The sequence below is a fragment of the Lynx canadensis genome, chromosome B2 (assembly GCF_007474595.2).
Source record: "Lynx canadensis isolate LIC74 chromosome B2, mLynCan4.pri.v2, whole genome shotgun sequence".
NCBI lineage: Eukaryota > Metazoa > Chordata > Mammalia > Carnivora > Felidae > Lynx > Lynx canadensis.
This window is the reverse complement of record NC_044307.1, coordinates 132,870,101-133,158,458: the sequence shown is the minus strand read 5'-3', so window position 1 is coordinate 133,158,458 and position 288,358 is coordinate 132,870,101. Positions and strand designations below refer to the sequence as shown.

The 288,358-nt window shown below is 38.7% G+C and overlaps 1 protein-coding gene, 1 long non-coding RNA gene, 1 other non-coding gene and 1 pseudogene across 5 annotated transcripts; 1 reads left to right on the top strand and 3 right to left on the bottom strand.

Annotated features, from left to right (window-relative positions):
* The first annotated feature begins 68,781 nt into the window (after positions 1–68,781).
* Positions 68,782–76,742, top strand: LOC115513447. The gene is made up of 3 exons (XR_003968694.1): positions 68,782–69,004; positions 72,289–72,358; positions 76,133–76,742. It is a non-coding gene; the product is annotated as an uncharacterized LOC115513447 (long non-coding RNA).
* Positions 76,743–104,649: 27,907 nt separating this feature from the next.
* Positions 104,650–269,142, bottom strand: ADGB (androglobin). Of its 3 annotated transcripts, XM_030316536.1 has the most exons (36): positions 269,014–269,142; positions 238,591–238,753; positions 233,721–233,813; positions 229,877–229,948; positions 227,787–227,996; positions 215,938–216,077; positions 213,306–213,392; positions 205,815–206,044; positions 203,951–204,091; positions 202,209–202,303; positions 193,475–193,649; positions 189,407–189,497; positions 184,508–184,637; positions 177,491–177,524; positions 176,398–176,581; positions 175,387–175,450; positions 171,878–171,980; positions 168,908–169,049; positions 167,447–167,561; positions 164,732–164,899; positions 159,756–159,891; positions 159,116–159,253; positions 157,046–157,139; positions 151,784–151,918; positions 151,116–151,269; positions 147,553–147,740; positions 144,388–144,572; positions 141,249–141,448; positions 138,286–138,397; positions 129,169–129,338; positions 122,436–122,612; positions 121,599–121,701; positions 118,613–118,822; positions 112,263–112,353; positions 111,329–111,515; positions 104,650–105,299 (listed from the first exon to the last, which is right to left on the bottom strand). In XM_030316536.1, the coding sequence occupies exons 1-36, from the start codon at positions 269,085–269,087 to the stop codon at positions 105,114–105,116; spliced, it is 4,977 nt and encodes a 1,658-aa protein (XP_030172396.1). In that variant the 5' UTR covers positions 269,088–269,142; the 3' UTR covers positions 104,650–105,113. The 3 variants fall into 3 exon arrangements, with proteins under 3 accessions (XP_030172396.1, XP_032449153.1, XP_032449152.1); XM_032593262.1 differs by lacking the exon at positions 118,613–118,822; XM_032593261.1 differs by lacking the exon at positions 159,116–159,253.
* On the bottom strand, positions 125,105–127,608 carry LOC115514653 (annotated as a pseudogene).
* TRNAP-UGG lies at positions 266,051–266,135 on the bottom strand. The gene has a single exon. It is a non-coding gene; the product is annotated as a tRNA-Pro (tRNA).
* Positions 269,143–288,358: the final 19,216 nt, after the last annotated feature.

Below are 288,358 nucleotides of genomic sequence, written 5' to 3'. Positions count from 1 at the left end.
GGTGATGGGTCACTGCACATCTGCTATTAGATCACATACAGGCAGTAAAGCGTGTAGTGGTGTTGCTTCCTTGTCTCCGGTGACCGACCTATGTGACATTTTACAATATAGCTAATCAACTAACAGAGTGAACTGGCCAACAGAGATGAGAGTGCAGTGAAGAGATAAGTGACAGCAAGTTGAATGAACATAAATGCAGCTGTAGAAACAATGGCCAACTGTGGGAATGTTGGCATTGGCCCATTTGACAGCCCGTAGATACGTAGCCAGAGAGACTTACTCAAGGTGAACTTCGTGAAGGTGAACTTATCAACACAAACAAGGAAAGTGATTTGACAAAAAGGTGAAGCTGTCCTAGAGAAAGTACCTTCTTCACATTGAAAGAGCTCTCAGAGTTGTTTCACAACATTGACAGCATGAAGGCTAAAATGTTTTGAAGATGATCAAAATGTAGAAAGCACTATGACAGTTCCCCAAAGCAGGAAAGATGCTCCTTTCGTAGCTTAAGTTATGCAATGACAACGAGAAGCCAGGCACCATTCAGACTGCTCTTGATGAATGTACAGATAAATAATTTTAATTCTCAATGTTTGTAATATTTTAAATTAAAATGCACTAAGTAAATATTATTTTTACTCTTTTTTTTTTTACCTTTTCCTATACATTTGTAAACTATGATAAGGGAGGTTTTAAAGTTTTGACAAACATTTTAAAGGTCACAGAATAATTGTAATTTTTCCCATCAGTTATTAAGATTACTCTGTAGGGTATCATCTTACATGGTCATTTCTATGGTCTTGCACTACGGTGCAAAATGAGGACTACGTGTACTATTTTGGTTGCAGTCATAATCTAATAAAAGGGGTAGGAAAGATCATCTGAGAAAAATTATTATGCTGTTTGGGCTTCAGCCTTGAAAACAAACAAAAATTTTATTCAAACATGGTAAATTATTCTGTCCTTGGGACATTTTTTGGCCCAACTTTAATCACCATTAAATAGTGTCACAAAACTTCATTTATTTGGATTATCAGAATCGAGGATTCTCTAAATAGATCAAGATACCTGACATCTGAATTCTCATTTCCTGGCCCTATATTTTCCACAGGGAAGGAGCCTTTTTCCTTCAGCAGTTCAAGAGAGCGTGTCATTGGACATAAATTATATGCTCAATATAGAACTTGAATTGTGAAAGATCCCACACTAAAGGGCACTGAATGTCAATGTTCATCTGAAATAACACATAAAACATTATAGTCATTCTATCCAACTTAAGAAAGAACACAAAATTTAAGGTTTTGTAAGTAGGCATCAATATTATTTGGATACTTATAGATTCCTAATGTTTTTTCATTGAAAATAGGCCTAAGTAGTTTGGCCATCTGTTTCCTATCCATTTGAATATAATAAATTGGAGTTAGGAATTTCTGCACATTTTAAGGATTGTTTATATGCCAGTGTTCTTAAGAATATTCCTTCCTGGGGCCCCTGGGTGGCTCAGTCGGTTGAGCATCCGACTTTGGCTCAGGTCATGATCTCGCGGTCTGTGAGTTCCAGTCCCGCGTCGGGCTCTGTGCTGACAGCTCAGAGCCTGGAGCCTGCTTGGGATTCTGTGTCTCCCTCTCTCCCTGCCCCTCCCCCCGCTCATGCTCTGTCTCTCTCTCTCTGTCAAAAATAAATAAAATATTTAAAAAATTTTTAAAAAAGAATATTCCTTCTTAATTCAGGATCTTGTAATATTAACCCTGCCCTTATCCATCTGAGCCCCAATCAAAGAGAAACTTCCTCCACATTCTTTGCAATGGAACCTCCACTTCTGTATCCTCCACTGAGAGAAAGAGATAATCCTAGAGTCATAAGAAAATCTTCATGATTATTACTTTCAAGCTGGAAGTGGTCAAAGTAAGATTCAGAGAGATCAGAGGATTCCAAGAGTCTGGGACTCTGGTTATTGACACTTGTTGCCTCACATTCTTTTTTCCTGATTCTTTCCCTTGGGGAGATTCTCAAGATTAATTCCAACCACACTTAGGCTTCAGGCTACTTAAATTCTCAAAAGTCAGTTAAAAATTACCAGAATATTCTACATTCTAAAACATAAAAAAAAAGAAAAACATAGGAAACACCTATAATTGCAAATAGTTCTTGATCATAGCATGCCCATTTCTAATCACGAAGGGAAATGCAATAAAATATGTTTTAGCATCACCAAGTAGACATTATGTCTTGTTAGTAGTAGTGTGGAAAAACAGTCTCCCTCAGTTATTTGCTTCTGGGGGTGTAAATTAGTGCATATCTGTACGCAGGAGTATAAACATCAATTTAGCAATATCCATCAGAAGTCAAAATGGGGACCTTTGGTCATTGGCTTCACTTCTTGGACTTATCTAACATCTTGAACATCTATGAAATGATGCGTGTTTAAGAACATTCACCTGCAGAATCATTTATAATAGCAAACAATTGAATGTACCATGTAACAAGATGTTAAAAATTACATTTCAGTTATGATGCCAGTGAAGTGAGTTTCAAATACTAAAATAGTTCTAAGATGTATTTCCTTTTACAGGAATTATAAAGAAAATGCTATAGAAATGGTTTTACACCTATCAGTCCAGGTGAAGGATTATAAGAAAGGGTCAGAGATTGGAGAGAGAATCTACAAAACCTATTATTTCTAAGAGGATGAAAGAGAGATACAGTAACATTCCAAGTTGGGTGCCATGGAGAGAACCACTCAGAAATGTGTTCCTTGAAGTAGAATGTTTCAGAGAACTTGGTGCCTTGGTCATGCCTAAGAAAGTTCAAGTGCCCTGTGGTAGTACATTCAAGTGGCTGCACTGGGATCAGGCAGCATTCTGTTTGTTAGAGCAAAGGCATAGCCAACAGGGTAGTGGATGCAGTAGGCACTATAATGGCCTCATAAAAATGTCTATGCCATAATCCTTGCTACCTGTAAGTATGTTAAGTTACATGGCAAGGAGTTAAAATTGCAGGTAGAATTAATGCTGGTAGTAAGCTGACCTTGAGGTAGGGAGTGTATTTTGGATTATTCTGAACCCAGTGTAGTAGGAATTTAGATCCAGGAGTGTGCTGAAATATAGTGAGCCTCTGTCAAAAGGGAGGGAGAGATTGGAATATGCCTGGGTGTGTACTACTCAGATTATCATCACCTTCATCTACCAGGATTTGTGTGAGAACCCCAGGAAGTAGAGGAAGTAATAACATACTCCCACACAGCTTGCTGTGAGAAAAAGGCATTTCTTCACTTCAGCAAGATGACTTGTTTGTGTCAAGGAGACAAGGCAAGGAATCAGCAGTGACATCAGAGTAGTCAGGAGCAGGACCAGGAGAAACCATAGAAACCATGGTAACCTGGGAAGTGCACCGACAGCCCATGGCAGGGTAGTAGAAGGCTTTAGGATGACAAGCTGGGACTGTGACACTACGGACAGGAACAACATAGGAGACAGAAGGACATGAAAGCAGGAGTGACTCTGACAAAGGAGCATCACTGACCACCCAAAATCAAAGGATTCATCCATCTATGCATTCAGAAGCACATGTGCAAAGCCCATAGGACCTTCCTTAATGAGTCTGGGGAAATTAGGGGCTGATAGAGGACAGAGTATGGCCTTTGGAAGCTCTGCTGGAGGAGGCTGAATTTAAAAAGTTAATGTTTCTTAATAATTCTGAGCAGTCTTCAACTCTCATTTAATGGGATTTGGGCAAATACGGATCAAATTACATCAGAACCATTCAGACTTTAAAAATTGAACTCCTGTTTTACTTTCATCTTCTGTATCAAGAGAAAGAATTTTCACATTAGAAAGAGTAAAGTCACCATGGTTAAGAAAAACACCAAATAGCAACACAGTGAAGAGAGGAGTAGATCATATTTCTTTCATAATAAATAGTTGCTAATATGACTGTAGAGCCATTATATATTATCTTCAAAAACTTATGGAATGTAGAGGAGGTTCCTCAGAATTTTTTTTTTCTGTCATTTTTCTCTTTTAAGTTTTCTGAAAGGAAAGAGATATGTTCCAGGGTCATATATATGATTTCAACGTTTAATGGACTTTCCAAAAGGATTATGATTATAAGCATGCTTTGGGATCACAAAGAACTAACATGGTTTCACCAAGACTATATAATGTGATTTGATATTCTTGAGAAGAGTGTGTCTGTCAAGTCTCTAAACTTCATGAAAGAGATGGTAAAATATGACTTTAATCATAGTAATATAACAGCTACCCACAAGCTAAGTATTCGGCCCTGTGATTTTCAACATTTTAATCTATAACTTGAATGAAGACAAAGATAGCCAATTTATCCAATCTTATTTTTTAAGTTCATTTATTTATTTTGAGAGACACAGAGAGGAGGGGTGGAGGGAGAGAAGAGGAGAAGCAGAGAGAAAGGGAAAGAGGGAGAATTCCAAACAGGCTCCTCATTGTCAGCGTGGAGCCGATGCAGGGCTCAAACTCACAAACTGTGAGATCATGACCTGAGCCAAAATCAAGAGTTGGAAGCTTAACAGACTGAGTTACCGAGACACCCCGAATTTATCCAGTTTTGAATGATGCAAACATAGGATTCTGAACGATAAACATTTTCAATAGGGTGAAATTAAAAGTTAAAAATTAATGAGATGCAATGCAACAGAAATATAAATTATCGTATCTATGTTTAAAACAATAAATGCAAATAACAGATTTTGGGAATTTTAATATAATGAAAATCAGTGTAAAGTTTTAGTTGGCTAGTACAAATTGAGTAGATGTGGATAATGAAAAGCTTTGCGAAATTTTGTTTTCCATAAATGAAAGTTTAGTGTATGGAATGAGAAAAGCAAAAGCTTATTGTTCTCTGAAGAACATAAACCATATCAAAATATTGAACTCAGTTTTAACAGACTTCACCAAGACATATATACGTTAGAGCATAATTATTGAAGAATGGCCAGGATCAGAGAAATGAATCCTGAAAACAGAAAACTTTGGTGACAACAAAGTTGTTACTTAAATACCTGAGAAATGGTCATGAGGAAGAAGTATTAGATTTGTTCTCTAGATTTTCTATTGCAAAAATTGCAACATGTTGGTGAGTTGATTGCTAGGACCTGAGGTGGTGAGAGAGGAGGCTGGAGAAAACAAAGCATCCAAGTCATGAAGAAGTTGCCATGATAAGGAGAGTGGATAATGAGACAGAAGGGCTGTCTGCAGTAGAGAAAGAGGAGTAAGTTTGTGTTTCTGGATGGTCTCTTGGGCTGCTCTGGGGCAGCAGAGGCTGCCATCTAAAGAAGATGTTGTGACAAGGGTGGGGTCTAGGAATGGAGTCTGGGTAGGGTAACCTCCAAGATTTGTAGATTTTAACTACGAATGTAATACTTTAGAGAAGATCAAAGCACTGCTTTTCCAGAATTATCCTGTGGTCACAGCCACTCTTATAATTAACAAAAAGGCGAGGTTTATATTTCCTTGAGAAAATTTCAAACTTCTCATCTAGAAATAGCTCACACAGAAATACAGTGAATGAGAAAAGGGAACGCTGTAATAAATTATAAACTGGAATTTAATTAGCAAGGAAAACTAAGCATAAAGCAATTTAAAATAGGCTTGCCTGAGACAGGCTTTGGTTTCTGAAGCTTTAGAAAATAAGCTTACTCATACATAGAAAAAAAAATGGAACTGAGAAATTGTTCCCACCATCATCATCGTCATTACCAACTGGAACATAAACCCCAAAACCTCCATAGTATATATTTTTTTCCTTTCAAGTAGATAACAGTAAAAAATTGCAGAGATGGTGGATTTAGAATAGCCAATGCTACTTCTATTTATTGGGTCTCTTTGTTACTTGCTGTAAGGAAAACTAAATTGTAGAGACCAAAATACTAAATTTGCTAAGTAGGGTCTACACTTCATTTCTCAACTAGCATCACATTGTTGTTGGATTGAACTAGCTTAATTTTATTAGCTTTATTACTAATGTCAGTGAATGCCTACATGTTGTGTGTTTTTTACAAGTCTTTCATTTTATAGCAAGGGCCAGGGTCAGCCAATAGTTGCATACCCTGCTGCGCTAACAAATGGAAATAGAATGGCAGAGTAGAATGAGGACTAGATTGACAGAAGGTTCCAGCTGAAAGGAGTTATGGTTAAGCACGTGTACTCTGGAATCAGTCAAGACTGGAATCACTCTGTCTTTCTGCATGACTCTATTTTCCTATTAAATGAGCTATTGAGTACCTCATAGGATAGTTAAAGGTTAAAAAGGTTGAAATAAGTAAAGTTTTATAGCTGGGGTTGGTGTAGGGTAGGTAGTCAAATGATGTTAGCTATTATTCTTAGTGCTGGCTGTGGCTCAAGTAGTTATTATGCAGATCAAGATCATTAACTTCCTTGGGATTTAGTTTCCTCATCTCTATAAGGAAGGAAGGATGCTAGCAAATGATCCTTCCAGATCTCCTTAGTTAATAGAATCATAATATCTTTTTAAAATCTTAATTTATCAGTTATATATTGAGTGCCTATTATGTACAAAGAATTATGCCTTGGAATAATGGGATATATGGATATTTTATTGACCTTCAAGAGTTTACAAATTATAAAGGAAATGAGACATAAAGATGTAACCTTGATCAGGCCCTATGGGACAACTTTTGTGCACTTCATACTGTGTTTAAGGTTCAGCCGGAAGAGTGGGGAAAAGGGAGAGGAGCATTTGGGTAGAGGCAACACAGAGAGCAAAGATACAGAGATGGGAAAGCACAAAAGTATAAATACTTTTGAAGCATACACCAAAGGGGCATACACCAATTTAATGAGATTTCCCATAGTAAGAGTAGAAGACCAGGTTGGAAAGAGAAGTTGTGCCACATTGTAGAGCATACTGAATGCCTGCTGGGTAAGCATGGGTCAGTCTGTAAGTAAAAAAAAAAGCTGTTATAGATTTCAGAGAGCAGAATCATGGTCCTGGTAAGAGGAGAGAGAAGTGAATGCTAGATAAGAGAGTGAGTAAGAGCCTGAGAAGAGGTAGTAAAAACAGACTTGACCTGGTGATTGGCATCCTTCTCATTAACTCCCTTGACATTTACCACTTCCTTGGATCTCCAGTCAACCCTGGTTCCAATGCACATCCTTTCTGCTCCCTTCTGATGTTCCACTTGGGTAGGCCTCCTTTCCAAAGAGCTGAATGTTCTCTTTCCCTTCATGGCGCTAGGAAGAAGTGGGAATACCAGCTGCATGCATTTTTGCTGCCACAACCATTCTTCTCTCTGATGAGGTACATTAAAGAACCCTCACCTCTATGAGATTTGTGCTTTATCCAGCCACCTATAATCGCACTTAAGTGCTAATACAAATAAATTCAGACTTTTTCCTACCTGGAACTTTTGCTTTGAAGCCTCCTCTGCTCTCCTGCTCTGGAGAACTCCATTGGGCAAAGTGGAAGTCCCATGATCTTTCCCCTTTTACCTTAAAGCCTTACACATAGCCAAATTCCACACAGTCCTCTTTCCTTTGTTCTCCCTCATCCTACAACCTCTATCAGATATCCAGAGCTGATAGATAGATAGCAACAAAAGGAACATCTGGCTTCAAATCTTACCAAGACTAAGAACATGAAAGAGGAAGAAGAGAGATTTGGCAATCCCCTGATTCCTTCCTCTCAGAGGCCAATCCTGAGCGTGGGTTTGCTGAACATTGCTGCACTGGTTCATTTAGGTCTTTGATAGAACCTTCATATCTGTATTTCCTGAGGAGGTTAGAGTGAAAAGGTCTGGGTGAATGGAGCAAATGATATCTTACGAAGAGCATGAACTTTGGAATTGGCAGACATGTCTGGATTCAGATTTTCGACTTATCACTTAATGGTAGCAAATACTTCTCTACACTTCTGTTTTCTCATCTGTAAGTGGGCATAAAACACCAAGGAGAAATAAACAAACAAACAAACAAACAAAACTACTACATAATAGAAATGTATTGAATTCTACCCTCCTCATTACTTGCAGCAGTGAAAGCTTCTCCCCAATTTCTTACACACTTAGTGCCACATCAGTGGCTTGTTATTTATTCAAACTTGTGGCAGAAAAGAATCTATTATCAATTATTTAAACAATTTCTTTAAATATACTGTCTTTAATAGTAAAATAAAATGTTTAATTCCTCATTTAAAATGCCCTGGAGCTCCTGGGTGGCTCAATCGGTTAAGCGTCCAACTTTGGCTCAGGTCATGATCTTGCAGTTCATGAGTTCGAGCTCCACGTCGGGCTCTTTGCTGACAGCTCAGAGCCTGGAGCCTCGTTTGGATTCTGTGTCTCCCTCTCTCTGCCCCTCCCCCACTCATGCTGTCTCTATCTCAAAAACAAATAAACGGTAAAAAATTTTTTAAAATGCCTCAAGCATTTTATACTTTCAAAATACTTTGGAATGGTTTAGAAATCGAAACATTGCACTAACTACCTACTATACCTCCTTTTCTGCCTGATCCAGCCATTCTTTAGGAGCTGTCTCCTCAGAAATGTCCTTTTTCGTGACCTTTCTTTCCATTCTGGTAAATTAGCATTCCTCCAAAACTTCTTTGAATCATGCACACATCTCCATTTGAACATATACTTCAAGATAGTATAATTGTATATGACATATCTGTCTTCCTTTCTGGGCTGAGAACTCCTTATGAGACGTCCATTGACATTGGTTTTTCCTCTTGGGCTCATTATACCCTCTTCTGCCACAGACTAAGCATTCAGTGTCTTCACAGCACCCCCTTGGCTTCCAAGTGCTCCTCTACAATAGCCCCTGTATTGTCTTAGTCTTCTAGAAGTTTCTTCATGTTTTTGATAATTCTACATTCATCCACCTTAAAATGTTTCTGCCCTGTGACCCAATTCTAATAGCTAAGCTATGTAACTAGCAACCAGCTAATACATTGAAACAATCCATGCTAAAATGTTATCAGGCAGGGGTTTGAAATGCACCTTATATGTAATATACAGTATATTCTAATATTTGCTTTAAAATGTAACCACTGAAGTCTATGTCAGACATTGAACCTGGCTAATGAGATTATTTCCTTCTTAAATGCCATCACATATGATAGGGTTAGCTCTGGAGACACATTGCCTGAGATTACTTTTTGGTTGTATCACCATGGGCAAGTTCGTTCACTTCTCTGTGTTTGATATATAAAGGGAGTTTGCACATACATATATAAAATGAGGATAAAAAGAGAAATTATTTCCTAAGGTTGTCCTGATGTTTAATAGATTTAATACACACAGTGTGGTTAACAAATGTATCTGACATTCAGTGACCCTATATAACTATAAAGCTAATGCTACTCCTTGCACAAGATGCCTGACTATAGAGTTGTAACTGAATATAGTGAGAGACCTCAATTAAGAAAATATTTTCCTGAACTCACCATTCCATAACCACAAATTATGTGGGACAGAGAACTTGAAAGCGAGGTATTTACATTAACCCCATTTCCTATGAGATAGATGATAGATAGATAGATAGATAGATAATAGATAGATGATAGATAGATAGATAGATAGATACACACATGACACATACACATATACACACCATATATGTACCGGGTGTTGAGTTTGAAAGAACATTGAATCAGGAATTAGATGATTCATGTACATGTCTTGATTCCACCATTCACCAGCAGTACAAACACAAAGTCTTAGAGCTCTAGTTTATCTCTAAAAAAATAGAACTGACTGCCTGCCAAACTCACAGGATGTTGTGGAGACCAAATAGGTTAAAAAATAAATCCCTTGGTAAATTGTAAAGTGCAATGCAAACAGGAGGCATCCTACCATTAGTCTGTGAGATTTTCCAGGGAAGGGACAGCTCTTATCCCAGTGTTTGTCAACCAATAAATGTTCACTAGTCTTGTGTAATATGAATTCTTAAGGACAGGATGCTTGCACCAGGTTAGGAAAATATTTAAAATGTGTGAGACTTAACTTGAAGAGCAAAACAGAAACTTTAAGATCTCATACATCCTTTCACTTCCATGGTGTTTGAAAAGAAGTGTTTTCAAGCAGAGGGGAAAGTTTTAAGGGAGGCTTTTGCTTACAATATTACCTGAAGTAATTGTCTGTAGTTACATGAGTACATGTCCTTCTTCCCCTTGTGGTAGACTCTGGAAATTCTAACTATTGCAGTGTCCCAGAGAGCAGTGCTCAGCATATGCTTGCTGAATAAATGAATGGATGAACAAGTGAAAATTTTCTATATTCAGCCAAATGAGCAAAATTAAAAGCATTCAGAAAAATCCTGCATCCCTTAACTATACATCTCTTAAAATTTTTTTATTTGTTTTGGCTTTTTTTTTTTTCTTTAACGAATACTACTATAAAAACAGCAAGTCTTTCTTTAGGCTGGTTGTCATGAAAATTCTTTTATATTAATTGTGGTGTTAACAAATTCACAATGCTAATTGCTGCTTTCTTCACTATGATTTGTTTATTACTGGAAAATCAAACATATCAAATTCTTGTCTGCCTTAGTCCCCTGATAACATTCACAGAGAATTAGATGCTCCCTCGGAGATATGTGTACGTGAACACTGGTTGAGGAGAGAAAAATGCATTCATCAGATTCCATCTTGAGAGGAAAAAAAGATAAAACTTTGGATGACATAAAATGTAATTGATTTAATCAGTATTATTTTCAAATTCAGTAGATAAATCCATCCTCATAAATCAATTAAAAATCCTGTAAATGTACAATATATAATTGCTTCCCATTATAAATTTACTTGAAACTAGCTCCATGTTTAAAAATTGTGGTAGAGAACTTCATACATCTTACCTGAATTTTCCTATGTAGACATTTAGTACCAAATTTAAAAGCGTCTTTTCCAACCAAGGACATGGCATAAATTGAAATAATATTTATCTTCTCATAGTGAAGTTTCATCAGTAAAATTACATCCCATGTGAGGTTCTTCCTGAGCTTAGGAATTGGAATCCAGACTAGCTAATATATATTTTTACCTTAATATTTGGAAAATGTGATTAGATTTGTACCTGTTGTTCTTTGAATCTACCCTGACGCTTCCTCTGGGCACTGTGTCTTTCTTTCCATTCCCAAAGAAACATTCCAAGCCATTGAAGGGATTTTTCCTTTTTTCTCCATCACTAAACTTCCCTTCAGTCTGAATAGCTTTTATGAAATCAAGATTGCAAAATCTCTATTTGACCTGCCACTCCCATGCTCAAAAACTTTCATTGACTTTACAACTGCTTATGGAATAAAATTCAAACTCCCTCATTTGGAACTGAAGGCACTCCATGGTTGTGGCATCTTTGTTTAATCTGTGATATTGTCTATTTTTATTTACTGTTCCATGCACATATGTTTTCTTGCTTCTCTTTTCTAAGAACTTATGTAAGTCCTTGTTGAAATTATTTTCACTATCTTGTAATGTAATTCCTGAGAAGTATTCCCTAAGTTTATTTCCTTATTTCCTTGTAGGTACGATTGTGGTTATTTCTTCTTTAAGCATTTTGATAAAATTTTGTGAAACCATCCAGATCTTGATTTTTTGTTTTTATTTTTGTGAGATTGTAAATTAAGGATTCAATTTTTTAAATTGACATAGGACAATTTGGATTCTCCATTTTCTTATGTCAGATTTAGCAACTTACTTTTTAAAGAAATTTGTCCATTTCATCTAAGGTATCTAGTGTATTGGTATAAGTCTGTTCTCTCAGTTTTTCTATTTTGAGTCTATTTTTCTGCTTTTAAGCTCACTGAGCATTTCTTTTATAGCATCTAATCTACTTTTTTTTTTTTTTAAGTTCATTTATTCATTTGGAGAGAGACAGAAACAGAGACAGCACGAGTTGGGGAAGGGCAGAGAGAGAGGAAGACAGAAAAAAGCCCAAGCAGGCTCTGCACTGTCAGTGTGGAGCTTGATCCCACAAAACCACAAGATCATGCCCTGAGCCGAAACCAAGAGTTTGACGCTTAATCGACTGAGCCACCCAGGTGCCCCAAATCTAATCTGCTTTTAAGCTCAACCAGTGAATTTTTAATTTTAGATATTATGTTTTTCAACTCTAGAAATTGTATTTTTTCAAATCGGTTCAATTTCTCCTCTCATTTTGCTCCTAATTTTCTTTAAATCCTTGAAAATATTTATAACAGCCATTAAAGACCTTGCCTACCGATTCCATCACCTCAATGACTTCTGGGCCTATCTCTATTGATTGATTTTTCTTAGAGTTATAGGTCATATTTCCCTGTTTCATTGCATGTCTATTAATATGTATAAAATATATAATATAATTATAATATAATATTAATATATAAGTATGTATATGCTGGATGCTGGACATTTTGAATGTTTAATTGTTGAAATTCTGGATTTTATTATCTTCCTTTAAAGAGTATTGAGTTTGTTTTGGTCAGAAATCTACTTATGTGGGAATCAGCTTGATCTTTTCAACATTTGTTTTTAAGCTTGGTTAAGGCTGGTCCAGAGCATATTCTACTGTCCAGCTAGGTTAGGCCTTATCCTAGGTCATGGTCTTTCTCTGATCTCCACTGAATATTCATAGTGTGCATTGAGGTCTCTTACCCAGATTGGTTGGAAGTGGAATGTAGTACAGCTCTGTGCAGGCTCCAAGAATAGCTGAATTTATAGTTCTCTGGTAGTTATATCAACCTTGTGACATGTTCCTAACATGGACAACTTTTTATTACACCAAGTCTCAAGGATAACCCTGTGCAGGTTTCTAGGGCCCTTGCTGAGTGTACTCCCTTCTCTCCTGCTATTCCAAATACCCCAACCTCTCCAAACTCTTGATTAGTGAGATCTCTGTGCTTTGCATGGATTTCTCCTCTTGCCTCTGCCTCTGTTAGAAAACCTAGGTCGTGAAAAAGAGCTCACTTCTTTCTTGTTTCCATTCCCTTAGAGATACTGCCTTGTGCTGCCTATTGTCCAATGTCTAAAAACATTATTTTATATATTTTTATGTATTTTGTTTAGCATTCTGGTTGTGTACAGATAGTCCAGTATCCATTGGCCATCATGGCCAAAAGTGTGGCTTCATACTCCCAAAATACAATTATATTAATCAGAATTTTTTTTAATTTGAAGGATTTTTATTTTAGCAAAATATTTCTAAAACAATGTTTATAGATAGCATATGAAAATACTGTCATTTTTAATGAACTTATTCTTTTGAATGAGCTATTTCTGTGTAATTTTTAGAATTGATCCATTGATAAAATTGGTATATATTAAATTTTACTGGTCATAACCTCTGAAATCTACTATACAAATCTGCTCTGGCAAAGTTTATCAATGACAAAGTTATGGGTGAAGACAATATTATAATTCAGTCCTCATCTTGTTTAATTTTGAAATTGTTTATTTTCCCTTCCCTTCTAAATCATGACTCTCTCCTGGTAGTCTTCCTTATTATTAAAAAAAATTCTTCTTTTCTAATTTCTCTTCTTCTAATGATGGTTTAAAGTGTTTTTGTTCTCCAGGGCTCTGTTAGGACGTTTTCCCCCAACTAGGCTCTCTCTGGGCAAGCTCGTTACTCTCTGGGTTTTAACATCATCTATCTGTTGACTTCCAAATCTGACAAACAAATCTTTTCATGCATCTCAGGCCTCTCCCTCTTGAGCTTGAGACTTAAGTGACTCAATTGTCTATTACTGAGATATGTTTCATATACTTCACAACGTGTCCAAAACTGACCTCATCGTCTTCCACAAACCTATGTTTCCTTCTGCATTCTTCATTTTAGGAGTTCACCAAGCTGTTCAAGCCAAAAAATGTAGACATGTGTCTTTTTTTTCATCTCTGATGTATAACCCTCACTAAATCCTATAAATTATGTCTTTGTAAATCCCCACTTCTCTAGTTTTGATTCAGGCCCTTCTCATCTCTCACCTTGACTATGGCAATGGTCTCTCCTGATATGTTTTTGTCTATAGTTTCGTACACTCTCAAGACACCCTCCACACTGCTGTCACTGCGACTATCCACAGAAATTCAATAATATGTGAAATTCACTTGCTCAAAATGTATCTGTTTTCCCCCTTACCTATGAAAAAAGGGACAAAAGCCAAGTTCCAGAGTATGGCATAGAAAGCCATCTACATTCTGTCTCTCATTGATGTCAACTGTGATCCTCTTTCTATGCTGTAGAGAAATCAAGATAATCATCATAAATGGCAGGTTGCTTCACCTCTCCATTCATGTGCTACTCTCTGCCTGGAGTTCCTCAAAGTTCCTTTAATTTTTTTTTTTCCTTAACCTACTCCCTCCTCTAGTACATATTCGTCTAGTAGTATGTCAAGTGAGCAAATAATTGAATAAATGCTAGAGTACAATTACCATGAACATTCAGAATAGACACTGAAAACTAAAGCTTTTAGGTTTACTCATTCATATATGAACTTATATGTGAACAACACCTTCACAGTTTTAAATTCTGTTAGAATTTTAATAGTAGGTCCGAAAACTTAGTTTCAATTTGGCCCAATAAAAAAAACATTTTGACAATTTAAATAAACTGAAAATGAATATTTTCACTTACTATAAAAATATTATTGGTATGTTTAGTTAGTTTTAGACCAGAGAAGGCAATGAGATCACACACACACACACACAATTATTTCTAATTAATACTTTGCCTTTTTTGATTTATTTAAAGCTCTTAGCATCATTCTCGAGCCCTTAATTTCTATTATTTTGGAATTAAAGAAATAGAGAATCTGCTGGTGATCCTAGTACTTGGTTACAGTAACCAAATTCATATTATATAACTTTATTTTAAACACTTTGGCAGAGATTTGATCAGAGGAAACAGAAGAACATGTAAAACATAATACCTTTCTCTTCCCCATCTTCCTATTCTCTTCATTTATTTATAGCTATACTTTTCGCTTTCTAAGAAATGCTTTGAAAATAAATATCTGGCCCTCCTTGACATGAGGTTCAAGACCTTCATTTCAGAAGCTGCAACATAAGCTGGAAGGAAAAGTAGGTTTAAATAGTGAAATATTTTTTTTAATTAAAGGCTTCTCCCCAACTCTCCACAGATTAAGTATTTAAATAGCAAAAGGGGGAGCTTAGAAGGATCGCTAGGGGACCAGTAATAGCAAGGAATGTTAGTGTTCATGATCAGAAAACAGGGAAATGGAAACTAACTGGAAACAGATAAGTCAACTGCTTAGTCAGTTCTTGCTAGGAACATATTGGCTATTCTAACATCAAATTTGAAAAGCAAGGTCCTCTCACAAGTCAGTTTGAGCTGTCTGGAGAATCACTGATGTGCCCTGGGAACACTGTTAAATTATAATTAAAGCCAGTTCTATAAATTCAAAGGGAGATAGAGAATAAGGGTGAGAAAGGAAGAAAAGAAAACACTTACCTCTTGTCAGTTACATAAGAAAGCTATTTGACTGAGCATTTGGTTCCAGTATTCAGTTGTGTAAAGGAGAGAAAAAGAAATTAAGAGATTCTGGCATGGACACCATTCTATCACATTAGCTGAACTATAAATGTAATATGAAATGATGATAGTTACTAAGCTATGACACTTAATAATATGGGCTGCAGGGAGGAATTGATAAAACCGTGAGAGGGACTTTCAAGGGCAAATACAGTGAACTTGGAAAGAAGAAGGGAAAGAGAAGAGAGTGCCAGCCCCCTTCCTTTTTAAACAGCGTTGAGCTTTCAAAAGCACATACCCAGTAAAAGCAGGGAAATCTCTAAAATGAACAAAAAGACAACATCTTATGATAGACTGGTTTACTCCTTGATGAGCCATGAAATTCTATATTAAAAATGAATAAAAGTCATGATAGTAAATCAGGTTTTTTTTTTTGCAGCAGTGTTTTTCTTCTCAGACAGACCTTCATCCTACCAATTACCAGATTCTTTCAGGTGGGACAATATTTTCAAAACATTCATCTCAAGAAAAATAAAATATAAAATAAAAAGTATGAAAGTGAGGCTATAATGTCAACAAGAATCACCTTGATAAGAGTTTGTCTCCAAACGCACATGACCCTCCTCTTGCTTTACTTTTCAAACTAGACTTACTGTGCGGGTATCTTAGTAGGATATAACCTCTAGCATAAGAAAATAACTGTAACACTAACTTGTTAATCGCATATCAAATACATTTTCATAATAATGGTAGTTGTGAATCCTTTGCTTTTGGAAGGGATTGAGAAAAAAAAAATTGAAGACGCTACAAAATTGATATGATATGATATGAAGAATATGATATAATCCTTGAGCCAGATGGACATTTGTAACTATGGATAGTAGGGAAAACAAAGACCGTTATAACTTTGTAATAATAGAAGTAATTTCATTGATTGTGTCTACTGACTGAGCAACTGTACCACATGCTTTGCATACATTATATCCTTTAATATAGGTAAGTACTATTATGTATGCTTTACAGATGAAGTAACAGGTTCAGAGAAGCAACGTGGCCGAAGAATCTTGGCCAATAAATTGTGTAACTGGGATGCAAGGTCAGCTGATTCCAGCCTTGAGTTCTTGCCTTTATACTACACTGTCTCTTCTCTGAATCTTGTTTATAATGAGCAAGCATATTATAGTAAATAAACTTAAATATGGTTATAAAATTAAAAATAACATTCTGAGGTCAACAACAAAACTAATATTTTTAAGCTAACACATTATTTTACAGTTTCTGAAAAATTTTGTGACACTAATATTTTATATTATATCATTTCACAGTTTCTGAAACACTTTATAAACTTTAGATCATTTGATCTTTGTAATATCCCAGTGATAGGGGCAGAGCCATTATTTCCTGTCCTCTATAGATGAAGTAATAGAAACTCAGAGAGATTAAGTGACTTCTCTGTGGTTCCTAAAGTTGCAAACTGAGATTTGGATGCAGGCCTTAAGATTCCCAGTCCCAGATGCTTTCTCATTCTTCTGGTGTCATGGGTAGTATAGTTCAGGCTGCAGGTATAGATACACCTACAAGTCAGAGTTTTACTATGAGTTCCCTCAACCAGCACCATTAAAGCATTTAGAGTCCATTGGGCCCATTTCAATATGTTTGGTTCATGTTTTCATTATGGTTTCACCAATCCAATACTCTTCAAAGCCCAAATTTTAGCCTACATAACAAGATAAGTGCTAGTGACTTAAATTATCACTAATAATTATTACTAAATGCTGACATCTGGAAAAGTGTCACCTGAAAAACATGAATGCTTTAGTTCCAATAAACAGAGTCACTCAAGAGTGAACCAACAGTTATTTCAATGTTTCTGAATATTGTTAGTATCGTGCAGTACATCCTTAGTCTGCAAGAGGTGTCTCCAAAATAAGCAAATGAGTATCTCAACAAGGGGTTAAATTCTATTTAGCTGGTAAGCCCCCACCAACTGGCATATTAAAGGTGCTCAATAATATATCAATTTTGAATAGATGATAAGGTGGAGAGATTCACTGAAATCATTTCCTATAGCATCCTTAGGAGTTTTGCTATTTTCTAATGAAGTAACTTACTCTATTTCTAATCTGATCATATGTCAGTACGCTGATGAAGTTATATGTGTGTGCAGAGTAAGTTAGTGAAGCAAATAAGAGATATAAATTATTCATATTATGCTGAGAATATTGGCTGCATGGAGAATTGTGTGTGATACAAATGAGCTACCAAAACATATGAGAACCTAAATAAACTGAGAACAGATTATCTAGAACTTCCTTCATTCGAACGATATATCCCTGTATGTACAGGATAATGAAGAAGCATGGAAGCCTTCACTTGGGTGGAAATTTACAAAGTGGTATCATGACATTGTTTTGTTTTGTTTTTTCTTAACGAGCAAGCACTTCTAAGGAATAAGACACATTCTACCCATAACGCTGACCTTCAGAAGTGAAGTGGGATGGGGAGGAAATAGGAATGGAAGATGTGCTTGACTTGGTTGCACAAGTGATTCTGATGTGCTCCCCTTCCCCTGACTCCTCTCACTGAGAGCTACTTGTTTATATGTCACTGTACTCAAACTTATAGATGTACTATAACGGAAAATTTTGCCTCATCAAAAGTTTTGGCCTCTGATAAGCTCTTATAATTTTATAACAAAGATGTTAGTTAATCATCAGGCATTTTGAAATAATCATGTGCATTTGCTATAGGTGCATAAATTCCACTTTGTATTTTTATTGGTTGGAAATTAAAACCCACCTGGAAATGAATGCCAGCCCTTTCATTTATGACTGTCTGATCTTGATACAGTAACTGAAACTCCTTGATTCTCAGTTTCTAGTGAAATGGGGATAGTTCCCCATCTATGGTTCTTAAGAATATTCCATGAGCAAGCAGGGAGAGTCTCTGGTATGATGAGTGACATATAGTACTTGCTCAATAAAACGCTCAATTAAATTACGTGCTCTTTTGCTCATTTCAGTCTGTTGTCCACAGCAAAATTTTAGAAACTCTTATTTAAGAGTTATGAGTTTCACTTGTTCCATTTCTGCAGTGTGTTTTCCTTTTGAAACCTGCCCTGGGGTGGGAGTCCTGAACAGAGCTGGGCCACAGCTCCGATACTCTAATGGGAATAAGAGCCTTCTGAGTAACAAGGCATTCAACGGAGCTGGGCACCGAGGGTGACAAGGTGTCCATTGTTGAGGGCAAGATCAGAGAGGTTAGTGCTACCAGGCCAAAGCTAGGTCTGGCCTGAGTCATCATTGCTCTCTTTTTCATATTTGACTAATCCTTGCCTTTATGATTCTCTCTTCTGACATATTCTGTCTGCAAACAAGCAGGCTCTTCATCCAACAAATTTTCCCTCCATTAGTCATATGAGACGCATGCTGTTTTGACCATTTTCATGTTAATCATTTATTGCTGCTCAGTCACTTGGGATATGGACACATGCTCTTGAGGTATTAAATTAGCCTTTCCTTAGTTGGGGTAAGGGTGGGGCATGGGGTGCACAGAGAATTTAATTCCTTTGCTAACCCAGCCAGCTATTAGAAGGGAGTATACCTCAGGATCCGCTTTTCAGAATTTTGGTCACTATCCTCGCTCTGGGTCAAGTATTACTTTGCAAATGGAACTTGTTTCTTGGATTTTTCTGGAACTCATGTCTATTTCCCAATCTTCAAACAACAGATCTTTGGAAAATTGCTCCTATTGTGTCGACTTGGATTTTGCTTTAACTACAGAATTCAGCTTTCGTGCTTGTTTATCCCATTTCCTATTTCTCCTTCTCCCTTCGCAAAAGGAGGTGAAATGACCTGATGGATGTCCATCCTAAGGCACAGGGCAGAAAAAAAAAAAAAGGATTCTAATTGATTCCTTGGTTCCTGGAATGTGGAGGAGTTACTGACTGCTCTATGCCTCATTCCCTCATCTATACAATGAGGATAGTAATTTTAAGATAACTTCCTCCTAAAAACCTCCTGCCTGAACCCTTTCACTAGAGTCTCAAATGCAAGGGCTGCTGGGTCTGGGACTATGTGGCTCTGGCTACTCCTCATGGGTGACGTCTGGAACACTCCAGGTTCATGGTGATCAGCTCTCAGATCCTGCCCTAAGTGTTACTTGGTGACAGCCCTTGCAACCTAAAGGCATTATGGTGACTACCTCTTCCTGGCTTATCATCCAATTAGAGCCCCAGGGCTAACCTGACAGCCATGGTTATAAATAGTTTGGATCTCTGACTAGACTATTCGCTTTGGATCACTTTAAAAGATAAAGTAGGATTTTCGTTGTTTAGATAGTATTGAGATTTGGCATTTCCAGAATGCGGAAGAGAAAATAAAATTCTCACATCTAGTATTTTTATTATAAAGTGGTAATAACCACGTCAAGATTGTTCTAGGGGCTGACCTAACTGATTAAGGGAACAAACAGTTATCAGCAGTTTATAAAAAAAAAAACCTAAATAAATTAGAGCCAATCTTTAATTCTCTGTATCCCAAAATGACCTCTTTCTCAGGACTTTGATTTGAATCTTAGTCCCCTGTGATGAGAAAAAAAAAAAAAAGAAAAAAGAATCCTCATCTTCATTCTGCTTTGTAAGGAATTTCTTTACCATTTTCTATGCTTATCACCACATCACTTTTAAAATCAGTTTAGCAGAGCGACTATGACCTTTCCAATTGAAACTAAACATCTTCCTCTTTATCAAAGGGAGGTTGTAACTTTGGGCAAGAAATTACCCCAGGTGATATATTTATTAATTTTAGCATCTTAAAACAGACTCAGCCAGACCCACCTAACTGATAAACTCCCAGATGATAAAGAAAAAGCTCATCTCAAAACAGAAGCAACAGCTTCAAATCTGAGCCGAATTTACGTGGGGAATTTTGATTGGCTCACATCAGATCACTCATGCTACAGCGAATTCCAGCTCTGTGGTCAGAAAATATGAGTCTCAGTCAGATGGAGGAGAACCTTAAGAAAACAGGAGCCAACAGCCCTGACATTCGGCTCAGCAGTGCAATGAAAACGCAGGCCCTAATGAACTGGGCGCGGAATTGTCTTTCTGGGAATATCTGTGTGTTGCAGAAGGCTGGCTCTTCTGCAGAATTTTCTGTGCTTTCCGGTGAGGCTGCTGTCGGCTGCCGGCTGTCAGAGGACTTGCTGTGCTTCTCTGTACTTTAATCTTGTGCAGCAACACGGGGTAATATCATTGTATCATCCAGCCAGCCGACAAGAAGAGATTAAGCATTTTTTCAACAGCAATACATTAAAACTCCAAATTAGCCCATGCAACCAGGGTGACCTCCCATGAACCTTTCCTATATGACTCAGAGGCGAGATGCGGCCAGGTTTCGGCCAAGACGGATTTTGAGAAAAGGCAGATTTTGACTTTTCTGCCTCACTGGATTCAGTATACGCTGCTGACCCAGAGCTATCTGACACAAAGAGAGAAGCCAGCAGAGAGTCTCTTAAAGCCAGATTACTAAAAGGGCTCGAAGGACGTTTATTTTCAACGAAAGGAATTACAGCTCAGAGCGATTGCAAATCCGAATGGTCAACATAGGTCTCTCCTGAAAACCTCGTCCCTTTGTTGAGCACTTACTGTGTGCCTTCACCACGGAAATGAAAACCCAAGGCAAAAGGGCAGCCCTGGAGTCTTTTGTCCTTTGTTCCTTCCAAGTGGCAGATCGCGTTTTTGTAGTTTCAGTTCAAGTCAGCCAATTTGCATTAGCCGATCATGAGCCTGGTTACCAAGAAAATGTGCCTGAAGAAGAAAAATCAGACTGCGTTCATGGTCATTAGGCTTGTATCATGAGCATGAATCAGCAGTTTTGAACTGCACAGCTAGGGAAGAAGCAGGCCCATGAGCCAGCAGAGCGCACGGGAAAACTATCCATTGCCTGGACGAGCTCTACCTATCGGTGCACTTCACCCTCCTACCTACCCAAGGGGCCAGGGGGACCCATGGCTCAGAAGCTCCTCGTTCCTGCACGCCTGCATTTTCCCTACTCCTTTATCAATCATTGACTAACTGTAAGAGCAAAACATACATCGGGCAATAGTCATATGTGAATCTTTGTATTTGAAAGAAACAAAAATTAAGGCAAAAAAGGAAAATTAATTTCCTCTGATTTTCTGTGTGTGTTTTATACTGTCGGTATCGGAAAACAATAGCAATAGTTTTCAAATAGCTGATTTATGTCTTGCACAATAAACGTACGAGATGCAAAATGGTTTTAAGACTCCTCTCATGCTAGCAGGAATATAAATAATTGGCAGTCTGTGTTGTTCCCTCACAGGACATCCTTTACATTTTCATTTATTACATGGGGAGACAAAGGCACAGGCAACTGAAGTGGCTTATCCAAAGCCAGGGCAGTCACTTGATGGCAAGCCTGCCCTTGAACCCAGATCTTCTACGGTTTTTTTGTTTTGTTTTGTTTTGTTTCGTTTCGTTTCGTTTTTGTTTTTCAATGCTTTCTTGCTCTAGCAATGAACAAAGCTATTGGTCAAGAACTCTCTGCCATCTGTCAGCACATTGGGCTAAGACTTCAGGCTGAAGCTTACATGACACAGTCTGTGATCAGAGGCATGTGATCACTTGTCCCCTAATCAGTCACGACCCCCTTTGAGAGCTTCCTTTCATCAGAGGACTCAGAAAGTTAACAGCAGCTGCCTCCAGGGGGTCACACCTAAGGTAGATGGGGGGGGGGGGAGCAGGAACTGGAAGGTGTTCAGGAGGGGGGCACAGGAGGCTTGTGGATGCAGGACCCCTGAGTAGTCATGAGAGGAGCCGCAAGGGAGGGAGGTGGCCAGACCTCACTTTTTTTCACAGTCCTGCCCGGGCCATCCTTCTGTCTCTGGTCTGCGTGGCGGGGGGGGGGGGGGGGGGGGGGGGGGGGGGGGGGTCTTTCTGTTGCTCTCCCAGTTGATTCATGAATGCTGACAATTCCATGCTGATGGGATCATTTTGATGGCTCTCTGCGGGGTCAGAGTGTTCCCATTAACGATATATTATTGATTTCCTGAGTGTGTTGGGTATATACGTCTTTCTACATTGGGGCTCCTTAAAGGAGTGAGAGTTTTATTTATTTTCCTATCAGGTGGCTATCTTTTGGGACTCTTATGAGAAGGAGCACTAACCACCAAAGTGCACCACAATCAACTTGCATATTGACTTTTGTCACATTTCTCTTCATTTTGGAAAAATGTTAATGTTTTTTATATTCTTCAATAGAATTATTAGAGTATCGCCTCATGATAGCATAACCTGCTTGGGAAACCAGACCTCTTGTGATAGAAATAAAATGTGAAGCTAAATCACATGTACCTTTATCTTGGCTCTAGCAGCAAAGTAACTTTATAAAGTGTGATCATAAATAATTAAAAATGTTCTTAAAGATGGAAAAGTTGAAATAAAAGTCATCCAAAGGAAAAAAAAACAGACTGCCATGATTTTTGTTCATTTCTTAAATGATTCATAAAGTAGAAGTTCAAGCAAAAATATTTATTTAGGTGTTTGTTTACAAACTGTTTTCGTCAAAGATAATTTAACAGGATGGGGCACCTGGGTGGCTCAGTCGGTTAAGCGTCTGACTTCGGCTCAGGTCATGACCTCGCAGTCCAGGAGTTCGAGCCCCCGCGTTGGGCTCTGAGCTGACAGCTCGGAGCCCGGAGCCTGCTTCGGATTCTGTGTCTGCCTCTCTCTCTCTGCCCCTTCCCCACTCATGCTCTGTCTCCCTCACTCTCAAAAATGAATAAAAAAAAGATTTCAAGATCATTTAACAGGAACTATAATTGATTTTCCTCAGATCTAATTTAAAATTTAAAAACTGGGGTACCACCAAGTAGGATTCATCATCGTAAACGTTGGAGACTTGGGGACCAATCATTAAAATGCCATCCCGTCAAAACTTACGCATAAGCCCACGTGTGTGCTTGGCCAGGAGTGCTGACTGGGGCAAACATGTGCAGTCAAGGCATGCCCTTGTGACACCTCTTCCATTAGAACTCTCTTCTCCCTCAGGGCTCTCTAGCTAAGAAAGTATAGATATATCCACTGGTTTTGAATAAGTTCTAACTGGGTCCCAAGCTAGAGCAAGGTCTGTCTCCATTGGAAGTCATATGACTTGAGCAACAGGAACATTTCTACCCGAGAATGTTTGGTGTCCTCCTCTCAAATGGAAAACTATTAATTGTATCAACCACTTGGGCTGGAGTGAGGGAGGATCACCAGCATGTGTGTGAAAGCCCTTTATAAATGCAGAATGCCGAGCAAATGTCAGCTCTCTTCTCTAGCGAGAGCATTAGGAGATTCTCATGACACTCGTGAGCTACTCTGCTCTGATGGAAATAGCATATACTGGTTTAAACATGAAGGAATTCTCAACACCGAAGACGGATTTAAACATATTCAATAGGTATGCATGGTCTTTACATATTTATTGAATATTTAAATATTCAATAGGTATGCATGGTCTTTACATATTTATTTGTGGAACTATTGCAGAATTATTTCATTTATGCAGTGGTAAATTAAAAAGTCAGAAAATCGGGGCGCCTGGGTGGCGCAGTCGGTTAAGCGTCCGACTTCAGCCAGGTCACGATCTCGCGGTCCGTGAGTTCGAGCCCCGCGTCAGGCTCTGGGCTGATGGCTCAGAGCCTGGAGCCTGTTTCCGATTCTGTGTCTCCCTCTCTCTCTGCCCCTCCCCCGTTCATGCTCTGTCTCTCTCTGTCCCAAAAATAAATAAACGTTGAAAAAAAAAATTTAAAAAAAAAAATTAAAAAAAAAAAAAAAGTCAGAAAATCTGAGGTGCCATCCACTTTCTTCTACAGGGTAGCCGTGTAGCCTTGAGTAAGTCACTTAACCATTCTAGGCTTTGTTTTTCTCATTTATAAAACATGAGATTTGGATTGGGACACATTTACAGGTTTTAGAGCCATGAAACTAGAGGAATGTGATGAGTTGATGTTCTAAAACTCAAAAGCTAGTTCATTTAATATAGTTTAAGGATTGATTATAATCCAGATAAAATTGTCCGATTCACCCTTAATTTCTTTTAAAAAACTTTTTTTTAATGTTTGTTATTTTGAGAGAGAGAGACAGAGCATGAGCAGGGGAGGGGCAGAGAGAGAGGGAGACCAGAATCTGAAGCAGGCTCCAGGCTCTGAGCTGTCAGCACAGAACCTGACCTGGGGCTCGAACTCACAAACTGCCAGATCATGACTTGGGCCGAACTTGGAAGCATAACCGACTGAGCCACCCAGGTGCCCCCGGCCTTAATTTCTCAAAACTTATAGTTCCCAATCAAGAATATGATCCCTCCAGAGGAGAGGACAAAGCAGAAAAGGAAACTAGTACCTTGCTATGCAATCCACAGACAGAACATACATTTTGCCTGAAGAGACAAATGTTTTATTCAAATAGCACCGTGCCAACTGAGGAATACTTATACCTTGGTGAAGATGATGAGGACAATGTGATCTAGAATTCATCTTTGAGAAACACCTTAGCACTTGAAAAGAAAAGGAACCTCCAGTCAGGAACACTAGACAGAATTTAAATGTTAAAAAGGAAAGTGTGATTAAGTATCCATAATGACATGGGCCTTGTTTCTTACAATTCTGTTGGCTGAGGAGCGCCTGGGTGGCCCAGTCAGGTGCACATCTGGCTTCAGCTCAGGTCATGATCTCATGGTCCCTGTGTCAGGCTCTATGCTGACAGCTCAGAGCCTGGACCCTGCTTCGGATTCTGTGTCTTCCTGTCTCTCTGCCTCTCCCCTGCTCACGCTCTGTCTCTCTCTCTCTCTCTTTCACACACACACACACACACACACACACAAATTAATAAATATTAGAAAAAAAATTTTATTGTCTGAATTCAGAACCCCCAGCTCCCCTTGGAAGTGCATCTTGTCTCCTGTCTCTCAGCAGTAGCTGAGCATCTGGGAAGAGTCAGGGATGGGAAGGAGTAGGAAGGGGTGTGTCAAGCCACCGTGACATGGAAATGGAGACAGAGCAGTTATGAACAATCCAGTAACAAGACAGACTTAGAGACAAAGACTGGAGGTTGAAAGGAATCCCAGTACTATCCCTCTTGTGCAGCCAAGATGGCCGTCCACGCACAACTCCACACCCGCTTTTGTCTTCATTCCCTGGGTAGTTTGGGAAAATGTAATATTTTCTTCTGTGCTGGTTACATTTTTGGCTTTGGTTTTGGCTTTTCAGTGGGGGGAGGAATTATAAAAGGTAGGAAAGAAGAAGTGGTAAATCATTTAGGAAGACGGTAGAAGCTCTAGAAATAGTCTTTGTGGAAAGAATATCATATGATATGTTTACAAGAAGGTAAATTTTGTTGCAAGGGAAATGAGGAACAAATCAATATGAGGTAAAAGAGGTGCCAAATCATAGGAAAGAGGAGAGACAGAAACATTTTTTGGACTTGTCAGAACAACTCATTATTGTACTCTCTACGCCAAGGTCTTAAGAGTCAGTACATTTATTTATGTTTGCTCTTAGGAAACTATTGAGTTTAGGCATTCACCTCTCCCTAGAGACAAACGTTGCTTTATTTCTGCAGTACTTATGGTACATACTGTGCAAATTATATTATAATTGGGCATACTTTGCTAAGTAACTGACTTCTTGGTTTCTCCATTCTTGTTTTATACATTGCTTTTTCTAGCATTGACTTTGAGATTTTTCCAAATACTTGGAGACACTATGTGCAAAGACACAGTGTGTGGTCTGCTTAATGTCAAATGCACTTACTGCCAGAATGATTAAGAGTTCAAAGAAATTGCACACAAAGGCCGACATAGGAACAAATCTCCAACGTGCCTTACCTGAGAAGTACCCTGCAGATAAGTGGATCGTATTCTTCTATACAAGTATAAATGGGTAAGGTACTTCATCATCAGACTGCCTTGTGCTTTAGCAGCTCTGCATCCAAAGATAGCTCTAAATGCACATAAATGACTCAGGCTCGGTAAGCCAGAAAGAATGACAGGACAGAGAGATCAGTAAATATCTCAGATGGCTGGTGCTAAGAGGATGGAAGTAAAAATTAAGAAGAGCCATCTATGTCCAGGACTGGCGTTAGAAGAACATTAGTAAGGACATAAACACTGAAAATTCAAGAGTTTGTAGGTCCAAGAGAAAGCCATCTTGGCAGACAGAGTGTCATAAAGGGTAAATGACAAAAGTTATTTCTCTACATTTGCTATTGGTGTCACTGCATTTTTGTTGCAGATTGTCCTGAAGGAGCTAAACTATGTATCTTAACATCAACCAGTAACAAGTGAATAACACTCATGTCCTCTGGTGCACAGACTGAAGTTACTTGTGTTTATTCAAACTGTTCTGCAGGGAACACTATCTTCCAAATATCCTCAGCTTCCAAAAAGAAATTGCTATAAAAAAAAATGAATTTACTGCTCAGAATCCCAACTTTGATAACAAGGTTCGCAGTCTTTTATCCTATTCATTCAAGGAATTTTATTGCTGCCTGTGGGTTGGAAGTGTTTCCAGTTTCTGGGACCTACGACCCCCCAAGAAAATGTTACTTTTTAAGAGACTTTCTGCTTTTTTGGTCAACAAACTGTTCTCTATATATCTTAGACATATAGCTGGCTGAAGCAGTTTTCTAGTCAATGCTATGTTTGTGAGTGTGATTGGCTTTTACTCACATTTTAAAGATGACCATTAACATTTTCCCTCGGGTGTCTCAGCAGCTGAACACTGTGGTGTTTTTCAGCAACCTGAGCCAGATACCTGATGATCCCCTAAACGGTTGGGCTGATTGTTCTCTGATTGACTGGTTCCATCTAATAGGATACACCTCACTGGCCCCAAAGAAAAGGGAACCCAGTGTCCTAATTCCAGGACATCTTAAGGTGAAAGGGCACAAACTCAATGTCAACACCACTGAGTTCCAGAGACAGAAGTGCTGTCCATTCTCCAGCCACATAAGATTGGACTCTGCTTTCTCATGTACCCATGAGTCGCCCTCATCCCACACCCCCACCAATGTCACTCTCCCTTCTCAAATGTAAACATCAGAATCTTCCTGGAGGAGGTGAGAAATTTTAACACTTTATTCTTCTCTTTGGCTAAGGAATCTTCTTTTTCAGGAGGTTTAGAGGTGGCATTCTTACTTGTATTTTACCATTCCTTTTGAGTCTGAATCTCTATGTGAAGGGCCAAGTGTTTCGAGAGAGAGAGAGAAAAAAAAAAACTCATTCTAGCTTTATTTATTGAACTAGATCAAAGTCTTAAACCAATATATAAGAGAATAGTGCTGATTTCTATTGAATAGAAATTTCAATGTTTCATCTACTTTGAGTTACCAAAAAGGTTCCATTTCACCTTTCACCATCCCAAAGCCATCCTGTTTATACTCCAAAGAACACGGTGATTGAATGAAAGGTAAACTTAAAAAAAAATCTTGTTTTTCTATCACCTTTATTGTCTGGTTGAGGACAGTTGCCTCATATTCGATTCATTCAGTTCACCTTTCAATATACGATTCCATCCATAATGGTTGTTGTGAAATCTCCCAAGGTTATCAACAGAGCCCGGCTTTAGAAATTCTTCTTTGACTCAGCAAAAAAGGAAGAAAATAATCTGTGCTTAGGTATTTAATTCTATCTCACAATATACTTCACAGGTTTCTTTTTTAAGTAGAAATAGGAGACTGTGTAAAATAATTTTCAAAAGGCTTCAAATGTTCTTGGCCATGGGAGATAAAATTGCAGGAAAAGTCTGACATGGAACACCCAAGGATAGAATAGAAGGGGCATAATGTGAAGATATGAAAGAATGGTATCTTGAGTCTCCATCAATGTCTGTATTCACCAAGCCACCTTAAATAATCTAAAGAAAATGAGTGTGCTTAGTATGTGAATGCTCTGCTTCCAAGCATATTGCAGCCCTCAAGCCCATACTGTGTAGAGATTCTCGTGACTTCTAGCTTCTTCATTTCTTTTTCTGTGTCGTTAAGTCATGACACATCTTCAATTCAAGCAATTTATAAGTGGATAATATTAATAATGATCATATTAACAATAACACTGCTTAAGCACTTACGCACTTGCTATGTTACATGCATTATTAAGCACTTACTATATGCCAGACTCTGTTAAGTACTTCTTACACATTATCTCACTTGTTTCTCACAGTAGCACTGTGTGAAGTAGATACAATTATTTTTTCCATCTTAATAATTGAGAAAAACAAATCTCAGAGAGCACGAATTACTTACCAGAAGTCACATAGTGAGGGGCAGAGCTGGGAGGTTCTCACAGGCTGCCTGATGGGAAAGCCCAAGTTTGTACCCACCATGCAATATGCCCAAACAGTAAGGGGATATTTGAGTTTTTAGAATCTGTGCACACATGCACTTTGATGAGTTCTGGGAAGCAAAATATGAAAATAGCTTGGCTTGTGCAGAGCAGAAAAATGTTGATTCTATTTCCTATGATGTAGGCTGGTGACAGAAAGGAGACCCTGGAGAACAGAAGCACTTGGTTCAAATAAAATATCTGCATTAAATATTCAGGGTTCCTGAGTTTTATGTGAGTGCTCTACCAGAGAAATGGGCAAGCTGGCAAGAGCTCCGGCTCGGCATGAACAAATCTCTACACTGGCCCTATTGAAAGCTTAATATATTACCAACCAGTGCGATCCAGAAGCGGGGCCAGGAGCACACTGTTTCTTGGGGGCCAGTGCTGTTGCCTCCCTGGTTAGAGTGTGATGCCAGTCAGATGGGGGTTCTGAGTCGCTGTGAATTGATGTGGGTTCGTTTCATAGCTAATTCTCTGAGGCACAGTCAAATGCAAGGAAAACGTGAGCTCTCAAGGTGAACTAAATGTTGGCACTGAGAACTCAGAACGTTTGCTGTTGCTTGGATAGTAGGTGCGTTTATTTACCCTCTGCTATCTGGGCAAGTGCCAAGGTCCAGGCCCCCGGCTAAGGAAACGGAGGAAATCAAAGGGAAATTACAAAAGGGCTGGCTCTGGCTAATGGCTTCTGCTAGCAGATATTTGATCATTCCAAACATAAAGAGGAGGGGGAAGAGCCAAATTCATTTTGCAACTGGAGTTCTTTGGGTGTTTGGTCTCTTTGTAATCTACTGTTAATGTGATTAAAATGGAGGCATTTAGACTTAAATGGTTGTTGGAATAAATTAGAGACATCAAAATTGGCAGAGTTTAGGTTTTGAAGAGCTCCGTTCTGTCAGCTCTCCTTGAAATTTAATCACTCCCATATTAAGCTATTTTTTTTTCATGATGTGAAATTTGGCAGCGAGGAAAATCAACAGGGTCACAGTTTTGAAGAGGAATCCACTGCATTTTGGCAGAGGAACTATGGAGATTCTAATGCTTAAGAATACTTCTTCCAAAGGGCTTAAGAAAAAGCAGAACATTAATTAATTAAATCACTGCAGAAGGGGTAAAAAGAGGTTTGTGTGTATGTCTGTGCGTGTGTGCGTGTGCATGCATGTTAGAACGTGTACACATAGTCTGAACCCGATTTTGTGAAACCGATTTTTTATGCAACCTCCTTTCTTTAAACCCTTTTCCATTGGCCTTTCAAAAATAAGAAGCGGCAAAAATTCAAATATAAAAATGACCTTAAACATACATATCACACACACACACACACACACACACACAAACACACACATACAGAGAATGAGAATGTGAGAGACATGTGTATTTTTTTTTTTGCTGTTTTTTTTTTAATTTGTTTTTAATTTCAGGAATAGAATTTAGTAATTCATCACTTACATACAACACCCAGTGCTCATCCCAACAAGTGTCTTCCCTGATGCCCCTTGCCCTTGCAGCCAACACCCCTCCAGAAACCCTCAATTTGTTCTCTGTATTTAAGTCTCCTATAGTTTGTCCTCTTCTCTGTTTTTACATTATTTTTGCTTCCCTTCCCTTATGTTCATCTGTTTTGTATCGTAAATTCCACATATGAATGAAATCATGTGGTATTTCTCTTTCTCTGACTGACTTATTTCACTTAGCATAATACACTCTAGTTCCATCCATGCTGTTGCAAATGGTAAGATTACACTCTTTTTGATCGCCGAGTAATATTCCATTGTATATGTACACCATATCTTCTTTATCCATTCATCAGGAGAAGGACACGTGGGCTCTTTCCATACTTTGGCAATTGTCCATAGTGCTACTACAAACATTGGGATGCATGTGCCCCTTCAAATCAACGCACCTATATCCCTTGGGTAAATACCTAGTAGTTCAATTGCTGGGTCATAAGGTAGTTCTAGTTTTAATTTTTTGAGGAGTCTCCATACTGTTTTCCAGAGTGGCTGCATCAGTTTGCATTCCCACCAGCAGTGCAAAAGGGTTCCTCTTTTTCCACATCCTTGCCGACATTTGTTGTTGCCTGACTTGTTAATTTTAGTCATTCTGACAGGTGTGAAGTGGTGTCTCATTGTGGTTTTAATTTGTATTTCCCTGATGATGAGTGATATTAAGCATTTTTCATGTGTCTGTTAGCCATCTGGGTGTCTTCTTTGGAAAAGTGTCTGTTCATGTCTTCTGCCCATTTCTTCACTGGGTTGTTTTTGGGGTGTTGAGTTTGAGAAGTTCTTTATAGATGTTGGATACTAACTCTTTATCTGGTATGTCATTTTCAAATATCTTCTCCCATTCGGTCAGTTGTGTTTCATGTTTGCTTATTGTTTCCTTCACTCTGCAGAAGCTTTTTATCTCAATGAGGTCCCAATAGTTCATTTTTGCTTTCATTTCCCTTGCCTCTGGAGACATGTCGAGTAAGAAGTTGCTGTGGCTGAGGTCAAAGAGGTTGTTAACTGTTTTCTCCTCTAGGATTTTGATGGCTTCCTGTCTTACATTTAGGTCTTTCATTCACTTTGAGTTTGTTTTGTGTATGGTATAAGAAAGTGGTCCAGGTTTATTCTTCAGCACATCGCTGTCCAGTTTTCCCAATACCATTTGCTGAAGAGACTGTCTTTTTTCTATCGGATATTCTTTCTTGCTTTGTCAAAGATTAGTTGGCCATACATTTGTGGCTCTATTTCTGGGTTCTCTATTCTGTTCCATTGATCTAGACACACGTGTATTTCTACACACACATACATATATGTGCACAATGACATTCTGGTTGCCTGGACAGCAAGCAGAAAGTTACTTGGTAGAGTTAACCATGCTTGTGTCTGACATGTCTCAGGTCATCCTGGATAGCTTAGACAAAAATCTTTGAAGAAGGCAAATTTAAATATTTCTTTGATAGTTTTTATATCTCAGACTTTTGGCTTTTTACTTGATATATATATATATATATATATATATATATATATATATTTGGTATATGTTTATATCAGACTCTTTCAATCTAGTAGGAAAAGACTGAAAATAGAGGATTGACTTGTTGGCCAAGGAATTAATACGAGTTTCTGGACCAGCTGTTTTCTAAACAACACATCTCCTCTTTCTCCAACTCACACATTCACATATACACATGCATGCACACACTCAGAATTATTCAGTATTCTATATAATTGTGTCTGCCAGCTAGGAAATGTCATTCATTTTCAGGGTGTTTTAAATAATTCCCTGCAGGTTATCCAAAACTAGCTTTAGAAAAAAATACGTAAATGGCCACATTCAAATTGTCTTTTGAATGATGCCCTTGCTAGCCATGAAAATAAATTCTTTTGATATGCCTGGGGCAGTACTAAAAAAGAATCAGGCCATGGACTTAATGAAAATCCAGTTTGGTGACTAGAAAAAATTTAATATACTGTGTCTTTTTTTCTGAGGTCATGACTCTATTCTCAAGAAGGTTAAAGCAAATAATACTTATGGGTGGACATCACTATATGTAAAATATCCTCTGGGAAGACAGCATTAGCTTGCTCACATCATGCTTTTGCTAAGGGAGAAAATGGAAGCCTTTAGTTCCTATGATATATCAACATTGGACTTTTTACATGATCAGGCAGAAGGCAGAGTGGGATACGGGTCTGGGAACCAGTTTCTGTCCATTTTAGGCTTTGATTCTGTCTCGTTTCTGACCTCAGATACGTCATGTCCCTATTCAGGATTCTTACATGTGAAATTAGGATGAATATATCTGTCGGCCTCCATAGCATCGTGGTTAAGGCAAACGAACATGATTCTTAGATGTTGCACTGTTACGAAATTAAAACAAAGTGCTGTATAAGTATAAGCCATGATGTTAGGGATTTGCACTGAGGAAAACTAACGCATGCATGTCGTGCAGAGTGCTTTCTGAGCGAAGACGTTTCTGAAAAGGCAGGAGGGACCGGCTGCCATTATTTAAGGCATGTGACACGAGAGAACGCCAGAAGTGCCTTTTGCATCTCTGTCTCCTAAGTCCCTACCTGGTTTGAATGCCTAGAAGGTCAATTTGAGTGCAACACCCAGCCTGCTGATAGGTGTTGATGTTGTCGTTGCTGAGAAGCTTGTATTTCCCCCATAGATTATTTGATATGCTCTTCTAGAGAGTATAAATTCCTAATGTTTCCCCAATTTTGGTGCTAATGCAATGAAAACAAAATTATGCCTTAACGATCCAGAGCCCTGGTTGATTCTCCAGCTGACTGCAATTGAATCTGTGACCTCAAAATCCATCCTGAAGTCTGTCACTGGTAGAACATTCTAACCAGAGCACAGGGCTATGGACAGTGAGGGAGCCTCAAGTACAGGAGATCTTATTTTAATTCATATTTGACCTTTTTAACAAAGGAGACTGGAGTTATTTTCAGGTCTCAGATGCTAACAGGAGCAAGAATCTTCCTGGGGGAAGTGGACCTCAATGTTTTTTCTAAAAAGTTATTAGCTTTTCGAATGACTAGCCTGCTCAGTCCCCCAACAATCTAGATAGTAGTCTGTCTATAAATAGCTTATCTCATTACATTCCTGTTTATTCTGTCTCTGTGGTTTTGGGCTTCATCTCTGCCTACTGTGCATAGATCCCTAGGCTCACAGGCAGCTTTGCATTTTTGTCCTCTGGCATAAAAAGAGCATAGGGTGAAGGTGAAGAAGGATAAAGCTAATGATTCCCTCCAACACAGCACCCCCCATATTGCCTGTGCCAAGGGCCCCAAGGGACCCAAATAAGTGACAATGTTGTCAAAATGTGATTGAATTATTAAAGAAGGTGAATGATCTAGGTAACTGATAAAACCGAAGAGAAATACACACCCGTATAGATGCATATTTGTATACGCCTATGTATGTGTGTATTAGGTACATATAGGCCCATACATAGTCTGCCCCTATGAATATAAATACGTTAAAAACTTTAAGTAAAAAGCAAGGAAGATAATGAGTGCCATCTCATGGAGATACCTACCACTGCATTTTCCAAACTGTCTCTACTTCAAACTTTTTAAAATGTTAAACCAATATTCCTGGAATGAAAATTCTCTTCCTCTCTTTCCAACTTGTTGATCAAAATGATAGCATGTACACTACATAAACAACGCGATGGTCCACTGTGCCAGGATACACCATAGAGAATGGTCTATGTTCATGGAAATGGATGTCGTGGTGAGTCAACAGAAAACCCATTCACTACAGATCCCAGCTCAGGCAAAAGCCTCAAAAGTTGTGACACTTAATGATAATTATGGTAATGGATTCTAGGACTCCCAGTTTTTTATTGATGATACTGCCTGGTGACCAGTTGATGTCGTTGCCACCATGCCTGACAGTGGAGTTCCCTCACTTGTTTATGCTCTGTCCATGCACAAAAGGCCAATCAATCCTAAAACAAACCCTTTTTACTCCCTTTCAATAAACTGCCATCACAGTCTCAGAGCCCGTCTACACAGTGGTGGAGGCACCACTGGATCAATTGCCTGAGACACACACACAGGCAAATGTCTGTTCAAACTCTGTCGTATCTAGAAATGTCTAAGAAGGTGCACTTCTTCCTACTGCAAACCTGACCAGGGATACAGGTTCCCATTCTGTTGGAGGGGGTGGGGGGGGAATCTTTAGAGAAATAGATTTCTGCTAAATGTTACAATGAAGTAATAGGAGCTCCTGACTCAGCAAAGGGGAAGAAAGTCCACAAATGGGGAGTGGAAAAGGGTAACCACGTCAGGGTTTGTGACTATAAGTGAAAAAAGGGCACTGATCATGAGGGTAGCTCATGTGTATCATTTCATTGACTCATTCAACAAATTCTACGGAGTGATGGCCTGTGCACAGTCTGCACTAGGGTAATGGAAGAGACCAAACAGGCAAGAAGAGACAAAATTCTTTGCCCTCAAGGGGCTCGTGTTGTAGTAGAGAATACAGACAATAAACAAGTAAACTACATTGTTGAAGGACGATAAAGACTAAAGAGAAAAATAAAGCAGGTAAGGAGAAAGAGGGATCATCGAGGGAGAGAGTGTTGCAGTTTCATGTGAGGTGGCGAGGGAAAGCCTCATTGAGGACATGACATTGGAGTTAAAAGTGTAAGGACCAAGGAGAGCTAGCTTTGCAACTTTGTGGGGGCAGAAGAGAGAGTAGAACAAAAGCCCTGAGGCAGGCCTGTGCCTGGCACATCGAGAAACAGATTTCTAAACACCGGGTGCTGGGTTAGGTTCTTTTTCATGTTTTATCTCATTATACCCTCTCCACGGGCTGTGAGGTTGAATCTGATATAATCCCATTTCACAGAGGAGAAAGCCAGCACACCAGGCAGTTGCTCAATGCACCAAGACTAATGAGTGGTGGACTTGGGTGGGTGCCAGCTAACCCTACACTTGATGTGTTTTTTTTTATTTTTTTAATGTTTATTTATTTTTGAGAGAGACAGAGACAGAGCTTGAGCGGGGGAGGGGCAGAGAGAGAGGGAGACACAGAATCCGGAGCCGGCTCCAGGCTCTGAGCTGTCAGCACAGAGCCCGACACGGGGCTCGAACCCATGACCTGAGCCGAAGTCAGACGCCCAACCGACGGAGCCACCCAGGTGCCCCGCCCCTCCTACACTTAATGTTGTTACACACAAAGCCCGGTAGCTAATCAAATGAGTCTCTCTTGGAGGTTAGAGAGGCACTGCAGCAGACTCAGAAGGAAAGGGTCTGGTTAGGATTTTTTTTTTTTTTTTTTTATCCAGGGATAAATATCCAAGGATTTTTTTTTTTAATTTTGTAAAAAAAAAAAAAAAAAAAAAAAAAAAAAAAAAAAAAATGTTATTTTCCACACAGACTGTTTTTTTCATAAGTCTAGGTGTAGAATTTCAGTGCCTGTTCATATCTGATTTTCCATGCTTTCATATTTAAATTAGACCTCATATAGAAACTCAAAGACTGTAGCCGTACGTGGACCCTTAGGTTCGATGAGCAACCCAGTGGTGCCCACCTGGATTCATGCAGAGTTCTCAAAAGGGAGAAATGAGCAAAATGAAGTAACCGTGCGCCCACGGTACAACAGAGAAATTGGCCCTTGTCCCACCATATGAGGTTGTTTGGGTTTTAGATTTATGTTCAACATAGCACAACAGCATATGCTCAGAGCAGAGATACTCAGAGTACTACTTGGTCTCCATACTTCATTCACCTGCACCATAAACACAGCTCGACACCAGAGCTCACCCACTACCTGCCGTTTGGCTTTGCGGACAGGTAGCACACCCACCACCAAGCACTGACTGCAGCTTGTCCTGTCTCTAGAAGAGATTTCTTTTGCCCAGACCTGGGGACAATCTGGATAGGCTGGTGGTTGAAATGGACCGTTCACCAGGGGTCTGGGCTGCCTCCTAAAGATTCGGCATATTGCACAGCTCTGGTTGTTCTAGGCAGGGGCAGGGCTGAGATCAGCTTTCTTTCTCGCAAGGTGAAGGGGAGCAACACAAATCGGAACTCCTTAATCGTGGATCGTGCCATCTTTCACGTTGTATTTCCCACTAGTCTTTAAAAAGTGCTTTACAATCATTGATTTTATGACCACAGAATAATGTTTTCATTTCCTGAGAGTGTCACCAGGCTGGTCATCAGGAGTATGTGCGAATTCACCTCCCGACAAAGTGACATCTAAAACATTGACAGGTGAGAATCAGTTGTCCACTGAAGTCTTTCAGAGAAGATTTAATAACTGTTTTCATGCCCGGTTCGGTATTTAAAACATCAGTAGAAAGGTTTTGGAAACCTAGGTTACATCTCTCATGCTTTAAATTTTTTTTTCTTCCTATTTTCAAAAATAAAAAATTAGAATATTTGAAGTTAATACATCGACTCCTTGAAAACCATTAAGTTGTCCTAAACAGTCTGGTTCCAACTCACAGTGAGGTCTAGGAATCATATTTTACAATATCTGTTTTAAAAAGTAATAGATATTAGATATATCCTGATCTTTCTGGCTTTTTTCGGGGGGGTGGGGAGGGAGAAGTTTTCTGTGTCATTGACTTCCTTCTGTCTTACAGACAAATCCCTCATATTTAAGGAATCAGTACTCATTTAAAGACTCATTCATAATTTGGGCATGGAAGATTCTGCCATAAACATAGTGATAGCCAAATGGTTTGTATGGAGAGATGGTGATTGAAGGGAAGGAGTTTTGATGAGAGGTTGGGGGAGGAGAGTCTTAACCATACAGGAAAAATGACAGAGTAACAAGGGAGGGAAGGTGAAGTGAGCTTCAGAGATGAGACCTCCAAAAAGGCAATTGTTGGCCCCAGCCCCAAACTGGAATAGCTCTTTTTTGCCTCCCCTTCTGGATGGCATGTCTTCCTGCTTCACTCCTCAGGGTTTTTTTCTTTCCTTCCTCTCTCCAGATTTTCAGATGAGAAATAGTCCTAATGACAGCCACCATTGACTGAGCATATGTGACAGTTAAACACTTCCTATTTTAATCCTTATAAAAATTCTGCATTTACCATGGAAAGAGAAATGCAGACAGAGATGAAGAATTTGTCCAACTTCTACAACTACCAAATGGCAGAGCTGTCCCCCAAATGGGACAGACTGTGAGCCTGTCTATTTTCCGTGCTGTGTGACTGCTCTATGCCCAAGTGATAACCTGTCCTTGGACCATTTGCATTTTCGTCGGAACACATTCAAAAGGTGAAGAAGAAATGGATTCCAGCATCGGATTTTAGGGGTCTCCTTGGTGTCTGTCCTTGAGACGGGTCCCTGATACGGCGTACTGCCCTTGTTCATGACAGTTCAACCAGCATTTATGGAGCACATCCAAGCTCCGTATGAAGCTCTGAAAATGATAATATTGTTATCAATCACATTTCCCTTGTCTCTCCCTTTTTAACCTATCCTTCTTTTCTGGAATTTTCAAGTTGTAGAGTAATGTCCCTAAGATCTAGCTCTTCTCTTTTATTATTAAGAATAATTCTCGGGGCGCCTGGGTGGCGCAGTCGGTTAAGCGTCCAACTTCAGCCAGGTCACGATCTCGCGGTCCGTGAGTTCGAGCCCCGCGTCGGGCTCTGGGCTGATGGCTCAGAGCCTGGAGCCTGTTTCCGATTCTGTGTCTCCCTCTCTCTCTGCCCCTCCCCCGTTCATGCTCTGTCTCTCTCTGTCCCAAAAATAAATAAACGTTGAAAAAAAAAAAAAAAGAAAGAAAAAAAAGAATAATTCTCATCCCACCTTAGCAGATATTCCCATGATGTCATTACTACGGTTTAAATTGTTCATTTCCAGGGGCGCCTGGGTGGCTCAGTCGATTAAGCGTCCAACTTCGACTCAGGTCATGATCTCGCAGTCCGTGAGTTCGAGCCCCACGTCGGGCTCTGGGCTGATGGCTCAGAGCCTGGAGCCTGCTTCCGATTCTGTGTCTTCCTCTCTCTCTGCCCCTCCCCCATTCATTCTCTGTCTCAAAAATAAATAAACATTATAAAAAATTAAAAAAAAAATGTTCATTTCCATACATCATATTGGCTGTATTTTTTCAATTCATATTTGATCTGCTTATCCTTTAGGAAACAATAGGCACCTGAAAGATTGTTTTTAACATGCCTGGTATTTAGCTTATACTAAAATAAGGGACATTAAAATGTCCAAAGTTAATTACCAAAATTTATTTGCAAAGAAACTTGCAAAGGGTCACACACACTCACACACACACACACACACACACAAAGAAAACACCATATTTTTAATTTGGCAAAACGAGTCCCTTTTTCATGGACACTGATTCAGTTGGTGAAGACGGTTTCCTTGTTCCTCAACTTTTTAATTATTTTTAATCCAAATGAGACATGCCCAATTTCTTCATTTACTCCCTGTGTGATTTTCCTGGGGCTTTTCTGGGGGGTTCCCCCAGGATTACCTGTACGTTATCCTCCTTAAAATGTGCTGTTCAGAGTTAAAGATAGTATCTTAGCTAGGGGCCCACAAGACAAGAGTCCATGATGATTTCTTCTGTCTGAAAAATCGCTTTTTCTGTTGCTTTATGTAGTGGCCATTTTTGAGCATTTCTCTAATGAAACGAGTTTATATTGAGCTCACTCATTCAGATCTTTTTCTCAAAAATTCTTTTAAAGTCCGTCCTTTTTTATCCTTAAAATTGAAATCAATTAAGTTTATTAAAAGGCACACATTTAAAAATCCTGAAAAGTAGAATTTTCTGTGCATGCTGATGGATTTTCATCTTGTTCATACCAATGTATCTTCTTGGCCTTTTGAGATGTTTTTGTGTCTTTGTGGGGATGGGGAAGGTGATGGCAGTGATAAAACAAAATTGGCCATGTGCTCCAAATGCTTGAAATGAAACGACAGGCACATAGCAGCACTCATCCTACCTTCCTAGCTATTTTTGCATACGCTTGAAAATTTCCAAAATAAAAAGTAAAATAAATAAATACCCACAAATTATCTTTTTGCTTATACTTAACCTCAGCCACAGCATAGCAGAAAACTTGCCCAGTGTTTTGCTAAAATGGAAATACATTTTTCAAAATCGTTTTGTCAGTTAATTGGTAAATTTTTAGAATTCCTTAAAAATTGGAATAAAGCATTAAAAAATTAAATTCACAATAAACTTTAACAGTTATCAATATCTCTGTTAGTTTTGTCTCCAATCTTGGCCATAGCTCTGTTATATAGTGCAGCATTCCCTTGTTATTTTATTGCTGCCATAGCATTAAAATTGTACATTAATGTATATTTTGGGATCTTATTTATTAGCCAAGCTAAGTCAAAGGGTAGAGAGCCCAGGACATCTATCTATAAGGAGAGCTAAATGTCACTAGGTCAAAGATATTGACAAGGATATAAAAAGCAGAATAAATCATATTTACTAGAATTCCTCTAGGGAAAAGCAGTCATGGGATTTACTTTGTTAAGACTCTGGTGATGAGTGCAAAGGCTTCCGAAACTTGTGCTCAGGTTACAATAAGGAATCTCGAACCTGATTCTCAGAATAGTGAGTTGGGTAAGGGTACAGCCTACGTTTGCAGAGTGAGTGCTAGTTGCGTCTGGAATCAGAATTGAGTTACTCACAATGGTTCCACTTAGCTGAGAGCACCCCTCCTTCTCAGCCCCACCACCCAGAACATATAACATGTTGAACAAAGATTTTTAAACCATCAGTTTAAAGGGGCGACAAATTAATAGGTCAGCCCTGAGTCTCAGGAGTCCATTTGCAAAAATTAAAATTATATGCACATTATTTGAAAGTGAAAGAACACATGACTGGCACTTTACTAGGTGATTTTTGCCTATCTTTGCTTCGGGAATTATAATGTTCGGTGATCCATCTCAGATTGTCTTAACTGTCTGATATTCAAAGATGTAGGAGGGGGAAATGCACCACAAAAAGAAGTGAAATGCCAAGGGAAAGGGACTGAACCACAGCTCAGGAACACCACCAGACACCTGCAAGGCAAAGGCAGACTATGCCTAGGGGGGTTTACCAACCCCACGGGGCCAAAGTAGCTACAAAGACTGTTTCCATTATTTTCCATGAGCACTGTAGACACAATCATTGATGCTACAGAGAACATCAAATACAGCTAACCAGCTCTAGGTTAAGAGAAGGGCAAATACAGTCATGACAGTGGTTAGAAATGTTTAATGAGGTGTTGTGTTTGTTTGTTTTTTTTTTTTCTTTTCTTTTTTGCATCTTCCAGGAGACAAAAACGTGAAAGACGTGGCCTTGATAGACCTCCACATCTCTCTCATCAGGCTGTGGAAAATTAGAGTCTCCTCCTGTTAAATAGGAAAGGTTAGCATTTAATAGTTAATGAAGGCAACGGAATCTGAGCAGATAAGAGCCCAGTCTGCACAGGCTGCATTTGCACAATCCCAAATCCTCTTATCTCTTCTCAGAAAGGCTGCTGTTTGCAAGATATTGTTTTAAGCAGAGGGAGGACAGGAACCGCAGTATATACAAGGAGAACTGCTATCCTTTCGAAAGAATGCTAAAGCAGAATTTATGAAGAAGGGCTGCTTTGCAATGTGGTGCTACACCAACACACTAGAGTTTTTGGTCCTGGATTCGATACCCTGATTTCCTGACAGAAACTTTAAATGACTTACAATATTGTAGACAGATTGCAAGATGTCTACCTTCTTTTGGCACATGCACTATTCTGTGATCTACACTGTTTATACCCAAGTGGCTCCGATTAATCATACGGGGAAATGTTCTGAGCTGAGTGAACCCCAAGAGAGAACGGAGAGGGGGTTAAGCTTTCTTTCCTAGAGGCATTCAGGTAACATGCCTTTGAGCTCCGTGTTAAAGACAGATAGTGAGGGGCGCCTGGGTGGCGCAGTCGGTTAAGCGTCCGACTTCAGCCAGGTCACGATCTCGCGGTCCGCGAGTTCGAGCCCCGCGTCGGGCTCTGGGCTGATGGCTCGGAGCCTGGAGCATGTTTCCGATTCTGTGTCTCCCTCTCTCTCTGCCCCTCCCCCGTTCATGCTCTGTCTCTCTCTGTCCCAAAAAATAAATAAAAACGTTGAAGAAAAAAAAAAATTAAAAAAAAAAAAGACAGATAGTGAAAGAAAAGGGGGGGGTCTTGCCCTCATCCAACACCCACCCTACCTTCTCTGTCTCTCGTTAGGGCAAATCTAGCCCGACCTCCCCAATTCCCTAGCCAGTCCCATCAACATAGATCACAAGTAAGTCTTCCACAGAAGCTTTATCCATCTTTCCCTGACAATATCTCCTCCTGTTCACTGGAAACCGATGTAACAGATGCCTTCTGCCCCTGCTGCTTTGGTGACTGTATGGTGTGTAAGAACTTCTTCCTCTGTCTTCTTCCTACTTTTGATTCCCAGACACATCTGTCTTTTTCTTCCTATTATTTACCTTTTCCTTTCACATGGCCCTCCTCAGCTTTCCTTCGGTGCCCTTTCTTATCCTATATGCATAGGTCCCTACGCCTAAGGCCCCTTCACCAGACACTCCATCCACATTCTTGCCTGACCTGATGCCTGACTTGCCCTGATAACATTGCTTCCCTCAAGTAGGGGTGGCCCAGTTCCCCAACTCCAGTGACGGGCAACATCCTTCTCATCCTCAAAGCTCCTCCCAGGTCATAAGTCCTCCCTTCTCAGTAAAGATTCTTGCTCAGGGCGCCTGGGTGACTCAGTGGGCTAAGTGGCTAAGCCTCTGACTCTTGATTTTGGCTCAGAACATGATCTCAGGGTTTGTGGGATCCCCGCGTCGCGCTCTGCACTGACAGCACGGAGCCTGCTTGAGATTCTCTGTCTCTGCCCCTCCTCCTGCTCACATGTGCTCTCTCCTTCTCTCAAAATAAATAAATAACATTAAAAAAAAAATCTTGCTCTTTTGAGAGGACCATCCAATGAAATCACCATGTCTCCTCATGTCATTCTCTGGAAGACCTGGCTCACGACCTCATCCCATTCTCCTCCGCAAGCTTCCTCTCCATCATGAGGTACTTCCCATGGGACACTCTGACCTTGAATTTTTTCTATCTTCTTCAGTCCAACAACCTTCACCTTTCCCCACTCCAGCTCCTCATTCTCGCAATCCCACCCTCACCAAGATCCTTCTCTGATCACGGAGTCCTACGCTTGCTTTCAGCCTCCTCAGCCCAGAAGACCCACTGCCTCTGTTCCTCAACTTCATCAAGAGCCTCAGTCTACCAGAGGCCACCCCTGCTTCTAATGAACCATGTTTTAGGTCTAGTATGAGTTCACATCAGGTTTCTATCTAGTCTTGAGGACTTGGACTCACTCTAGATCTTTTAGATGACCTTTATATGTCTGCTAAGATCCATTATGAATTGATCTGTGGTTTTATACAGTAGAGAATGATCATATATTTCTCATTTTCAAGTCCACAGTGAGTACTTCTTGGTGGTGCTCATCTATTGCCTATTCTACCACGTGCCAAGGGTTGACAGGGTTGGATCTCATTAATTAGTACTAACATTCATATTCTTACGTATCAGTGCATGAATCTATAATCCCATCGTGGTCACTTCCATGGCTTTGACTTCCTGCAGAATTCTCTGCTCTCTTCCCTTCTCGGAATTGAATTTCCTAGAAGTTCCTACTTATCTTCATGGATCTCTATGGTTCAGTCAGCATCAGCTCCCTCCTAAAGAAAGAGAGAGTCGGGGTTTGGTTTTGTTTCTCTTTTAAAATTTTAGAGCAGTTTTAGGCCTCCTCTATTATTAACATTCACTCACTAGATTGGTATATTTTTAAAGAAGGATGGACCTACATTGACACATCATTATCACCCAAAGTCCTAGCTCACCTCAGGGTTCACTCTTGGTGTTGTACATTCTATGGATTTGGACAAACATATGACACAAAGCCCGTGTTACAATATCAGAGTATATCACTTCCCTAAAGGACCTCTGCCTTTTCTGTTCATCTCTCCCCCTCAACCATGAGACTCAGTTTTAATTCTTGTACAAGATTCCACTCATGTGATATGTGAACTTAAGCAACTTCCTTCTCTTTGTGATGTTCTTCTTCAGTGTGATGCATAATAGCTGCCACTATAGCTCAAAGTACAGGGCAAAAGTTTGCTTGACAAACAATTTTAAAATTGTATTTGCCAAGCCAACTGATGCCCCTCATTCATTGTACAGGAATAAATCCTAAAATCTTTTTTCTGCATAATTTGATGTATTATAGTCTTAAAAATTAAAGTGAATGTAGGGGCACCTGGGTGGCTCCGTCGGTTAAGCCTCGACTTTAGCTCAGGTCACGATCTCACTGTTTGTGAGTTTGAGCCCTGCATCAGGCTCTGTGCTGACAGCTCAGAGCCTGGAGCCTGCTTTGGATTCTGTGTCTCCCTCTCTCTGCCCTTCCCCTGCTCGTGCTCTGTCTCTCTCTCTCTCTCTCAAAAATAAATAAGCACTATTTTTTTTAAATAAAGAAAGTGAATGTATATCGCTAGGTAAGAATTCTGTGCAGGGCACCTGGGTGGCTCAGTCAGTTAAGCGTCTGGCTTCAGCTCAGGTCATGATCTCACGGTTTGTGAGTTTGAACCCCGTGTGGGGCTCTGTGCTGACGGCTCAGAGCCTGGAGCCTGCTTTGGATTCTGTGTGTGTGTCCCTCTCTCTGCCCCTCCTCCCCTCTCACACTCTGTCTCAGTCTCTCTCAAAAATAAACATTAAAAAAAAACAATTCTGTGCTTCAACTCTATGGCTGAGGTTAAAGTGTTTCTCTTTCTGCATTTGCTGAATAAGCTGCACCATATTCTCTTTTCAAATACCTAGAATAAAATACACATCATTGAATTATAATAGCTAATGTGCATCTGCTCCATTACTAACAATTTAATGATCAAGGTTGATAATTTTCCCCCAGATGAACTGGCTTCAATCTGCTTGCAACAATCCAGAAACGATAATAATAGTTCCTGTGCTAGCCATCATGTCTTGTTACAAGTCCAAGGATTATCTCCATTTTTCATACGAATAAACTGAGAGAAAATGAGAAACCAAAGATGACACAGTAAGTAGTTTGGCTGATATTTCGCCAACAGGGTCACCAGCACTTAAACCCTGAATGTTACTATTTACAAGAAGTCGGGAAGAAACCGAACTATAATTTCCACTATGTTTCGAGCTCCTGTGTTCCCTCCCCTATGCCTACCATGTCCCTACCCATTCTTCATGTCCCACTGACATGACTGGTAATACATATACAGTTCCCAGCTGAAGAATGATTTTTGGGGGTTGGGATGGGTCAGTATTTAGGAAAGAAGAGGTGAGGCCATGGTTGACCTTCCGGTGATATATGCAATGTACTACCTGGAGAGGCACTTATGCTCCACACGGTAAGGAGAGTCTGAATGGAAACTATCTCCTGAAGGGTAGAAGGAACCGATAAACATGCCGGATGGACTGATAAACAGAGGAGGTTAGTTCGTCTTCCCAGAAAAGAGGAAGTTGGGATGACACATAAGCACACGACTACTGACTAGAAAGGACATTTTTGCATAACAGGAAAGTTGGGGAAGAGAAATGCCGTCCTGTTTAATTTTATTTATAACACTAAGGCATTCAAATAAGCATCTGTTGGTTTAATCAAAGGATTTAATGCAACGTGACTGGCAGCATTTCTCATTTAGACACAACCTGTGACCCTAATTTCAATGCTGCAGCTTTTAAGGAACATTGGCTATCTTAAATTAGGACCCAGAGTCATTCGTAGAAGAGCTATCACACATCATTATCTGCCTCTAAACTCTTGTATGCCGAATCCCTCACCTTACTTCCAGAGTCATTTTTCTAAGCCACCGATCAGTTAGAGTAACTTTCCCCCAAAGCCTGAAATGGCTTCCCACTGTCTTGCAGGTTAATTCTAGCACAGTGTTCCAAATTCTCCATGACGTGATGCCTTTCTGCCTCTCCTGGTTCAACACACAGGGTTTCTTTGAATTAATCATTAACCTACCTCCAAAACTTTGCTCAGGCTGTTCCTGCAGTGTATTTTGTCCTTCCCCATTGCTCTGCACCTTAGGATCCTTTACCCCTTATTGTTTTACTCGACCCTGTCTACAAATCTTCTATTAATACCCCATCCTGAAGGGCCCTGTAATTCCCAAGCTCTGTCACAGTTGCTACATAGTGCCTTGCGAGTAGCTAGTTGAAGTCTGTCTGACTTCCACTGCATCAACTTATTTAATGCTTTCTTGAATTTCCTACATGCAGTAGTTCTCAAACTTTAAAAAAAAATTTTTTTTAATGTTTTTATTTATTTTTGAGGCAGAGAGAGACAGAGCATGAGCAGGGGAGGGGCAGAGAGAGAGGGAGACACAGAATCTGAAGCAGGCTCCAGGCTCTGGGCTTTCAGCACAGAGCCTGACGTGGGGCTCGAACTCACAGACTATGAGATCATGACCTGAGCTGAAGTCAGACGCTTAACCCACTGAGCCTCCCAGGCGCCCCAGTTCTCAAACTTTAGCAAGCATCAAAATTACAGGGGTGGGGGGGAGGGAGGCGGGAGGAGGGACTAGTTAAAACACAGCCAGCTAGACCCCACCCCAGAGTTTTTGACTCAGTGGTTCTGAAGAGGGTCCCCCAAATCCCCATTTCTAATAAGTTCCCAGGGACTGTTACTTCTGCTGCTGCCCAGGGATTCTCTGCTCTCTTCCATCTAGTACACTTTAAACCTAGCAGGCTCACCAGATAACTTCCTGGATAATTGGGGAGGTGATACAGCTCTACTTATTGATTGAAAATTTAAAAGGAGTTTTACTAAGACTTTCAGCAATGTGTCTATGAATACAAATCCAGTGTTGTTTTTTTTTTTTTTAACCAGACGTAGAAAGTGGAGTTTATGTGATCAATAAGAGTTGGCAAATTTCATTTAAGTGGGTCATCCAGGCAGTTCTGATCCACAGAGGAACTTTGAACGTGCGTGATGGGGCACAAGGCGAATGAAGATCTATCTGTAGGGAACTGGCAGGAAAAGAAACTGCATATTTTCCTCAAGGACTTGTGACAATCTAAACAGTCCCACTTTACCAGCTTTACCGAAAGGGAGTTCAGAAAGATCATAGCAAGGACATAGCAGAACTGGAATTCGAGTCTGTCTTTGGTCCCTCCTGCTCATCTGCTAACACTTCCGGCTTCTCCTCAGAAGCAGCGGTATCTTCTGTGGGATTAAATAACATGTCCTAAGCAAATATTAAGTTCAAGTTCAGGACGACAACCCAAAAATCGCAATGAATTTTGAGAGATTTGTAATGAGTAGGTGGCAAATATGTCACACTAAGCACGGGCCATCTGTCCCCGGTATTCCGTAGGCACTATTCATCTCATGCCTCCATAGGCATGACATGGAATGTTGGCTTTCTGCTTTTGCTTGGTCAAGACCTGAGGCTCATTCTCTCTCTCTTTTATAATGTACACACAGCTCTTTTCTTCTCTTTGGGGGAATGAACGAGATTAGAGCTGCTGCCACCCAGAGGTCAGAATAAGTCAATGAAATTGACAAATTGTCAGAGAATAAATCTATACCTGGATGTAAGGAGCAAAGTTCTATGACAAAATTATGAATTTCTGCTCTCAGAGATAACAACAACAAGCAACAACCAGATCGAAGCCTCTTTTGTGACAGTCAAATGGGTTATTCCTATATATATATGTGTGTAATATATATATATATTTTTTTTTTTTTTTTTGAGGGAGAGGGAGAGAGAGCAGAGGGAAGGGACAGAGGGAGAAAGAGAATCCCAAGCAGGCTCCACACTCAGTGAAAAGTCTAGCTCAGGGTTTGATCTCATGAACAGTGAGATCATGACCTGAGCTGAAATCAGGAGTTGGACACCCACCTGACTAAGCCACCCAGGTGCCCCACAAATCCTATTATTGAAATACCTTACCGAGTACACAACACATGATTCTGTGTCCGACTGCAGAATTCCTCCAAGAACCGTCAGGAGTTCCATAGAAGCCAAAATTAAGAATTTCTGCCCTAAGAAGTTCACTTAACACCAAGATAAAGAAACAGCCTTTTCAAATTTTCCCTCTCAGCTGAAGACGTTCTGTAGAAAACTTTTTTGCTCCCCTATGAATCCTATATAAATAAGTTCCACCTTGTTTCCCTCACCTCTACCCCCAATGCTCCAGACTCAGCCCTGCCTTTGGAAATGGCCAATGGTAGGGTCTAAGAGGCAGATCCTCCAGTTTATCTGCCGGAGACATTCTAGCTCTCTCTCCGCAAGGACTCCTGTCTTGCCACACTGCACCGGCATCATCAAAATTAGTGGAAATAGTGGCAAGATCTGGAGCCATTTTTAATATGCCTTGTGGTAGTCGAGATAAGCAGAACATGCAACTCACTGCCGCGTGCTGGACATACAGATGCAGTAGAAATTGTATGCACGTTTGGAAAGCTTGCTTATTTTAGGATTTTGTTCAGACATGAATCACTTGAGCTTCTCTTTCTCACTGGCTTTCTCTTTTGTGGTTCTGTCTCTCAGAATGATAAAATTCCCAACTAGCAGCCGCAGAGAACAGATTAGTTTAAAATTTTTTCTAATAAAGAAGCTCATCCAGTGAAAGTGCCAAAGGACATGTCATCACAGATCTACAGTTTGCACAATAAATAAAGAAGTGAAGCAGCCCAAAGGGAGGGTTTGAGGTGAGCACAGAGGATGCGTAGTCGTGAGAATGGACGGGTCACGGAATCGGTAGACGTGGAGAAGACAGTGACGGTGCTGACTGTCTCTGGGATGCACACGGACATTCGGGTACAGACATCCTGTTACGAGGAGGCGCCAGGTGAAAAGGTGAAGATGTTACGTGAGGTTACTCTAGAATCCATTACCATAGGTTGAGTGATTGGTCACGTAAACCACAAACAAAATCTAAACGATTCATCATGGATCCAGATATTTGGATTGGGGTGGATCGGATAGTTACATGGGGGACGGGGGGCAAGCTGACGGGGGGCATAGCTGGGAAGAAGTGCATCAAGAGGATCATGTCTGGGGCCCCTGGGTGGCTCAGTCGGTTGAGCGTCCGACTTCGGCTCAGGCCATGATCTCATGGTTCCTGAGTTCTCAAGCCCCGCGTCAGGCTCTGTGCGGACAGCTCAGAGCCTGGAGCCTGCTTCGGATTCTGTGTCTCCCTCTCTCTCTCTCGGCCCTCCCCAGCTTGCACCCTGTCTCTCCCTCTCTCAAAAATAAATAAACATTAAAAATATTTTTTTAAAAAAATGGGATCATGTCTGTGGTTAGGCTAAATGACCGTGGCAGGAAGACTTAGGAGGTCTAACAAGTGGGTAGGCGTCCCTAAATCAGATCTATTTTTTTTCTTACTATGTTCCCCAGTTTTTTGAAAAATTTTTCAAGAAGGGCTCTTATTAGCCTGACTAAAAAAAAGAAAAAAAAAACTGTCTCCTATTTGAAATCCTTTTATGAAAAGTTCAAAATGACACAGCAGATAATGAGTGCTATAGAAAATGGGGTCCCTAAATAAACAGTTAATGGTTTGAGACATTAAAATTATTTTAGAATCTTATTTAAAGTTAGTAGGTCATTTTTCAAAAGAGTCTCCTTTTAAAATTGAGCCATCACCTAGTAAAATGTCAGAGGTTCCCTAATCGATGAGCTGTAATAGGTGTGTTTGAAGTAACGACATATAGCTAACGCGTTCATTATTCATGACAATTGTATACGCACCATTTTAATCTTCATTACCCTCCACAGACATTAGCTAATTTATCTGCAATGGGGCTCCAGAGCAGTGCACTGCTTTTTCTGTTATTGGGCAGGCAGAGGAATTAATGCAAGGTGAAAGGCCTTGATTCTCCAAGGTCCTATTTCTGAAAACTGATCCAGCTGAAATATTGAAGACAAATTGTTGACTGTAAGCAAACAGAAAGATAAAATGTTTGCCAGTTTGATTGGAAAGTGTCACTGGTGTTTACTTACCCTAGAAGGCTTAAATGAAGCAGGGATCTGGAAACAATTAAAAGCCTCATATGCATTTCCACTTTAATGCTCCAATTACAGTGTCAAGACTTTGCAACTTGTGAGTGGCACCAAGGAGTTCCCATAACCTTCCCTCTAGGGAGACTGAGGCAGCTTGGTTTTCCTAGAGCTCCCTGTTCTCTCTTTGTCTCAAAAATGGTGCCTAAGTGAACATTTTCACAATCCGGCAAGTTTGCAATGCTCTTGTCTTGGGCCAACACTTTTAGTCATTTTTTTTTTTCCCCAATGTGTGTCGATCTCTTTTGGTCAAAAGCATTCATGGCCATGGGAGAATAGCTGGCTAGCTTTTTACCTTCCGACCTATCTCCACTACCTTTTCTTGGTGATCTTTTTATTATTTTTTATTATTTTTATTTATTTTTTTATTTGGCTCACCTAAAAGTGGCACCAATGAAATTAACCAGAAATCCATTTTAGAGGATCTGGTAGAACCATAGATAGGATATTCGGATTGTATGATCCTTGATTCCTCATAGACCCAAATCTTTCTTTTGGAGTTTTCCTCTATTGGCTAATCCAGCTTTAGAGCGTAGGGTCTGCAGTTGGTTGTGGAGTTTTACAACCATGTAAATGTGGACACTTTGGCAGGTTGTTTCTTTTTTTTTTTTTTAATGTTTATTTATTTTTGAGAGAGAGAGAGAGAAAATGAGTGAGCAAGGGAAGGACAGAGAGAGGGGGACAGAGGCTCCGAAGTAGGCTCCATGCTGACAGCAGTGAGCCCGATGTGGGGCTTGAACTCACCAACCATGAGATCATGACCTGAGCTGAAGTCAGGCACTCAACAGACTGTGCCACCCAGGCTCCCCAGTTGTTTCTCTTAAGTTTAGTTTCCTCATCTAGAAAATAGGACTAGTCCAAGCAATGCACTTAAATAATGCCTAGCTCATACCAAGCTTGAAAAAATTCTGAACTATTATTTGCTATGTCACAGTATCATAATTTGATAATTAGATGTGTGCTTTTTATTAGGTGAATGGATTCCTTTAAAATTTTTTTTTTGGAAAATGTTCATAATTTGTTTTATTTTCGGCAAAGAAAATATAACCTTCCTTTAGAACATAAATGCTGGCCTCTGGTTCCCTAGAACGATCTGAATTCTGTTACCAATGGCAAACCAGCATCTCTCCAGCTTTTTGCCTATTCTTACTTCCCTTTCTGAAATTCCCCTTCAAGAAACCGACACCTCCTTACACGTTCTCCCCTAGTCTCTCAAAGACATCCTTCTGGCTGACCCTGGACTTGTCACCACGCTCTTTCCACCATTTCCTTAGCATCCACATAATTTCTGGAAGCCAGGTGTAGATAAAAATGGAGAAGGTCTGTCCACAGGAGATCGTAACAATCATTACAAGAGGAGGGCACCGATGGGGGGAGCTGTTCATCTTGATCCTGGCAGCAGAAATCTTCAAAAGATGAGTGCCTTCAATTTATCTTAATTCTGGTTGGCTTCTCTTCTCTCCTGAGAGAAACAGTTCTTGTCTGAGTTTTTTCTCTTGAGATGGCATCAGCAGAGGGAGGCACAGCAGTGGCGAAACTTTTATTAACTCTGGCACAGGCCTGTCCACAAGGCAGAAAACTCTTTCAAACCGACAAGGAGTCAATGGTTGGAAAAAGTGGAGATGCAAGAACCAGGAGGGAGAAGTTGTGGGCAGAGGGTCTTGACAAGGGAGCAAAGTGCTGACATCTTTCAGGGTTCTGCAAAGAGAACCAGAGGCCTTGTCCTTTTCACAAGCTGTGTTTGCTCTCCTGGGACAAGCGGATGGAGAAACCTACTGGAAAATCTTTTGTGTCCCCTTCTATTCCAAGATAGAATATAGAAATCAACATTGTTCTCGATTTCAAAGCAATGAGAGTTTGTGTGTGAGGTAAACTGGATGCCTCATGGTCTGATACCCCAAAGTTAAAAAAGTGTAAAAGAAAAGGCTGGAGTAAGTGACTGGGGGAAAATCCGGTTGTTTGGGGAATGGGTTCTGTTTGGGGAACATTTTGGCAATATCATTTGAATAAAATATATTATTTAACACCCATAAAAGCTTCCTTGGATATATGTACAATTTTGAACACAGGCACAGAAGTTGCCTAAAGTTCTGATGTATTTTTTTTCTGAATTAGTCTTTGTGACAGAAAAAAAAGAGTGCTTGAAAAATGACTAACCTCACAAAACATTCCAAAAAATTCACAAAATTAAGGCAACTTTTGCAAATTTTCTTATCGTATTGAGTGGCTTTCTGTTGTCTTATGTTAAATCAGGCCATAGTTGAGATTTTGGTCTGATCTGGAGACATCTGGTGTCTCTCTCTTCTTCTAAGATCTTGTCTTGATTCTTGCAAAGGCAGAAAATAATTCATTTAGTTTGGCATTGCTTCCCAAATAGCTATATTTACTCTATAAGGTCACTATAAAAAAATTCCCTACCTCTTACTCTTTTTCACATATGTAAGGGTCACTTTCTTCTATAGGAAAGCATAACACCATGCATAGTCCCAAACCAGTTACAGTAAGTCCAAAACCCAACAGGTAATGATGTTTCAACTGAAGCTGTCAACCTCTTAGCACTCCTCCTGTTGACCTATTTTAGTTAGTGTAGTGTTTTACACCAAAGGAAACTTAAAAGTGTATCATAAGCTAGGGTCTGATCTTATTTTAGGGTCTTAGGCTAATTGGTTGATTTTTCTAAGCTCTTGTAAAACAAGAATTCTACTTTTACCCCCTTACATCTTCCTCAGAACGACTAAGAGAGAAGTGGAAGCCAAAAGCTGAACCAAAACGTGACCAAGTGTCTTTTAAAGCTTTGGCTGAGTTGGTATACACATTGGGAGGCAGGCACAGTGCAGTTTACTGTAAGGAAGGGGGAATTATGGTTGAATTATTTTCCATAAACATATGCAAGGAAGTTAATCTTTGTGGTCGTTAGAGGTGAAATAGAAGCTTGGTAGGTGAGACTGGGAGCATGGAGGCAAGACAAATAATTTTTTTTTTTAATTTTTTTTTTCAACGTTTATTTATTTTTGGGACAGAGAGAGACAGAGCATGAACGGGGGAGGGGCAGAGAGAGAAGGAGACACAGAATCGGAAACAGGCTCCAGGCTCTGAGCCATCAGCCCAGAGCCTGACGCGGGGCTCGAACTCACAGACCGCGAGATCGTGACCTGGCTGAAGTCGGACGCTTAACCGACTGCGCCACCCAGGCGCCCCAAGACAAATAATTTTTAAGAATGGAAATATCTAATGTTCAACTCCAGATTCTTGGTGGAGAGGTAAAGTAAACCTTCTCCTTTCTTTAATATCTTTACAAACCGTCAGTAAAGTCTGCTACCCACACAGAAGCTCTTTATGTATAGAAATCAAAGGAAGAAAGTGGGCTCAATATTTGGGTTAGTGTGGAATAAGAAAGCTAATTCATCAGGGCCAGGAAGCTGGAACCAGAGTATCCATAAGAACGTAAGTCCCAGACAGAGTTACAGGAATCTTAATAAGGCAATGGATGTTTCCTGAGATGTGGCATTGGAATTGGAACCAATCTTATCATGAACGTAATGGGGCATCATGACCCCAGACACCAGCTAATTATGAGTCTGAGGCCCTGACTAGTTTTGAAGGCTGGCTCAGCCACACATGAGCTGGTTAATAGGAAGAAAGCACAGCTTGGTTTCCTCATCAGTAAAATGGGAATAATATTGTTTTATTTTATTTATTTATTTTTAATTATTTATCCAAATTAATTAGCATATAGTGCAACAATGATTTCAGGAGTAGATTCCTTAGTCCTCCTTACCCATTTAGCCCATCCCCCCTTTCACACCCCCTCCAGTAACCCTCTGATGTTCTCCATATTTAAGAGTCTTTTATGGTTTGTCCCCCTCCCTGTTTTTATGTTATCTTTGTTTCCCTTCCCTTATGTTCATCTGTTTTGTCTCTTGAAGTCCTCATATGAGTGAAGTCATATGATATTTGTCTTTCTCTGACTGACTAATTTAGCTTAGAATAATACCCTCTAGTTCCATCCATGTAATTGCAAATGGCAAGATTTCATTTTTTTTTTTTACTGCCAAGTAGTACTCCATTGTGTGTGTATATATATACACCACATCTTCTTTATCCATTCATCTGTTGATGGACGTTTGAGCTCTTTCCATACTTTGTCTATTGTTGATAGCGCTGCTATAAACATGGGGGTGCATGTGTCCCTCCGAAACAGCACACCTGTATCCCACGGATAAATGCCTACTAGTGCAACTTCTGGGGAAATAATATTCTTGTAATAACTGATTCAGGGTCACCAATGGATGCTGAAATAGTCAGGTGAAACATTGTTGATGAAACAGATATTCTCAAAGTGGCACCCTCCATCCTATATTACCTTCAAATTACGTGAGAAAATGTGTTTTTACAGTTGAGAAGTCACAAGTGATCTTGTAATTGAGATATTTCCGAGAGATCAAACATGACATCACTAATAACGAGAGTGTGAACAGTGCAGAGATTTTGTGGACAAGCATCCTTGTTTTGTAGAGATGAGTGCTGAAGTATTTAGAGGTCAAGTGTCATGACATCTACAACTTACTTAAAAATATATCGCTATATATATATGCATATATTTCTAATATATAATAAGTATAAATATATTACATGCCACATATATATATGCGCACATACATAATGTATGTATTTCTCTTTCTCTCTATATATACACACACACAGACACAGACACAGACACAGACAGACATATATATGTCTTTCTCTCAATATGTATCTCTCTATATATAGGTATACATTTCATCTTATCCATATATAATATAGATAAATAGAGACAGAGAGTGTGCAAATAGGGTGAAATTTTAACAATCAGTGAGTATAAGTAAAGAGCATGTGTTTATTGTACCATTCTTTCAAATTTTCCAAAATCAAATGTTTACCGTGCAATTAAGGTAAAGTAGATTACCCATCATCACATCAGGCACCATGTCTATGCTCGTTTTGTGTGGATTACCTTTTCCTTTTCCTTTGTCCTCTACCAGAGTTGTTCACTTTCCCCCGATCGTGATAAGCTCTCATAATGTTTAAATATACCTTGGGTCCAGTTACATTGCCCTAAAAAAAAGCATTTTCTGAAAAAGCATAAAGTACGAAAAGGGCAGAACATTGTAAAAATGCCAAGAGTGGCAATAATTGGCAGCTGGGCAAGATGGTTCTGTTCTCTGAAAGGGGCGTCTCATGGCATTGCATGTGAAATATTTTGCAGAATTATGGGAGGAAGAAATCAGTAGTTTGGGGGGGGGGAACAAACAATACTCAGAATATTAACATTTCTCAATAAACACCAAAATAGAGAAAACATGTTGTTTCAGAGTGCTGATTTAGGAATGCAAAACCAAGATTATCTTTCCTGAGAGCTTTTCTCCTTAAAGTAATAGGTTTTAATGCTTGTAGAAATGATGAAAATTTAGTTGGAAGTTGCCTCGGGGGCCTAAATTATGTGCACAGTTAATTCTGTACCATTGAAGGATTTTTCTGCCAAACCTATTGGTCAACTTAAGTACAGGCCAGTGTATGTCTTGATTTTTAGGATAAATATTCCAGGGTTCTGGGATATTCTTTCTTTTGCTGTGCCTAGTTCATATCCTTAAAGCTGGGATCGATATAGGAAGGGAACGGGAGAATATGCCCAGTCTGGGTACCTCTTTGGGCTCCAATTCTCTTCAATTCCATTTCTTCCCTTGGTGGTTTTGTAAAAGGAGTCCTTTTCCTAATTTTATCACTAATCCTCAAAGCTTTCCTGATAGAGGGAAGGGGGTGGCAAATTATTTACCAGCCCAACTTGGAAAGGGGGAAAACAGGAGGGCTAGTAGGGGAAATTATTTTCTAAAACCATGCAGTGAAAAGCTCAGTTTTTCTATCTAGCTTTCTATGACCGCACAGACGTAAAAGCACTATGTAAAACGTAGGAAGATGTGAGGAAGAAACAAGCTTAGGACTCAGTTTCTGCTAATCAAATAATAGAGATTGTAATAACAACACTCTAAGTGTGTGTATCAGAAATTGCTACGCAAATTGCAAACTCCCGCCCAAATGTAAGCTGTGGCTACTATTTTATTCATCAAAGTTATGACCATTATCTTCCCCATCATCCTTTATGTTCATAATGGCAGGGTTCTCAGGAATTGAGGAGGAAGAAGAAAAATGATTTACTGTCTGGGAAGAATAATTACAAGCGAGTTTCCAGGGAAAGCCATCATCCTGAGGATTTTTAAAGTCATGGTTGGGCAAGTTGGGGGGGGGCAGGTGTATTCATATGGAAGAGGCAGCATATGTGACGAGGCGTGAGGGGAAGGACAACACATGAAATTCTGATGGCAGCAGACTGTGTGGTGATAGCAGACAGGCAGTTAGGGTCGGAATAAAATGGGAGGGTGGGAGGGAGGTGTCCAACACCAGGAAGGCAATGAAACCCCTAGTCAGATTTTAATGAGATTCAGGAAGCAATAAAGAGCAACTGTAGAATTCTGAGAAAAGAAATATTGTGACAAAGTGATGCTTGGGAAAATGAAGTCTTTTCAAGTGTTTTGAATAGATTGTGGACAATTGAAACCAGGAGAGGAAGGAGGGTTTAAGATAGAGCAGATTCAGGGAAATAAAGATCTTGCTTTGATCAGCAAGGTGAAGGCTGAGACGATGGATGCCTTGAGAGCACAGATGGGGATGGGGTGAGATATGCTCGAGAAGTGAGACTTTGCTAGATGCTGGATGTGTAAGAACACAAAGAGGCTAACGTGGATCTAAAGTCAGAAAAGCATCTCACTGGGGGCCTGGAGAGGAAGTCCGACCCGCGTGACATTCAAGTGTGTTCGATGAGATTGGAAACCTGGCACTTCTGGGGTGCCTGGGTGGATCAATCAGTTCGGTGTCCCGCTCTTGATTTCCACTCAGGTCATAATCTCAGGGTTCATGAGATCGAGCCCCATGTCAGGCTCTGCATTTACAGCATGGAGCCTGAATGGGATTCTCTCTCTCTCTCTCTCTCTCTCAAAATAAATGGATAAACTTAAAAAAAACAAAAACAAAACTGGCACTTCTAAGATTTTGTCAGCCCTATCACCATTGGAAACCTCTGATCACTGCCTTGTGCTCTCAAGTTCTTCCCTCTTTCCATAGTTGCGGGGCTCCAAGTGTCCAGTTTAGGGTCCCCTATCATGGGGTGACGACAGAGCCAGGGCAGGACAGTGATTGTCAGCCTGCCGAGGCATACGTTTTAGATACTGCTGTTGTTGTTCTGCTTTAGAGAATTCCAAATAACACGCGATTCTTAAAAAATGCCTTGTTGAGGGGCGCCTGGGTGGCTCAGTCGGTTGAGCCTCCGACTCCGGACGGTTGGCGGGTTGGGACTTGCTGCCGTCAGCCTGCTTCAGATCTTCTGCTTCCCTCTCTCTGTGCCCCTTTCCCCACTCACACTGTCTCATAAATAAATAAACATGTAAAAATTAAAAAAAAAAGTGGCTTATGAAGGCTACTTCTTAAAAATGTCTTGTTGCTGTAACCTCTGAATCACCGATCTTCCTGCCTTTTTGCAACTCAGATGTGCCCGTGTGGCATATCCCTTCCCACCCAGACATGGGGAAGATGCAGGAGTGACTGTGGCATCCCGGAACTGCTGTCCCCGGACGGCGCCCGCATTCTCCACACAAGGTTTTATACTTTTCTCTCCCTGCTGTTCAGCGTTGTGGGAAGAAAAAAATCCTAGAGTCCTTTTCAAAAAGTTCTCTCTTTATTCTGCTAGCAAGCTCCCCAAACAGGACTCCTATGCCATCATATCACGTATTCATTACGAAAAAGATGGTTAGTGTTTTACCTAAGTCCACAGGGGCCTGGGATGGGAAACAAATCTGTGCGACCCACTGTACTTTTATGGACTCTTTGGAAATAAAAAGATGCTACATTTATTTAACAACGCTTATGTAGTTCTTACTATGTGCTCTGTCGTAAGCACTGTATATAAGTCCTGTAACAGCCCTAAGAAGCAGATGCAACTATCTCCATCCTCCTCATTGGTTTTAGATGTGGAATCTGAGACACGGAGACATGGGAACCTGCCCTGGGTTAAACAGCTGGTTCGTAGGGAAGCCGCCATTTCATTCAAACCCTTAGGTGCCAGAGTTTAACCCCCATGCTATAGTGTCTCTCTAGGTAAAGACGAAGATATATGTATCTCCTCCAGGTAATGCTATTTATAAACACATTAAATCCTGCAATTTGGAACCTTGGAAAGAAGCCTCATAAGCTGAAAGGCAGCGATACCTCTTTCACGCCACGGTAGCCCACTTTCTCTGCCCGTGGGGATGTAGGAGCTGAGGCATTACGGATATTTCCATAAATTCCCAGGGAAAGAGCCTGACGTCCCAAGGCCTGCCTCATAAGCTTTCGCCTACTCATCTCTTGTGGGAACCACTGGGATACCTGGCTTCTTGTGGATGCCGGAAACAGAGACTCAAGATCTAAGGGAGTGGATGAGGGATCATGTCGTGTTTGGTCTGCCTGTCACCTTCTCTTTGCTTCCCTCTGCTATCACATGAAAAGTTTCAAATTCCAAAGGAGGTTGGTATACATAATGTAGCTAAGCACTCTCACCTCTTCTGGGCAGAGGGCTGTTTTACCAGGACACTATCGGAGTGGTAATCGGGTTGCTTTTGAGTGACTTGTGCGAATTATAAAAAAGGGAGGCAGGTTAGGGCTTCTTGCCTAAGCAGGAGGTTGTAGGCTGGTCAGTTTCCAAGAGAAGGGGTCCTCTGGGTATGGCAAGCTCTATGACCCACATTCCAAAACACCTCCATTCCAGCCAGTGTGCGTGCTCACTGTACCCCAAATCTATTTCATAGTTTGTTACTGCTTTTATTCTTTGGTTGATTCCTTATCTTCCATCGGTAGTGTCTCTTCCCTCACTTCAATGTCTTAAATCTTTCCCATCCTTGAAAACTCAGTTGATATTGTCCAAGAACTCTTCCATGCTTATCCAAGCTGGAGGTGACTGTGCTGTGATTATGTCCTGCCAAGATTTTTATGTCCCATTTATTTGGTAATCATCATTTACTGCTTTCCATAACCTATTCATGGGTCAGTGTCTCATCTCCCCAACTATATTAAATGCTCTTTGAGGCTAGGTAATAGGTACTTAATAAAGACCTGTTAAGAGTCACTTCTACTCTAATCCCTGGGAACTCACCACAGTCTTGATTATACCTTGTACATCAGTACCTAAAGAGCTGCCCCATTCCCCTGTGGTACTGGTGTTATATAAGTGTATGAAGGACTAACCTAAGAGTAAAAGCCTACATAGTAACCAACAGGAAGGAGGACAGCATATACGATCAAGGGAAAAGATATCAGTGGAGGCTTTAACAAGGAGGTACAATGACCCCGATTACCAAATCCTAGAGCAAGGATCTCCGACTCCCAGAATCCAACCATTCCAAGTGAAGCTACCAGAAGACAATGGGGCTAGACGGGGGGATGAGCAGAACTCTTTTCCACTAATGTTATGCCATGCTGCAAACAAACATAAGCGAGGAGCTTCCTAAACTAGAACATCAATTTAGAATCTAGGGGAAAGCCAAAGGCTATTTTAGTTTGACCTTTAGCACACAGTCTATTTCAGACTAAATTTTATTATGGAAGCACATTCCACAATATACTTGTAGTGGGAAATAGAACCTAATCAGAGCTGACAGCAGCTCCTAGCCTCAGCAGAACTAACAACGGTCTGAGACAGAGCCTGGCTTGGTGGAAATCTGAAAGGAAATTATGGGGGACCTGGATGTAAACAGAGTACCCAGGGTAATTCAGGGAGTGACTAGACAGGCACATGGTAGTCGCATGGATGAGACTGGCAATGGTTAAAAGGTTGAATAACTCACTGCATTGGCAGCAGGAGCTAAATAAAACCTGACAACAAAAACCTAAATGAGAACAGAAGTCGCTAAAATAGATGAACTCAAACCAGAGAAAGCAGAAGAAAAAGAAAAGGTTTTATAAAATAATTCTTTGAATTAAGAAGATTAACATTCAAACAGGCTACCCCTTCTCTAAGGATTCTAGGGAACCCATGTTTAGGACCATGGAGCAGGCTTGCTAAAAAAGCAAAATCACTCCGTTCTGTGCTTTATTTTTCAGCAGTACATTTGATTTGAAAAGATAGAAGGATAGGGGCGCCTGGGTGGCGCAGTCGGTTAAGCGTCCGACTTCAGCCAGGTCACGATCGCACGGTCCGTGAGTTCGAGCCCCGCGTCGGGCTCTGGGCTGATGGCTCAGAGCCTGGAGTCTGTTTCCGATTCTGTGTCTCCCTCTCTCTCTGCCCCTCCCCCGTTCATGCTCTGTCTCTCTCTGTCCCAAAAATAAATAAACGTTGAAAAAAAAAAATTTAAAAAAAAAAAAAAAAAAGAAAAGATAGAAGGATAGAAGTCGTATAGTTGTTGTACAAAGAGTTAGACATAAAAGCATAAAAAGATAAAATGAGTTCCTCACAATTAGGTGAGGAGTCAGCGTGGGTCCAAGTTTTGAACCATAGATCTCTTGGCATCAGTTTTGGGAAAATGCTTTAAAATCTAAAATCCTATAAAAAAACGGAGTGAATAATTACCAATAAAGGACTATTGCCTTTCATACAGTAAGCACTTTACTCATGTTGAATTGATTGTACACAGAATTATTTTTATGTTCTTTCTTTTTCTCTTGCTTTCTCTCTTTATATTATCATCATCATTATTATTATTATTTGCTCTGGGTAACATCTATGCATGATACAAATTTAAACGTTTTCTCATTTTTATCCCCATATGTAACCACTTTTGTTGCTTTTATATGTATCCCTCTGGAGCTAATCTATGCACCGATAGGCCTATATGAGGAAATAGAATTATATTTTGCCCACTATTCTACACTTTGGTTTTGTCCTTAAAATTGTATCTGATGAATTTGTACCTAGTTGTCTGCCTTATCCTTCTTAGAAGCTATATTTCATTGTTCATATCTATAAGTCAAAGATATGTATTTTATAGCCCTCTATTGATGCATACTTTGTTTCCAAGGTTTTTGTTTGTTTTTTGGTTTTGGTATTGCCAGCAATGATTCAATTAATATCTTTGTTCAAAGACATTTCGCATGAGTGGGAGTGTATCAGTAGAATCATTTCTTAAAATTAGAACTTACTGAAATGTTAGGCTGCATCTGTAATTTTGATAGATATGGCCAAATTGCTCTCTTAGAACTTCCATGAACATATATTCACAACAGCAAAAAATAAGGATGCCAGTTTCCCACACCCTAGTCAATGGGCATGTTATTCAACTTAAAAAAAAAATTGTTGCCAACTTAATCCATACAAAATGTTATCCTGTTTATTTATTTTTCTTTTTTTTCACTTTGAATGAAAATGAGAATCTTATCATATATTTAAAAGTCACTTTTATTTCCTAAACAGCTAGCATCAGTTTGAAAAAGTATTCTTATATCTTTTCATTTAGTTATTAATTAAATTTTAAAAATTAATGACACTTTGCATGTATTCCCTTGACCTTATAGCTTTGTCTAGGCCTCTTCATTTTTCTCTTCTTTTTTTAAATTTACTTATTTATTTTGAGAGAGATTGAGAGCAGGGGAGGAGCAGAAAGAGAGGGAGAGAGAGAGAGAGAGAGAGAGAGAGAGAGAGAGAGAGAGAATCCCAAGCAGACTCCATGCCATCGGCACAGAACCCGACTTGGTCCGATTTCCCAAACTGCAAGATCATGACTGGAGCCGAAACCAAGAATCGGATGCGTAAACATCTGAGCCATCCGGGTGACCCCATTTTTCTCTTCTAAAAGTAGAGGGGTGTATATATGCGTGAAATGGGTTATCACCAAGGCGGCTTTTATTCAGCATATCACAATGTGACTCCTTTGACAAGCTTATATATCTATCCCTTTGTTGTCTGTCTTTAAATGTTGAATATTCATGAGTACAGTCTATCTGAGTACATTAACCAATAAATATACATTGGCTTCGAGGAGTAAATGCCAGAATAAAGGTGATGGTTATCTTTTCTTTTGTTCCTTTGAGAGGGATGATTAGAGTTTTTTTCCTTGTGCTCAGCACATTTTGCAAGTTCTTTACGTGACCTCAACTCACAGTTAATCCTAACTTCCCTATCTCATCTCAGAAGCTCTCCTGCAGTCTCAGGAAGAGATAAGATCTGAATCTTTTAGGAGGTTCTGAGGACAGTAAAGACGGCCGATGCCAAAGGAGAAGACTTTTACCAGAAAAGAAATGTACTTCATCTTTTAATACACAAATAGAGTCTGCACTATCAATGAAAACGTCCTACGTGAGACCTTCTGGTGGAGGATTGATGCCGTCCCTTATGTCTGCTGCAAACCTCCCTGGGTTTGCTCAGGCTACATTTCTCTAATCTTATTTCCACGAAAACGCCAGTAGAGAATGGCAGCCTATATCTGGCAACGCTGGACTGTGTCACATGACTCGACAAAACAGATCAGAAGTGGTCAAAGGAACTGTGCAGGTCTCTGTTGCCAATTTTATTGAGGGAAAAATGAGTCATTACAAAAGGACATCTGAAATTATAGGCCTAATTTAGTTCCTGTGTATTAACCAGCAATTCAATAAAGCCCGAGAGCAGTTTTCATGCACCTGAAGTAGCTGAGTGTAACCAGTTTCAAAATCTGTTTAGTCTAGTCCCAGGAAAACTCAAAGATCTGCTGATTTCTCTCCCTTTCTCTAAAACATAACATCTGCAAACCTGGAAGATATTCACCCCTCTGCAAGATGGTGATAGCATTTCACAACCTTCTCAACCTCTTTCTGTAGACACCAATTTTGGAAGAAGAAATAACTTAAAGCTGTATGTTTCCTTATTCGAGGATTTGATTTTATCCTTTGAAAGGTTTCATTAAAATCTTTGATTTTATAAGTGATGTTACTACCTTAGGAAAAGGGTATTTGCTTATAAAATTCTCCCATTTGGCTCTGAAAAAGAATCATATCTTTTTCTTGCCATCACAAGCACCGTCGGTGAGATCACTATTGAGTGTGGAAATAATTGGGGGAAATACAATAGGCAGGGAGGTTTTTTATAAACCTTTTTTTTAATAAGAAACTAAATGCCTATAAATTCTGAAATAAGTATACTGAATATTTTAGCCTTTATACCTTTTGCTTTTTAAAGAATGTATCTTATAACAATTTTAGATATAGAAGCTGAAATCAAACGGAGAAAATGAAAAGAATATTCTGTGATTCTTTCAGTGGAATGCCATTTATACAAGTATATTTTTTTAAAAATAAGAAGCCACTCAAACAATGTGGAATTATACTCAAAGTTTATGCTGTAATTCCCAAGACTCTTATCAGAGGACAGTATTTTCCTCCATAATGGTGTCCTCACATATGGAATATGGCAAAGCAGATGGACCAAATTTAATGGTCTGGTGACTGTATACAAATTGACTATTTACAGTTTTCCTTTATGCCAATAATAGCCATCTAGAAAATATAATGAAGAGAAGATATCATTATAAATAGCAACAAAAATTTAAAATCCATAGGAATGACCTTAAAAGAAGTGTCTACCCATATGGAAAAAAACCCTCTAACCTTCAGTGAGAGTCACACAGATGATTTGAATAAATGCCTTCCAAATGGAAAAACAAAATATTGTGTGGTGTCAATGCTTTCCAAAATGATATTTATATTTAATTCAATCCCCCTCAAACATTTGGATTTTTGAGAAATATTCTGAAGTTCGTTTGGAAGGACAAATAGCTGAGGCTCGCCATTTTTTTTTTATTATTTTGTTTAAGTTTATTTATTTTTGACAGAGACAGAGTGCGAGCATGAGCTGGGGAGGGGCAGAGAGAGAGGGAGACACAGAATTTGAAGCAGGCTCCAGGCTCTGAGCTGTCAGCACAGAGCCCGACGTGGGGCTCAAACCCAAGGACCATGAGATCATGACCTGGGCCGAAGTTGGACGCTTAACCGACTGAGCCACCCAGGCGCCCCAAGACTCACTATTTTTAAAAGAAAGTCTTAAGATGAAACTTGCATTGCCAAAGATATCAACATATTATCAAGCTATGAAATGTAAAGTGGGTAGTCTCCATGTCAGGTTAGGCACACAGATCAATGAAACAGAGTAGAAACACCAGAAAAAGACCCATGATTACACGTTTTTAGCATATAATGAAAACGATATTTCAAATGAGTGGAGAAAAGAATGAATTATGCAATAACTTGAATGATTGATTATTTTGCACAAAGTCCTATATTTACTTATCTTATACCAGAAGTGCCAGCGGTATGCCAGGAATGGGATTACAGACGAGCTGGGATGCCATCCTCTCAGAGACAAGGGTGGCTAATCAATTCTATGGCTAATCAATTCTCATTTGTTTGCCCCAGAGTGCCATAAAATAGTCATTGTCTATGTGCAATCTCTATGTTACAAAATATGATAGCAAGCACTGTGTTTTACCTATACCGAAATACATTTAAAATGGATTTAAGATGTGGGGATACCTGGGTGGCTCAGTGGGTTGAGCCTCGGACTTTGGCTCAGGTCATAATCTCACGGCTTGGGGTTCAAGCCCCACGTCGGCCTCTGCGCTGACAGCCGAGAGCCTGGAGCTGCTTTGGATTCTGTCTCCCTCTCTCTCTGCCCCTCCCTCGTTTGCACTCTGTCTCCCTCCCAAAAATAAATAAGCATTAAAAATTTTTTTCTTAATGGATTTAAAATGTTATTTTTAAGGAATCTCTACACCCGTGGGGTTCAAACTCACAGCCCTGAGATCGAGCTTTTCTGACTGAGCCAGCCAGGCACCCCCTACTTTAAAATAGGTTTAAAAACTACATGGAGATAAAACTATAAAAGAACCACCAGAAAATATGAACAAGTATCTTGGGCTCTGGAAGCTTTTTGGAAGAAGAGAACAGAACGTGGATATTATAACGGAAAACAAATGAGATTTGATGAGCTATCATGAAGATTTCTGTACTTCAACAGCACAAGACTAAAAGAATTAAAGGGCAAGTGAGAAACGGGGCGGCGTGGGGGGCCAATGTTTCAGAGTGTGTTCAGCAAGGTAGAAAACAGAGAAGGAAAAGACAGCTATCTACATATCTTAAAGCAAAAGGCATGAGCAGACAATTCACACAAGTTATATTTTTAAAGAACATCAAACATGAAAAAAATGTCAACGGTCATTATAGAAATGCAAACTGAAACAAATGATGGCACCACTTTTCATGTGTCACATGGGTAGGGAGAAAAGATACTCATAATTCCCAAGATTGGTTAGGGTGTGGGACAGTGGTCACTTTCACACATGGTTGAGGAGTAAGTAAATTGAAATAAAATTTTAGAAGGCAATTTGAAAATAGATTCCCGAGGCCTTTAAAATGTCTATGCACTTTGTCTGGTTTTAGGGATCTATTCTAAGTAAATAGTTAAAAATGGAGTCAAAATTAAACATATTCAGTCAGCATAATTCATAAAAGGGTTAATTTAAAGAAGTCTAAAAGTTCTGTAAGGGCTTATATCAACTTTGCTGTATATTTATTGCAGAGTTCTATTTAGTCATTGAAAGTATTAACAGAAAATGCTTACTGTTAAGACAAAATATTCACAATGTAGAACCAACAAATAAAATGCAAGATGTTAAGAGCATGACACTATTTTTACAAAACAGTATTTAAAGAAATGGAAAAAAAAAAAAAAAAAAAAAAAACCCCAGCAGTCAAAAGTAAAGGATTATATATCAGCGCTGGATTACAGATAACTAGAACTTTCCTGTGATTTTTCTACTTCTTCAGTTATCTGCACAGAACATGTATTCCTTTTGCAACTATTTTTAAAAGACAGGTGTTATTAAAATACAAAAAGCAAAAAAAAAAAAATTATCCCAGTTTAGCTATGTTTATGTCCTCTTGTTTTAAGTGATGATTCAAGCTTGGGCCACATTTCTAAACTTCCATACATAGAAGAGTCAGTCTTCTGATTTTTGATTTGTCATGGTCATGGAAGATTGGGCCATCTTAGAAGAGGAGATGATGAGACAGGATGGAAATCTGCAACGGGCATGGGCACTAGCCAAGACTCTCCTAGCTTTCCGGTCCAACCCAGAGAGATAGCTTCACCTAAATAAGTACCTTGCACACAGCCAATAAATATTTGATGCTTATTTTGAAAATTCTTAACCTTATTCACTTTCATTGCAGACACTTTGCATCATCGATTCTGACAAAAATAGTAACCCAGGGGCGCGTGGGTGGCTCAGGCAGTTGAGCAGCTGACTTCAGCTCAGGTCATGATCTCGTGGTTGGTGAATTTGGGCCCCGTGGCCGGCTCTGTGCCGACAGCTCAGAGCCTGAAGCCTGCTTTGGATTCTGTGTCTCCTCTCTCTCTGCCCCTCCCCCACTCCAGCTCTGTTTCTCTCTCTCAAATATAAATACACATTAAAAAAAATTTTATAACCAAAAAATAAAAAAAATAGTAACCCCAAATTTAAAACTATAATTTATATTTCAGCTACCCAAAAGTTTGTGTTTATATAATGTTATATTTTGATCTCATATATTAGTTAAGAAATAGATTTAGCTTTCAGGATTGTATATAACTTTCAGGATTATGTATAAAAGAAGAATCTTTAACTTATTCTCATGGCACTCTTTGAAAGGGGGCGTGGCTTTATGTGTTCATAAGTTTGGGAAACTCACAAAATTTAATATCCTACCGTGGTTTATTTATTTTTATCAGATGTAGAATATTGAAACCTAACATATGCATGGCTATGTTTACATTGATAATGCAAGTACTTATCTGAAGTACTTAAGGAAGAACAGAGTACTTATGAAAGTACTTATCTGAAGAACAGGGACAAATAATTCCGTTTAAGAGAAGGTGGGGGCAAGTACTGTAAGTGTCTTAAATACTTAGGAATATTTAAATATTCCTTATAACTCAAGGTATTATGCTGAATGAAATTGACCAAGGATGATGTCATAATTTGTAACATGTTTTTGTCAGTTCTGGAAAACTCCTGTTGACTTGCAACGTCTTTGACCTCAGACGCACACCCACTCTCCTAGTGAGTGTGTGGCTGAACTTGAACCCAGAAGGAGCATGTAAAAGGCCTTCCTGATGAAAGTCCAAGAAGCATCTTGACGGATAACATGTAGTGTTTCACAGCATGAGTCACTAGGGTTTCGAAGCAACATCGATTTGGCCATAATGTTTCTATGGTTTCCACATTTATCACTCTCTACCTTGGTAATGAGCACCAATAAAATATGACCTGAGTGGATTATAGAAAGAAAAAAAAATCTGGAAAACACTCTTTGTTATAGTTTCTTCTCTTGTAAAACACTCGACTGACTCCTCTTGCTGAGGCTATCCTCTATTTTCCTGTACAGCTCAGTGTGAGGTCATTGGCTCTCAGGATTGCAGGAGGGTTCTATGCTGCAATTAGCTCAGTATTGTGTGCCTTGCCAGTGTCATTAGAAGAGATACCTGCCTAGTTACCGGAGTGGAAAAAAAAATGCCGTTGAGTAGCATTAACAGGAAAATGTGCAGTGTTGCCAATGTCTGTAAGATGCATGAAATGCACAAAAACCTGCATCTTTTATGGGTAAGTAACAGATGGAGCTCAGGTAATGGTAAAAACAAAAAAACAAAACAAAACAAAACAAAAAAAACAAAAAAAAAAAGCGAGAGAGAGTTACATAAGGGATCCTCCAGAGCTGTTTGGAGAAGAGACACACACTGCATTCAGCTTTCAGCTCCTTAGTGTTGGGTTAGGTGGTAGAACAAAACGGGAGTAGTTTTTCATGATGTGATGGTTTATAGGTCACTCAGTCACACTGAGTTCCTTCTGAGGAAGATTCAACATCTAGTTATGTTTTCTGTGCCAGCTGTGTGGCCTTTTCATTGATAGGAATTCCCAGCTTCCTTTTAATAAAAGTGCAGCATGTTCGGGAAGAAGAGGCTTGCTTTCTGTTTTACGAACCCCACATGCCCCTCCTCCCGGGGGCCCTCTCTTCCTCTGCTCTCCAGCACCTGGCTTGACTAGCAGCTGCCTCTCAGCCTCCCCTGATGGGTGAAAGGGTTTACCAATGGGCTGTTTAGTGCCTGTCCTGGTGGGGGAAAGTGGCACAAAGGACTTTGTACCTCAAGCGTTTGGCAGACCAGTAGAGGCTGACAACAGGCATCCTTGCTGCTTGGATCTTGACTGCTGCTGATATCTGAGTCATGCCCAGAAAATTCCTGGCACAAAGTCACAGGGTCCTGTTTTTCCAGAGTGTTGTGAGATCTCCTCTAGTGTCTATGGCTGACAACTCTCGGAAACCAAGTTCATTTTCACTGTTTTTTGTTCCCCCCCAAAGAAAATGAGAGAAACAGAAAGAGAGAAGATAACAGAGCGTGAAGCTGACGGAACAGAGGTTGTATAGCGATCGTGATAAGTCCTATCCATTTTCATGTTCAGATATCATGGAGACCAAAGGTTGAGTTCTGGAATAGGGAAACCATCTTGTTTTGAAATTCTTCAAATGTTTCTGTCCAGATAGGGAGCTCTAGTCATGGCGAAGATGTTTATTCTGCCACTTGCCAGTTGTGCTGGCTTGAGCAACTGACTTGACATTTTTCTACAACAGTCTCCTTATCTGTAAAACTGAGATAATAATGATGCCTATCGTGAGCTTAAATGAGATAATGCATCTGATGTTGTAGCATATGATAAAAACTCAATAAATGTCATTTATTGGTATTATTATTTCAAGGGAACAGCATAGTATTTTTCTAATTATTACACATTTCCTGGCTGTTCTAGGCACAGACGGCTTTTGTTCAGAAAAAAAAATAATAACCTTCAAAAAGCACTTTTATTTCTCCAGGGGCTATAAAAATGTCTAGTCCTATTATAAAGACTTTTACTTTCAGCCCAACAGACATGCTCAGAAATGGACTGGACTCTGGGGCAGCTGGGCCTATGGGTTTAATGACATCAGATACATAACAACTGCTACTTTAGGCAAGTCTAGAAATACCCTCTGCCCTGCCTGAACCACATGGCAGGCCAAAATCAAGCAAGCTACACAGCTAAGAAATGGTTTTTAGGCTCTGGGAGCCGTTTTCATTAATTCTTTATCAATTACATACTGAATATTTACTGAGTTCTTTAAATGAAGTGTGGTAGGCTAGTTGCTGTGGGGCTGTATAAAAATGTATAAGACACAATCTGGTGACCCGCAGGAACAGAAGTATAGTAGAATTTTTATATTTATGTGCAAAAAATAACCACAATAAAAGTAGGTGTAGAAACTACCATCAGAGCTATGTAAACATGGGAGCTCAGACTGTTCACTTTTTCTAACAAAAATAAATTTGGATTTTGCAGGATAATTATGCGTTGAAGAAAAAGGCATTCAATGAGGAGCAAATGGCAAAAGCAAATGTGTTAAGATTCTAAAAATGACTACTATCCTAGTAAAAAATGACTACATTTTATACTATGTGCTACACACACACACATACTCACCTGATCAGATGGGCGCTACGGAGTGTGTCTGAAGGCAGGTAACGGATTAAGCTGCAAAGGTAAACTGGGATAAGAATGAGATTTTTAACCCTTCAGCGATATCACACTTCTCTAACAGGACTAAAGGGCGTTCTCGTCTGGGGTGGCCTATAGCTATGGGATCTGGTGGCAGGTGACTAAGTGAATATAGGTCTGGTCTGCTCAGCTTCTGGGGTTCAGCACTTATTAGGTAATCCTATTAGGTAGGGAGTGAAGGTATTGTTATGCCCACTTTACAGGAGGTAAGAATGAGGCACAGAAGGTTTAAATGACTAAGCCAGGGGGACTTGGAGAGTCATTTCCAGAGCTCAGAGTATCCAAATCTTGCTTGGCTGACTTCAAATGCACTTCCATTCTCACATCCAGGTTGTCATCCTGTGGCTATAATACTACATGTTGTTGATTTTAGAGTGGAAGGCAAAACATTCATGTCCAGAGATGACCGTAACAGATTAAAGTAAGCAGCAGCAAGCCCAGCGATTTGGGGCTGGTCGAACTGCATGTAAATTGTAGAAATGCTAAAGACTGTGGTTGTGCTCTTACTTATTTTTGAGGAGCTACAAGAGTGGTTCTAAAGGATTTGGGAGAGTCCAAGCACTTGAGCATTAGGAATTCATAGTTCATAGAATTTCAGAAGTGGGAGAAGTTTTGAAATCATCCAATTCCTTTATTTTACTAGTGAGGAAGCAAAGGTTCAGAGAAGTCAAGTGAATTGCCAAAGCCATATGGAGAGTGTAGTAAAGGACGTCCAGGTCTCTTTTCTCTTAATCTACTTGTATCAGTCAGGGTTCTCTAGAGAAACAGAACATGCCAAATCTATATCATCTATACCTATATCTATATCTATATCTATATATGTATTTATTGAGAGAGATTTATGTATTTTTATATATAAGATTCATATTTTTATATATAAAATAAATATATATGTGAAAATTTATTTATTATGAGAATTGGCTCACATGATTATGCAGCCTGAGAAGTTCCATGATATCTGCCATCTGCAAACTGGCAATCTAGGAAAGCCAATGGTGTATGTTAATATGAGTATAAGTTCAAAAGCCTGAGAACCAAGGAAGCCAATGGTACAAATCCCAATCCAAAGACCAGAGAAGATGAGATGAGATGTCCCCACTGAAGCAAGGAGAAAGAGAGAAACAAAAAAGATGGGAAATTCTTCCTTCCTTTGCCTTTTGTTCTATTCAGGCCATCAACAGGTTGGAGGTGCCCACCCAAGTTGTGGAGGGCATTCAATTTACCAAATCCACCAACTCAAATGTTCATCTCATCCAGAAACACCCTTGCAGACACACCCAAAGCTAATGTTAAATCTGAGAACCTTGTGGTCAGGCAAACTGACACATAAAATTGACCATCACACCACTGCTGATGGAGAATGAAGACCTATTTTCTTAGTCCTTTAGAATAAGTATTAAAAGTGGCAACAAATGAGATGGGAAAAGAATAATGGATTAAGGAGCAGAAGAGGGTGAGCTTAGTATTGCTGTGTGTGTCCAGAGGAGAAGATACTCCTGGGGCACTTACCAGAGCTGGGATACCAATGTGAAATTGTAAAGTGTCCTGCCTCCTTTTGGAAACACTGTCTTCAATTTCACCATGTTCAATTTTATCATGTCCCTCCCCAGATGAGGAAGTAGAAAAAGGTAAGTGGTCTCGAATATGTCTGAATTTTCAACTCAGAGTGACTGAGAAAATCACCAAATCGTATTAGATTTAAATGGGATTGATTAAATTGTTTCCTACATAAGAAAAATTGGGGGTTCAGAGTCATACGTTAAAATTGGTTGCAGAAAATAAAATTAGGGTTCAGTAACACCTGAGAATACTACGGTAAAAATTCATATTTATAAGATTTCAGGTGAAAAAAAATCCTGAGGTTTAAAAAAGCTTTTAAGCTTCTGTGCTATTGAACAGAGAAGGGTGAAAATTCCTGGTCTGTTCTACAGAGAAATTTAGTGATTTGCCCAAGGTCACAAAAATGAACAGGCTGGAGCAAAGATACGACCCGAGAATGTGTCTATCCTTGACTTTTAGAATCTGTGCAAAGCAAAGGAATGCCACATGTTACTAGGTGTTGAGCAGGGTAGAATCCTTTTATAAACACACTGACCTCTTTGTGTTGAGGTACCTTAGGGCAGATATCCTTGGTTCTGCCCAGGGTGACCTGAAGCCCCTCTTAGTGATGCCTAGGTAGGTTGGAGAGACCTTTACTGTCCCAAGGGAAGAACAGACCAGGACCTCCAACCACTTGAAGAAGTCTGCCCTCCCTAAATCCGAAAGAGGAGATCCATAAGTTTGTCTAAGAATCCCTGGGACTTTAGAGAAGCAAAGGGCTGAGGACTGAACTTTGACATTTGAAGTTAGAGTAACTTGTGTCCTGGACAATGAAAGACCTGTAGGCAAGAAGGAACACCAAGTGCCCTAAGAAGAAACTCATGAAAAGAGATGGGATAAATTGTACTGGTAACGTTGGCACAATAACTTCGAGTGTTAGGAAGAACAGGTTCAGATTATATAGATCCAGGCTTCAGCAGTAGACCCTGGTGTCACTATTGCTTGTGCATTGACCAGACTCTATATTTTTCTCTCTCACTGACCCACCACCTGTCCTTCTCGTATAGAGGGAACACTCTGGAATGAGTAAGCCTGTACTATTCTCAGTTAAGTTGGTAAGAGGGAACCTGAATAAAGTGATGCTGGATGTCTTTTTCTAATAAAAAAATTGTGGGAATTCAAAAATTAACTGGGAGGGAGTAGAAAATAAAAAGTGATGTGATCTATAAACTGAAAAAAGTGACTCATGCAGGCTACACAAGAATATCATCTCTACTAATCTGTAGATAATTTTTTTAATGTCTTATTTATTTTTGAGGGAGAGAGAGAGACAGAGCATGAGCGGGGGAGGGGCAGAGAGAGAGGGAGACACAGAATCCGAAGCAGGCTCCATGTTCTGAGCTGTCAGCACAGAGCCCAACGCAGGGATCGAACCCACGAACTGTAAGATCATGACCTGAACTGAAGTTGGATGCAGGCGCCCCAGGTAATTTTTGTTCTCAAGTTCTCCAATTCAATATTTTAAAGAGCTCATGCACTTCAAATGTATTGGTGGATGCTATGGTGAAAAAGACAGGCATAGGAAGAATACTTTGGAAAAACTAAAAAAAGAAACTTTGTGAATTTCCGGGGAGAAGCTTCTATTATAATTATTTAATGAGACCCTAATTTTGAATGAAAAAATAATGTACTTAATGTTTTATCTTAGCAGGTTTTGCCAATTGTTCTTATCCGGTTTCTTCAGTTGACTGACAAAATACCAATAAATGCGCAGTTAGGTGAGCAAAATAATTTCTTGTACTTTTATTCCCCTTAATTTGTGAAGGAGTGCCTTATTTCTTTTTACCCCATTGGGTACCTTAACAACACATATTCAAGGTTCGCTACAAAATAAATAGCACCTGGAAATGATTTAAGTGCAGTTATAGAAATAGTATACAAGAAGATTACTTCTGACCTTGAACTTGCATGCCAGTGATAAGCATTACATCTGTACCTATTCAGTTATTTCCATTATTAATTTTGCTGCTGGCTCCCTTTGGAACTTAAAACAAATCATCTGTATCAATTGCCTTCTTCAAAACAATAATAAATAATGTTATTCTTAAAAATCCACACACACAAAAAATGAAAATTCAAACTCTTTTTCAATAGGCTACAGTGCCTTTTAGAGGCAACTGTCCTCAAGCAGAAAGAAATGAGAGAAAAAGCCCTTTCATAACATGAGCAGGAAAATGGGTCTCCCTGTGGCGCAGGAGATAGGAGGTTTCTTTCTGATGGTGCTCCCTGGATTTCACAGAAGACATGTATTTTGGGAGATTCAGTTTGAGTGTTCACAGAAAACTGTGTATAATACACTTCTACAAATACCATGTTGGTCAGTGGGAAGAGAAAGACATACAAGAGAAAGTCACAGAGAAATGTAATAAAAGCTCGATTATTTTGGCAAATATGCTATGTTTAAGCATTCATTTGTTTTTTGGACTCTGTAGTTTAAACCCCATAAAGATGATTTGGCGTATTTGCCTCTTCCTTGGCTAGTTTATGGGCCCAGATCATGTATGTCTACTCTAACCTCACCTACTAACACGCTAATTGGCTTTTCCAATCCAGCAGTTCATAGCTATGTGCACTCTGGCCATTGCGATTCTGAGAAAGATGGGCAAGTTGGCTTTCTCCACTCTTCTACCAAACCTCTGCTCAACACTTCTCAGAGGTGCTGTATAAATCAGATAATTGAAGAGGTTCCTGATAGCTTCGCTCTCTTCTTCCTTACATAGTTACCTTTTTGGTGACTATATTTGCCCATAATTTAGAATCACTCAGTGGGTTAAATGGGCGTGTGGAAGTGAATGAAACCCCATTCAAAACTCCATTCATGGAAACAGATTTGAAATATGGAATTCACAATGCGTGTGGCCAGACAATAACATCCTGCAAACCAGCTAAGGATTTGAACTTCTCAACCATTTCGCGTCCACTTCACTTCTCGTGCCACGGGCTGTTAGCAGCTTTTCTGGCACATGTCAGCAATGCCCCGTGACACCAATGCCTTAATTTCTTCTAGGAGGGTTGCAGGTTCATGTTTCTGAAGTCCAGACCGGATTACTCATGAAACTCCAGCCATAGTTCTGTGCTCTCCACGGCCTGTTCCATGTAATTTCATTTAACCCATAGATTCATATTTGAAGATTGCGGGGCATAGGCTACAATTCCTTAGCATGACTGAGATGACCAGTACAACCTATGTAGGCGCCAAACCCTGCCGTGTGATAGAATACAGGATTTGGAGAAGCAAGCCCCAGCTTTCCCTTGTGTAACTATGTGGTTTCTCCCATATATTCGCCGTGCCTTGTGCCAACCTTGGACCTATGAAGGTCAGCTTTATCCTCCGGTATGTAGGACTGTATTGCTGAATAACGTAGCCAGGAAATACATGGCTAGTTCTCGTACAGTTTGCTATGGGCCTTGATGCTACATCATTTCAAATGGAAAACAGAAACTCACCCACTCTTCCCAGAAGCTCAACTCTTGCGGCTGTCGGAGGAGCTCCTGTGCATGTTTGCTGGAAAGAGCTCAGAGATATGAGAGTTCAGTTTGTGGAGCACAGCCAGGGTCTAAGGCTCCTTCCCACAAATACATACACTGTAATGGTAGAAAGGCCAAGGATTGTGGAGAGGTCTTGAGCCAAGCATAGAGTCACTGCTCCAGTCCTTGGATCTGTGCCAGTCTCTCCACTCCCAAGTAAATGTGGGATAATGTATTGTGCTCTTTCAAGGCAAAGCAGATCAGGGAAATTATTTTATGAAAAGTACCTGGGAGTTTTGCCAAGCTCATTTTTGGTTCATTATACCATCTATTATTAATACATTATCACATAATGATCACTTGGCCTGATGTTTTTTTTTACCCCATGAACACAGTGGTGGTTTTTCCCCTTTCTGTGTTTGCAGACAATGTAACTGAGTCATCGTCGATGTTGAATTTTAAAATTTGATCATCTGAATATTGGAAGAAAGAATCATTCTAATGATTGCAGTTCTTCTGAGCAGTTCTTAACGTATTTTGTCACAAGGCTCACATTTCAGAAGATAGAGAAAAGAAAAATAAAAGTACCATTATGGACTGAAGTCTGAGAAGCTGGTAAAAAAATGTGAGGTGAAGTGAAGTCATAAAGAATGTTGGGAGAAAGTAACTATATCACCATAGTTTTCATCATAAACTTGGAGGACATACAGAGAAAACACAATACACAGGTTTTAAAGTGATCAGTGAAAAAAAAAAAAAGGAACACTTCCATGACTGGAAGTTTTAAATAGTAAAGAAAACTCAAAAGGAATGAGATTTCCAAAATATTGTAGTGATACAATCTTGGAAGATCTTGATAATAAGGCAGTTAAGGAACTAGCACAGTAGGAAAGGCTCGCTGTTTACTTTTAGAAGGTATTTAGGCCAGAAATGGAAGGGCCGGGGGCACCTGGGTGGCTCAGTTGGTTGAGTGTCCTACTTCTGCTCAGGTCATGATCATGCGGTTCATGAGTTCAAGCCCCGCATGTGTTGACAGCTCAGAGCCTGGAGCCTGTTTCAGATTCTGTGTCTCCCTCTCTCTCTGGCCCTCCCCCACTCATGCTCTGTCTCTCTCTGTCTCAAAAATAAATAAACCTTTAAAATTTTTGTTTTTAAGACGTGCCTGGTTGGCTTAGTCTCTTGAGCATCTGACTTCGGCTCAGGTCATGATCTCACGGTTCGTGGGTTCGAGCCCCGCGTCGGGGTCTGTGCTGACAGCTCAGAGCCTGGAGCCTGCTTCGGATTCTTTCTCTGCCCCTCCCCCACTTGTACTCTGTCTCTCTCTGTCTGTCAAAAATAAATAAATGTAAAAAAAATTTTTTTTAATGTTTTTGTTTAAAAAAATTTTTTTAATGTTTTATTTATTTCTGAGGGAGAGAGAGAGAGACAGAGTGTGAGTGGGGGAAGGGCAGAGAGAGACACACACACACACACACACACAGAATCCGAAGCAGGCTCCAGGCTCCGAGCTGACAACACAAAGCCCAACACGGGGCTTGAACTCACGAATGGACAGATCATGACCTGAGCCGAAGTCGATGCTTAACCGACTGAGCCACCCAGGTGCCCCAAATTTTTTTGTTTTTAAAAAGGAAAGGTCAGTGCATAAAGAAGAATCTATTTTTATTTTCAAAATTTTTTGTTTGTTTCTTTATTTACTTATTTACTGAGAGAGAGAGAGAACAGAAGCAAGGGAGAGGCAGAGACAGAGAGAGAGAGAATCTGAAGCAGGCTCCAGGCTCTGAGCTGTCAGCACAGATCCCAAAGCAGGGCTCGAACCCACAAACCATGAGATCATGATCTGAGCTGAAGTTGGACGCTCAACCAACTGAGCCACCCAGGTGTCCTAAGAAGAATCCATTTGTAGAGACCCACATGGGATCTGTTTACAAAAAGGACTAATGTGTGGTCCTATTTTATTCATCTTTATAACTCCAGCATCTACTGTAATGTGACAGTCACCACTGTTTCCTTCTTGATTCCAGGGTTTGGAGAAATTTTAACACAAGTTCTTATAATAAGTTGCTGATGAGATTCTGGCGTCATTGTTGATAACATGTGATGACACGTGGAGAATGAGGGAGGCATCAAAAGATGCAACAATACCGTGGCAGAGACATCTAGTTGCTCACCCCAAGAGTCAGTCTCTTTTTCTTCTTTCCTGACAGGACGAAAGTGAACTAAACAGAAGTAACGAAACTGATTTCATTTGGGGAAATGTTTTCAATGGCTGGGACAATATTCTGGCCACGGAAATCCAAGAGCAGGTGTTAATGCGAGTTCTGGGTTGACCAAGATCACCGAGCCAGGAAGAGTGACTCTCTTTTCTCTCTGCTGTTCTGGCAACTGTCATCCTGTAACGAAGCCATCTTGGGTCATGGCAGAGTCCGAAAGAGGGAGGTTATGAGCTGAGAACGGTGAAAGTGACAATTGAGACACGGATGCTTCATGGCTCCACGGACTGTCTGCCACTGACCTGCCTATCTCTGGATTCTCTTATTTCAGAAAAAAATAAAACACATCTATTTGAATGAGATTATGTTATTAATGGTGAATGTGTTATGCAACTGAACCTAATCCTAACTGATAAAATATCCGGAGTCTATAGACGGGCTTCAAGGACTAGACACAAGTGTGTGTAAATCCCAGGAAAAACCCTTGAAGAGAATTCTAAGTCACTTTGAAAGCACTTTGGGAAAGAAATTGTGATTTATAGGGGATAAGACACATTCACAAAGAATAATTATTGCCAAATTACCTTCATTTATTTGGACCTCGTTATCAGATTAGTAGCTTTCATTTAACAGCAAACACTTGGGGAAGATTGACTACTTGCCAGGTGCTGTTTGAAGTACTTTACGTGTATTTTTTTTATAATCATCGCACAGGTACTGTGAAAATCCTCACCCTGCAAACAGTGAAACCAAGGCACTAAGGTTTATATAACCGATCCAATGAGACACGGTTATGAAGGGATGGAGACAAGACACAGCCCGAATAGCCTGAGTTCAGAGGTCGCTCTAACTCGTACTCTACATTGTCCTTTAGAGGAAAGCCGTCGACAACCAGTGGATTACAATTTTGCCACTAGACACGATCTCATAATAGTGGCATGGAGACATGGGAGATGAGCACTTGGATAAATTCATGATGCTCAAGCACTGTCAGCCTGGAAGTCTCCTGACATATGTCAAGGTTCTTAATCCATTCATGTTTAGAATTTTATTAATGGCTGCAGACCCAGAAGATATCTTTTATCAAGTGTGTGAGGACCAAAATAAGTTTAGCCTGCAAAAGAGAACACCTGTGGAAATACGGGAGGTCTCATTAAAATAATTATTCCATAATTTTAGAGCCTTAGCAGTCTCCAACATCATCAGTTTAGTGGCCCTTCCTGGAGGCAAGAAGGCAAAGTGATACAAAACCTATGGGGACAACATTTTGCAATACTGTAAGAATTGACAATATATTGAAAAAACATACATTTACCCTTTAATCCAGAAATTCCATTTCTAGGGCATTATTGCAAAGATACACTAGTGAAAATGAAAAAAAAAGCAGCAAAGGAGCACAAATTCATACAGCTCTCCATTGTATACTAATTACATATAACTTAGTTTCCTTAACAAATAAATTGTAAGAAAAAAATAAAAACGAAATGGACAAAGGGCACCTATAGAGTCAAAGAGACTTAACTAATTGTAGTGACAGGTCCTTATTTGCATCCCGATCCGAGCAGAGAGAGACGGGCGGGGAGAGTACATGTTGGAGAAAGATGAACCCTGCCCTTAGAGTTAAGATACTTAGGAATTGTTTTTAATTTGGGAGAGAATAATAATGGCGTTGGGGTTGTTACAAAGTCAGAGCCCTTATGTCTCAGAGAAGCTTTAAATCATTATGGATGACTTGATATGGTATCAGGGATTCGCTTCAACACAAACCCAGGGAGGAGGGAATGAGGGTGAAGGTAAAGGTGAAATCAGATGAATCTCAAGCTGATATCTTTACAGCTGGATGTCGACTAAAAGGAGCACTCATTATCCCATTATACTGTTTTTTGTACGTTTGAAATTTTGCATTGTAAAAAGTCATACTTAAACCGTATCTCTGTTGAAACTAAAATATTCAATTTGCCAAAAAAAAAAAAAGTTTTCCCACTTGAAACGTATGGATGCAGATCTTTAAAAAAAGAAACTCACCAAGAAGGAAACACAATGAAATCCTTAAGGAAAAACTCACTGAATTTAAGCACAGGTCATTCATTCGATCTTTCGCAGAGCTAAGGAGCCAATTTGGGACTCCAGAAACTTACTCCAGTGGTCTATTTTGTGGCTGGCTTGCAGTCAAAGAGCACTGATGTCAAAGGCAGTGCACTGTTTCCTGGGTTGCTGGAGGGGAACCAATCAACCAAAGTTCTACAGAGACATATTTTGACTCAAAATAACAAAAAGTCTTTCCTACAATTGGAGCTACTGGGCAGCACAATGGGATTTTTCTCTAGGTTCTGCACAGCCCCAGGTGGGGTGAATGCCTGGATAGAGGCTTGAGGGCCCCTGGTATTATAAAGAATGTGACAAAGAGAATTCCTGTATCAGCTTCGAGGCTGCGCGAGGTGACCTTGAACCTCCCTTCCTAGTTGATGATGCCATAATTCTATAATGAGAGGATCCTTCTTGTTTCGACACATAACCCATAACTCTTGCTGGAGGGCCGGCATGCACCAAGGGCAGCATTAGTACCTGACTTGAGAGAAAAACACTTGATTTTAAGAAACAGATACAGTCCTTCAACAAACTTAAAGCTTGAAGACTCAAAGTATTAATGCTAAATATTTACAGTTGTAGTAGTTTGGCTTTTAATACATATATTGAATTCTTAGAAAGTGCAATGGGCTAGAAAATAGACCATAGAGAATAAAGGAGACCAGGCCCTGGTCCCAGTTCTGAGTGCCCAGATGGGTCTGGGACCCCCTGCCTCTGCTCCCCCTCTGCTGGGAGCTGCCCATGGCCCACCATTCCTGACCAGCTATTTCCTGCATGGAAACTTGCTCCTAGACAAAGTTCTGATACCTACCTTGTAGAGCCAAGTGTGAGCTAAAAGCAACATGTCGCCATTCTCAACCATGTTTCTTAAAGCTTTATTTCTAACCAGAGTGAAAAGACTTATTTTTCTAAAAAAAAAAAAAAAAAAAAAGAATTCCTAGTGTCAACAAATAAATGGGGTGATAATTGAGGTTGGAGTTCTGGAATGGTACAGTATAACCGACCCAGCTATTCTGATGATTACAGAGAGAAGTTAACTCCATGGTCTACATCACAGTGGGTCAGGGCCCTGCTGCCTCAGGCCAAAGGTGAATGCCATCTAGGACCTCAGAGTTAGCCTTGCAAGGACAGATCAGGAAGGATATAGTGCCAGCCTTCCAGAGAGATCCATAAGGGAGTCCATTCTGCCCCTGTGATACTATTAGCTTCTCCTCCCTGCCACTTTTTCCTCTGATTGTCAGTGACATGGATCTCGGCTCCATTTTATATGGGATATTTATGATATAATTCTAATAGCCCCTGCTTTTCAAGAGATGGTTATAAACACCAGATGGATATTACAAGAAAATTGGATTGCTCTGTGGTGAGTGAGATATGGAAAGGCCTTTTCTGAACCAAGCAATAGACAAAATTGTAACAATAAGTTGTGTTTGAAATAAAATGGTTCCTAGATCAGAGGTGACACTGCCTTTTGTAAAGTGTGAAGCTGTTCCTTCTTCTGGGTAGAATGAGGATTTTAAAAAAAGAATAACACGGATATGTTATGATCGGCCTTAATTCACAAATATCTACCTATATCGATGAATACAACAATAAGAGTCTTTAAATGTTTCCATGCTTCATGGAGAGCAAATCTGATTTGTCCCTGCAGATAAATTATCTTGAGCTCTAGAGTTCTAAAGGGTTGGCTTCCAACAGTCACCTGCTAGATTTCCAACACATCCATTACTCAATTATATCTCCTCTTTTACATTTCAGGCCCTATGTCAACGTGCCCTTGACATTGCCTTTCAGTTCACTCTCCCATCTTCCTTAATCATTTCAGCACCTAACTCACAATTTTGCTTCTTTGTGTGACCTCTGCCAGCATCCTTGGTGCCCTATCAAGTTTATGACCGTTCTGGAACCTTACCATAGCGTGTAACAGCTTGTATCGTAAGTTTTATAAACACATTTTTATCCACCTGTAGACTCGAACTATAACAAAAGTTGCATTTCCCATTCAGAGAATGCTCTGCTGCAAATGTGAGCTTACCCGACGTCTGCTATGACCCTGTGTGTGGTGGGACAGCTTTTATCTCGGGCTCACCCTGTCCACCATCCCCATCACCTAAATCCTGCATAGAGGCTGGCATCTACCAAGGTTACAATCACAGAAGAGGGCTTTGAAGAATGTAATCAGGCTGAGAAGGAGATGTACTTTTAGGTACATTTGTGAGAAAAGTGGCAGGAAGTTAACCTCAGTGCAAAATGTTTGCTTACCCCTCTCTTTCCACAGGCCAGATCACCATGAGGGACCCGCACTCCTTGCCAGTCTCCAAGCTTTCACTGGCCTCTGTTCAGAGGTGGGTCAAACACCGAGGACCTCACCCCAGGGGCAGAGGCAAGTGGCAGTAACAGGGATTGTTACTTCGTTTTAGTTTTTGTTCAGTGGGCAGAGATCCGAGGATAAAGAGGCTGCAGGAAAGGGCACGCATCGGGCGGAACAGGGGCCTCTCTTGTCCAACAGTGGGGCTCTCGAAGGCCCTGTGACCACAGATGGAGCTGGAGGGCAGACTGGAGTAGGTCACAGAAGTTATTTTCAAGTCATCACCATCTCACGGGTTTTGAATGTATTATTTGACATTATTAAAGGTCCTCTAAGGTTCCACATAAGCCCTTTAGCCAGCTAACAGTTAAAGTTTTATGTCCCAAAGTAAGTAATGAGTGTTGGGGTTATAACTGTGAATCGCTCCATCTCAAGGTCTAGGTGAAAGTACAGCTTTGGATGAGGAAGGACTGAAAAGGGGGTATTTCTGGAAGAAGGTGCCAAAACAGGGCTCTGGGCCAATTTGTTGAAAGCTAATTTACTAAAATTAACTTCATGAATGACCAATATCCCGACTCACTGAGAGCTTTGTTTGTAAATTTTCTTTTAGTTCCTTCCCCTACCTCTGCCTCTCCTAGACCGTGGCTCCGAGCTTGACCCTGCCTCTCTAAGAAAACCTGGGAAAGCCTCTGAGAGGGGACAAGAGAAAGCACAGGTTAAGATAAAACAAACTTAAGGGTCCCCAAAGTTTTGCAAATTGAGCATTTGGCAAGTTGTTTTTCAGTAAATTGATGGCTGGGTACACTGACTTGCCTTCCCCAGAGCAAAGCTATCTCTCACTTGTCTCTCTCTTTCCTAGCACAGGCTCCTGTCTCTTTTACACTCAGTTAAAATAAGAAGGGATGATATCTGCAAAGACATGAATTCCCAACTCTGCACACTTGCGCCCTGAAAGATGACAGATGTGCACACCTGTGTGTACAAACCAGTATGGAGTTTGAGTCCCTGGGTGAAGAAAGACTTCCGAAAGGTCATCTCTTTCCCCTATGCAAACAATCTCACCTTGTTAGGCCACCTTGGGGGAAAAAAATCACCAGAATTCTTGTGTGAGTCTTTCTGGCCATGGTGGGCCTTTTAGTTACTAAAACCAAGTAACCGGGGGGGGGGGGGCACCTGGGTGGCTCAGTCTGTTAAGCATCTGACTCTTGATTTTGGCTTAGGTCATGATCTCACAGTTGTGAGTTCGAGCCCTGTGTTGGGCTCTGCGCTGACAGTGTGAAGCCTGCTTGGGACTCTCTCTCTCTCTCCCTCTGCCCCTCTCCCGCTCTTTCTCTATCTCAAAAATAAATAAACATTAAAAAAAAAACCAAAACCCTGAGTAACCAAATTAAGCATTGTTCCAACCTGAATCCCCATGCCCAGTCCCTCTCTGATTTTCTTGGCTGTGAATATTTCCCAGTAAAGATCCCGAGTCTCTATAAAAGCATCAGTCTATGCAAGAGGCATTGTTTCATCGTCTCAGATGTCTTAAATGCCAGAGCCTCCCACCGCATGGCCCTGTTTCTTCCGCTGCTACACATTCTTATCTTTTATTGCTTACATCAGAATCTTTGCCCATTAGAAAGGTCCTTACAGAAAATGTCAGAAATTCAAAAGAAAACGACAGAGGAATACAAATTGGAGCAACAACAAAATACCACTTTTAACCTACAAAGTTGGCAGAGCATACAAAAAGGAACTGTATCAGTGTTTGCTTAGAACTGGTGAAAAGACAAATTGGCATCATGTGTCTGGAAGGACCTTTGCAAACACACACTGAGTATCTTAAAATGTCTGTTGATCTTTAATTTCTCTGCTAGGAATTTTCCTAAGGAAATACATACGTATACAAAGACTATTACCCCAATGATGTTTACCATTGTAAAAAAAAATGGAATTATCTTTAATGTCCAATCTTATGGTACCAGCTGAATATATTATGCTACATTTATACGACATATGATAAGGAATATTATGCAGATATTAAAAAATTATCACAATATAGTAAAGAAGGAAAACAAGAGAATTTAAACCAGTACGTATACACTTTGTAGCATAGCATTTATAATGTTAGAACAGAAGGCCTGCAATTCATATACTAAATTAAATAACAATTATCTCTAGGTTGAGAGATTATGGGTGAATTTTATCTTTGCTTATTTTCCAGATCTATACTTTCCAAATTTTCCACACATGACATGTCTTCAATGTCATAAAATGGGTTTTGCCCTCTTCCTTATTTTTCTTTAAAAATATTTTCATGATTTTCCTTATAGATAATTAAGGAAAGGGGTAAAACAACCAAAAAGCCCTATTACCCTACCCGAAAGAACTGCATAGCACCTTTCCTCTCCTTTAGCCAGTATCTTCTTTAGAATACGGTATCAGAAGAGATCACCAACACGGTTGAGGGAAACTGAAAACAAAAGAAAGCGAAACGCACACACACAAACCATTAAACAGTGAAACAGCCGCAAGATGCAACTGATTTCAAAAGAAGAAAATCAAACAATACTCAGTTCCCTGTCCGTTCTCTAAACTCAAGCTGTCTGCTAAGCCCGGTAAATTCAGGGAGCGGTTGTTTTCCTCCCTCCCTCTCTCTCTCCTTTAGAACGAGCTGTATTCACGCAGCTGCAAGGGCTGGTAGGACCCCTCGCTGCAGGATGGGGGAGAGAACGCAGAGCAGAAAAAGATCCACGATGCACAATCAGCGCGTAGCTCAGCGAAGGCATATAGGGGCTGCTCAGGGAAGGGTGCCTATAATAACTGCTATTATTTTTTACTTAAAAAAATGTAAATATCAGGACAGCCCCTTTTGGAGGAAAACAAGCAGGAGCACTGAGCTAGCGTCACCCAGTTCCCAGGCAGCTGACCGCTGTGCACAGCAGCAAGTCAACCAGAAGAACTACTGAGCCGTTTCCGGGGTTTCACGGGAAGGATGAAGAGTCTTGAGAGCCCGTATCCCCTTAGGGGAAGTGGGTCACTTGGGCCCCAGATGTGCCTCTCCGCCCGGACTCAAGCCTGCGTCAGCACCTGCCGGCTGGCCGGTCACCGGGCGGAGCGTGCGCCCTCGGCGTTGCATAATCCTCCCGGGGCTGCCTCGCACCGCGCGCTTGTCGTAGGCTCCCCCTGCTGGAGCAACGGGGAAACGGCGCGTTCCCGGACCTGGGCTCCTGGCCCCAAGCTTTCTCCACTTGTCTTTTCCCACCGCGCCACCACCAGAAGGGAATTTTCTGCAGAGGAGGAGAAGCAATGAACCTTAACCCCGCAGCATAAAGCATCCACTGGGGCATCCGTCAGTAGACACTTGCAATGGGAGGAAGGGCTCATTCTCAACAGTTTCCTCACATGCTCCAATTCTTGTCTTAAGCCTGTGCACCGAGGCGTGGGGAGGCCAGGCCTCCGTCTGGCAGAGCAGAGCAGAGACCCGGCCATAGTGTCCCAGGGGAGCACCAAGAGACCGGTGTCTTGCTTTTAACCGCGCATCATACCACAGAGGCAGAAGGACCCTCAGACTACAGGGACGTCCTAAGCTTTCTCTCCTCCCTTCCCCTTCCCTACCTTCCCCCTGCACCCCCACTTCCTCCCCCCCTTCTGTAGAACTGCAGTAATGCCCCTTGAAGTGAGATTCAACTAGCAATAAGAATATCAGAGGCATTCAGTCTTGCCTCTGACTTGTCTTTTCAAAATTTTACGACCACTGAGCTTGGGTGGTCTGTGTCAGCCCCAAATTTCCCATACCACGGTGCCCTTGCACTTAGAGAAAGGCGGTGTCGTTATTGTGCGGCCGAGAAAAAGTAACCGATACCGTCACCTTCCTTTTGCTCTGTCTGTGACAGATGTGACACATCTCTCACCGGAGCTGTGGCTAAAGTGTGTCCAGGGTGAGTAGAGACCGAGGGGCTGACCGTGTTGTGCAGGCGAAAACCACGTGCCCCCAGAGTACTCTCTCAGAATCTTTTAGGGAATCCTTGACATTTAATTTTGGTCCACGTTATTTATGATCTTGTCTTCTCGTGGCTCTCAATCCTAGCTGCCCTTCAGAATCACCTGGGGAGCTTTTAAAAATCGCTGATGTTCAGGCTGTGAATAATTAAATCAGAACCTCTGGGGAGTGGATCCAGGTCGTCTGTATTTTTTTTTTTTTTTTTTTTTTTTTTTTTTTTTTAAGATTCTCAGGTAAGTACAAGGATCAGCCCAGGTTTAAAAACACTGCCCTAGTCTTTACTTTCCTAGCTTGAAAGATACGACCTGATACAAAATAGGAACTCAGCAGTGTTTGATGAATGAACAAATTAATAACAAGGAATGGGAAGGGCAGGAAACAGATGTATATTCCTTTATAACAAGTATGCTAAAGTATTGCCATTAGTGGATTAATAAATAACTAAGAGTAGACCATACCATAAAGGCAGTTCGAAAACTAGGGGTGGAAAGCTCCAAGACAGGCTTAAGGAGATGGCTCAGGTGGCTAGTGCTTATGGGAAAAGGTTCCGAAGCAGCCTGTGTCTAGTAAAAGAATCGATTCTTGCTTGGAGGTGTGTGTGTGTGTGTGTGTGTGTGTGTGGGGGCGGGGGGGACCCAGGACAGGAAGGAGTTGGGAGAGGGGAAGAATTTGAAATCTCCCAACTGATTAGGAAGAGAGGATGGCAGGGTTCCCTGTGTTTCAGCGAGTTTATGTGCCTGCAGAGCCTTGCTGAGCACACAGAGCATGTGGAACTTGGAACTTGGGGCACCCGGGAATGGTTGAAGCAGGGCACCAGGCGCCACGTGTTGAGTGGGGATGGGACAGAAACCCATCCAAGAGACTCAGGAGCAAGATAGCTATGCAGGGAGTCTCGGCACATCCGGTCTGCCACCCAAACTAGCAGGTGAACTCACTGAGATCAGAAGTAGTATATTTCTCAGACCCTTTCTGGAAAGTTTCCCCACATACCTGGAAGTGGACTGGCTTCTCAAGTGAGTGTAAACAGTAGGGCAACTGAAAGAAAAATTAAGGACAGAATTCAAGTTCAATGGGATTGCAAATAGTTAAAACTCATGCAGTAAGTGTGGCACCAGACAGAGCCCTTCTGGGACAAGTGGATTGCTAAAAAGGAGCTAAGTGGTTAAGACATGCGTGGAATGAAAATAGGTCTCGGGTAGGACTAAGCTGGCCCTCAGGAATTGTATCTCCAGGCTTGAAGCTGACCAATTTTTCATAAACAGCTAAGATTGTTTCCTTTCTCATGTTTAGATTCAAAAGAGGATTAATAGCTTAGAGTTTCTGTCAGTGCTTGAAGCAAAACAGTGTACCTTATTAGTCACTTCAGAATGACCTGCTTCATAATTCAGTGGCATCAGTTCTCTCCCCAGCTAACATTTCAAATATAACTGGCTCATTTAACACAATGGAATAGTTAGATAAATGTGGAAGCTCTTAGGTAAAAGTGGAAGGAAAAAAAATGTTTTTCTATCCTGGGTTGGGGGACAGGGCTTTGATGAGGTCTTGGACCCTCACAAATATTCCCTGATTTGACATTAAGAAGCCTTGCCCAGTCTCATAATTCTGTAATTCCCAGTCGACCGTTACGATGCATACTGTGAATGCTCAGACGATCTGAAGTGTCTCCTTCCTCCAACTTGAACCCAAGTGAGGCTTTGGAGATGAGAAAGATGGGTGGGAGCACAGGTGGCCCTCTCACTACTTCCTTACTTGCTAGTTGTCTTTTAATTGCTCTGAGGTTGGGGGTGAAGGGTTAGAGGGTGGCACAGTTGTCATCTGGTGCTGGTGACCTTGCAGACGCATTAGATGTTGGAAGGTCTCCTGTGGGATGTCTGTTTGCAAGTCTTTGGAGGTCCTTTCTCTGGAGACGTGAAGCTCTCTCCAAATGGGAAATGCCTGTCACCTGTCATCTGGCAGTTGCCTGCAGCTTCTAGCTCAGTCTCTGCACTTTGGTGCTCCACCCCTCTCTTGGGTCATACGTGGCTCCAGGCATTCCCCATGGGTGACCTTTTTCTAGATTATCTCAACCCAACTCCCCCAAAGGTTCATACTTCTTTTCTGACAAACTCAAGCCTTTGCCTTGCTTAAGTGAGGGGACACCTGGCTCATTCTCCTATAGGAGGCTTACACACATGTCCTCTGACCTTTAGACTTTTAAGCATATCTTGGAGTTTGGTCCTCATGTTCCCTACATTCCCAGACACACAGAAACAACTCTCCACAAGTCTCCTTAAAAACCTTTCCACTTGGGCTTAAGGTAAGGGGCACCCATTCCTTTTCCCATGTTGGCAGGATCTAAGGAACGTAACAACTAACTCCAGATATGGCCTCTGGACCTTTCCATCTTAATCTCTTAAAAACTTGCAAGTGAGGTCGAGCATCTCACTTTAGAAGAGAGAGGTTGCTGGCATTTGTGGAAGTTTTAAAATATATTTATAATTTGTATTAGCATCTCTCTTTGAAAAGTGGAATTTAATTTCCTTACCCTTGTGTGCGGCTGGACTTAGGGGCTTATTTCTAGAAAATAGAATAGAAGCAAAGTGATGAGATTTCCAAGATAAGGTCATAAAAAGGCATTGTAGCTTCCTTCTTGCTTCTTTTCTTTTTTGGATCACTTGCTGTGGGAGAAAACAGCTGCCATGTTGTGAGGACACTCACACAATCCCTGGAGAGGTCCATGTGGCAAGAAACTAAGCCTCCTGTCAACAGCCTTCTGGGTAAGCCACTTTAACAATGGATCTTCCGTCCTCAGTCAAGCCCTTGCCAACATCTTGTTTACAACCTCATGAGGGACCCTGAGCTAGAATCACCCACCTAAGTTGCTCCCAAATTTCTGGCCCACAGAAATTGTGGGATATAAGAAAAGTCATAGTGATGCTTTTGTTGCATTATCATGGACTACAAAATAGTAACTTCACCTTTTTAAAAAGAAATTAATGTTTATTTTTGAGAGAGAGACAGAGCATGAGTGGGGGAGGGGCAGAGAGAGAGGAGACGCAGAATCCAAAGCAGGTCCCAGGCTCTGAGCTGTCAGCACAGAGCTCGACGCGGGGCTCGAACCCACGAACCGGGAGATCATGACCTGAGCTAAAGTCGGTCACTTAGCCAACTGAGCCACCCAGGCACTCCAGTAACTATAACTTTTGAGAAGTACCAGGGAGAATGCACAGGGCAGAAGCTGGCAAGACCCCACCCATATCTCCAGAACTCTTAGCACTCCCCTCAGTTCCACTGCCCTTTTTTTTTTTTTTTTTCCTGCAAGCCAAGTGACAGTCTCTACCTGAGGGCTTCCTCTGGCCACAGGAGCCTACTGTCTTGAATGCTGGCCACACAACTACTGGGGAGTTCTTGCCTCCAGGAGCAGCTGTCCTCTGCTGATGGGAAGGATTGGTGAATAATACCTCAGGAACCTCTCCGACTGGGTGGGGCAACTTTCCGATGTGTTCTCCACAGTAACTCAAGGGCTCCCAGTAGCACCTTGTCCACTGATGCCCCATATTGGCTTCTGTCCCTTTTGGGTCTCACTTTCCTACTCCATGGTGGAATGGGATCATTTCCCATATAAATCATTTGTACTTAAGTTCTGTCTCAGAGTCTGCTTCTGAGGAAACCCAACCCAGATCACGTACTCTCTGCCCCATTACACCCTCTTGCCTTGGGGAAGACCGACGGAGCTGATGGGTGAGTTTGAGAAAAGGAATGGAGCATGGGTGACTCAGCCAAGGCTGGGCTCTCTCATCAGAGATAAGTGAATCAGGGTCAGGGTGCCCTGTCATCAAAAGGCCCATGGTCTCTGTGCATCCAATAACATGCTATCAGGGCACATTCTGCCTTCACACAGGGGGATATGAGATTTGGCGTTGGTGAGCTCAGGGGGGGTTAGATGTTTTAGGAAACCTGATGGTGGATGGAGATTAACCCATGCTTTCCAATCCTGTCCTCTTTCTCTAATAAACTGCTGATTCCTGCCATGATTCCTGTCTCTTTTCTCAAATTTAGTATTCAGTAAAAGTTAAGGACAATGATTTTTATTTGTTCCCTAGAACTTCAACTACTTGCAAAATATAGGAGGTGAAATGTGTAATTTGTGAGCATTTTCAAATAACCTGAAAAATTAATTGTAGAATACTCTACCAATTATCAGTTTTTTTGTTTATACAAAGAATACTCAAGAATCTTTAGTAAGGCATCATTTTAAAAGTCCATCTCAGATAATCAAGCTCTACAAAAGACTGAAAAGGAAAAATAACATGGCAGGAAAACAGATTTGTAAGCCATACACATTTGTATCTAATACTGTTGGGAGAACTCTGGTATAGGGGTTCTAGAATGCTGTTGGGATTTTAGCTTCACAGAGTGCAGTATCTCCTAGCTTAGTATGAATTTGTTTTTGGCACAGTGGATGTCCTTAGTCATAAGCTTCTGGGTATTTTCTAGTCAAGATGGTATTTAGCATTTACTTTTTAGCTGCTTTAAGCTTAATTCCACTGCACTCCCACACATCCCCACTACCACTCCCTCCTTAGAAACAAATAATTATAAATGACAGATACATTTTAAAATTGTAATAAAAAAGATGTCGTTCACTCCAAATTTGACTTTTTTAAAAGAAAGGCAGAGAGAAAAGCACCGTAGAAACTAGAGCTGAATCTGGGGATATATCAGCTTCCAGGAAGACAAACAAGCACTTGATTGTGTAAGATGATGGAGACTAAACACACCCAGTAGACGAGAGAGAACCATAGCAAAAGTCATGGTACCAATTGGAGCTGGGGTGGCATCCTCCCTCCAGTAAGGAGACTGAGGAATCAACCTGCTCGTTGTCAAGGGCGGTGACTTGTCCAAGCTGCATGATGGGAAGAACATAGTAGGACATCCACTGCCTGGGCCACGGCACCCACCAACTCCACGCACAGACTCTCACTGTCTCTGAAATAATTGCTAGATAGGAGCACTGAACGATAGCAGAAGACCTGGGGCCCGTTGGGAGGAAACTGTAAAACTGCCAGAAACGGAAGGAAGATGAAGGCACAGAGGGTTTCACTTCAGCTTGCAAACTGAAGTTTGAACATATGCAGGGAAAATGATTGCTAAGAAAGGCATCCCACAAAGCCAACATAGGAACTCAACGAGCTATTTTCAATAAAATACAAGCAATAGAACGCTCTGAATAGAATTACAGCATAACTGTGCTTAATATCCAGACATTGTTCTAAGAACCTCACACGTGTTGGATCAAGACAACAGCACCGCAAAAGAGGTAATATTATCCTCACTTTACCAATGAGAAAAACCAAGACACAGAGAAGTTTAGGAAGTAACACTAGGACATCTTTTCATGGAGAGTGCCAGAGTACGAAATTATAAATTGGAGCAATGAATTATGAAATTAAACGGAATAGAACAATAAATTATGAAATTTTAAAAGGACATAGAATAAAAATAGGTGGATATAAAAAACATTATAAATCTTGGCGGGGGCGGGGGCGGAAGATGGCCAAAGAAGTATTCCCAGTAGAGAATACATTTCTCTGAGATATAGTTGAAGGATGATCCAGTGAAGACGCACTGAGTCATTTTCCTGTAACTTGACATGGGCAAGATTAAAAAAAAAAAAAAAATCAAATGTATGAAGCAGATGTTAACAGTCATGGTGAATACACAGGGGGGATTCCAACTTGTATCTCATAGAAATCCCAAAAGTAGAAGCGTGAGAGAATGCCTGAGAAAAACCATTCCTAACCCTGTATAAACACTGTACCTAAAGAGACATCAGCTGGAAGGTCTCTAGAACCAGACGAAGATACATTACTCAGCTTGAAAGTATATACTGAGTGCTAATCAGGATGAACAGAAATAAACTCACACTACACACATTGAGTGGAATTGCAGAACAAGGGTAAAGATAATACCTTAAATGCAACCGGCGAGCAAAAAAAAATCACACTGCATTTAAAAGAATTACAATTAGACTGAGGTCAGACTTATCAGCAAAAATAGATGCCAAACAGCAGTGAAGCAATATCTTTAAATGCTTTGGGAAGTCGTCTAGCCAAAGTCCCCTTTGTGGTCAACTTCTCTTACAAGGGTAATAAAAGGGCTAAGAAAGTTTGCCATGTGGCCTCTCTCTGAAATAACTAGCGAAGGATGTATTTATTACTACAAGAAAAAAGTCATTCCAGAGGCAATAAGTAGAACGACAGACAATGCAGTGAGCTGGGAAAAATTCTTTGAATATATCAGGAAAATCTGAATTGTGTGTATTCACGAGTTTTGCTAGTCTGTTGAAGTGCTGATGTATATGATAGCCTTCAATTATACAACCCCAAGTTTCTCTGAGGAAAGGAAGTCAGTTACCTTGGTTTAAAGTTATAATTAATGGGGGTGCGTGAGACTATATTAAGAGCAATAGGGACGGAGAAATACAAGTGTGTTTGAGCTTCTGGATTTAGGGAAACAGTGAGTAGTTTTGTCCTAAAGTCATGCCAGAATATGAAAGAGTGTAGTGAAGGGAAAAACTTGGAAAGCAAGTTTTCTTTACCTTAGTTTATAATACTAAGCACAAAGCCATGATAAATTTTTAAGTTTTGGAGAACAAAAATTCGGAACCGAATCTATGTGTGTCAGCATACATACAGCGTGCATCTGAACCGAAAGTCAAATATCTTTGTAGCATATATAATAATGACGCCATATAAATTCAATTGCAAAACAATACCGAACATACACTAACACTCATGTTACCATCACTTGATGAAAAGGAGATTAAAACTGTTATCTCACAACGTCTTGTCCCCTGGCAAACTCTCCCCTTCCTGAAGGTGACCACTATTCTAATTTTGACACTATAGTTTAGTTTTGTCTTCAAACTTCATATTAATGAAACCATTTGCTATGCGTCCTGTTGTGTGTTCATTCTTTTGTTCAACACTAGATTTGTGATGTTTATTCATGTTGTTGGTTTGGATCCTACTGTCTATTCATTCGGAAGAAAATTCTATCTGGCTATCATCTGTTCATTTTGAAGTGATAGTATTTTACCTGGTATTAGTCAAGGTAACTTACATTTATGTTAGTAACGTGAGGGTAGTAAAAGAGTTACAACATCTCAGTGGATTAACACAGTGTTTATTTCTTGTTCATGCAAAGTCTTCCACAGGTCAGGTGAACCTCCATGGCTATTGTCCTTCCACATGTGACTCAGAGACCCAAGTTTCCAGGGTCTTATGGCTCTGACATTCAACACATGGCCCCCACACTTGCTGCCAACAGGGAAGCAAAGGATGTGAAAGCACAAAAGGACTGTTTTCTGCTCCAGCATGGAAGTGACACACGCGTCATGTGGACTCACATCCATTCGCCACAAACAGACACAGAGCCTTCTTTACCTGCCTGGAAGCTGGGAAGTCTAGGCAGGAGAGGAGAATTAGATATGGGGGGGGGAAGGGGGCATTCATGAGGTCCATCACACATACTTTAATAAAAAGAATTTTTAGATAGATCTAATATAAAGTATAGGTTGCAATCATGGTAGGAAAAACATTGGTTACTCTTTTATGATAAACTAATGCTGGATGAAACCTATTTAAGCAAGATAAAGAATTCAGCTGCCATGACAACAAAAAAAGACAAATTTAATTACAAAATATGTTTAAATGTTTGTATATGAAGGAACACCATAAACAAAGTCAGATGTATACAAAGTGAGATGTAAGTAATGTAAGCCTGGCTGAAAGTCGATTATGTACCTCCCCCAATCTTCCTTAGAACACCCTTCTCACACCTCTCCTCCACCTCCGCTCCTCAGTGAGGACACTAAACCTTCATGACATTATTACCTTTACGAAGAAGGAATTTTGTTTGCCCTCAAGTTGTTTCTTATCCTGTATGTAAATTCGATTTTATTGTCAATGAACCTTTTTTGATATCTTAGATTGGATTGAAAGAAATCATAATTTTCCCATTAAAATTGATATAAATATTTCCTTTCAATTTAATGACTTTCTACTTAATGGCATGGTTTTGGGTATGAATGAAAGTTGCTAAACAAAGTATGGATGTATTAAGGAAATTTTGCATAATGATGCTCAAAGTTTTCCCTGGTCACTGAATAAGAAAAAGCAAGTTGCTGGGTATTTTGTAAGTTATGACCTCTTTTTTATAAACATGATCTGGGATGATCCAGAATGACACTATTAGCTGTGATTCTGTCTGGGCTTATACAGAATATTAGTTATTAGTTTTAAGAACCGGAGACACAATGCAAGGATCATGCACTGGCTCGATCACCGGTTAACAGTAAAACCTTGGGCACATAACCCTTTACTCCTTAGCCACACTTTTCTTTTTAAACTGAATAGCCAGGATAATAATTGTTCTACTTCCCAAAGTGGTTGTGATGATTAAAGGAATCAATTAACTGTCAGATATAGTAGTTTAACTACACGTTGAAGTTATGGTTACTAGGTTTTTGGGTTTTGTTTTTTTTTTTTAACATATCTGCACTGTCCAAGTTTGTGTAGAAAGGAACATGTAATAACTTTGTAACAAAATTAAAACAAATCTGTAAGGTCTGTTGAGCTTTTCAAAAGAATTTTTTTAATGTTTATTTATATTCAAGAGAGAGAGACAGAGTGTGGACCGAGGTGGGGCAGAGAGGGAGACACCGAATCTGAAGCAGCCTCCAGGTTCCAAGCTGTCAGCCCAGAGCCCCACTCTCTGGGGCTCGAATCCTTGAACTGCGAGATCATGACCTGAGCCAAAGTCTGATGCTTAACTGAACCACCCCAGATGCCTGTCTTTATTTTTGAGTGAGAAAGAGAGCACATGCACGTGCACACATGAACGTGGGTGAGGGGCAGAGAGAGAAAGGGAGAGCGAGAATCCCAAGCAGGCCCCATGCTGGCAGCTCAGAGCCTAACCAAGGGTGAGATCTGACCTGAGCCAAAAACAAGTCGGGGGCTCAACCGACTAAGCCATCCAGCCTCCCCAGAGTACTGGGATTTTAAATGACAAACGGACTAAGTGTATTTTTTTCACCTAAGTCATAAATACCTATGATTTATTGATTATTCCTTCTGTCTCATGTTGCATTTGTTCTCATCGTTTGAGAGAGGTGAGATGGTCATGAGAATACTTTAATGTGGAAACCCTGAGTGCATGACTTCCACTCCCCTGTCTAAACAGGGTTTGGTAAGGAAATTGGGAAGCTCCCGGAACTAGCATAGTAAACCTCTGTCCACTGCCACACCAGAGACAGAGGGGCCTTATGGGTAAAGTAATGAGGGCTAAGGGAAAACAAACTAACACTGACCTAGACCTACATTATCTACCCAGAGAGCATTCTGTGGTAGAGCGCAGTCTCTGTGTGAAGTACTCGAAGAACACTGAGCAAACAGGCCTCCTCTTCTTTGAAATATAAATAAACGCGTGTCTCCTAGCCATCGTGGGGAGGAGGTTGGATGGAAGGTGAAAATTAAAAGGGGAAGAAGAGCTGAGGGAAGGACATGGAATCACTGTAGATTTATAAAGATGTAGCTTTCATTCCTTGCTTTCTTCATACACAAAAAATTACATAACGAACTTTAATTTTGCTGGAAATCAACTTGCAACATCAAACTTGCTTCCCCTTGGCCTGCCTGGGTTTCGGTCCTCACGGATTAGGAGTTATTCTGGGTGTTCCATCACTCAGCCATGGTTCTGAGGCTCGAGAACCATTTCACACTTCGACAGCTCTTTAACTGAAGCATCAAGTTACCTCATAATCAACTTGTCTCCACTGCGTGCTTCAAACACACAAAATTCCAGCCAAATTGAAATACAACAGATGGGAAAAGTCGCCTGGAAAGAAACACTAATGAAATAGTTTTACTTTCTCTTTGAAAGCTAGAATAATATACAGATTTTAAATCGCTCAGGTTGTGTTTCAAATCCTTGGGGTTTGGAACATGGGTATGTGGCTTAAAAATCCAAGCAGTCGGTTGAGCGTCCGACTTCAGCTCAGGTCATGATCTCACAGTTCATGAGTTCGAGCCCCGCGTCGGGCTCTGTGCTGACAGCTCGGAGCCTGGAGCCCGCTTCAGATTCTGTGTCTCCCTCTCTCTCTGCCCCTTCCCTGCTCATGCTCTGTCTCTGTCTCAAAAATAAATAAACATTAAAAATTTTTTTTTTAAATAAAAATCCAAGCAGCAATTAATGCTTCTTCCAAGTCTTTAAGGAAATGTCCCCATTTCAGATGGGTCTTTATCGGGGTCATCACGTGCCATAGCCTCTGCCCTAGGTACTGAGCTCCTGCTTGGGCATTGCACCACTCAGTGCTCGTGAAAGCAGCCGGCGCTACAATTATGAGCCTAGTGCTCATCAGTTCTGTTCCTACACAGGAACAAAGCGAGATAAATCTAGCTAGTCAGGATCATTCTCAGCAAACCCCAAATCCCAAGCTCCTCAAGCATGTAGTTAGCCTTCCGCGGTAAGTATAATGTCACATGGAGGATATTGACATTGGTACAATCTACCAATCTTATTCATGTTTCCATAGCTTCATTCATATTCCTTTGTGTGCACATGTATTTAGTTCTATAGAATTTTATCACCTACTTTCACGATGACGAGCACTTCCAACACCACAAGGGTACCTTGTCACACCTTTTTATAGTGAAAGCAGGCTCCCCTCTCCAAATCCTGGCCACCATGAACTTGTCCTCCATTTCTAAAATTTTGTCATTTCAACAATGTTATATAAATGGAATCATACACCACGTAACCTTTTGGGGTTGGCTTTTTTCACTGAATATAATTTCCTAGAGATTTATGAAAGCTGTTACATGTATCCATTGTTCATTCCTTTGTATCGCTGAGAACTATTCCATGGTATATGTCTATCACTGTTTGTTTAAACATTCAACTGCTTAAGTGTATCGGCCTGATTCCAATTTGTGGCTATTGTGGATAAAGCCTCTATGAATATTCATGTAGAAGTTTTTAGGTGAACGAAGTTTTTATTTTCTGAGGTAAACATCTAAGAGTTCAGTTGCTGAGTCATACAGTAATTGCATGTTTAGTCTTTTTGAGGAACTACCAAATTTGCCAGAGTGACTGTGCTGTTTTATATTACTCCTGGCAATATATGAGTAACCCAGCTTCTTCTTATCCTCGTCAGAATTGTATATCGTCGATATTTTTTTAGCCATCTGATGGGCATACAATAATATTTCATTGTGGTCGTAATTTGTATTTCCCTGATTGTTAATGTGTTGTGCCGATTTGCTGTCTCTCTTTCCTCTCCTGTGATGTCTCTTCAATGTCATTTGCTCATTTTCTGTTACTTTTGCTTACTGTTGAATTTTGAGTTACTTATGTATTTTAGATACTGGTTCTTTGTCAGATATGTGGTTTGCAGATATTTTATCTTCATATGATGTACTGCAGTGCAAGTTTTTAATTTCGATCAAGCACAATTTATTGAATTTTCCTCTTTCGGGATTGTGATTTAGATGTCAAGTCGAAAACTCTTTGCCAAAAATCCCAAAGATTTTATCCTATATTTTTTCTAAAAGTTTTATAGTTTTATGTTTCCACGTTAAATTCGTGGTCCATTTTGAGTTAAGATTTATCGGAGACAACAGGTCTATGTTGAAGTTATTTTCTTTTGCTTTCTTTTGTTTTCTTTTTCTTTTTTTTTTCTTTTTCTTTGTTTGTTTGTTTGTTTATGGATGTCCATTCTCTCGGGAACCATTTGTTGCAATGTTATCTTTCCTCCATTGATGTGGTTTTGAATTTTTTGCATCTTGGTCAAAAATCAACTGGGTGCGTTTGTGTGGATCTCTGTGGGGGCATCTCTGTTCTATTGATCTATGGTCTATCAGACTGACAATATCTCATTGTTTTGATCACAATAGCTGGAGTGTTTGCCTTATATTGGGTATAGTAATTTTCCTCTTCACTATTTCAGCTGCTGTAGGACTTGTGACCTGGAGAATATTGGGCACGTGGGGACAAAGAGGCTTCCTTGACCAGGTGTCAGCTATGGCAGGGTCCCTTCACTAAACAGCCGGGTGTTTAAGTGAAAGGGGGAAAATCCCAGGCCTGACGAAGGATAATGCTTCCGCCAGCTGCTTGTTATGGGTCTCAGCTGATTATCCTTCCCAGTGGTGTCAGCTCACCTGTGGTTGGAGAGATTGCCATTCTAACAGGGAGAAAAATGAACCTACCCCCGACTGCTTTTGCTAATTTGGTGATCAGAAAACAATGGGTCTGGGTGGTCTTCCTCTGTAGGGTGGGGAGAAGAAAGATGCCCTGCTGCTGGGCTGTTCTCCAGTCCTGGAGTCCAAAATCAGCTCATCTCCTTACCACTTTCCAGAGTCTTCCTTCGGTTGTCTGGGGCAGCATTTTCAGAGTTTATCGTTGTGTGTAGTGGGGAGGAGCAAGGATAAGGTCAGGAGTCAGGGTCTATCACATAGATATTTTAAAAGACAATAGATAAGCAGCTACTTATTTCAATAAAGAAGATACTGGTATTTCAAGAGTGGCACTCGACTCTTCGTGCAGAACCGGACAGAAATTTCAGAGCCTGGAAGATGTGTGCCATATCCCCAATTAACTGATGTTCTTGTTCTTTATTAAAATGCTTAAACTTTTTTTCTTTTCTTTTCTTTTTTTTCCCCCCTTTGACAAAAATAGAGTCTGGGCTAAATTCCAATTTGAATAAGTACACTGATCTTCCAAATTCCCTTGGCAGTGTAAATCACACGCAGTTTTCCTCATGTTCTGTCTTTAGTGGAACAGGATGGCTGTGCGCACTGAGATAGATGCCGAGTTCTACTGAGAGCTGCCTGGAGATGAGACACCTTTCAATTAATTATCCCACCAGATTTACAATATTACCAGAGCCTACAAACTGTGTACTTGAATCAGCACTCTGTTTTTCTCCCTGATTGAAACCCGCTTATTTTCCTTGCCATTGTTTTCGAATCTGTTTGATACTTTTATGAAAATATAGAGATCTGTTTGCTGAAAAAAAAATCATGTTGACATTTCCAAGTGCAACATTTGGCTGAGTGTACTAGCTCCTGCCAATGAATCTGCACGTACCTCGGTGCTTTACCCTCCCACATGGTAGTTCTATGGAGGAAAGAATCTCCACCTTTACTTCTCAATTAAACACCTTCTCTTTGCTCTTATGTCCTTTTTAAAAACTGGTGGCCCAAAGCGCTGACACCATACAGTATTTTGTATTTAGATACCATTCTATTTTTTTTTCCCCAAAAGATAGAATCTTAAAAACATAGAATTCACAAGATGTCCAACTCAATCTTTTTAAGGACAAATTTAAATCAATTTACATTGTATTTTAGAACTTTCAGGGAAATATTTCATATCTTTTGCAGATACATTCTAATATTGAATAGCTTTATTTATAAGAGCATTTCTGCAAGTATTAGAGGCCTTGAGACACTCTTAAAAGAAAAAAATAATATGCAGTAGGAGAAAGTATTTTACTATTTTACTATCCCTTATGCTAATTAAAAATTGAAAATAACTTTCTAGAGCAGTAATTGTTAGAATTTTATGGATTGCAGACACTAATAATCTGATTAAAACTACATATTTCACCAAAAGAAGATATATATAATTGCAGGATACTCAGGGGTCACCAAAACCCACCCAAAGCCCCCAGATTAAGAACACTTGCTCTGAAAGGTAAGTAAAGTTTCTCTGAGAACTTCTAAAGTATCTCTTCCAAATTTTAGAATCCATCAAATGGGATGTAATTCAAGGAGGAGAATCTAAAATAAAATTTGAGTGGATCAATTATGATTCTTTGGTTATATTTAACAGAAGCAGATTCTGATTAACTTAAGAAGAAATCAAGTCACTGGAGATATGTCTGAGTAATTCATAGATTTGAAGAAAAACCCAGACCAGAAATGACATCAAGTCTTTGGCAGATACTAAGGTAATGGGCAGTCTCTTTGAGAGGTTCATAATGACTCAGCTTCAACTCTTTTGTTTCTACTACCAAAAGGGATTCAGGGTAGGCAGAAAAAAGTAAGAAATACCCATTATAGAATCCATGGACTTCTGAGAAGGTAAGAATGGAAACTACTGCTATCCTTTATCTTCACTGACATTTAATATTTTCATTATGGCCACAATTATACTCTTACTTCTTATTAATTTATGTCTACATATATATCTAGATGAATTTTGAGGAACCAGGATATAAAACCTGGTCAGCCTCCAAGAAGGATATACTTTCAAACAACCTCTTCACGTGTGGCCAAAGAGTGTAACAGACAAGAAGACATTCTGAGAAGATGGAACCAGGGGCCATGGACATCAACTGAACAGAGAAGTCTTGTCAGAGTACAAAATCAGACCTAATCATGGACTTCAAGGACCAAGAAGCAGGGACCTTCATGATGTCTACACTGAGTCACTGTGGAGGGTGTGTCTTCCATTCTCGTTTCTGAACGAGAGAGCTGAGTGATCCATAAATTGCATGTTGGGCTTGTGTTAGAATAATGGACCAAAAACAGAAGAGAAGAATTCTCCTTTGGCCAAAGACATCAGTAAAAGGCAGGTACTGGCAACAATTTGGAATATTCTCATTTTAATTGCATGAACATAATGAGCTCCCTGGCTGCTTTAGTGGTATATGAATTAAGATCCCCTCTGGAAAACAAAACTGTCTTGACAAAACTATGATACGTGTCTTCTGTGAACATGGCAGAATACTATTGGTGACAACCTGCCATCTGGTATTATCACAGTCTCTTAAAGGGTGTGAATCTTTTTTCAGGTTCTATAAACTATACTTTTCAATATTTTCACTTGATGGCCGATCTGATACATTTTTGGAAATGATCATAAGCATTGCTGTAGACCCATTTTAACATCAGCCTAATAGCCCACATGATGTGAAATAGAGCAGTTTATTCGATTGTAATCTACTGAAACCCTACTCTGTGAGGTTTTATGCTATAATTTGTGGGTGATTAAAATGCATAATATATGACAATTACAATTTAGTCCTTGCACTCAAGGAGAGTACAACCCATTATATAACAGAGAGATGAAATCTTTATTCAGAGTATTAGAAATGTTCTTAATGTGACAAGCTAATTAAACAGTAGTAGCACAATATAAGAAATAAAGCTTATCATCCAAATTTGAAGCATCCAGATTTCTGAAGGCCGAGAGTCACTGAAATCTGCAAATGATATGTGAGCATCTCATGAGGAATGTTTACTTCCCTTCAGGACATTTTTCTGTCATATCTGTAAACCACAAATGAATTTTTGGATTTTCCCCTGCTTTCTTCCTCTTTGTCTTTATGGAGCTGGAGATTATTTAAGTGTTGGTAAATGGAGAGTAAATATAAGCACTCTGTATGAATCATTAAATTGGAAAGCAGCTTTTCAATCCAAGTTGACTATTTTTTGTTTTTCAAGTAGGCTTCACGCCCAGAGCGGAGCTTGAACTCATGGCCCTGAGATCAAGACCTGAAATGAGATCAAGAGTCAGATGTTTGGGACGCCTGGATGGCTCAGTTGGGTGAGAGTCTGACTCTTAATCTTGGCTCAGTCCATAACCTCAAGGTCATGAGATTGAGCCCCCTCCCAGTGTGGAGCCTGCTTAAGATTCTCCCTCTCCTTCTGCCCCTTGCTTATGTGCTCTCTCTCGGTCTCTCTCTCTCTCCAAATAAATAAATAAATAAATAAAGAGTTGAATGCTTATGTGTCTGAGCCCCCAGACACCCCCAAGTTGACTATTTTAAATACTGTTTCCATGCAGTCTTTTTTTTTCTTTTAATATGAAATTTATTGTCAAATTGGTTTCCATACAACACCCAATGCTCATCCCAACAGGTGCCCTCCTCAATGCCCATCACCCACTTTCCCCTCCCTCCAGCCCATCATCAACCCTCAGTTTATTCTCAGTTTTTAAGAGTCTCTTATGGTTTGGCTTATTTTAATAGTTAATGGCTTCAGACGATTTGCTATGGCAATGATGGTCTTAGACAAAACTATGTTTGCCAAAAGTTGTTTTCCACACATTATGTTGTAAAATATGCAGACTTTGGGCACATGCTACTCCAGAAGTAACAGAGTTAAAAATTGGCTAAGTTCATGAAAAAAATACATGGAAATTTCAAAGTTCCTACAGAAAAAAATACATATAAACAATTTTGTATATAATTAATTGTATAACAATATAATCATTAATTCATCATTAATCAAATAGTTCTTGATTAGGTTGTATCTAATATGATTTTGGCCATTTGCACAAGTTTAAACTAATATTCTTAGTGAAAATAGCATGTAAAATTTCTTTTCAAACCTGTAAAATATTATAGAGATATTAACCAACTGAGCCCAGTTTCAACAATGAGCTATATTGATTTATATTATTATTATTATTATTATTATTATTATTATTATCTGATGTCTTTCTATGTAAAATAGTAATTTGGAATCTTTTCTACAAAAGCAAACAACATTTTTTACAAATTTTCTTTATATCTTTATAAATATATCAACCACCCACAGTGGAATGAAAGAGATATTCATATGCTATCTGTATTGGTGATTCTGAAATCAATGGTTTGATAAACATAGAAAATAGTGTCATTGTATTATATGCCAGATGGGAAAAGGATTTTTTTAGAATTAATAAAACGTATTAAAAGTGCTTGATTTATTTGGATAAACTTAGATTTGTTTAAAGCTATGGATTGAAATTATTATACATGGTAATTTGTTATATGGGTTCACTTAAAAAATAAATCATACTGTCTGTTGATGCTGCCCTCTGTGCCTGTACCAAAAACAAGGATGTTTAGCCTAAAGTTCTGAGCACATGCAAAGTCTTCAATATGTAATGAAACTATTCCGTGAAAACACACCTGTGGTTGGAAACTATTTTATCTAAATCAAGATGAATAGACTGTTTCATAGTTGATTAGACAAAAAATGTTGCACCAGCTTAAAACAAGTTTCTTTCATAATGTTAATTTCAGAAATGTCCTGTGAAGGCCATTGAAAACTTTCATTAGTCTGTTATAAATGCTCCCACCTGGAATATGGCCCAGGGCACACAGTTTCTTCTCGGAGGCAATTCCCTTATACATGGCTCTTCTTGTCGCTTCCCCCACTACTTTCCATTTTCCAAGAGGCAGTGGATGGCTAGGGTTTCTTTTGAACAAAACTGAGACACAAGGTAAACATCAATTAACGAGTGTCAGAATATCATGCAACATTTTTTTTTTAATGAGTGTCAGAATATCATGCAACATTTTTTTTTTAATGGGTAAGAATAGTCTATATGTAACAGAGGGCTCAGAGACCAGAAGTCAGTGTTTTTTGTTTTTGAAAACTTGATTTCTAAAAGCTAGTTAAAAGTTTATGGAAGTTGTCAGCAATTTTCTGATCCATTTAAATGAAGACCTTCCTTTGTTACATTTCAGAAAACACTGTGATTTTGCAAAAGGGAAAGCCACAATCCTATTCTTCGGTGGAGGTGTTGGAGACCCTGAGGTGTTAAACTGCTCTTGTAACGATGTTTCATAATCACTAGAGTTGCACCCTGGGGATTATTACTATTGACTCAGAGGCAGGCCTGTGACTGCAGAAGAGAAAATTGTTTTCTCTGCTCTTACAGGAGCCCCTGAGGTAGGGGGAGGAGGGTTGACCTTAAAGTACTTGAGGGCATAGAAAGAGGTAGATGGCAGGAGAATATGGAGAAAGAAACTGAATGAGAGGCCATCCATGTGTCAAAGACAATGATCTAAGGATTGTAGGAACTATGAGATGTTTTGTATCTATACCCTGGTTAACTCGATCAACACAATGGAGGGTACTTATCTAGCTATGTATTCTAATGGAGTTACTTATTAACTAAGATCCACAGACATTACTATCTTCAGCTTCTCATTAATATTTACTGATCTTCTATATGGAGATGATCTCAGTGGGGAGAATATTTAGGAAATATGTGGGGGCATTTTGGGTTGTCCCAATAATGGTAGAGAATTACTGCTATTTACTGATTGAAGGCTAAGGATGTTAGCTATCCCTCAAAATTTGAAAGAGTCACATACAACAGAGAATTCTCTTACCTCTATATGATTTGAATGGCCCATCATTCACATAGTCTAAAGGTAAGATAATGACCCAAGAACCTGATTCTGTAAGATACATAAAGCAAAGGTACTTTTTGCACAGATTTAAAGTTCACTGAATATTTCACGGATGCAGCAGTTGCATACACTAAGGCATGGTTATCTTTGAAAATTTACCAAGCTTGTTCACCATTTTGGAAAATGTATCACCAATGGCAACCCCATTCCAAAAATTTGAGTGACAATTACAAACCACCTGTAAGTCAGTCTGTGTGCATTTGTATCTACTGCGTTGTCAGTGATTCCAAGCATAGGAATGAACATTGCACCTCGTGTCCTGTGTCCCATGTGCTTCCAGTGTAGTCACTCCGAACTTGTATACAGTAATATGTATAATGTCTTATTACAAAATAATTTCCTTCGTTTTTCCTTCCTTTTAAAGGACAGGCGTTATATTTCTTTTCTATTTATTAGGAAATAATTTGTTAAATCTACCATCATGCTACCTCGTTTCTGTTTTTACCACTTTTTCTTGTATGGAAAAGATCCGGAAACAAAGTAAATATCCTTCAAAGAAGAATTAGCTGAGTCGATTATGATATATTTGTGCCAGGGAATATTTCACAACAATCAAAAAGAATGAATTACTGGGCCACCTGGGTCGCTCAGTCAGTTGAGTGTCCAACTTTGGCTCAGGTCATGATCTCACGGTTCGTGGGTTTGAGCCCTGCATTGGGTTCACTGATGTCAGCGCAGAGAGTCCTCTGTCTCCCACTCTCTGTCCCTCCCTCGCTCATGCTCTCTCTCAAAAATAAGCAAATAAACGTTAAAAAAAGGTTTTAAAACAGAATGAATTACTTTTGTCTCAAAGAGGTTTTGTATTGCTTGGGGAGAAAAATCAAGATATGGTGAAGCATGTAAAATAAAATGCCATTTTGTAAAAATAGGCCATGATATAATATAAAATATTGATGTGTGATTATATGAGATGAATGACAAACATGGAACCATTTATACCAGGTTGTTATCATGTATTATTTCGCGGGGCTGGCAGAGCATAGGGTCATGAAGGAGAGTTTAGGCAAAGAATAATAGGGAGAAAATGCATGTGCTTGCACATTTAAGTAAAACTGCATTGGGGCGCCTGGGTGGCTCAGTCGGTTAAGCATCTGACTTCAGCTCAGGTCGCGATCTCGCGGTCCGCGAGTTCGAGCCCCGCGTCGGGCTCTGGGCTGATAGCTCGGAGCCTGGAGCCTGCTTCCGATTCTGTGTCTCCCTCTCTCTCTGCCCCTTCCCCGTTCATGCTGTGTCTCTCTCTGTCTCAAAAATAAATAAACGTTTAAAAAAAAAATTTAAAACTGCATATATATGTATAGACAGAGAGCTGAACATTTTAATACTAAAGATTTAAATAAATGAAAAAAGGAAGAACACCTATCAAAGTGGAAAAGCTATGACTGATTAAAAAATACTGTTGGGAGTTTTCATCTGAGAAAGTCATGAATTCAAAGTGTGCTTTTGGGAGCAGTTCATTTCCTATCACGTGCCTCGGTGAATGCACTCACTGCAGTTTTCTATAACTGGTGTACAAGAACATGTTCTGGGTCTTACAAAAAACACGAGGCTGGGACACGTGACAAGGGATGTGTCTGCGATCACACTCCCTAAGTCTGGGTGACCTGGGCTGTGAGGATTCAGAGTTCGCGCTTAGCTGCTGTGAGCTTAACCCACAACAGATTTTGCCCAATGAAGGACGTTTATGGAAGTTCAGTTTAAAAAAAAAAAAAAAAAAAAAAAGCACAAGACTGAAGCATATTTTAAAAATATTTTAAAGTCTTTCAAGTTAGAAACAAAATTTCCTGTAAGAACCGTAGCTATTTTCCTCATCGTTGAATTTTTTCAAATGCAATCCTGTTAGCCCATTTCTGATCCTGTTTTACTACTCGCTGAAAATGCAGCAATTCAGAGGGAGACACGTACATTTTATTGCATTCTAAATATGTTGAGGCGATTTTTATTGAAATTAGAGAAACCTAAACTCTAATGATTACTCAAATAATAGGTTTCTGGGAAAACAACAACAACAACAAATGAACCATAAAATGCAGAAACTAGTTCTGAGAAGGAAAACTTCTATTTTCTATTGGCCTAATACCTTATCAACAGGAAAGGTTATAGATCACTAAAAAAAAAATAAACAAATAAAGGGATTTTCCTCTTCAGAAGAAGGTGAGTTTTGGGCTCCTTCTGGTTACTTCTTCTTTCCTTTCTTCTTTTCCCGTGTGTCAGGAACCGGCGTCTTCTTTTCTGTCTCCGCCCGACTTGCTGCTTCCTCCGCAGCCAGAGCTTCCAATCTTAGGCGCTCAGCTTCCAGCAACTTCTTTCTATACTCTTCCCGGACACTGAAGATCTTCTGCCGGGCTTCATCTAAGGAGTCCTATTCCAAAACAAAACCTCAAGCAATTAAGGTTTACTGATAAAGAGAGAAAAAAATTTTTGAAAGCAATCCCTTTATCCCTCCCTAATGCCCATAGATTCACGTGGCAAATTACTGAGGCCAGATGAAAATTAGGTTATGGTCTCAAATGTCTACCAATACATGAAACACGAGAAGGCAACAAAGGGGTACAAGAGATTTTAACAGAACGGGGAATAAAAGCATCAGTAGGAGAAAAAAGAGAGAAAGGTGAAGAGATAGGTATGCGTTCAAATATAATCTATAAAACATGCAGCTCATTGTGTCCCTCACAGGGATTGTGCTAAGTTACTAGTTTCCCACATTGTTCTAGCCCCAATGAAATGTGTCTGAACTATATTTGAAGAACTTTCAAATAATACCACCTAGTTCACTGGTTACCTTTGTTATTGTCAGTTTGGCTTTCATTCAAGGACACCAAACTGAATCTGAAATCACATCTGGGTCCCATTCTTACTCACCTCTACTCTCACCACCGGGATCAATTGATTCACTTGGTTTTCTGGACAATACATCCCACTGAAGTTTCTTCTACTTCACTAGCTGCTCTGTATCAGTTGCCTTTGCTGATTTCTCCTTTTCCCCTTCATCTCTCTCTCTCTCTCTCTTTTTATTCCTTCATCTCTAAATGAGGGGATGGCCACATCTTAGATCGTAGGCCTCTTTCCTTGCTGATTTTATGTAGCCCCATTGCTTTAAATTCATTTCTCTACTGATGGGTCCCCCAAATTTTTTAATCTCCAGCCCAAACCTCTCTTCCAAATTCCAGAACTATATATGTAATTTCTATTCAACATCTCCATGTGACTGTAATAGATATCTAAGAATTCTGTTTTTTTTTTTTTTTAAGTTTATTTATTTTGAGAGAGAACATGAGCAGGAGAGGGGCAGAGAGAGAGGGAGAGAGAGAGAGAGGGAGAGAGAATCCCAAGCAGGCCCTGCACTGTCAACATGGAGCTCAATGTGATGCTTGAACTCATGAATCATGAGATAATGACCTGAGTCGAAACCGAGAGTCAGACGCTTAACCAACCGAGCCACCCAGATGCCCCAAGAATGCTTTTTTTTTTTTTTTTTGGTCCAATACATATATCAAAAAATGTCCCAAACTGAAATCTTTCTTTCCTCTCAAACCATCAGATTTGATGGCCTCTCAACCCTATCAGTTGTTTAAGTGAAAACCTCAGAGTATTTCCTGACTCTTCACTTTCTCTTATAATATACCAAGAATCCATCAGAAAATCCTGAGTCTACTTTCAAAATATATACAATATTCAATTGCTTTTCACTACCTCCACTCTGCAACTTGGTGTGAACCACTGTTATGTGTCCAATGCATCCGCCTCCTCACAGATTTATCTGCTGTTACATGTGCCCCATTCCATACTTACTTGTTTTCCACACAATATTCAGAGTACTCCTTTTAAAACAGAAGTCCAGGGGCGCCTGGGTGGCTCAGTTGTTTAAGTGTCCAACTGCGGCTCAGGTCATCATCTCACGGTTCGTCAGTTCGCTTCTCGTGCCGGGGTTTGTGCTGACAGAACCTATTTCAAGTTCTGTGTCTCCCTCTCTCTCTGCCCCTCCCCCACTCATGTGCGTGTGCATGAGCACACATGTCCCTGTCTTTGTCTCTCTCTCAAAAATAAATAAACATTAAAAAATTAAAAATAAAATGGAAGTCAGATGTTACCCCTCTGCTCTTTAGAACCCTGTCGTGGTTCCGTACATCCCTCTGAATAAACGCTAATGTCCTTACAGTCTTTTGCAAGCCCTATGTGATTACCTTGTCTGTCCACTTCCCCCAGTTCCTCTCTGACCTCCCCTCCCACTCATCTACCCCTGGCTCACTCTGCTCCGGGGGCACAGACCTCCTTGCTGTCCTGCCTCTAACACACCAAGATCAAGTGTGCACTCCCCCGGGGCCTTTACTCCAGCCAGTATCTCTTCTGAATCACTGTGTTCTCGTAGTGTTCCACTTTTCTTTTTTTTCAACACTTTCCCTTTCTATCATACCATACCTTGTATTTATATATTGTGTTTGTATTTTAGCGTCTTTTGCTCCACTAGTATGTGAGCTCCACAATGGCCAGGGTTTATCTTTTTTGTTCATGCTTAGGACAGTCCCTGATACAAAAATGCCCAGAAAAATTTCTTGAATGAATAAATTGTGGAAATGGGAACTGTCAGAAAATGATAAACGGGTAAGGATAGTTTCTATAGTTTAACTGTCCTTAAATATAGTTTATATTTTTTTTAAAAAAAGGGTAATTTTCTTTTTTAAAAAAAATTTTTATGTTTATTTTTAAGAGAGAGAGATAGAGTGCAAGTAGGGGAGGGGCAGAGAGAGAGAGAGGGAGGGAGGCACAGATCTGAAGCAGCCTCCAGGCTCTGAGCTGTCAGCACAGAGCCCGAGATGGGGCTCGAACTCTGAAACGGTGCGATCCTGACCTGAGCCGAAGTTGGACGCTTAACTGACTGAGCCACCCCTGCCCTCCCCACCCCCCACCCCTGCCAAAAAATGGGTAATTTTCAAAGCTATAGGCAAGAACTGAGTTAATGACCTATTAATGACTGACTTAATGGCAACATTCTAGAAATGGCTTCCCTGAAAATGTTCACAAATAAAGCAGTGATAACTAAGGGCCAATGTAGGTTTATGAAGAGGCTTTGGCTTTCTCATTTCACTTGCGTTTCTGATAGTATGGGTACAATTATGGTTCAACCTGTTGACGGTTTCCTGTTTCAAGAATGATATAATTAAAAACAGAAGGATGAACGAACTGATGCTAACCAGAAGAGAATCTTCTAGAGTGACTGTTTTGTCTTCATTGCTGAATTCTTCAAGAAATTTTGCCTGGTTTTGCAACTTGCAGAAGTTGAGTGGAGACTGCAGAAGAGCTAAATGTCAGAACCAGGCTCTTCTCCACACTTTGGGTGGAAGCAAAGCACTGTATCTACCACAATAAAATCGGCTTTACTAAACCTACTGCATGAGATGATAGTGGTGCCATATTAAGAAGAGAGAAAAAATCATCTAAAGGGTTTAGTGTAAAGTAAGTTTAATATATATCTGTAACCTCTTGAGGATAGGCATGCTTTTCTCCCTTCTGATGAAAAATGTCGTGCTAACGATGTTTCTATTAAGATAGCTTCAATCAAAACTAGGATTTTTGTACCTCACACTTAAAGAATGAGATCTGAATTAAAAACCATCCCAGGTGATACGTCTTCCCTTATGGCCTTCCCATCTACTGCATTTTCTTGTCTTTTAAACACAGAAAGAAACTAGCTGATTGGCAATAATGAATTTCCCTTTTGTCTTATAATATTTTAATTTAAACTATTTTCTATACGATATGAGCTGAATTTACATAATTTTAACATCCATTTATGGATTCACTGATTCATTTTTGAAACAAATTTCTGTGAAATAGACACCTCTTCCAGGTTTGGGGTATACAACAGTGAATCAAACAAAGTTCCTGTTCACATATGATCTATATTCTACACAAGATATATTTAAAATGTGTGTATGTTATATACATATACATGTTATATACGAATATTATATATTTATATATGATAAAGAAATACTTCTAATATTTATAAATAACATGTATCAAATACATACCTTCCCATGCTAAACCATGGTAAATCCTGTAAAGAAAATAATAAGGCCAGATACAGGTATACAAATCTTGAAGGGTGCTAATTGAAAAATAATAGCTTAGAGAAGATCTCTCTAATAAAATGGCAATAGATGAAAGATCGCAGGAAGTGAGGCTGTAAACCATTTGGCTGTCTAGGGGAAGAATATTCCAGGAAGAGGTGGGAGCAAGCCAAAGGCTCAGAGGTGGGAACATGTCTGGCTATTAGTGGAAAGGTGAGGTCAGTTTGGAAAAAAAAACAAAAGAAGGAAAGCATATAGAATCAGAGAGAAAAAGATCAGAGAGGAAAGTGGACACTAGATTATAGAGAGCTCTAGACACCATAGTTAAGCCTTTATTTCTTAGTGGAAAATGAAGCCACTACAGGAGTGAGATAGTCCCACTCTCCATTTTAAAGATGTACTATGATCCGCACCAGCGCAGTTCATAAAGGGTCTGCAGTTGTTCTCCAGGCCTAGGGTAGCACTGCACTGTGTATTAGCATGCTAGGGCTTTCGTAACAAAGTGCCACAGACTGTGTGACTTAAGGAACAGTAATTTAATGTCTCAGGGTTACTGATGCTAGAAATTTGAAATCACGGTGTCAGCAACATTAATTCTTTCACTGAAGTTGTATGTGACCATGTGACTAGCTTTGGCCAATGCAATGTGACAATGAAATGTAACTGTGAGAAGGACGCTCTGCTCAACTTCACTGGACCTGTAGCTACAAGGAGAAATACTCTTTTACTGTTTTCATCCAGCGGTTGCTAAACAAAGGCCTATGGAAAAATCTGGCTCATTGCCTAGTTTTCCAAATAGAATTTATTGAAACACACGTAGGCGTTATCTTTGAATTTGTGGTAACAACGGCAGAGTTAAGTAGATACAACATATGGTCTGCAAAGGCAAAAATATTTACTATCTGGCCCTTTATAGAAAACAAGTTTGCCAACCCGTCTTAAACCACTGAGACACTGTGGCTGTCTGTTACCACAGGATAAAATAGTTTATCCTCATGGTTAGAGTCATTTTGGCTTCTAACAGAGATTCCATTGTAGAAGGACATGATGGAAGCAGTGAGATCAGTCAGGAGGCTATGGCAATAGAATAGAAAACACTGAATAGGACACTCTGAATAGAAAACACAGACCATTTGGACTATGGTGGTCGGGGTAGAGAGAATGAAAGGTGATTGAATTAGAGATATGTTTTCAAGGTAATGTTGGCAAATGTTGATTACGGGTTAGATGAGGGAGGTAAGAGAAGTCAGGGATGTCTCCAAAGTCTGTACTCTGAGCAATGGAAAGACTACAATTGCCCTTCCTGGGTGGGGAATATTGATGGAGGAAATGTTCGGGCTGACATGAAAGAGAGGGCAAAAATGACAAGAATGATAGAATAATGGATTTGGAGAGGTTTGGTTTAAGATGCCTATTGGACAAACAAGAGAAGGTGTCAAAGAAGCGTATTCCTCAGATCAGCTAGTGCTGGAAACAACATAGAGAACCTAATGTCACTGTGGCTGAAACGTTTAGAAAGTCTTGTAGCCATCAGTATCTTTGGGAGTGTGTGTGTATGTGTGTGTGTGTGTGTGTGTGTGTGTGTGTGTGTGTGTGTTGTAGGAAAGAGGGAGGAAAAAAAAGTCTTTATCCACTATAGTGGAAGTCAGCGATATATATTTATCGAATTTTCCCATTACTTGTATGATACTTCCATTTTTAATTAAACTTGGTCTTCTTCACTACGCTAATCCACCCCCCCCTTTTTCATTTTGGACCTTGTCTAAATAAAGCAACTTTAGTCTTCTGCTAGGGTGGAGGGACAGTCACCTGGCTACAAAACACTGAGTTGGTGATCTGAAAATGAACTACTTCTTAAATAGCTTCAAGCCAAGCAAAACCAAAAGTCTTGTCTTCCTCCCACCTCACCTCCATTTCTTCATGTGGCTGATGCCACCAATTGCTGAGCCTTTTAGGGATTCTATGGAGCGAATTGGATTGATTGTTTAAGAGCTTTTCTACTGCCACCTTACAATTTGGGTGCCTCAAGTCTATTAATACGTTCTTCATCCAGCTCTCTGTCAACTTCACAAGTATTTGGTCATTGTCTTCTTTCTCCTTCTTATTTTGTGGATAGATTCCCAATACTGCATTTTGGAGGGGTTTAAGGAAGTAAGTGAAATTAAATGTGTTTCACCAATTCTCCACCTTTTCTGAGGAGCTGACAACTAAATACTTTCAAAATGTCTTTCTACCCAGGTCCTACATGATTCTATGGTATCTTTTCAACATTATAAGAGAATGTATCAACTCTGACCCATGGGTGTATGTTGAGACTCACCCGCATTTCCCCATACATCTCCAGGATTTTATCCTTTATTTTAAGCTGTTCCTCTTGCTCAATGTCTCGAATGCTGAGTACTCTGGTCCTATACTGTCGGAACTGGTGCACCTCTTCTGCCTTTTGCATTGCCTGCTGCTGGTTCAGATCCTCTGTTTGTAGCACAGGATCAGCGTCTCTTGTTTTTCTACAAAGACATCACAGGAGATGCACAAGTCATTTGGGAACACTGCGATGAACTTTAGAATTCAAATAATTTAAATTCGTCTTGACAGTGTGGTAGACTGAATCCAATAGAATATTAGCAATAGAAAGAATACACTGTTATTTTTTGATTGGCTATGCTCCATTTACTGGTTCACTAATATTTTAGGAAACAATTCTAGAGAAATACCAGTAAAATTCGATGCTCCATCTGATAAGGTGTTCGTGGGATTGGTGTTGGAAACTATGAGATTATTTTGGAGGTTTTCTTTTTGATTTATGCAGCTAAATAATGTTGAAATATTTTCAAACTTATAAGTATGCTTGAGTAACTATCTCTCTATTAATCCTATTGTCTTCTTCTTAATAAAATTGAACCTACTAAAAAATTAAATTAGATTAAATTAAATTAAATTAAATTAAATTAAATTAAATTAAACCTACTTATATAATGCCAGCAGACCTAGTGGGAATTTTCTGTAGCTCAACTCCCCTTAATCAGCTTGCAAACTAAAATGTTAAAGAAAATACTTAAATGCTTTTATGATTGACTTAATAAAAGATTTGCTAAATGGAAGATGTAAAACCACGTACATCTAGAAATTTGAATATACTGAAAATATATTAAGCAATTAATTTCAAATTTTCACTAGTTTAGTAACTGGTTATCCCTGTATCAAAAATTCTGTGAACAGAGATGTTTGCATTAATCGTGTCTATTAAAACTTACCGTACATATTGTGCTATGTCTACACATTCTAGTGCTTTTCGAATAAGTTGTGGAGACATTTCCAAAATTGTTGGGGATCGCGAACGAGGCCCTGTTGAAAAAATAAGTCCTAGATTTTCAAAAAAGAATAGACACTAACAGACAGTTATATCTCATTTTAGTTAAAAATAATATCTTCTGTTTAAGAAAAACAACCACCATTTTGGGCACCTGGGTGGCTTAGTCAGGTAAGCATCCAACTTAGGCTCAGGTCAGGATCTCACGGTTCTGGAGTTCAAGCCCCGGGTCAGGCTCTGTGCTGACAGCTCAGAGACTAGAGCCTGCTTCAGATTCTGTATCTCCCTCTCTCTCTGCCCCTCGGCCACTTGCACTCTCTCTCTCTCTCTCTCTCTCAAAAATATATAAACATTAAAAAAAAAAAAAACACTGATTGGACTTACCTAATTTAATATTATTTTAATGTGACTTTATTTTAATGTGACTCAATATGATTTTATTAAAATTTAATGATATTTCGTATTTGTCCTCTAGCTGGTGTTACTGTACTTACAGCAAAATGAAGGAGATGGGCAAAGTGCATATACTCTATAAGCAAAGTAACAGAACGTTATCATGACTGTAGTTAAGTGAAGGTAGAGACAAAAAGGAAAAGTCCTACTGTACTTCATTATAAACAAATTAAGTGACCCAATATTGAAAACGCTTAGTCTAGGCGTGAAAGGTCTCATAAGCATTATGGGGGTGGAATGTAAAAATACTTAAGACATAGTACTCTAATTCAAGAAACTTGTAGATCCAGCGGAGTGGGTAACATACACGGAATGCAAATCAAGTTAGCAGGAGATCTCTACCCCAGGAACCCATAGGTACCCACTAGAACGTACTTAAACAAGAGACTTTAGAGTCTAAAATAGTAACCATTCAGCCTTCCCAGGACATTTAATCTCCTGTTTAAAAATTTCTGGAGTATAATTTACATGCCATCAAATTCCCCCATTTTAAAAGTGTAATTCAATACGTTTTAGTAAGTTTACGGAGTTGCGCAACAAGCGCCAAAACCCAGTCTCAAAACATTTCCGCTCTCCACGCAGATCTCCTGGGCTTTTTACATCCCCTCTCCATTCTCACCTCAAGCCTTGGGCAGACATCCATGGACTCTGTCTCTACACATCTGCCTTTCCTGGGTATTCAATGTAACTAGGAATGGTAAAATGACATCTAACTTCTTAAAGAAACTGTCGAATTGTAGTGTTTTGATTATTGTTAGCTTCAAAGAAATTCTGAAATCCTCCTCCTTGGTTCTTTATCAAAGTTATTTTGATCATTCTGGGTCTTTTGCATTTCCAAATAAGTTTTGAGATCAGGATGTTAAATTCTATAAAATGTCTACTAGAATTTTGATAGAGATTATACTGGATTTATAGATCAATTTGGGGAGAATTGCTATCTTACTATAGTGAGTCTTCTAGTCCAAAGCATGGACAGCCTCCCTCTTTAGATTTTTAAAAATTTCCATTAGTGATGTTTTGTAGTTTTCAGTAGACAAGTCTTGCACTTTTGTTAAATTTCCATACATTTGTTACTGACATTACTGTGAATGAAATTGTCTTAATTTACTTTTTTGATTGCTCATTGATAATATGTAGACATAAAAATAGTTTTTATATATTAATCTTGTATCTTGTATTTTTTTAATTTAGTTGTATGCTTTCAGAGTTTAAATTTTTTTTTAATTTTTTTAAGGTTTATTTATTTTTGAGAGAGAGAGAGAGAGACAGAGTGTGAGTGGGGGAGGAGCAGAGAGGGAGAGGGAAACACAGAATCTGAAGCAGGCTCCAGGCTCTGAGCTGTCAGCAGGGAGCCCAACACGGGGCTCAAAGTTGGGACCAGTGAGATCATGACCTAGGCTGAAGTCAGATGCTTAACCGACTGAGCCACCCAGGTGCCCCTAAAATGTATTTTAATTAATTGTTTTCAGTTTATTATTGCTTTTTGGGAGAGGATATGTCAAACCCATGCAAGAGGTCTCATGCCTACTAATCCTGCTTTTTACATGTGGTTGCAATAGCCTTCAGAAATATTGTTAAAGTGCTTAATGTATAACAACTCGTTAAAAATTATCACTCATTCAGAAATGTAATCTAATGTAAACCTTTAAAAACATTTTTAAAATAATATCCAAATTAATTTTTCATTTTTTCAAAAACATAAAGACATGGTCCATGTGAGAAAACAGAATATTTCAACTCTACTCCATTATTAAAACTTAAATTCAATCAAGTTTTTTATTTTATAACATTAAATAAAACAATCCTGAGGAATTAACATTTTACCATATGTTTTTTAGAAACCAGTAGCCAGGGTGCCTGGGTGGCTCAGTCAGTTAAGTGTCTGACTTCAGCTCACATCATGAGCTTGTGGTTCCTGAGTTCAAGTCCTGGATTGGACTCTGTGCTACCAGCTCAGAGGCTGGAGCCTGCTTCCGATTCTGTGTCCCTGTCTCTCTGCCCCTTCCCCGCTCATGCTCTGTCTCTCTGTCTCTGCCTCTCTCTCAAAGAATGAATAAACATTTTAAAAAAAGAAACGAAATCAGTGGCCAATAGTTTTTCTTTTTTCATTGTGATTGCTATGGCATCTAAAGTTCATTTGCTTTTCTTATGAACATACCTACTTATGCTGGGTATATTTTTGGCAGTTCAAACATGAGTGATTTCTATAAGACACCAACTCTGCTGACTTTGGAAAGAAAATACTTTCTGATTAATTAGATGTTTGTGTTTTCTTACATCCTGCCAAGTAACATACATTTAAGCAGAAGAGGGTGTGGGAAAGGGACAGAAAGGATTAACTTTCATGTTCTTCTACAAAACTCTGTTGTGTCAGAAAAGCGTATAAGAGTACTATGACAGTCTTGTACCTCTAGAATAGTACAGCCCAAAGTGTGTGTGTGTGTGTGTGTGTGTGTGTGTGTGTGTAGGTACCATCCTTTGCAAACTGAGTCTCTATGGGATAAGTTCTGAAAGTGAGAATATGTATTTAGAAATATCTTTATAGTAATTGGTCATCACTGGGTCATTTTATTACATTTTTCAAAAGTTTCAGCTTCCAGCAGACTAGGGAAGAAGAGTGACTTCATCATAGGTAGTCTGAGAATCTCTGCTTAAGACCTAGTGATTGTGATGGCCTGGCAAAAGATGTGGGAATAAAGACAGAGATCACCTGCAACCTCTGGAAGAGGAATTTTCTAGAGGCTCCCAGAGATCAAAGGGAATTTGAAAGCAATGTTTATACTCTTGACCTTGATGATGGCTTTGGTATTGAGGAAGAATGCGTAGGGGTAAAATCCATAATGACATCATTTCCATGTCCTCTGGTACTATGAAAGAAATCATCTAAGTTACCTATTGTATGAAAATATAAAGTGGCGGGGCGCCTGGGTGGCGCAGTCGGTTAAGCGTCCGACTTCAGCCAGGTCACGATCTCGCGGTCCGTGAGTTCGAGCCCCGCGTCGGGCTCTGGGCTGATGGCTCAGAGCCTGGAGCCTGTTTCCGATTCTGTGTCTCCCTCTCTCTCTGCCCCTCCCCCGTTCATGCTCTGTCTCTCTCTGTCCCAAAAATAAATAAACTTTGAAAAAAAAATTTAAAAAAAAAAAAAAAAAAAAAAAAAAAAAAAAAAAAAAAAAAGAAAATATAAAGTGGCAAGAATAAAGTAGTTTTCTGGGAATCACAAGTATCTCCAGGTGTGTAGAGGCCAGATCACCCAAAGCTCTCAGAGGATCTGTAATCTCTTTTGGGTGATGCTTCCCCAGGAGTGAGGGCCAATATGACGGAGGCACCAACAGCAGAGGTGGCAACAACATACAGAGTTCCAGAGAACAGCCGGACAGCCAGACCCATGGCTCTCAAACAGGATTCCTTCTACTACCGCAGTACCTGGAGTACATGGTAGTGTTTCGGTGCTATAAGATGTGCGGGAGACACAAAAGCACCCCTCTTCTCAGAGGGAGAGGGGCTCAAGTTTACTTGGAAGTGTGATTAAATTTATATTTTATTTTATATATAATATATTTTCATATTATTATATTATACATATGTTATATTATTTATATTCAATAAGAATTATAATAAAACACATTTAAGAATGTTTTGGGGGAATTTTGCTTGAGGACAGGCTGCTTTGCCCTCAGTTGTCCACTCCTGCTCACATTTACCTTTCCTCCGTGTTTCCTGCCCCTTCCTTTCTGCCCAAAGTACACTCTTTCACGGGGATGTGAACTTTAGTACAAAGGTATGAAACTCTGCCGGCCAAAAGTATGAAGACCTGAGAAGCAGGAGAGCCAACACTGACACAGCCAGCCCTTCACAGCACTGGTCTGGGGCTCACAGTGAAAGTGAAAGCAGGGCGCCTGGGTGGCTCAGTTGGTTCAGCCTCTGACACTTGATTTCAGCTCAGGTCATGATCTTGCAGTTAGTGGGTTCCCGCCCCGCATCGGGCTCTGTGTCAGCAGTGCAGAGCCTGCTTGGAATTCTCTCTCTGCCTCTTCCCTGCTCTTCCTTGTGCATTCTCTCTCTCTCTCTCTCTCTCTCTCTCTCTCTCTCAAAATAAATCAACTTTAAAAAATAAATGAAATCTCCACCACGCCTGTGGGACACAGTACCCGAGGCTGGTGTGAAGAATCATGATTACATTCAATTTTTGCAACTTAAAAAGTTACCTTATTAGCACGTAAATAAACAGTTGACCTCAGAATTTAATTGTATTTTCATTCCACAGGTTTCTAATCGAGTGTGGGGAAAAATTTGCCTTCTGTTAGAGATCACAACGTGCGGAATTCCAAGAACTAGGGTTTGATTCACTACAAACTGTTTTGGCTTCCTGCCCTAGGGTGAGGCATTTATCAATCACATCAATTTTGAGACAGAGATACCAATATATGGTTTGTTTAGCTCAGGGAGGCTCTAGTGAGATAATATATGCAAAACCACTCTACAAATTAAATGTTCATATAGAATGAGAAGTATTATTCTAATAAGCTTTAGTGTTATGTCATGTATGTTATTATTTATTAAATGAGTGCTTGCTTTCAAAATATTGGCTCAAAAATCAAATCTTTTGTAACTATAGTAAAACACCCTTTGAACTTTGGAATTTTCTTCTTCCCTGTGGAAACCCTTCAAGGACGTGTTTTAACCTTAAACAGTTTTCAATTTTAAGCTTCTCAGAGTGGTTTAGCCATTTGGAGAAGAGAACCATTTTTGGTGTTTCTGAGGATGCATCCTTCCAAAATATCTTCCTCTCCTGCCTGGGTTCTGAATAAGTAGGGACATAAAGAGTAAGATTGTACTCCTGATACAGGTATGGTTGGAGGATGTAGCTTGATGTGAAAGGCCAACCATCCAGGGTCACAGGACTTTAGAGCCAGCTGACCCTTGCAGCCCCCTCAGTCATAGGTAGTGCTTCCAACTCAGGGACGAGCAGGGGATTCAGGACCCCCTATGAGCAGCCCAATTCATTGTTTCAACCGTATGGGACACTAAGTCCTTTACCAACAGAAAGTCCAGGAGTTGCTTAGGGGAAATCCTTCCACATGGAGGCCAGCATGGAAAGACCTTTCTCCTTAAAGCCTTCAATCGAGGATTTACATTCATTTTATTTTTTATTTTCTTTAAAGTTTATTTACTTATTTCGAGAGAGCAAGCACGCCAACAAGAAAGGGGCAGAGAGAGTGGGAGAGAGAATCCTGAGCAGGCTCCTCACTGACAGCACAGAGCCCAATGCAGGGCTGGAACTCAGGAAAACTGAGATCACGACCCAACCGAAATCAAGAGTCAGACGTTTGAATGGCTGAGCCACCCAGGTGCCCTGGATTTGCACTCATTTTAGTGAATAAATACGAATCTCCATTATACAGAAATGAACCAAATTAGTGTGGCTCGTACACCACTGAAACTTCCTCCCCTCCAGAATTTTAGAATCCAAATATTTAAAACTTGTTATAAAAGGTAAAAAGAAAATCTACCATGTAGCATATCACAGATTAACAAAAAGCGTCTGTGTTCAGGGACAATGGCATATGTGGTCACTGCAATTTTATTTTTAGTATTTGTAGACACAGAAAAATATACAAAAATACACCTGCTACTTTTGTTGGCCCACTTCTATCCCTAAGACAACTGGTTAGTAATGAGGTCCTTGAGCAGATTATCAGCTCTGACAAGCAAAATGAAGACCTATAAATCCAAAATACATATTTTTCCATTTATCACCCTAGACATCACATGTGTTTGTGCCTCTCCCAGAATTTTTATTTCCAAGTATGTCTTTGTCTCACAAATGAGAATAATGCTTACTGGTATTTTCCTTCCGCACAGTCTGTTCCTTCTTCCCTGCTGGAGACGTTCCTCCAATTTCGCTGCTCACCAGTTTGGACCAGTCCTTCAAGCCCCTGGTCATCTGCCACTTCTTCCACAGCATACTCCCCAACGGCGGGATATCTTTGCTCTCTGAACTCATGGAACCCTTTGCGTCTGGCTCTTTTATGGCACTTGAAGATGTTTCAACTACAACATGACATGTGCATTACTGAAGAAAAAGAAGCTTGCATTCTATGAAATCATATCCAAAAAGTAACCGGGCTAGTGGGAGCACAGATTTGGAGCAGACTTGAAATATTTGTCACCTCTAAGGAGCACTAGCAAACAGCAATCATTGGTCCCTCAGAAAACATTGTGGACGGCCCAGGCAACCCGTGTGTCCGGAAGCTGCCTCAGGATGTGAAAAGATTACATGAGAAGAGAGGCTTTTTGGAGGTGAGACATTACAAATGGAAATGGGATCTCTGAACCACTGGGGCCACTGCTACGCTGGGCCCTGGAGGAAATACAACCTGCCTTGTGTGAGAAATGTATGTGAACGGGATTCTCATCTCTGGAGAGGGGAGCCCTGTGTATAGGTACTTGTCTAAAGTTATCTTAAAATAGAGCAGAGACGAGCTATTGCTTGTGAAAGTTTTTCCTTCATGCCATAATTCTACTCTCACTTTTCTAGATCTTTATGCCTAGGAAAAACCATATAAAACCTATCCCAATTCCACAGCATACAGATATTTCCCTCCTATTTATGAATTGCAGATAATTTAATTGACATTATATTCCACTTTGAATAAAAGGTGATGATAGGTTAATGCTCAAAACCTGGGAGAAATGTTGAAAGAAGTACATTTAAAAATAATAAAATTGGTACACCCCTAGAGCAAAACTGATGAAGTAAAAAGAGATTAAAATAAAATTTATTCCAGGAAGTTTAACTTAGACGAAATAGACAAATCTCTTATAAAACACAACTTACTAAGCCTGACACAAGAAGCAGTGGAACAGCTTAACAGTGAGGAGTTTAAAGTGTATACTGTCTGAGTCCAAATATAAGAAGTTCAAGAACAGACAAAAGCAATACATGGTAACAGAGGTCAGACAAGGAGTTACCTTGAGGGAGGAAATGGCTGAGGGAAAGGAAGGAGAAAGACTCTGGGGATGTATTTACGTGTTTTAGATCTTGATCTGAATGGTCGTTCCTGAGTGTATCTGCACGTAAAAATGCATCAAGCTATACAATAAATATTTATGCCTTAACTTCAGGTATGTTGTAGGACAAGTTCAGGCTCCTCGGAACCTTGTTCTCTACCAGGCCTTGTCCTTGGCTCGAATCCTAGTTTTAGCAAAGAATCCTGTTAGACTAATTTATCAAGAATCGCATTCCCCCCCCCAACCCCACCCCTGCTTTGATATCCAATCCAGTTCCTCTCTTTTTCCACCCTCCTAACCATACCTAACCAAGTTTTTCTGAGTAACTTCCCACCCACTCCCTGCCTATTTGCTATGAATCCCCATTTGTCCCTGTTGTATTCAAAGTTGGATTCAACCTCTCTCTCCTACTACAACAGTCTTGACTCCTATTACAAGTCTTGAATGATCTCCCTTGCCATTTTTAACAAGCATCCAGTGCAACATTTTTTTTACATGTAATTTAATACAACGTTTAAAAAATAATAAAATCTAATTAAGCAATACAATTGAAAGTAATACAATCATAAAATCATAATAAAACCTATCTACCTTTGTATTGTTAATAGGACATGAGACTTTAACCCTTAGGAAAGGGAGTACTTTAGCAGTTAGAAATATTTCAAATCCCAACTCCATCACGTTTTAGATGTGTGACTTAGGAGCAGTTCGGGGACTCTGAGCATTGGTCTCTTTGTCTATAAAATGGGAATAGCAGGGTCTACCTCATGGTTGCTGTAAGTTAAAATGAGACAAACAAAAAGTGATGTGAGGAATGCGCATCCCAAGAAAACAAAATCAGGATGATATTTGTTATTCATACTCCTTATATGAAAAGTTAAGAGGCGTTATTATCTTTATAACAATTATTGAATTATACTCCTGTAGATGTGACCATGGAAAAGCATGATTTGGGATGTGAATGCGGTCAGCCTCCCTGGGTGTCCCAGTGAGGTTGTAATGGGCCAGCCAGGTTTTTGTGAGAAGGCACTCGGGGTCATGGGGAGCTGTTTGCAAGCTGGCTGTGTCTCTGGGTATCTTATGAATTTAACAAATTACAGAGCAAATTACTCCGGGCCTGTGTTCTTATTGGTAAGTTGAAAATAACATTACAGATCAGTGGATTGATGTCTTAACTGGAATAATTAATATTTTCAGTTTCAGGCCCATGGCAATCACTCAATAAAGGCAGTCTGTTTTATGTTATTGCTATTATTTATAGTTATTATTACTAGAAAGGAGCCAGAGTAACAGCAGCAGGTCTGCCTTCAAGGTTACACACTGCTACCTTTGAACTATGTTGCATTCTTATTTCTGGTTTCATCTCTTGTTTGTTTGTTTGAGAGAGAGAGGAGGGAGGGAGTGCATGTGAGCTGGGGAGGGGCAGAGGGAGAGGAAGAGAGAGAATCCCAAGAAGGCTCCACGCTCAGCACAAAGCCTGACGCAGGGCTCTATCCCACTACCCTGGCATCATGGCCCAAGTGGAAATCAAGAATGGGACGCTTGACCAATGAGCCACCCAGATGCCCCTGGTTTCATCTTTTCTGAAATGGAGAAAACCATATCTACTTGGGGGGAAAAGTAAACATCTGCTAGGCAAAGAGAAAATGTTCCAGGACCTGTTTTCCTACAGGATTGTACGTAACTTTTCACAATCCTGTAGGCAAACAGCTTCTCCAATGCTTTCTTTTTACCCAGCATGATGCCCTGACTATCTTTTAAGAGGTGCAAGGAGCAGTCTTGTGCTCTGAGGTCGCGGGGGGCAGAGTTCACTGACCGTCCTCTGGTGCTTTAGTTTGGCTTTCAGACATAGGCACACTCTCAGCATCCGGAATTTTCCTAATGAACCGGCTGAGGTAATGCAGGCGAGCCTGGGAAGCCTAAAGAACAAACACTATCAACAAACAGTATAGGCAACAACATCTTAACAGTACATGAAACATGTACCACTTCAGCAGTTTGAACTAGTGCATTATTATCAAATACACTCCAATTCTAAGCCATCCATAATTTTGACGGTTATTTTTGCGAACTAGGGAAGCAGCAGTTTTAAAGCAAATACACTAGTCATGCAGTCTTAGATCTAGCTGTTCCTGAACCTTTTTTTTATCTGGCTTAATAACCCTGAGTTGGGACATGAAACACATACAAGTAATAATGGCTCATTATGGCAATGGTTCTTACATAAAATACAGTGAGGGGAAACCATGAAGTATGTATATTCCACAAGGGGAAGCGATGCTGTTTATCTAGTCAAGGATGTTCAAAGTACATGAAAGGACATATTAAACATTTTTATGCTTTCTTACTTGGAGTGTGAAGGACAGACATGGATACGGCCCACACTGTGTGGAAGGATGAGGGAACCCACGGTTTGGGCCAACAAGTGGCACCATTATGCTCTTTGCTTTTGCGCCTCATCTGGTACCAGTCATCTGCGCAACATTTCACGATTTGTTCAGATGTGGTCTTAACATTTAGTTAGTCAGTGTCTAACAAAATCCCAGATATCACTCCTAAAGGAAAGACTGTGTGGTTTCACCATCATGGCTCTCCCTTCAGACCAATGCCTGGGAGTGAAAAGGTAAAGAACAACTTTTCAAACTCAAGTGACCTTGATAGCCCTTCCAGGCTCAGTCATCTCCCAGGCTTGCTTCATGGCTCGGATTTCATCTGCTCGTTCGGTATCTTTTTTCAGTTCGAAACTGTCTGCTTCGTTGTGCTCGGTGACCAGCCTCAAAATCCAGTAGGGTTTATTTGGGTCTTCTTGTTGAGGGTGAAAAGTGGACATCTGATAAATAACATACAAACCTTTGGGTCAGGTGTTTTGCTCCATTCAAAGGGTTTGAATTTTACCTTATGATCCATAATTTCACTACTAAGTATTTACCAAGAGAAATGAAAACACATGTTCACAAAAATACTTGGAGAACATTCATTACACCTTACTCTTAAGAGCCAAAAAAGGAAACAATATAAATGTCTACCAATTGGTGAATAAATGATCATCTATTCATATGATTGAATACTATTTAATATTGAAAAGTAATTGGGGCCTCTGGATGGCTCAGTTGGTTAAGCATCTGACTTTGGCTCCAGTCATGATCTCATGGTTTGTGAGTTCGAGTCCCGCATTGGGCTCTGTGCTCCAGCCAGAGCCTGGAGCCTCCTTCAGATTCTGTGTCTCCTTCTCTCTGCCCCTCCCCCACTTGCACTCTGTCTCTCTCTCTCTCAAAAATAAATAAACATTACATTTTTTTAAAAGAAGTAATAAACTACAGAAGTATACCACAATGTAGAGGAATCTCACAGATAGACATCATACTGAGATAAAGGAGCTGAGCAAAAGAGAATACATTTTGCATGATTCATGTGTATGAAAATAATAGAACAGTCAAAACTGCTCCCTGCGGTAAGGTATGAGGATGACAGAATCCATTGCAAAGAGGTTTGAGGGATTCCCAAATTATGGAAATGGCCTGTACTTTATTCCTTGATAGAGATGCGGATGTGGATTACAGGGTGAATACACTTGTCAAAATTCATTGAATTGTACATTTAAAATGATTGCATTTCACTGTATGCAAAGTTTACATAAAAGCTGTAAACCAAAAAAAAAAAAAAAAAAAAAATCTAAATTACATTGAGGGTTACCTAGTATCTCTTTCCAAAACATGAGGGCAGGGATGATAGATCATTTCCAGGTGTGGATATACGGAAAGTTAACTTTTTGATATTTATGAAATCATTATGAAAGTTAACATTTTGGTATTTCATAGGATCATTTTCATGAACCATAGGCTGAGAGCAGATCGACATAGGGCTTGAAATGTCTAGACAAGTGAGCCTCATTGGTGAGGGTCTGGTAGGGTGAGAGGCTTGAATCTAACGTGGTTACTAACACTTTACATATGACTGAGACAATGTCAGTTACCCAGGTTAAATGATACACGGGGGAAACAGGGATCAGTAGGGTCACTGAATAAAGTTTTTGTGGGCACTTTGCTTTCAATCTTACCAAAAAGATCTTGCTTTCTACAACATTCCCCTAATATTTGGATGAGAACCTAAATCTCACAACTGGAAATTCTTTTATTTCTTTCTTTTACACCACAGTACAAAGGATTTTACCGTCTTTTATATTACTTGATAAATGAGTTTATCAGAAACTTCTCTGGGATCAGGAAAGGGAGTATTATGAAATATAAAGGGGTGGGGGTCACATGTCTTATAAATAAGTTTATGGATTGAGTTAAGCTCATTTGTTTAAAACTTGAATAGCTTATTTTGTTGATGATACGAATATTTTCTCAGTGAGTTCAAATAATTGAAACACCGAATTATAAATTGAAGCCACGTTTAGAAAAGTTAACACACAGCATTGTCTTGAAGCTTCAAGGGAAAAAAGTGGTGAACTAAAACCACTTCACCTCTGTGTTTTAAACAAACAACGTTAAAATAAGCTAATTTCATTAAATTTTTAAAAATATTTATTTATTTTTGGGAGAGTGCAAGGAGCAGAGGGGCACAGAGATGGGGACAAAGGATCTGAAGCGAGCTCTGTGCCGATTGGCTGATAGGCTGACAGCAGCCAGCTAATGTGGGGCTTGAACTCAGGAACGGTGAGATCATGACCTGAGCCAGTCAGACACTCAACCGACTGAGCCACCCAGGTGCTCCCAAATAAGCTAATCTTAAATAGAAAACTGTACCTGGTCCTCTTATATTTCAAATATAATAATCCCTTTATAGAGAAACTTCCCCTTTTCCCTATCCATTTAGATATTGCAATAAAAGACAGCATTTGGATTGGAAAATGTAGCCAGTGAAAAAGTAAGTAAGGCAAATGTAAGAAATTAGCTTTTCCACATGAAATAAAATCCAATGATCAAATAAATTCGACACGATCATGGTGACTAAGGTGAAAATACAAAGTATAATATAAAAGTTTCCAGTTTCTGGTTTGGCACACACACTAATACATTTTCAAACAGGAAGCATTATAACTGCAGTGTCTACTAAAACCGACTAGCACAATATTAAGATTTCTAAAGCTTAGTTATTAATATCTTAAAACGTAATTCCCATGTGAATTCTGTAACCAAGCATGCACTTTTTGCTGTGCAAGCTAAGCCAAGCACCATCTTTCTTTCCCAGGATTCCCCAGAATTCATGAGTATCTCAAAGTTAACTCAGACCAGATCCCACAATTCCTTCTTAAATGGTAGATCTTCTGAAGAAGCTTTTCAGTTTCCAGAATATATGCATATATTCATTACAATTTCAAACAGAATGAAGGCCACCGTCCATGTCAGTTTTTAGTTTTATACAATCATCAATTTTCTGCAGAATTGCTTTTTCTTGACTTCATATTTTTGCAAACTTTTTAATTTCTTCTTCAGTTCTTTTTATGTACCTCAACCCTTCCCACTGCACTGATTCAGCTTTTCATTTTAACTGTCATCTAGAGGTATCTTTTCACACAATATAGGGCTAAATCTAAAGTAAGTGTCCCAGGGCACCTGGGTGGCTCAGTTGGCTGAATGACTGAGTCTTGATTTCGGCTCAGGTGATGGTCTCATGGTTGTGAGATCGACTCCCGTGTTGGTTTCTGCACTGACAGTGCGGAATCTGCTTGGGATTCTCCCTTTCCCTTTCTGCCCCTTCCGTTCCTCACTCTCTCAATATAATTAACCTTAAAAAAAAAAAATTCTCTCTCCCTCTGACTCTCTCTCTCTCTCTTTCAAAAAAATAAAATAGGTTGCAGGAAGTAATAAATCATCAAGTACTATATGGACTTCTGTATCTGTAGCACCGTTTATGATATTAAACAGTTTGGTTTTCTAGCTTGTGTATGTTGTGGTGTTTCTCACATTTGTCTTATAATTTCCAATGCCTAGGGACACTACTATGCGTGCTAAGGGAACATCTGGCCAAAGACGTTTAGGCGACGTTTATGCTCGGGCAGCGCTCATACCTATGAGTTACTCAGAAACAAGCCACCTTGAAGAAGATCGTTTCCCAAATGCACACTCGGCAAAGTGGCCTGGAGGAGCAGATGTGGCTGAAATGGCCTGCCACACTTTATAACGACAGCTGCCCAAATCGTGAGAGCTGACTCCAGGAAAATGAGCGTCGTTTCTGCACACAAAAGCCTTCGGCAGATCCCCTGTTTATCACGGCCCTTAACTGCAGCCACCTCAGGACGCGCAGGATTTCTGCCTCTTCCAATCGCTAGTGCATTTTCCATTCTAAATCTTCAACGTATTTTCCCACAGCTGACTCATAAAATGCATGGCTCCGACTCATTTTGACTGCTTTAACTGTGACATTTTGTGAAAGCATAAGTGATACGAATTTTTGATGAAGTTCCTCACATTCCTCCGGGGTCCTGTGAATTAACCCCCACAGGAAAGCTCATACAGCACCGGTGTTTACACCTCAAATGCAGTCATAGAGCTTCTAAGTAAGTTCGACTAGTTTTTGAAGTATCTAAAAGTGCCCCTCTACCATCAGTGGTGAGAATTTGGACACCTCTTCCTTTCACTGGATTCAGGTAGCCAATTAAGGCCTGAAGGGCACCATTCTTGTCCCCATTGTAATAAATATGGACTAATTCTTTCCATGGAAGCCGTTTGTCTTCCCTCGGGAAATTCTAGTAGATGAAAAGTCCGTTCTTCAACTCTCTTAATGCAGAGTTGTGGGTCAGTTGTTCTTAATGTTTGAACTAAACCCGGGTTCTGTCATTAACACTCACCCTTGCAATCTTCTCTTGCTGAGTAGATGAATTCTTCTTCTCTTCTGCTTTTTTGCCTTTGCCATAGCCCACTCAGCTTTAATCACCTGTTTTTGTTCTTCCGACTCTTCTGACTGAATGATACTTTGATTTGGGGGTAAGCCCTCCCTATAACCAGCTGTCAAGCTTCTATGCCTTCAGTGGGATAAGAAAGCAAGTTAGCAGTACTTTGTTTAGTAGAAACTGGACGAATGTCAGCTGTCCCAGTGGGGCTTCAAGACTTGTCCATGGAGTATAAAGAAGATTCTGAGCAGTTTCTTGTCAGTCAGGATGTCAGGACCTGGAGAAAACCAGATTTTTCTTCTCCAATGTTTTGTCTTCAATTTCTGATTCATCCTAGACATGTTTATGTTCGTTTTTTTGAGGCATTTTCCCCTCAGCATGTGAAGTATGAATTAACATGATTTGACAAAAATTGGAATGACTTCAAATTTTGTGGTTATACTATTTGTGTAATAAAAGGCTTTACTCATCATGACTCTTCTTTTCTGGAAAACTATTTTCTGCCGATTGAGCACTGTATCTTCTCAGAGATTTTTAACCAGCCGCCAACTGATACTTTTTAAAATACCCTGGAACTCAGCTTACCTTGAGCTAAATGTGAAATCATTTCATTCTGATTGCCCAAAACAGCTTCTGAAACAAACTTCAAAGTACTTTTAAAAATAGGACATACAGATGCTCCCTTCTGTAAGTCCCTTGGGAGAAGAAGTGCTAAGTTTCCAAATTCCAATATGTAGATTGGGGGTGCTTAAAGAGTCACAGGGCTTACCACAACAATCTGCTTCACTTTGGGCCCGTTTACATCTTATTTTGCTTGTATGAAAACCCTCTTTGTAGACCGATGTGACTTGTCCTACGAGTACAAGAAATGCAGCTGCTTGCTTCTCGGCTTCCCAGGGGACTTCTTGCGTCATGGTTTGTAGGTTGCAACCTCTCCAGCAGCAATGGTGGCTTGCCTGTTTCCAGCCCTGGCATTGACAGGGGCCATTGTGCGGCAGCTGAGTCCCCATGAAACTAAGAGCACCAGCCCGGGGGCCACGTGGTCATTTCCATTCCAACCCCCGCAGAGGTCAGGTTAAGCTTCTTTATTTCACAGTGTTTCCAAGAGTAGACTCCAATTAAGAAATTAAATCTTGGCAATGCAAGTGGACAGGATTTTCCACTACTGGAGTGTAGGACAGCTGACCGTTATGTCTTCTAGTTTGTTAATTTTCCTTTATTGTCCTTTACTGGTGGTCTCAACATCCTTCCTCTTCAGTTGATTCATTTGCAAACTTGAGAGATAACCTTTGTTCCTTCTTGTTCCTGACCCCATCTTGGGATTAAGAACTACAGACACTGTTTCCTTGATAGTTCTTTTTGGCCCTCTGCTTCTTTCTTACCTGTACCTGCTATACCTTGCCCTCTCTTGCCTAGACTACTGCAGTACTTTGTTGAATGATTTTCTCCATCTCTAGTCTTTTCCCCTTTAAAAGTATACCTTCAAAAGCCACCAGGGTATCTGAAATGTAAATCTGATCATGTCAATACATTTTTTTTACCCCCCCCCCTTCCCCCATCCTACCTCTACCCTGGCTTAACTTACGCAGTGATCACCAATGTCGGGAAGATTTTGTCCTCATAGGTATTTTGAGTTCAGTGCTTTTAAATAACCTGAATTTGAGTATATTTAGGCCTGTGCTTGTATTTCTCAACTTTGCCCCACATCCTCTTCCTTACCCCTAATCATTGTAATTACCTAATTGGCCCTGAAGGAATTTGGAATCATGACCTCTGGGCTGTAGACGGAGTCCCAGCCTCCTAATCAAAATTAAAGGCCCTGCCCCTTCTGACCCTTACTTACCCCTCTAGCCCCATCTCTCAAACTTTAATGCTAAAGAAAAAAAAAGGCAGATTGTGTTAGATTTCACCTTAGAAGTCTTTGCTCATTGACTCAGGTCAGGATTTCACTGCTCTTGGAGAAAGAGGCCAGAATAAGTACAATATCTACCATTAAAACCTCCGTTTACCTTCGGTCTCCTCCATTAGACTGTAAGTTCTTTGAAGGTAGGGACTGTGTAATATTAATATTAGAAGCCCAATGCCCCAAAGCAGTGTCTTACAGACACACATGTCTTAAAAGTTTGATTAATGATTTTTGATACTAAACTAGGGCAAGCAGCTTGCAGAAGGTGTCCAAGGAATTTCCTTAATTTATCTAGTCAGTTGCTAGAATCAAGGAGATGGAATTTTTCAGTTTTGACCTCAGGAGAGATAGTCAAGTAGGAACCCAATGAATCTACATTTATTAAGTGACTCCAATAAAAAAAAAAAAAAAGGGAGGGGGCGCCTGGGTGGCTCAGTCGGTTGAGCGTCCGACTTCGGCTCAGGTCACTATCTCACTGTTCGTGAGTTCGAGCCCCGCGTCGGGCTCTGTGCTGACTGCTCAGAGCCTGGAGCCTGTTTCGGATTCTGTGTCTCCCTCTCTCTCTGACCCTCCCCCGTTCATGCTCTGTCTCTGTCTCAAAAATAAATAAAACGTTAAAAAAAAAAAAAGTATCACACCCACCTGAGGCTCAAAGCGAGGTGCTTGTTTTTCTTTGGCTAACTTTTCTTTCTCAGAGGACCTCTCTTTGCCTTTTCTTGTTTTGGAAGTTCCTGAAGATTTTTGCCCCTCACTAATAGTATGGGAATCCGGGCTTCCTAAGGTAATTAATTCCTCATGTTTCTCTCCATGAACTAGAAAGACATAAAAAAGAAAACCAGTGAGTCGTAACAATAAAATCATGTCATATAGGAAAAGGGGAGAAAGTCAGGGAAGAGTTGTTAATTTAAGTGGATTGGATTTCTTTTCTTTTTTAAAACAAATATTTTATAAAGATCTGTGTGATTCTCTTTTACAAAATCAAGAGGTAATTCACATGCCACACACTCACCATTTGAAGTGTGTAAATCAGTAGGTTTTGATTTAATTGTAAGGTTATGCAAAAATTATCACCATCTAATTTGTTTCCAATCTGGATGCGTTCAGTTCATTTTGTTGCCTAATTTCCTTGGCTAGGATCTCCATTATAATATTGAATTCATTTATCTCTTCTATAATATGTGTTATTCTCTTCCCTCTGCTTTCTCCAAGCAGGGTGTGAAGGGTTTTTTGCCTTATGTGCTATTAATTCTTTCTAACAACTAAATATCCAAGTGGCAGAGGGAGAAATAACATTTGTTGAATCCCTACAATGTTTCTTTCTTTTTTAATTCTCAAACCACCCCAACAGGGCAGATTCAGAGAGGCAATGAATTTTCTTACGTTCCCCCAAGTGGTTGGAATTCAAATATGAGTTCCAAAGACATGTCAGCCCCTTTCAAAACTGGAGTCTTGTAAGTGGTAAGTGATCCCGTTAGCAAAGTAAAATAGTAATTGTCAGAACCCAGCTCTTATCGATTGCTTAGTGCTGGTTGTTAGCTACTTGCAAATGTGGGCAGATCATCTTGTATGACTGCAAACTGACTATAAGTAACCCAAGTTCACAAGCGGGCGACAGGTCTTTCTGCCAACAATCCTAGCTGCTGAGAAATGTTGCACTAGGGAAAAATTCTTCCGTCATATAATCAAAGGGCACGGAGGTAAATTGTGGATCAGCCACTGGATAGGTTAAATTTGGCAGGTTTATTACATTCTTTGATTTTGTTTCTTCCTCTATATAATGGAGATATTAATTCCATGCCCACAGGGCTTAAAACTAATCAGTATAGGTGGGCGCCTGGGTGGCTCAGTTGGTTAAGGGTCCGACTTGGGCTCAGGTCATGATCTCACAGCTTGTGAGTTCAAGCCCTGTCTTGAGCTCTGTGCTGGCAGCTGTAGCCTGGAGCCTGCTTCAGATTCTGTGTCTCACTCTCTGCCCCTCCCCGACTTGCGCGCATGCGTGCTCGCTCTCTCTCTCTCTCTCTCTCTCTCTCTCTCTCTCGGGGGCGGGGGGGGGGGAATAAATAAACATTAAAAAAGTAATCAATATAGGGCATTTAAAATAAGATAGTATCTGGTATCATACACACTGGGTTTCTAAGATATTAACAAATGTCAGCTGAAATTGAATCTCAAACTGCCCCATTAAGTATTTCTGGGGCTCCATTTAGGTGTATTTGATTCCTTTCAAAGTAACATATTCTAATATTCAAGTTTATATATGTAAACACATAATACAGTATCAGGCAAACAACAGGTGCACTCTTCCTTTACATTTTAAAATATAGAGTAAAATAATTTCTCTATTCTTTAATGTCATATAGTATAGTAACATTTTTTCCAATTAATTACAAGTTCTCCAAAGGCCAGAATATCATTATATACTTCATTATTTTTAATGTTTATTTTTGAGATAGAGAGTGAGTGATCCCTAGTTGGGGAGGGGCAGAGAGAGAGAGAGAGAGAGGATCTGAAGTGGGCTCTGTCCTTACAGCAGGGAGCCCAATGTGGGGCTCGATCTCAGGACCACGAGATCATGACCTGAGCTGAAATCTGACGCTCAACTGACTGAGCCACTCAAGTGCCCCTATATATTTCCTTTTGATCCCGAATTTCACCTAGTATGATTCTAAGCTCATTGTATGTATTCATTATCACATTGTTTAACTTTAATATATAAAACTTTATAGGGAAACTACGTGTTGAGAGTATGTGTATCAGTTAGGTGCAAGAACAAATGTCCTCCTGATTCAAACACCATGAAAAATGTGACATCATATTGTATATACCTGTAATTAGAAGAGCTCTAGAATAAATGACAATCAGAATAAACTAATATACTCCTTGCAGAGAGGAAGCAGCAGTATCTGTTGATGAAATGAACTTGAAAAGACCTTTAGCATTATGGCTTTAATTTTCTTCCTACATTATCTTACATTTATCCAGGATGCAGCAAATAGAAATCTTCAGTGGATACTAAGACATAAAAATTACAGAAATGTGTTTTTTATGATTAAAGTTCAGTGCTTTGATTTATGTATCCAGGAACTAAAAACTGGCTGGGATTTTAACATTAACATAATTTCTAAGCTAGAATACTTGTTCAGGATAAGGCATACATTTACCAAGTACAATCATACTTGGTAAATGTAAACAAGAAAATCTTTAGATAATAGATGATAGACAGATAGATAGATAGATAGATAGACAGAATCTAATCATGTTTGGTTTCTTCAAAGACCTTGAATTGGAAACACCATGCATACATTGTGCCTAAGAAAGAACAATATACTATTATTTAGAGTTAAGAAAATAGTGTTACAGTCCTGTTAACAAAGGTGGGTTGGGCTTGAAACCAAAGACCTTTGAGAATGATAAGCCAAATTCATATGTGTCTTTGCAAATAGAGTTAGAACCTGAAAGGTGCAGGCCAGTAACATAAAAATGTAACATATTGGCAAGAACTTTAAAATAACAACACAACTAATTATACATGAAGGCAGATGATATCCCAAAGTACTACCTGGTCCAGATCTTCCAATTTCTATTTCTTTAAGAGAAAGCCACCTGTCTCTGCAAGCAATTTTTACCAAAACTTAGGTATTGAAATATACTAAAGGTGGCACTGTTGTCTCATGTTAACCAGAGGGTAAGCTTCCTAAAAATTTATAACAGAAATATTCTAGGTTGAACGTAGTTATATTTCAGAACTTACTTTTTTATTATGGGTTATAAAGATGTGAGTCTTTGGGGGAAGATTTTTTATTTCTCACAGAAATTAAATGTTAAATTTAAATGAATAAATGTGGTGATATTTCCATTAAATTCAGGATGTACACAAAATTTAAAGTTAGGACACCAATATACTTATGAAAAAAATTACTTCCTCATCTTCTTGATCTGAAGTATTGATAATTGAAAAGTAAGCTAAATTAATTATTGAAGATGTTAGTAGCAATTTTTCTAAAATGCATCATACCCTTAAAGTTGAAGTTTGTAGGTCTTGAGTTGTAAATATAATTGACACATAGAATCTGACATATCTATGTTTTCATTTAAACAAACTGGCTTCCTAAAAATCCACATTTATAAACATGATACTGATTAGTCTGAATTCAAAAGCTGCTTAACTTTCATAAAGATTGGCCAACATATTCTTTCAAATGGAAAATTTTCCTATTTCGTTGTAAACATCATTCAATTCCGAATTTATTTGCTAGCTACTTTCAGCAACAAATGTATGATACAATGCAACTTGTAATTTAATTTTAGTAGCTGCTCATTCACACATAAAATCATCAAATGTGATGTCAAAAAAAAGAAGATGCAATTATGCCTGGAGGCTTTTTTTCTAGTTAGATACATAATAATGAGAATACCATTTTGTTGAGGTCTACTAGGTTCTAGAAACTTTACATATATTATCTTGAATCTTACAACAACCTTGAAAGATAGGAGTTATTATTCTAATTTCTCAGGTGATAAATAACTCAGTTTCAGACAGCCTAAGGTATTTTAGCTGCTGTGTTATATTTCTCCATTTAATATTAACTTCAGGGTTTTTTTTACTTATTTTTTTTTGTTTTTATTTTTTTATTGAGGTATAATTGACATGCAACATTACATTAGTTTCAGGTATACAATGTGCTGTTTTATATTTGTACATACTGCAAAATGTTCACCATGATAAATCTAGTAAATGTTAATTTAAAGAAAACTTAATTTATATTATTAATTTTGTACCATTACCCAACTATATACATTATACTATTTCATGAATTATACTACTGTGTTTATTTTAGATATTAACTTTTTAGTTTCCTCTAGAATTTTAACATTTATCCATTAACATACCTAATGTATTAAATACAATAATTTGCCACATTGATTTGTTTACTGGAAGTCCATCTATGGTGGACAACCTGAAGTTGAGAAACCTAAAAGATCTTCAGGAAAAACATGATAAGACTCTACACAAACTTGTATGTTCAGCAAAATATAGACAATTCCCTAAATAAAGACATTAATAGAGAATACAATAAAGATCTCAAATTGGTACCATCACATATTATTATTTTTTCCATTCAAAAGCTCTTGCTAGAAAATTAATTTCCATTTAAAATCCTAGCTTTGCCAGGGCCCTGAGTGGCTCAGTTGGTTAAGCATCTGACTCTTGGTTTTGGCTCAGGTCATGGTCTCACGATTCATGAGTTCGAGCCCCACTTTGGGTTCTGCACTGACAGCACAGAGCCTGCTTGGGATTCTCTCTCTCCTTCTCTCTCTGCTCCCCCCACTCTCTTTCTCTTCTCAAAATAAATAGACTTTAAAAAATATTAAAAAATAAAGGTAAATCAATAAACAAAATCCGAGCAGTGCCAGTGACTAGCTGTGTGACCATGGAAAAGTTCCTTAAGCAGCCTGTGTTTCAGTGTTTTCCTCTGTAAAGGGATAATAGTTACAGCATCTACCTCGTAGGTTTATTGTGAGGATTGATTGGGTCCATATACATAAAGCCTCCAGAAACCCTCTGACATAAATGTTAGTAGCTACCACCGTTAGGACTATGTCAACACTACTAGTTAGAAAGTTTCTAAAGGGATAAAACATTATAGTAAAAAGGTTCTGGGCTTTGGAATAAGTCAGACTTAGGTGAAAATCTTTACTCTGGTTCATCCAGCTGTGCTAGTTTAGGCAAATTATTCACAGCATTTAAGCTTCATTTTCTCACATGTAAAATCAGGATGGTAATAACTACCTCTCAGATTTTTTGTGAGAATTGACAATAAAGATATATGGAAAGTACACAGTACAAGACGTTCATAATAGCACTAGAAAAAAAATTAATCATAGTAACCAAACTTCTAGATCTCTCCAGTGTTTCCTTTTTGCTTATAAAGTACAATTACATGATTTTCATTTTTTTAATTGAAATAGTAAGTGCTCATTGAAAACTTCTGATTTATACATTTTTAATTTTAAATTAAATTTTGTCTGTAGGTACTAAAAAAATATAGATAGGAAATTGCCACTTCAATATATTGGTATATACTCATTTTTTTTTCTGCATGTACCCCTTTTGCTCTCTGACCCACTCATATATTTTTGAAGAGGAGTGACAGTTGAGGGTCCCCCATGTTCAACAGTATATGAAGTCCTCATATTAACACCAATGGGTTTCTGTAGGCTAAGCACAGGAAAGCATTTCTGAATCTTTCTTCCTCACCATTCCAGACCGGAGAAGGAAGGGGAACAGCCTCACATGGTGAGATGCGCATTGAGTTTTCCTTGTGTTTTGTGTCTCATGTTCCTCTGACTGGAATTAGCCTCTCTCCAGCCACACCTTACACTTGGTGAGTGGTCCTACAGGCCAGGTGTGTCCAAAATGGGATTCTTGGGTATCTTCTGAGACACATTCTCCTTCTCACCACTTCCACTTCAAAGCAAGGTTCACTTCTGGGGCATCTGGGGGGCTCAGTCGGCTAAGCCTCTGACTTCCTCTCAGGTCATGTTATCATGGTTCCTGGGATTAAGCCCCCCATCAGGCTCTGCCCTGACAAAGCCCAGCAGGCTTGGGATCCCTGGTCTTTCTCTCTCTCTGCCCCTCCCCCACCCATGCACACCCTCATGCTCTCTCTCCCTCTCCCTCTATCTCTCTCTCTCTCACTTCCCTGCCTGGCATACTTCGGGACTGCATGGTACAAACTATTTGACACCCCCTCCCCTGTTCACATTTCAGAGTGTCATTTCTTCTTTTCCTAAGGATCCCCAGTTTACATAAGTTTACACAATTCACACAACTTACACGTACTGGGAACAAATTTCAATTATTGAAGAAAATAGACACAGATTTAAAAACCTGAATTTGACTAGATGTAAGGGTATTTGCAGGTATTTTGTGCCTTTTTTAGATGTTAGAACTTCACCTTGGAGAGTTGGAAAGAAAGCCTCATTCACTGTTCTGAAAGCATTGTTCAATGTGATGCTACCTTTCCTGAACAGCTTAAATGTTTTCACAAATATCTCCTCCTTTATCACTGTGCATTCTTCTATCTTGTTGGAACATTATTTTGAAACAGGTTCCCCTGTGAACAAGATCTCCAACTGAATTTAGAAGGACTGTTTCTGTTGTTTCCTTTTCATGATTTATAATGGGATCATTTATTCCCCGTCATGTGGATATGAGTTTCCATTGATAATTTCTATAAACAACAGTAGTATGACTATTTTGAGTTTATAGAGATAGGCACAACAGAATATTATAATATAAAAATCAGAAGTATAAAGAGCTACAAACAACCCATTAAAAAGCCCACACAGGAAAACAACAAAATAAGACAAAACAACAACAACAACAACAAAACTAGATTTGACTCTCACTCTCTGACCTATGAAAATTCCTCATACCCACAAATGTTATGTAAAATAGAGTAGTCTATAAATTTTCCTTGAAAAACAAAAAAAGAAAGAATGTCTTTGCTGAACACACATCAGACACATGTGCACACACAAACTAGGCAGTTTCTCACACACAAACTGTTACTTTGACTTATCTTATAATTATGAATATTTTATCTGTACATAGATCTTTTTTTTTTATTTTTTTTTTAAATTTTTTTTTTCAACGTTTATTTATTTTTGGGACAGAGAGAGACAGAGCATGAACGGGGGAGGGGCAGAGAGAGAGGGAGACACAGAATCGGAAACAGGCTCCAGGCTCTGAGCCATCAGCCCAGAGCCCGACGCGGGGCTCGAACTCAGACCGCGAGATCGTGACCTGGCTGAAGTCGGACGCTTAACCGACTGCGCCACCCAGGCGCACCCTGTACATAGATCTTTAACATAAAATATTTAATCCAATTAGTATGAAGCACATATTACCAACTTCTTTATGGGGGAGGGAGACACAAAATCACCCAGTAATTTGCACCATCCATTATTTCAAGCAGATTTCCATTGATTTATATAGGAAAAATATCTAGATTTTTTTAAGCACAGTATAAACTATAAGACTTTGATTTAGACTAGAGAGAAAGTTGAGAGAATGACCAATTTAGAGAAATTTCCAGCTTCCACATGCCGCTTATTCATATCGTAATTGTGTCCTTTTCTGGTAGACGAGAATTCTAGATTGTAATACCTGTCTCTGGGGATTGTATGTTCATCACTAGTAAGCAGTAAGCTGGTTCAAGAAACAAATGTTGAGCTCCAGAGCACCTGCCCTGGGTGATACACACAACACACGTGAACAGCAAAGAGGTGGCAACAACGTGGCTCTGGTGCCACCACTCTGTCTACATGTGTCCATGCTAGACCCTGATAAAAGATCACAACACTCTCTTGCTAACCCCCAAACAGCCCAGAATGTTTTCGAGACAACACTCCCGCTGTTCCTGGCATAGCACTTTTATACATTTGTTCAAGAAACGTTTACCAACAGCTTCTATCTGGTTCTAGAGGAACAGGGATGAGGCTGAAGCAGAATCCCTTTCCCAGCAAGAGAGGTGCAGTGGGGAGTCAGACAAGTTCAAGATTCCCATAGGGCGGCATATATTCCATGGACATGAACTCAGTATATGCGAAAGGAAATGGGGACTCTTTGTGGTCATTCATTCTTATAAATCTTCTTTGGATTTTATGTCCCACCATAGAATCTGTCCCTTCTAATAAAGGGGAAGCTCAGCCATAATAGCTTTCTGTAACTTTGGTGATAAACAATCCTCTATCGACGCTTTCAATGATCAGATTCATGCAGTTAGTATAAGCAAGCAAACACACGAACGGTTTTTGATAATCAGTGAATAGAAGCAATAATAATAATGAGCATCTTTGGTGTATCCTCTCATTCATTCGTTCAACAATAATCATGGAGTGATTACTGTGTGCATAGTTCGCACTATGGATAATGTAAGACTGAACAGACAAGATTTGGCAGGACTTCCTGCCCTCAAGGGGATTGCATTCTAGTAGGAAATAAGGTTGACCCTGGAACAACATTGGTTTGAACTGCATGGGTCCACTTTGCGAATTTCTTTTTCTAGTGCATCAAATTTCCTGCTCAGGAATATTGAGAGTAGTTTATATTTGAAAAATAAACCTGAATCTTCTTTCACTTGGAGATTCTCCTCTTAAATATTTCAAGAACTAACCTTCAGGGTGATACCTTCTCAATGACTTAGACAATAATAATTTTATAACTAGAAAAGTTTTTGGTACACTTATTAGATAATCATCAAGTAATATTCACTAACTGGACAAAACATTTTTAACTAGACCTAAACAATCTCATATTTTGGTTCTTATAAACCAAGTTGTAAAGAGTTTGAAACATGGGGCGCCTGGGTGGTGCAGTCGGTTAAGTGTCCGACTTCAGCCAGGTCACGATCTCGCGGTCCGTGAGTTCGAGCCCCACGTCAGGCTCTGGGCTGATGGCTCAGAGCCTGGAGCCTGTTTCCGATTCTGTGTCTCCCTCTCTCTCTGCCCCTCCCCCCCCGTTCATGCTCTGTCTCTCTCTGTCCCAAAAATAAATAAACATTGAAAAAAAAATATTTTTTTTAAATTAAAAAAAAAAAAGAGTTTGAAACATAATCAATTAAAAAACAGAAAATGTCACTGGATATGAAATACAAATTGTAAGCAATAATGATTTAATAATTACATGATCAATTTGCTATTAAATATTTATATAAAATATAAAATGCATGAAAAACACTTAGGGTTACATACCTTTGCTATCATTTTTCTCCATTTCTTTTAGCGCTTGAACAAACGCCATCTGACTTTCGGTGAGAGGCCAACTGTTATACAACACCAAACACTGTATAATGTACTTGTTAACCTATGAAATAAAATGTAATGTTTACGCACAAACGATAAGAATAAACATAGTATAAATCTAATAATTTATTATTTTAAGCACATAAGTGCATATTTTTCTGGATCGCATAATCATAATTTGATTAAATGCTATCACATGTTCTCCAAATTTTGTAATGCCACAGTCTATAAAATTTATCCTCACCTCCCCACCAACACCCACCATTTTATAACCTACTATCAATAATTTTTGCATTCCTGTTTAAAAATGAAACTTATTTACTTTACATTTGTTACTTATCAGTTTTGGAATCAAGATTACATTAATCTCTTAAAAACAATTAGGAAGTTTGTATTGTTTTTCTGTTTTCTAGAACAACTTATTCCTTAAAAGTCTATTAGATCTATCTTGTGAAGTCAGCGGGGCCTATGACTTTTGGAAAGGTAAAACTTTGATTATCATTTCAGTTGTATTATTCTTTATTATTATGATTTCATATTTTGTATTTTTCTGCTGAAGCAGCTTTGACAATCCTCTCCCACCCCAGGAACTTGTTATGCCTTTTGCCCTAAGTTTTAAATTCACTAGCATAGAGTTGTATAATAGTTTACGTTTTTGTTGTTGTTGTTGTTTTCAAAAACTGTTGCTTGCAGTTATATCTCCACCTAGTTTTAGTTCTGGATTTGGTTTATTTTATTTTTCTTTTTTACGAGAAGCATGTTCACTTATTATTTTTTATATTAGAGAAACAGAGAGAGAGAGAGAGGGAAAGAGAGCATGAGTAGGGGAGGGGCAGAGGGATGGAGAGACAGAGAATCTGCAGGCTCCAGGATCCAAGCTGTTAGCACAGAGCCCCAGGCAGAGCTCGAACTCACTAGCAGTGAGCTCATGACCTGAGCCAAAGTCGGATGCCTCACTGACTGAGCCACCCAGGCGCCCCGCATGTTCACTTATTAATCTTAAACAAGCTTAGGGTTCATGAATCTTGCTAAATTTTGTTTCCCATTTTATTAATTTCTACCCTCGTTTTCATTAAAACTTTTTCTTTGTTTTTCTTTGAGTTATTCTTTGGCTCTTTTTCTAACTCTTTTGTTTTGATAGCTTAGCCCATTTGTTTTGAATCATTCATGCTTCCTGATGAATTAATCTAAAAATGAACATTCTAATGAATGCTGCTTTAGATGTAGCTATAAATTTTGATTTGTATTTTCTAGTTGTTACTGAGTTCTTTGTATTCATGGTTTATTTTGTGATGTTCTTTGTAACTAAAGAACTATTTAGCATATTTTACTTTGTTTCCACATTTATGGGATTTTAGACTGTTATTTACTGACTTCTATATTTTTGCACTATGTTAAGATAACACCTATATAATATAGTTTGGTTTTTATTGAGGCTTTCTTTCTCAATAGGCTATGAAAAATATATTCTCAGTGTATTCAGGGAAGTGTTCTATATAAATGTCTCAAGAATTAAGCTTATGCTTAAATCTTCAAAAAATTTGTTTAATGTTTATTTGTTTTTAAGACATGGAGAGACAGAGTGTGAGTAGGGAAGGGATAGAGAGAGAGGGAGACACAGAATCCGAAGCAGGCTCCAGGCTCTGAGCTGTCAGCACAGAGCCTGATGTGGGGCTCAAACCCACAAACCTTGAGATCATGACCTAAGCCAAACTCGGACGCCCAACCTACTGAGTCACCCAGGCACCCCTTATGCTTAAATTTTCAAATCCTAGGGATCATATATATTCTTTGAGCTCGGTCTGTTGGTTTCTGAGAGTTGCATATTCAAGTCTTCAACTGTTAATTAACATTACTTTTCTCTGTAGTTCTAAAGAGTTTTTGCTTTTAATTCATTGAGTCTTGACAGGTTATACTATATGTTAGTTATGGTCATTTTTAATTGTTATGTTCTTCCTTTTATTTTTATACAATATCCTTCATGAATTCTATGCACTGAGATATTAATGTATCATCACACTTCTTTCGGTTCAACTTTAAACTTTCTGTGCCATTTTGTTTAAAAGTGTCACTTTTAGATTATTTATAGTTGGATCTTAATATTTAATCTGACTTTAGTTTTCTATTCTTTTAATTGATTAATAATTTGGTTTTGTTTATTGTAATTAGTCAGATAAAGATTTATTTATTTATTTAATTTTATTTCATTTCCAATGGATAGATCATGTTTTCTTCTGTTGCTGTAAATTACATGAATTGTCATATATATAGTCATATTAATTGTTTTATATATATATATATATATATATATATATACATTTTTTTTTTACCTTAAGGCACATGCAAATTAGAATTTATTAATATAAGACCTTTTCCGGGGCGCCTGGGTGGCTCAGTTGGTTAAGTGTCTGACTTTGGCTCAGGTCATGATCTCGCCGTTTGTGGGTTCAAGCTCTGCGTTGGGCTCTATGCTGACAGCTCGGAGCCTGGAGCCTGCTTCAGATTCTGTGTCTCCCTCTCTCTCTGCCCCTCCCCTGTTCATGCTCTGTCTCTCTCTGTCTCTCAGTAATAATAAATAAACATTAAATTTTTTTTTTAAATATGTAAGACCTTTTCTGTAATTATAGAGCCTCCTAATTCATATGTAACATGATATTTTTAGATCTACATTATAGGGTTAGTGTACATATTAAATTTGCTATATATTTTAAAATCTCTGCACAGAGAAACTATTAAATAATGTCTTATTCCTTAATTCTGTTTTTACGGGTGGCATTACACTGGTGGGATTGCATATAGAAAGAATCACATACAATTCATTGACAGTTTTTAGGAAGAGAATTCTTGTAATTTTTGTCAGATTTTTAGAAGCAATACCATTCATTGAATGATTCTCTTAAATGTCAAGATACCTGCTGTGGCATGCTAGCATTTTCTTCTATGGTGGGCATACTGATAGGTTCCTCGTCCAAAATAGGCTGACCAGTGTCTACTGTTGCACTTACAGTTCTACCCTTATAGGATTTCTGACTTCCCTGGGTGGATTTCTTCTTAGTGTACAATTCTTGCTCCTTCTTGGATGAAGTCTGCACTGCAAGAATCTGCTTGCTAGCTGAATGGAGAAATACCACACTTAAGTGAAAATGTGTGAGATGCATAGTTATGACTGTGTTATTTAGGTATATCCTTTTATAAGACACTCAGAGGACAGGTATATTTGTTTTGTTTTAATAAGATAAAAAAGCAACATCACTGGCTTTGGAAATATTCTGGTCTTAAGCAAATTTACCATAGTAGTATGTGATTTGCATATAGCAATGCATATTCTGAGCAACCACTCATTATATTAATTATGGTATACCATCAACAAAACTGAGCCTTACACAGTCGTATGAAATAAAATATTTTACTATCCCTAGTCCATAATACTTCCCCAAAGACCCAATTTCTTAGATTGTAAATTTTGTGGAAAATTACAAATTTTATCTTAATCTTACAGCATGAGTACTGGTAAAGATCTTGTTCCTGAAAATTATATGACATATATTGAGATTCTTTAAAATTCCCAGGAGATAAAGCAAAACCTGAAGAGGCCTATATTTAAGATTTTGTTGCAGGGTCACTTCTGAGCCTTCTACATCTTTGCAATGGAGTTTATTTCTTCCTTAGTACAGTAGAATGTTTGCTTACAGAATAAATATCATAGTCTGTCATACCTTATTTCACTACAAATATCATGCACACACACACACATTTCTTTTTCTTTTCTTTTTTTTTTTTTTTTTTGGAGGCAATTTTGGCAGGGATACTCTAGAAATACAGGTCATAAAGAATTCATAAATGAATATGCTTCCAAGAGGAGCAACTGAAAAACATTTAGAAAGAAAAAGGAATTTCAATGTCTACTTACATAATGAATAAATACAAATTAATAGCATCCCTTTAAAATTAATGTCCCATTTGAAATCTAAATAAAGACAATATCTAACTCACAATAACAACTCTATCAATATCTATGGAGACATTTTTAAATCTGTGAAATATAAAATAAGTCATGGATAAATGGAAAAAATAGCTTTTACTTGCATATGAATTCAAACAACAAAGTTGTCTGTTCTCCTCAAATTAGTCAATCTACATATTCAAAGGCAATCAGAAGGAAAATGATAGATTTTTACATTGTTTGAGGGGAGTTTGAAAAAACTGTATTAAGTTCATCTAGAAATACAAATGTGAAAGTGGAAGTATCTTGTAAAAGAAGAACAATTTTGGATAGTGGCTATAACCTTGGATTAATTTCTGAATTCTGTCCCAATTATCCTTCTACTCCATTTCTATTCCCTTCTTTGCAACATGTAAACTCATAAAATTATTTTTCAAATGTTTGTGTGTAATTCTCTTGGAATAGTAATTTTTGAAGTGAAATAATGATAAACCATATGACAAACCATAAACAGTGTTTGACTCCACTAACTTCAATCAAAGGGATTTGGAGAGGAATGTTGGGGTTAACTAGTTGTTTATTTTTTTTTAATTTTTTTTCAACGTTTTTTATTTATTTTTGGGACAGAGAGAGACAGAGCATGAACAAGGGAGGGGCAGAGAGAGAGGGAGACACAGAATCGGAAACAGGCTCCAGGCTCCAAGCCATCAGCCCAGGGCCTGACGCGGGGCTCGAACTCACGAACCGTGAGAACGTGACCTGGCTGAAGTCGGATGCTTAACCGACTGCGCCACCCAGGCACCCCTTAACTAGTTGTTTAAAGAGAAAACAGGAGGCCACAAATACTATAGGAGAGTTGCACATAAGTGCCTGCTGACATTTTAGAATTAAGATATCCCTGCGTGAACAAAACTATGAAATCTGTGTTGAGTGGAATAGAGTGAAGAAAACAGAACCAATTTAAAGAGTAAGAGCATCATTCAGACTAGCAAAACTTAATGGTACTCTGATGGTCTTCATGTATCAGAAGGAAGATATAAATGGTGTGCAGGCCAATTTGAATGAAAAGCCACACGCAGTAATGTGAACTGAGTACTGAAAACAACTCTGGGTGTATTTAGGGATGAAGGTCAAATAATGGCAGAAAAGGAAACAGGATCAAAAGAATTGCTTAATTTGTAATTTTACTCAAGTTCAACCTTACTAATCTAATATGGTACATTTCCCACTTAATAAAAGAAAATAAATAGAGCCCTGCTTTGGGTGCATCTATTTTAAAAAAGAGAGAAAAGAAAATATATATATATATATATATATATATATATATATATATATATATATAAATATTAGGTAGAACATAGGTAAAAAAGTTCTTTTTAGTAATTTGCTTCTATACTTAAGATAATCAACATAAGCACTATTGGGAATGAGAGTTCAGGAAGGATGCTGGCTATAAATTGTTACGTAAAGGTCAACTATAAGATATAATCAGTTATTTAAAAAAAAGACACAATGGCAGTATTCAGGAAAAGCACAAGGGATTTCTTCTTCTCTTGTTTATAATTTTCTGTCTCAAAATTTTCTACATTGGGCAATGTATTATTTTTATGGTCAGAATCAAGTTACTAAAATAACTGAATATGTAACTCAGTATCTCTGTTTTCCATTATTTCAGAAATAATATTATTTTATCAATAGTTCTTGTGACTATTACATTGAAAGTAATAGCTTCAAAACTTCTGTTAATTTTAATACATAAGAGTAATTTCTGAAAAGAATGAATGAGGGATAAAAGAACAGTGAAAAAATCTTTCAAAATAATATTTTAATTATTTCAATTAAATATTTATATATTCATATTAAATATGAAATATTTATATATTTCTATTATAATATTGCAATTCTTAGAATTATAACAATTTGTTGATCTTCAGAGACTAATTTGACACACAAATGCAATTGTTTTTTAAAATATTTTACTATAATATCAGGTTTTACAGATTTAAATATTTATTTACTATTTTCTCTTAAATCATTTTAAAATCAGTTATGTAAACATAAATATCTACTTATGGATCTAAATAACAAATTTAAAAAGCCACACTTACACTGGGAGCTCACAACTTTTTCACTCCCCAAGAAGTTAATTGCTGGAATTATAGCCTGGCCTTTCCCAATGGAGCTGACAATAGTTTCCTCATTTTCTAAGACCTGTAGCTTGATGAACGCATCTGATTTGGACGTCCGTACCTGCACTGTAACAGGATGTGGTGAAGCAACTTTAACTGAATACCTGTAAGGAAAAACATTTGACTTGTAAGCAATTTATTGATCTTCCCCTTAAGTCAGTAAAAGAAACTGTGTAATTAGCTGATATGAAAATCTAAAAGTAAAACCATTTTGTAAAATTGACCCAAAACCTAGAAATACTATCGCTATTATAGACTTTGACAAAAGATCTCAATACGCTATGGTAAAATGAAATAGGTATAGGACATTCATCATCATCAACTCCAAACAGGAAATGCAACTTTTTGTTTGTATATGATAAACACTCATAAAACATGATAGATCTGCAAACTACTGACACATCAAATCTTTCCATTATACCCTCCTCTCCAGTCGAACAACAGGCAGCATCCTTCAAAACCTCACTCTTTACCATGTTTTCTTTGACTCATAAAAATACAGAGAAATAAAAATTAGTGCCCAACGTCTATACTCTTGACCATGCAGGTTGGGAATCTTACAAAAAGATGAAATGTGTAGTATATTGCCATCCCAACCCCTCCCTTAATGCAACTGAAGAGGTGTTTGTTTTATCTTGTTTTTATTTTTCTTATTTTAGGTAAATCCTCATAAATAGGTGAATCCCCTATAAACTTTCAATTTCTCTATAAATTTTGCTTTTCTGTGTATCCTCTTTTTTTGTATCTTAAATCTCCCTTTTTTTTAATTTATTTATTTTATTTATTTTGAGAGAGAGAGAGAGAGAGAGAGAGGAGAGTGCGTTTTGTTGCCTTTAAGGTGAAATGGAAATCTCTTGCCTGATGAGGCCCCTCAGGGAAGGGCGCTGCTAACCTCTCTGGCCTTACTGCTTGCCATCACCCCCTAGAACTCCACTTTGCAAACAAGTATCTTCAATTCCCTAAAAAGGTCACACACTTCTTAATTCCCGAATTTTCACATATGCTCATGAAGCAGTTCCCTCCTCACCTTCCCCCAACTCTGCTTGATAGCTTTAGGACCAGCTTCTAGGATGAATTTAGGTATTGGGTTAAATACCACTTCTTAGTCTATTAGTGGCCCTGCAATGTGATACAGTGGTTTCCCATCAGTCGTTAAAATGTCTTATCACAGGGGCGCCTGGGTGGCTCAGTCGATTGGGCTTTCCAACTTCGGCTCAGGTCATGATCTCACTGCTGGTGGGTTCGAACCCTGCATCGGGCTCTGTGCTGACAGCTTGGAGCCTCGAGCCTGCTTCGGGTTCTGTGTCTCCCCCTCTCTCTGCCCCTCCCATGCTCATGCTCTGTCTCTCTCTGTCTCTCAATAGTGAATAGATGTTAAAAAAATTTTTTAAATATGTCACAATTATTTTTTAATTGCTGGAATGTTTTCCTCCCACTTGTTTCCTTTATTCCCTTGCTTTCTAATAGCCAGTGTGCAGACATATGACAAAGGCAGATGGATTAAAAAGAGAGTTTTGCCCCTTCTATTACCTACAGTTCATATGTTTTCTGTTAGTATTTTTTCTAAACTTTTACCTACATGTGAAATATATAAAGAAACATAAAAACAAAAAAATACGCTTGGGATATACTCTATATATCGTTCTGTAATTTAATTTTACTACTGATTATTTTACATTACAAAATGTATGCATGTTTCTTAAAAGGAAAAAAAAGTTCTAAAATACACATAAATAAAGGGGCACCTGGGTGGCTCAGTTAGTTAAGCGTCCGACTTTGGCTCAGGTCATGATCTCACGTCTCATGACTTTGAGCCCTGCATCTGGCTCTATGCTGACAGCTCAGAGCCTGGAGCCTGCTTCAGACTCTGTGTCTCCCTCTCTCTCTGCCCCTCCCTAGCTCACACACTCTCTCTCTCTCTCTCTCTCAAAAATAAATAAATATTTAAAAAGTTTTTTTTAACAAATAACTAAGGATTAGAGGGAAAAGTAGCCAGAATACAGTAAATTATATTTGTGCATATATTGTCAAATAGACTCAGGTGTTTCTTTAGAAGACAAATTTACCAAGACATATAGAATCTTTAAAACATATAATCTCTTTAAAATAATAAATAGATAATAATAATTTCCTTTAATATTTACAATAAAATGTGCCTATCATACCTCTATTAATAGTGTAGAAAATATAGAAATGGGAAATTTGTAATAAAAACAAAAATAACCAAAGTAAATTGTTGCATATTCATACAAATGATTACTATGTAATCAAGAGTTTATAAAAAGTTTCAATGGCACTGGGAAGTGTGCACACTGTAAAGTGAAGTAAAAAGGTCAGATTATAGGGTGGCTTTGTGGACTGAGTGTCTGACTTCAGCTCAGGCCATGACCTCACAGTTCTTGAGTTCCAGCCCTGTATTGGGCTCTCTGTTGTCAGTGCAGAGCCCTCTTTGTATCCTCTGTCCTCCTCACTCTCTGCCCCTCCCCCACTCACCCTCTCTCTCAAAAATGAATAAACATTTATTTTAAAAAGTCAGGTTACAAAACTTTAATTATGTTATGATCTTAATAATGATAAACTGTGATTAGAATAAAACACTATACAAAAATACAATAGGATACTAACAGTGATTGTTTCTAGGTTGTTTCATTACAGGTGACCTTTACTTCCTTTTTTTTTTTAAGTTTATGTATTTATTTTTTGAGAGAGAGAGCACATGCAGGGGAGGAGCAGAGAGAGAGGAAGAGAGAGAATCTCAAGTAGGCTCTGTGCTGTCAGCATGGAGCCCAACACGGACGGGGCTTGAGCCCATGAACTGTGAGATCATGACCTGAGCCAAAACAGAGTCGGACACTCAACCAACTGAGCCATCCAGGCGCCCTATTTCCTTAATAATATATTTATATGTTAAAAAATTTAACCGTGGTCAAACCCAGAGCCCCGTGTATCTAGAGGCTTAACCTCTCTGGCCACAGTCACTGAAGGACAACATGTCAGCACCCATCTGGTGGCCAAAAAAATGCCAATTTCAGGTATTTTCCTCTTGCCATATACTATATATTACATATAATACATATAATATACCTGAATAAAATTTTCTTGTCATTGGGTATGTAGTAATCCCTGATTTCCTTTATGGTGAAGGTATTGTTTGGAGAGTCTCGAGATAGGCATGGGAGCGGATTATAAGAACCAATGAGGCGCAGTTTCCAACGTGAGGACAATACATATGTGTCACCAGTAAATGCTTCAGCCATGAACGTGTAGCCTTTCTAGAGAAAGAGAATTAGACAGAAGTAAGTCATACTATTACTAGTCTCTCAAATGTACACCATATGGTTTCCTAGTACTAAAATGCTTTATTATCTTGATAAATGTAAAGATCCCAAGATCTCTTGATAAACAAAAATTACTAGCATTAGGTTTTGAAATCCCTTTTAGAAAGTCCCATCTTACAATTTCCAGAGAAAATGAGGAACTCTAACACTTCTGTTTATGCGGATCCCAATCTATAACACAAAGTGCGTAACTCTGGGAGAGGATTGCTATGTTTTCCTCCAATTCTTTTAATGCTTCTTTAGGCAGATTTTTATCATCACATCATCCTGGAGTATCCCAATAACTTCTTACTTGATTTCCCTGTTTTTTAAATACAAGATGAGAAAAGCAAGAGTGCTCAGGGAAATGTAGTTCCCTTGCAATGTCAATTGGCAGATAAAGCTATCAAGTTAATAGCAGATATGGTTCCAGGGATCCCACATGTGAGTATGGGGATGAGCTCTTCGGGTTGCAGAAAAGAAGCAGCTGAGAAACCTGGGATGATGTCGTAGTGGGTAACAACTTGGTTCCACATAATTGGCTATCCATCGGCCCAAAATGCCAGTGAAGCAACAGCATGATATCATAATGAGATACAAAAGTTCAAAGCAATTCTGAGTTTATAATTCCAGACACTTCTTTTTTTTTTAATTTTTTTAACGTTTATTTATTTTTGATAGAGAGGGAGAGTGTGAGTGGGGGAGGGCAGAAAGAGAGGGAGACACAGAATCCTAAGCAGGCTCCAGGCTCTGAGCTGTCTGCACAGAGTCTGACTCAAGGCCTAAACTCTCGAACTGTGAGATCATGACCTGAGCTGAAGTTGGATGCTCAACTGACTGAGCCACTCAGGAGCCCCAAGATCCTTCTAATGAGGAAGAAAAATATAGATTTGCATTCCAGTTGATTCTGATGCAAAGGACACTCTCTTATGTGTTTAGATTTCCAGAAACGAAATATGAAATACATAAGACAGAATGAATTCAACACATTGCCATAAATATCTAGGAATATTAACCAGAATTATAATACTTGAGATGAGAATCACTACACCAATAAAAACTTTTTGACATTATATTGGGGCAAGGAAATAAGGGAAGATTTACACAGATTTACTGCTCTTTTCATTATTATTTGAGTTTGTGGTACTAATGCATTAAAGAAACAGAACAAAATTACATGACTCTGATTTTGTGTTTGCCTAGGCTCAGAGAATAATTTTAAGAGGGAAAATAAAGAGTTATAAAATGGTAGGATACATATTGGTAAGTGAAAGTCTAAAGCTAAACCAGTGATAGGGTTTTAAGAGAGAACCTGACTGTTCTAAACTACTTCAAGACTCCTGAATGACAGTAACGTAATATTTAAATATTTGCAAAAGACACATATAATAAAGGACTGTTATCCAAAATATACAAAAACCCTTAAAACTCAACAATAAGAAGACAACCTGGTTAAAAATATTTTAACAGACATCTCGCCAAAGAAGATACACAGATGGCAAATACAAAAAGATTCTCCACATCGCATGTTATCAGAGAAACTCAACCAACCATGAGATACCACTACATACATATTAGAATAGTGAAGATCCACAACACTGAAAACACCAAATGTTGATGAGGATACAGAGCAACAGAAAGTCTCATTCATTGCCAGTGGGAGTAAAAAATGGTACAGACACTCTGAAGGATAATTTGGTGATTTCTTATAAAACCACACATATTCTCATTATTCAGTCCAGCAATAGTGCTCCTTGGTATTTACCCAGAGGAGTCGAAAAATTATGTCCGTACAAAAACCTGCACACAGATGTATGTAGGTACTTTAGCCATAGTTGCCATAACTTGGAAGCAGCGAAAATGTCCTTCAGTAGGTGAATCAATAAACTTTGATACATGCGGACAATGGAATATTATTATTACAAAGAAATGGGCTATTAAGTCATAAAAAGACAGGGACAAAATTTAAATGCGTGTTTTTAAGTGAAAGAAGCCAATCTGAAAGGGTTACATACTATAAGATTCCAACTTTATGACATTCTGGACAAAGTAAATCCCCACAGAAAAAAGATCAGGGATTGCAAGCGGGTGGGGGAAGGAGAATACATAGGTGGATCACAGAGGATTTTTATGGCTGTGAAAACCCTCTTTATGATACCGTAATGATGGCTACATGTTATTTTATATTTGTCCAAACCAAAAGAATGTACAGCACCATCAGTGAACCATAATATATAAACTATGGACTTTGGGAGATTATGATGTGTCAATGTAGGATGATCAATGTAATAAATGTTGCACTCGGGTGGGGCACGTTGATAATGGGGGAGGCTATGCATGTGGGGGGGGGCAGGGCGATTATGAGAAATCTCTGTACTTGCCTCTCTATTTTGCTGTGAACCTAAGACGCCTATTTATTGTTAATATAACATGCAATGAAGTCTTAAAATTTTTTTAATCTTATTTTTTTAAATCCCTAAAACAACTCAAAAGAGCTATTCGGTTTTTTATGGAGTTAGTATTCTTTAAAATTTATTGTTCATTCCCATACACCAGTATTCATGTCTTAATTTGTGCAAAATACTGCAAAGAATCATAGGCGAAATGAAGTTTCAAAGTGAATTACAGCCATAGTTCAAAAAGAAAGACGAAAAGGTTCAAAGTTATCCAGCTGAAGAATGAAGAATCAGGGGAAAAAAAAAGTCCCAACTTAAGAGTGTAGGTATGTACTGCCTTTTGTTATCCTTCCCTCTTAGAGGAGATAACCCAAAACACAAAGATGAGATTCAAATAGAGAGGCAACATGATTTGAGCGATCATCAGATTAGGATCTACCATCTGGCAGAAATAAAGTGTCAAGTGCTTTTTAAGGAATCTGTGTATCCCTATAAAAGACTGGGGGTGGTAGGTAAGGAGTGGCCACGTAATCACAAATCTCCTGAAACATTTAGGGATAGAGTAAAACCCAGAGGAAATGAGGCAACCAGCTGATTTGATCAAATAACAGGACTAAATGAACCCTTCAGCTCCATTTCCATTTTAAGAGTTTGTATGATTTTATGATTTTAATAAGAATTTCCAATGCTTTCCTTTTGTCATACCTTCTTTGGAGAGAAGACAAAAAGAGAGCTGAGAGGTGAATGTTCTAGCACTCACGTTAAATACCTCAGGTTGTCAAATAAATGGGACTTCTAGAAAAAAAGACCAGGACCCTTATTCCTCTTTTAAGCAGATTGAAAGCACATGTGCTCTACCTTCTCCTGGAATCTTGCAAGGCACTGGCTTCTCACTGTCACTGTATCATATGAGGAGAATACATTTTGCACCTACCTTATTCTTTGTGTAATGATAAGGCACCACTTTTTGGAACACTTTTGGCACTTGTTCCATTGTGTCATTGTTAACAACGTGGAGCACGCAGACTGGAAGCGTGGTATATACTTTGGGAAGCAAGATCATATCTTGAGGAAACAAAAATGTTTCTCTGTAATTACAAAAGCATAAACTTGCTCTTGACATGAATCATACAGAAAGTTTGAAATTAGGTTTACTGCCAAGACATAAAAAAGTAAGTGTGAAGTTTCAAATAACTAGAAAGTACACCTATTGGTTTCTTAATTATTAATATACTTTGTCATATAAATGAAAACCCTTTAAAAATCTCATTTTGTAAGTTATTTGTGACTTTTACCTAGTAATATTACTTGAAAATGAAATTATTTCTTTCCATAGAGAAAGCACTTGCATTTATTATATTATTTTTTCATACACATAAAAATTTCTAATAATTAACTTCACATTCTTCATATTTCATTTAAAGAAACATGGATAAAAATTCCTATAATATCTCAGTAATGTATAGCAGGTGGGGAAGAAGTGCTAACTTGTGAAAGTAAGCTAAAAGTTTGTAGTTTCACTACTACCATGAATAAAACTACACATATGAATACTGCATGCCTTTAAAGGTGACATCATATGACAATTTATGATAACCTCACCTGAATACTATAAACCAACTATTTGGTGGCTGGTCTGCATACGTCACAGTATAGTCGGCAAAAGCAATCTTAGTGTCTTCATCTTGATAGCATGGATAAGATTCAACAGACTTGCACTTGCTTTTAAACATTAGTCTAGAAATGTAAAAAGAATTTAAGTTGCAATGGCCAAGACAACTTCTCAAATAAACTTTATGTACAAAAAAATAAATAGGCAAGACAACATAAAAGACCACAGTCTATTGTTGGCTGGATTGAGTCCTTAGTCAAAGGCTGAGGGCTCATGGTGCATGGCTCCCAGGTAGGGGACTCCCATTCCAGGTCAACCATGAAAGATGTCTCTCAAAGATCTCTAAAGTTATCTGAAGTTCTTAATCAAAGGAGAACTTAATTCATGATTGAGAAAATAATTAAAGTTTCTGGGTAGGCAATCAGCACGAAAACTCAAACTATAAGGGTAGGAAAATGAGAAACAGGCAAAGTAGCAGTGAAACTGGGTGGAGGCCACTGAAGGTCTGAAATTGACATAGGGAATCAATACAGAATATAGTTTAAAGTAAGGCATGGATTTGTAAAAAAACGAATAAAACAAACAAAAAAAACCCACTAAAGACATGAACAAGGAAAGAATGTCAGAGTTTCCCTTCTACATGATTTCTGGCCCGTAAGGGAATGGTATGTGCAACTGGCTAAAACAAGTACGGGTAGAGATTTCTCTGTTTCCTCCTGGAAGGCTGCGGCTTATCTCAGAACAGGATGAGAGTGATGTGAAAGATCCTCTATGTTCTTATCCTCCCACTCTGCCAGGAACTGGATCTAGCTTCAGTAGCACAAGGAATCTAGGGTCTTTGGAATAATGTCGATGGAATTTGCTGAGATGGAAGCCATCATGGCCATAGAAAATGGTTCTGTATTAGAGGTCAAGACAGAGCCAGAGGTGTTCTTGCCTTCCAGGAGGCATGGCTTAACTATACTGTCAGTGAGAAGCAAAACCATGAGAGTCTTATGGGGCATAGGATCCACATGTTCCATTTGATCATTGGTCTTTGATGATGGGAGAAAATTGACATATTTATCCTTGCGGCAGTTGTAAGCCTTTGAGGGAGTCATGAGAACTAAGATTGACACATATCCTGGTTTGCCTGGGGCAGTCCTGATGTATGCTCATAATCCTGGCATAATTATTAATAGTGCTCCTTCTGTCCCTTTTGGAAAAGTGTCCCAGTTCAAATGATAAATACCCTGACCACGCTAACTAGGAACTATGACGTGATGGTCTTTCAATGCAGAGCACCACTACCAATCCCATGGGAACTGGCCTAACCCAAATGTGGGTGTTGGCTGAGCCAAAGCAGCCACTAAGCAGGTGACCTCGGGAATTGTAATGGGAGCAGCCACCATTCTAAGGTAAGGGAAGGATTTAGAGGCATTCCAGTTACTATTCCCATCATACATTTCACACTTTTTCATAAGCCTTAGGATATTCTAGTGCATATAGGGCCATCAAAATCCTGATATACTATATAGAATATCTTGAATGACCCAGAGAACTGACCCAGAGAAATATTTCCAAAAGACTTGAAAGATTTTAACTTTGCATCCTAGTACAGAAAGAAAGTTATACCCGTAAACTGAGCCTTGCCCAAAGTTCACTTGGGGAAGTTCTGCCCCTTAAGATCTGGGAATGTAAGGCTAGGTTGCAGGACCTCAAAGTTCCCATTCAGTAGTAATAATAAAGCAGTATTTACAATTGCTAATGTTCTGTAATGACTCAATCTGTAGCTTGTGGTAAGTACTTTTCCTGTGTTACCTTAATTTATCTTTACATCCTTATGAAGGAATAGTACTGTGAGGTACGTTTTGTTTTCCTTATATTAAAATTGTTATTTCCCTACATTAAATATTATTAATAAAATTTTAACTTTAGAAAGAATAAGAGACTTACCCCAGGGTACACATCTGATAATTAGTAGAGCTGCGGTTAATATAGGTCTTATACTGAAAGATGGGCTTTTTTTTTTTTTTAATTTTTTTTTTCAACGTTTATTTATTTTTGGGACAGAGAGAGACAGAGCATGAACGGGGGAGGGGCAGAGAGAGGGCGACACAGAATCAGAAACAGGCTCCAGGCTCTGAGCCATCAGCCCAGAGCCCGACGCGGGGCTCGAACTCACGGACCGCGAGATCGTGACCTGGCTGAAGTCGGAGGCTTAACCGACTGCGCCACCCAGGGGCCCCTGAAAGATGGGCTTTTGACCAAATAAGAGAATCCAGCTAGGGTGAGGAGGTAGCTTTGGATGCTCCTGCTATTTACATTTAAAGATCAGTCAGCCATGTCAATTTCATCCATCCAATAGATGTGGTTCTAGAACTCAAACTATTGAAAGAGCATGGCCTCTGTATTGGATGGTCACTGAATTTCTAAGAAATGCTCTTGGCTATGGTGGAAAGAGCACCTGGAGAGGAACAGTGGCCCCCTGATGTAGTTCTGCCTATGTTTCAAAAACACCGACACCTCATATACACCAGCTCCCTAACAGGGGAGCTCATAGTTTTGACACTTCGTTGACATGGAAACTATATATAATTTCTGGCCCAGAGATCGTCCCCAGAATGCAAAGGCGGGTTAGAGAAGAAGGGTTGTGCTCTTTCTTTGTGTCCGCTCAGCTGGAATCTCAGGCAAAAGGGTTGCCCTTTTAGAAAACATTCTGGACCAAAAGTGAGTCAAGCTGGATGATCAGCTATCAGCAGCATCTGTGAGCCAGGATTACGGTGAGGTGAGTGACTCACTTTCAGGGTGAGCCAAATACTGTAAAGATTTGGATGTCCTCTGTGTTTAACATTTTGATATTTGGTCCACTGTGCAATTTTGTTTCACTATCTTTAGGTCATTCAAAATGTTTATATATTTTCATATGTAATTTTCTATTTGTCTCTTACTTACAAACAGAAATCTAATTGTTATTTTATATCGACCTTGTCTCTGACAACTTTTCTTAATTCTCTCATTAATTCTAATAATTTTTCTGCAGATTTTAAAAAACATCCTACATATACAATTATGTCATCTGTAAACAGTGGTGGTTTTATTTTTTTCCTTTCAAATACCAATGACTTTTATTTTGCTCTATTGCCATTTTGCCCTTCTCAGAATTATGCCAGGTTTATCGTGAATGGAAGTAGGCAGACGTTTTTGTCTCATTTCTAAACTTAAGAAAAAGCTTTCAAAATTCTACCACTAGTCATGTTTGTAGTAAGTTTTGAAAATACTGGATACCAATAACATATTAGTGAAAGACTTCTCTAGTCCAAGTTTTCTAAAAACAAAAAAAAAATTAATTTTCAGTTTGTGTTAAATTCTATCAAATGTTAGTTTTTTTGGAACCTATCTGCAGGACCAAATGATTTATTCATTTTCCCTGTTAATGCAATGAATTAAAATGAAAACTTTTCTAATGTTAAGTCACTATTTTATGTCTGGGAATAGCAGACCCACTTGATTATAAGGTATTATCCTTTTTTATTTAATTCCAATGTTGATTTGCTAATATTTTATTACATATTTTTGCACCTACTCAAAAAGGTGATTGGATGGCAATTTCAAGAGGGTGATTGGTTTGCAATTTCATTTTGTTTCTGCCCTTGGTGAATTTTTTAAATCAAGATTATGAATTGGTTAATGTTTCCTCCCTTTCTGTTCTTCAGAAGATTTGTGAGATTAATCTTATTTCTTCTTAGAATCATTGGTTGGTTCATTAGCATATTGCTAGAAAGGATACTATGTATCCCTTCCCCTGTTACAGCTTCATCTAAAGTATTACTTACACCATTTCAGCAGTAATGCTATAACATTAGAACTCTTTAAAACCTTTTACCCAACTTCTACATTTTTCATTGCTAAGGTCATGAAATTTACTCCTATACGTAGCTATTTGTTGATTGCCCTGTGAAGCTAATGCACATTATTTTTCTGGCTCTTTGAAGGGTTTTCTTTTGGCCTCTGTTTTTGAGTTTTACTACTGTGAGTCTAGGTGTGCTTTTCTTTGCATCCTTTCTGCATGGAGTTTGCATGCAGTCTCCCAAAAACATGAGTTGATGTGTTTTACCTGTTTGGGAAAGGCCTCAGTCATCATCTTTTTGCATTCTGGGGCTATAATTACAGTATCAGACTTTCTGAGCATACTCTACATGTCCCTTGTGCTCTTTTCTTATTTCCCACTGGCTTTCCCCTATGCTTCAGTTTGGATATTTTTCTATTGATCTGTCTCCAAGTTCAAGTTCACCAATGTCTTCTTCTGTTCTGACAAATCTGCTGTTAAACCCACCAATAATTTTTTTTAAGTTTATTTATTTATTTTGAAAGAGAGAGGGAGGAAGAGGGGTAGAGAAAGGGAGGAAGAGAGAATCCCATGCAGGCCCTGCACTGTCAGTGCAGAGCCTGATGCAGGTCTCGATCTTATGAAATGTGAGACCATGACCTGAGCCAAAATCAACAGTTGGACTCTTAATCGACTGAGCCACCCTGGTGCCCCAAACCCACTAATATGTTTTTAATATTAGTTTTTAAAATCTTCATTTATATAATTTCTATTTGACTGTGCTTTATTAATCTAAACGTTTGATCTATTTTCTCCTTATTCTTTATTTTCTTTGGCATTCCCATTATAGTTAACTTTTGAGATTTTGTTTGCTAACTCCAACATCACCAGAAGGTCTACTTCTTTTATGTGTGTGTGTGTAAATTTTATGTATATATATATATATATATATATATATGTGTGTGTATATATGTGTATATATATATATACATATATATATATAATTTATAATTTCTCTTAGTTCTGTTCAGATTATCTTGTCTCTCAAATATAGTTTGTGGCTATAGTACAGTTTAGCTAAGGCTCAGTCTACTTCTGGTTTACGTGTGTTTTTAGAGTGTTGCCCTCCAGACATCTCAAATGACAATTGTAATTGTTTTCTGGAATCCCCTCCCCCAGCAACTCTGATCTTGGTCATCTCAGCACCACAAGACTTCAAGAAACTTTGCTCAAGAGAACAGAAGCTTTCTGCCTAGAATTTTAGTCAAGAATAATTGATACAAACCAAAAATAGTAAGTAGCATAGAAATGTTTCAGACAAAATATTGTGGAAGTTTGGAAGCAGTGGTGTGTGATTAGGGAAACTCACTGAACATGGTCACATTTGAATAGGAATTTACAGGACACGAAGATTTTGTAATAAGAAATCCATTTATCGCTTTACCTTAAGAGAGAAATTGCATACTGTTCTATATTCAGCTCCAATATAGCCCAAACTCTTTGAAGCATATCTGCAACGCTGGTATTTTCCTTTGTGTCTAAAAATAATTAAAAATTAAAATAATTAAAAAATAAAAGCTGTAAGATGCCTGAAAGATCATCTTGTTCAAAACCCTCCTTTTACCAACAAAGAAGTTGAAATTCATAAGGTGTTGTCCAAAGCCATAGGATTTATTAGCAGCAAAATCATGTTTAAAATATAAAGCTATAAACTTCCTCACCGACAGTTCTGCTCACTGTTTTATGCTGTTTCACTTCATCTTTAGGGTAAAAATCATGAAGTGTTCTTTGACCTAACTGAAGATTCTCATCAAAGAGTTTTACATCAGGAGATCTTTTATCACACCAAAAGTTCCTTATGAAAGCTCTTATGTCAGAAAAAAAGAATTCAACCATTTTTCTAAAAATAAATAAATAAACAGTGGATAATGGGATCCCACTAAAGCTCCATCCCATAACCCACATTGGTTTAGAAGTAGGTGATTTGGCAAGAAAAAATGGAAAACCATAGTAAATGGCTCAAATTTAACATGCCAGAACCTGACTTTTTCCCTAAATTATCCTAATTTCTTCATAGTACTTAACAGTATCTGAAATTGATGTCTTAATATAGTTACTTTCCTATTGTATGCCTACCCCAACTAGAACACAATATTCATCAAAGCAGAAACTCTGTCAGTTTAACTGACTTGAATAAGGTCAGAATTTAGAACAGTGCTGCGTGCCCAAGTCATTCAATAAACATCCACTGAGTGAAAGCAATGCAAATATGATTAAAACATTAAATTGCTCAAGTTTCTGTCTCTAAAAAGAGAAAGAAAATCATTGTTTGAATGCAATTTTTACAGCATATGTGGACAACAAAATGTATATTTTACTATATGTTTAATTTGATACTTTTATCTTTACTTTCTCTAATAGAATAATATCAAAACCAAGCAACGGTATATTTTTTTCATCACACAACTACACAATGTAGTTTTTTTTTTAACGTTTCTTTATTTATTTATGCCTGTTTGCACACATGAGCAGGGAAGGGGCAGAGAGAGAGAGAGAGAGAGAGGGAGACAGAGAATCCGAAACAGCCTCAGCACTGTCTCCACACTGTCAGCACAGAGCCCCATATGGGGCTCGAACCCACAAACTGTGAAATCATGACCTGAGCCAAAATTGGACGCTTAACCAACTGAGTCACCCAGGTGCCCCTACAATGTGGTTTATTTGTTTATTTGTGTAGCTGCAGTTTTCACTGCTGATGTGAACATTTTGATCATTCTCATTAAATACTTCAAATAGAGACACTTTATAACAAAATGTTTCAATATATTCAAAGAATTAATTCTATTGGGCATAAGACTTTGCTCATGGAAGTGTCAACAAAAAATGCAGAAAAAAATGGTTAAATATGATTTTTACCTCTGCAATGCTGTATTTTAAGCTGATAAAAAGTTAAAATAAAATAAATGTTTTCACAAAAATAGTTCATTATATATACGTAAATAATTTGATTCAATAGAATACAGTTCAAATGCATTCTGTGCTTTCTAAGTATATGTCACATGGATACAGGAAAGCTTATTTCATCCAATTCATTCATTTACTCATTCATTCATTTATTTCTTTGAAAAATGGTCTGCAAATGTAAACACATCCATGACTTAGTTGAAGCTGACTGCTGTAGCATTCTACTAGACATTGGAGACGTACAGAGAAACAGTTGTTTTAAAGAGCTCATAACGGACTGGGAAAGCATAGCTGATCATCCATGCACTCATCCATTCTTTGAGCACGTATTTGTGGTGTGCTTACTCTGCCAGCCATGGTGCCAAATTCTGGAAACAAGAGAGTGAATGAGCTGACATGCATTCTGATCTCAAGGTATTTCCGTATTTACAAAATTAAAAAGAATTAGCCAAGTCATAAAGAAGGAGAACTCCAAAATGCCTTTCATTAACACACAAATATCCATTCTTGCATACACAAGTTCATTTTATGAGTGATAGAAAAACTATACCTGGTGTTCTAGCTTTCATAAGTAATCTGACATAAGTCCCTCTCCACATGGCTTGAATTTTAACCGCTGCTGCTACTTCCTCAGGAGAATATTCTTTATCACTTATGGGTACAGAATATTTCACGTCTACCCATTCCGCTGGTCAAGAGAAAAACAAACTCTGGACTGAGGGTTAGATTTAATCCCATCCCAAGTTTTCCATGCCTTTAACTGCTAAAGTCCCCTGGCATAGGAAGTGCCACAATGAGAAGTTTGTCTTCATATTTAATACTGTGCTCTGCACATTGTCCTTTCTTAGAATGTAAACTTCCTGGAGAAGAAAAACACTAAATACTGACACCTAAGTGAGCCACTCACTGTTCATTCTTCTGTGGAAGTAGTGAGAGGTTTCTTTCAAAATTTAGAGGAAGTGTTAAAATTGCATGGGGGGAGCCAGGAAAGGAGGGTTGAGGCTGTGAGCTTGGGGACACATGGCAGATCCTTGGAGCCCATGGGCTTCCCAGAGCACGGCTTAAATTCTCTGCCTGTCAGTATAGACAGTCTACCCACGTCACAAAAACTTGGTGCTTTTCTCAAATCATTTATCTTATATAAGGCTAGAGATTCTTTTGTCAAACAAATATCTAAAATTATTCAGTACCTAAAGAAGCCTCTTCCATGGAGGAATCAAGTAACTCTAAATCCAGAACCAAAGCACGAAAGGCAAATTTAAAATTGGGAGGAGGTTTTGTTAGTTGAGTTTTTTTCATTAAGCGCCATAAAGAAATATGAAAAACCTGAAAAAGATAAAATACATTAGTACATTTTTTTTAAGCCAAGAAAATGCTATGACCTAGCCAGAGAGGCTCTAAAGAACTTTAGCTACTCTAAAAATAAAAAATACATATTTTTTTCAAAAGCACAATATAACAGAAGACTTCCAAATGTCATTCACTCAGTAAGAGCTCAAAATTATGTATCATCTATTTCATTTTCTTAAAAATTTTTTAAAGTAATCTCTATACCCAATGTGGAGCTTGAACCCTTACCCTGAGATCAAGAGTCACATGCTACACTGACTGAGCCAGCCAGGTGTCCCTCATCTGACTGTTTCTAATTTCATAAAACTTAATCGCTACAACAATGTTTATAATGTATGCTCAATCAAAATATAACAGGTTGAAGAGATAGAGTGTAAGATGAAAAATATGGCCCTAGTTTTTCAGCAAGTTAAATACAATATTTCATTGGTTCTATAACACCATTTGCTATAAGGCACACTATGGTTTCATGTGCTACCAAAGAAGAAAATATGCTGTTTAGAGTTTTTATCACTTTCTTATGTCCATCTAAGAGTATTTACTTCTTATTGAAAAAGCTTTTTTAGATTTACTTACACAGAGCTTTTTCATCATATATCACACATAAACATACATGAAAAAACAAAATAATCTACATAAGTTGGTTAAGTATTCTGAAGACATTCATATTCAAACTCTTGTAAATCACTTTTTGAAAGTACTTAACATTCGTGTTTTCCTACATGATTTTGTATTTTTCGTTGTTTTTATCTTGATATACTGAGGGATTCCATTTATCCAGTCATGCCACTAAGAATAATAAGCAAGCCCCAGCAGATTGTTGCTGGCTTACTTTTAGCTATTTATTTGTCCGCAGGGAGTAATGTGCTTGGTGGATTATATAATACACCTGGGGCACTGTTTAAGGTGGCTTTTATTGAGGTACTCCCCTCCCTCTCTCTCTTTCCCTGTGCCCTGGGGGGGCTCAGTCTGGTGTGGAGAAAATCTTTCTCCTTTCATGTTTCTTTGAGAGGCTCAATAATATCATTTAATTCTCTTCCCCCAAGGATCAGGCTTTTGTCAAACAATACACACATTTCTTCCGAAGTGGTGACAATATGAACCCTTATGAACAAGTCCGTGTGTATGCGGAGAATTCTGAAAGCCACCTGGCCAGCAGTGATTGTAAGGAACCACCAATTATAAGACACACTGTGATTTCCTCCCGATGTTGAAGTGTGAAAAGAAATGCACATCGTTGAATTGGTGAAACACAGTGCCCTTCAAAGGCATATGACTATTGTACTTCCTGCTTCGTCTATATTTTCTGACCACACCTCACCCCTCCCCATATATTGAGAGACAGGGACCTAATATTACAATCTGTGTTTGTAACTGCCCCATCAGCTGACAATGGTGGGCAAGCCTGCAGGCAACCGTCTAACCCAAGCTAAGCAAATCAGTGTTACTCTGGCTGACTAATTGGAAATCAGGATGAAGACATTCTAAACTGGCCTCATATGGAAAAGTGATATAAATCAGGAGCCAGCTTTTCCAGGATATGCACTTAGGGCTAGAGACACCATGTGGATAAGAGAAAACAAAATGAAGAAGGTAAGTTGTAAGGGCTGTCTATCCCCTCTTTGAAGTTCCTCACTGAGTCATTCCTATCAAGAAGATTTCCCTGTATCTTTTTCATAAATTAACACATCCCACTACTTGTTATGACTTAAATGAGTTAGATGTGTTTTCTGTGATACGCTAATAAAATGTCCTAAATATTTCAACATGTAAGGTAAAAATAAGAAAAATACACAGTTATGCTAATCTCCTCTCTGTTACGTTTGAGCGAGCAGAGTCTCTGATCGTGTTGGGAGTTCTACAGGCTATTACTCTGTGCTACCTGGGGGCAGAAAGGGGCCATTATTGTGACTTCCTGATTAAGACACAGGCATGCTAGACAGTGGGGAATAAACCCTGCACAAATTCACGGATCCACTACATCAGTGGAGATTTTAGGGATCCAGAGGATGAGACTTCCTGAGACATCCCCAGTAAGGCAAAGGATAAGAAACTGCAACGAAGAAAGAGGCCAGTACTTGATGGTCCTCTCTGGAGTTGGTGCTACAACATTCTGCCTTGGGGAATATTATCCCATTGCATGTACTGAGGGCTTAGAAGGCCATAAACTTTGATAGGGATCTAAAGAAAGAGAAGGAACTGTAGGAGATGTGAGCATCCCACGGAAATACAGATGACCTGGCCCATTTCTGTCGTCAGCATGCTAAGGAAAGACCTCTCAAGTAATACACTGATATTATTTTCTAGTGAGAGAGTCCTTATCTATGGGACACTTACAGAATGCTGCACCTGATCTATCTGGAATTGTTTATGGTAGACAAATTTGGAATCTATTGATTTATGGGACATGGCTCTTTGAAAACAATGTCACATTAACTATGTAATATCATGATCTCATGGTTCATGAGTTCAAGCCCGGTGTCGGGCTCTGTGCTGACAGCTCAGAGCCTGGAGCCTGCTTCGGATTCTGTGTCTCCCTCTCTCTCTGCCCCTCCTCCACTCGTGCTCTGTCTCTCTCTTAAAAATAAATAAACATTAAAAAGAAAAAAAAAAAAAAGAGGGGCGCCTGGGTGGCGCAGTGGGTTAAGCGTCCAACTTCAGCCAGGTCACGATCTCGCGGTCCGGGAGTTCGAGCCCCGCGTCAGGCTCTGGGCTGATGGCTCAGAGCCTGGAGCCTGTTTCCGATTCTGTGTCTCCCTCTCTCTCTGCCCCTCCCCCGTTCATGCTCTGTCTCTCTCTGTCCCAAAAATAAATAAACGTTGAAAAAAAAATTTAAAAAGAAAAAAAAATGTTTTTTTAAAAATATAAAAATGTTTCATTATCAAGATGTGTAAATGATGCATGCACAAAGTTTCCTTACATATCAGATCTGACCTAGCAACAACAGGCTCATAAATGAGTAATATTGATGGCAGGAACAGGAACTATGAATGGTGCCAATAGTTTTAGCTCTCTTTCACCCATGCTTAGCTGTCTAACCTGCTGGTAGCAGAAACTTTAATGTGATATCATCCTCTGGGGATTCCAGTCAGCCACTTGGTGGCAAGTTTATTCCAGTGGGCTTCTGTCAAGGGTAGTGATTGTCCTTACTAGAATTGACACCTACTTCAATGATGAGTTTACTTTGTCTTTCCTTGGTGCCTCTGTCAGCACCATTAACCAAGGGAAATTACAGAAAATCTGATTTACAAGCATTGGATCCAGCCTAACATCCCCTTGGACCAAGGGTCACATTTTACAGAGAAGAGTTAACCACTGAGAAATGTCTGGGACTCAATGCCCTAATATATACCATAGGAAGAGTGGATAAGATTCCTGGTAAAGTGGAATGGCCTATAAAAGCCTCAGCTAAGAAGCCAGCCTGGAGATGATACCTTGCAGAACTGACACAGTATCCTCCAGGGCACGGTATAGATGAGCAGGACCAAAGACTAACATAGTGCTATATCTGTAAAAGCTAACATGTGCAGGCCTGGGATTCAAAATTGGAAGTAGGATTGGCCTCTCTCATCATTATTTCCAGTGGCCCATTTGCAATTATTAATGTTCTCTGTCCCAACAGGTAGTTTGCTAAATTGGAGAACCTAATTCCGAGGGATGGATGGCAGGGAATGTTTCCATCAGGGAACGTGGTATGATTTGCAATAAACCCAAATTATGATACACGCTTTCTTGCTTTGTGCTCCTCATCTTGATATACAAATAGGGGAAAAGGAACTAATATAATGGGGTGGAGGAAGAATTTACCCTGATTGTCATGAAGTACTAGGGTTTCTGCTGCATAATGAGGACAGGAAGAATTATGTCTGAATTTGTCTTGATACTTTTTTTAAAATTTTTTTAATGTGTACTCATTTTTGAGAGATGGAGTGCAAGCTGGGGAGGGGCAGAGAGAGAGGGAGACACAGAATCTGAAGCAGGCTCCAGTCTCTGAGCTGTCAGCACAGAGCCTGATGCGGGGCTAGAACTCATGAACCGTGAGATCACGACCTGAGACAAAGTTGGCCGCTTTAATGACTGAGCCACCCAGGCATCCCTGTTGTGATACATCTTGGTGCTTCCACAGTGAATGATTAGTCACAGCCTGAAAAGAGTAAGGCAATCAAGGTCCTGCACCCACCAGGATTGAAGGTCTAGGTTACCTACCAGGCAACTAGAACAGCTGAGGCTTTGGCTGGAAGAATGGGAAATCTAGAATGAATGGTAGAGGAGAGAGATGTTGCATACCAACTACAGCCTTAGGGCTGACTGTAGCAGTGGAGACCATAGGTTTCTTGTCATATGATGATTTAATCATCTGCTTATTTTTAGAGCTTGTGGATACCACTTTAAGCCATTTAGAGCCATCGCCTTCAAGAGTGAATGACAGAGTTCACTGAAGGGAGCCAATCATACTGGTTCACGAGTAAATCACAGCAGGTATGTCTTGTAGGTTACCCATGCCCCAGGTGAGCAGTCCTCCATTGGGAGTGTTGTGTCCCAAGTAGAGTTGCCCAGATAGAATACAAGGTACTGTAAGGGCAAATACAAATAACAAAAGTAGGCTTAATTCTCTCTATGGAAAATAAAGGAAGAGACTCTTTCCCTCCCTTTTTCTTAGACACCACTTTAGAAAACTTGCAAGTTCTCTCTCTTCCTCTTTGAAATACATGTAAATCTTTTTAAAGTCTAAATTTGGAGGATCACCTCATATAAGATATATCTTTTTCAAACAGAAAGTATCCTTCTAGGAACATCATAACTTGAACATACTTACCCTGAAGTGTTGTGCTGTTAGTTCTTTATTGCGGAGGGGAATAGGGTAGTGAGCCGTTTGTAAATCCTTCAGAGCCACAGGAAGTTTAGCCTTATCTTTGAAACTAGCAATCACATTTCCAACAGCTTTCAAAATTGTTAGAGACTGCTCTGTGAATCGGTAGCTCTCCTGTGAAGGGAAAGCAAAGCAGCCAGCCTCACTTTTTTTTTGTTTTTTTGTTTTTTTGTTTTTTACTTAAGTGTAATTAAGCTTACAAAAATTTAGTTTCTGTTAATATATTAAACCTCTTCTCTATGGTTGATTCAACAGTTATTTGTGAAGGGCTTACTTGCTCAAGGCATTTTGCTAGGGGCTGTGATCTCAAAGATATAAAACAAGGGATATGATTCCTGCTGTAGTGGGAACACATGGGAAGAACACCTACCTCACACTGGGAGCCAGGGGACATTTCTCCATGGTATTAATATCCATATTTAGTTCTGAAGGGTGTCTAGGAATTAGTTCGACAAAATTGTGTGGGATTGGAGAGCCAATGGGCAGAGAAGAGTTCAGGGAGATAGTGATGAAGATTAAAAAGATAAGGGGGTAAGCTGGGAGAGATTAGCAAAAGGGTACACACCTTCAACTATAAGATGAACAAGGTCTGAAGATCTATCTAAATGTAAACCATAGTGACTAGAGTTGATAGCACTATATTGCAGAATTGATATTTGTTAATAGAACTTGAATGTTGTCACACACAAAAAAAAGATAAGTACGTGAGGTGAGGTGATGGTTGTGTTAATTAACTAGATGATGGGGATCCTTTCACAATATTTATGTATACAAAATCACCAGCATGTAGAGTTTATATAACTTACAATTTTGCTTGACTGTTTTGCCTCAATAAAGCTTGTGAAAAAAAAAAAAAGAGGAATTGGATGTCAAATTGCAAAACTGTAGGTCAAAACCAAAGAGTGGGGAATGGGGGGGAGGGGGGAGAGAGAGAGAGAAAGAGAAACCTAAGGCGTTCGCAGATTATCTTGATTGGTATGTGGTGGGTAGTTGGTGGGTAGGGGAGGAGCTGCCCAGAGTAGAGGGTGCTTTGAGACAGCACGGAGGGGGTGAAGTGGGAACAAAAATTTGTGAGGTCTACTTCTGCCCCCTTTCCTAGGGAGCACCATGCTGCCATCATGCCCCTTGGTTCCCTGCAGAAGTTTTGAGGAATGGCCCCGCAGCTATACCTGGACAGTACCAATTTGCTGCTTGGGGCGAACTGATGAAGACAGACACAACCGACTCGCCCCCTTAACGCATTTACTATCCTATTACCTTCTCCCCAACCTCCCAAAGCCTACAGAAAGCCTCTTCTCAGTGGTATTTCCCCCTCAGGTGAAGCCAGGACCAGAAAAGTTGTCTGGTCAAGAGGCAGCACTGGGAGTGATCACATACGGCTCTGAGCAGCTTGAATCTTTCTGCTCTTGGACTGGTCTATCGCTTCTTGCTTCCTCATTCGAACTGAAGAATAATAGGGCCTGACTTTAAGCCCCAGTAGGTTTTACAAGATGGAGGAATTTATAACCCCAGGGAAAGATGAGTTCATAGATCAAAATAACTAGACACCTACGAAGTTCAGTCACCTAAAGAAAAAAAAAAAAAAAAAAAAAAAAAACCAGACTGGATAATCCATACTACCTAAAGCAAAATTGTTTTTTAAGAAAAGAAAACAAAGATGAAAAAAATAATTTAAAAAAGCAGGATAAATGTGATTAAGGGATTAAGAGACATGTACTTATAAGGTGGGCTTGCTGATCTTTCTTCTACTGCGCAGGAGGGAGAGGACTGGAGAGAGACAGCACAGCAGAGAGGAGGCCGTCAGGGGAATCCTGCACAATCTCTGCCTAGAGAGGCAAGAATCCGTGACTGAGCCTGTCTGGGCCACAGCAACATTAGCACAAAAGAGCTGCTTCTGAATCATCTTGATGCTACCTTGGCCGAGAGAGTTATCGACTGGCTGAGAGGATCTCGCCTCCCTAATAAGAGGCTGTGCTACATGGAGATGGGATGGGGGAGGGTGTAAAACTGAATTATGCAGTGAGAATGCCCCATGCAAATTGGTCCCCCCAAAGCAGAGGCCCACATATCTAAATGGGATGCCTTTTAGAGGACATCTAAAACTGAGACAGGACCTCAGGGGAGTGGCCGGTTGCATTTACCTCATTTCTTCTTTCAGACACCGTCAGAACAGCGGTGTAAGAGAAACTAAGAAGAGGCCAAGAAAAGAGGAGATGAACAAGAGTGACAGGACTTTCCATGGATCCTCTTTCCCTGAATCCCAGAGACAAATGCTCCAAATCTCTTAGGCTGAGGAAGGGGTAAAAGGAGTCAATGATACCAGAATTTCAAGCTGTAATGGAAAGGACTGTACTGATCCTCTATACATTCCGAAGGACCAGTATGCTATGGGATCTACCTGAGATGTTAACAGAGGTGAAAGGGGATTCCACAGAGCAGAAGTGAATGCAGTTGTCGGAGAAAAACTAAAATTATTTTGCATTCCTGCAGAGTGTAGGCTATTTATTGTACGTGTCATTTTGGAGAATTTCTTGCAGAATATACTTCACAGTTTTAAAAGGTAAAACATGGGTAAGTTGAATTACAAAAAATAGGCCTATGATTTAGTTCAAAATCTTTGAAAATAAGGCACCAAAAAAATCACAACTGCTTAAAGTTTACCGGCTCAAAGTTGGGTAGCACGACATCTTCGTCCCCAATGACAAAAGTCACCATGCTGCAGATGTGTATGGAATGCCCCACAGGGGAGTATGCGGTGAAGAGAAGCATATGTCTCCTAAAGAGAATAGACAATATATGAGGACCCAGGGGTTCCCGTTGTAGTCCTTGACTCTGCTGGTTGTTTGATGACAGCTTGTGCTCAAATGAAGTCAGACATTACTGAGAGTAGAATTCTTTAACTCTGGTGGGATAAAGACTTTTGGATATTCACTCTGAAAGAATCATCAGAGATCATGGAATCTATGTTTCATTAATCACATAAAACATAGTTATGCTAAATGAGGAACTTGCACATGCTGGAGGAATCTCCCATACGCTGCAGTCCCAGTGCAAGTGACTCCTGATTTTTCACTAACAAGAATAATTCACAGTGGTATAGGGCTTTGTAGATTTCACGGTCACTTTCCCACAGATGCATAATTTTATGTGTGTTGTTTGTGTCTTTCCTACCAGGGTTGCGGTGTCACCGAGAGCAGGGACACTCATTCCCCCCATTGTTGAGCACTTAGAGCGTGTTCAAAACATACATGTTGATAGGTTAGGCCCTGCAGGGAAACACCCAGATATATACAAGGAGGTTCTTTATTAATTTCCTGTTCTTGGTTGTCTTAATGGATTAGCACTCAGAGTAATGACTTCTGGGAGAACCTCTCTATGCCAGGGTTTTCAGGGTAGGATGTGAGAAATATTGAAGTTTTAAAATTTATTATTTCCTGGGAAGATTGGATGCTTGCCATACATTATTTTAGCATTTGATTTTGCTGTTTAGGCTTTGCTTTTTTTCATAAGGGCCATCACTTTTCATTGATCACATAGAATTAACATGATTGATCTTAGGAAATACAGTACAAATATTCATTTCGTCTGAAATATGAGGTAATATTTTGAATTTTATTCATCAAAATCAAGAAAACTTTTTGATTATGCATATTTTATTTAAAATGGAAAATATAATCTGCCGAGCCAAGTTTATTTTAATTAAAAATAAAGCTATAGGTAATATTAAACACAAGGTAAAACTATAGACTGGTAGGGGAAAAAGTCTGTTTTTAAATAAAATCATGGTTCTTGCCAAGGCATGTAAGATTCTGAAGAAAACAAAAATGATTGTTTGATACATTGATTTTAAGAAATACTGATTTAAACCCTATTCTTTACTAAAGAAGTTGTTAATCTTTGACAATTATGGGTCTTCCAAATGGAGATTCGGTGAACAGCATTTCTTTAATATATGTGCTCGTGGAGTTATTTTTCGCAAGAATCATAATGATAGATCTGTTTCATACGAGATCACTTTCAGAAACCATATCCTATATCCCATATTGTTTAATTATCAGGTAGCCAGTAGCTTACAAGGCTTCAAAAAGTTCTTCATGTGGGAAAAATGAAGTTACTCCATACCCAACAGGCAGCCGGACCACCGCAGCCTTGGTGGCATACGTATGAATCTTCAAAACAAGATCTCGTGGCTTCAGAGATTTCCAGGAAAGGGATTCCGCTGTAAGCAGTCCAGGCCCTACGTGGGGGCTGTCTTTTGTTAAAGCTAGGGAAGGGAAAAATATGAAAATTTGACTGTGAGAGTATAGCTGGCCTTCACTTCACGACCCTAGTAATGATACTAACAATATCAGGAATTAGAGGTGTTCTGAAAATATTCATAAAACCCAGAGAAATTACTCTGGGAGATAATTACTAGAAATAATATGAAGTGGGATTCAAGTTTTCCTCTCTGTCCCATTTTCCTCCTCAGAATCATCCCCATCACTTTGATTACCTTATTATCTGTGGCAGAAACCACAATATCCCTCTAGGTGCAATTTTAAAGAGTGGGGGAAACATATCTGGGAAATTAAGAGGTTCTCCTAAGATAGTGGCCAAGCGAAGTCTAAATATCCTATTGCTTATGTTTTTACTTTGGATTCTTAGCTTTAATTGTGTGTAGAAATAGCAAATCAGTAACAAAAATTTAATTTTAGCATTTAGTGTTCCTCTGAAAATGAATAAAGAATATCAGGCATTCTTCATGGGTAGCTAAGGCCAAAACACTTCTTAAATTAATAAAATTTAATTTAATTTAATTAATTGAAACAAACTTGACACACAACATTGTATTAGTTTTAGATGTACAGCATAATGATTTGATACATGTATATATTGTGAAATGGTTACCATGAAAATTTAGTTAACATCCATTACCCCACACAATTACAGGTTTTTTTTTCTTGTAATGAGAACCTTTAAGATTCTCTCGTAGCAACTTTCAAATATATAATATAGTATCATTAACTATAGTCACCCTACTGTATTTACATCTCCAGAACTTATCTTACCCTATATTTTTACCCTATTTCCCGATAATACTCAAACTGAGGATATAAGAGCACAACATGACTTGAAACACCTCTACACACATAGAATTTCAATGTTTTAGGACATGGTATGGCTTAGGAGCTCTTACTTAATAGATATACTAAGTTTATACCAATAAAGTTTGGAAATATTCAACAAGTGTTTATTGCCCACTGATACACACTAGACCCTGTTCTAACTGCTGGTATACCTGGGTAGAAAATCATAGGCCTGCCATCAAAGTTGGCAGGACATTTAATATCCAGCATTCAGCAAATTTTTATTGAACCTCCATAGTGCCAGGTATTATAAATTTGAATTAGAGAGGCTTTGATTTTGCTGTTTAGGCTTTTATTTTTCTATAAAAGCCATAGCCTTTCATGGATTACATAGAATTAGTAGGATTGATCTTGGTAATCCAGTAAAAACATTTCTTCATTTGAGATAGGAGGTAGTATTTTGAATTTTATTCATCAAAATCAGGAAAACTTTCAATTGTGCATATTTTCCTTAAAATGGAAAGTGTGATCTGCTTAGCCAAATTTATCTTGAAAATAAAACTACAGGCACGATTAAAAACAAACCATAGTTGGGGCACCTGGGTGGCTCAGTTGGTTAAGCGTCCAACTCTTGATTTATGCTCAGGTCATGATCTCACAGTTCGTGAGATTGAGCCCCGTGGGATTAAGCCTGTTTGGGATTTTCTCCTTCCCCCTCTCTCTGCCCCTCCTCTGCTCTCTCTCTCTCTTTCTCTCAAAAGTAAATAAATAAATATTTTTAAAAACCTCATAGGTAATGAGATTGATGGTGAGGGGGGGGATGCTGTTTCTTAATCTGTTTTGAAATAAACAGATTTAACTTTAACAAACAGGACAAAGAATTGAAGAATGATGTTTTGTGCATATATGCACATGTGCAAAGAGCTGGCTTCAGACAGAAGCAAGAACAGTCCATCCAGGGGCAGGAGGGAAGGTGACTAGAACTGGGGAGAACTCATTATGGGAAAGATGAAGTGGGTCATTCCTGATTTTTTCTCTCTCTCCAGTGAAAATAGCAACAAGGTCATCAGCTGAAAATACACAAGGATGAGAGCAGCTGTTAGAAGATCTGAAGGTTTGAGATAGTCGTCCAGGAGGATGAGAGTGAGGAATGCATGAACCAGGGAAGCGTTGGCAGTGTTTAGGGGACCATTTTGAAATCTGTGGCCCTCAGTTGAACGTGGGGCTAGCTGATAGGGTTATTTTTTCTCCAGTCACATCCAATCGGTGCACATTCATCAGTGCTCTGATGCACCACACGTAAGATACAGAGCTCATTGGCTGAATTCAACCAGTATTGGGATTTTGCCAAGACAGTAAGCTGAGGGGGTAAAGATGAGCAATCACGCTGAGGTATGTCCAAGGCTACAATTACAACAACAGGCCATGGAAACTGGGGGATGAGAGAAATAAGGACACGAGGAGACAGACGAATAGGGAAAAGAGGGAGGGTCAACGGATGGCAGTCCCAGTGGAGTCAAAGGATTGTAGAAGCAAGGGTTCTAGAGAAAGTGGACTGGAGAGTCAGGGTGTGTAGTCAGAGCTTGAAATGGGGATGCTTGAGATGATATAGTTACTGGCAGGTAAGTTCTAAAGTATAATCATGAAAACAAAGGCCAGGGTGGGATGGAGGAAAAGATCTTCAGAATTGTCAAATCAAAGGAAGAATGCACGTTTTTCAACAGATCTTGAAAGACTCAAGAATGGTGACATGCAAAGGTGGAAAGAAAAACAGAGTGGCTAGTCATGCTGAAGAGGTGAACATGTGACCGCAACAAGGAGAGGAGCAGGTGGTAAGAGTGAGCATAACCCATGACGTCTGAGGAGGAAGACCATCCTAGGAGGCGGTGTGAGGGTGACTCTCTTGCAGACTCTGGAGAGGAAATAGTTTCCTTCATCCAGAGCCCCAAAATCTTGTATTTCCCCTGGACTGAATGAAAGTGAGCTGGGATTTAAGACTATAATTTTCTCAAAGCCCTCTTACCTCCAGATTCTCCCCATCGTACCAGTGCAGAAAAGCAAACCAGCAGTTCAATGGGTTTCAGACTATCCACAAACAGATAGTAGGACACGCGTTCATCTGAGAACTGTGATAAATCAGACAAATCATTGAATTTAATATTAGTCAACTAATGCCGTATTTCACACTTCTAATAATTCTACCTAACATTTATAGAGAACCTACTGTGCTCTAGACATCACAGTAAGTACTTTACAGCTTTAATGATAGGAAGAAAATCACACTGAGTAAATGCTGGCAATAGTCTATAGAAGCTGGGTCTCTAGGACCTGTGTGAGTTTGGCTCCCTATCAGAGAGAGTCAAAGCTCTTCTCCACGAGTGAAGAAAAGGGATATGCTTGTTTCAGAAATAACAAATGGAGGAGACTGGGCTTGAGGCTGGGCAATACTCAGAACATACAGATCTCTGATAAATAGACAGGACACAAAGTAACCGTGGCAAAGAATGGAAATGTCCAATGGGGATGTATCAAGGTATTTTATAGGATGGCATGTGATATAAACCCTTTCTTCCTTTTGTTTACAAGATCTCTAGAAATATAGCCAACGCACACTAATGAACCAGACTGGATTTTCGCTTTGACGATGCAAGAGAGTACTGAGTAAAACCAGAACTTCCCTTAAAGGACAGCCACGGAAGGGTTACATGCACATGATCTCAATCCATCCTATAGGGGCACTATTAATATCCATAATCATGGATGAAGAAACTGAAACACAAAGAGAGTAAGTAACTTTCCAAACGTCACAGAGCTTGCAAGTTCAAAGCTGAAATTCAAAAGTAGGTCTATCTATTTACCAACTCCAAGGTTGGTCTTTGAGACTGTAGCACTTCTAATTGCCTCTCAAATTCTTGGTGCTTCCACATAATTTTGATTGATGGTATATGGTAAGTGTGTTAAATTAACTTAATGTTATTATACATTAAAAGCTTTCATAGTATTTTACAACATAAAAACAATTAAAATATGAAAGAAAAATCTCTAGTGATACTGTAAAAACTGCAGGCTTGTTACTTAATCCAATGACAAGCATTTCTGGAAATGCTTGATACAGTGTAACTAGGTTTGAAAAGATCGTTTCCCTCAGTATCTTTCAATAGTAAGCATTTGACATCTATTTTGTTTGTTTCCTTTTAGCTGCAACATGTTGGCGATAAAGACAGTTGTTTCAAATATTCACTATCCAGAATCATGAAAGAAGCTTGGATTTGCCAGCCCAGTGTGCGTGCCAGAGGAAGAGTTCCTGCAAAGAGTTCATTTGCTGTCATTTTTGAGGGCCTGCGAATTTGGGGACAGGATGGGCATGGAGGCCACCCAGAGGAACTCTGCACTGGTGTCAGCACCGGGCACCTTGGGAGCACCTATCCCACCTACACACTGAGCACTGATGGGACATCCATGGAATGTGCTGGGAGAGGCCTCAGGCTCAGCCACTAAAATCACCTATGGCCACTAAAATCAGGAATGCCTGGCCTGAGCCCACAACCAATCCGTCCTCCCATGCCATCCTAATGGCCGTTAAGTTTGAATTCCAATGCCCTCCAAGAAAAAGCTGTTGTTTTTTCATATCATTGATGTAAACAACAAATCGGGGGACTAAAGGGACTCGTAGGAACTGCTATCATCTTATTTTGCCCAGCTGGGACTTGGGAAGGGAGAAAAAAATCTATATTTACCACCAGTTTGTAAAATCAGTTGGCCATTTTACTGCACAGATACACATGTGTCCTAGGAGGGTGGTGTATAACAAAAACTCGTAACCAAAGTGCCTTTAGTGACAAGAGTGACAGCAACATTGCTTACACTTGCCTTTAGTAGGCACTCTTCTAAGTGTTTTACATACATCCTCTCAATTATTTTCCCAATGCTAGGATAATGGGCTCTTACTGCCATCATTTTAGAGGAAAGAAAACTGAGGCAAAGTGGACTTAACTTAGTCAGGGTCCCACTCCAATGAAACCTGGATTCGAAGCCAGGCAGTCTGGCTCCAGGCTACCAACCCGGTGTACTTCGCGAGAGAGGCGTACTCGTGACAAAGTCCCAGGCTTCACATCAGGCAAACCTTATTCTCATGATGCTTGTGCCACTTACCAGTGTGGTGGTCTTGGGCAATTTACTCAGCCTTAACCTGCCTCAGTTTCCTTATCTGAAAAATGATGATAATAATAGTCCTTTCATAGGGTTTGCCATGGGGAGCTAATGCAATAAAAAACCTAGTTCAGGGCCGGCAACAGAGTAGGCACCTATCAATGACTTTCATTTTATTATTGCCAACAGTGAATGTGGAGATATAGCGAAGTGCCTGTAAACTGTATGTTATTCTCACATCTCTGGGGCCACTTATTCCCAATTAGCAGTTATGCTATTTTCGTAAAGTCAAAGCATTCCTCTGGGTATTTTCATAGATAAACTCCAGAGCTAGGTTGACCAGTTCTCCCACGACCTTCCCCCACAGGCACCACCACAGATTTGATTCTTGCTTTCAGAGCAGACAACCAGCTGCAAAGCACCTCCTGAAAAATGCTAAAAAGGTTTTCTCTGCTGGCATTCTCATCTAGTACAAATGCAATGAGAAAAGCCATCTCCAAGACTTCTTTCTTCCCCCAACTGTGTGGCTTGTACCGCTCCTAGAGATGTGGCATTATTGCAGGGGGCTTGAACGGCCCCATACAAGCAACATAAGAGTTTCAGTTAAATTTAGTTTCCCAGAATATGCTTCACAGTTTCCCCCCAAATTCCACTCCATGTGAGATTTGTTAATTAATTCATTCAATAATTTTTTTGTTGTTGTTGAGTTCCTACCTCATGCTAGGACCAATATTATAATAGTAAACAAAAGGACAGAGTCTTTCTCCTTAAGATGTTGACATCAAATGGGTAGGTAGGTGGAGGGCCACAGAGAAAAACAATCAGGCAGTTGGGACGGAGAAGGGTAAGCATAGGTTACACAGAGTGCATGCAGTCAGGGTACTTGACTTAGACTCTGTGGCCAGGGAAGGAGGTCTCACAGGGTCAAGGACATTCACGCTGTTCTGAAAGACTTCTAGCATTAGCCTGATGAAGGGAATAAAGACGGAGAATGAACTCCAGGTAGAGGGTTCAAAAACAGCAGAAATGATAGTAAAAATGTGCTTTTGTTGTAGGAATAGCATGTATTTCAATAAACAATTTAAATCAAATATAGCGAATTTATTTGTGATTCATTTATTCACAAATCAAGCACTTTTAATGTGAATTCACATAATAACACAGCTCAGGACTGAACATAATCAGATGACTCATACTTGGAGACATGAGTAGCAGAATTCTGCTTATTGTCTGGATAAGAGATTAGTAGAAGACTCTAAGAATTGATTTTGTTAATATAATCATAATTTTATAAATGCTTGATAGATTTGAAGGTGTTTCTCACTAGCATGATTTAATCACAAACTTACATATGAGAAGGAAAGGAGATAATAATATATTTACCTTGAATTCTGTTTTTTGAAAGTTAAGGCAATATGAACTTGGTTTGTGAAAAATATATATATTCCTGGAAAACATTATTTATAACAGGTTACTGCCATCATATGCAACAGACTAGTACAACACGTTAGGATCGTAGGATCAAATAATTACAGGGGTGGGTGTAGAAAATAGGAAGAGGTTGGTAAATGGATACAAACATTCACTTATAAGATGAATAAGGTCCGAGGATCTAATGTATAATATGGTGACTAAACTTAAAAAAAAAAAAAATCTTAAGCTTCTATTTCTTTATTTTGAGAGAGACAGAGACAGCGCAAGTGGGGAAGGGACACAGAGAAGGGGAGAGAGAGAATCCCAAGCAGGCTCTATACTGCCTGCACAGAGCCTGATACTGGGCTGAATTTCACAAAACTGTGATATCATGACCTGAGCCAAAACCAGGTCAGATGCTTAACTGACTGAGCCACGCAGGCATCCCATAGGGTGACTAAACTTGATAATACTGGATTGTGTTACTGAAATTTGCTAAGAGAGTAGAACTTCAATGTTCCCACCCTGTCCCCCCAAATTGGTAAATGTGTGAGGTGTTGGATGTGTTAACTCAATGGGAAGAGTCTTTCACAATGTGTATTTATATCAATTCATCACCATGTACATTTTAAATCTCTTAAAATTTTATTTACCAATTATACGTCAATAAAGCTGGGAAAAAAATCATAACAACTGTATTGAATTAGTTGTCTTAAAGGGACACAAATGATCTCTCTTAGTGAATAAACAGTCTTCATCTTAATCAATAAGTAAGTCTCTGAGGATGGCCTGAAACTGGCCTGAGTTTCGGCTATTGATGTTCTATGTGGATAGTCAACTCATCGATCTTTCTTTCTAACAGTTTCTCTTGCTATTATATCAATGCCAGAGTAATATTGGTCTAATCCCTTTAAATGATAGCTAAAAATTAATGGCTTATATATCCACCACATTTAATACTCACAAAAAGTTCATACTTACTGAAAGCATACACAGAAGTCTTCAAAATCTAACCATATTTCTTTAGAAACGCTATTATTTATTGTTGGGAGGTCCTCCTGTGATTTTTCCTGTGTTGCTGTCGTCTGGCTGACTAAATCTCTTTCCAAACTAAGTCCTTCACCTTGATGAGCTGTGTCATTTAATCCAAGTTCTGTTAGCTCTTCTGTGCATAGCAGAAGACAAACATGTCAATTGCACCTATGTTGTTAAATATTAAGTTATTGAGGTATGGAAAGTTATAGAGGGAGTTTCACATTCAAGTCTATTTTTGAAAGAAAAAAACCCATTTCCTGAGACAATCATTTATAGCAAGCCTCAGATTTGGGCATGTTCATGCAGAGACACATTTTCATACACTCGGGAATCTAATCCTAACTCATACACATAGCAGAGTGTTAAGAACTTTTGAAATCACTTTCATAAAGTTGTATGCACATTTTTCACAGATTATAAAGTTATAACAGTTTCACAGATTATACAGTTATTAGCTAGTTTGTTAAAAATTAGCTAGTGTATTTAAAATCTACTATAGGCAGACATGTTCCTATAAGGCTCACGCAACAGAAGAAAGGACAACCTGAGAAAGCCATTGCAATAAACGTGCTTCAGTGAGCCATTTAATGGCACCTCACAGTCTGTCATTTCTATATCTTGTTTTATGTCTATCAAGTAATGTCACAAAGTTCTTACAGACTTCTTGACTCAAAATGTTACATATGCACATGCCACATAATGCTTTTTTGGATGTGAGGATTGGCCAAGTCTTCATTTAGGAACTAAGGAATTGGCAATGGTTTCAGCACTTTGATCATCACATGCCTGCATTAAAACACATGAACTGTACTCGTGGGCCCTTAATCAGATCATCTTTTATTTTGACTTTAAGTGTGAATTTAACCAGTGATATTATCAGGGTTTTCTAGCCCAGAGTAGATTAGACTCAACACATCAGAGGAGACACTGGAGACAGGCTGCTGAGAGCCAGGAAAAGGGGAAGTTAAGAGCTGTCAAGAAACAGAGATCCCTTTGTGCTTTGATGTTTTTCAAAGTCATGAGAAGTTTATGAATTTACCTTTTCCAGGTATAACTTGTGAAGTAATGTTTCCCTGTGAATTGAAAGGAACACATTAAGAAACCATTTTTAAATTCAACAAAACATGTTAGTTATCTAAAGCACCAATGCTTTTAAAAGAGTTAATACTGTCTTTAAATATTAAAGAAACAGATTTCTGCAATAGTTACTAAAACATGGCAAAGCCAAAACTTTGTTTTCAACCTTAGAGTTCAAAGATGTGAATTTAATTAAATAATTGGCTGAGGGTTTAAGTTTGTGACATTAAAACAAAGAATATGTGAGTTTCTTAAAAATCGAATCTTATAATAAAAGTTAAATTAAAACAATAATATCCTTATCTTTATCCTTATCCTTATCCTTATCCTTATCCTTATCCTTATCCTTATCCTTATCCTTATCCTTATCCTTATCCTTATCCAAGAAGCAAGTCCATCCATGCCTTAGGGCCCCTGAAACAATTAGCAGGCATCTGAGACAGAGAGAATGAGATATGGGCTCATATAAAAACACAGGAAAGGGTTAAATGTCTATTTAAGGAACAGAACAAATCCCCACTTTGCCCTAAATCCTTTCAACATTAGCATCTAGCTTTCTTCTGCCTCAACAGAACTCTGGAAATGGCTTCATGTGGAAAAATTAAATGAGAAATCTCCGGATCTGGGTTCACAGGTACCTTGGGAAACAGGAGAAGCTACTATACAAAGAGGAGAGGAATTAAGTGAAAGTCCACATGCTGAACTTTGAACTCTCAGCTCCTCTGTGCTGCTTGGTTCAATAACACTTATGGATCAGTGTATACCAACGCCTTTGACCCAGTCCACCCCAGGAGGGAGATTAGAGGAGTCTAAAATGGAGAAACTGACCAGAGCCAGGGGAAAACCCCAAGATCTACATTTGGAGCTAATCCCAGTCCCAAATGAACCTCACTTACCCCCAATTATCCTAAATTAATTACCCTACCAGCTGACAAGCTCTAGCCATTCTGTAAAGCCACTTCCAATCAGCAGCTCTTTAATGTCATAAATTCTTTAGACACTTATATGCAGCAGAGTATCACCAGACAATTAAGGAAGGAGTCTTATATCAAAGAAAGAAACTAAAGGGTGTGGGTGGAAAGATTAAGAGAAAACAGAAACAACTATATAGGATATATTTTTAAAATTGGTAATATTAGACAGATAAGAGAATATCCATCTGTCAAATAAGAAATGTCTCCAAAAATACAATCAAGAGGGGAGCCTGGGTGGCTCAGTTGGTTGAGCTTCCAACTTCAGCTCAGGTCATGATCTCACGGTTTGTGAGTTCGAGCCCCACATCAGGCTCAGAGCCTAGAGCCTGCTTCGGATTCTGTCTCCTTCTGTCTCTCTGCCCCTCCCCACTTGTGCTCTGTCTCTCAAAAATAAATAAATGTTTAAAAAATTTTAAAATAATACAATCAAGAATGAGAGCTCTTAGAAACTGAAAATAAGAAAGTAGAATAAATTCAACAGAAAGTTTGGATGACAAAGTCGACACAAAAGACAAAGAGATTAAAGCTATAAATCTTTTAGAAGAAGACCTAGGGGGAAAGCTTCATGACATTGGATTTTGCAGTGATTTCTTGGTTGTGATAGTACACAACAATAACAAATGTAAAAATACATACTACATCAAAATAAAAAAATTCTGGGGGCGCCTGGGTGGCGCAGTTGGTTAAGCGTCCGACTTCAGCCAGGTCACAATCTCACGGTCCGTGAGTTCGAGCCCCGTGTCGGGCTCTGGGCTGATGGCTCAGAGCCTGGAGCCTGTTTCCGATTCAGTGTCTCCCTCTCTCTCTCTGCCCCTCCCCCGTTCATGCTCTGTCTCTCTCTGTCTCAAAAATAAATAAACGTTGAAAAAAAAATTAAAAAACAAATTCTGTCCATCAAAGGACATAATCAATACAGTGCAACCTACAGAATGGGAGAAAAATTCTGTAAATGATGCATCCGAGAAAAGGGTAGCATCAAGAATATATAGAGAACTTATGTAAAGAACAACAGAAAACAAATGAATTAATTTAAAAATGGGCAAGGGACTTAAGTAGATATTTACCCAAATAAGATAAACAAATGACCAACAAGCACATGAAAAGATACTCAACGTCACTAATCATTAGGGAAATGCAAATCAAAAGTATAATGAGATTCAACCTCATACCCATTATGATAGCTACTGTTATAAAAAAAAATAAATAAACAGGCATGGGTGTTGGTGAGGACGTGAGGAAACTGGAAGTCTTGTGCATTCCTAGTGAGAATATAAAATGAAAAACAGTATTGCAGCTCCTGAAAGATAAAAGTTGATTTAATATGTGACTCAACAAGTCCTTGTTTTGATAAAAACCCAACAGAATTGAAAGCAGTGTCTCAAGGAGATATTTGTATACCTATGGTCATATTAGCATCATGCACCCAGTGTCCATTGTTGGCTTAATGAATAAACAATGTGATATACATATATATGTATATATACTATTCCATCATATTATATACTATTACATATATATACACACACACATATGAATGACACATGCTACAACATGGGAAGGACTGTGGGAACATTATACTAAATGACATAAGCCAGTCACAAGCGTATAAATACTGTATGATCCCCCCTTATATAAGGCACCTAGAGTAGTCAAATTCATAGAGACAAAGTACGATGGTGGTTCTAAGGGACCGAGAGAAGGGGGAATGAGAAACTGTTTAATGGGTATAGAGTTTTAGTTTTGTAATGTGAAGTAAGATCTGAAGATCGGTTGCGCAGCAATGTGAATGTACTTAACATTGTGTTGAGAAGAAGGAACTCTCCAAGAAACAGTATTAAGAAAAATCATCCAGACTGAATAAATCCTCCAGGAAACACTATTAGGAGAAATTATCCAGGTTGAATGGGTTCATGGAGTACCCAGCACAGTTCATGAAAAAGACTCATACCAAGGCCAATCACTGCAAAGTTTAATTATTCCAAGAATGAAAAGATGGTCTTTGAGATGGCAGAGAGTCACATACAAATGATCAAGAATCCCAATGTCATGTGTATTCTCAAGGACAATGCTTATATTTCTGTAAATACATTTTAGAATGCTACTAAGATCAACATAATTTACAAATTCATCCCCTCACACAGTTAACATAGTTAACTATTCTTCTTTGTGTGTGTGTGTGGGGGGGGGGGGACATTCAGTTAAGTTAAAAAGAAAAAGAAAAAGAAAACCAATGCTTAAAGGTAGAATACAAGGGATTAAGGAAAGGGATTAAGGGTGAACTTCAAAATTCTAAAGGAATGATTTCTAAACTAAAATCTATATCCCATCAAAATATAAATCAGGTGGAGGGTGAATTATAGATAACTGCAAGTACATCAATTCTCATAATTTCCAATTCTCATAAATCTTTTCCCAGAAGTTTTTGAAAATGCAATTCACCAAAATTAGGTTTTAACCTAGAAACATAGTTTCCAGAAAACAAGAAATCCATCACAGAGAGACAAAAGGAAGTCTCAAGATGACGGGTGTAAGGTTCCATTCATTTGAACTGTAGGAAGAAAGCAAAGGATTCTGGGGTGGGGAGGTGTCTCCAGGAACATAACTGGCACTTAAAGAAAACCTAAGGTGTTTGTGTGCCAAATAGTCTTTAGAGGGATTTTCTTTTCCTTCCTTTCTTCCTCCCTCCTTGCTTGCTTTCTTTCTTTCTTTCTTTCTTTCTTTCTTTTCTTCCTTCCTTTCTTTTCTCTCTTTTCTTTCTTTCATTCATTATTTGGGAAGGTTTACTAATGTGTCACAGAAAAGTAACCAAATGATGGGGTGCCTGGGTGGCTCAGTCGGTTAAGTGTCTGACTCTTGATTTGGTTCAGGACATAATCTTATGGTTCATGGGCTCAGGCCCACATCAGGCTCCATGCTGACAGTGTAGAGGCTGGTTGGTATTCTCTCTCTCTGTCCCTCTCTCTCTGTCCCTCCCCTGCTCCTGCACACTCATTCTCTCCCTAAACAAACAAACCCACAAACTTGAAAACAAAAAAAAGTAACCAAATGAAAAAAACACCATAATTAGCTTGTACAAAAATCTATGTAAGAAATGTTTTTGTATTTGCCTCCACAATAATAATCCTTAAATAACTAGAATATCAATTCAATAAAGACTTCTGAAATTAAAACAAACAAAAAAAAAACCTGGAAGAGAGAAGAAAGCAGAGGTGTGTGATGGTGAGTGAAGACAGTACTGTATCCTTATCTTCCACAACAAGGGATAATATCTAACTTGATAGATAAAGAAATAACAAAATCCAATCATTCAATAAACACATAATGGTGTCTGCCATGTGCTAGGAATTTTCACTAGTGCTGAAAGAAAAACAGTGTATTATAAAATCATCGTCTCTGCTTTCATAAGGCCTACTATTTAGAAATGTAGAGATACAGGAGCATCTGGGTGGCTCAGTACATTGAGAGGCCAATTCGATTTTGGCTCAGGTCATGATCTCTAAGTTGTGGGATAGAGCCCTGGGTAGGGCTCTGCACTGAGCATGCAGTCTGCTTAAGATTGTATCCCTCCCTCTCCCTCTGGCCCTCCCCTGATGCATGCTCTCTCTCTCTGTCTCTCTCTCTCTGTCTCTCAAAAAATGATAAAGAAAGAAAGAAAGAAAGAAAGAAAGAAAGAAAGAAAGAAAGAAAAAGAAAACAAGAAAGAAAGAAATAAAACTAGTTTTAAAAAAGAAATGTAGAGATAAACACCAGAAGAAACACAAATAAAATAAAAGTGATTGACTCTGGAGAGAAAGACTAAGGAATGAGGAGGAGTAAAACAGGTTGGCTATTTTTATGTTTTGGGTACTTTTTGACTTTTTAAAAATACTGCATGGAATAGATTAAAACTTAAAGAAAAACTTTAAAAGTGTGAAAAATCTATTCATTCTCTTTATGAGATTTCTCATTTGTTAGTCTGCTTTTCAACTAATACTAAAAAAATTCGTTTACCTCTATGCAATGGCCTGCCCCACAAGGTATCTTATGCCATCTATAGAGGTTGGTAGAAACGAACTGTGATTTATTCACATAATGAAATATTATGCAATTTTAAGAATAAAGACACTCTTCAGGTATAGATATGAAATTTTCGCCTGTACATATTCAGTAAAAACTTTTTTGTTTGTTAAATTTTGAATAGAAAAAGGGGAGGTGATGGATTATTGTGTGTTTCTTTGCATTTGCACAAAGAAACACCGAAAGTGTTCTACAGAGGGCAGAGCAGTGAAAATGGAGAAGTACATGAATGGAAACAAGACTTCTTAATGTATGCCTTATATTTTTATTTTTTAACATGTTAATATATTACCTTTTAAACAACAACTACCTTTTTACAGCCACCACACTGGCAGAAGTTGAAATATCAGACACTGTAAGTGTTGGCCAGGATGTGGTGTGAAGAAAATGCTTATCCAGGGCTGACAGAAGTGGATATTGATACACCTGTATTGGAAAATTGTTGGGCATTTTGTTGTGATGTTAAATGGGTAAATGCCCTATGACCCAACAACTATACTGCCAGATTCACATCCTGGAGCAGGGATTCCTAGCCTAGTGTCCTTTGGGACTCATTGTTAAGATTTCAGGAATCCGTGAACATGGATGGTTGAAAAAATTCATCTTTAACCCAAGTTCAGCATTTTCCTCCATTATCAATTTATCAATGCAGGTGAGTAGCCACAATGTGGTTAACAATAATTGTGACTTTACACACAAAAGAAATCACAGTACCCTACGTATCATTAGAATTGCGAATATCAAAAAAAAAAAAAAAAAGAATTGCAAATATCCTAAAAAAATGTCACATGTGTTGATCAGTACTCTGAAATTACACAGTTATGAGGCCCATTGTCAGGTTTTAAGTGGCTACATCTTACTCTCTATGGATACTCTCACGACCTGTAGCTGCCCAATCATACTATACTTAGCAGGCAACTATACTTAGCAGTCATTCCACCCCCAGACAGCAAAGTTGTGTGTCCTCACAGTGCTAACACACACAGCTGTTTTGCTTTCCACTATTCCTTAAAATCAATAGTCAACTAATACGCAGACACAGATTAGTTGTCGTCATTGTGTGTTAAAGTTTTTAAAAAATTGGCAAAGGGACCCATCGTCCGTAAAAGATTACAAACCCTGGAACTAAGGAAACTCTTACACATGCATACAGGGACAGCAAAGAATAGTCATGGTATTACTGCTTACAATAGTAAGAAACATGAAGTGGGGTGCCTGGGTGGCTCAGTCGGTTGAGCGTCCAACTTCAGCTCAGGTCATGATCTCACACTCCATGAGTTCGAGCCCCATGTTGGGCCCTGTGCTGACAGCTCAGAGCCTGGAGCCTGCTTCAGATTCTGTGTCTCCCTCTCTCTCTGACCCTCCCCCATTCATGCTCCATCTCTCTCTGTCTCAAAAATAAATAAAAACACTTAAAAAAATTAAAAAAAGAAACATGAAGCAGTGAATATAACCATCAACAATGTGAAAGATAAAAAAAAACAAAAAACAGTAGGTTGGTTATCCATTAAATACCTTCAACCAGTGAAATGAATTGAATGAACTGTGACACGCAGCAAGAGACAAATCTCAGAATTGATGTTAAGTGAAAGGAGTCCCAGAAGAATTAATATGAATCCATTCAGATAAAATTATATAGCAATTAAACTAAGGTTATATTGTTTATAAACATATACATAATTGGAAAAATTAGAAGAGTATGAGGTTGGTTAATGACAAACTCTGAGTGGCAGAGAGGAGATGCTACCTGGAAGAGACACGCAGGGGACTGCTATGAATATGGCATTTTCTAATCTAGATGATAGATATGTAAAAAGCTTATTTTCATGGTATTCTTTATTCTGTTCAGATGCATGTCATACATTGTTTGGTGTATAACATATTTCACAATTTAAGAAAAAAACATTTATAATTAAGAATTGGGCCAATAATAAGAGTAACATAGTTACCTGAGATACCGTTCCTGTCAACTGAATTAAGTCTGGCTGGCTAAAGGTGATGGTTTCATCATTTTCGGTAAGGGAAGATAAACCAGATCCTGGAGGTACCCCTTTCTTGATAAAATACTGCACAAAATGACTAATAAAAGAAAAAAAAAAACAACCTCTGTTACCTTAATGTCTTGCTTAAAGTTATAACTGCATTTTTTATTGAGGCATAATTGCTGTATAACATTATATTAGTTTCAGGTGTACGACATGATGATTTTACATTAATATGTATTGTAAAATGATCATATGTCTAGTTAACAACCATCACCATACATAGTTATCGTTTTTTTCTTGTAATGAGAACTCTTAAGACTTACTCTCTTAGCAGCTTTCAAATATGCAATACATATTGTTAACTATAGTCATCATGCTGTACATTACATCTCATGACTTATTTATTTTATAACTGGAACTTTGTACATTTTGACCCCCCCCCCCCGCCCTTTACCCATGTCAGCCACCCCTTATCTCTGGCAACCACCAATCTGTTCTCTGTATCTTGGGTGTTTGTTTTTGTTTTTGAATTTTTAGATTCCACATGTAAGTGAGATCATACGGTATTCATCTTTCTCTGACTGCCTTATTTCACTTAGCATAATGCCCTCAAGGTCCATCCATGTTGTCATAAATGGTAAGATTCCTTTCTCTTTCATGGCTTAATGCCATCGCATTGTATATTAAATAACAGCAGTTTAGTCAAGAGAAATTTCTGATTTTGTTCATTTCATCATCTCATCAATTTGCATCCAATAACAAATTTTTATTTCATATTAAAAACCTTGACTTACTTTCTGTACTCTGAAGAAGTATCTCTATCAGTCAACGCACTGCTGTAAAAATTTTCTAGAACACTGTTTTAAAACTATGGTGGTCATCTTTAAATGTTGATGATCAGAACAAAGGAATTTTACATTTAGACTTGATTTAACTCAGCATCAGAGTAATGTATCAGTGAAATAGGGCTCAGAGTAAGAAATTGTGAGTCTTGAGCACTTCAGTTTATAACTGTGGCACTCTTACTAGCTACTCAAGGGTACAGGATTTCCTTTCAAGTAATTACTGATAAGACCTTGAATCGCCATTGTCATACCTCGAAGTTTATAGGCACAATAAAAAGACATTGTTATAGCACATATATTTTACTTTAAGTGTTTGTCAACGATAAAATTAAATTTCATGTATACAGTCTTCCTAAACTTCTTTTTTTCTTCGCGAATGTTTAGTGAAAGTTCTTAATTCACAAGCTAAGCATCTCTGATTTACCTGAAGCTGACGCTAGAGGGTAGCACAGACATATTTGTTGTGAGGCTCTGAGCGGCTTCCACTTGGCCAGGAGCCAAGAATGGGCAACTCTGGGATGTTGCTACAGAGGTAGTGTTCCAGGGAAAGGCACTTGTGATCGCAGTCGCTCTCAAGGGCTCGCCGAAAAAGGGCTTGCACTCATATTGACCTGAGAACTCTGACTGCACAGCAAAGCTGGACAAGGGACATTTCTTTCTTGTACAATAAAATGTCATTCACATATCTTTGTTTTTGGCTCTGGCAGATTGAATAAATATGTCAGGAAATTCATAACAGAGTCAAACAGTGAATAGATTAGTTGAATCTAATCAGGTGCCAAAGTCACCTAGATTTGGTTTGTAGACTTCCGTCCACCTTGACCAGATAATAAAGCTGAAGGAAAATATAAGAAAATAGAGTAAGGGAGTAACTCAGGGAGTTCAGGTTATGAAACCAACCCATATGTGGTGCCTACTGGCACAGAGATTCTAGAAATTTGGGAGTGACATTTTGAATTGTGAGGAAATTTCTCCTGGTGGTCTGCAGCTCTCAAAAATCCATAAAATCTCTGGTTAGTATGAAACCTCAATCAATTGAGAGACAGCAAAAAGGGATTTGAAATGGAAAAAAGCATCATCTTAGTGGGTAATATTAAGTATGAAATTAATTAGAAAAATTATGAAGCACTAAAATTTTTATGTTAAGTTTAGGAAAATTCTATGTATATGTGCTATTTTGTATTTCTAGCATATGAAAGAATTTAGCATGTTACATAATGCAGCAAATTAGGCTTTAAAATCTATATAGCATATTTAATTTTAGTTTTATGATTATGTTACAAGGTATAAGAAAATTTGGGTTTATAAAAACTAATGGTAGGTATAGGAAAAATTAAGTTTCTCAAAATATGTGAATTTGATTATTTGACCTTAAAAAAAATTTTAATGTTTATTTATTTTAGAGAGAGAGACAGAGCGCAAGCAGGGGAGGGGCAGAGAGAGAGGGAGACACCAAATCTGAAGCAGGCTCCAGGCTCTGAGCTGTGAGCACAGAGCCCAACATGGGGCTCAAACTCACCAACAGTGAGATCATGACCTAAGCCAAAGTCGGATGCTTAACCCAATGAGCTACTCAGATGCCCTGGTTATTTGAACTTTTATAATGATTTAAATACTTTGCAAGATTTTATTTGCTATGATTTTTGGCTTTTAAAGTACTTAAAGAGATAACAAAATATAATGATATTGTAAATGCCATTTAAAATGTTTAAATAGGGGCACCTAGGTGGCTCAGTTGAGCATCCAACTCTTGATTTCAGCTCAGATCATAATCTCACAGTTTGTGAGTTCAAGCCCCACATCAGGCTCTGAGCTAAATGGAGGATTCTCTCTCTCTCCCTCTCTCTCTGCCCCTCCCTTGCTTTCTCTCTCTCAAAATAAATAAACATAAAAAAATTTTTTTAATGTAGAAATAAATTCAGAAAACTAAATTTATTTAAAACTTTAGTGGAAATTAATAGATTTATGTATAACAAAATTTTATTAAAAGTTAAAATTAGATTTATAAATTCGTAACAGTAACAAATTTTTTAAATTAAAGTAGCAGCACACTGTCTTTTTGGTTTATAGAGCTGTCTTTCAACGCTTGACATTGCTGACTGCCAATGACTGTCCTGTGTTAGGGCTGCCTAGGGGTCCCTCCTAACCCCCTCTCAGTGCTAAATTGTTGATGCATAGAGTTGACAGGAGCCTTAAAAGGAAACTATTGGAAGAATATCTCTAACATTTTCAACTTATAGAGTTCATAAAATGTAAATTGACTGGCTCTGAAAGTAAAACCATACAACAAACTGCCTTCTGATCTCAATTTTGACTGCTTTACTTCATCTGCTTACATTCTGGTCATGGATTTTAATACGTCCAAAGAAGGCTAACCTACGTCTAATGGCCACTGTGTGACCGATAATATAAACCATTCAAAATGTTCACTAAAGTTTTATTTAAGTTTAAAATACATTCAAACAAGGAGCAAATCATAAATGTGAACCTTGTTGAAAATCTCAAAGCAAGCACGGCCATATCACCATTATGCTGATCAAGGGACATTATTGTTGCCAGTGCCCCATGAGTCCTGCGGGATAGGTCTCCCAACCACGGCCAGTCCTGCTCACCACAGAAAACTATTCTCCTGACTTCCAACACCGTAGATTGCTTTTGAGTTTTCTTCTCATAATGAACATTAATAGAATCCTTAAAAGCAACCCATGTACTTTTTACACCAGGCTTCTTTGGTCTAATATTTTGTGTGTGTGACATTCATCCATGTTGGTTTGTGAGGCAGCATTTCTTTCACTGTCTGCAGGTCACTGTATCTGATTTGTCTTCGGTTTCACTGGGATTGGGTCCAGCTGCACTTTTCTCTGTGTTTACTTGCTGGATTTCAGAACTTCCTGAATCTTGACTTGAGGGGTTTTTTTTTCTTACTTTTGGGATATTTTGCCATTATATTTTTAGTTTTTGACTATTCTCCCACCTCTCTATCCTCTATTTCTGAGACCCACTTGGAAGTATGTTGGTCCTTTTCAACATAGTATGTTTTTACTATACATTTCCCTTCCTTCCTTTCTTTCTTTCTTTCTTTCTTTCTTTCTTTCTTTCTTGTCTTTGTGCTTCAGTCTGGATATTATCTCTGATCTATTTTCCCTTTTGCTAACTGTCTTTTTTAGCTGCATCTAATCTCTGATGAAATACGTCCATTGAATTCTTAGTTTCGGTTATTATTGTATTCCTTGAATTATTGAATTCCTAGAATTCCTATTTACTTTTTTAAAAACTTTTCACATATTATATTTATTTTTATGTATTACAACTTCGTTGATGGGTAATTGAAGTACAATATCTGCAAAATTCAGAGTATAAATTTGGTAATCTTTGACACATGCATATGTCTATGTATTACTTATGCATGGCTGCTTAAAAAATTACCACACTTTGAGTGGTAATAATCATCACTTCCACTCATATCACTCACTATTTCTTCACATTATTACTATTTGTTGACTTCCTGTTCCCTTATCTGAACTCATTAGAAATTTTAGATCCAGGATGTTAGTCTTTCTTTCGTTGTCATATTCAAATATTAATATATTTGGATTTCTCCTCCTCCTTTTACTTCTTTATTTTCTTTGTTGTTCTATTTAGGGTTTCTTCCTCTAAAAGTAACATACTTCATCTCCCTAGTTTCTATGAGAATCATCTGATCTTACAATTTAAGTATCAGATAATAACCAAAAGCATTTGTTAGTGCTAATGTTTAAGGTTCAACAAAATCCTTCACTGTTCTAAAACAGTAGCCAAGGCTGTAAAGCCAGACATATTAAAGCTTTATTTTAATTGATTCAGAATTTATCTTAGCTACTTATTACTGTGGGGAAAAGAATCTAAGATTATTGTTTTCTTGCAATCACTGTCACCAAAGCATAATTGTCAGACAATTTGTCTCACAGTTGTGAGACAATTCACAAACACTTCATTTGTCAACCAGATGTATTTGTGGGAAAGAATGTGATATACTTACGTTTCTGTTGGAATTGTAAACGGATTCATCCTATAATTCAAAAACGGACTTGAAATTTCAAGAAACTGTTCGGGCTTCTTTATTATTGTTTCTAAAAGAAAAATTCTCTATTATTGATTCTTTTCATTGGTTCTATAAGATCTAGAAGATTCTAAAAGAATCTAAAAGATAATTATTGATTCAGTATGATACACTTTTGTTTTTTAATCTTCTAAAATTAAATGCATAATTTAACATCTACTGCAGTGCTGATGAGATTAACTGTCTACCCAGCAAACCTACAATGTGAAACATTGTCTTATTATTACTGGACATTCATTGCTACTTCTTTAAAAGTTTTTCACTAAAAACTGTTCTTTTAGTTAACCTCTGCAACACAAATGCTCAAATATGAAGAAAAAATACAGACTAATATCTGGATATGGTACTAGAACCAAAAATGTAACAAAGTCAAGGTCATGGGAAGGAAAGAAAGCATTAGATCAAGAAAGACTTTGTGAATACTCCTAAAGGAGTCTGAAGCCAATATAGAAGTAAGAAGTTCTCAGTGGAGGGGCACCTGGGTGGCTCAGTGGATTGAGCTTCCAAATCTTGATTTTGGCTCAGGTCATGATCTCACAGTTTGTGGGTTTGAGCCCTGCATCAGTCTCTGTGTTGACAGTACTGGGCTTGCTTGGAATTCTCTCCCCCCCTCCCCATCAAAATCAATAAAGAAACATTAAATTTTTTTTTTTTTACATTTATTTATTTTTGAGTGACAGAGCACAAGTGGGGGAGGGGCAAAGAGAGAAGGAGACACAGAATCCGAAGCAGGCTCCAGGCTCCGAGCTGTCAGCACAGAGTCCAACGCGGGGCTCGAACTCACAAACCATGAGATCATGACCTGAGCCAACTGAGCCACCCAGGTGCCCCAATAAATAAACATTTAAAAAAAAAGAAATTCTCAGTGTATACGGAACAGAGCTCAAGCACTAACATGGTGATCACAGGAATTAAGCATTAGAGATGATTAGTTTAATAACACTCCTGCTACAATGGAAAGGATGCCCACTGGAGAAAAATAAGAGAAACTCTGAATGTGCACATAACTTCTCTGTGCTTATTCTGTGGTAAGCTCTCAAATGATCTCTCTCTCTCTCTCTCTCTCTCTCTCTCTCTCTCTCTCTCCCTCTCTGTCTTGCTGTCTCTCTTTCTATTTCCTATTATTTTTCACCTTAAATATTAAACCCAATAGATAGAAGAAAGACAGTTATGGGGTGAGCCTTGAGGTGGGACACCATAGGTTGGGATCCCACCAATTTTAGATTTTCTTCCCCAGTTCACCCTAAAGCCATCATGCAGCTAGAATTATACCACAGTCAGTATCAAAATCAGAAAACACCTGTATGTTCAATATTTTCCCCTTTATTCAGCTATTCTTTGATGCATTTTAGAGCAAAGATTTTCTCTCAAGCATCATGTGCATGCTGATCTTTGGTTCAGAAGGACAGAGAACAGGAAAGAGGATAGAAAGGATGGAGGGAGGGAGGGAGGGAGGAAAGAATGGAAATTGCAAAGTTCCTGTATCCCAATGCAGCAGCTGGCAGGCACCAAAAGTCAACTGCAGAAGCTCCAAGAAAGTAAAGAAAAGACTGAAATAATCAAGCAAGAGAGAGAGGGGGCAGATAGGCTTGATAAACAAACAAACAAACAAAAACAACAAACCTGACCTTTTCTTCTTTCCACCCAAACCAGATATTTCTTTAGTCTTTGTTCTTTTCTGGCAAAGACTGAGCGTGTTGTGCTAGAAAATCTTTGCTACCAGCTGTACTGCTTGTATCATGTAGGCAAGAAGCAAAGGCGAGGAAAATTACATGGTTACAGTTGTTAATTTATATTCTAAAAACATGTAAATTATGGTTGAAAGTAGGAGGCAGGGAACAGGTAAGTCTTTCAATCCATGTGACCATTGCAGTTGTAGAATCCTGAGCACCACGGAGACTTCCATACTGCATTGTGACCAAGATAGGGTTCCCTGGTCCCCCGCCATGAGGAATCAGCAACACTTGCATTGGTATCAGGAGCCACAGCAGGTGCCACCAATAGGGGTATAAGCCTTGGTGCACGGGACTGAACCCCTAGAGCATACTCTTTGTTTGGTTTTTAATGTTTATTTATTTTTGAGAGAGAGAGACAGAGAGAGAGAGAGAGAGAGACAGAGCATGAGTGGCTGAGGGGTAGAGAAAGGGAGACACAGAATCCGAAGCAGGGTCCAGGCTCCGAGCTGCCAGCACAGAGCCTGACGCTGACGCCAACTGGAACCCACAAAACGCGAGATCGTGACCTGAGCTAAGGCAAGTGCTTAACTGACTGAGCCACCCAGGTGCCCCGCTTAGAGCATACTTATAAGCTTCACGGTGAAGCCACCGGTAAATGGGCTCTAGGTATGTTCAAGGTGGCTTTGCCTTCATTGCACGTTCAGGTAACGGGCCTGTGAACATAGCCTGTAATGCAGTAACCTCTAGAAGGTGGTATACTGTGGCTAGATGAATACAATTAGACAATCATGAGCAATTAGCAAAGACAAAGGGAGAAAGTGCAAAATCAAGAAAACAAACACAAAAGACATACTAAAGAAAGCTTTTTTGAACAAAGACAATTTAAGCTTTTTGGAATAAGAAATATATATATATATTTCAAATATTTGAAAATATATTCAAATATATATATTTGAAATATATATATATTTTAAAAAATATATGTATATTTCAAAACCAAGAGTTGTACCCTTAACCAACTGAGCCACTCAGGCGTCCTATAGGCCATAATTTTTAAATTATAAGTTTTCGTTCTTCTTTAATCCCATCTCATGCATCTGCTTTAGAATTGAGTTTCTTTTAATGCTCTCACTCATTTCTTTTGCCATTCAAACTTGGTACTTATGAAATACTGGAATCAGAATGAAGACTTGGAAAGAACAACATTGAAGGAGTAAAGACTGAGATTTGGATTACGAAGAAGTTGGAAGTAAACTGAGAATAAGAACAAGGTGGGCAGGACGCCGAGGCGGCTTTGTCTTTTAAATGTCCAGCTCTTCATCTGGGATCAGATCATGATCTCACAGTTCGGTTCCGAGATCGTGTCTCCTGTAGGGCTTTGTGCTAACACTGCGGAGCCTGCCTGGTATTCTCTTCCTCCCTCTCTCTCTGCCCCTCCCCCACTCATGCTCTCTCAAAATATATAAACTCAAAAAAATGATCAAAAAGTTAAAAAAAAAAGAACTAGGTGAGCACAGTCCCCCACCCCACCCTGAGCCCACATGAACCTCTTTATTTCTAGCACAACTACCATTCACGGTGGCTTATGACAGTATTCACACAGGGGGAGTCCAAGAATGAAGTTATATCCCTATATTCTAAATAAGGGTCAGTTTCTATTCTAAATATAAATCAGTTAATTCAAAGACTATGTTCTACAGGGCACTCTAGAGTGATTTCACACCAGGGGCTTAAATATGTTACCTAAGTTTTTAAATGTTATTTGCTACAAACCATTTTCTATCACAATAATGACAATACCCTCACCCAAAGAATGGTCTGGATATATCTTATCAGTTTAGATGTGAACCAAACTATTCAGCTTCTGAAATGTGGAGAATTAACCCTTTAAAAACATAAAATTTAGGGGCACCTGGGTGGCTTAGTAGGATTAAGTGTCTGACTTTGGCTCAGGTCATGATCTCACAGTTTGTGAGTTCGAGCCCCGCGTTGGGCTCTGTGCTGACAGCTCAGAGCCTGGAGCCTGCTTCGGATTCTGTGTCTCCCTCTCTCTCTGCCCCTCCCCCATTCATCCTCTCTCTCTCTCTCTCTCTCTCTCTCTCTATCTCTCACTCCCCCCCTCTCAAAAATAAATAACACTAAAAAAATAAAAAATTAAAGACATAACATTTAGATATAAAATTAAAAGTAGGCTTTAGGTATAATTTTGGGTAGCTTGCCTTGATAGATGTATTCCATTACAAATTCAACTGTTAGACCTACAGATAGAGAAATGGTAATCAGAAAGATTTCCAGACAACATGACCCATACCTTGAGCTTCATCTGTTATAACAGTTTCCTTTTTTTGACGAAACATTTTCCAGGCAGGTATGGGAGGTGGCTTTGGAGGTGCTATGAGAGGGCAAGACCTAGTTCTAGTCACCAGCACAGGATGGCTACAGATATGGGAAAGTCCATATTCTCTCAGCTTCTCGGCAGAATCAGCCTAAAGAGTGGAAGGCACATTTAAAAGGATATGTGCAATAGCCTTATGCATAAAAAATACTTTCAGCTTATGAAAATGCTGTTACCACAAGAAAGTAGTAATAAAGGAACAATAACCCATATTTCTACCTCCTAACATAAATGTGAGTACCACTGGCATTTCTTGTCATGTTTTTTTTCCCCCAGAGACCCCTATCTACTGATTTACAAAATGAGAGACTTGAGAGACTTGAACTAGAAGCCACTCTTCAGTTCTAAAAGTTTAAGATGTTCTGAGATTGAAAAAAAATCTCAGCACCTCAGTTTGGCCCAACATTAATCAACCATTACTATTCTAAGTTAAAGCTTTTTTTTTTTAATATGAAATTTATTGTCAAATTGGTTTCCATACAACACCCAGTGCTCATTCCAACAGGTGCCCTCCTCAATGCCCATCACCCACCCACCCCCTCCCTCCCACCTCCCCATCAACCTTCAGTTTATTCTCAGTTTTTAAGAGTCTCTTATGGTTTGCCTTCCTCCCTCTCTAACTTTTTTTCCCTTCCCCTCCCCCATGGTCTTCTGTTAAGTTTCTCAGGATCCACATAAGAGTGAAAACATATGGTATCTGTCTTTCTCTGTATGACTTATTTCACTTAGCATCACACTCTCCAGTTCCATCTATGTTGCTACAAAGGCCATATTTCATTTTTTCTCATTGCCAACTAGTATTCCATTGTATATATAAACCACAATTCCTTTATCCATTCATCAGTTGATGGACACCTAGGCTCTTTCCATAATTTGGCTATTGTTGAGAGTGCTGCTATAAACATTGGGGTACAAGTGCCCCTATGCATCAGCACTCCTGTATCCCTTGGGTAAATTTCTAGGTTAAACCTTTAATAACAGTGCTTAATATGTGAAGGTTGTGTCTGTTCGTTTATTTGTTTGTTTAGTCACCAGAACGGCTACATAGTTTTAAGGAAAAAATCCACTACATGTAGTGTGTGAGGTCCATGAGGTGATAAGCCAGTGCCTTGTCTATGGCTCATGCCTTCACCCTCCAACAGAAGCTCTCCCACAGGAAATCCCCATGATCTCTGCGGACAATGGAGCCTTTCACAGAAGGGCAGAGGAGAGAGGCTGCCCTAAATCCTGCTAAATCAAGTCATTGTCTGGGACGATGCTTCCCATATTCGACTGTTCAGATATCCTGAAGCCACGCTGCTTTGGCACAATTCAGTATCATATTTAAGCAGAACTTCAGTTACTAACTGATAGCTGAAATATGCCATAAGAAATCAAAAGTCTGCGAAAGTTAAAGTAATATATTCTGTCGCCAAATTCTGGCATTCACAGTCTAAATGTTGAAACATTTAAAGTAAAATAAAATAACTACATTTAAGTCAGTTTTGCCAGTAACTACTTTTCTTCCTAGTGACTTTGCATCATTGATTTCTATGCAAAAAGTGATGCTTGAAAATGTACATTTATAAAGCTGTCATTTCAATTAGGACCAGAAACCCACCTATTAGCATATTGCAAAGTATTGCCTCAGCCGGAACCTGCCTTACTTTTGTCACTGTTTTTCTATAGCTCAATGGCCACTTCTGGGAGGTGCAAAACAGGTGGGGTCACTGTCAGATAAAACAGTTCTTCAGGAATCCAGGGCTTAACTAATGACTATAACAATTAATTCAAAATTGAAAGGAGACAATCAGTGCACTATTGAGTCCAGAAAAGCCACTTAAAAGTGTTTAAAGGTGCAAAATAAAGAGAAAGTGATTCAATGTTTAAGCGGTGGGCGGGGGGGGGGGGGGGGGGGGGGGGGAGGCCTAATAAAAAGCAGAGAGAATTGTAACATCCCTTTATTGCTCTTGTGAATGTTAGTGATTCCTTGAAAACAATTCAGAAACCTCTGGTATTATGCCTTAGAGTGGTTTAAAAATGTTTTTTTTCAGAAATATTCTAAAGACTAAACCTTTTTTCTACAACTTTTGCCCTGCCAAGTTTGAAAGTTTCCCAACACTCGAGATGGGGGTTTATGGGATGATTTATTGATGTCATTTCATATAGTAACCAAGAACAGTACTATACTTTGTCTCCAGAATCGAAGCCATGCCCAAAGTAGTATTTATAAATTGAATCATTTCCAAATATCTTACTATTTAACATTTAGCGAATTTGGTCTATATATCTCTTATAATTCTTCTTATAACTGCAACCAAAGGTGTAGATTCTTTACTCTTTTTGAAGCCATAGAGCATCGGAAAATAAAATTATTTAAGGCATTTGAAAATGTAAGGTTTTGTGTCAAACAATTAAATATAGTGTTAAACACCTATTGTATTATTTGAATAATCCACAAAAGTACTAGCTTGATTTAAAGTAAGTAAGCTGATTTCTCATAGTTCATTTTAATTCCAACATACATACCATATCTCCTTTCAATTATGAATTAATTGTGACAGTCATAATCCCTGGATTCACCATGAACTGTTTTATCTCACAGTAATCCCACCTGTTTTGCACCTCCCAAAATTTCTGAATGATGTAAGTAAGTAATGCTATTGAAAATAGTTATATAGTTGATGTTGAGAAACTTTGTTAAAGGATCTCAAATTTTCTTAGATTAGAGTTTGAGGCAGAGAGAGACTTGGAATAGTAAAAATTCATTCAGGTGAAACCTTAGGTAAGGACTTAAGAAACATTTTTTAATAATTTATGTGTAGACTTAAATTAGAAACTTCCTTGCCCATAAGGCTTGTTCATTCCTCTGCCCCCTCCCACTCCAAACATCTTGTTTCTATTTATTTATTTTTTTAAAGTAAGTTCTACCCCCAGCGTGGGGCTGGATGGAGTTCATTATCCCAAGACCAAGAGTCAAATGCTCTACAAGGGAGTCAGCCAGGCACCCTTCAAACATTCTAAAAGTAGGAGTTTGAGCAAGTGGGTAGCTTTCTTAGAACTTGCAGATCGCACATTTAAATAAAATTAAAACAATTTAGAATATCCAAGAACAAGAAGATGGGGAATAATGTGGGGTAATTCATGGCATCCTGTTCCTTTCCAAGTTTTCTTTTTCTTGTATTCTAGACCAATTCTTTGAAAAAATGTAAAGTATTGACTTTATTTTAAATGTTGGTCTCATTGTCTTTGGGGCTATAATTTTTAGCAGTGTACTCCATTTAACAAAGTGCCATTAGAATACAATTATTTTAGTTGGTTTATCTTTAAAACATTGTGTCTCATTCTATTCTGATTTTGACCAAGAGAACAAGATCAGGCTATCAGCTAATGTAAAAGAATCAGCAGGCAAGTTAGGGAGACAGTGAGGTTATATAACCAGTTCATCATAGCCTTGAAGTTCATTTTTTTAATATTAGTTTCAGGTGTACAATATAGTGATTTAACAGTTCACCCAGTGCTCAGCACAAGTGCGCTCCTTAATCCCCATCACTTACTTCACCCAAGAAATAGACTCTTAAGTACAGAGAACAAACTGATGGTCACCAGAGTGGAGGTAGGTAGGGGGATGGGTGAAACAGTTCATTTAATTATTGTTACAGATATTGGGTTAGTTCCTGAATCTCTGGACCCCTTAAACCATTTTCAATCCCTCAGAAGAAGGATTTATAATACTCTATATGTCCTGACTCCCTCCCACGTCTCAAGCTGCCTCTGAGACTTCTCCCCTTGCTATCTATTCAACTTCTAGCACTTCTCTGAACCCAGAGAGCTCTCCTTCACCTCCAGACTTTCCAACATAAGTCCTCCTCTGCTTTGAGCACACTTTTTTCCTATTTATTAAGCTAACTTTTTAAGGCCATCGCTTAAACACTTCTTCCTTTAGGAAGGCTTCCCCAGTCAACCACTAAACAGAAACATGTTTCTGCTATGTGTGCCATATTCATTCTTCCACTCATTGATTCATTCATTTGGTCACGCATCAAACACACATTGTTTGAACACTATATTTCTACCATATTCCGGATACCTTTTATGATCTCTGTTATACCAGTTTTCTAACTTTATTACTATTGTTGGTGTGTCTGTCTCCTTCTTAGGCTCTGAGTTTTGTGATGAGAGAGTTTTGTTAATCTTGCTCAGCACAGGTCCTCAAAACCTAACTTATTATTTAGCACATAATAGATCATCAATAAAATCTGTTGGATTAACAACAAACATAGATCTTTTTTGTCCTTTAAATTCGAAACTAACTTTGTGCTTAAATATTAATTTCTCAGTGGGACAGCCAAGAGTTCAAATGGATTATTTTGTAGGATTTGTGTGTGTGTGTGTGTGTGTGTATGCATGTGTGATGTATTCATCCCATTCTTGTATTTTATAGTTTTAAAAATAGTTTAAGTACTTCCCATAGTGAGACCATGGCAGTCCACAAAGCATGGCTCAGGTCATTTTTTAGTCCATGGTATTAGAGCATTTGATCTCTGGAATATTTAGGACAGCAGCTAGGCCAATGCCATGTAAAGAGGTTAAAAGAAAATCAGGGCTGAGATAGATGACCCACCCAAATCTTAATCAGAGACTCAAATTTGTGGGAGGTCAAGGAAACACACTTGGATTTAGGCAATGAGTAAAGTTAATTAACTTTGAATTAATATCAGAGAAACTGACACTATATGCCCTGTCATCTTGACAATATTACCCCTGTTAAAAGGCAGATTTTTGTATGGATAAATGGTGTCTATTCAAAAAGGACGAAGAAGGAGGAGGAAAAGGAGGAGGAAAAGGAGGGGGAGGAAGAAGAGGTGGAAGAAAAAAGAGAGAAAAAGAACGAAAGAGGGATGCTGCTTGGACGAATCATCTAGAAGACAAATACACTGTGTAGTAAAGCGCAATAAGCATCCAATTGGATTATTTACACTTCAACCAAATTTTCATTGAATTTTTAATATCCAGCTGTTTGTAACTAACCCAATGAACATTTATGTATAATTATATTACTAAACCATCTAGTCTTCTCCAGCTTTAAATGCAGTGATTTCAGAACACGGAATTCTAGAACTAAAGCGCTAGATGTCTAGGGGTCTCCCAAAGGGTTAAGATTTAATAAGCTCCAAATGCAGTGCTGTGTTTGTTTTAAACAGAGAGAAGAGCAAGTAAGCTGGTGGACTTTACTCTTTATAAGGGAAAGAGAAAAGTGATTTTCATATCCAATAAAAAGTCTAGCTGATTGCACCCAGACTTAAAGTGAAAGGCTCACTGGCTTAGATTAAAGCCTCGTCCTGAGGGGCCAGCATCTTATTTAACACACACAGTAGGTGCCTGCTGGAACACTCTCCAAGAACAGAGCCTGGGGGGAACCAGCTTCACACTCTCCCTTTGCCCTGATTGAGAACACCAGTCCTCCTGGAGGGGAGCTTCTACAAGCTTCTGATGCCTGATCTTTGCAGCAGCTACCCAGAGGCGGCCTCCTGACTTCCTGGCTCTGGAGGCCAGAGGAACTTGCATTCCTGGTCCTCGTGGAACTAGAATAATCAGTGACACCCAGTAAGGAGCTCATATTCTCATCTGGTGCCCTGAATTTGCAGCTGCTGCTAGGAGACCCCTCTCTAATCACCAGGCTCCGGCAGCCAGTGGAGCTTACGCCTGTGGGTCCCACCAGACTGTTACCAATGGAGAAAGAGTCATCACAGCTACCACCCCCGGGGCACAGCAAAAGGCAACAGACCCAGAAGTTCAGTCTTTCTGTGGGGGAGGCCTATTAACTAACCATCATGGCTGCAGCCTGAGCGGCAGACTTGTAATTAAACACACATCTTGGGACTGACTGTGATCCTTTCCAGAGACCATGGACGGCAAGCACTAGGTTTTATGCTTTTCCTCTGCCGCCCTCCAGAGTCACTGTGTCTCCTGGAGAGGAGATTCACACGTGGTCGGTGCCCTGGTTTTTACGTCTGGCCCTCCAGTTTTTTTCAGCTGCTACCCAAAGGAAGCCTCTGGATTGCCTGGCTCTCATAGCAAGGGGGAGCTCGCGTTCCTGGGTTCCACAGGACTGTGGCAATTGGAGAGACAGCCCTTGGCAGGCTGCCACCCTCAGTGCACTGTGCAGACAGCAAATTGAGCCACACCCCCAGTCTGTCTGTGAAGGAAGACTCTTGGCTTGTCCTGGAGCTTCCGTCTGAGGCAGGCTTCAAGTCTGGAACACACCTAGTGGACTATGGAGCTGCTCTCAAGGAACGCAGGCTGCAGACACCATCTTGGTGCTCTCCCTCTGCTTTGTTCCAGCTCACCTGTATCTCAAAAAAAGGGTCTTTTGATCATTTGGGGCCCCAACTTCCAACTTTTTGTGACTGCCAACCAGGGGACATCTCCAGATAGCATGGCCACTTGCTTGCCCTATGACTGTATGTATTTGCATACTTTCAAGAGCTGCTGCTTATAGGTTTGAATCTAAATGCTCAGATCCTCCCTTTAGGGATGCTGACAGGTCTTAGCACTTCCTCATTGATGGGGAGCTATTAAAAATATAATGGACTGCCTGGACTAACACAGAGCTGGGGGAAAGAAGGTTGTTTCATCTACTGTATAGAAACCAACACAGAGAGTCAAGCAAGATGAAGAACAGAGGAATATGTGCCCAAACAGAGAGAGAGAGAGAGAGAGAGAGAGAGAGAGGAAGAGTGAAAACAAGATAAAAACTCAAAGAAAAACCTTAATAAAATGGAGATAAGTAATTTGTCTCATAAAAAGCTCAAGGTAATGCTCATAAAAATGCTCACTGGGGGCGCCTGGGTGGCGCAGTCGGTTAAGCGTCCGACTTCAGCCAGGCCACGATCTCGCGGTCCCTGAGTTCGAGCCCCGCGTCAGGCTCTGGGCTGATGGCTCAGAGCCTGGAGCCTGTTTCCGATTCTGTGTCTCCCTCTCTCTCTGCCCCTCCCCCGTTCATGCTCTGTCTCTCTCTGTCCCAAAAATAAATAAACGTTGAAAAAAAAAAAATGCTCACTGAACAGGGGAGAAAAATGGATGAACACAGTGAGAACTTGCACACACACAACCACACACACACACACACACACACACACACACAAAGGAAAATATAAGAAAGTACGAAAGAGAAGTCATAAAGCTGAAGAACACCATAACTAAACTGAAAAGTACACTAGAGGGGTTCCACATCAGACTAAACAAAGCAGAAGAAAGGATCAGTCAACTCAGAGACAAGGCACTGGAACTCACCCTATCAGTGCAACAAAAAGAAAACAGAATGATGGAATATTACTCAGCCATAAAAGAGAATGAAATCTTTCCATTTGTGACAACATGGAATAGACCTCAAGGGCATTATGCTGAATGAAATAAGTCAGACAGAGAAAGACAAATACCGTATGGTCACTCATATGCAGAATCTAAAACAAAGCAAACAAACAAGCTCATAGAAACGGAAACAGATTGGTAGGGTTGTCAGAGGCAGAGGGTCTGGGGTGGGAGAAATGAGTGAAAGCAGTATAAATTTGCTTAAATATATGTATTTAAAGATTATGAGAAATCCATACAGACCATGCCATTACTAATAATTATGTTGTCAAATATTTAACATCATGGAAAAAAAGCTAGTGGTATAGTGTCAAGTGAAAAACCTGGCTTCCCAAATGTAATAAATTCATAAAGTTTAATTCTACTGTGTAAAAAAAAGTATATACATATACACACAGAATACATGCACAGAGGGAAAAAAAATCAAAGGAAATGTGCCAAAATGTTAGTACTGCCTATGTCTAGATATTTATACTATAAATATTTAAATTTATATGCCTTTGTGTATATTTTCTAAATTTTCTCTAAGTTGTTAGATTTATAAGAAAAAATCAATTAACATTTCTGTATGTGTGTTATCTAAAGATACAAGGAGGTTACAGCAGTGATTTACCAGATGTGGATATGAGTTCATTTAAATCATCTTATGTTAAGAAAATATTTATCATCTGTTTATGGAAAGATAACTTATTATTATTTAGATATGTTTACATGATTCTTGCTAAAATATGTAATACATATGCCTTTTCTTTTGCTTATAATGGAAAAAAAATAATACATGAGTCTACATTTTTAAACATGAAACTATTGCAATCATCTAAGATAAAGATAACTGTGAATGTTTCAGGTCCCTGCATTCCAGTGCTTAATTTAAAATTTTTTTTTTCAACGTTTATTTATTTTGGGGACAGAGAGAGACAGAGCATGAATGGGGGAGGGGCAGAGAGAGAGGGAGACACAGAATCGGAAACAGGCTCCAGGCTCTGAGCCATCAGCCCAGAGCCCGACGCGGGGCTCGAACTCATGGATCGCGAGATCGTGACCTGGCTGAAGTCGGACGCTTAACCGACTGCGCCACCCAGGCGCCCCAAGTGCTTAATTTTAAAGATAAGTAAACTGAAATTCAGGAATAGAATTTTGATTAAATTCTGGTATACCTTCTACCACAACAAATCTCTCTGTGTCTATTTCTTTCTCTGTTCCTCTCTTTCTCTCTCTCTCTCTCTCTCTCACACACACACACACACACACACACACACTATAAATGGTACTGTATTTCCTGGCCTTGAGTGCTTACCACTTTTTCTAACGAAAAGATCTTCCTTTCAAACAAATAGAGGGGTGTAAAGGTAGCATATACAACCATGTGAGCAGACTGTGTTGCTGAAGAACCTGTAAAAACAAACATATATTGTGTCATGGAAATTTTAGCCAAATGGGTCTGTCTGAGATCATTCCAGTCTGTTCAAATTCCTTAATGAGCTTATCTTTGCTGGTGAAAAATAGGTAAATGACTCAATATATTTAATAAACATTAAATTTTGCATGTGTATCTATTTCATAGAACATCTCATTAGTTTTACCTTGATCATAATACCATCTAATTTTTTAAGAAATCATTTTATGTCATTGTAAAAAAAGTTATCACAAAAACTCTATCAGCCAATGTCATTTAGAATAGTCTACAAATGATTATGTTCAAAAGGATAAAATTGACATTTTTTAGTTCTCCTAGATAAAATGTTACTTTGAATTTAAAGAAATCCAGAAGTTTCTATGTCATGTCAAGAAGAAAGAAAATATAAATAAAGTAATCCTTCTATGAAGAAGGAAAACTTAGACAGTAACTTAGTTTATATATATTGCCATATATGTATATATATATATATATATATATATAGTCAGAAAATTCTTATTTATTTATTTATTTATTTATTTATTTCCAGTATAGTTAGCATACAGTGTTATATTAGTTTCATACACAAAACTGATTGCTTAATATTTAATACTTCTGAGCATCACTTAATTTTTCATGTGTTTCTTAACAGACCTGAAATTACTATATTTAATTCAATGTGCTTTTGTTCTTTAAAGATTCTGGCAAAAACGATGTAGTTTATTTTCTTTTATTGTCTTTATTTTTAATTAGAAAGTTTTGTTTTATTTCTTTGCAAATTCAAACACTAATATTTAACTCTATTAAATATTTTTTGGAAGAATAATATTTTTAGAGATGTAAAATACAAATTAGATATTAATAAGGATCTCTCTAGAATAGATTAATATATAAAATATGCCAAATTTATGGAAACATATTTTTACATTTAAAAATTAAACTATGTATGTTTTTCATGGAGCAGAGATCTGAAGCCCGGCAAATTTATATACACACACACACACACACACACACACACACACACACATATATATACACACACACACATATATATAATTTATACAGAAGGAGACATATACTAAACATATACTAATACATATTTATATACACTAATATATAATTATATTTTATATTTATATAAATGTTTTATATTTGTATAGTTTATATAATTATACATTGGTATTTACGGATCTTATATAATATGTGTCATATATTATATCTTATATAGTATAATAAATTTTATATATTATACTATATATAACAATATATAAAATATTATTTGTGATATGTTAATATATAACATATACATTTATTTATTAGTATATGTCTCTAAATGTAATAAATACATTTATTTATTAGTATATGTCTTTGCATAGAAGGTGCAAACCCTTCTATGACTGTTGTACCATAAAAACTTGGACAAACTTGGTCTCTGTCGTATATGTAAGACTTTGCCCAATATGCATACCAATTTGAGAGTTTAACAATTATGGGCAAACTGGAACAAGCTTATTTAGATATGATTGAACAGGAACCACATTTTTGTATTCCCACATTGTATTACAACTTTTTACAATTCAAAATTTTCCAACATTTCAGGAAACAGCTAAAATAGGTATTATTCTGGAAGACTGAAAGCTTACAATCTGACAGAGACTGCAGAGAGTATTGTACATCTGATGAGGGTCTCGAACCATGAAGTGACCATTTGAATTTTTCCTTTTCCTTTTCTTTGTCTCCATTTTTACTCTTCTTCTTCCCAAGGTCTTTTGCATCTGCTTTTTCTAACACATTAAAAAATATATAATAAATCTTCTAACTATAAAACCTCAAACTATATTACTTGCTCAGTTATTATGTTGGAAAGGAGGCCAAAACAGTAGTGTTATTTAAATATAAGACAATAGCCATAAATTTCCCAAAACACTACTCATCTCTAATTAGAAACATCAAAATAAAGCAAGAGAAAACTGAAAATTGACAATGCACTGTCAAAGACATGCAGAATTATTTATTATTGACTACACACAGTTTTGTATTAAGTGGAGATGATCATTTGAATATAATTTACATTATCCATATTAATTAATATATAATTATATATTATATATTATATATAATTCTGGCTAATTTTCTCATTTTAGAATAAAGCTAGTATTTTTATTCCTCCTACTATATCATAAGCTCTCTATCTGCTGTTTTCTCCACGTAGAATACTCTTCTCTCCACATACCTTCATCTTTCTCAAGAAATCCGTCTCATCTTTGCAAACCTAGCTCAAAATTACTTAGAGAATTTTACCCTGATGCCCTAGACTAAATATGAATTCCTGTAGTTTTCTGAATTTCCCTTCAGGTCTCATGTCCAAGTATATGGTTAAAGTTGTTTGTTTGTTTGTTTGTTTGTTTGTTTTTAATTAACATTAGTCTCTCTCACTAGATCATAAATGCTAGGAGCTAAGTTCCACATCTGATTTTCTTCACCGAGTTATCACTAACTCTTGGAACATTTATTGTTATTCTACTCAGCAAGCAGTAGATTTTAATGGATGGATGGACAGTTGTTAATTTGTGATACGTGCAAAAAGTCTTCTAAGTTCAAATCAACTGGAGAAATATTGCATGAAACAAATTTAATCAGCTTTCTTGGTTTGCTTTCTTTCATAAACTAATGCACACTTGGTCATTTAAATAAGGGCTTATGATAAGCAGATATCACTCACATACTTGATCTTGGTATGTTTTTAAGGAACATTTATAGTAATAGTTTCTCTGTGGTAAATGTTGGTAGATAAAATCTTGATAAGGAATAATTTGGACAAATTGTCAATATTTTATAAAACAATTATTTGAAATATCATTATAAAGGCTATCAAGGTATATAAAAAAAGCTAAGTATATTCTAGAATATCTAATCCTACTTTACTGTAAAAGCTTTGTTGCTCATATGCATAGCTATGTGAAATATTTTAGAAAATATAAAATAAATAATTATTCAATATATTTCTTATTTTATGATCTTATACTTTATAAAATAACTTGAAATTATTTTATTTTAAAATTTGAACTTCTACCTTGCAATAAATGGTCAGGTAATCATAATCTGTGTCTATTTCACATTTTCTTGGTGGGGGGCAATAAAGACAAAAACAGGACAACTTTCTCTTTTGTTGTTTTGGTCCATTCCACTCTACATATAACATATAAGGTAGATGAGTTTGATGGAAATTAAAAACTTAATGTCTCTTCCTGTATTAACACTATACTATCAGTATCATCAAAATATATAGTTGCCTTTGATTTTTAAGACAGTAAAATATGGAACAATAACTACCATATAGTAAACAGCATTACTAGTCCTAAAATTCTACAAAGAAAGGATCGTAATTATTTTCATAACACTTAGTAAATGACAATGACAATAAAAAGTCATTAAATTCAGCAATGATTGTAAAGCATTTATATATAACAGTCATGTTGAATGGCATTGTAATAGAAAATCTCTTACCCTTTGGAACTTTGTCACTTTTCTCAGGTGCCTTTAATGCTGTCACTGAAGTGTCAAGTTTGAATTCTTTGCCATCTTTCATTTCTTTGCCATTCTTCACTTCTTTCCCTGCCTCTTTTAATTTGGTATCTACAACAGTTGTTTTGCTTTCAGAGCTGGACTCATCTGACAGCTTAAACTCAGGCAATATTTCTTTCAAGAGCTCCCAAACTTTGTCTGTATATCCTGGGCTTAAAAAAAACACACCAACATTAATTTCCAAATTGAACTTTTAACTCCACCATTGATCATCAAGAAATTACTGACAGAAAAATCAATTGACAATTTCACAAGACTAATTTCAATAGTTACTTCAAATAGATACATTTATCCATCCAACTTGCTTTGATTGAGTACCTACTGTGTGCTGGGCTTTGCTGATGCAAAGAGACCGAACAGAGTTCTGGTTCCAAATGGTGGTGTAAGATTCTGAATTTAGCAATTCCCATGACACACCAAACCCATAACTACATATGGAACAACTTCCTCTGGAAAAAAAAAAACAAAAACAACACACACAAAAAAACCTAGCTGAGTGACTCCTATATATCTGCTGAATTAGAACAAAAAAACAAAAAAACAAAAAAACAAAGCATACCGATGCAGCAAAAGTTACCCCAAGAGGGAAGTTCATAGCAATAAATGCCTATTTCAAGAAACAAGAAATATCTCAATTTAATTTTATACCTCAAGAACTAGAAAAGAACAAACAAAACACAAAACTAATAAAAAGATGAAAATAACAAAGATCAGAGTGGAAATCAATGAAATAGAGCCTAACAATACAATCGAAAAAAAAATCAATGAAACTTAGAACTGGTTTTTTGAACAGATGGACAACATTGAAATATCTTTAGCTAGACTCACCAAGAAAAAGAGAAGACTCAAATAAAAACTGATACTACAGAAATACAAAGGATCACAATACAATCTATAAATAATTATATGACAACAAGTCAGACAACCTAGAAGAAATCGATAAATTCCTAGAAATGTACAACCTACCAAGAGTGAATCATAAAGAAATAAAAAATCTGGACAGACCAATTGCTAGGCAGGTGATTGAATCAGTAATCAAAACAATCCCAACAAACAAAATTCCAGGATGAGATGGCTTCACTGGTGAATTCTACCAACATTTAAAGAATAATGAATGCCAATTCTTCTCCAACTCTTGTGAAAAAAATAGAAGGAACACATTCTAATTCATCTTACAAGGCCATCATTACTTTGATACCAAAACCAGACAAGGACACCACAAGTAAAGGAAATTACTGACCAAAATTTCTGAAGAACATAGATGCAAAAATCCTCAACAAAATATTAGCAAATCAAATTTAACAATACATTAGAAGAATAATACATCATGAACAAGTGAGATTAATCCCAGGGATGTGTGTGAGGATGGTTCAACATTTGCAAATCTGTGTCATACACCAAACTAATGAAATGAATGATAAAAACCATAAGGTCATCTCAATAGGTGCAGAAAAAGCATTTGACAAAGTACAACGTCCATTTATGGTAAAAGTTCTCAACAAAGTGGGTTTAGAGAGAACATACCTCAACATAATAATGAAAAATATATCTTTTCCTCAAGGTCAGGAACAAGACAAGGATGCTACCTCTCACCACTTTCATTCAACATAGTATTGCCAGTCTTGACCAGAACAAGTAGACAAGAGAAATAAAAGGCATACAAATTGGACAGGAAGAAGTAAAATTGTCAGTATTTGCAGATGACTTAATATATGTAGAAAATCCAAAAGATACAACCTAAAACTGTTAGAACTAATAGATGACTTAGGCTAAGTTGCAGGATACAAAATCAATATACAAAATATGTTGCATTCTATACACTAAATGACCATCAGAAAGACAAATAAAACAATCCCATTTACAACTGCATCAAAAATAATGAAACATCTAGGAATAAATTTACCCAATGAGCTGAAAGACTTGTACACTGAAAACTATAGGACATTAATAAAAGAAATTGAAGAAAGCTCAAATAAATGGGAAGACATTCTATGCTCATGGATTGGAAGAATTAAGATTGTTGAAATGTCCACACTACCCAAAATCATTTGATGCAATCCCTTTCAAATTCTAACATTTTTCACATAAGTAGGGATCATCTTAAAAACTGTGTGAAACCACAAAAAACTCTGAATAGCCAGAGCAACTGGAGACAGAACAAAGCTGGAGTCATCACACTTCCTGATTTCAAACTACGTTCTAAGTCTATAATGATCAAACAATACGCTATTGACATACAGACACTTAGATCAATGGAACACAATAGACAGCGAAAAAATAAACCCACCCATGTATAGTCAATTAACTTATGACAACAGAGACAAGAATACACCATGTGAAAAAGATAGTCTCTTCAAGAAATGGTGTTGGAAGAATTGGATAGCCACATGCAAGAGAATGAAACTGGATCACTATCTTATACCATACACAAAAATCAACTCATAATGGATTAAAGACTTGAATGTAAGACCTAAAACCACAAAACTCCTAGAGAAAACATAGGCATCTTGACATTGGTCTTGACATTGTCGTTTTTGTTTTTGTTTGGATTTGACTCCAAAGACAAGGGCAACAAATGTAAAAACAAATAAGTGGGATTGTATCAAACTGGAAAGCTTCTGCACAGCAAACGAAATGACCAACAGAATGAAAAGGCAATCTATTGAATGGAAGAAAATATTCTTAGTTTTTTTTTTTTAATATGTATTTATTTTTGAGAAAGAGAGAGAGAACATGAGCAGGGGAGGGACAGAGAAAGAGGGAGACACAAAATCCAATGCAGGCTCCAGGCTCTAAGCTGTCAGCACAGAGCCTGAAACGGGGCTCAAACTCACAAACTGTGAGATTATGACCTGAACGCTTAACCAACTGAGTCACCGAGCCACCCAAGAAAATATTTTCAAATCTTATATCTCATAGGGAGTTAAAAATATATGAAGTACTCATATACCTCAAAAGCAACAAACAAACCATCAAAACCCAAACTGTTCAATTAATAAATGGATAGAGGATCTGACTGGACAATTCCCCGTTCCCCAAAAAAAAGACATAGGTACATTAAAAGATATTCAGCATCACTAATCATCACTTAAATGTAAACAAAAACCACAATGAGATTTTACTTCGTAACTGTTAGAATGACTGTTATACAAAAAATAAAATAAAAGTACAGTTGTGGTGAGGATGTGGAAAAAAAGGAAACTTTATGCACTCTTGGTGAGATTGTAAGCTGGTGCAGTCACTATGGAAAACAGTATGGAATTTCTTCAAAATATTTAAAAAAAGAACTATCATACAATCTAGAAATTCCAATTCTGGGTTATCTGAATAAAAGGAAAACACCAATATGAAGAGATATGTGCACCCCTATGTTTATTGCGCATTATGTACAAGATCCAAGATATGGATAAGAAAGGTGTGGCATATATATACAACGGAATATTACTTAGCCATAAGAAAAGATAAAAATCCTTCCATTTGTGCACAACATGATGGATCTAGAGAGTGTTATGTTAAAGGTAATAAGTCAGAGAAAGACAAAAACTGTATGTATGTACATGTAGAATCTAAAACACAAAACAAACAAAAGAAAACAGAAACAGACATGTAGATACAGGAAATAAACTGTTGGCTATCAGAGGTGGAAGCATTAGGGGTTGGATGAAGTAGGTGAAGGAATTAAGTAGAAATTCCCAGTTATAAAAATAAGTCATGGTGATGCACTGTACAGCATAGAGGATATAGTCAATGATATTGTCACAACTATATCATAACAGATGGTAACTAGACATCATGGGGACCACTTAATAATGTGTAAAAATGCTGAATCACCATAATGTATGCCTGAAACTAACAGGAAATTATATGTCAATCGGATTTCAGCTTAAAGAAGCGAGGTGGCAAAGTGCTCTATTCCAGATGAACTACACCGACATCAGAGAAATGTGCCAAGAAACAAATATTCTCCTCATTTGAAATTGTCTTCTTACCTCCTCTCAGACATGTCATTGATTATGTTCCTATTATTATATGGAGAGTTAAAAGGTTTCTTTTTTCTTTCCAGATGGTAAAACTGCACGAGTGGAAGGAAAACATAAGAGGCAAGGTCAATAATTGCACGTAGACCAGTGCCTCCTTTTGGTACTCCCTCAGGAGAGTGGAAGGGAAGGTGTCTGTTGGAAATGCCACAAAACACTTTCCTCCTAGCTGATTTTCACACGGGAAAAGGTTCCAGTAGTCAAGACTAGTTCTCCTTGACCATGTACAACCATGGAAAACCATGAATGTGACTGCAAGGCCCTCAGAGTCTTTCTCTTCACACTCAAATCCTTCCTGGCAACAGAAATATTCTACTCCTGAACATACCATGTGGCTCTGACAGTATCATTCTCCCGCCTTCAATGCCCCTCTCCGGGGCGCCTGGGTGGCGCAGTCGGTTAAGCGTCCGACTTCAGCCAGGTCACGATCTCGCGGTCCGTGAGTTCGAGCCCCGCGTCAGGCTCTGGGCTGATGGCTCAGAGCCTGGAGCCTGTTTCCGATTCTGTGTCTCCCTCTCTCTCTGCCCCTCCCCCGTTCATGCGCTGTCTCTCTCTGTCCCAAAAATAAATAAACGTTAAAAAAAAATTAAAAAAAAAAAAAATGCCCCTCTCCTTCCTCTCCTTCAATCAAATCCAGCCAATGGTAAAGGCTCAGACCAACTCAGAACACTCCACGAGGCCCTATCTGACCCCTACCAGCATCCTCGGCTGATGGCCATTGCTTCCATATTTCAACTTAAACGTTTCTTGACACTCTTTTTTATACTATTTCATGACATTCTTTTCATTTAAAATTATATATGTATACATAAAATTGAAATTTTATAGCATAATTGTAATTGAAAATTATATGAATAATGCAGCATAATGTTCATAGGAAAATACTCTTCAAATTGTGACATACATACATCAAAGATAGTGTATATCTTTTACTTTTCAGTTGTATTTAGGAGAAAATTGATAAATTTGAATGTTTGGGTCAGTCTCACTCTTCTTTAGACTTTTCCCCATTTGCAAAGATTGAGTACCAACTACCATATATCTTTCTAGATAATATTAAATAATCTAGTGACAGTCACTAGACAGGGAAAGAAACTTATAGTAATTATGTCTCTTCCATACATTAGTATTTTTTCTATCACCTACTCACTTATCTTAAGAACAACCATATTGGATAGGTCATTTTACTCTCATTTTACTTATAAAGAAAGATATATTACTTGCAAAATTCACATAGCTTGAAATTGAAAGTGTAGGAACATAAACCTAGCTATATAGTTCTGATTCCTGAGCTCAAGCTTTTCTGCCTCATTTTCATAGAAATGAGCACCCATAAATTCATGCAAATTGGACATCTAAAATTGCTCAACATTTTTATTAATTTTAAAGTGGTCTCCTTATAATTCTGAAAATAGATGAATACTTTTCAATTTTCATATATGATTTCAGTGTATGATTCTGGCAAGAGACAATTCATGATTCTTTTGACTAATTTTCTAGTTGTGAATGATTTTAATCTCCTATTTCTGTACTGTTCTCCAATGGACTTCTGATGATTTCATGTCCCTGCTATCTTTATTCACTTCCATGCAGGAAAAATTAAGCAAAATTATAAACATTCTATCAACACTGAAGATAAAAATTTAGAAAAGCCCATACTTTTACACCTCATTCTGTCTCTACCTCTCTCCATTAATATTGTCCATATAATGTCAAGAAATACTCTGTTTTATTAGGTATCAAAAAAAGGATTTTCCATGAGACGACCCAAAAGAGTGTTGCCTAGATCTTTCCTTAAGATTAAAAAAATAATAATAAGATTATCTCCCCTTTCAGGAAAGTAGTCCTTTGAGGAAGGGATCTATACTTCCATTTTTTCCCTGCAGATATTTTTATTTGAACCAAGCAATGGCTAATTTATCCTGCTGAAATGATGCTTTAGATGGTAAGATCCAAGTTACTAGGGACCAAATTCAATCTCCTCTAACCTGGACCCTTTGAGAACAGTAGCTTCCCAATATCAGTCAAAGATCAGAGATGATCCAAACTGATAACTGAACTATGGATTTGATCTCCTTATAAAATACAACATCTGAATTGATGATATGTTCAGATGTATCAATGTAATGTTTTTCTATGCACTTTGACCTGATTAATTTCTTTTTTTTTCTTTTTAACATTTATTTATTTTTGGAGACAGAGAGAGACAGAGTGTGAGCAGGGGAGGGGCAGAGAGAGAGGGAGACACAGAATCTGAAGCAGGCTCCAGGTTCTGAGCTGTCAGCACAGAGCCTGATGTGGGGCAAAAACTCATGAACCACAAGATCATGACCTGAGCCAAAGTCAGGCACTTAACCGACTGAGCCACTCAGGCGCCCCTGACTTGATTAATTTCTACTATTAATGGTAATATAACCAAATTGTGTGTCTATAACCTTTATGTACGAAATAAAAGTACTTGTGAAATTTTAAGTAAGCATTACATTAAATGGCCTCTCTTGTTTGGACATAGACAAATATTTAGAATCACAGGAAAGAAAGACTGTGGGCTTTGGACCCAACAAGACTTAGATTCGTATTTTTTTCTCCTCCAGGTACAATGTACACAGCTTTGGGGTATTCGACCACTCTGGGCTTCAGTTTCTTCATTTGTAATAACATATATCCAGCTAATGAGGTCATATGAATGATTATATGAGATAATATTTTCAGGATTGTGATTTTTAATTAGAAATAATATATTAGCATTCCTAATGCCTAACAGGTATTTTATTACTATTAATTATTTCCTAATATGTGTGGCCAATTACAAGTTGCCTTTATGGGCTGGAGAGGGCTATTCTTTTCATTTAAAATTATATGTATACATAAAATTGAAATTTTATAGTATAATTGAGAGAGAGAGGGATCGAGAGAATCCCAAGGAGGCTCTGCGATGTCAGTGCAAAGCCTAATAAGGGACTTGATCTCACAAACCGTGAGATCATGACCTCAGCTGAAATCAAGAGGTGGATGCTTAACCTACTGAGCCACCTAGGGCCCCCATATGTTTCTGTATTAAGTAAGGTTAATAGTTGTATAAGTATAAAGGGACACCTATAAACATGATAAATAACATGGTTTTAATATTTGTAATTCATATATTTATATATTAAATTCACAGTATTCTTTTAAAAACAGAATTTATCCTGAAGTTCTCAAGGAAGTTTATTTAATACTATAAAATATTAATACACTAAAATATTATTTTCACAAAAATTTTGTAAAATATGAGATTTTCTTTATATTTTCTGAAAGCTTAATAATACTTTAGTTAAAGAAACATTACTGGGACAGAAAGAAAAATACATATGAAGAACTTAATGGTAAAACCTACTGGAGAGGAATCACTTCTGGTAACCATCCGGTAAGCGCATGAATCACCGTGAACTCCCCTAATTCTCTCCTCTCGGCTACATGGATGCTAAAAAAGCAAATGCGCAATAGCATAGTTAATAACATTTGAAAACACACACAAAGAGATATATAAGCACCGAGAATCTTTAGTAAGCAGTGATATAATAATAAATGTAGGGGTCATACGGCTTATATGTTAGAGTAGAAGAAAATACTATTCCAACAGCCAGATGATTCGTTTTGTTAAAGCGCTTAAAGGAATCCAATCTAAAAGTTCATGTTTATTTTAAAAACACGCTATACGCCTTATTTTAAAAAGATGTAAGTTAACATTCATGTCATATACACAAAGCATATTCAAACATATATTATAAAATATATAAATTTAGATGATATACATTGTATATATTCGATATACCATCATACTCTTTACAAAATAGAACCATGTCTTTTTATATTTCCGATGTTAGCTCCTATTCCAGGATGCCCATGAGGCTGGGTACTAAATCAGTCTCATACATAGCAGGTCAAGGCTACATCAGATAGCCCTAATTTAGTCCTTCGTTAATCTCAGAGAGATGACAAATACCTCTTCTATCCGATACAAATGAGTAGATCTGCCACCATAGCATGAAGTCAGAGGAGAGTGTGATGACCCAATACCACTCTGCTCATTTTAGTCCCTTTTTCCCCCCAAAGTGATTGGTCTATTTGCACTGAGATGCAGAAATGCCACAGGCCTGTTCTGGCCAGGAGTCACACTGGCAGTTTACCATGTGCCAATGGAGGGGATTCATGATATTGACCAGACGTGTTCTTTTCTTCAGAAAGAAATCTTACTATCTTAGTCACATGTTCTAACATTTACAAACTTTTATTGGTTTGTTGCTCAGACGTTATGAATTTTGATGTGCCTACACATGTCACAGATACCAGAATTCTCCTGGGAAAGTTCACAGTCTAAACTAGGAATAATCATATTTAGGAAGTGACTGCATACCTCATGTGAAGAGGGTCCTTTTCTTTGCGTAGCGCACAGTGATAGTGAAATACTTACTACACGTTAATTTTTTAATGTAGAAAGCTAAAACTCATATTAAAATAATTGCTATATACTATAAAATTTGAGAAAAAAATGCAGAGACAAGTATAAATTGTACCACAAGTATACAGGTAGCCACTATAATGCCTAAGAAATGTCTTACATTTAGCCTGGTCCTTTATTTCTAAGCTGGATTTATTTATTTTTTAAAATAGCAATAGTTCTATTTCTTAGGAGGCTCTAAAATTCTATGGAACTATAGCTTTAAGAAAGACAAAATACCACTCCAATTTTCCAGGTCACCCATTTAGCACTTCACTGGCATTAATTCAGCTCCAGTTCTCAGAACTTCAAGTTAGGTCTGAGAATTAGGAACATTAGGAACATCATTTTCTTTCAAAACAAACAAACGCGGTTGTCACCAGCGTGAATACTCAGTTCTATTCAGCTACTTTAAAAGATCTGGGCTGAGTTTTTTGTTTTCTTAATCATTGAAATTAAGAGTTGTGAGCTTGGTGAAACAAATTCTGAACAGAAGATCGAAGGTTGGTGAGAGAAAAGAGATCTGTCTAGGATGTCAGTGGAGTGGCTGGTTTTACTGTGTAGCCTTGGGAAAGAACAAAGGAAGCTGAGCCAAAGGAAAATCCAGACAAAAAACCAAAATGGAGTGCCCTTCTGATGGACAGAGCTCTGTTTACAGAAGGGGAGGAGGCTGAGCAAAGGGTTGCAGTGGTCTGTTGGAGCCCAAGGGCATCCTGCTGACAATGAGATGCTGTCACACCCTGCAGGAGGGAGAAGGATATCAAATTCAAGGTGCCTCAGTATAGGTGAGAATCTTCCCCAACCGAGCAAAGATACAAAGTTGCCAGGCCTTTGCAACTCAAGCATCTAAGATTCTTTTTGCATGGCTAGGGCGGGGATGCATTGACCTAAGGTCTCTGTAGGTGGGAGCCAAGAGGATGAATGTATGTGGCAGACACATCTCATACATGTTGATGCACAAGACATGCAAGCATGGAAGACATATGCAGATTTCACAAGAATATTGAAGCAAATGGAAGAAGTTTTTATCACAAATGTATTAAAAGGGAGCAGTGTTACCAAAATCCTGAGGAGGATATCAAAAACATTGTTATCCTTCAGAAGAGCTCAGGTTTTCAAGATTATAAATTATTGCTGCATGTACAGAACCTAAAACTTTAACTGGATTCCAGTGTACATGATTCGCTATTTAGATGAACCAGTACTTCCCCCTACAAAAACAACCTTTTTGTCCTGCTGAGGTGAAACACTGTTTTTCATGATCACCTTCTGTTCATCGTAAGAAAGCACTGGATATAGAATAATTTTTGAGTATTTTCCCTTGGGAGAATTTTGTCTTATTGCTGGGTAACCCAATTTTTCAAATTAGTGGTTTTGGTATTTTTATATCAAAACATTTACAGTGTTTGGAAAGAAAGCTATTTTAAATAGATTTTTTTTTTAAATGAAGCTATGTGATATAGATGTATAGTTTTTTGTTGTTTGTCTTTTTGTTTTTATGCGAGTGATTGTTCTTCCCTCTACATACTCAACATTTGCCAGCTTAATGATAGCTTTACACAAAAGCATTGGCCAGAGTTCAAAGTCATAAGTTGTGGCCGGAAGCAATAGATTGTTGTCTTCATCAAAAGGCAGAAAGTCATCAATAGTTATCTTTCTCCAACAACCCTAAAAATGAGAAGAAAGGAATGTACAGTTAGTGATTTACATTATTTTTCTCATATATTATTGTATACTACTGATGTTATCATTTACTCTTTCATAATTTTACCTTACCTTTACATCTAAAGACTGGTGTGCTGGTTTTCAATACTACTGTGGCTGAGAATTTCAGCTGTTTTATTTAATTTAATTTATTTTATTTTATTTACCTGTATCAACAGTCATTATTGATGAAACCTTATAAACACATTCTTGGGTGACCATCCTATATAATGCAGTAAATCAAAGTGTTTCAAACAGCAGAACCAAAACATTATACAACCATGGATAAGTTTGGTCATAATTAAATAACTTAACATAATCATAACACAAATTCTCCAAGTATAAGTAATTAGTGTTCACTCTGATAGATTCAGTGACTTTAAACTTCCAATTACCAGAATCCTTTTTACTCCTAATTAAAGATCTAATTTTTAACATGAAGTTAATTAATACTTTAATAAAATGATTATATATTTACCTGTATGCATATTACTTCACAGTTAAAAGTTTGGGACAAATGGTAACTTTAATGGTTATGAACTCAAATATTTTCTAAACTTTGGTTTTACATGCAAAATTTTATTATGAATTTATTCTTTTGCCCAAGAAGTATTTTCAGCAGTGATGCAGGCATTGTGAACCCCAAGTCTGCATTAACACCTGGCCTATAGCAATGAATTGCTTAGAGTCTAGTGACCGGAGACATATATGCAAATAACATAAAACATAATATTTTCATGGTGCTCCAGGACCAGAAAAGCAAGTGTGACAAATATTGCTTGTGCAGTCTTCACAAGAAGGTGACATCTGAACTAAAGATTCAAAAAACACTAGTTTTCCCAGTACATAGGGGCAATAGGGGCATGATTTCTTTGTATGGGATGAGTAACTCTGAATTCATATTGCCTTATTTAGTGATTTCATGTCTTTCTTTCTTATCTAACGGGTCATATAGGGCAAGACAGGATTAAAACTTAGGTGTATAGCCACTCCCTCTCCTAATTTCAAATGACATGACCCAAAAGAATACACAACGAAATAAGCCAGAGACAAAAGGACAAATATTTTGTAATCCTATTTGTATGACATATTTGGAAAAAAGCAAACTGACAGAGACAAAAGGCATACTTGAAGTTCCCAGGGGCTGGGGGTGGAGGGGAATGAAAGATTATTGTTTAAGGGGTACAGAGTTTCCAGTTGGGATGATGAAAAAGTTGTGGAAATAGATAGTGGTGATAGTTGTACAGCATTGCAAGAATACTTAATGCCTCTGAATTGTGCATTTATAACATTCAAAATGCCAAATGTTATGGTACATATATTTTACCACAATGAAACCTAGTAATATGAGAACAATTTTGAACGAACCAACTGGGTCCCCACGAAAGAAATGTTTTAAAGCAGACATAAGCACTTAAGCTAAACCAGTTCAATGAGTATCATCTACTTACAGCTGATCAATAATATATTTCGACTGAGAATGCTTTCATTCCTAAACACCATTGAACTGTATAGTCTAAATAGATCGAAGTGCATGGTACATGAATTGCATCTCAGAAAAGCTATTATGAAAAATACACAGGGATAAGTGTTCAGTATTACATTTAAAAACACACTTTGACTAGACTTATAACAATTTTCCTGGGAGTTTTTTGATTCTTTCATATTAAAATTTGGTTGGTGGCTTCCTTAAGGTTTATGAAGAAATTAAATGTTATATATGTAAATATAAATGTTACATATAAATATCATATATATGAGACCTCATCATAGAACATTGACTTTATTTATTTGAGACTTTATCTTAGAACACTGAAATTTTTGAAATTTTATTTTAGAGAGAAAGAGAACATGAGAGAGAGCGCAGGGGAGAGGTAGAGGGAGAGAGAGAGAGAGAGAGAGAGAGAGAGAGAGAGAGAGTCTTAAGCAGGCTCCATGCTCAGCATGGAACCCAACGAGGGGCTCAAACCCACTGCCCTTGGATCATGATCTGACCCGAAATCAAGAGTTGGCTGCTCAACCAACTGAGCCACCCAGGTGCCCAACACTGAAATATTTTTACACTTTTTTTCTTACCTGCATGTAAAAGATGTACATGGGGCAGTTTTTACTGAGTTTACTGTGTTAGCACCACATAATTTGAAATGACCATCAAAATGTTTAATTACTTAGCACATTTATGAAGAAGGATGCTTCTTTTATTAGTATAAATATACATTACTAAGTTACTTTAGAATATAGCCATGTTCAAATTTTAATATTTTCCACACTTGAATTCTAGGTCAAGATAACTAAATGGCTACATATATTTATATCCTCTGCCTCCTAAGACCATGCTAAAGGGAAAATAAAAAATATTTTCGGGGGGGCTTGGGTGGCAGGGTCAGTTAAGCATATGACTTTGACTCAGGTCATGATCTCGTGGTTCATGATTTCAAGCCCCGAGTGGGTCTCTGTGCTGACAGCTGGGAGCCTGGAGCCTGCTTCGGATTCTGTGTCTCCCCCTCTCTCTACCCCTCCCCTGCTCATGCTCTGTCTCTCTCTCAAAAATAAATAAACATTAAAATATTTGTTTGTTTTTTTTAATTAATAGCATCAATCACAATTACAAAAGATCAAGGAAGGAGCAATCAGCGGACAGAGATTTCAGCACGTATCTGAATGAACATAATTATATAGATTAGGATAGAACCCTAACAGCACTCCCCCACCTTCAGCCCAGTAACAGGTGGTGCCCTTCCCATACAGGGCCTGAGGGTGAAAGTCTGACTTCTGTGACTGTCCTGAAGTAAACAGGGCAGTTTCTCTTCCCAGTGGAGTCAGCGGGCAGAATTGTGACTTCTATCAACCTCCTGCAATAAAGAGGAAGTGCTTTCTGCATTAGTAGAACCTGTTGGAGGAAGTCTTATTTCCACACTCTACCCATGCAGGGATGAAGCAGTACACCTCCCCCTCCTCAGCTAGTGCTAAGGACACTGGGGGATCAAGTCTTATCATGGGACAACAAAGGAGTGACAGACCAGAGTAGCATTGCACAGGCTTTATAAACCAAATTAACATATGAAGAACAGCCCACAAAAGTGAGCCAGGATGTGCACTCTGAATCTAAACAGGTTGACTACTTGCTAAAATAAAAAATTTAATTAGCAATCAGTCATACAACATAACACTAAAGATGTCCAGGAAACTGTCCAAAATTACCCATCATGCAAAAACCAGGAAAATCTAAATTTCAATGAGAAAACACAGTCAACAGAGTACAGTGCCAAAATGACAGGGAATTTAGAATTTTTAGTTAAGAAATCTAAAGCAGATGTCATAAAAATGCTCCAGGAAGCAACTATGAATATTCTTTGAAACAAATAAAAAATAGAATACCTTATCAAAGAAATAAAAAATATGAGGAAAAACAACAGAAATTTTGAAAATAAAAAAAAAAAAACCCTCATAGGAAAAGATCAATAGCAGAACGCAAATGGGAAAGAAATTGGTGAATTGGAATTTAAGTCAATAGAAATTATGAACAACCAGGAAAAATAGATTTTTACAAATGATAGGAACCTCAAGGACCTATGAGACAGTGAAAGAAGATATAACATGCATGCCATCAGAGTCCCCCCAAAATGAGAAAAAGAATGTGGGGCTGAAAAAATATTTAAATGAGTAAGGACTGAAAACTTTCCCAAATTTTCTTAAGACATGACCCTACAGGTTCAAGGAGCTCAACATATCCCAGAGAGGATAATCTCAAAGAAATCTACACCCAGACACATTAAATTCAAACTTCTGAAAACTGGAGACACAGAAAAAAGCCAGAAACCAGCTAGCTGGCGAGAAAAGAACACCAAATCGCTCTCCAGAAACCACAGAGGCCAGAAGGAAGTATCAGACTAGTTTTCAATGCTGAGGAAAAAGGCCTGCCCAACCCACAACACTGTATCAAGTGAAAATACCATTTAGGAATAAGGGTGAAATAAAACATTTTCAGATAAAAGAAAGTTAAGATAATTTGTCACCAGAAGACTAAGAAAGGATGGTGAAAAAGAAAGAAGAAAAAAAACATAAATAAAAAGGGTAGTGAAAACAAGACAAAAAAAAAAAAAAAAAAGGAAATGACAGAAATCTTAGGACATCAGGAGTGAAGAAAGAGTAAAGAAAAGTACAAATATACGGCTAAATACAATAAAGTATTCTTTGCTTCTCGAGCTTTTAAAATTATATTTGACATTTGAAAGCAACATTTATTTTATAAAGGTTCTGAATATGATAAAAACATCTAATCAATTATGTTATAAAGGTGTAAAGGGACCCAAATGGTGGTAAAGGGTCTATATTCTAATTTAAGTGGTAAAATGCTGATATTACTAGATTGTGATAAGCTAAGTATGTATATTTTAATCCCTAGTGCAACCACTAGAAAAAAAAAGTAATGCTTAGAGATACACTCATAAACACTAGAGATAATTCAACATGGAATCCCAAAGAATGTTCAAGAAAACACACAGAAATAGGGAAATAGACACAAAAAAATAAATAATAGAAGTAACAGAGTAAGCAAATAATACAATGACAGACTTAAATCCCAATTATATCAAATATAAATTGCACACAAATTAAAGTGTAAGAAAAAAAAAGAAAAAGAAAAAAATAAAGTGTAAGAGCAAAGTGGATATATTTATGAAAATTAAGAATTTGCATATATTTGAATAATTCCACATGTAGAAATCCCAGAAAAATAATCATAAATGGGCAAAAATATATACACATAAATGCTATTTTACAGAATTGTATTGGTAAAACACTGGTCATAATCTAAATATCAATAAGAAATTAACAAAAAATGTATAATTATCATTACATTCAAACAATGGAGTACAAGGTAGATTGTAATCTACGGGTAAATAATGCCCGTAGTTAGGGAAAAAACACATTATAGAACAGAAGTATCATATGATCCCATTGTTGCTATAAATTATAAATAGTGGGTTTCATATATTTATAAGATACAAGTTTCTATTCAACCAGAATACCAGGTAGCCATCTTTCAATCCCATGAATACAGTCTCTGAGAAAACAAAGTCCTTGTTTGTTTAAATTGCATCTATCTATTTATTATCACTGTTATTAGTATTCTATGTTCTTTCAAGGACTGCAATTCCCATTTCAAAGAATGGACCAAAGTAGAGAAAACCAGCAGGAGAGTATTATAACCTGGCTTGTGTATTTGCCTAACAAACAGAACTGTAGGTTGCATTTGCAGATCACATGATACTGTACACAGAAAATCCTAAATACTCCACCACAAAACTATTAGAGGTCATAAGTAAATTCAGTAAGCTTGCAAGATACAAAATTAATATGCAGAAATCAGTTGTGTTTCTATATACTAAAAATGAAGTAGCAGAGAGAAAAATTAAGAAAATAATCCCATTTACAATTGCACCAAAAAGAATAAAATACCTAAGAATAAACTTAATCAGGGAGGTGAAAGGTCTGTACTCTGAAAACTATAAAACATTTAAAAGAAATTGAAGACAACACAAACAAATGGAAAACTATTCCATGCTCATAGATTAAAAGAATTAATTTTGTTAAAATGTCCATGCTATCCAAAACAGTCTACAGATTCAATGCAATCCCTATGGAAATACCAACAATACTTTTCACAGAACTAGAATAAAAAATACTTAAATTTGTATGGAACCACAAAAGACCCCAAATAGCCAAAGAAATCTTGAGAAAGAAGAACAAAACTGGAGGTATCACAATCCCAGATTTCAGATATACTACAAAGCTGTGGTAGTCAAAACAGTATGGCACTGGCACAAAAATAAACACATAGATCAATGGAACAGAATAGAAAGCACAAAAACAAATCCATAATTATATGGTCAGTTAATCTATGAAAGAGGTAAAAATATACAATGGGGAAAGGACAGTGTTTTCAATAAATGGTGCTGGGAAAAATGGACAGCTACATGCCAAAAAATGACACTGGGCCACTTTCTTACCATACACAAAAATAAACCCAAAATGGATTAAAGACCTAAATCTGAGACCTGAATTTATAAAACTCCCAGAAGAACCCATAGGCAGTAATTTATTTGCCATCAGCCATAGAAACTTTTTCTAGATAGGTCTCTGAAAGCAAGAGAAACAAAAGCAAAAATAAACTTTTGAGACTACATCCCCCCAAAAAAGTTTGAAACAGCTGAGGAAGCCATAAAAAAAGGTAACATAATGAAAGGGAGAAAATACTCATAAATTATATACCTAATAAGGTATACAAAATATATCATATCTAAAATATATAAAGAATTTATACAACTTAAAACCCAGAAAACCCACAAATAATCCAATTAAAAAATGAACAGAGGATCTAAACAGACATTTCTCCAAAGAAGATATACAAATGGCCAACAGACACATGAAAATAAGCTCAACATCACTAATCATTAGGGAAATGCAAACCAAAGTCACAAGGAGATATCACTTTACACCTGTCACAATGGCTAGAATACAAAGACAAGAAATAATAAATGTTGGTGAGGATGAGAACCCTTATGCACTGTTGGTGGGAATATAAATTGGTGCTGCCAGTGTGGAAAATAGTATGAAAGTTCCACAAAAAATTAAAAACAGAAATACCACAGGATCCAATAATTCTACTATTGGGTATTTACCCAAAGAAAACAAAAACACTAATTTGAGAAGATACTTGCACCCCAATGTTTACTGCAGCATTATTTACAATAGCCAAAATATAGAAGCAGCCCAACTGACCATGGATATATGAAGAGATAAAGATATAGTGTGCGTGTGTGTGTGTGTGGGGGTGGGGGGGTGGGGGGGTGAGTGTGTGTGTGTGTGTGTGTGTGTGTGTGTGTGATGGAATATTTTTTGGCCATAAAAATGAATGAGATCTTGCCATTTGTGACAACATGGATGGATCTAGAGGGTATTATGCTAAGTGAAATAAGTCAGTCAGAGAAAGACAAATACCATATGATCTCACTTATATGTGGAATCTAAAAACAAAACAAATGAATAAACAAAAAAAGAAAAAGAAAAAAACACACCCATAAATACAGAGAACTGGTTGTTGTTGGAGGGGAGGAGGGGGAGAAAATGGGCAAAATGAGTGAAGGGGAGTGGGAGATACAGTTTTCTAGTTATGAATGAATAAGTCATGGGGATAAAAGGTACAGCACAGGGAATATCGTCAAAGGTATCATCATGGTGTTAGATGGTGACAGACAGTAGTTACACTTGTGGTGAGCACAGCATAATGTGCAAACTTATCAAATCACTATGTTATAAACCTGAAACTAATGTAAACACTGTGTGTCATTTATACCTCAACAATTTGAAAAACTAGGTTGGATCAATATATGAATATAAAATATATATATTTAAGCAAAATCCCTGAATAGAAAGCATCTAGACGGTAACAGCTTCTTATATATTTGTTACACATAGTAATGAATTTACTACAAGGATAGGGCATTGGATGTTCCATACGCAGTGCTATGGGGAAAAATGAAGCAAAAGCAGGTGAGATAAAGTGCGAGGGTTTCAGATACAGTGGAGAGTGAAAGCTTCAGAACAAGTGTCTTTAACACTGAAACTAGAAGATACTCAGGCATTGGCTATTGTGTTCTAAAACAAACAAATAAAAAAAGTATTATCTAAGTATTCCATATGTAAGCAAATGATCATTCATATAGCAATCATATATAAAGGAAAATAGACCACAATATTTAAAGTTATCCAAAATATATAACATATATATTCTAAGTGAATATGTTTGGAATGCACATTCCAACTGAATGAAAGATGAATCAAAATACAATAATCAAGAGAAGACAAGCTGTAGCAGGATGATGAGGACTAAACCCTTTTATATATAGAATAAAGGATACATAATTATAAATATGTGTTCAAAGATAAATACCAATTAAAGTGTTTATTTAAAAAGCATGCATGCCAAGAAAATATTGAAGCAGAAGAATATTAGGTGGATCTTATTCTAAAAAATCAAATCATACTGTAAATCCATAACAATTAAAGGGATATGGTATTTAGAAGGGACAAGAAAAATAGCAGGAGAAAATGGAGTTCAAAAACAAACACAAGTCCACATTGGAATGCAGTGTATGATCAAAGTAGTTTTCAGAATTAGTGGATAAGAGGCACCTGGGAGGCTCAGTTGGTTGAGCATCCGACTTCGGCTCAGTTCATGATCTCACAGTTCATGGGTTCGAGCCCTGCATTGGGCTCTGTGCTGATAGCTCAGAGCCTGGAGCCTGCCTCAGGTTCTGTGTCTCCCTCTCTCTCTGCCCCTCCCCTGCTCGCATTCTGTCTCTGTCTCTCTCAAAAATAAATAAACATTAACAATTTTTTTAAAATAAACAAAATAAAATTAGTGGATAAAAAGTACAACATTCAATATGTAATCCTGGGGCAATTCACTGAAATTTTAGGACAAAAAGGAAACTAGGTCTTCATTTCTCACTGTAGATAAACAAATCAAAGACCCAAATTAAAAAAAAAAAAAAAAAAAAAGCCCAAAATGCTAGATAATATAAGGGGTTTTTTTTAATGTTCTTGAGATAATGATATCTTACATTAAATAACATAAACATCCTAGAGTCAGTTAATAAAAATAATGACATAATCAACTACATAAAAATCACAAGCCTCCATTGGGTAGAAGATACAAAGTTAAAAGACAAATTTCAAAGCACTTCCTCTACCCCCACATTTGTGATTATCTGCACAAATAAAAGAATACTTAGAGCTCTGTGACAAAACTTTGAATAACCTGTTTCATAAATAGGCAAAATACGGGCAATTCAAGAAGTATGTAAGAGATGCACAGATTTGATGGGACACTAGAGGACTGCACATCAGACCTTGGCAGGAACGAAGCAAGTTTGGGCAAAAGATGCACAGCCAGGCCGCACTGCAGGAGCATGGGACACAGCACTGCCACCATCTATGTATATCCTCTCCACCCTCACATCCTCACGTAAGAGCGGTTGTTGGGCAAGTGAGCACCAGGTAAGCTGATCACATGCTTTCCCCCTGGCTCTAGCGAGAGGCGGAAAGAGGAAGGATCTGTTCCTCTGGCTTTCCTGGTGGAAGGTGGTAGGGGTGGGAAAGAGAGAAGGAAGGAATCCATGAAAGAAAGAAGAATAGCAATAGTTGCAAATAGTTGCAAATCTACCATTCGTCAGGACTTTTGCTAGTTTCTTCTACACAATTACCACATTTTCTCTTTACCTGTATTCATTCCATGACATATTTGGTGTCTATTATCTTGAGGGATGTGGTCTCTTTGCCTCTGTGTGCAAGGGACCCTTAAGGGTCCATGGGGCCAGGTGAATGGATCTAGAAATGCTGAGAGCCAGTAAAGCTTTCTCTCAGCCTCAGAGGGAGAACATGGCCTTGCACGTCCGCGACGAGTGCCAACAAATTGCCTACAAAAATAATTCATATGGAAAAAGTTGTATCTCAGGGCTCAACAGTTTGGCAACAGCCCTGCAAGCCATTCGTCAGATGAGACCACTGAGGAACCAGAAGAAGCAACTGGACACCACACCCCTCTTCCCTCGAGGGCTACCTTGTCTAGCCTGCTCAAATGATTGGATCAGACTGAAACTTCCAAGTTGGACTACGTTTTTTTGTTTTTGGTTTTTTGTTTTAATTCTGAATACAGGTGGGTTTGCACCTATGAGGAATCAGTACAGTTAAAGAGAAATAAGTCAACAGTTTTACTGTAAAACGGAATGTAGTGTTAATAAATGTTGCAAATTCACATAGAAGGAAATTCCCAAAGAAGGAAGGCTGTCAGGAAGCAGAGAGAAAGAAACTAACAGGGTGGTTTACTATTCTGCTGATGCTCCTTTGCAATTCTTAATAACCGTTTTGAAGTTTATTTATTTTCAGAGAGAGTGTGTGAGCACAAGAGGGGCAGAGAGAGAGGGTGAGAGAGAATCCCAAGCAGGCTTTGCACTGTCAGAGCAGAACCTGATGCCTGGCTTGAGCTCACAAACTGTGAGATCATGACCTGAGCCAGAATCAAGAGTCGGATACTCAACTGACTGGGCCACCAAGGCGCCCCATAATTCTTAATCATTTTGAACTCCCTCCCACCTCAGTTTAAGTAAATGTGTGGAAAGTGGGGAGAGGGGAGCCAATACTGGGCATTTGACCTTGTCATTCTTCCCATGTTTACCTTCTGTCTATAATCCCTCAGCCCTATCCATGGTGTATCCTTACTCTCATTCTTCGGTGTACATTAAAACTTCAGAGTCTTGTCCCCCAAATCTGCCTCCTGACTGGTAAATAAGGAAGATAAAGGCATTTAGGAAGTCATTTTCTCTCTTCACAAAGTTTTGACTTTCAAAGTCTCTCACCTTGCTGTGAATATCAAAACACCAAAAATCCTATTTTAGATATCAGAGGCTAATATTACCTTCTTTACTTTTATGTCCCTGCTGTAACAATCTCACTAATTCCTTTAAAAAAAAAAAAGTCTCATTTTATTTTTGAGAGAGAGCAGGGGAGGGGCAGAGAGAGAGGGAGACAGAGGGTCAGAAGCAGGCTCTGCGCTGACAGCAGAGAGCCACAAGTGGGACTTGAACTCGAGACCCCTGAGATAGTGACCTGAGCCGAGCCAGCAGCTTAACTGACTGAGCCACCCAGGCGCCCCATGATCTTATTAATTCCTAATGCCTTTCAGCATTCTCCACCCCAGGAAGGGTAGATGGTTCTGGCTTACTGAGGGGAAAGCCATGTTCTTTAGAAATACAGACTGGGCTGGTTAACTTTTCATACTTCCCGCTTCCTCAAATATTCAAGAACATTCTTCCTAAGTGACCAGGACCAGGTTCATGGGTGTACGACCTGCACAGTCACAAGGAACCTCACCCTAAGAGGGGTGCCATTTTTTTTCAAGTGCTGCTATCACCATATTGAAATTCCCAATCATTTTCGAGCAAGGGGCTCTGCAAATCATGTAGCTGGCTCTGCCTGTGAGTATGGGCCTTTAGAGAGAGCATTCCATCCACAAAAACTAAAGGGGTTTCATAATCTAGTGTTACATGTGGTGTAAGCCTACTCTGCCATATAAACGGGGTGTTTTTCATTCTCTATTTCTGCTATCCCATTTGCTTCCTTTCAAGCAGGAGCAAAAACTTTTTGTGTCAAGGTAAGATTTGTTAACATGAGTACAAATCCCAAGCTTAGGAAAAAGATTGGGTGGGACCGGGCCTCTCAGTAGCAGGAGAGAAGGAATGGACCGTATGCTCAAGCACTCTCTTTGTTCAAGACTGCATACCACATCAGAGAGAAGGGAGGAAGGAAGAGAGCCCTGTGCGTCCATCTGTCTACCCACCTCCCCAAGAGGGCAGAGATAGCAGAGGACCACCCCTCCTTGTGCCAAGCAGCAACAGTTTAAAAAGCACATGGGACTGGTGTCACAGGACTAACAACGATGCTTCTTATCGATCCCAAATTACATATGCAGGACATTTCTTCCCAGTAAGTGCACAATTGATATCCTGTATAAATGCATGACCTTGTATCAGCCTGGGTAACAGCATGTAAAACAAATATATTTCAATATGAAAGACAATTTTTAATGCACATGAACATGAACTTACTTACCATCCAGTAAAGTTTCACAACATACTTTCCGTAGCTATTGAATAAGGGCATGTGACCTTTCACAGCCTTGCACAGAGAGTAGATGTGTTCCCAGGGCTTCCAGGCAAGACAAGGAGGCTCTCCTGTGGTCCCTTTGAAATAATTGTTCAAAATGCCTCCATTGAATATCTTCCACACTGCATAGATTTCACTGATAATCCATCTCATCAGCTAGAGACAAAAGCCACTAGTGTTAATCAGTTGCTTTTCAGTTGTTGGTACTATAATTTAGGGGGGAAACCAGTCGAAAATCTACTTCCAGTAGTAATATTAAGTTCTACATGTAACGAGTTCCACATTTTGATTTCTAACTTATAAATAAAGTCACTGTTCTTGCCTTTGTTGTTGGGAAGCAGAGTCACAATACAAGCTAAAAAGGCTTAACATTAAACATACTCTTAGCTAAGAGCTATCTTCCAGAGTAAACTGTCAGTGATTTGAGATTGATCTCCATTTCAGTTGTGTGTGTGTGTGTGTGCGTGTGTGTGTGTGTGTGTGTGTGTGTGTGTGTGTGTGTGAAAGAGAGAGAGAGAAAGAGAGAGACAGAGACAGAGAGGGGAGAGACAGGGTGAGAGAGAGAGAGAGAGAGAGAGGGAGAGAGACTGAATGCTTCTGAGAGTAGTGGTGATTTTATTCTGGAATTAACTTTCTATAAATGAGTAAGCTACTCTTCTGTAAGTGTTGAGAAGTTTGAGAAGAAAATGATCTCTTTTATGTCAATAGGATCAGTTAGACAATGAATGAGATGAGAAAGAATTAAAATTGCATACACAGTTAAATCTCTAAGTCTCGTATTTCATGTGTCAGTCTGCAGGTGCAGAAGTGATCTAAGTAAAACTCCCATGGGCAGAGTTTTCAACAGTCAGCAAGGTGCAGCGGGGAGTGGAGCAGAAACAGAGACCAGGGTTTGAATTTTCTTCCAGGTCCTTCTGCTCTAGGGCACGTCATTTCACTGTCTCTAAACTGCAGTTTCTGTAATGCAGTCTGTAAAACGTAGACTATACTATCTATTTTTCAGTATTTTACAGGGAATAGAAACAATGCAAAAAAAAAAAAGGATCTGTGGGTCACAGCGGTGTTAAGTAAAGACATTATTACCCTCAGTAATATTGGATTTTTGGAAATATTCATCTTATGTTTAACTGCCCGGTTTATAAGAAGATTAAATACTTGAGACTAACCTCATAAGATTTAGGTTTGCCTTAATTTACATTATCTAGGACATTTCTTCTAGTTTAGTTAAGTTGAAAAATGTAAACCAAGTATCTTTCTGTATATCTGGTAATTTTAATATAGAATATTTTATGCTTTTCTTACCTCAAAAAATAAAAAGGTAAAGTCTATGCATGCTCTGGATAATAAAATAAGCATATGTTAGACTAAAATATAAGGTATAAAACCATTCAAAGATAACTTTATGCTAATCAGTACAACCTGGTTGAAGAAATAAGTGTTTTGATTTTAATATTGGTCAAGATATTTAAGATAAGAAAGACAAAGTGTTTGAATCAATAATGACAATTGATTTCAACTGGGTCTTAGGAGAAAATAATTTTTTTTAAAAAACACCCTGTTTCTGATATAACCGCCTTAGGGGAGTAGAACAGGCTTGCTTCTGATGGATAAAACCCAGGGTGTTGGAGGTGGGTGTGTTTAGGTGAGATTTGCCCTGCGTTAGCAAGTCAAACAATATCAGGACACCCTGCTCTTGAGCACAGAGCAGAGCAAGTCAGGCAGCAACTTGATGTCAATTACTAGGCACGTGGGTCAAGAGGCAAAATGCGCAGATTGTGAGTCTCAGCTACCCTAGGTCTATGGGCAGGAGGATAGGGACACAGCAATTGTACTACTAACATTTCCCCACCATTTGTTCATTAAACTCAATTGAAGAGGCTTCTCTTCCTCTTTGAATGTCTGGCTTATAAAATACTGAGCAATTCCAAAACTTAGAGGTAAGCGAGGGATAACTGAAATTGACAGTCTGGGAATTGTTTTAAGCAGGTCTGGAAGGTATTCTGCAATCAGACTTCAGTTAGAAATTCCCTACATACCTCACTGCAGAGTAAATGTTCATTTGCTGAAAACAAGTCAAACAGGATTTCATTTTTCACAACTACTGGAGTCTGAAATTTAAAAAAATAAAAAATAAAAATATATATATATATGGAGATATTACTCCTTAGGAAAAATAAAGGAAATGTAGCTGAATGAAATATAGTTTCATGTGATATAAACAAGTCAAACCTGATTTCGTTTCTCACAACCAGAGAAATTAAAAGAAAAAAATAAGCACATAATTCCATAAGATAACCCTCTTACAGCTATACATGACATTCACTTAATACTGTAATGCCTATCAAATAGTCTTTTCATATAAAAAAAGGAATGTTATAAGATATAATATATGCAGATAAAGTCAGCATGCATACACACATAAACTGACAGTTTAAAAAGTGACCTAAAATTTAAGTTAAGCTCTCAAGTTACACCTGAAGCTTAGTTAACACGATAGCAGGAAAAATATCTTCATCTCTGATAAAAAATATTAACTGTGACAGCTTTTTAAAATCTTGCCCAGGGGCGCCTGGGTGGCTCAGTCGGTTAAGTGTCCGACTTCGGCTCAGGTCATGATCTCACAGTCCGTGAGTTCGAGCCCCGCGTCGGGCTCTGTGCTAACAGCTCAGAGCCTGCAGCCTGTTTCAGATTCCGTGTCTCCCTCTCTCTCTGCCCCTCCCCTATTCATGCTCTGTCTCTCTCTGTCTCAAAAATAAATAAACGTTAAGAAAAAATTTTTTTAATAAAAAAATAAAAAATAATAAAATCTTGCCCAATTTCAAATCCTGTTATCTTTTTAAAAATTCATCTAATGGTCATTATTTTATTGATATATGTCTAAAGATGCTTCTATATACTTAGAGCGCTAATGAATAAACATAATAAAGGAAAATATTATTTATAGTAGTTTTTAAAAATGTGTTACAATTCATATCAAGCTTATATACTCAAATCAAATTAACATAAATGTGTTTTTGATTAGTAAAATCATGGAAACTAATGCCATCAACTACTCTCAATCACATGGACAATTAACACCTTGAAAACTCAACAAAATATTTTTTTCTGTCTGACAAAAAACTTACTCAAAACTACCTTGAAGGCCTGAACTGTTATGTTTATAATTTATGAACATAGCAAGTTACATACATATTATATAAATATTTTACATAAAAATATATTTTAAATTCTGGTTTGGCTAATTAATTGCAAGGTGACACTTCTAAAATGTCCATACTCTTCAGCAAGTCCCAATGTACATTGACTTCGATTAATAATAGATTAAATAAATATTGAATACCTAAAATTTGAGGAGTGAAACTTAACAGCTGCCTGCCAACAAATGAAAGTAAGCACTGACAGTGTGTAAAAGACAGCAAATATTAAGGCAGAAGTCTCTACAGAGGTCTCTATTCCCTGTACCTACACCAGAGACAGAATAAATCTTCAGACATCTTACATCTCTTCAATATAATCAACACTCAAGAGCCTGGGCCATCAATACCTGGTTCTCAGAAATAAACAGATCTGATAACTCCCCTAGTGGTTAGGGCTTGTTACCCTTCTCAGTTGGAAAAAGTCCATGTTGGGGTGCCTGGGTGGCTTAGTCGGTTAAGCGTCCGACTTCAGCTCAGGCCATGATCTCACAGCTTGTGAGTTCGAGCCCCACGTCGGGCTCTGTGCTGACAGCTCAGAGGCTGGAGCCTGCTTCGGATTCTGTGTCTCCCTCTCTCTCTGCCCCTTCCCTGCTCATGCTGTGTCTCTCTCTGTCTCAAAAATAAATAAACATTAAAAAAAAAAAAAAACTTAAAAAGAAAAAGTCCATGTTGGTTCTAATATCTTAAATCCAGGCTTTTCAGTTTTTTCATAACTTAGTTTCTCTCTGACTTAAATCATGTCCTGTGACTTCATCCCTTGCTTTGAGTAGAAGAGAGTAAATTTCATATAGATAATTCATAATTGGGGCACCTAGTTGGCTCAGTCAGTTAAGCATCCAACTTCAGCTCAGGTCAGGATCTCATGGTTCACGAGTTCAAGCCTCACATCAGGCTGTGTGCTGACAGCTCAGAGCCTGGAGCCTGCTTTGGATTCTTTGTCTCCCTCTCTCTCTGCCCCTCCCCTGCTCATATTCTCTCTCTCTCTCTTTCTCTCTCTCTCTCTCTCTGTCTCCCTCTCTCTCAAAAGTAAACATTTAAAAAATTCTTAAAAAAAGGAAGTTCATTACTGTTTTGCTAAATTTTTGTCTAAGCTTTATATATGCCCATATTTAATGAGTTTCAATGTAAAGTGTATATATCACCATGGACCTGGGCATTAAAACTTGAAAAACATTATTCTTAGACTTCATAGTTAGCGAGACTTTCAGTTGTGGCTGTTCTGGTGCATACCCCAAGAGGAGCAGGTGCACGGGATCAAGAGAAAGAGCACAGAGGGAGAGCAGAGGTGCGAAGATGGGTGTCAACATTATAAGTTTAGGTAGAAGTGCCACCAACAACAACGGATGAATTTATTTATAAAACAAGCGTATCTCTCAGAACTAAGGTATGCTAAAAAGAAAAAAGAGATGGCATATAACTCTTCTACTTATTCACATTTGAAATACCCCCACTTTATGGAATTAATATCCTTTATTTGCATGAAATGTAAACTCTACACTTCCATTGCACAGAGCCTGGATATTATTAATAATACATTACTATTAAGCGCATTATATTAACACCACAGAATTTACATTCTTCACATCAATATTACCTAACAGCATAAGTTATTTAAAGGCATAGTTCATGTACATTTGATTTATTTTATTTAAAATGTCTTACAAGTAGACATTCAATAAATATTCTGATGGACAGAGGTGCATCTTCTGATTTTCTCATTTTACTAAATATCTCTGAATTTAGAATTATCTTTCTCAGATAGTAACGGTAGTTGGAAATACGGTGACTGAATTGTATTTTCTTGCATTAGTACCAGTCTTATTAAGGCTAAAACTTTTAGGAATAAAATCACTTTGTGTAGAAATTGAGATTGGGTGGGTTCCATAGTAAATGGAAGATTCAGCTCCATTACAAACATTTGACTAGCACTAAATAACTATTTTAGCCTACTGGTTTTCATTTAAAATGATGGTTTCTCAGGGTGCCTAGGTGTCTCAGTCAGTTAAGCATCTGACTCTTTCTGCTCAGGACATGATCTCACAGTTCATGAGTTCAAGCCACACATCTCACTGTCAATGTGAGGCCTGCTTGGGATTCTCTCTCTCTCTCTCTGCCCCTCTCTCTCTTTCTCAAAATGAATAAACAAACTTTAAGAAAATAAAATTAAATTAAAATATGGTTTCTTGAGCACTGTGCTAGTCAATGTGATTCAAGTAGCTGAGCATGGGGTCCAGAAATGAAGATGGCCCTTGGAAAATGCTTCAACAATACCTGGAACACAGGTAACCAAGGGCAAACCTCTCGGACTAGAAAATTAACACTAATACACACTAGAGTAAACAGAATTTCATGTCACATAGGTTCTGGCTAAGAAGCAGAAAAGGCAAAGTCAGTCAAAAATTAAGGAATAGCTTCCCACACATTTTAGGCTATCCTTTGACATCATGTAGAGAAAACTCAAGACTAAACAAAATTTCAATAGTCTCTTGGAAACCAGTACAAGAAATAGTAAACTATATTGATAATCATTTTTTTTCTATTAAATGCCAAAAAGTAATTCCTTTTTCTTACTAAATACCATGGGGAAAATTTACAGTGTTTTAAAAAATGAGAATTTCCATAAGTAGGATAGTACAGCCCATAGTTAGCATGTATTTTATTCAATAGTAAAAATATTTCTTACCCGATTAAATAAAAAATCCTGTGGACGCTTCCAGGAATAAATTTTCAACGATGGTGGCAATTCAATCTTTCCTTCAGGGTCTTCAAAAAAATGCTATATAAAAATATATTGAGGGTTTTTCTCTCCATATGGTTTTATTAAAATAAAAGCAACTCAATCTTAAAAAAAATTAATAAGTGCATAGATTTGATGAATAAACAAGCATTTATAGAGCAATTTGTATGTTCTCAGAGGTAGTTCATGGAATACTTGGTAAAGACTGAAGTTAACAATGCTGTATTTAATTAACAAAACCTTGATTGTTGAGTAACATTTTATTGCAGAGGAAGCAGTCCAAACAAGCATAAGCTGCTTTGGGATGTGAATTTGGTATGGTAGGAAAACAATTTGGATGGGACAGATATGGACATATTTTGCACTGAAAATATTGTGCTTTTTTTAACCTGAGTAGAGAAGATTTAAAAAGTATGATTGTATGTAAATGAAATTCATACCTCTGATCTGAATTTCATTTATTAGTTTTCAAAATTAAACTTGTTATTTTGAGATAATTATTGATTCACATGTCGTGGTGTGAAATTATAATAAAGAGAGTCCCTGTGTCCTCTTTAGCCAGTCTCTCTGATGGTAAAATCTTCTAAAACTATAGTGCAATATCACAACCATGATAATAACATTGATGCACTCAAGATACAGAACAATTCCACCAGCACAAGGACCCATCCTAGGCTCTTTTATGGCCATACCCACCCTCCAACCCCCTAACCACCTGTTTAATACCACCAGATCATTAATCTGGTCTCTTTTTCATTAATTTTATCATTTCAGTAATGTTATATGAATGAAATCAGATAGCAGGTAACCTGTGGATTGGCTTTTTGCCCTCTCTGCCTAATTTCCTGGAGATTCAATTCATTCAAGCTGTTGCATATATATATCAATAGTTTGTTCTTGTTTATTGCTGAGTAATATTTCATGATACAAATATTTGTTTGTTTGTGTACCATCTGTTCATTGAAGGACATCTGAGCTGTTTCCAATTTGGGGTTATTACTTATAAAGCTGCTATAAATTTTTTTTTTATTTTTTTTAATTTTTTTTTTCAACGTTTATTTATTTTTGGGACAGAGAGAGACAGAGCATGAACGGGCGAGGGGCAGAGAGAGAGGGAGACACAGAATCAGAAACAGGCTCCAGGCTCTGAGCCATCAGCCCAGAGCCCGACGCGGGGCTCGAACTCACAGACCGCGAGATCGTGACCTGGCTGAAGTCGGACGCTTAACCGACTGCGCCACCCAGGCGCCCCAAGCTGCTATAAATTTTTGCATACAATTTACAGGCTTTTGTATGAACATTAGTTTCCATTTCTCTGAGATAAATGCCCAATAATGCAAGTAATTTATTAGTTTCTGAGCCCATAGAATGGGTCAGTTAGTGAGCTCGGGAAGAAAAATGACATACAAATGTCTACTCTCAAATGCTAGTGATATAGTAAATTAGAGACTTCAAGTAGCTACTGTGTAAAAGTTCTTACAGCTCACAAGGTAATTAGGTTGTTGGAGTGGTCCTTACAAAACTGAAAAGTACTGCGGGTACAAAAACAATGCTCTATAAAGGTAAACTGTATTGTTAAAAGGGGTAACTAAATTTCACCTGAGTTAATAGCGATGAGACAAATATCATTTGTGATTTTTATGGTACTCATATTTTTATCCTAATGCTGTTGTGGCCTGAGAAATAGGCTCTATTTGAGGGTATTATCTGAGCTTTCAACCCAGTAATTGTCTATGTGTATCTGGAACATATTCAAGGTACTGGAATACTTGGAATGAAGACAAAGGTAATCCCAACATCTAGTCAAAATGATCAAAGAATGAGTCCCTGAAAACCAGACTGAAGTTTCCAGGAGCCACACTAGACTTCCAGGGTTGCCTCATGTTGTTTTTTCCCCTCACAAATATGAACTCAGTTACTTTGAACTCCCCTATCTGACAATCAGAGTCACCCATGGATCTATTTCTATTGTCTGATTTTTCCTCTCGTTTTTCAGCCACTTGGTTCTGTTCCTCTTCAAAACTCTAGGTAATGATGTCTTCCTCCAGAGGAGGATTTTATTCCTTTCTAGCAGGCAAAGTACAAAATGAACTTCACCCTGTCAACAGTGGGATTCAAGATTTGGTCGGCTTGGTGTAGTTCTGGTTTACCCTTACTCAATACAGAATGCTACAGCCATGTTGGGGGACTAACTGGAAGGCTGAGTGTCTGAGTCCCTTCACCTTGGTATACCCTTAATCCCAATCTCTTGCCATGGCATAATGAAATAGTTTCTCTTATTTAGCTTCCAAGCTGTTGCGTTTTACTCATTTGCTCAGCAGCAAAGTCTTCACACATATAGCTTAGGAGTTGGGTAAATGTCTTGACATAAAACTATATACAAAATTTTCAGATTGTGTCTCTATAGTTACCTCTGGGATTCTGCTTCAAGTGTTAACTGCTTTGTAGCCCCAGACAATATCCTCTCTCTGAGCCCAGAGAAACTGACATAAGCCCCAAGTCACTACTTTCTGCTTGCCTTCTAATTTTCATGTCTTGAATTATTAAATTTCTTTGAGGAGAAAATCAAAAGGTAAAGGGGGGCCCATCTTATCATAATCTGTTGTGATTCCCTTTTCTCCATGTTGAGTTAACGGTACTCTTTCCATGTCGCTTTGCCTTAGGTGTATTTCTTATACCCACTTTACAATACTTCATTAAATATGTCTCAGTTTGGTTTACCATCCATGTCTTTTTATTGCTGTCCCTTAGCTGAAGAAGCGAGACCCAAATCTGGAATTACAAGGAAGGGTTAGCTTATCTGACGCTGATTTCCTGATCACTAGCCTCACTTCTAAAGAAGTGACTTTCTATAAAATCCCAAGGATACCTGCTATAGGTCCAGGTTTATGATAACTGATCCTGGTAAAATATGGATGTTGCAAATCATGGCTAAGAGCTACTGTGCTACTGTATCATAGAAATGTAATCACCATGCTTGGAGTGTCCACCACTCACCTCTGTAGAGGGACTGTCACTTCCCACGCCATGAATGCTGAGGTCGTAGAACAGAACTGTGAGTGGGAAGCAAAATTATACCCCAGATGGTACCTTTGCGCAGTTGTAATAACCAAGGTTTGAGCTGCTGTTCTACCTTGTGAGGGCAGGAGAGGCAGAACGGAGTGTTAGCTAAAGTTCTGAAGTATCACACTCCATTGTAATAGCCCCTATTTACCACAGGAGGAGGGCTGGCGCTTCCCTAATTATGCAGTTCTATGTAGCTCCATAGTCCAAGGGCGACAGTATCTATTTTCTGGTCTGATGTTCAGCCAGCACCATTTCTGTATGTTGCCTCCAAGTGAAATGGGCATCCAGTGACCAGCACACATGTCTAGAATTTGATGCCTGGCCTTCCAGAGACCAGCAATATTTTTTCATAGTCATCTGATAAAGACATACTTGCACTCCAAGGGCCCTAACGTGTTATGGTTTAGATCTTATTTCCTAGTTCCGAGTTTTCAGTCACTTCTACTTTTCTCCTCCTTATTGTGGGGAGTGACTCATTTTTAGACCTTTTCTAGAGCTCATATTCTTAACTGAGGATTTGTACAATCTATCTTCCTAATGTAAATTCACATTCAACCCCCACTAGTTGTAAATTTCTGTTAAAAATATGTAGAATATGAACGTTTTCATTTGAACCCAGAGAGTTCCAAAGTCCCTTGCATCTAAAAGTGCCACAAGTTAGAACTTGAAATTGTTCAAGTACTAAGAGAATCAGCAATTCGTTATATTTACTATCTTTTGTAAACAAATTAATGTTATGAATAATGCAGCTTATAATTCCGCATTTTGTGAATAAAACATAATTGCTAATAAATACCATTTTGGAGTTCTCTATGCAAATAAAGACACCAGAGTTCAACGTGGTCATTCTGGCAATTTTGTTTTTGCTTTGAAACTGGATTGTGTTCCATAAACATTTTTGTTAAATGAATTGCTGCACCAAATAAATGGGTCCTATTTAAAATGCAACCCAGACCCATACCCCCAACAAAGAAGTCTTTATATGTAAACATTTTTAAATAGACAGAAGAACCTAAGATAACACAATTGGAAAAGGTAGTAACACCATTCTCAGCTCCAATCCCAGGGACACATCATGTCTGAATGGCCACAGATAAATGAAAAGTACCTGAGATTGTTCCCCAAATATCTTGAAGAGAATATTAAGAGGGATTCAACTGTTATCTCATATAACATCTTAAAAAAATTGTCTCCTATAATCTCCAGATAACAGCTCACAGGTCTCCTGGGGCATTTCATTGTCTAAATCACTCTCTCTACTCTTTTTTTAAAGTTTATTTACTTATTTTGAGAAGGGGGGGGGGAGAGAATCCCAAGCAGGCCCCCTGCTGGCAGCATAGAGCTCAAGGAGGGGCTCGAACCCATGTACTGTGAGATCATGACCTGAGCTGAAATCAAGTGTCAATCACTTAATCTACCCAGGCACCCCCTCTAAATCACTGTCTCTAAATGTCTGGTTCCCCACTCTGTCCAAAATCCACTAGCTAACTGTTCTATCGATTTCCCCTTTATTTCACCGTGACTCTTTGATCACGTCTCTCCTTTCATTTACTCAAATACAATCAGCAAAGCTCAGGTCTAAGGCTTGGAAAGACAGGTGGGTAGGATGGGGGGAGACAGAGGGAAAAAGACAAAATTTCTCTCCTTTGAATGGAGGCTGTGGAGAAAATGGACTCACATGTTAGGCGATCCTATTCCGTGACAAAATTTAAAACTAAAATGAAATCTAGTCACCTTCAAATGGACTTACAAATACAGGGCTTTTTCCCATTTTATCCTTTTCTTTTCCACCTTTGCCTGCATCCCACTTTTCTGCATTTATGTCGGCTTCATTCCATTCTGGCCAGATCGGGAACTTCCCCTTCTTCTGCTCAACGGAGCCAAGTTGCACATTACCGCCAAAAAGGTACTGACTAGAGACAGAGCAAGGAGGCGAGTTAGTTTTCATTTGAATCTCTAAGGTAAGATATTGGATTAATTGCATGGTAGACATTTAATTATCTTGTCAGCATCCATGTTAATGACATTTTTCGATATAGTCTTACCTGTGGCAGATGGCATCCACAGGTTAACGTTCAAAAGACTGAAATACCCAAAGAGATTATTCCACAAACAAATCTTGAGCTTTAGCCTCTACTAACTAATGCAAGACATTCAACATAAACACATAAGATGCCATAAATGGGAATATTTCTATACAGTTCACACTTGAAGAAAATCCTTTATGCGTATAATATTAAAAGCTTTTTGAAAATCAGCACAGATATAATTGTGATGCTTCCCAGGATAAAAGTGCTATGTGATCATTATTTTAAAAGAAAAAAATTCTTAATTAGATAGGTAGGAAAGACATACCCACCCCATTCTAGAATCCACATTGTTGACAACTGTCCATTCTTTCAAATTAGTGGGAAAATATATGCATTTCTTCTTCAAAACATCATTCAGCTTATTCTTTTTATTGACTGTTTTTCCCACTTACCAGTATATTGCAAATAGTTCCCATGTCAATGAGAATTTAACTAAATACAAATTTAATGATTGCAAACTATCCCATAACATGAATTTACAGCCTTTCATTTAAGATCCTATAGCAAAAAATTTGAAAGTTTTGATTTGAATTTTGTGTTCCCTATTATAAACGAGACTGTAGGGTTATCCTTATTGCCAAATCTTTGCAGACATTATTTTTTTTTCTTAAAATTTGTTTATTTATTTTTTGAGAGAGTGGGGGGGGGGGGCAGAAAGAGGGGGAAAGCAGCATGGAGCACACAGCAGCATGGAGCCCAACACGGGGCTGGACCTCACAAACCGTGAGACCATGGCCTGAGCCAAAATCTAGAGTTGGACGCTTAACCGACTGAGCCACCCAGGTGCCCCTTTGCAGACATTATTAACTCTTTTATTAGTATAGATTTTTATAAGAAGACTTACTGTACCTAAATATATGCATATTTAAAATTTGTGATATATTTTGACTAGCTACAGAGAAGTTGGACTTGTTTTTTTACTCTTATTATTAATCTATGACAATTTCCAATCTCTAAACCTTGACTTTCACTTTTTTTTATTATTGTAAATTTTAAAATCTAAAATACGCATCTTGCTTAATTTGTCAAGTTTTAACAAGTGAGTGAGGTTAGAACCCTGTTCTCAATCCTGGGATAAGCAGTGAACAAAGCAGACTAAAATCTTTACCCTCGTGGAGTTCTTACTCTAGTGGGTGGAGACACAAAAACACAGCATAAATTAAGTAAAATATATAGTACATTCAAAAGGGGAAAATGCTAGGGGTAAATATAAAATCGGAAGGGGAAACTAAAGAGTTAAGGTACAGAATTTTTAACACAGTGGTTAAGGAAAGTGGTCCATAATAGGACCATATTTAAGTAAATAGTGAAAGAAACTAAAAAATTAAGCTGTGTGGATCCGTGGAAAGACTGTTCTGGATACAGGAACGCGGCAAGTACGAAGAGCAAGAAAGAGTTTTCTACATGCGGAGAGTGTCCTGGCTTCTGTGAAGAAGAAAAATATCAGTGTGGCTGAGGGGCAGTAAAAGGAGATCGTTTCAGAGAGGTGTCTGGAATGTAGAGAGTATACGGGTGATCTCAGCTAAAGGAAGGACTGGGTTTGCCTAAGTGAGGTGGGAAAAGCCAAAGGAGAGTTTCGAGCAGGGAGTTTTATAATCGTTCTTGCTGCAGTGTCGAGAAAAGCCCAAGGGAAACAAAAGAGAGAATTTAGAAGGCACTAAAATACCATGTGAGAGCTAATGGTGACTTGGACCAGAATGCTAACAGTAGAGGAGGCAGGAAATAATCCCCTGTTTTTAAGAGAGAGCCAGTAGATTGAATTGATATTTGCTGCAAGATAGAAGACTGTGGGATGGGGCAAAACTGAGGTAAGGAATAAAGCAGCATTTCACTTCTGAATGAGCTGCGTTCTAAATGTTTGTCACACGTTTGCGGACGTGTTGAGTAGTCAGTTAGATGTAGGATTCTGAGGCTTTAGGAGATAGAATTAGTGAAAATCTGAGTCATCAGCATTTAGATGATATTTAGAGTCTTAAGACTGGATTAAATCACCAAGAAAATTGCTATACCTAAGGAAAGGCACTCCCAAGAATGCTATTCAAAACACCCAACGACTGGTAAGGGATGAGCATGTCAACCCTCAAAGCTTCCAGTTCCAGTTATGCCAGATCTTATTCACCTAACTAGTGGGGTCAGGGATGTAGTAGGGTTCTCAGGGTAGGTCAGGGACCTAGGGAAGGAGGCAGAAATATCTGGGGCTCAGGGGTTTTGGGAAGGTTATTATTGTTAAGGCTATTCAACCATCAAATGAAAATATTTCAATATTCTAACATCGACAGTTGTATACCTGCCCTGATACTCCATGTTAAAAGTCTGAAAGAGTAGGAAGAAAACTGAGGAAAGCAGTCAATGAGTGTGGTAGACAGAATAATCCGCCCCCATCAATATAGCCACACCATGATCACCAGAATGGTGGAGAGATTACCTTCCATGGCAAAAGACGTATGCAAACAACTTACAGTATTTGAGTTGGGAGATTATCCTGGATTATCTGGGTGGCCTCAGTGTAGTCCCCAAGGGTTCTCAAAAGTCCAAGAAGGAGACAGAAGTACTCAGAGGGAGATCCAGAAGAATAAATAGAAAAGGAGAAGATTGAGCAGATGGCTCACCAGTCCTGTTTTCCATTTCCTACGTTTCCCAGACTACTTTGCAATTTGGCTGGTACTTTGTGGTGGTGTTTTGGACAATGACATGTGGGGGGAACGTGTTGTATCCTACCTTGAGGCTCATAAAACATCCTGTGAGATCCTTGTCAGCATGACTCAATCCTTCAGGGAAGATCTTAGAAAATGGTAATGCCACAAGATGAAGGGAGCCAAGAATCCTCATAGAGCACATACAAAGCCACTACTAAACTCCTGATCATACTCTAGTATAAATGGGAAATATCCTTTGGTGTATGATTTGGGGGTTGTGTGATATTAGAGCTAGCATTGATTACTTCCTACTTGCTACTCTGATGTTGTAATTAGCATTGATTATTAACATTGACAAATATATAGGGTAATTCCTTTTTTAGGAGTTGATCTTTTCTATCTTTAATCATTGTAAACATATGCATGGTAAATTACTTATAGATTATTTTTCTATTATCTTAAGTTTTTGACACTTGATTCATTTTTTATCGTTGTGATTTCTGCCTATTTTTTGTATATTCTTGTGTTTGAGGACACTTTTACTATCAGCCTATCCTTATCAGGGTTTTCTTTTCCTCCAAACCCCTTTCCCCAAGGCAATCCTGTATTGAAAGAATGTGTTTTCAATGTAATATAGAATTTTCTTCTGTCAGTGATGCCAAATAAATATGCCATCCAGGAACCCATAGGTCCTTTAAAATCAGATCTCAAACCTACATAAGTCTCAGTCCAAAGGTTTTCATTTCTCAAGGAAGATTTGTTTTTTTTTTTTTTCACCCAGACACTAAGCATAGAAAAGCTAGCCTTCTTATAACCTAAGATTCTAAAGCAGATTTTCTTATTCACCTTTTTAAAAAAAGATCTAAACTCTGGAAAGTCATGCCTTTACCTAAGGCTGGAGCACTCCCTTTCCTCATCTGTCCTATCTATGTTAAAACAAAATACTCTATTATCATAGGACTCCCTAAGGAAGTTACAGCCTCAGCTTAGAGTTACAACATCCTGACTTTCAGTTCCCTCCTCATTTCTGGATTCTGAATATTTTTATTTCTCCCTTTTTTTTTAATGTTTATTTATTTTTGAGAGAGAGAGAGAGAGAGAGAGAGCGAGCAGGGGAGGGGCAGAGAGAGAAGGAGACACAGAATCCCAAGCAGGCTCCAGGCCCTTAGCTGTCAGCACAGAGCCTGACGTGGAACTTGAACTCACAAACTGCGAGATCATGACCTGAACTGAAGTCAGATGTTTAACTGACTGAGCCACCCGGGCCCCCCCCGAAGATTTTTATTTCTTTACGTAGGCATTTGTAGGTATCATTTTTTTTTTACCTTAATCCACCATCTTGCTGGAAAAGAGAGGTTGAAAATATATGTATTGTAAAGCAGTGTTTCTAAATAGCATGTAAGAAAATAGGAGAGAAGGATGACAATAGGGAGAGAGGGAAAATTTTCATAATATTAATTAAAAATCAAGATACAAAATAGTACATTATAGTACATCTGTTTTATTGAGCGTTGGGACAAACTGTACAGATAAAAAGAAATTGGTGATTTTGTATCCATCAAAACCATGATAAAATTTACCTCATTCAGGAAGCTCAGAATTTTAAAAGTTATTTTTGTAAAAGGAAGATCTAATTTCTTTAAAAAAATAAATAAAGGCTTTGCTAAGATTATGTTTTGCTTTCCTCTTCATTCTGTCAAGTGTAAGTAAATGTTCTGTCTCCCTCCCTTAAGCTATTAAGCTTTATCACTAATTGGCCTACTTTCTTTGTAACATGTCAAATTTGATTCCATCTATATCGAAGATCACTTAAAAAGACGTTTATTTGAGGTATCTTATACCAGCTCAATAGCTCACCTATATTGCTACATGCACAATATAAACAGTGGTCAAATATAGCCCAATGTCAAACATGTTGTAGACTTCAAAAGATCATGCACAAATATGTGGCTTTTGAAACTCTCAGCACAATATGCCTTTGACGTTCACTGCCAGAATGTACGTACTGCTCTAGTATAGTTGAGATCCTTAAATATTCAAAGCATCTTATTCCTGGTTTCGTCAATTCTGAGAACAAGCTAATCTTTAAACACAGAAGTAACTCAGGACTTTTGAAGATTTAGGAACTGGTAATACTGGGAAATAAATGTGGCCAAGTTCCAGAAAAATCAAATATGCAAAGAAATCAAACCTGACATAGTGAAAAATCAGGGGGGTACAGAGTTATCTAAATCACATAGCAGTACACCCACGTACTAGAAGATGATTCAATCCATTAAAATTACAATTTGTAAAACAGATTTGAAAGATAAGTATATCCTCTACATATATGGCTAAATATTTCCTTCTACACAGTGAGTCTAAGTATGCTATTGAAATAGGGTAAGTGTCACTGGAGATTTTAGGAGAGGCTAGAATTTCATGATCAAAAGCCATGGAGGGTCTCGTGGGTGGTTCAGACGGTTAAGCGTCTGACTTTGGCTTAGGTCATAATCTTGCAGTTCATGGGTTCGAGCCCCACATTGGACTCTGCACTGCTGGAGCCTGCTTCGGATTCTGTGTCTCCCTCTCTCTCTGTGTCTGCCCCTTCCCTGCTCATGCTCTGTCTCTCTGTCTCAAAAATAAATAAACATTAAAAAATTAAAAAAAAAAAAAAAACATTGAAAAATGTGAATGGGTGTTTGCCAGAGGCAGGAGGTGGGCCAAATGGGTGAAGGTTGTCAAAAGGTATAAATTTCCAGTTATAAAATAAGGGAGTCATGAGGTTGTAATGTACAGCATGATAATTACAGTTAATAATACTTTACTGCATATTTGAAAGTTGCTAAGGGAGTAGGTCTTTAAAGGTCTCATCACAAGAAAAAATTTTGTAACTGTATGTGGTGACCGATGTTAACTAGACTTATTGTGGTGATCATTTCTCAATACATGCAAATATCAAATCATTATGTTGTACATCTGAGCTAATATAATGTTGTATGTAAATTACATCTCAAGTGAAAAAAGAAGTCAATGGACTAAATACAGAAAGAAACTGTAGTGGTGGGTAGGGGGTTGAGATAGCATAATCTACAAGTAGGTACTGGAATTTGATGTGAGCTGTGGTAGTCCACGCTTAAAAAATCTGTAAGTCTGTTTCGGAAAAGCAGCTAAATTTACCCTGTAAATGTCAAGAGGCCAGTAATAGGCTTCATGAATGAGTGAGTGGCTACAGCTACTAATGAGCTCCTGGCTTTGAACTAAAGCCAGGTATATGGCTTTATATGTGGTATAGTCCCCCTATAGCTTATGGCAACGTGCCAATGTCCTGTGATGATGTAAGGAAATAGGTTGGCCAAAACAAATTAAAAAATGGGAATAGGAGGTGGCCTCTACCACAGTGGGTGTGGTATCAGGGATAGCACTTCCCACATGGGAGAAAAGACTTCCACCTCCCAAACTTAAGGTTTGGGTGGGGGCGGAGTAATATAAAAATGCACCTCCTAATCAGAAAGGACGCTGCTTTTACACTGAAGCAGCATGCTAGAGACCTCCTAGTGGTCCTTTAACCACTTAGTGTGGACAGGTCCTGGGGTTTTTAAAGAGGATCAACATTCAAAAGGAGGGAGATATTCCTCATAAATCTCAAAAAAGCAACTATTTATCAACTGATAAGGAAGTATTTCAATTTTGGAACAACTGTCCTCTCTTTTTCAATAGCGTATCACGACTGGATGATGGCAATGGGTAAGGAGTGAATCATTCTGGAAAACCATCCAAACCACATGACAAAGAACAGTATACATGAGTCTAAAATAGCTATAAAATATGAACTAAAAAACTAACATTAAAAAGCAAAAAAAAGAAATGGAAAATTATGAAGGACAGTCGGTAAATAAATCAAAAGAAAGAAATCCACCCAAGAGAAATAATGTAGCAAACTTAAAAGATATTTAAATATGTTTAGAATTGCCAAAAAAATAAAGGAGGGAAAGTTCTGCTTTGCAATGAGTGCAAAAAGGTATTAAGCAAACATATGACAAAGAAGATCAATGTGAACAGAGAGATACTGGAAAATTTTAGCAATGACAACTTCAGCTGTTGAAAGAATAGACTAAATAAAGCCAAAGAAAGGAGAAGACTAGTGATTTAGAAGGTAATTTTTTTTGGAGGAGCCAAGATGGCAGAACAGCATGGAAGTTTTTTGTGTCTCATGTCCATGAAATACAGCCAGACCGACACTAAACCATCATACACACCTAGAAAACTGATTGGAGGAGTAACACAACAATCTGCACAACCTGAACCACAGAATTCGGCAGGTATCTGGCACAGAGAGGTGAACTTGGGAGGAGAGAAGCCAGTGGTGGGCAGGGAACCGCCTTTGCAGGCGGAGAAAGCACGGGGGGGGGGGGGGTAGAATACAGGAAAAGCACCCCTCCCCAAAAGCAGCTGGAGAGCAAGTGGAAAACTGGAAACAGCCACAGGGCCTAAACTAAAAAGAGAGAAAAGGAGAGGGTTTCAATTCCATTAAGACTGTAACAAGGGGAGCGCAAAGGCTGCAACTCCGCAGCTCCATACCTGGCGGTGCTCTGGTGGGAAGGGCGAATCCCCAGGAACAGAGTGGGGTCCGGGAGGTTCTCAGGCCACACGGGGAAAAGCAGCTCCACTGCTGGAAGGACATTTGGTAGAGACTGTTGAAGCCACCTGGTCCCAGCAGACCCCAGAAGGCGGCCACATTCGCTGGTGCTGGAACAAGGTAGTTAAGGGTGAAGCCTGGTGCCAGATGTGTGTTGTGATTTTCCACGATCCCTGAAAAGCTGCTGCTACACTATCTCGTGAACTTTTTGTGGGGCGGGCTGGCGCCTGGCCGTAGCCTCGGGGCACCGGCAGTAGCAGGATCCAGCAGGCGCTCCTGGGTGCAGCCGGCATTCCGGCCATTGCTCGGTGAGACCCTCCCACAGAGGGCGGGACGGGTCAAAGCCGCAGTCCTTCGGAAGTAAGGGGCCGGGGAAAACAGCCGCAACTGAGACAAAACTCGGGAGAGAGGTACTGCCTGTGGCTTGGTCACGGACAGTGAAAAAGTGGGGAGTGGACGAAAGCTGAAGACAGAGGACGGGTGCGCGATTGCTGATCGGAGAGAACAGAGTTCCCACACTGGAGACCGGGTGACGCCATTTTCCCTGCCCCCACGCATGCATAGATGCACCTATGCAACAATCCACCCCAGTAGGCTAGCAGCGCCATCTAGTGGAGAACAGAGCCGTTACACTGAGCTCACCCAACTGGGCCAACCTTGCTCTTCAAGAACACAAGTTTCACCACCTACTTAGTTTATGGACTATAAAGCGCTTCATAGTCTGACTTCTAGGGGAAAAACAAAGTCATTTCGGTGCTATTTCAATCTATTAGCAGGTCCCTCTATTCAATTTTCTTTCTTTTTTTTCCTCTCTTTTACACTATACTTTTTCTTGAATACAAGAAAGAGAAAAAATTCATTTTTATTTTCAATTTTTCTTAAAAATATTTTTCTTTAATTTTTTACTCTATTTCTTACTTTTGTGTATTTTTTTCAAATTCTATCTTACTTCCATCATTCTATTTTAGTCTACTTCAGTGTATTCACTTTTTCAAATGTTCAAACGATTTCCTTGTTTTCTTTTTTCTTTTTTCTCTTTTTCATTTCTTTTCTTTTTCTTGAATGCAGAAAGTGAAGAACTTCATTTTTACTTTCAATTTCTATTAAAAATATTTTTCTTTAATTTTTTAACATATTTTTGCTTTTATGTAATTTTTTTCAAATTCTATTTTACTTCCATCATTTTATTTTAGTCTACTACAGTATATTCACTCTTTCAAATTTTCAAGTGATATCTTTTTTTCTTTTTCCTTTCTTTTCTTTTTCTTGAATACAGAAAGAGAAAAAAATTCATTTTTATTTTCAATTTTTATTAAAAATATTTTTCTTTATTTTTTCCTACTGTATTCTTTACTTTTGTGTACATTTTTTCAAATTCTATTTTACTCCCATCATCTCATTTTAGTCTACTTCAGTGCATTCATTTTTTCAAATTCTCAAATGATTTCTTTTTTTTCTCCCTTTTTTTTCTCTAATCTGCCAAACCACTTTCAACACCCAGACCAGAACAAACCTAGGATCTAGCACACTTATTAGATTTGTGTGTGTGTGTCTGTGTGTTTTTAATTTTTTAATTTTAATATTTTTTTAATTTTAATTTTTTATTTTAATTTTTCTACCTCATTAATTCCTTTTCTCCCTTCAAAATGACAAAACGAAGGAATTAACCGCAAAAGAAAGAGCACGAAGTAACAACAGCCAGGGATTTAACCAACACAGATACAAGCAAGATGTCTGAACCAGAATTTAGAATCACGATAATAAGAATACTAGCTGGAGTCGAAAATAGATTAGAATCCCTTTCTGCAGAGATAAAAGAAGTAAAAACTAGTCAGAATGAAATTAATGATGCTATAACTGAGCTGCAATCACGGATGGATGCAGTGGTGGCAAGGATGGACGAGGCAGAACAGAGAATCAGCGATATAGAGGACAAACTTATAGAGAATAATGAAGCAGAAAAAAAGAGGGAGATTAAGGCAAAAGGGCATGATTTAAGAATTAGAGAAATCAGTGACTCATTAAAAAGGAACATCATGGGGTGCCTGGGTGGCTCAGTCGGTTAAGCGGCCAACTTCGGCTCAGGTCATGATTTTGCGGTCCGTGGGTTTGAGCCCCGTGTCAGGCTCTGTGCTGACAGCTCAGAGCCTGGAGCCTGTTTCAGATTCTATGTCTCCCTCTCTCTGACCTTCCCCCATTCATGCTCTGTCTCTCTCTGTCTCAAAAATAAAAATAAACATTAAGAAAAAAGTTTATTTTAAAAAGGAACAACATCAGAATCATAGGGGTCCCAGAAGAGGAAGAGAGAGAAATAGGGGTAGAAGGGTTATGTGAGCAAATCATGGCAGAAAACTTTCCTAATCTGGGGAAAGACACAGACATCAAAATCCAGGAAGCACAGAGGACCCCCATTAGTTTCAACAAATACCGACCATCAGCAAGGCATATCATAGTCAAATTCACAAAATACTCAGGCAAGGAGAGAATCATGAAAGCAGCAAGGGAAAAAAAGTCCCTAACCTACAAGGGAAGACAGATCAGGTTTGCAGCAGATCTATACACAAAATTTGGCAGGCCAGAAAGGAGTGGAAGGATATATTCAATGTGCTGAATCAGAAAAATATGCAGCCATGAATTCTCTACCCAGCCTTTCAAAATAGGAGAGAGAAAAACTTTCCCAGACAAACAAAAATTAAAGGAGTTTGTGACCACTAAACCAGCCCTGCAAGAAATTTTAAGGGGGACTCTCTAAGGGGAAAAAAGATGAAAATATAAATAAATAAATAAATAAATAAATAAATAAATACATACATACATACCAAAAGCAACAAAGATTAGAAAGGACAAGAGAACACCACCAGAAAATCCAACTCTACAAGCAACATAATGGCAATAAATTCATATCTTTCAGTACTCACTCTAAACGTCAATGGAGTCAATGCTCCAATCAAAAGACATAGGGTAACAGAATGGATAAGAAAATAAGATCCATCTATATGCTGTTTACCCACTATAGACCTAAAAACACCTTCAGATTGAAAATAAGGAGATGGAGAACCATCTATCATGCTAATGGTCAACAAAAGAAAGCCGGAGTAGCCATACTTATACCAGACAATCTAGACTTTAAAATAAAGACTGTATCAAGATATGCAGAAGGGCGTTATATCATAATCAAGGGGTCTATCCACCAAGAAGACCCAACAATTGTAAACTATGCACCAATTGTGGAAGCACCCAAATATATTAATCAATCACAAACATAAAGAAACTCACTGATAGTAATACCATAATAGTAAGAGACTTCACCCCACTCACAGCAATGGACAGATCATCTAATCAAAAAATCAACAAGGAAACAATGGGTTTGAATGACACACTGGACCAGATGGACTTAACAGATATATTCAGAACATTTTATCCTAAAAGAGCAGAATATACATTCTTCTCCAGTGCACATGGAACGTTCTCCAGAATAGACCATATCCTGGGACACAAATCAGCCCTAAGTAAGTACAAAAAGATCGAGATCATGCCGTGCATATTTTCAGACCACAATGCTATGAAACTCAAAGTCAACCACAAGAAATAATTTGGAAAGGTAGAAAATACTTGGAGACTGAAGAACATCCTACTAAAGAATGAGTGGGCTAACCAAGAAGTTAAAGAGCAAATTAAAAAGTATATGGAAGTCAATGAAAATGATAACACCACAACCCAAAACCTCTGGGAAACAGCAAAGGCGGTCATTAGAGAAAAGTATATAGCAATCCAGGCCTTCCTAAAGAAGGAAAAAAGATCTCAAATACACAACCTAACCTTATGCCTTAAGGAGCTGGAAAAAGAACAGCAAATAAAACTCAAAACCAGCAGAAGACGGGAAATAATAAAGATTAGAGAAGAAATTAATGCTATTGAAACAAAAAAAAAAACAAAAAACAAACAAACAAACAAACAAAAACAGTAGAACAAATCAATGAAACCAGAAGCTGGTTCTTTGAAAGAATTAATAAAATTGATAAACCACTAGCCAGTTTGATCAAGAAGAAAAAGGAAAGGACCCAAATAAATAAAATCAAGAATGAAAGAGGAGAGACCACAACCAACACAGCAGAAATAAAAACAATAATAAGAGAATATTATGAGCAATTATATGCCAATAAAATGAGCAATCTGGAAGAAATGGACAAATTCCTCAAAACATATACCCTACCAAAACTGAAACAGGAAGAAATAGAAAATTTGAACAGACCCATAACCAGTAAAGAAATCAAATTAGTAATCAAAAATCTGCCAGAAAACAAGAGCCTAGGGCCAGATGGCTTTCCAGGAGAATTCTACCAAACATTTAAGGAAGAGTTAACACCTATTCTCTTGAAGCTGTTCCAAAACATAGAAATGGAAGGAAAATTTCCAAGTTCCTTCTATGAAGCCAGCATTACCTTGATTCCAAAACCAGAGACCCCCCCCCCCTAAAAAGGAGAACTATAGACTAATTTCCCTGATGAACACGGATGCAAAAATCCTCAACAAGATATTAGCCAACTGGATCCAACAATACATTAAAAATATTATTCACCACGATCAAGCGGGATTTATACCTAGGATGCAGGGCTGGTTCAATATCCGCAAAACAATTAACGTGATTCATCACATCAATAAAAGAAAGGACAAGAAACATATGATCCTTTCAATAGATGCAGAGAAAGCATCTGACAAAACACAGCATCCTTTCTTGATAAAAACCCTCAAGAAAGTAGGGATAGAAGGAGCACACCTTGAGATCACAAAAGCCACATATGAACGACCCAAAGCTAATATCATCCTCAATGGGGAAAAACTGAGAGCTTTTCCCCCAAGGCCAGGAACAAGACAGGGATGTCCACTCTAGCCACTGTTATTCAGCATAATATTGGAAGTCTTAGCCTCTGCAATCAGACAACACAAAGAAATAAATGGCATCCAAATCAGCCCAGAGGAGGTCAAACTTTCACGTTTCACAGATGACATGATACTCTATATGGAAAACCCAAAAGATTCCACCAAAAAACTGCTAGAATTGATTCATGAATTCAGCAAAGTTGCAGGATATAAAATCAACCCACAGAAATCACTTGCATTCCTATACACCAGCAATGAAGTGACAGAAAGAGAAATCAAGGAATCGATCCCATTTACAGTTGCACAAAAACCCATAAAATACCTAGGGATAAATCTAACCAAAGAGGTGAAAAATCTATACACTGAAAACTATAGAAGGCTTATGAAAGAAATTGAAGAAGACACACACACACACAAAAAAGGAAAAAGATACCATGCTCCTGGATAGGAAGAACAAATATTGTTAAAATGTCCATATTACCCAAAGCAATCTGCATATTCAATGCAATCCCTACCAAAATAACACCAGCATTCTTCACAGAGCTAGAACAATAATCCTAAAATTTGTATGGAACCAGAAGAGACCGTGAATAGCCAAAGCAATCTTGAAAAAGAAAACCAAAGCAGGAGGCATCACAATCCCAGACTTCAACCTATATTACAAAGCTGTAACCATCAAGACAGTATGGTAATGGCATAAGAACAGACACTCAGATCAATGGAACAGAATAGAGAACTCAGAAATGGACCCACAAACGTATGGCCAACTAATCTTTGACAAAAATGGAAAGAATATCCAATGGAATAAAGACAGTTTCTCCAGAAATGGTGCTGGGAAAACTGGACCACAACACACAGAAGAATGAACCTGGACCACTTTCTTACACCAGACACAAAAATAAACTCAAAATGGATGAAAGACCTAAATATAAGACAGGAAGCCATCAAAATCCTCAAGGAGAAAGCAGGCAAAAACCTCTTTGATCTTGGCCACAGCAACTTCTTACTCAACATGTCTCTGGAGGCAAGGAAAACAAAAGCAAAAATGAACTACTGGGACCTTATCAAAATAAAAAGCTTTTGCACAGCGAAGGAAACAATCAACAAAACTAAAAGGCAACCGACAGAATGGGAGAAGATATTTGCCAATGACATATCAGATAAAGGGCTGGTATCCAAAATCTATAAAGAATTTAGCAAACTCAACACCCCAAAAACAAATAATCCAGTGAAGAGATGGACACAAGACATGAATAGACACTTCTCCAAAGAAGACAACCAGATGGCCAACTGACACATGAAAAAATGCTCCACATCACTCATCATCAGGGAAATACAAATCAAAACCACAATGAGATACCACCTTATACCTGTCAGAATGGCTAACATTAACAACTCAGGCAACAACAGATGTTGGCGAGGATGCAGAGAAAGAGGATCTCTTTTGCATTGTTGGTGGCAATGCAAGCTGGTGCAGCCACTCTGGAAAACAGTTTGGAGGTTCCTCAAAAAATTAAAAATAGAACTACCCTACTAGGCATTTATCCACAGCATACAGGTGTGCTGTTTTGAAGGGACTCATGCACTCCCATGTTTATAGCAGCACTATCAACAATAGCCAAAGTATGGAAAGAGCCCAAATGTCCATAAATGGATAAATGCATAAAGAAGATGTGGTATATATACAGCGGAGTATTATTCGGCAATCAAAAAGAATGAAATCTTGCCATTTGCAACCACATGGATGGAACTGGAGGGTATTATGCTAAGTGAAATTAGTCAGAGAAAGACAAAAATCATATGTCTTCACTTATATGAGGACTTTAAGAGACAAAATAGATGAACATAATGGAAGGAAAATAAAAATAATATAAAAACAGGGAGGGGGATAAAACAGAAGAGATTCATAAATATGGAGAACAAACTGAGGGTTACTGGAGGGGTTGTGGGAGGGGGGATGGGCTAAATGGGGAAGGGGCACTAAGGAATCTGCTCCTGAAATCATTGGTGCACTATATGCTAACAAATTTGGATGTAAATTTTAAAAAATATAACAAGTTAAAATAAAAGAAGGTATTTTTTTAATCAAGTGTTTGAAACAGACCCTTTTTAAAAAATATTTATTTATTTTTGAGAGAAAGAGAGAGAGAGAAAGAATGAGTGGGGGAGAGGCAGAGAAGATGGGGGACAGAGGATTTCAAGAGGGTTCCATGCTAACAGTAGAGAGCCTGATGTGGGACTCAAACTCACAAACCATATCATTACCTGAGCCAAAGTCAGATGCTTAACTGACTGAGCCACACAGGTACCCCTGAAACACACTCTTTTTTAAAAATTTTTTAAAATTTAAATCCAAGTTAGTTAAAATATAGTGTAATAATGATTTCAGGAGTAGAATTTAGTGATTCATCACTTAACATGTAACAACCAGTGCTCATCCAACAAGTGCCCTCCTTAATGCCCATCACGCATTTCTCCCATCCCTCTACCCAACACCCCACTGGCAACCCTCAGTTTGTTCTCCATATTTAAGAGTCTCTTATAGTTCATCTCCTCTCTGCTTTTATCTCATTTTTTCTTCCCCTCCCCTATGTTCATCTGTTTTGTGAAACAGACTCTTTTTGTTAATTAAAAAAATGTTTTTATTGTTTTTTGTTTATTTCTTTTTGAGAGAGAGACAGAGCACAAGTTGGGGAGGGGCAGAGAGAGAGGGAGACACAGAATCTGAAGCAGGCTCCAGACTCCAAGCTGTTAGCACAGAGCCTGATGTGGGGCTCAAACCACAAACCGTGAGACCATGACCTGAGTTGACTTTGGATGCTTAACCACCTGAGCCACCCAGGTACTGTGAAACAGATTCTTAACTAGAGAGAACAAACTGATGGCTACCAGAAGGGAGGTGGGTGGGTGTATGGGTGAAATAGGTGATAGGTATTAAAGAGTTCACTTGTGATGAGCACTGGGTGATGTATGGAAGTGTTGGATCACTATATTGTACACCTGAAACTAACATGAGACTGTATGGTAACTAACTGAAATTTAAATAAAAATGTTTAAAAAAATCAAGTGTTTGCATAGATAGATAAAGAGATAGAGGGGCGCCTGGGTGGCGCAGTCGGTTAAGCGTCCGACTTCAGCCAGGTCACGATCTCGCGGTCCGGGAGTTCGAGCCCCGTGTCAGGCTCTGGGCTGATGGCTCAGAGCCTGGAGCCTGTTTCCGATTCTGTGTCTCCCTCTCTCTCTGCCCCTCCCCCGTTCATGCTCTGTCTCTCTCTGTCCCAAAAATAAATAAACGTTGAAAAAAAAAAAAAAAAGAAAAGAAAAAAAAAAAAGAGATAGAAACAGTGAACTAAACAGGTGGATAGATTGAAAAACTCCAGGGGCGCCTGGGTGGCTCAGTGGTTGCGTTTCCGCCTCTTGATTTTGCCTCAGGTCACGATCTTATGGTTCATGGGACTGAGCTGGCATAGGGCTCCAGGCAGACAGCACAGAGCCTGCTTGGGATTCTCTTTCTCCCCCTCTCTCTGCCCTTCCCCTACTCACGCGTGCATGCTCTCTCCCTCTCTCTCTCTCAATATAAATAAATAATGAAAACATTAAAAATTTTTAAAAAGAAAAAAACCTCCAGTGTATGCCTAATAGAAGACTCAGGCAGATAAATAGTTAAAATGGGGGTGGAGAGAAATATTAGAAGATTTGACTGCTGAAAAATCTTCAGAATTGATGGAAGACATGTCCTCAGATGGGAAAAAGTACATCAGGGAATAATAAAGGATAAATGGGAGGTCAGGGAATGGAAATCTGCATCCAGATAATTCGACTTAAATTGTAGGTAACTGATGAAAGTGAAAATCTATCTACATTAAAAAATGACAAGTTACCTTAATATAAAAACAATCAAATTGACAGCAATAACAGACACTGTAAAGCAATGAAGTGATATCTTTAAAGCTGAGGGAAAATAACTGTCAATCTTGGAATTAAGATCCAATTACACTCTTATTTAAAAGTGAAGCAGAAACATTTCTCTAAAATTAAATAAAAACATTTAAAATTATGAGTTTACCAGAATAGATTCCTACAAAAATATTTCCTGAAGGATTTATCTCAGGAAAATGTGAAATGAACCCAGATTGAAACTGGGGGCTACAAGTACTGATGGCAAACAAACAAGTCAATACATTTTGGTAGAATTCTGAAACGCATCTCCTACTAACACATAATGATAACAGTAGCTTTGTGTTTTTAAAAACTCTCAAAAATAAATGAGAGAAGTAAAAAAGGGAATTCTGCTGGACCCTGTGTGCCTGTTTTTTCTTCAGGAATAATGCTGAGCAACTGTAGACTTTGTAGGAAAGTATTTGGAGATAAATGTATTTAAGAAAATAAGGATTGCCTTAGTCAGCTTGGGCTGCTGTAACAGACTACCATAGACTGTGTGGCTTATAAACAATGGAAATTTATTCCTCAACAGTTCTGGAGGCCGGAAGTCTAACATCAAGGTGCCAGCATGGTCAGGGTCTGAGAAGAGCTGTCCTCTGGCTTGCACTGTGTCCTCACTGTGTCCTCATTGTGTCCTCACATGGTGGAAAGAGCTAAAAGACACGAATCCCATTCATGAGAGCGTCACCCTCATGACCTCATTACCTCTCAAATGCCCCATATTCAACACCATCACATTTGGATTAGGGTTTCCATATACAAATTTCAGAGTACACAAACATTCAGTCCCTTGCAAGGATACATCAAGAAACAAACTTTAAAAGTCCCAAACTGAGAAGGAACAGAAAGAGTGGCCCTTACATTAGGGAACAACTCACTGTAAGCTATGCCATCGGTAGACAAGAAACTGAGAATGCAGAATTATTTTCACGAAGATCAAATTGTTTTAACGATCTGTCTGGAGACTAAAACATTTTAGAAGAATACCGTTTCAGAATGAGAAAGTAATCTCAATCAACTGACAGTTCACTTATTTTTAACTAACATTTATTGAACACCTGTACTGTGACAAGCACTGTGCTAGATGATAGGGTTACAGATCCGTAAAAATATATATCTCTCTGCTCTTGAGTTTATTTTGGAATTCAAACAGGTAAACAGATTATCTCAATATAATGTGGTAGACGCAGAGATGGAAGTATTCACAGATGGCAAAGAGGGGGGCATTGTGCCTCATGTGAGGCAATTAGGAAAAACGTCCTGCGATAAACAGCATCTGAGCTGTTTTGAAAGGCAACGAGAAATTTTCCAGGTGGTAAAAGCAGAAAGGGCATCAGCAAGGAAAGAGAAGGACACAAGCAACAGAGTGGGTGCAGAGAACTAGGAGCTTTTCAGCACTGCATGAGCATGAGTAAAAAGCAGTGGGGAAATTAGGTTGGAGAGAAACACTAGGTCAGCAGGCAGGCAGCTCCCCACTGAGGGCCTTGCTGATGAGCTTGGACTTTGTTTTCTAGATAGTGTTGACTTGGCCCATTGCACAGAGATGAACATTTTATTATTAGATATACATTATTTAATGTTTACCCAGAATGGACCATCGGTTTAAAATAGGGCGCCTGGGTGGCGCAGTCGGTTAAGCGTCCGACTTCAGCCAGGTCACGATCTCGCGGTCCGTGAGTTCGAGCCCCACGTCGGGCTCTGGGCTGATGGCTCAGAGCCTGGAGCCTGTTTCCGATTCTGTGTCTCCCTCTCTCTCTGCCCCTCCCCCGTTCATGCTCTGTCTCTCTCTGTCCCAAAAATAAATAAACGTTGAAAAAAAAAAAAGAATTTAAAATAGGAAGCTCGAGGAAGAGTGAAGTTGCAATACAACCCAAATGGGAGCACAGCGATAATAATTATGAAGATGTGATTTAAGATCATCCTTATCACGTATGTAAGTTGCATTCTTTTAGTTAAAATTCTTATAATGAGACGTCTCTACTACAATGAAAAACAATCTTGTAGAAGATGATATACAGGGCAATTACATATCATCTGGGATTTCAGTTTTAAGGAAAGAATTATATCCATACTTACAATATGTGACTTGTGGATATATATGTGTAAATGCTGCTTTAACACCTCCCATCTTAATATTTAGAAATCAAATGTAAAATTTAAGTAATAAACCTAAGTGATATTATGTTCACGTCAATTAAAATAACAGGGACTGGATTTAGCCTTCCACCTAAGACAACCAAACACCTGAGCAAAACATATGAAACTGATTTTCAGGACAGTCATCAAGTGTTGAGGGATGGTGATTCTGAAAACATGGGAAGCACATGAGGGGAGCCCTATCGTTGCCTTAGCTTATGATTGTGAGAGAAGTTTGGACTGCAGTGCAGAGAGAGGTAATCCAGGCATATCTCAGCAGATTCCTTGAGTAGAGGGGCAGATGAGAGTTTGGGGGAGACCAAGGCAGCTAGAGAACATTTCATCACAACAGAATGTACATCCTTTTCGAGAATATACATTATATTTATCCAGATAGACCATAATCTGAGACATAGGATGTCTCAGCAAATTTAAAATAATCCAAGTTATGGGGCGCCTGGGTGGCTCGGTTGGTTCAGTGTCTGATTTCAGCTCAGGTCATGATTTCATGACCCACATCAGGTTCTGTGCTAACAGTTCAGAGACTAGAACCTGCTTCACATTCTGTGTCTCCCTCTCTCTCTGCCCCTTCCGTGCTCATGCTCTGTCTCTGTCTCTCTCTCTCAAAAATAAATAAAGAGTAAAAACATTTTAAATAATTCAAGTTATAAAAAGTATCTTCTCTGACCAATGGAGTTATACTAGAAATCACTAAGAAAAAAATCTGAAAAATTCAAAGATATTTAGAATCTAAACAAAACAATTATGATTAACCAATATGTTAAAGAAGAAATCAAAAAGGAAGTTAGGCAGTATTTGAGCTGAATGAAAATGAAAAAAAAAACATATTATGATTTACAGGATGCCACTAAAGCAATACATAAAGGAAATTTTATAGAAAAAATATCTGTATTAGGAAAGAATACAAGTCTCAAAACAATATATTCAGTTTCTACCTTAAACTAGAAAATTATAAAGTAAATCAAATGAGGAAGTTAAGATTAGATCAAATCAACAAAAACAAAAAACAGAAAAATTGTAGAGAAACATCAATGAACCCAAAATTCAGTTTTTGAGATCATCAAAATTAATCAAACTCTAGTCAGACTGATCAGGAATATAAGAGAGAAGACACAAACAACCAATATCAGAAGCTAACGTGGGGTCATCACTACAGATTCTAGATATTAAAAGGATAACAAATGGGGCAACTGAGTGGTTCAGTCAGTTGAGCACCCAACTCTTGATTTTGGCTCAGGTCATGATCCCAGAGTTCTAGGATAGAGGCCTGCACTGGGCTCCATGCTGAGTGTGGAACCTGCTTAGGATTCTCTCTCTCTCTCTTTCTCTCTCTCTCTCTCTCTCCTTGCCCCCCCCCCACACACACTGTCTCTAAAATAAAAAAAATAAAAAAAGATAATAAATATTACAAACAACTCTACTTATATAGTCTATAACCTAGATGAAATGGATCAATTCCTTGAAGGATATAAACTAAGAATACTCACTAAAGAACAGATAGATTGGGTTGGACATACTGAATATCCATGTGTCTATTTAAAAAAGTGAATTTATCATTAAAAACTTGCCCAACGAAGAAAACTTCAGGCCCCAATGGTTTCACTGATGAAGTCTACTACATATTCAAGGGAAAAATAATACCAATTCTACACCAACTGCTAGCAACAACACGGAAGAATATAAAAATAATTATAATGAGTGAAAGAAGTCATACAAAAAAGATACATAGTTTATGATTCCATTTATATAAAACTCTAGAAAATGAAAACTAATCTATAGTGACAGAACACAGAATAGTGGTTGCCTGGAGACTGTAGTCAGGAAGGGACAGAAGGTAGGGATCACCAATAAATCACAGAAACCTTCTTGAATGGTAGACCTGTTCATTATCTTAATCATGTTGACATTTTCACATGTGTACATGCACTTCAGAACTTATCAGAACATATCCTTTAAATATCTGTGACTTACTGCATATCAGATTTATATCAGTAAACCTACTTTTAAAAAGAAAGAAGAAAAAAAAAAAACAAGACTGGGAGTAATAAGAGGCAACTTAAGGAAATTCCAAACAACATACTATGATAGCAATGTTATATGTTCCTAGAGTCATAATACACAGTAAAATTAAATCCACATTTTATGATATATTTGATTACTGAGTCGTATGCAGTAAAACATATTTCGTCTACATTTCTGTCTTTTATGTATACCTATTCTTGGTAAATTAAATGCCCTCCATAGTTTGGAAATGGGAAGAAGTCAAAACTATATAAATAATGATAGATAAATAATTGTATTGAATTGTATTTTACAATCCAATTTTTAATAGAACATGAATAAAATAACCTTTTAAAACTTAAAAACACATTAATTACATACCTTGCAAAGATGACAAAATGGTTTTTAAAAATTCTTACATCAATTAAGATTATATAATACAGTAGAAAATGTATAAGAGTTGAAAACCTTCAAAGAAAACTTTAGCTGATACAAAGTCATTAGAGACTTCTGAGCAAAAAAAAAAAAAAAAAAAAAATCAGAATCTGATTTACATACACACAGTCCTATACGTGCTTTAATGATTTTATTTTCACTGTAGGGATTAAAACTTCAATAAAATGAGGGTCTGGAATTTTGCCATTGTTTTCTTCAAGCATGCTGTTCAGTGTAAAGACATGATTTTAGTCATAGTGGGAGGCAGTTTATTTGTGCAACGTGCAATCAGCATGCCTTCTGAAGTAGCGTCAGTAAGTATCCTGAAGGAATTAGAACATGAACGGAATTGCACAATCGACTTAATTTGCGTTGGGGCATTCTGAGCCAGCCGCGATCTTCAGAAGTATCAAATAGGTAAGGAAATAAACTGCAATCTTAAAAAAAGTTAAATTAAAAATAAAGCCAGGTTGTCGTGTTGACCTTTTATTCCCTTGGTTTCGTTCAAATTATTTAATTGGGCACTTAATTTTAAAAGTTCAACATTTACCTCTTTTTTTCAATACATTGTGCTTGAGTGAATATGAAGATAAGTAAGACTCGGTTTTATTCTCAAATAACTTAAAAGTAGTGAGAATAAATACACACAGTAAGGGAACTGCAAAGGCAAAAGCAAAAAGAGCTCAAGAAAAGTTAAAAACTCAGTGCTTTATCACCACAGAAGAAGGGATAATGGCTTCCAAGTTAGCAAATCAATGATGGCTGCGAGGGAAAGCAGGTCTTAAGACATGCATAGAATTATAGGGTAGGTTGAAAGCAACTATAAGCAGAGAAAAGAGAATGAGGAGAGGCACAGAGACTGAAAAGTGGGAAAATGTAAATAGTATGTTAGTATTTGGTTGGTAACAGAAAATAGGAGAGAGTTGAAGCTGGTTGTGGCCCTATCAACCAGTTTGCTTGTTCTCTCTCTCAATCTCTCTTTTACTTTCTCCCTTCTTTCTTCTTTCTTTCTTTCCTTTTTTTCTTTCCTTTTCTTTCTTTCTTTCTAGCTTTCTTTCTTCCTTTCTTTCTCTCTCTCTCTTTCTTTCTTTTTTTCTTTTTTTTTTCAAAGCAGGAACAACCTACTGGTGGAATAGGGTGTTAAGATTACTAACAGTATTGCATATAAAGAAGATTGGAAATTAGACTGAAGGACAAGGAAATTAGAATGCTTTTTCAGTGGTTCCACCTGGAGTTATTAAAGGCCCAAACTAGAAAATGACAAGGAAGAAAATGAAGGCTAAGCCAGGCTAGAGAAGAAATTTGAAGGTAAAATCAAAAGAACGTAGAGACCACCTAGACGCAATGGGCAAAGAGGAGGGAAAAGGCAAGTACGACTGAACTGTGGAGTCAGAGTGTCAGCGAGGATGGTAACAAGATTCTTTAAAATGAAAGACATGGGAAATATGTACACTTGTGAGAAAACAAACAAACAAACAAAAAACATGACCTCCATTGTGGATATATTTAACTTGGAATAGTAGAGCACATCCAAGCAGATTTGTCCACTTGAACTTGAGCTCAATTACACAGTAAGTACCACTGATGCTAATTTAGTCAACTTTGATCAGGAATGACTGTTTTAGATGATCCAAGGAGAGATAAGAGAGGCAATGAGAGGAGAGGTAAGTAAGACCATTCCAGAATGACTTAATTTGGGGGGTAGAAGAAAGAAAACAAGACAGGTAGGCTGGAGAGAAAGGAGGCCTCTAGGAGAGGGCAAGAAAGGTGAGATTCAGCTGTAGTGACACATGCTCCCCTGTTAGGCAGCTGAACCCTCTGGAGGGACAGGAGGAACTGGGAGAGTAGAACAAGAAGTTTCTCACTCAAAAGCCCAAGTACGCAGGCCACTGGGATCTTAAGCTTCCCATGTGCCAGGATCTGACACCCTACCCTCCAGCCACAAAGCTGGCATTTATAAAGCACAAACATAAAACATGGTGGGCAAATACATGAAACAGTGTCTACAATGACTTTAAGCAAAATCCATTGAAGAAACAACAGGTATGCAGGACCCACAGGCTTGTACGTGCACAGGTTCCAACTGACTTTTTTTTAACTGCAACTCCAGCTGCTATCCTCATAACCTCATTCTCTGTCTATGGTGGAAACCAGTCCTAAATTCCTACTGGGCTTTGACCCAAGGTGGCACAAACGTGAGGCTTTGTCTCTAATTTCCAGTTCATTATAATAGTACGCAGAATGGGCCCTCTTGGGACTGCATGCGGTACAGACTTCACCTTTGACCTTGACCTTACCTGGTTAAACTCTCACTGTGTTTCTGACCCAGACTAACACAGGCACAAAAGTCCAGAGTTCTTCCTGCTTCCACTCCTTTTGCCTCTGATTCTACAAGGTTTGATGAGCTGTAGACACATTCTCACTAATTTATAACTACCCTGGGTACCTCTCCTTCCCTCAGATTCAGTAGGTAGCTCTTCTGCATACCCCAGTTTGCAGTTCTACTCGGAAACAAACACTGTAGAAAAGTCTGAAGATGTAGAGAACAGAGAAGCTCTGAGCTGACCCGGCCTCTGAGAGTCTCCATGGAGGCCGTGGATGGAAACCACAGAGCCTGGAGTGAATACTGAGAGGTGAAGAAATGAGGGCAGAAAGGGCACACTGGGTTTTTAAGAACTTCAACGGAAGTAATATATGTAAGTCTAATATTCATCGTATCAGAAAGACGGAATAAAAATAATCACAAAATATTTGGACCATCACATTCATATTGACACCAGCAAAAACAAAAAACAAACAAAATAACCATTCAAAATAAAAGTTGTTTACTTTAAACATGTGGCTTGTGTTAATTCAGCCATATAACTCAACAGAGTTATAGCCCCAGAACTTGTAATTAATCAGCCTGGACCTATTCCTGGAGGATTGTTAGTACAGCTTCAAAACACCTAGTTGGATACCTTTTATCACAACGTATGCATATGTTCTTTGTTGGGATGAAAGTGAGAAAGATTAGTAATATTTCTATCCAATCTTTCACATTCCACATATTATATCAAATTATACAAATCTGTCTTAGATACAGGTTTTAGTCATTTTATCTCACATTAAGTAGTATAATCAGTTTGTAAATTATTTAATCCCTTGAATTAAATAAGCTGTGACCTGGAAATGTCAAGGAAATGTTAAAGTCCATTAAACTACTTTTAAATAATCACTTTTGATGGAGGCAATATTAGTTTGCTCATCTGAGAAGCACTGGCAACAACATTACTAGTTTCAAAGTACACATTTGATTATGTTTTTAGGTAACAATAAAGTACAAATTCTATAGGAGTTTATAAATTTAAATCTTTTTAAGGTAACTTCTACTTCTTTAGTAATGTTACTGAGTCAACTTTAGAGGGAACTATTTCTTCTCCAAAACTAAACAAACTAAAAATTGGGTGTTTAAAAAAAAAAAAAAAAAAAAAAAGATTTCACTGTTAGAGATGATTCTTAAGCCATGTCAAATCTGAATAAATTATTTAAAAAGTGCTTAGATGAGGTTTATTTTAAAGGAAGAATTGATGGCAGACCCGACCAAGATGAACGTGATACTTCTATCCTCATGAAGCAGGACTTTGGGCTGAGATATTATATTTAAAGCTATGCAACGGGGGCGCCTGGGTGGCGCAGTCGGTTAAGCGTCCGACTTCAGCCAGGTCACGATCTCGCGGTCCGTGAGTTCGAGCCCCGCGTCGGGCTCTGGGCTGATGGCTCGGAGCCTGGAGCCTGTTTCTGATTCTGTGTCTCCCTCTCTCTCTGCCCCTCCCCCCGTTCATGCTCTGTCTCTCTCTGTCCCAAAAAATAAATAAACGTTGAAAAAAAAAAAAAAAAAAAGCTATGCAACGGACATTTATGTAGTGCCCTAACCTATGCCAAGTGTCGCCCTGCATTCTGGGGATGACTGACAGGCCCCCTCCCCTCTGGCTCTCGAAGTCTTTCTCTGGTTCTGACTCAGAGGGTTTTATGGCCAAGTTGCCACACCAGGTTTCCGGTTCAACTCAGTTAAATCAGACACACATTTATTAAACATGCATTGTGCCAGGCCTGAGAGAATGCAAGATAGACCAGACAAGGCCTTTAGAAATTTGTCACTGAATTTTATTTACACTTTTTTTCCCCTTGTCTTTTCAGACAGAGTGGCGTCATAGCTAGACATCACAACAAATATTACCATGCAATAGAAGATCAGAAATTTGGGTTTTGTAGTCTTTCACTTCAGTCAACTTATAGTTAAGCTCTGCACCCATCCACTCACCCTTTAAAAATGTTCCTCACTACCATCAAGAGTTCCCCAAATTAGGCATTCTCCATCATCTCAGACCACCACTTATTTCTTTGCTATGATTCTTTTTTTTTTTTTTAATTTTTTTTCAACGTTTTTTATTTATTTTTGGGACAGAGAGAGACAGAGCATGAACGGGGGAGGGGCAGAGAGAGAGGGAGACACAGAATCAGAAACAGGCTCCAGGCTCCGAGCCATCAGCCCAGAGCCTGACGCGGGGCTCGAACTCACAGACCGCGAGATCGTGACCTGGCTGAAGTCGGACGCTTAACCGACTGCGCCACCCAGGCGCCCCATCTTTGCTATGATTCTTAATGCAGCATAAAGTCCATGCAGACGATTGTTGAATTATTCCTCATAAAGCATCATTTTAATATAGAAAAATATCTATGTTTTCCCTCATAGTTTCAATCCCTTAATATAGTTTAAATCCCTTGGTCTGTCCCTCTCATTCTGCTGCGTATTCATTCTGGGTGCCTTCTGTGCCAGTCCATTCATACACAGACTGTCTATACCAGCCATCCGGATGGCTTTCTGGGACCTAAACGTTCCTGTTGCCTGCACTGACCATCTCGCTAACCTGTGCCTTCTGATTTGGGCATTGGCTGTTAGAGGAGTGAGGACAGACCAGCTCTAGTTGGAAATGATCTTCCTCTCCTCTGCCTCATAGAGTCCTCATTTTAGGAATCTCACGATGTCTCTAATCTAACCCCAAGCCAACATATGGCTCCTTCCATGATTTCTAACAAGTACCTCCTGACCAGTGTGGCATCACCATATGCTTCTTAGTTACTTCTGTATGAATCTTAAGGGCTTTTTTTGTGCTCCCCGATTACATAACCCTGGAGAGAAGATACCATGTTTCACAACTCCTTGTCCTCCCAGACCTACTGGTGACTTGGGCATGAGCAGTGCTCATTGAACAGTTCAGAAACGAACATAAAGAACAAGCTTCCCCCTAGGGAAGCATCTGTCACAGGAGCTGACCTTTCAAATCTGTTAATTGACTTTAGTTGTTGGGGTCCACAGAGGTCACCTGGGGAAATCCCAAAACTCAGTGTGAGCCCTGGGTTGTTTCCTCCTCTCCTGGTCTTTTTACTTCTGCCTTTCTCTGTGGAGCTGTGAGGACTGGACATGGGGCTAGAGGGAAGCTTTCCACTCTCTGGTGAGGAATTTCTTTCCTGATCTCTGAAGGTGGAGGAACATATGCATGTTTTCATTTAACCAGCTCTCCCTCGTGAACCTCTGGTAACCAAGAACCCACTTAATTTAATCCTCAGTAAGATATGTATCTTCTATTTTATGTTGCTTTCATAATACCCATCACAATTGGGCTTTTCTAATAGTCCCGTTTTCAAATTTTCACATAGGCTGATGTGGTGATCTTTTTTGAGAAGTCTACAAAATTTAGATATGCACTTAAGGCACTAAGGATAGATTAACTCGGGCATTATGAAATATATCTCATTCTGTTTTGGAAAGAGGTTTAATGATATTTCATCATCACTAAGAATCTACAAGGTGGCATAATTTTTGTTAGTTTAAGAGGTTGTCTGTTCATTTGACTTGGTTTGTGCTGTTGGAAGTGAAACAAAATTTTGTTGACCATAAACACTCAATTATTTCCCTTTCTCATACTGTCCATTAAAGTTCCAAAGAATTTAGTGTTAAAAAGTATAAGCTTGAACATTTCTCATAACTATGAATACTTAAAATTCATGCTTCCTTTTCTCTCTTTTAAGTTATCCATGACCTACCAAAGGCTTATATTTAGTACTTCCAAGAAAATCAAATTTTTGACTTGGTGTCACTACATATCTTTCTCATAGCGTCTAACAATGAAAGCGTCTTTACCATGCCAGTTGGTTTTCAAATTGGTTAGATTGGTTCATAATTTCTATTTATCATTAGCTATTTGATAAGGAGAGCTGCAACTTGTGACATTTGCTACGGCAACGATTTTTCCTGAAGATGGAATTTTAAAAAGATAACTTCTTTTTTTTTGTTTTAACATTTATTGTTGAGAGACAGAGACAGACAGAGCATGAGCAGGGGAGGGGCAGAAAGAGAGGGAGACACAGAATCCTAAGCAAGCTCCAGACTCTAAGCTGTCAGCACAGAGCCCAACGCGGGGCTTGAACCCACGAACCGTGAGATCGTGACCTGAGCCCAAGTCAGACGCTCAACCGACTGAGCCACCCAGGCGCCCCTAAAAAGACAACTTCTATTAGAAACCATAAATTAAATCAAAGTTTGAAATGCTTAACTCTAACAAAATCCCTCACTCATTACGGAGACACTGGAGTTTTTAAAAAATCTGATGAAGTCATGTAAGTTTGTTGCTGGAGGGAAAAATAAAGCAGAGAAGGAAGGACAGAGAGCATTGGGAGCAATTTTAATTAGATGGTTCTTCATTTAAATAAGAAAAACACTGAATGTCAGAATAGAAAAATGACATGTCCAATGTCACAAAAAAAGTTAGTGTCAGAATGAACCATGTAACAGAGATGCCATTCTTCCTGATACAGGGAAACAGAGCAAATGATAATAAGTTCACCTAATGTCAAGACTGACAATTCAGCTCTCTGGCGTAACTTGTATTAATGACTCAAAGTCACATTTACTTCTGAATTTGGTCAGAGCTGGACATAGATGCCTCTGCTTTCTCAGTTGTAACATCTCATTTTTTGCACTTTGCCAACAGCAGATCGGATTAGAAAGGGAGGGAGAACCAGGCTTTAATCCAACCCAGAAGGGATGGAAATCAAGCTAGGTCCCTAACCTATGAGCTCATTTAATCAACAAGTGGCAATGCTCAGTACTAGCCAGCATGCTAGGCAAAAGCCAGACGTGTCCCCATTATGACACATAATTTTAGGGAATAAAAGAGGTAGGCTGGCGACTGGTATTTTCAAGGCTCTGCAGACCTTTTCTCTCATTTCCAGATCTAGCACCACAGTAGAGTTGGTTGCAACTATCGGCTGTGTAACTGCAAGGTGTGGTAAAATAATATGTAAAAGTTAGTATAAATGCCCCCAGCACATTTCAAACGACAATTACACTGGAGCCTTGACAGACTTCGATCTCTAGGCCCCATGCTGGGTGGTACCTTATCTTTTAATGACGACTAAGCCTGGTAGCTATGATTGGATTTTCAGTTAAACTTAGAGGGCCGACTTGATTTATAACAAACTTCACATTCTGTCACATAATGCTATAGTAAAATCTAATGGTTTGATGTTTAATCCTCAATAGATAGTTTCTGGCAAAGCCTAGATTTTGTGTACCTATTTGCCTTTGCTCTTCTATTTTCACAAATATACATGTTCAGTTTTATTGACATAATTCAACTCAGATGTTTTCTGGAAAAAATTAACATGTTAGAAATAACATTATCATCTCAAAAAGAAATGGGAAGTGCTGGAGAGGAGAGAGTTAGCATCTTATCAGTAAGCACCTTATCTCTCTCATGTGACACACCCATCATAGGACCAGGCCCTGTACTGTGCTTTATGGTATCTCGTTTGATCATTTTATTTTTTTCCTTAATAATCTCATCTCTCCCAGGATATAAACTCTTTAAAGTCAAAGATTTCCCCCAAACTCCTTAAGAGTTATAAGCCTTCAACATGTATTAATTATAACCATCATTGACTAGGGTTTTTTTTTTTAATATATTCAATAATTCTTTTGCAACCCTTTCATAACCTCTTATTTAATCACTGTCATTCATTCATTAAATAAGCATTTCTGAGTGTCTGCTACTTATGATCCAGGAATCACTTTAGGTACTAAGGAGTCAACAGCATATCAAATAGAAAAAGAAAAAGTTCTACCGTCATGGAACTTACATTCTATCCTGAAGACATATAAATAAACATAATTTTTAAAAAGTAAAATATGTAGTATTTAAAAGAACAAAAATTTTAAGAAAAATAAAGCAGGAAAGGAAAATATGGAGGGCTTTTTTTGTTTGTTTGTTTGTTTGTTTGTTTGTTTTGTTTGCTTGTTTTGGTTTTTGGTTTTAGCAGGAAAATGGGTGTTGTGATTTTAAAACAGTTGGCCAAAGAAGCTGACATGAGAAAATGACATTTAGGTACACACTTAAAGGAGATGAGGGAGAAAACCATACAAAAATCTGGGGGAAGCGCTTTCAAGCAGCAGAAATAGCAAGTGCAAAGGCCCCGAGGTAGGAACAGCACAGGGGTATTCCAGGGAGTGGAGAGGAGACTAGTATGTGAACAAGGGGGTGGTAAAGTTAGAAATGTAATAAGAGCCTGATCTTATAGGACCTCGTAGGCCTTGTACTTATAAGAATGGAAGTTATTAGTAAATGTTGAAATGACCTGACCTACATTGGTATTTAGCAGGAGAGCGATCTTGTTAAAATCACTTGTGTATGTAATATAGTACCTGAAATTTAAGTTAATAAAATGAATGGGTTATCTGCCAGGTAGTTGGAAGCCTGCTTACGAGCAAAGACAGAACTGGGGACTAGGGAATCAGGAACATGGGAATGAGTGCGGAAGAGGAGTTATATTAGTAACGTGAACTACATATTGATATAGTTTTAACTTTTTAAAACCATTTTACATCTGATGGCATCTGATTAAAGGCCTTTACTTGTCCTACTGAGGCAGATACAAAATAGGGAATCACCATTAAGCATTAAGGTCAAAGTTCTCTTTCTGTCTCTCTATCTCTGTCTCTGTCTGTCATTACTGGGGCCAGACATGACCATAACTGGACAGCCTTTGAGCTATGCCTCTTCCTTAAGGCAGCTGCAACCCTTCTAAGAGCCAGGGTGGCCTATGAAGGAAGTGAGGAGGGGCGGGTAGAGAGGGGGGTTCACGGATGGAAACCAGAAGTGCAGCTGGGCAGCTGAGTCAGGGAAACCAGGGGCTCTGGGAAGGGGACGGATCAAGACAGGCATGGGGTTCCCAGCGAGGATAGAGAAGCAGCGAGCAGGCCAGCCCCACTCCCGCCCTGGCAGAGCCTGCTGCAGGGAAGCAGCAGCCCGGGGAGGAGGGGTCAGGCCAAGAGGTTAGGCCGGGGGTGGGATGGGCAGGCAAAGGTCCCTTACTCTTTAGATTTATCCGATCCGTGCGCCGAATTGATACGATGCACTTCTCTCTTTTTGGCTTGTTTGGAGGCCATGGCACAGGCGGACTCAGGCCCCAGGACCCTGCGCGGACTGCGCTCGGAGCGAGCAGCCGGCCTCGGCCCGGCCCGGCTCCGCGTCTGCTGTTGCCAGGAGACGGCGGCCAAGCGTCTGCTGCCGGGCGGGGGCGGATCCCCGGCTCCTCCACCGCGACTCTGCGGCCGCGGGTGGGGCGGCTGACGCGGTGAGTTCAGGTCTCCAAATCCAGGTGGGAACCTAGCAGTTGGGTGTCCGGGGAGGAACTCGGAGGGACTGGATTTCACGCTAGGATTGATGGGCAGCTCTGAAAAATTGCAGCCGTATCAGGTCCGCTCTACCTGGCTGTACTCTTCAGAGCCAGACACACTGTTTATTCTCTCTTGGATTTTCAGTTGTTTGAAGATGGATTATTATGCGATGTCGCCTCTCTCCAGGTCTTCTCCCCGCTGAACAAGTTCTTTCAATTATAACTAAGGAGACGTTATGGACGAACTGAATTTGCTAATGGCTTGAAAAGGGCGGGGCCAGAAATGAATACAGGGCAGTGCGGGGGAGATCCCGGCAGGGAAGGCAAGATCAGGGCACCCTAGTCGCTCAAGTTTAGCTAATAATGAATGAAGTCTGTGACGAAAAAGTCCAGTGTCCCTGTTGTTCGTGTGAAAGAAAACATTCAAGTCATAGAATCCAGTGGCCCTTGATACACTCGCTTGAGAAGGTGCTGGAGACAGAAGAAACAGATCCAAGAAAACCAAGACCTATTAAGACTCAAGCCTAACGCTCAGCCAGCCAGTCCCTGGCGGTATTTATTAGTCATCCTGCCTTGGCAAGTTCTTCCTTGTGAGCCTCAATTTACTCATTTGCAATCAGGAGATGCTAACATCTAACTCACAATGCTGTCTTGAAAATAAGTATGTGTGTAAAATGTTTAGCACACGATGAAAGCACAGCATATAGGAGCCCCTGTTCCAGAGATGACAGCCCAAATGCCATCAGAGAGTGGGCAGATAATGTGAATAAATGAAGTTGGAAAATGCTTAGACTGGAAACACTTGAAAACTTATTATAACGAAGCAAAATATTGTGCAGGCCCGATGCAATTTCACCATAGAGAAATTTGACCGTGCACAGACCTGAGGTTTAGAACCCCGATCACTCTTTGGGCTCTCCCATGACCCTAGAAATAATTAACTATTTTTAAATTTTTGTTTAATGTTTATTTATTTTGAGAGAGAGAAAGAGAGAGAGAGAGAGAGAGGGACAGACAGAGTGCGAGTAGGGGAGGGGCAGAGAGAGAGAGGGAGACACAGAATCCGAAGCAGTCTCCAGGCTCTGAGCTGTCAGCACAGAGTCCGAAGCGGGGCTCGAACCCAGGAACCGTGAGATCATGACCTGAGCCGAAGTCAGAGGCTCAACCAACTGAACCACCCAGGCACCCCATAATTAACTATTTTTAAATAATCCCCTCTGCTCTTGGGACTAGGCAATGCTCAGAAGCCCAGCTCTGCAGGGGAAAACCAGCTTCCTCAAAAGCAAATCGTTCGACTCTCCTGACAAATGAATGCCCAGCCCTGTCTACTCAGCATAGCCTTTGTGTGGCAGACTGTCCCAATCTTATTGTTATTGGGGGTTGCACAGATAACAATCAGGCAGCGATTTCATTATATTTCTATATGCAAGATAAATAACTTCAGCCCATTTTATGATTGAAAAAGTGCCCTACAAACATCCCCTTTATACGTGGGAAAAAAAATGAAGACATTTTGAAGACCCTGCCTCATGTATCCCAAGGATGAAATTTCCAGAGAACTCTCCTGAATGAAAGCAGAGGACCAAACTTTGAGAAAATATTATTTAACACCAAATCTTATCAGAGGAATCAAATGCATAACCAGAAGCATATACGAAGATGAGTGGCTAAAAATAGCACAATTTTAAGCAATCAACCCATTAACGGGTGAGTTTCATCTTGAGCCAAGGCCATCCCTGAAGCCATTTGTTAATGGTTGCAAGATGCCAAGACCCTTGGAGAAGAAAAGTCTTAGCAATTAAGTAATCTTCAGCCCACCCATAGTTTATAGATGAAAACCCCCAGACCAAGAAGAGAGAAGTGTCTTGCCAAGAGTTTCTGGCTGCTGGTGTAGTCTAGACCAGAGGCGTTAAAGGAAAGAGCACTGGTTGAAGCCAAACATATCACTACACCCACTCAGAGACTACTTTCTCATCTATTAAATTAGGATAAAAATAAAGGAGTTGACATAAGGATGGAATGAGATAATATTTTTTTTTAAATATGAAATGCTTATTCATTCTTAGTCCGGTGTTCTTTCTCCTTTATTATGCTATGTATGCAGCATGCATAAACAGAATTTCTCTTCTTTCTGCAACTAAACTCTGGTCAGGCCATGATTCCAAGAGATAAATATGCTCTTTGTGAAACCATAAGATGGTATTCATATGTGCCAGTGCAAAAAGGACAATTGGCCCTACATCTATATATATATATATATTTTTGTCCGTATTATGGACAGGTGGTAATCATGGTCAATGCCATTATGTAATAGCAGTGATTTATTACATTCCTGGCACACCCCGGGCTTAGGAAGGCACGCTAGCTCCTTAGGGAATAGGCTTTAGAAACAAACTTGAATTTTAATACTGACTGAGTTACCCTGGATTGGTTATTTATACTCTCTGAATTCCATTTTCTTCATTTGTGAAAGGAGAAGAATAATACTCTAGCTCAGATGTTATGTTTGGAACATCATAAGCACTCAGATAATGATAGCTAACATCGCCTTTTGCAGGTAAAGAAAGTGAAGTGCAGAGAAGTAAAGAGACTTACTTGCCTGACGTGGGGCGGTTGGCAGAGCACGATTAGCCACACACCGCAGGCTTCGCTCTCCGCCCTACTCCAGGCTAACCACCCTTGCTACAACCTTCCAGGGTCACAAATCCAAATAGTTGCCCCGCAACTCAGCTTATGGATTTCCAAGTTCTCTGACTGTTTAATAAACTCCAAAGGCTGAGAAACAGGGCTTGTATTTTATTAGAACTACCCACGGTAGAGCCTCTCTCCAATCTATGTTTATCTTTTTCGAAGAAGAGTTATTTGGCTTCAGGCGGCAGGAATGCTACCCTGCTCCATAGGGAAGTGGTTAGAAATACTTCCCCATGCCTGCACAAACAGAACAGGCAGGGCTCTCTGGTCTACTTGGGGATCTGCTGAAATGGGGAAGTGAACTGCGGTAAACATTCTGCCGCCCAGCATAGGGAGTCCCAGAGGACTGAGGCAGGGCGGGCTATTGCAGAGAGAGGGGAAGCATTTCTGTTTCTTCAAGTCCTAGCTCGTAGCTCAGGGTGGCTTCGGACACTTGGTCCCACAGTCAGAGACAATAACGTCAAAGGTGCTCAGCCACCTCTTTGCAGTCGGGTCAGTTATAAGTTGCCTCGAATTTAACCAATCAAGTGAGAAGGTGTAAATTCTCCACGTTCCGCTTATGGCTCAGGTTAGCTGTCCTTTTCATACCCTGCTCTTGAATTGTCATCTCTCTTTGACACTCATATCATTTTCTTCAATTTGCCACAGAGCTTTATGTGTGTTAAAATTCTCAGCATACCCTGCCCTATTTTTATCCTTACTTACACCCTGGCCCTTCTCATCCGCTAGCCTTCAAGGGCCTGAGAGCAGGGCGTGTTCTAGTGTTAATCTTCTTCACCAAATTCGGTTGAAATTCGCAAGCCCCCTGGGCATCTCATCATCAGAGCTCAGGCCGACTGAGAGCTTGCTGTATGCTTGGCACTCTGTTAAGCTCTTTTCCTGCATTAATGCACATAATTCGTATAAACACCCTAGGAATTTGTTAATAATACAATCTCTCTCTCTTTTTTGTAAACACGGAAATAGGCGGAAAAGTGAAAATAAATTAGTGTCAGGCAGGATTCTAGCCCATGCAGTCTGGTGCCAGACTCTTCCTCTTTTTACAACCACATTATTCTGCCTCTGACTCACTTAGAGGTCACGACTCTGTGATGGATACAATCAGCCCATTTTATGGAGAAGAAAGGTGAGCTTTTGCCCAAAGTCCAAGGCACAGAGGGAGTGGAGCCATAATGTAAATGTGAGCAGCCTGGCTTCAGACTGCCCACTATTACATCATTCTGTATTGCATTGCATTGTATTATATTGTATTTCTTGATTGTGGCAAGAACACTTAGTACGAGATCTACCCTCCTAACATATTTGTGAGTGTACTATACAGTATTGTTAATTATAGGCACAATCCCCACAATTTATTCATCTTGCAAAATTAAAGCTTTATACCGGTGGTCACTCTTCAGCTCTCTGCTACACTGCCCCCTTTGAACAGAGGGCCTACAGAGAAATGGTTATTGTGTCATCGAAAATATTATTAAAAGTTGCAGCTTCGATGCAGTTTTGTCCCCTAACGTTCTGTCTCTTCAGAGCCCACTAGTTATGGAGGATTTGAATCCTGCAGATATGGTGCCAAATGTCCCTGCCAGAGAGAGCCTCATTATTTTGGATAAACCGTAACTTAGAGTTTTAATTATCTTTGAGAAGAAATTTCTGGTAGAGTTTCTTTAAAAATGGAAGACGAAGGAAATACGGTATTTTCATGACACTCGCTGAAAAATTATTCCTATTTTGATTAGCTGTATAATTAATAAGCAATAGTTTTCCTGAGTATACTAAAACATTTCATCAGGTGGCATAATAACCTGCCGCTGAATAATGCTACTAATCCAGATACCCCTTCTGGATAAAGGCGCTCCCTCTGCTACTGGAAGACACTGTGTCACTCGCCCCAAGAAGAGCTTCTCCCTAAAGGCTACCTGCACCTCACTCATGTATGTGAGGGAGTGGGTATAACTGGGACAATTCTGGAAGCTTCTTGAGGCCTCTGTTACAACGGCATTGCAGTTTATTTTATTCTGCCCAAACTTGCTTGCTTTACACTCAGAGAAGTTACCCAGCACACTCAATAATAAACATCATGCATGCAAACCTCCAAGTGTTAGAGTCGATTTCCCGAACGTTGGCCCAGGATCGTTGATTTCAGGCATGATTCTAGTGAGTGGCCTTTCAAATGAGATTTAGAAAGGTTACTGCTCTGAAGCAAGGTGCAGCAACAGGACATGAATTTACCTTCTCACATGCAACAACTAATAAACTGAATAGAATAGATGAAGACATCAATATTGAAAGGCAGTATTCCCCAAGAGGTAGAAAACAAAAAAAGACAGGCTTTATAACTGTCCTAGCTTACTGTGAGGCTCTGACATAGGGTGGGGAACCCAGGCAGAGCCTGATGGTGCCCTTGAGTTGGGGAGACAGAGCTGGAGTCCAGGGAAGCTTTGTGGCTAAGGTTCCCAGCGCAGAGTATGAGGGGGAAAGCCCTGTGCAGGAGGAGACCCTTGGAGGGTAGGCCCTCAGTGTCTGAGTGCTGATCTGTAGGAGCATGTGAAGAAATGTCCCAAGGCCATGGAAAAACCAGGAGACTGAAACGTTCTCTGAGCTTACATGGGGCCTGTTCCCACCAGGAACATAGTGTCTGTTCCAACTGGCATGATTGGAAAAATCTCATAATTCAAAGGGAACCGCTTGTGGCATTTTCCTCCCTCAGTAAGGGTGAAAGTTTCACCATCTACATATGCTTCATTGTTCCATCCAACAACCTTAAAAGCAGAAGCTGAAATAAACTGTTTCCATGTAAGTTAACAGCTTCCCTGAACAAATCTTAAGAATGTTCATAGGAATACAAATATAACGAGCACCCAACAGGTAAGTTTCAAAATGACTGGTATCCAATAAAGATTACCAGGCATGAAAATATGTCCCATTAAAAGGAGAAAGAAAAAAAAAAACAAAAACAAAAACAAAAAAAAAAAACCCAGCCACTTGAACAGGACTCAGGGGAAAAAAAAAAAAAAAAAAAAAAAACACCATGGATGATGGAATTAGACAGGTATTATTAAAATAGTTATTATAGGGGCGCCTGGGTGGCGCAGTCGGTTAAGCGTCCGACTTCAGCCAGGTCACGATCTCGCGGTCCGTGAGTTCGAGCCCCGCGTCGGGCTCTGGGCTGATGGCTCGGAGCCTGGAGCCTGTTTCCGATTCTGTGTCTCCCTCTCTCTCTGCCCCTCCCCCGTTCATGCTCTGTCTCTCTCTGTCCCAAAAATAATAAATAAACGTTGAAAAAAAAAAATAGTTATTATAACTGTATTCCATGTGTTCAGGAAGCTAGCAAAAAAATTGAATATGTTAAGCTCAACTTAAGAATATCTAAAACTGCAAACACAATGTTAATATTGAAAAACATGCATAGGGGATGGGATCGAGGCATATTAGATACTGCAGAAGAGCAGATTAGTGGATTTGAAGACAAAACAATAGAAATACTCCAAAATGAAAAGGAGAAAAAGAGACTTAAAAAAAAAATGAAGAGGAGATCATTAGGGAGCTGGAAAACAACCTCAAATGGACTAGTACATGTGCAGTTGGAGCCCTGAATGGGCAGGGAGGGTGGGCAGGTGCGAGAAGAAAATACAGAAAAACTTGAATGGAAACATAATGATTGAAAAATTTCCAAATTTTGTAAAATCCATAAATCCCAGGGACTTAATAAACCCAAAGCCCAATAAACATGAAAATACTACACCCAGGGACATCATGATTGGATGGATCAGAAACACAGTTAAAGGGAAGATCTTGAATTGGAAATTCAGAGCTGACCAACAGGTAATGAGGAGCCCATCACAGGTGACAGAGGGAGAACCTGGGAATGCAGTGCTGCTGTGGAAAACTGGGACGGGTGTTCATGGAAGAGAGTGCACCAACAGGTATTTCCCAGGCTTATGAGAGGTTCCAGAAATAGTTATTATAAGAACTAAAGGGGTGCCTGAGTGGCTCAGTCGGTTGGGCGTCTGACTTCGGCTCAGGTCATGATCTTGCAGTCTGTGAGTTTGAGCCCCACGTCGGGCTCTGTGCTGACAGCTCAGAGCCTGGAGCCGGCTTCAGATTCCGTCTCTGTGTCTCTCTGCCCCTCCCCTGCTCTCACTGTGTCTCTCTCTCAAAAATAAAAACATAAAAAAAATTTTTAAAAAGAACTAAAAACCTGGAAGGCTTTTTCCATATTAAAATATGAAATACAGTTATAATAATAACTGTTTTAATATATCAATCTATTAAATTGTCACCTATGTCATTTCTGGGCCAATTTTAGTTGATTTGATTTCCCCCTCCTAATGGGATATGTATTTTCCTCCTTACTTGCTACATTTTTTTATTAGCTCCAAGACCTAGTGAATTTTACCTTTTGGGTGCTGGCACCATCTACTACAAATAATAATATTTATTTCTTTTGTAATTTTAACTTAATTGTGCTTATCTAGAGATTTAGCTTGCCTAGAGATTTAATTTTACGCATCAGATATTTCCAAATAGGTGAATAAGATGTTGTTTCTGTCAGCGAAGAATTCACAATCTTGTGGAACAAGCGGAAACCAGAACAGATAATTACAAAATGATGCAATGAATTCTACAGGAAAGATGTGAGTCAGGCACAGTGGAAGCCCCGAGTGTGGTTATCCAAAGGGATGTCCTCAGCACACGTGACTGGAAACAAGCATCGAGAGAAAGCCGGCAGCATGTGGGCGCAGGCACGGAAGAGATACGGTGTGACAGCGGGAGTGACAATTCAGATCTGGATCACGGAACAGCCCTGGGTAACTTGCTGCGGCCAGAAGTTCTGGATGGTGAGAGGTGGTGCTTTGAGGGCCTGGGAAGAGTGCACGAGGAGATGAAAGGACCCTTGTGCTGACAAATGCCATCAAATTAATTTAAGACACACAGCAGACCAAGTTTATTGATGTGTAGACTTAAGCGTCGACCAAACTCCATCACATACTAGAAAGTATGAGTTAGGCGAGCTATTTAGACTCTGAACCTAATTGTATTTGTCCAAAAAAAAAAGGTTATAAATGGATAATTGTGATGACTGATCGAGATGCTCATGTGACAACAACAAAACAAAGTTTAGTGCCGTCGTTCTCCTGAAGCACTGTTACTTGTACCTATGACAGTTTTAAAATAATTTGACAAAAACTGCAGTTGCAAAAAGGAAGTAACGATTCTGGGTTAGAGTGATCTATGAGAGCTTTAAGGAGCTTTAAAAAAACTTTACAAATTCGGGGAAAGGTAAAAAAAGAAATTAGTTTGAAGTATAACTTTAGAATGTGATAATTACAAGGAAAAAGGCAAGGCTTTCTGATTGTAATGGTGTGTGTATTTCCACAAAACAAAACAAAACAAAACAAAACAAAACAAAACAAAACGCCCTCACCTTAGATACCTGGTTAAGACAGTTAAAAGTCCTTCCCTCTTTCAATTTCTAGTGATTCTTTACATTCACGAAGCTTGTTCCGTTTTCCACACATTTATATCTCATGCTTATTGTAGGAATGCTATTTATTACAAAAAAGTTAACATTTATAAATGTACTGTCGTGTTTAAAAATACAGACCTTGGGGCGCCTGGGTGGCTCAGTCAGTTAAGCGGCCGACTTCGGCTCAGGTCATGATCTTGCGGTCCGTGGGTTCGAGCCCCGTGTCGGGCTCTGGGCTGATGGCTCAGAGCCTGGAGCCTGCTTCCGATTCTGTGTCTCCCTCTCTCTCTGCCCCTCCCCCGTTCATGCTCTGTCTCTCCCTGTCTCAAAAATACATAAAACGTTAAAAAAAAAAAATACAGACCTTAAAATTAATCAGAAGTGTGGTACAGGGGAGAAATTTAAACTACACTTTTGTCACAAAAGGATTGATTTTGGAATTATAAAGTATGAAGACAAATAAAAATACCTCCAGCCTCATCTTCCAGAAATGTCAATTGATACCATTTTGATGTACAGACCCTTCCCTTATGTACACAAATCACATACACAAAATTGCAATTTTACTACTTGACTTTTTCACTTAGCCACATTGCCAATATTTACCCTTGCCATTTAATAATTTTCTACCTCACAATTTTCCTAGCTGTGTAGTAAACCATCATATGAGGACACTTAACCACTGTCCTATTGTTGGACTTTTAAGTCGTTTCTTATATGTAATTAATGTGAGTAACAAGCTAATGAAACACAGTAGAGTAAAGATGAGCAGGCATGAGGCCTGCTCATCCAAGATCAGCTCTGAGGGGTTTGGGAAAAGTCATTTTACCTCTCTGAGTTCCAGGTTTCTCACTTAGAAAACTTCCTGGCTGGACACAGATGCCAGCACTTCCGGGATGGAAGAACACTTTGGTGGGAAAGGTTTTGAGTTGGGTGCTCTGGTGGAGAACTCTCAACCACGGGAAGGTAGGAGAACAGCCTACAATTTGTGTGTGGTTTGCCGAACTAAAACAGCAAGAAAGCATAGAAATACCCCTGCTTCTGCTAGCTCTTTCCTTTCCTCTGAGGACCAAGGAGGATTGACATCCAAACTTGCCTTCTCTTCTAGATTCCAAGCACGCACGGAATCTAGGGGTCTGTTGGAGGATGAAGCTTCCAGGTGTGATTGGGCATTTTACAGTGTTTTGCATTTGTGTATATTTTCAGCTTCCTAAACACATTTTTGAAAAACACGGTCTAAAAGTATGTGTTAAAGGTAACTCATTTAAATTGTTTGTTTTAACAAGGAGTCTTTTGGTTTGTTTGCTTAATGGAGCTAAAATTCAAGAATGGAAGAGAAAGAAGAGCATTGGGTAATAAAAGTTCTGTCAAATAAATATTGACTCATTCTTTCATTTAACAGATATATATTGAACATCTACTGTGTTCCAGTCCCAGTTGCTGGGGATAGAGAGATATAGGGAGGGCAACTGGTCTTAAGTTGTATTAAGATCTTATTAAGATTAAGATCTTGAACTCTTGAACTTTACATGCGCAAAATATATAATGTTGTTACCGTATGTCAGATGAGGTTAATTACTAAGCAGGAAAAAGGAACCAGGATAAAGAAAATGGGAAATGTGAGAACTAGGAGGAAGTTGCTATATCACATCCAGGGCACAGAAATGGCCACGCTGTGCATCTAAAGAGAGAACGGACGGACGTAAGAGATGAAGCCATTCGGAGCTCTGGGGGAAAGATGATTCCAGGCAAGGTCAACAGCTACTAATTTTTTGAGGCGGGAGGGTATGTGTTGTGCTATATTACCACCAATGAGTAGAACGAGCAGAACAAGGAGAAACGGAGTAAAAGATGACGTCAGATGGTGACTCCACTTAACGTGGCGAGTGGTGAGTAATGTATGGAGTTGTCGGATCAATACGTTTTACGCCTGAAACTAATATTGCCTGTCAATTATGCTTCAATCATAAAAACAATTCACCAGATTTCCACTTACAAAAAGACGGAGTCAGAGAGACAGTAGAGTGGCAGATCCAACAGGCCCCTGTCAGGTATGTGGCATTTACGCTGAGTCAGATGGAAACAATCTGAGGATGTGGAACAGAGAAGTTACATGATCTGGCAATTTAGGTTTTAAAGTGATCTTTTTAGGTGCTTTGTGGAAAATAGGCATGGGTGAGTATGGAGGGATGAGGAGGGAAAAAGCTAGGGAAAACAAGTTAAAATGCTACTGTGAAGATTTCGAGAAATGCAATATTGTCCATGCCTGGGCAAATGTGTAGGAGGGTGAGACTGGTCTGGTCCTTGGTGCGTTTCCATCTATAGGCAAGAAGGTACGTAGGGTATGGGATAAAAGAGAAATCAAGGATGGCAGCAAGGATGTTGGCCTGAGTGACTTAAAGGATAGAACTGAGGTACCTGGGTGGCTCAGTCGGTTAAGCGTCTAACTTCAGCTCAGGTCATGATCTCAAGGTTCCTGAGTTTGAGCCCTGCATCAAGCTCTCAGTGCCAAAGCCCGCTTCAGATCCTCTGTTCCCCTCTCTCTCTGCTCCTCCCTAGCACTCTCTTTTTCTCCCTCTCTTTCTCTCAAAAATAAAAAGAAAACCTTTTTTAAAATGTTTTAAAAAATAAAAGAATGGCACTGCCTTTCACTGAAAAGGGACCAAGGGAAAGATTTGAGGAACAGAAGGTTTGGGGGAGAAAATCTGGAGTTCAGGTTTGAACATGTTCGGTTTTAGATGCCACTGGAAGCTTAAGTGGAGAGTTCACAGAAGGAGCTGCATATGAGGCTGGAGCTTAGGGGACAGGTCTGGGTTAGGGTTAGAAACTTGGGGGTCATAATCACAAAATGAATTCCCTGAATAACTTCACCCATACCATAAAAATATATTTTAGTGTTACAAGAATATATGGGGAAAAAATCAGGTCAGAAAATGATCAATAAGGTTTTATGCTTGAATCTTTCTGGATATAAAGTCACTCTGGTTATTATATATAAATCAATCTGTGCTACTTAGACAAAATTCCACGTTAGAACAATGTCTTTAGATGACTACTCTAGCTTATGAAAAACATCGTTCTCCCTCTACACAGAGCAGCTGTTGACTTAAATGAAATTTGTGTCAGGTTTCACGAGCAATCATTATATTTTACAGCCAGAATGATCTTAATGACCTCATTTAATGTAGGACTTCATTTTATAGAAAGAAGAAAAAAAGTTCAAAAGCAAAGTCATTCTGCTTGTGTCCTTATTAATTATTTACTTAATACAACAAATATTTACTGAGACTAAGTGCTGGTGACGGTCCAATGGTTGAGGTGAAACAGTCAACAACACAAGTAGAGACTCTATCACATGGAATTTACAGTCTCTTTGGGGAGCTGGAAACAAACAAATATGCAAATCTACTATATGACACAATCGAAGAAAAACAAGTGAAGAAAAACAAATCATGACAATGGCAGGGTGATAAGCAATTTATTGACCAAATTGGGACACTTCTTATAATAAGAGCAGTTGAAAACTAAGCAGGATGCCATGTCAAAAGGCATAAGCTGGAGTGTCCGGCCTTGACAAATGAAAATGTGAGTCACCCAGATAAATTGGATAGGGGGTGCAGAAGGAGCGAGTCAGGTTTATTTCATACAAAGTAGTCAGGAGGAAAGGGCGCCTCAGTGGCTCAGTCAGTTGGGGGTCCGACTCTTGCTCTCTGCTCAGGTCGTGATCTCATGGTTCGTGAGTTCAAGCCCTGCATGGAACAGCCGTGAGCACAGAGCCTGCTTGGGATTCTGTCTCTCCTTCTCTCTGCTCCTCACCTGCTTGTGCTTTCTCTCTCTCAAAATAAGTAAATAAACTTAAAAAAAATTACAAAGTAGTCGGGAGTCAGGTGATATGGTGGCATCTAAGGAGAGATTGAAAACAGTGAGGGAGAAAGACATGGATGTATTTGGAGTAGACTATTGCTGGCAAAAGAAACAACAATGAAAAGTCTCTGGAGGAGAGAGGTGTCTGGAGAAACAGCAAGGGGGTCAGTATAGTTGCTAGAGAGGGAACAAGAAAACAAATGGTAGGCATTGAGGCTGGATGATGTAGAAATGTTTAGTTATTAAAATAATTTTGGTGTTTATGATGTTTGATAGAAGTCACCTTCGTTAGTTATGAAATGGGGAGTAATATCGAATTTTCATTTTAACATTTTTATTTATTTTTGGGACACAGAGAGACAAAGCATGAACGGGGGAGGGGCAGAGAGAGAGGGAGACACAGAACTGGAAACAGGCTCCAGGCTCTGAGCCATCAGCCCAGAGCCCGACGCGGGGCTCGAACTCACGGACCGCGAGATCGTGACCTGGCTGAAGTCGGACGCTCAACCGACTGCGCCACCCAGGCGCCCCTCGAATTTTCATTTTAATAAAACAATCTGGCTGCTCTATTGACGATAGATTGAAGTGGGGACAGGGGATTAAAAATAATACCATTTACAATGCCACCAAAAAAAAAAAAAACATTACTCAGTAATAAATTTAACAAGAGCCATCCAAGGCTGTTACCTGAAGATTTTATTGCTAAAATTAAAGAAGACCTATATAAATGGAGAAATGCATCATATTCATAGGTTAGAAGACTCAGTATTACAAACATGTCAATTTCCCAAAATTCTATAGATTCAGTGCATTTCCAACCAAAACTCAAGCAGTTTGTTTTTTTGGTATAAATTGATAATCTGGTACTGATATTAATATAGAAATGCCAATGACTGGGGTGCCTGGGTGGCTCAGTCGAATGAGCATCTGACTTTGGCTCAGGTCATGATCTTGCAGTTTGTGAGTTCAAGCCCCACATCGTGCTCGCTGCTGTCAGCACGGAGCCTTCTTCAGATCCTCTGTCTCTCTCTGCCCGTCTCTTGCTTGTGCTCTCTCAAAAATAAATAAACACATGTGAAAACACAGAAGGAAATGCCGATGACGTAGAATAATTAAAACCAATTTTAGGGGTGCCTGGGTGGCTCAGTCAGTTGGTTTCCTACTTCAGCTCAGGTCATGTTCTCGCAGTCCGTGAGTTCCAGCTCCACCTCAGGCTGTGTACTGACAGCTCAGAGCCTGGAGCCTGCTTCAGATTCTGGGTCTCCCTCTCTCTCTGCCCCTCTCCCACTCATACTCTGTCTCTCTCTCTCAAAAATAAATAAATGTTAACAAAATTAAAACCAATTTTAAATAAAACAAATGTGGAAGATTTGTATCACTTTAAGAACTATTATGAAGCCATAATTATTGACATGGAATAGAAAAACATAATCAAAACAGGAAGCCTCGAAATAGATACATATACAATGAAATGTGATAAATTTCTTTTTATAAGGGCACTGGTGAAATTTAATGTGGAAAAAGATTATATGTGCTTTTCAACATATAGTACCAGAAGAACTGGATGTCCTCACGGAAAACATGCAGCTCAACCAATACCTCACCCCAGATACAACAATTAGCTCAAGATGGAATGTAGATCTAAACATAAAGAAATCTTGACATTTGCAATGACATGGGTGGACCTAGAGAATATAATGCTAAGTGAAATAAGTCAGTCAGAGAGAAACAAATATCATATGATTTCCCTTGTGTGTGGAATTGAAGAAATAAAACAAATGGATGAAGAAAAAAAAGAGACAAACAAACAAAAAACCAAACACTTAAATATAGAGAACAAACTGATGGTTACCAGAGTGGAAGTGGATGGGGGATGGGTAAAAACAGGTGAAGGGGATTAGGGGTACACTGATCCTGATGAGCACTGAGTAATGTGCAGAATTGTGGAATCACTATACGTGCGCCTGAAACTAATATAACACTGCATGTTAATTATATTGGAATTAAAGTTTTAAAAATCATTCTAAAAGGCTCATTAAAAAAATATCAGAGAATAGCTTTGCAAGCTTGGGATATTCAAAGATTTCTTAGAACACCCAAAACCATAATAAAAAGTTTGATGAACTGAACTTTATTAAAAACTTCAGCTCAAAATAGTCGCTACTAAGAAAATTCAGATGCAAGCCTCGATGGGATAATATCATTGTCATATATTTATACAACAAAGAATTTGCACTTAGAATATATAAATTTCTAAATTTCAGTAACAGAAAGACAACAAACAATAGAAATCAGCCCAAAACTTGGACATTCACAAAGTAGGGTATATGAAGGGCTCATAAGCACAATCATTAGTGTAATATACATTAAAACCCAAAGAGATAGAATGAGCAGATACAGATCTCCTGTAATGCTGAAATCTAAAAATGCAACTAATAATAACATATTGGACTATTCCATGTCAACCTAGTTAAACGGAGGACTACATTACTCAGAATTTCATGTTCTGTTTTTAGATTTGGCCCAAAGAGGAACTTGCTTGTGATTTAAAGCATATAAGGAAATTGTGGCTGTCATTGTCGTTACTCTCCATCGGTGTTAGATTTAGTGTCAAATGTCTGCAGGTGTGTCCACTGGGTCACAGTATGATCTTATTTTGCCAAGTTGCTTAACTCTTCTTCTAGGCTGATCAACAGCAGCCCCAGTTCTATCAGATGCTTGGGGCGGTGGGGTGGGGGGTGGAAATGCTTGACTCTGGTTGTGCAAAGATAGCAGCCTCACAAAGCCAAAAACTTCCCATAAATCTCGCCATGAACTTCGTCTTCTTGATCCTTCTGCTATGGCTGGATATGCTCAGTTTCTCAGATTTCCCTGCAAGCTCTAACTTCTCTCTCTGCACCAAGACTTTAGGTGGACTCAGTAGTAACTCCTTCGGATCCTCCAAAATTCTTCCATTTACACCATTTACTCACATATTGTATAAGGTCTAATTTCTATAATCAATCCCTTATTCCAGTAAGACTCATGTTAGCTCTGCTTCCCTGACTAATCCTTGATTGCTATGGTTCTTGGCACTTCATCTGCACGTGGATCTGATTTAGAGAGCTAGATCCTAAACTCTGAGTCTAATGTCATTATTGAAATAAACTTTTGGGATTTCTGGAATGAGAGTGATTACATTTTTCACGTGAAGAGAGTAGAAATGATTTGTGGTCAAAGGGAAGATGGTGGGAGACAGCAAAAAGGCCTCAAATACTTCTTATCCATGTAGCAATACTTTTTTCCAATGTGACTTTTTGACTTTCCATTAAAGTTGTAGTCTATATCTGTGCCCCTTAATATGGTCTCAGCCATGACTTACTTTGGCTACTCGGATGTTAGCAAACATCGACCAAGCAGAAAATTGAAAAATGAATGTATACTGGAGCTTGCTTTCTCTTACTGATTTTGTAACCCAGTTACCATGTAGATGAGTTCTGGCTAGTTTCTGAAACACCCATGGCCAAATATGCCCATCATTCCAGTTGACAATGAGGTAACCATCAAATATCCAAGTGAGGCTAGGCCATCAAGTTCCAAAGAGCTGGCTCAGATCAGTGTTGTTTTATAGCCCTAAGTTATGTAGACATTTGTTATGAAGCAAAATTAACTAATACCCATATCAAATGAGAGGCTGACCAGGCAACTGCAAATTTCAGTCACTGATGATGAGAAATGACTTTAGAAAACTGTTTGACAGTTTCTTATAAAGTTAAACACATGCCTACCTTAATATCCAACAATTCCAGTCTCAGGTATTTACCTGAGAGAAATGAAAACACATCTTCACACAAAGATTTGTACAAGAAAGCCATGGTGGCTTTATTCGTGATTGCAAAAGTTGGAAATAATCTAAATGTCTGTCAACAGGGGAATAAACAAAATGCGATGTATTCAGTAATACCATTCAGGATTAAAAAGCATTGAACTACAGATAAATACATGGATAAATCATAAAAAAAATTAGGTTCAAGAATTAAGCAACATACAACAGTGTTTTTACTATGTAATTCCATGTACACAAAATTCCAAGAGACGTATATAAGAAAAGAAGATCAAGGGAGTAATAGTATATCCAAAGGCATGATTATAATGACAAACCATGGAATCTAAACTAGGCGTGGAGAGAAACAGGACAGGAGAAGTTGATGGTCAATAAATCTCAGGTAGGATTACAAAGTACAGGTACAGGATGGGTCAAAATGAGATAGAAAGAAAGGAGGTTCAGGTAGAGGGTTAAATGCTTGAAATTGTCACCTTAGTTCTTATTTTCTATTTTTTCTCTTCTCTCCCCAATATTCCTTTTTTTAAAAATGTTTATTCATTTATTTTGAGAGAAAGACAGAGACAGTGAGCAGAGGAAGGACAGAGAGAGAGAGAGAGACACACACACAAAATCCGAAGCACGCTTCAGGCTCTGAGCGGTCAGTACAGAGCCCGATGTGGGGATGAAACTCATGAACCTGTAAGATCACGGCCTGAGCCAAAGCTGGATGCCAAACCGACTGAGCCACCCAGGTGCCCCTTTCCCCAGTATTTCTGCCATGGTTTATGTTCCAGCTAAATATCAGTTAACTTCAGAGGCCTTTGTACGCAAAGCAGGCAAAGACACCTCAATCTGCATAAAATGTTCAACTTTGGCACTCAGAAAAGTATAGTAAAATAGTTTCCAGAATGGACAGGGGAAAAAAAACCCCACACAATTACTAGAAATATAATTATCAAGAATAACAATAAAACAATTTTAGTTAAAAAAATTTTTTTACTACTTAAATATGCATGTATGATCACTTGATTTTGAAGAACTATCCTTCCAGGTAAACAGGAAAAAGATGGTTATTATTTTTTTCCTGATTCAGATATTGAGGGGAGGGTGTGTTGGCCACTTGCTCAGAATTATGCAGCTAGTAGTTTTTCCTCAAAGCCATCCAAGAAGACAGGTTTAACTCCAAGTGCACTGTGTTTCTTGGTGGACTATATTGGAAAATGTGTTTTATTAATCCAGGAGAGCATGTGTTGACATTTAACTCAACTCTGGGATCTGAGGTAAAAATATAACAGCCTAAAAGCAAAAACTAACTCAATTTTATACTACTAATTTATTCTGACCAAATTCAGATGATAGAAACCAAACTCAAAAATTAACTCAACGCATTGAGATTTCTATTCACAGTTTACTGACTCTGAAGTTTTCTTTTAGGAGAAGTAGGTTGATTGTCTCTTGAGGTGATCTGCTTTTGTTTTGTTTTATTTTAATCTCTTTTAAAAACATATCAATGACAACATAAAAGTTCAATATAGAATTTAACATTCTTCTGTTCTCATCGTGTTAAAAACAAACAAGTGAACCATCTTTAAATAAGGAAAAGTTCTGAGTAAAACTGTCTACATGCTCGAACTTTAGAGAAGAGAGAGCACTTTCAATGTGTTCAACGGGAGGTACTTAGAGATTCTTTCACAGACTTTTTATCGAGGACCCAGTGGAATATAAATTTGCTTTGAGAAAAGAGATCAAATCTGAAGGTACTCAAGTGAGTTGGGAAAACTCCCTTGTGGAAGTTCTGAGGAGACCATTAGATTGCAGACACAATTGTTGATAGAGCTCAAATATACTAATTTTTTACTCTGCCATCTATAAACCTTAGTGTTAACACAGCTTAACATACATCTTGTTTTTTAATTTTTTTTAATCTTTATTTATTTTTGAGAGAGACAGAGCATGAGCAAGAGAGGAACAGAGAGAGGAGACACAGAATCCGAAGCAAGCTCCAGGCTCCGAGCTTTCAGCACAGAGCCTGACGCGGGGCTTCAACTCACGAACTGCGAGATCATGACTTGAGCCGAAGTCGGTTGCTCAACCGACTGAGCCACCCAGGCACCCCTTAACATGCATCTTTATGCAAGTGATTGCTCTAATGATCTATTGCTGCATAAAAACCAGCCAAAAGGTAATACTTTCATTCATTACTCTTCACAATTCCCTGTGTCGATTGGGATCACCTGAGTGGCTCTAGTCTTGAGGATGTCACTTGGGACCACAGTTATTGGGTGGCTCTAGACATCCAGGATGGCTCACTCACACAGCTTCCAGTTGATGCTTACTGGAAGCTGGGCGCTCAGCTGGACAGACCGACCACAGCACCTCACATGCCCCTCCATGTGGCTTGGGTTTTTCACAAGATGGCGGTTAGGTTCTAAGAGGCAGAATTTTAGGGGTCAGTGTTCCCAGAGGTCAGACACAAAAGCTGCCTGTCAGTCCTCAAAAGTTTAGGACTAGCATGGTGTCACTTCTACCATAATCTATTGCTTAAGAAGTCACAGGGCCAAAGTAGAATGAGGCTGGGGGAAAGTAAACCTCCTTCTCTGAGGAGGGGGTCATAAAGAAATTGTGGCCATCTTTAATCCACCAGGTCCCTTATCAAAAAATAAATCTAGGATTACATAAAAGTTTTTTTTTAAAACACTTTATGTGTCTTTCATCTCTACCATGTCTATCTCAATGATATGGGAGCCATGTGGCAAATAATGCCACAGTCATAATCAAATTGCAGTCTGCATTCTGTGCTTTTCTTTACTGGAAATTGTTTACTTCTTTCTGTAGGGTACAACGTTAAAGGCATAACTTTAATAACCATATTTGTTCCTTCCTGATAGGGATTTTTCCCCATTAACTTATGTGAAATAAAAGTCAGAGCTGCCAGAATGTCTTTCATATCATAACGCGGTATCTTTCTATCACAAGGTCACGTTTCCCCTCTTCAATCACCACCTACATCCCACACAGAGCATCACGTGTGAACCTGCATGACTTCTTTCATTATTTATTCCCAACTTCTAGCCTCTGCACGGTAAAATTATAACTGAGTGGGAAGCAATTTCTGTTCAGTTCAAGAATCTGTTGAAATCACTAAAGTAGCTTGCCCACAGGAACAGAAAGAGCCACAATGTCATACGTGCAGTACAATACTGAGCTTGGCGAATTG

What these genes read in the sequence shown, in the direction of transcription:
- ADGB (XM_030316536.1), bottom strand. Translation starts at nt 269,087, where the DNA reads ATGGCCTCCAAACAAGCCAAAAAGAGAGAAGTGCATCGTATCAATTCG. An exon ending in GGATCGGATAAATCTAAAGA is followed by an intron (nt 238,754 to 269,013) that starts GTAAGGGACCTT and finishes CTCTGTCTCTAG; the next exon opens with TCAGTACCTTTTTGGCGGTA. An exon ending in ATCATTACACAAAGAATAAG is followed by an intron (nt 147,741 to 151,115) that starts GTAGGTGCAAAA and finishes CTCTTTCTCTAG; the next exon opens with AAAGGCTACACGTTCATGGC.